This window comes from Anabrus simplex, chromosome 6 (assembly GCF_040414725.1).
Source record: "Anabrus simplex isolate iqAnaSimp1 chromosome 6, ASM4041472v1, whole genome shotgun sequence".
NCBI lineage: Eukaryota > Metazoa > Arthropoda > Insecta > Orthoptera > Tettigoniidae > Anabrus > Anabrus simplex.
Genome location: NC_090270.1, coordinates 99,443,962 through 99,655,395, shown reverse-complemented (window position 1 = coordinate 99,655,395; position 211,434 = coordinate 99,443,962). Strand labels below are relative to the sequence as shown.

General features: G+C 39.4%; 1 protein-coding gene across 1 annotated transcript; it reads right to left on the bottom strand.

The window, feature by feature from the left end:
• Positions 1–33,365: 33,365 nt before the first annotated feature.
• Positions 33,366–123,082, bottom strand: LOC136876108 (uncharacterized). The gene is made up of 9 exons (XM_067149777.2): positions 122,815–123,082; positions 120,928–121,098; positions 109,847–110,120; positions 99,559–99,771; positions 99,189–99,299; positions 76,148–76,252; positions 73,237–73,377; positions 48,203–48,352; positions 33,366–35,612 (listed from the first exon to the last, which is right to left on the bottom strand). The coding sequence occupies exons 1-9, from the start codon at positions 123,051–123,053 to the stop codon at positions 35,358–35,360; spliced, it is 1,659 nt and encodes a 552-aa protein (XP_067005878.1). The 5' UTR covers positions 123,054–123,082; the 3' UTR covers positions 33,366–35,357.
• Between the last annotated feature and the right edge of the window lie 88,352 nt (positions 123,083–211,434).

Genomic DNA, 211,434 nt, shown 5'->3' with positions numbered 1-211,434 from the left:
TAACGTTTAGATTGATTTTTTTTACTGAACTACAGTGTTCGCTTCAATTAACTCCTTCACTATCAATTTAATTTTTTTTAAATTAGGTTATCTCTTCGCACTTACTGGTCAAAGAACTTCTAACTAGTATGCAATTTTACTATTTCATTAAGGCCCCATTCACAATGCAAACGTAACCATAATCTTAACGACATAACGTAACGGTAAAATTAACGTAAAATTTGTGGTATTCACAATGGAGGAACGTAACATAAACGTAAAGAGTACACAGCAGCCAGTCAAAACCATGCCATGTTATTTAGCACGGAAGTCGGGTTGTGGGCTATCTCGCGGTTTTATAATTCTACACCTCGATAGAATCATACAACGTGGTAGCGAAATTCATATTACTTCAAATATCTATTGCTTTGCTCCTGGGAGCTGTTTACCTGAAAAGGCGATCTAAACAACGGTGCAGAAAATTGGTTCATCCCTTGAATCGAAGAAGGTTATCACAGGGCGATTTCGGTAATCTACTGTAAGAAATTATTCTCATTAGTTCGTTTTGTACATCCGGATGAAACCTGAACTGTTTGCCTTTCTTACGACTGGCTTCCCCTTTTCTAAGAAAGAGAAATGTAAGGTCTACTTTACCGACATCTATGCCCCTATCTATCACACCCCGATGAGATGTTTGGATCTATTTGTTTCGATCTATTTGTTTGGATAACATCGTTTTCGTAAACTAGTAGTCTGTCATAATGTTAATAAATACACAGGGACACTTTTTTATCTGGTTTTATTTATGACAGGGATTGTCACTCGCCCGTTCGTCAGCGCTGCCAGCTTGTCTCCCGCCATTTACCGCCAGATTTCATTGCTACAACATATTTATTTCCACATATTTTCTTTCGGTGCAGCGTCTTTGTAATTATTTTTCCTTTTACCTTTCATGCACACAAAGATTATTAAAGAGAATTACAAGTGTTTCGTTGAAATAAGTCATTATATCGCGCAAAAAATACAATGTTTACGTCTGCTCTGATTGGCTGGTTCTTAAAATTAACCACAAGAGCTTGGAGTTTGCGATCTCTTAATATTACGGACTCGCAGTTAAGTTTACGTCGGCGCATTGTGAATGGTTCCATCAGATAACATGGCCGCAAACTTCTAAGTTAACTGTAATTTTAAGTTTACGTTACGTTACGTTTGCATTTTGAATGGGGCTTAATATCTGATTCGTCGTAGCTCTGAGGGGGTTGGGATATACGTGTCCCACTGGTATGTCTGTGGGACATTTATGTCATAGTGGCACATTTTGAAAGATTAATAATACCTTCATTTCTTTAAAAATTATTTTACGCCCACGTTGGAGCACTTTAATCAATCCATATACATTTAAGTCTTAACAGTATTAGCTACAAATTTGGCTTATGTTTCTTCTTGTGCTCCCAGAACTTCTTCATTCTTTCCGACCTGGCTGCCCTTTCTTCGTCAGTTATGGTGTACTATTTGCGTATAAAGGTTTTTAGTTTAAGTCTCAAGTCTCAGTTTCTCAGGATCCTTTTCTCTTCTTGGTCTTCAATTTGCTGCATTGTCAAGTCTATGGTAACTCATCTAAATCATCTTGGACTTCTTTGAACCAAGTATTCTTGATTTTGTTTTCCATCAGCAGTTGGATTTGTATTGAATAGGTGGACCCCTCCTACCCTTTCATAGGGAGTTGTTGTGTTTGAATTTTGCATTTATCGAGAGAGATATCTTGTAGGTTGGCCAAGTGATACGTTGTGCTTGTTTCAATTTAGTTGTTCTATTTTCTACTGATACTTTCTCTTTTAAGTTACAAGTAATAATCTTCCCAAGATACTTGAATTTATTTACAATCTTAATTTGTTTGTTATTATTCAGTGTGATAGTTGGTGTTTCAATCTTGAAGGATGGCATCATTTCTATCTTTTTAAATGAGATTTGTAGTCTGACACTTGCTGCTATGTTTTCCAGTTCTTCTATTTGGTGTTTAGCCTCTTACACACAATTTGCAAGTAGCGCAAGGTCGTCTTCATATGCCAGGCAATTGAGTTTGATATTTTTGCCAATCTTGATGTTTGGTTGGCATTTCTTAGTCCACTCTCGCATGATTTTCTCCAGTGTGCATTTAAATAGTAATGGTGGAAGACCGTCACCCTGTCGAAGTTCAGTCCGTATTTCAAACGATTCAGACAACATCCCTTTTAATTTAACCTTTGATTTAATTTTCTTAGTGGTAATTACGATAAGGTTGATAAGTTTCTGGTGTAATCCAAATTCCTTGAGGATTTCCAGTAATGACTCACGATGGATACTGTCATACGCTTTCTTGAAGTCAATAAAAGTGACGACTAAATTGTTGTTTTTCACTCTTTGATGTTTCATGATCCACTTAAGACTGATGATTTGATCTGGACAACGGCTTCCAGGTCGAAATCCTCCCTGATATTCTCCAAGTTCTTGGTCAAGTTGTTCCTGAATTCTTGTTTGGATCGACATCAAGCAAAGAAATCCTCCGGTAATTATTTTGATCCAATCTATTACCCTTTTTGTGTTTTGGATGAATTATAGCTGTGTTCCATTCTTCAGGCAGTTTTTCAAATTCCTTATGTCTATGAAGTGTTTATGGAGGTTTTAAAGTGTTTGTTTATTTGCATTCTTCCACAGCTCTGCAACCACTTGATTATCTCCTGCTGCCTTGTAGTTCTTGAGCCAATCAATCGCTTTGATTACTTCATTAAAATCTGGTGGTATAACCTTTTCCAGACGTATTCTATTTTTGGATAAGGCTCAAATTCTAAGTATTCTTTTGGTTCCTCAGCATTTAGTAATTCTTTGAAGTGATCGGCTAGATTTTGGCATCCTCTTGAATATTGTGTGCTAGTTTCCCTTGTTTATTTTTCATCATGAGTGTGGGTGGAGTATACTTTTACGTATGGGACATCCTGAGGTGGATAACCAGTAACAATAAACGTTATTTGTAAAGTACCACGTCAGCTAAGGTGTCGGAATGAATCAGGTGCAGGCTACATGACGACTGACTTGAAGTCAGGAGAAAGCTTGGGCTGTGGATAGGCGAGATAGGAGTAGCCAATGAGAGAGCTTTATTTGAACGGCCACATGACCCAATGACGTACACATCGTCCACTCCTGATGTAGTGACATTCTGATACAACTGATTTTAACCACATGATTTACAATCGTAAGTTGTAGAACCTGAAAATTTTAACAGAATATATTACATTCCTTCCTCCTTAAGATCTTGATTACAACAGATCAGGCCTATGTAGCATCGTACGCATTCATTAGAAAACACAGAAAACATACGAATATATACTAAATACAATAAGTGATTATGTAACTAAATGTCTGTGTATGATTCACAAAGACCATACAAATTGAAAAATCAAATCAAATTAACATACTATCTTGCTATACAATACTATACAATACAAAAGAGTGACCTACTCTGAATTGAAGTTTACAATCGGTTTCCTGTCTTGAATTGGATAGCGTCTAGTTGCGACAGGTGGCGTGACATTTAGCTGTGAGGGTTGCAGAGATCGTCTGCTAGCTGCAACTGGAGTATGACATGGTGGTGATACAGGTTGTGATGGAGGAGCCGGAGAGCAAGAAGTAGGAGAACTCTGTTGGCACTCAGAGGCTGGTGTCAGCAGAGGAGTAGTCAGTGAGGAGAGTCAACTAACTATGACGTCCCTCGCTGTAAAGGATTAGCCCTACAGCGGTTAGTGCTAAAAACAACTGGCCCTGACAGTAACCCTATTAGCTGGTATATATGTCTTTTCCAAGTCATCCAAGACTCGAGTTGAATTAAATACGTAACTGGGCCTAGTCTATGTATAACCCTACCTTCTGCCCACGTATCTCTTCCTCTCTAGTCTTTAGCTAATACCGTACCGGTTGTCCTATAGTTAATTGTCTAGTGTAACTGCCTCCTGCATTAGTTATCTGTTCGTCCTGTTTATTTGCTATAGCTTTCTGCAAATTAGGTCTGATCAAATCTAACTTAGTTCTGAAAGGACGATTGAACATTAGCTTAGCAGGAGTTTCATTAGTAGTGCTATGTGCAGCGTTACGATAAGCTACTCAAAATCTACTCAAAGCTAAATTTACATGTTCATGTTCAAAAATTGCACATTTTAAACGTTTTATATCAGTTTAACTGCATTCTCAGCCTGTCCGTTAGAAGCAGGATGGTATGGTGCTATCAGCGTTTGCCTTATCCCGTTTTGTTTCAAAAATCGGGAAAATTCGTCAGAGCAAAAGGGAGGGCCATTATCACTAACAATGAGTTCGGGAAGACCAAATCTACAAAACATAGGACGCAATTTCTCAATGACTTGCTTAGTTGAAGTTGAGTTAACTGTTTCAATTTCCAACCATTTGATATGAGCGTCCATTACAATTAAATACAATTTTCCTTTAATAGGTCCTAAGAAATCTACGTGAATTCTTTGCCATACCATGGATGGAAATTCCCATACATGAAGTGTACTTCTATTATGACTTTCTCGCTGGGCAAGACACGCTGAACAACTGCTGGCTACTGCCTCGATGTCCATATCAATTGAAGGCCAACATAAGTACGATCTAGTTAATTATTTCATTTTAACTACTCCAAGGTGTCCACTGTGTAATTCATTCAACAAGGACTTTCTCAATATCCTTGGAATTACGACTCTGTAGCCCCACATCAAAATTCCTTGTTCTACAGTTAGCTCAGCTTGCCTTTTAACAAAATTGCTTAAAGTTGGATCTAGCGTAGTAGGCCATCCGTACAACACATAGCCTAGGATTTTGTTTAAACTCCTGGTCTTTTTTGGTCTCAATACGTATATCGTTAAAGTTTATGGGAACATCAGATTCCATTATGCATTGTAAATAACTACCTATATACTCTAAACTAACATCAATGTCCTCAAAATGATTGGCTGATAAAGGTAGCCTAGATAAGCCATCTGCATTGCCATGGCATTGAGATTTAACATACTGAATATCATAGTCATAACCTGACAGAAACAACGCGTAGCGTTGCAATCTACCTGCTTCAAAGGCTGGCAAACCCTTTTTTTTTTTTTTTGACCAAACATGGTTAGAAGCGGCATGTGATCTGTACACAGAGTAAAATGTCTTCGCCATAGATACTGACTGAACATCTTTACACCATACACAATGCTCAAGGCTTCTTTAATAATTTAAGAGTAGTTCTTTCAGCTGAGTTTAAGACTCTACTTGCGAAAGAAATCGGTCTCTCAGTACCACCTTTTTCTATTATACTTAAAACACTCGCAATGCCGTAAGGTGACGCGTCACATGACAACTTGATTGGTAAATAAGAGTTGTAATGTGCTAGTACCTTAGCCGAAATTAATTTTCCTTTGGCTAAATCAAAAGATTTTTGACAAGCTAAATTCCAGTGAAAATCTGCATCTTTTCTAAGAAGCTGGTGCAAGGGTGTAAGAACAGTGGCTACATTGGGGATAAATTTAGCATAGTAGTTCACAAGACCAAGAAATCCTTTAAGCTGTGTAAAATCTTTAGGATCTGGAGCCTCAACAACTGCTTTAACCTTATCATTGGCTGTAGCTAAACCATCTTTACTTAAGACATAGCCTAAATATTCTAGACTGTCACACAAAAACTTGCACTTATCTTTACCAACAGTCAACCAATGACTACTTAGGCGTTTACAAATTTCTCGTAATCTTGACCAATGTTCTGCTGTATTTGCTCCAGTCACAATAATATCATCACACCTGGTATACCTAGTAGTATTTGTTCAATAACTGTTTGAAAATACCCGGTGCTGACGAGATTCCATAACAAAGGCGGTTGTAAGCAAAAAACCCTTTATGTGTACTTATTAGTACATAGATTTTTACTTTCTTCCTCTAACCACAACTGCATGTAAGCCGATGACAAATCTATTTTAGAAAACTGAATTCCCTTTTGTAAGACAACAAAGATGTCTTCAATTCTAGGTATTTGGTGTCTATCTACTTCTAGAAATGGTTTTAAAGTGACCTTAAAATCTCCGCAAATACGGATTTTACCATTCTTTTTTTAATACTGGAACAATCGGAGTGCACCATTCACTTGAAGATACTGGTGAAATAATTTCCTCATCCACTAAACTTTTCAACCCTTGTTCAAACTTTTCTCTTAAAGAAAATGGTATTGACCTAGGTTTATGGTACTTAGGTACTGCATTTGGCTTAAGGTTTAGTTTTACTGGGTCTCCTTTAAAGCAGCCTAATTTACTACTGAATACCTCTGGAAAATCATTAAATAAGTCTTGCACTAATTTAGACTCTGCATTGATTTATACATTCGTTAAGTTTACGTTGTTTGGGAATGCTTATAACAACTTGGAGCTCTTTTATCCAATCACGCTGCATGAGAGAATTAGATCCATTGCTAATAACATACAAAATCTAAAAACTCTTTTCCAGGGACTGATATTTAATATTCACTTCTAACTTCCCCACAGGCTTGATTTTCTCGTTCGTGTAAGAATTTAAAACTAAGTCTGTGGGAATCAATGTTAACTTACATGACTTAATAAATTTTCAGAAACAACCGACACACAAGCACCAGAGCCTACTTCAGAATTAATTGGCTTTACTTCAACAATTAAATTTACTCTAATGGGCTCAATTTTTGTTATTTTACCTAACTTAGGCTCAATGATTTGCTTATTTTCATCACACTGAAAAATGTTAGAAATATCATAAACTTCATCCCACAATTTTTCTTGACTAATATTGGGTTCATGTAAGTCTACATAGTGCTGGTTGGGCCTAAGTTTGTTTCCCTGCTGATTCTTAGTTCCCTTAGAAAGTGAAGGATTGTTTGTAAGCATGTTTGGTTTTACGTGAAATTGAGACTTGCTCTTATTTTTTGACTTGCAAACCCTCTCTAAATGACCCTTCTTCCGACAAAAATTGCAAATATATTCACAATAACGGCACTGAGCAGTAAAATGCCCACCTTTATGACCACAACAAAAACACTGAGGCACTTTCACAACATGTGATAACACACTAGGTACATTGCTGCGTGGAGAATGCCGTGCTGTAAACTTCTGGAGTCTTGGTGTGGTGTGGTAGGCCAAGGACACTGCATCCTTGACAGTTGCTTCCAACGATATCGCCAGCTGTTCCGCCTTCTGGAATGTGAGGTTCTCCTCCGACAGCAGCCGTTTCTTGATGGATTTATCACGGATGCCACTGACTAATCTGTCCTGTAAATAATTAGGAAGTTTGTCCTCGAACTCGCAATACTTGGATAACTGGTTTATTTGAACAATATATTCTGACACAGTCTCGTGTTCCAGTTGATCTCGCCTGCTGAATTTATACCGTTAAACTATAAATGAAGGTTTAGGAAGGAGATGGTCTTGGGTAATTTTAACAATGGTTTCAAAGGATTTTTCTGAAGGTTTATCAGGGGTGATTAAATCATTCAGTAAATTGTAGGTTTTAACAACGACCACTGTTAGAAAGGTACTAAACTTTTTAGCATTCAGAATGTCATTGCACTGTACGTAAAGTTCAAAGCGTTCCACGTAGGTTGACCAAGTTTCTTCCGAACTGTCAAATGGTCCAATATTACCAATTAAAGACATGGCGTGATATAAGTGAGCTAAAGTTTAAAAGGCGGCGAGAAAACTGTTGTCTAAGTGCATGGAGCGAAAGGCACACCCGATAATACGTTGCTTCAGGAGGCCCGATACAACGGACTGTACTATGTTGCGTCATTCACCGTGAAAACACACAAGAAACATTTTGTTGCCATGAGGGAGCACTGGCACTCGCTGCAATGCATGGGCGCCCATATGACAGTTGTAGGGGGGGGGGGGGCTAGACCTGGGGGTATGTAGTATTTTTAAAATTTTGGAAGATGAATGACGACTTGTATTCCACAGTAGAATAACACCCAAGATATCCTCTTCCTGTTTGTAGGGGCGGTACTACAACTTATACGAAATACCGACTTTTAAATCATTTTATTGAAAGAAAAACACCTGACTACATTATATTTTTGCCTTTTCCTGAGAGCTAGAGCGGGTCCGCGGTCCCCCCTTGCCCCCGGGTATGGGCGCCCTTGCTGCAATGTCATGCCTTTTACCTCGTCGCCAATTTTTACGTATGGAACATCCTGAGGTAGATAACCAGTAATAATACACGTTATTTTTAAAGTACTACATCAGCTAAGGAGTCGGAATGAATCAGGTGCAGGCTACATGACGACTGACTTGAGTTGAGGGGAAAGCTTAGGCTGTGGATGGGCGAGATAGGAGTAGCCAATGAGAGAGCTTTATTTGAACGGCCACATGACCCAATGACGTACACATCGTCCACTCCTGACGTAGTGACAATCTGATACAACTGATTTTAACCACATGATCTATAATCGTAAGTTCTAGAAGTAAACCTGAAAATTGCAACAGAATATATTACATATACCTTGACTGATATTGTCTAAACGTCTTGTAATAGTCCCTTGTCTTATGTTGTTTGAATGACTCACTTTAATAATATGAATTACAAAATACAGAACACAATACTTAACAGCCGAACGTAAATGATGTATAAGATCGAATGATTACGTCAGAACACTTCACATAAATGTTAGGTTAAGTACAGCGTATCAATAGTGATAATATGGAAACCACTTCTTGGGTGGGGGTGGGGGAGTTTACACGTTGCACAGAAAACTTTGATTCTTGTTTCTTTCTTTTAGTTTGCGCACTTCACACATCGCCTTCTGGTATTTTCTTCCACCGGAAAGTGATCTCCGACATTCAGCATAAATTTTGATTTCGAGTTAGGTCGACAGATGCCCTCTTCCATTTTAGTCACATTTACTTTGCCAACAGCCATAATGTGTTCTGCAAGAGGAATAAGATACTCCAGCAACGGAATCTTCTTGTGCATTGGCGCCCGAAATGGGTGCATGGGCGCTTGCCCCCCCCCCCCCCTGTTGAAATTCTAAAAAGGTTGATGTTCAATAATTGTTTAATATCATACCAGATTATTTCATAAAATGAACTTGCTGACAGTCATCAAGCATCTGTTATAACCGGAAATGTATGTAAACAATTTAATGTTGCTGACGTTATATTGGTTTTTAAAAAATTTTAAAAAATCCTGCGGGAGCCCATGTTCTTGTGCTTCGTTTCTTGATACAAAATCCAAGAATTCACAACGGCTATCATGAAGACTTTAAAGAAAACCTTTCTCCAGCGCTTTTATTGAGATTTTCTCTCGAAATTGTATTTCTGATCTGAGAGATATACACCTCCCATAACTTCATTGTAGAGTGATATTGATTCCGGGCAGGGAATTTTTCTTATTCTTCTTCTTCTTCTTACTCTCCATCTTTCTTCTTTCGTAGCACTTTGACTTCGTTTGCCATATGGCAGTTGCTAAGTACCACCACGTTTTTAGAATCCAGCCACCCTGCTGCAAACATTCCAGAAGCATTAGCCAAGTACTGACATTAGCTCCTGTCCAACTTTCTCTCAAATTTTGGTATGTTTTTCTTGTTAGATATGCATGTTCCAACTGCTGCATACTATATATAGGTGCTGTCCACAAGTCTGACGGAAGTGAATAATCTGTCGAATGCTACGATGATATCACTCCTTCTCACCGGTTCGACCCGTTTCCAAGAGTACTCTTTTCCTCATTTCTTTCCTCCTTTCCAGCCTACACATTCAAATTATACACCGGGTGGTTCACCAGCCCCTTGCGATTTAGTTGTATGTATTCCGCCACGTTTGCTACAATTCTGAAATCCATCAGTCCCTCTCCCTAAACCGTGGTAATATAACGAGGTGTGTGTTTACGGGCTAGAAGACAGCAAGAATCGCGAGCATCACTATTAATTCATTACGAGTACCTCGAATGAACCCATAAAACGAGCGCAGATACGTAGAACACGTAACTTACAACAGGAGATGCATACAACGACCAAGAGCAGCTATGGTATAAGCTGGAAACTGCGCGCAGCATCTCAAGTCTCCCAATAACTCACTTGGCAGGGAGGCGGGGGGAGTTTTGACAGTGGACGATGATCGAAGGTTCGAACCCTACACCAGTATTATTTATTCTTTTTATTTTGCTGCCAATTGCCTGGGATGTGGTAAGGATTGAAACGAACTAAGAGCTGGAGTATTTATATCAACGTATAAACAATATGTAACTTAGAGTTAGCTTTCTAATAGTAACGTATAGAATACGCTACTGACCTAGTATAAACAGAAGACGTGCACTACTTACCATCAGTAGTAGGGCTAAGCCGGTTCAAAAACCATAGTGTCAGCACTTTTTCTGCTGAGCCAGCTCCGAGTTCATTGACCCTAGTAGTGTACCTAGGCGGGTTCTGACCCCGAGGTCATTGACCCTTAGTCAATGACGATTTGCGGATTTCGCATAAGAGAGCGACCCTAACCTCACAGTCGCCATCTTGATGGCGTAACCTCACTTCAACAGCTAGTTGCCCTTCCCGACGACTAAGAGAGCGAGCCTAACCTCACACCCGCCATATTGAAGGGGCTATCCTTAGTTTTAAGGCAGGATGCCCTTCCCGACGCCAATTGCACAAGATGGCAACTATACACAGTTCCTTACGAGACAGTCTATGGGCGCTTGCGCAAGATGGCTGTTATACACAGCTTCTTATGCAGAAAGATGCTGGCCATGGACGCTTGCACAAGATGGCGGCTATATACGGCTTCTTATGGAGAAAGATGGCAGCTATACATAGGCTCTTATACAAGTTGATTTACGTCGCACCGACACAGATAGGTCTTATGGCGACGATGGGACAGGAAATGGCTGGGAGTGGGAAGGAAGCGGCCGTGGCCTTAAGGGTCAGCCCCAGCATTTGCCTGGTGAGAACATGGGAAACCACGGAAAACCATCTCCACGGCTGCCGACAGTGGGGTTCTAACCCACTGTCTCCCGAATACTGGATACTGGCCGCACATAAGCGACTGGAGCTATCGAGCTCGGATAGGTTCTTATGGAGAAAGATGCCTGCTGTTGTGTAATACCATTACACGCAGGAACATATTTTAAGGAATTCTTACAATTGGTTTGCACTGAATTTAATATTAAAACACTTCTTCATACAGCTTACATCACATCATAGGTACTTCACAAAAAATTAGCGGCCATTACTGCATTCAACTGTTTTTTTGTTTTCTTAAGTGTCCAGCAGGTGGCACTGCCGGCAAATGACTGACAGTGTCGACAGCAAAGTCTGACGCAACATACTCCCACCTTGAGTAGCAGAAGGTTACTCAACAATACCAACAAATACCAACTTACTGCTTATAAATCAAGTCTGCCAGGAACTCTCACCGCTCGACCATTTCGAGTAACAACTGGATCAACACTGTTGTCATCCTTTGGTACACCTAAAGAACCACAGTTTCTAGACAGCACAATAGTGTCATCGGAAAACACTTCCAAGGGATAAATCCTTTGTATTGGACGCAATAACTCAACCTGACCCGTTCTGAGTTTCACTTTTCTGACGACACCATCCTTACCTGTTATAACCTCAACTATGTATCCCAATGGCCAGCCTATACGCTTGAGATTGTCACACCCAATCAACACAACGTCTCCCACAGCTACATTACGGGTGCCCTGTTTTTCACGATGTAAAACCAACTGCCCCAAATATTCACTTCTGAATCTTTCCTCAAATCCCTTTTCAAAGTTTGTTGGTACCTATACCTCCTTTTGAGTCTGTGTGTGTCTATCGTATCGAGATCAGGAACACCAATCTCCCTTATATTTTGCAGGAATAAAGAAGGGGATAGATGCACTAGTTTAGAACCTTCTTCCATGATATAAGTCAAAGGTCGAGAATTCATCAAGCTCTTACAGTCACATAATCGAGTCACCATCTCCTCGTAAGTAAGACATGACCTACCCAACATCCTCTTCCATAAATCTTTGAGAAGGCGTATCAAGCGCTCCCACCATCCACCCCACCAAGGTGCAGTGGGGGAATTAAAACGCCATTCAATGCGCCTAGCAGTGCTGTACTTTGATATATCCTCCCAGTTCAGAGTTCGAAGCAAATTAGGAGCCCCAGAGAAGTTCGTCTCATTGTCACTGTACATAACAGAACATCTTCCTCTGCGAGCCACAAATCGACGGAGTGCTTGCAAGGATGCTTCCGTCGAGACTGATGATACCAATTCCAGATGGACAGCTCTAAACACTGCGCAAGTAAAGAGACACACGCTCATTTTAATTCCACCTTGTAGATATAAGGGCCCGGTTAAGTCCAGCCCAACAATCTCGAACACGGCAGCATCCCGTACTCGACTGGAAGTGGAGGTGAAATAACTTCAAGATGACTTTCACTGTGTCTCTTGCATATGACGCACTTGGGCAAAACCGACCTGATAGCGTTTCGACCGTTTAAAATCCTATAGCGTTCCCTGAAGTTATTTAGCAGCATTTGCAATCCTACGTGTCCTTGTATTTTGTGTTCCGTCGTTATTAACCGCTTGACTACCTCGTGTTGTAATGGAAGTACTGCAGGCTGACGAAATTCTTCATGGTCATCTTGGCAGGTGATCTTAGTTTTCAGCCTAATTATTCCTTCATGGTCTTGAAATACTCTGAGCGTTCGCAGTCTGTCGTCCTTCAACCCAGAAAAGGAGTCCTCTTGAATAAACTGAACAACTCTTCTCTCTGCAGTGGCATACTTTTCCACAGTTAATTCACTTCTCTGACGCAGATCTCTAGGTAAACGGCTATTACGTATAAACTTTAGCAACCACCTCAACATGCGGACAATTCTTACAAAGTCAGAGAAGTATTTGAATTACCAGTCCTTTTGATTCTCCGAAACCAAACCATTAACATTCACAACAACTGGGGATCCAACCTTTTCCATGTTGATCTCATCTTTTTTGGGATCATCATTGCAAGCAAACCACTTTCCTAGTGATTCCTTCAAACATGCAGGTCCCTCCCACCATCTAGAAGCAACTAATTGTTTATTTTTGCAGCCACTGGAAGGTAAATCTGCAGGATTAAGTTCCCCTGGGACATACATCCAAGATTCAGAGTAAGTGATTTTCCTAATTTCATCAACTCGCTTTCTGACAAAGACTGTCTATTTGTCTCCCCTGGTAATCCACTCAGTTACTGCAGTAGAATCGCTCTAGAACAAGGTATTCACATTTTTCCACCCTAATCCGTCCAGAACTGACTTCGCAAGCCTTGCTCCTATAGTTGCAGCCATAAGCTCCAAACGAGGCATAGAAATCTTCTTTATAGGAGAGACTGGTGTCTTGGCCGCCAACAGAAGTTGAACATTGTCGCGTGTCTCTACCCTGAGGAAAACTACTGCTGCATATGCCTTTTGACTGGCATCACAAAAGGTGTGTAAAGTGCATTCCTCTATATTCACAGGTCTCTGTACCCATCGGGGGATACCAATTTCTACTAATTGAGGGAGCTCTTCATACCACAACAGAAATTCATTCTTGATAGTATCGTCAACTCCTGTATCCCAATCAAGTTCCATCTTTCATATTTTCTGCAGGAGCAATTTAGGAATAACAGGGCAACTAAAACCTATAGGGTAAAACACTTCGTGAGAAATCGACAGGATTGTTCTCTTGGCAATGGTGTCAAAATGGAAATCTCTAATCAAACTCATGTTAACTTTGAGTTCATCACTTTCTCGATTCCACAACAAACCCATTACTGCAGAATAAGAGTTATCATGAGCACTCTGTCACTTTTCACTTGTCCATTCCCAACCTCTAAGCTTAAATTTGGCCTTTGCCCTGACTTTGACCGATTCTGACATAAATTCATTGAGTTCAACTTCAGTGTCCACACTAGAAACAACATTATCAACATAAAAGCTGTGCAGTAACTTTTCTTTAAGAGAATGATTTGAATCCTCTTCTCTCAATAAGTGGTGTTCGATTACAGATCCTAAGAGGAAAGGACTACACTTTACACCAAAAACCACTCTTGCATGCCGGAATACCCTAACCTACAGTTTTTCATAACAGTTCCGCCACAAAAACAGAGGAAGTTCCTGTCTTCAGGGTGAATACCAATCTGTAAAAATGCTCGTTTAATATCAGCAACCACTCCTATCTTCTTTTCTCTAAATCTTAACAGCACATTTGGGATGAGTTCAATCAGATTTGGACTAGTTTCAAGACATTTATTTGAAGATGGAGAACTGCTTAGTTTTCCCGAAGCATCAAAAACAGGTCTGATTCTTGTAATTGCACTGTTCCCTTTACAACTGGTCTATGCGGTAAGTAGTGACAACAATAAACACGTTCAGATTCAGGCAGTTCTTCTATAATTCCCTCAGCCAACCAATCTTCAAACACTTCATTGTAATCTCTAAAAAGGTCTTCAGATAATATCGAACCCAGGCTTCTTTCAGGAAGATTCACGTTTGATGGCAAGACGGGATGCCCCTCAGTCCTGGTAGCCGAACTTGATATCGACCTTCTTCAGTGCGATGAACACTTTGGAAAAAATCGTCTTTCGCTGCAATTTCTCGTTCCCTCTTCGTAACTTTCTCTACAGGATCCGAAATGTCTATTACATCCAACCTCCAAAAATCAGTAATACTTTCCTCTTTAATAAACATGGAAGTTACAAGCAAGCCTTCATTTTCTTCACTTCTCTTGGTATTAAGAATCTTTCCCATCAAAGTCCAGCCTAACAATGTCTCTACTGCAACTAAACCACACGACAGAAATTATCTTCTTCCTGTTAGAAGTTTGCCAGCCACGTCTGCCCCAATAATTATTTCTATAGGCCCCAAACTTTCCTCATTATCGGTGATATCTATCTTCAATTTCTTCAGCTCCTTCATCCATTCCCCTTCCGTAACATGTGAAATGTCTCCACAGATCACTTCTTGGTCTAAAGCCTCAAAATTACACCGAAATTCATCGTTCAGGTCCCCTACACGCATCCTGTAAACTTCATGCACATTCCGTTGTGTTGTCACACCACCAAAAAGAGAATGTGAGATGATTTCTTTTCGCAGTAAAGTGTAACCCATCGTTAAAACCGTCTTTTACAAAATGTATGACTTCTGGGAGCCCGTATCCACTAAAGCACGAACACGTTCAGTCTTTTTATCAGATCTTACATTTACACGAAGAGTTTGTTACAACACCTTGGGCGAAGTGGAAATATTTGACAATGTGACTTCCTGAGTTGCATTTTCTTCACTGTCCGACTCGTTGGCTGAATGGTCAGCGTACTGGCCTTCGGTTCAGAGGGTCCCGGGTTCGATTCCCGGCCGGGTCGGGGATTTTAACCTTAATTGGCTAATTCTAAAGGCCCGGGGGCTGGGTGTTTGTGCTGTCCCCAACATCCCTGCAGCTCACGCACCACACATAACACTATCCTCCACCACAATAACACGCAGTTACCTACAAATGGCAGATGCCGCGCACCCTCATCGGAGGGTCTGCCTTACAAGGGCTGCACTCGGCTAGAAATAGCCACACGAAATTAAATTAAAATTTTCTTCACTGTTGCTAACTGCTTTGGGGACAACGTGTTGTTTTCCTAACAACTGTCTGCACATTAAAACAACAGGTTTCCCACCAAAAATTATACATTTTATGTTTTTCGCCTTACAATTCTTTACCATAAAATATGCCCTGACTTTAGGCACGTATAACAACACCCCTTTTCACTTAACAGTTTCTGTTTACTTTCCACTGACATTTTTCTAGCGGAGAAACAATCTGCACTAGTATGATGACCCTCACAAAACACACGTTTGTCATTCTTACGTTGATATGATGTTAATAGCTCCATAGCTGTAGGAATGTTGTCATCTGAATCGTTCCCTTTGCTCTTCAGTTTTTGTTTTGCCCCTTCACACTTTAAGTCAAACCCAGATATAGCAAGCTTTATTCACTGTTCACCCTCCACCTCCGACTTCAGTAATTTAATTAACCCCTCCAGATGGTCTTTCATATTTGTAGCAGAGGTGAATGGAATACTGCGTTGCCAAATCCTTAATAAGTCTTCGGGGAGGCACGATTCAACAAGGGGAAATAACATAGAAGCACACTTACCGTTGTGACACCAAGTCATTCTAGTGATCTTAACTGTGTTTCCAACTGATCATAAAGTTGATACAATGCAATTCTGGATTTGGATTGCGAGGCCTTGTGTAAAACTAACCTCAGCAGCTCACGTACATAAACTTCCACAAGAATATCTTCTTGGCCAAAACGAGATTTTAGGCTTTCAATTGCTTTGCTTTAATTTATTCGTGTTGGGGGGAAACTCTCAACCAGCTGCCTAGCACGTGATCCTTTTACTGTTGCCTGTATTATATATTGAAATTTACCCTCCACAGCTATTTCGGGATCTTCATCCATTTTTGAGAACTGACTCCAGAATGGTAACCACTCTTTTAAATCCCCTCCAGAAGTGCGGAATTCTAACTTCGGCAACTTGAATTTCTTGTTTTGTTGGTTGCTAGACCTACTACCAACACTACCCGCTTCATATTCATTTTGTTGAACCTGTATTCGCGAAATACCTACATACTTTTTCTGGTACTCATCAGCCCCTTCTATTCCCTTGTCAATATCAGCCTCGTCATCATCTAATAACAAATCGAGCACTTTCGAATCCAGTTCGTTCAAAATCACTATCTTACTTTCTAACAAGGTGGATAATGATTGAAGTTCCCTAATATTAACATTTTCCTCTTCGGTCAAATCACTAACCTGTTTAGCAATTTTCGTAAACGAAATCCTTGTCACTCTCCATTGCTTCAGTAATTTATCGAGGCTTTCGCGCTCCATATTCCACGTGGGTACGATTATTCTTCCTTCTTCAAGTCGTAAATGTCCTGTCGCGGGCGCCACTGAATGTTGTGTAATACCATTACACGCAGGAACATATTTTAAGGAAGTTTTACAATTGGTCTGCACTGAATTTAATGTTAAAATACTTCTTTATACAGCTTATATCACATCATAGGTACGGTACTTTACAAAAACATAGCGGCCATTACTGCATTCAACTTCTTTTTGTTTTTCTTAAGTGTCCAGCAGGTGGCACTGCCGGCAAATGGCTGGCAGTGTCGACAGCAAAGTCTGACGCAACACCTGCCATGGGCGATTGCACAAGATGGCGGCTACACATGGGCTCTTATGGAGAAAGATGACGGCTATGGGCGATTGCACAAGATGGCTCCTATACATAGGCTCTTATGGAGAAAGATGCCAGCCATTGGCGATTGCACAAGATGGTGGCTATACTCAGGCTCTTATGGAGAAAGCTGGCTCAAGGGCCTACGGCGCAAGATGGCGGCTATACATAAGCTCTTAGGAGACGGCTTAGGGCGCTTGCGCGAGATAGCGGCTATACACAGGCTCTTATGGAAAAGTTAGCCCAGGGGCTACTGCACAAGATGGTGGCTGTACATAGGCTCTTATGGCCTCTTCTTCCTTCAAAGGGACACAGCCGCCCCCTCCTCCTCATTTGTATAGCAAAAGGGCAAATGGGCAAAAAGGACACCACCTTCTCATCTGTAGGGCAAAAAGGCTCCTCCTTATTGGTTTGGCAAAAGGGCACCTCCTCCTAGCAAAAGGGCTCCTCCTTATCTGTATGGCAAAAGAGCTCTTCCTCCGGGCAAAAGGGCCCCTCGCGTCAAAACGGCAAAAGGACTCCTTCTTACAGTTACTGAGGTTAGGTCAATCGCTCGTCCTACGGACAGATGCCTTCCTGAATTGAACGTGACATACAAACAAATACACTTATGTTATGTAGCATTGTCCTCGTCGCATAAGTTTTTCGATTGAGGAAGAAGCAGAAGGAGGAGAAGGTGGTAAGGAGAAGGTAATCCTTTTTTCAGCATGCAAAAATATTGTAGGATAAGCAAATGCTGTATCCGGGAAGACAAAACAGGTTCAATCTCGTTACAGAATGTAATTGAAAAAAATATGGAATTGACGTGCTGTATGTCTTTATCCGACAAGACAAAACGTGTTGACTATTAAACAGAAAACTTTTATCGCTACTGTGCTGTATGTTTCTATTCGTCAAGACAAGTTACAATTAGCACACTCTAGAATTGATTCTAGAACAAACAAAACATGCTGGCTATTAGTGTTCAGAACAGAAAACTTACAACGCAAAACATTATAAGATTAATCTCTCCGTTGATACAATCACACTCCTATGCAATCAATGTGCACACATAGAATTGCAAATGTTGTATATCTCCAATATCTTAACTACCATCTCGGCCCTGCCAAGTGAGCTATTGCGAGATTTGACTTACAGCGCTCAGTTTCCAGCCTGTACAATATCTGTTCCTGGTCTGTGTGTGCATCTCCTGTTGTAATGTACATATTCTTCGTATCTGCGTTCATTTTACGAGTTCATTCGTGGTACACTGGCGCTCCATTCCTTAGCGCGTAACCACACATCTCGTTATATTACCACAGTTTAGGGAGAGGGACCAACGTATTTCAGAATTATAGTAAGCGACGGAATGCATAAAACTAAATCGCAAGGGGCATAAATGACAGCCATCTTCATGTAAAATGGACAGATTATGAGAATCTGTTTGCGGCTGACACACAAAATTCTCTTCCTCTCTGGGTGTGTCCCAAATTAATGTCTTCGCATATTTATCTTTGTTCGCATGGAGAGAAAGTGAGAGTAAAATGCATTTCTCTACTAGCCACTAGCAGACTTAAATATTATTCCAGAAGAAATATTAAGGACTTGGATGAATGGAAGGAACGACTGAAATTACTTCAATGGCGAATAATATATTTGATGCATTAAACAGAAAATTTCCAGCAGAAGGAATAAGAATAAAGGGCCCAGATTTCAATACTTTAGATAAAGCGTTAACATGGCTTAATTCTTGGGAAAATGAACACTCTACGGGAAGAATATATGACTATAATTTTTTGACACGAAGCACTGAATAGGGGTTAAGAGTAACACTGTCAACAATTGCTCTGGCAGAATATTTGCTCTACTCCTGTGATTTTGGTTATCTACTCTCGGCAAAATTTTACCAACCAATATTCATTAGAGAAATATTTTGGAATTATTAGAGCTGATGTAATGTTGATTCCCACAGGAAACCTGAAATATTTGTCCCAAATTATTAAATTTGTAATACCAATATAGTTGGTCCGTTATTGGACATTATAAATTTTCCAGCCGACTCATTCCTGGTTGCCAGCGTTTCGCCCCAGTGTGCTAAATTGGGCTCATCAGTTGGCAGGTGGCACACCTACCAAGACGCATGGCTAGTGCATACTGTGGAGGCCACTGCGTAAGCTACTTGGAGCCACCGGCAGTGCCAATGCACTATGAGAGTTTGTTTCATTTTCAAAAATTGATGCCTGCCTGCATTGGCACTGCCGGTGACTCCAAACAGCCTATGCAGTGGCCTCCACAGTATGCACTAGCCATGCGTCTTGGTAGGTGTGCTATTTACCAACTGATGAGCCCAATTTAGCACACTGGGGCGAAACGCTGGCAACCAGGAATGAGTTGGATGAAAAATTTATAATGTCCAATAACGGACCAACTATATTGGTATTATTAGAGTTATCGGTGGACAAAATGATCATCCTATTAGAAATACTAAGATAATAAATAATTCAAAGTACTCGCAAGAAAGAGGCCTGTATAGCAGGACACTCACCTTTGCTGGCAGGACCTAGTGTTTACAGTGCACTACGTCTTCTGGTATAGGCTAGAGCAATGTTTTTACTTTCATAGATCTGTCTCTGTCTTATCCTTGGCTTTGACAATATGAAAGTGACTGAGGTATGAGCGATGCTAGTAATGCCAATCCTTATGCAGCCAGTCCCTGCTATGAATGGTGTGAAAATGTTGCTCATAGGGTCGGTTGGTGTATGCATTTCAGTGGGCTTGGCAGACTGATATGCAATAGCAACTCTGGCTCGGTGAGGAAAGCAATGGGAAACTACCTCACTCCTCATTTCCCTAGTACGCCTCTTCAGTGATGCCTAGGCCATCTATGACAGCTGATGGCAGAGCTGTTGAGGATCCCACCAGCGGCATCGCTGACGGACTGAACATACATACATAACAGGACAGGTGCACGAAACAATCAAACATACATCATGTCAACACACTATATTACACATCCGCTGGATATGAGTGGCCCGCAGTTTGAACCAACGTCTAGCAGATTTTGCGGAATTAGGTACGTTATCAGAACACACTTCTCCAACGGAAGAGGTGGCTTGCTTCCTCACCAGCCTATCTTACACAGTGATAATAGCACAGGACCATGTCCCACTGGTTATTGTATATGTTTATTAGTTTTAGCAGTACCATAAATTTCCAACAGATGACACTTGTTCTCAGATTTATTCATAGAACGGAAGAAGATCGATGCGGGTCTCTGTTTTTGCGCGACTTTACAGATATTGCATTATTTTCATTGTGTAGAACATGCAGATGCTTCTAGCGATAATAAATACCACTTCCATGTATTTTATATATCACATACAGTAAGTGAAATGGTTTACCTAATTTCTTTACAATGGGACACATATAACTCATTTTGTTACTTTCATTGGTCTGTCACAATCTTATCCTTGGTTTTGACAATATGAAAATGACTGAGGTATGAGCAATACTAGTAATGTCATTCCTTATGCAGCCAATCCCTGCTATAAATGGTGTTGTCAGTTAGTACATGCACTTCAGTGGGCTTGGCAGACTGATACGTAATAGCAACTTATGGCTCAGTAAGGAAAGCAATGGGAAACTACTTCACTCCTCATTTCCCTAGTTCACCCTTCAGTGATGCCTAGGCCATCTATGACAGCTAATGGTGAACTGTTAGGGATCCAACCAGCCTTCGGGCTGAGGACTGAACATACACACAAACATAACCCATTGGTAGTTTTCGTTGGGACATATAGTTCCAGTGATATTTTATAACCTAGTTTATAACATAGGTTACATTTATTGAAGCCGAGATGACTTCAAAACGACAGCATCCGGAGGATGACTTTTTGAACAATGACCAAATCGCAGAATATGTAGAGGAGAATGGAGAAGATACAGCGATAGATTTGGAGTTCAGCTCTGATGATGATGTTGCAGACGTAAATTACGTGCCTAATAAATGATGATTTTTGACGTTAAATAATGAAGGCAACTGCACCGCATAGGCTTTACCAGCCGATGACCAAGTCATGTCCTTTTGCTGACACCTCAACACAGAGCTCAACGATGTGCATTAGCCCGTGAACATCTGTAATGGACTACGGAACAGTGGCAGTGTGTGGTATGGTCCGATGAATCCTGGTTCCAGTTGTATCGAGATGATAGGCGCGTGAGAGTGTGGCATATGCCCCATGAAGCTATGGATCCTGCATGTCAACAAGGTTGTATCCAGGCGGGAGGTGGCCGATTTCTGGTCTGGGCGGCGTTCTCATGGTCGCAATTAGGCCCCACTGTCCGGCTGCAGGGAGCGCTGACAGGTGCACATTATGTGGACATTCTTTCAGACCATCTGCATCCCTTTTTGGGCCTAGAGAACCCTGATAGAGATCCCCTGTTTCAACAGAACAATGCGCAATGTCACTGCTCTGTGGTGAAGTTACGACCATGAATTGGTCCTCCAGATCCCCGATCTTATTCAATTGAGCATTTATGGGATGCTGTCGATGCTGGTGTATGCTCTATGAACCCCGCACTAACTACAAAAGACCAATTGTGAGTAGCAACGCAAGATGCGTGGGTCCAGACCCCTTGGGAACGATTCTAACACGCTGTAGAATCAATGCCTTGCTGCCGTTTTGAAGGCTCGTGGAGGAGCAACTCATTAACATCACATTCAGTGTCTTCCTATGACTTTTGGCCACTCCATGTATATTCTCTATCAACTACTAAAAAAAAATTACAGGTCACAAAGTTTTATCTGGTCCAAGACTTTTGGTGTTCCTGCTGGTAATGTGTTTTGCAAGGTGGATAGGTCCAATTTATTTGTAATAATAAGTATCATAATCATTTTATAAAAGTAAGATTTATTTACATTTTGAAACAGAGTAGTTTTCAGTAGGTAAGTTAGTACTTGGTGAATTTTGTAATTCGTGTAACTTTACAATGTACATGGGAATAAAGAAAACTGAAAAGTGACAATTTATTTTGACGTGCACATTACGAGAATTTTCGTCCACTCACATTTTTCTTTTCATAGCATGGATATGTGTACATCAGAATATTCCAAATTACCCAAGACATTCTTGAGGTGTTTAGGATTTATTACACCAGCTCTGACAATATTATAAATATTTAAAGTCATATCTTTAACCAGGTAGTGATTCTGATGGTTTAAAATGCTGAATTATCATCAGAAATGTTTAAACTCGTTGTTGAAAATCTTCAAGCATCAACGTTTTGTCTGACAAAGTAAGACAGTTTCTATCACTCGATTACTTAGAAGCCTGCTGTTTTACATTTGTGGTCATAAGTCTTAAGACTTATGGACAGCAGGTACCAGTGATCTCACAGTTTCAGTCAGTCATCAGTGATCTGCATTTAGGGTTGCTGCCCAGGTGGCAGATTCCATATCAATTGTTTACCTTGCTTTTTCTTAAATGTTTTCAAAGATAAATAAATTATTACGAACACTTATTCCTTGTCCTATAAATGAATATGACATTTTTTCAAATTCTTTATAATTTTCATGTGAATAGGTACATATACATACATTACCATTAAGAAAATATGATGAGCATATAATATAGGAAAGAGAACACAAAAAAAAAAAAAAAAAAAAAAATTCTAAACTTTTGAGTTTAACTGTAAACTGGTTGCTTGGGAGAATAGATAGTTAAAGAATAGTAAATTTTAAGGAATACAGACAAGATTTACAGGCTATGATAAAAAATTAAAAAAATAAAAGAAAGAAAGGAAGGGGGGAGGAAAGCAGATCTCTTGGAGAGTGAGGGTTATTGGGGGGGGGGGGGGGGAAGCAAAAAAAAAAAAAAAGGAATATGACACTGACCTCTTGAAGGGTAAAGAAGATCATATTGGAAAGATGAAAGTGAGGAGTCTGACAGGCCATATGGATAAATTAGTAACATGCAAAAAGATGACTCGATTCAGATGAACATGATCTTGCCATTCTCTGTATGCTATCATTAAAAATTAAAATAAATAAGAAGTCCATGGCACAATTCCAGCTCTTTGGCTGAAAGGTCAGCATAGTAGCCTTTGGTTCAGAGGGCTGCGGGTTCAATTCCCGATGGGGCTGCAAATTTTAATCACATTTGGTAAATCTCTCCAATTTGGGGACTGGGTGTTTGTGATCATCTTAATACATGTAATATCACACTGAAAACCCCCCCCAAAACAAACAATAGTGAATATATATAAGGTTTGTGTCAGGAAAAACATCCAGAGGTAAAACAAATCTTAATCCATCTAAGTGCCTACCCCAGAGAATAATAATAATAATAATAATAATAATAATAATAATAATAATAATAATAATAATAATAATAATAATAATAATAATAATAATAATAATAATAATAATAAGTTCATGGCACATTCAGCCCATTAACAGCCTTGACCTACCAAGACAACTGCTGCCTAGCTAGACGGCCGGCAGGTATTGCAGTGCCACGTGGTCAGCCATATTGCCTGCTTTTCATGACTGAGTCAGCTGCCTCTCATATCACGCAACTTCTCAGATGGTCTCATGAAGCTGAGCAGCTGAGAAGCTGTTCCAGCAATCAGACCAAAATTAAAATTCTTGGACTGGCCGGTGTAAAAGAAGAGAGGGCCTTAGGGTAAGAGTCAGGCTACTCCTACACCATAGGGTGCAATATTAATATAGCAAGAATATTAAATCAGTCATTTAGACCTGAACTGATAAAGAAAAATCTTTGCCCTTTCACGTGGTCCTGGCTCATAAGTCAGCGTCAGAAAATATGGGAAAAATAATAACAAAAGAGAAAGTGAGGAAACTTTCTTTCAGGATTCTGAATAGTTCAATCAGGGAACCACTTGGTCAGGGGACACCATTTCTACTCAAATAGGCAGGATTTTTATGCATTCCCAACTTTGCTTAATGCTATCCTTATTGTGCTTCATATTACATAGTACTTTTAACTAATGAAAACTTTAAATCTGAACATTCAGCATACTACTAAAACTCTTCAATAGTTACAGCCAAGATTTACAAGAGCCACAATCACAATGGGTGTATACATTACCTTTGTTCTTAGATTTTGAAATGAACAGGGTGTTCCAATGTCAGGTAAGATATTCTTCAAACAGTATAAAGTTATAGGTTAAAAGTGTACAAAATAAGTAATATACTTTTAGAATAATATGTCAATAAAATTCATTGATCAACAGTTTTTCCAAATAATTTACAAGTATAACACTGAAGTGATCACTGCCATTTTGAACTATTTCAAGTGCTACTTGAATATACAGTTTTGTTGTTTGTTATCACGATGCATTACAATTTAAGCGAGAACTGTACAACTTATATAATATATAAAAACAGATTCAAAATATTCAACACAGTACAGTAAAATGAAGTATTACTAAACAGAATAATTTAACTACTCTACTTATAGTATAAAATGTGACCAGAAATTTTTTCAAAGTTTTTGTACAGCTATAGTAGTTTCAGAAAGACAAAATAGAGCTCCAAAATTACCATCATTTGGTACAGGTTCCTCCAATGCAAATTCTCCTGACTTTCCATTACTTCTCTTTTCCTTTGATGTAGCCTTCCTCATTCCTCTCTCCACCACAGTTCCCATTAATTTGTCTATCATCAGGGATCAGTTTTAAAATGGTCAATTTGATAATATACATGCACACAGATCAGCTGAGTAAGTTGGTAGGTCAAAGTGGTTTGCAAATAAGAGTGGAGTTCAACAAGGTAAATGCGTGTATTTAGTCTTTGCTGACTATATCATAGGGGCTACCTAGCCAAGGCGGTAAAGGCGTGCTCGGTTCGCCCGGAAGGACGTGGGTTCGAGTCCCCGTCAGGAAGTCGTCAAATTTAAGAAACAAGATTTCCACTTCCGGAGGTGCATATGGCCCAAGGTTCACTCAGCCTACACCAAAAATGAGTACGAGGTTAATTCCTGGGGGCAAAGGCGGCCGGGCTTAGAGTTAACCACTCTACCCCATCACGTGCCGAGGTTAACAATGGTGGAAGCCTTTACCTTCCACTCGTCCGAGGACCTTCATGGCCTGTACGGAGGTGACTTTGTCTTTGACTATATCATGTTGTAGGGGGAGACTTAAGCTGAAGTTGGATCTTTTGAAGGGAGAGTTCGATAAGATGGAGCAGAACATCATCCAAAATAAGTCAGTTGGCTTGATTATCAGGAGGAAACAAATCAGTACTGGCAACAGAGACATCATTAACCATGTCGAATATTTAGGCAGCTATGTCTCTTCCAACATCACCATCAAACATGAAATCAGCAAAAGAATACAAGCAACATCACAATTCCACCATTCTGTTTGTCACCTCCTGTGGGATGGTTCCTTCCCCAGGCCTCCGAGGTTACAATGTATAAATCTTATCTAGAACCAACCTTGACCTACAGACATGAAGCAGTGCGATTAAACTTAAGGAAAATAAGGGATAAGACGAGCACTGGGAGATATGACCTCTTGCCCGATCAGCGAAAATATATTCTTGGGATCCTATAATGGGCCATTCTTTTCAAACGACCATATCCCTTCAGTCTACCCAGTTCTAACATGTCTAAAAAATTGCTTCCCAAATCAAGCAATTGGCAAATTTCCTTATTCTGTATTTTGTCTCTCTTCATCTTCTGGAGACAAGGTTGTAGGAATTTTGCTTCAGCTGCTTTGGGGTCTTATCATACTGCACTCTAGGAATATATATTTGTATGACTTATTTACGCACTGTTACAGTATAATGTACTTAAGGTTCATTTTCCTTTACATGTAAGCATATGAAAATGAACAAAACAAAAATTATTCCGATGGACTGCACATCCACACACGCAGCTGGGAGGCGTGACCAGTCTTAAGGAAAACAATGGATAGGAAGAGCATTGTGAGATATTACCTTTTGCCCGAACAGTGACGATATTTTGATCACAATGTCCAAGCAGAAACCATGAGGATAGGGCTGGGTGGAATTCAGTTATGATGATCTTCCGTACAGGTCCATGAAAAGGAAGCTGTAGAGTACTGTACAACCGTGGGAATTCTTCCTTAAGCAACACACTGAAGTACTCCTCCAGTAGCTGTTGATGGCCTTGTCCTTAGTGAGCAATTTCTCCTTATTTTCAAGGATGTATCTGGTGGTGACTATGTTCCTGGAATGCTTGTCATGCTGGGTGGCATTATAGATTTGTTTTACACCCTTTGGCATTTCTGCTTTTTCATGGAACACTGCTTCTCCTGTACCTCCTGCAACTACCGTCTCTGCAAGTTTCTTAATGGCCTTGTGCCCCATCCTCAGCTGCGGCTCATCCTAGCTGACCTAACTTCTATCACTCCTCAAAAGCAATTTTCTTTTCCTTGAGTGCCTCTTGGACTTACCATTCCACCACCACATCTCGGTGGCGCTCTTCAGTCTGCCTTTTGAGATACATAGATGCTGCCTTGGTTTCTTGGTGCAGTAACTCTGGAGACATTTTCATATATGATCTGGGCTGACAGTGTTATTTGTCTCCAAATCCTAGACAATATAGGCCCTGATGGCATTAATGAATGGCTAAGCTGTTTGTGCCTTTTTAGGCTTAAACCATTTGATGAGTGACAAAAGGCTTATCTGGAGCATCTTCGCTTGAGGCGAGTTTCGGTGCTGCTTGAGCCCCAACCGAGCACATCTTCTGCCCCAGTGCTGGAAAATAATTTGGAATGCCTCATCTTGAAGATGTGTGAATTTCTTTAGAAATAGGAAATAAAATGTCAACGATAAAATTTAAATCCCATACCAGCTAGGTAGTTTATTTCGACAATACTCATCACCTGGCACATATTTCACGTCAAAACTTGCACACATGACCCCAACAGATCCGTTAGAATATTTTATGATGTCAATTCTTCACTAAATTCCAATTTTTATACTAATTTCATCTGTAAGTTTTACAATTTGCTTTACACACTGACAGAGATAGATCTAATGGCGACTATGGTATATTTTACAAGCTGCTTTACGTCGCACCAACACAGATAGGTCTTATGGTGACAATGGGGCAGGAAAGGGCTAGGAGTGGGAAGGAAGCGACCATGGCCTTAATTAAGGTATAGCCCCAGCATTTACCTGGGAAACCACGGAAAACCATCTTCAGGGCTGCCGACAGTGGGGTTCAAACCCACTATCTCTTAGATGCAAGCTCACAGCTGGATGACTCTAATCGCACAGCCAACTCGCCCAAAAGTTCTGAACTTAGCTGTTGGGCAGTCGTGCCTCAACTTTCAAAACAAACACTACCGGTAATTCTATTTATAATTCAAGGAGAGAATGTTCCACCCGATCAATACAATTTAAAAAATACCATTATATTTTATATCAAAACACAGCAATAGTTTTGGCCCTTTGATAGGGCCATCCTCAGTTGCATAGTCTTAAATACTAAAATAGTACTCTTCATTAGTTAAAAAATTGTCTCACTGTTGTTGTCTTTAAAAAATATCCACTTAATAGTTCCACTTGATTATGCATGTATTCAGCTGAGGACGGCCCAATCAAAGGGCCAAAACTAGTCCTGTGTTATGATATAAAATATAATTGAATATAAAAACATATAGTATTGATGAAGTGGAACATCACCTCCTTGAATTACAAATAGAATTAAGGAATCATCAATACAGAGAACATATGAGAAATGAGCACTATACACACACTTGACAAACTACCTTCAGATTATTTGGTTACGTGTTTATAAAACAAGTATTTAACAAGCACCGAGTAATGTTTTTGTTTCTGATACCCAAGAACATTGATAGAAATAGGATCAATCCATGTTTTGAATGGATATGTAATGGGCAGTGAAGAATAAGAATACAGTTCACCTATGAATAATAAGCCATATTACCAAAATTACTATGCTGACTACTTAACTAAACACAAAGTACCTTACAAAAGAGGAAAATGTTACTACATAATGGCAATTCTGTGGCATTTGTTGGATATAATAAATTATATGAAACACAAATCAAAAGATTAAAAGTAACATGATGAAGTATCAAATATTTTTCTAAGCCAGGTAACTAACAAGGGAAAGATACAGCTATGGGGTGACCAATTTTGTTCAAACTTTGGGAGGTTGACCTACATAAAAGAAAAAAAAAAAAAAAAAAATAGATACATGCTCAAGGGAGAGCCTTCGTGGCTCAGGCGGCAGTGCGCCGGCCTCTCACCGCTGGGTTCCGTGGTTCAAATCCCGGACACTCCATGTGGGATTTGTGCTGGACAAAGCGGAGGCAGGACAGGTTTTTCTCCGGGTACTCCGGTTTTCCCTGTCATATTTCATTCCAGCATCATTCTCCACTATCATTTCATTTCATCTGTCACTCATTAATCATTGCCCCAGAGGGGTGCGACAGGCTTCGGCAGGCGGCATAATTTCTATCGCCGCTAGATGGGGGCTTCATTCATTCCATTCCTGACCCGGTCGAATGACTGGAAACAGGCTGTGGATTTTCACATGTCCAAAGGCTTTTGTGCCAGTGACCCTTATTTCACAAGAAAACGGCCCTCAACAGCCTGCATACTTGTCGCCAATTTGCATGCGGGTATCTGTAGCACAACTGGTCTAGTAGTCAGCATTCCTGACTTCCATGTGGGCTTCTTGGGACTGAAGGGTGCACAATTTTGCCTTTCTTCTCCCTTCTGTTTTTGCTTTCTTTAATTGACATGAAAAAACACTGGTATTCATTAACAAGCACTCATTTTTATTGCAGAATGTGTGGTATAATTCACTAATTACAAAACAAATCTGTGTCCACAATTGAACAGAAGTAATTCATAATGTATTTGTTTGAAGATCATACACACAGTAGGTACAGCTATAACTTACAATGTTAAGCCTTGCTGATTTATTCTATGACAAATGAAAGTGATTCATGAAATTGCCAAGAAAATATATGGCAAACTGCCAAAAGGTAACCTCCTGGAATTTGAACGAAATTGGTGATCCCATACCTATGACCTCTCATTGTAAGACAATATTTTTAGTTTCATAGTACACCCTTTAATTTCTGGTCAACATCACAATGTAATTTCAGTAAATGAATAATGACAGAAGATTCAGATATAGAGCACTACTACAGTTCTATTTATGACTAACTTCAAAATACATTAAGGAAGTACGAAGTTGATATTATTTACACAGGTGAATCTGGCACCAAGATGTTTTATCACTTTATACATAGGAGTATGATTTCAGAACTTAATTTTGCCAAATGAAGAACATCAGTAATCTGTTCATTCATGACAATTGAAAGATACAGGTCACTATGAATATTAAATATCATAAATATACATATAATGATATTAATATCTCAGTTCAGATACATTTTCATAGGGTTCTTTACCTTAAAAGATAGTAAAATATCACAAAAATAGATTTCTTAAAACATGACACTCACCATACTTGTATAATAACCATAAGTATATCTGAAAGACAAAGCTATAAATATTATTGCCAGAATATAAAACCGGAGATCATCTTCACTAATCAAATTTCACTCAGTATGTTTATTTTCACCTATTATTATTTCAATTAGCAGATTGAGTTGCAGAAATACTACCTTAAAGCTCTCTGAAGAACTATGTAACTGTGTAATATGCGCTGCTATTACAATATACTACAGAAGTTCATTAGCTTTAGATCTTCTCTTACTCACGTGAGAGTTCCGTTATGACTCGGATTTAGTTAATGGATTACATACAACAGTGCATTTGATGGACAACATCAGGCTTGACCCTCCCTCACAAAATCCTTAACTTCTGAAAAAGTTTCCGTGTATGTGTACACAGATAAGCAAGTAAGTTTTGAGACTGGCTGACCTACAGTATTATTCAGAATGAGGTGAGTAATAATACAGAACTTGTATGGAAAGTTTAGGTAAGATACTTCGCTGTGTGCAATCTCCCAACCTCCTTCCTTAAATCACACTGTCAACACAAGAGACTTGAATCTTTGATCTACAGAATAGCAGCAGCTACCCAAATCTGACCATTTCATACCACTTGAGCTATGCTATACAATAATTGAAAAAATAGTGATAAAGATATAGAACAGATCATTTAGCAGCAGGGGTGTGGCATCTATGTTGTAGAAAAATAGAAATTAGGTATATTCCTTATTATATAATTTGTATTTTCTATGAACAATCCAAATTCACCAGATTCTCATACCACACATCAGAAAATATTTTTTATTACAAGTTGCTTTTCGTTGCAGCGACTTAGATAGGTCTTGTGGCGACGACGGGATAGAAAAGTGTTAGGAGTGGGAAGGAAGTTGCCATGGCTTTAATTAAGGTACAGCCCCATCATTTGTCTGGTGTGAAAATGGGAAACCATGGAAAACAATTTTTTCTTTTTTTTTGGGTGCTATTTGCTTCACGTCGCACCGACATAGATATGTCTTATGGCGATGATGGGATAGGAAAGGCCTAGGAATGGGAAGGAAGCGGCCATGGCCTTAATTAAGGTACAGACCCAGCATTTGCCTGGTGTGAAAATGGGAAACCACAGAAAACCATCTTCAGGGCTGCCGACAGTGGGGTTCGAACCTACTATCTCCCGATTACTGGATACTGGCCGCACTTAAGCGACTGCAGCTATCAAGCTCGGTAAACAATCTTCAGGGCTGCCAATGTCAGAAGAGATATGATTACCATACAGCGCTGATGAACTGGACTGATACATAGTACGTACACAAAATGTCGATGTTTTTGATTTATGCCATACGTTGCCTGTAGCACTTCAACAGCAAACTTGCTCAGGAGGGGAGTTGGTGACCTTCAATGGCATTGTGAGAGGTTGCTACGCTTGGTATCATCCATTATTAGCCAGTTAGACACAAAGGTAAATGGTGTTTTTCTTCCTTCCCCTACATTACCCAAGCATGCTTTTAAATTGACTGGTGAAGTATTCTCCTATGATTGTGACAGTGTTACAGAGAACCTTTTAAACTATTCCTTAGGATCATTAACATTTAGTGAGAAAAGAATCATTAAAGAATTAAGTTATCCTTTCTCATCAGTATGACAGTTTTGAAGATATGTAACTTGTTGAGAGCCACTATTCATTTTATGCTTTAAAAAAATATCTTTATACACGACATTCTTAACAACTGGCACATTCGAATTTGAAAAGTGTCTTATTTACAGAGTACATCAGAGTGCAATGAGAAAAGTACTATTATCAATTTTTTTTAACAATATCATTGACATAGATTTCCAAGAATTTTCATAATATCTGAACTTTCAAAAACATTGGAAATCCTGCTGATATAATGATGTGTGTTACTGTACATGATATTACTTTGATCCTTGAGGGAACAAATGCCACTGTAACATGACTGATCATTTTTTTGGTGTAGTTGCGCAATTTTCACTTGTTCTATAATAGTGAATGCACCATATACAGTAAAAATAAATAAAGAAACATGAATCCAATATGGTTAATTAAACAGAAAAGTTTTTAAACTGAATGCAAAGATATCCACTAAAGAAATAAAGCTTCAAGTAATTTTATTTCTGAAATAATAATTACAATTTGGTTTAGGAAGGAAGAACAATTTTGTTTGAAGTACTCCAAATGAAAGCCAGTTAGCTTCTATTTGCAAAATTCAGGATGTTAAATGTAGTAAATTAAACTAATCACTACAAATAATTATGAGATTTAAATATAAAAATTTAAATAACCACTTTTTCCTTAGGAAAGAAGTAAAATATGTTAAAGTGAAGGACTAATAGACTGAAAGACTGAAAGACTAAAGAATAATCTGCATTTCCAATTATTTTCAAGAGATTTTTTTTTTTGCAAATACAGTTATTTTTCTTGTTTGACTTTTGCATAAAACAAGAATGAAAAGAAACTTACAGATGTAGTCAACACAATTCTGCAATTTGGTAACATTTCTTTGGTCATGCAAGTAGACACAGATGGCAAACTACAGAAAGCAAGACAGCATGTGCGAAGTTTGAAGAGCAATTAAAAGAAGAGGAAACTTATTCTGTGATGTTAGGGCTGAACAGAAGGTTTTTCTCATATTTTCATACCTTGTAAGAACTCATTCTTTGAGAACATAGAATGGTGACTATGGGCCTGCAAGCGAGTCTGATATTATTTCTGTTCACTGTTAGGCTCCTCTACACCTATCTATCTTGATTAACTTTTATTCTCTTCCAACCCTGACAACATTAGGTTTGCGAGCTCAGGAGAGCCTTTCAGTACCCTTCCTTATGTGGCCTCTCTCTTCCTAATGCTGTTGCCTTCATTCTTTGAGGGGTCAAACCCATCTTTCACCTTTGATTAATGTTAAGACAATGATCATCTTGCTGTTCTTTTATATAAAACAATACTCATCAACCACAACCACCACTATTTTTTCATTTTCTTCATTAATTTAAAAAGATATTCAAGCTACCCTGAGTGTCACAGAAAAGTCTTTACCTCCATTACCAGAGACAAAAGTCTAAAACTGAAGAATCTGGGTGCAAAGAATATTTGTGTAATAAAAGGATATTAGTACAACTGTGAGAAGGATATACCCTGTAAAGAATTCATGACTTTGGAAATGTTTTCAAGTAAATCATTTTAAATACAGCACTATTTTCTCAGAAAAACAACCAGATCTCTTTAGTAAACACAATTTAAAAAACGTTTTACAACATATTTGTTGTTGAGATCTGGCTGGATCATTTCTCAAAATTCAGATATTCTCATACTGCATAAGTTCACTCTCGCTAACTCAAGTAGCATAATGACTTATTATATATGTAGTTACAGTCATTTTGTGAAGACATTGCAATGAAAGGAATGAGCTGGAAAATGTATATCTGTTATGGACCATTTGTAACACACTAATCAATTAGTTTTAGTTGATTTTTATCTATTTCAAAAAAATCTGAGGTGTACTAAAAGTGAAAGGTATAAAATTAATCAGTGAAAATTATTCTGAATTACATTATTATGAACTATTACAGGAAGATCACAAAACGTGTTATATAATTCTAAATCAAATTGGAAAAATGACATTTCTTCTCAAAACTTATTTGCTTCCCAGACCTTCTGATTACTAGGATATGAAAAATAGGGCTCTGAAAGATAAGAACAAGATATCCTTGTTCTCAGAACTAATAACAGTGTGGTTGGAATAGGAAAAGAGCTGACTAGGAGGTGTTAAATGTTAGAAATGATAGAGGAGAGCTAGCTAGTGACTAAGGTGCAGTTTAGGAGATAGGTAAATTTGTTGAGAATCTCTCAGAGAGCTTGAAAATGTTCATGTTGTAATTGTAGAAGTTCTACTGTGAATCAGAATTGAGATTACTCTATTACAAATATGCAATGAAGTATTTATTTTGAAAACTGAATGCACTTTAACACAAGTATATTATGTAGTTAGTACAGTGACGATATGCTTTGGTCTCTCAATTACATTGAAATAATATATAAGATAGGTACAGACAATTCTTGAACAGTTTGAAATTCAAAGAAATTTAACAGATTAATGCATTGTTTGTGGTTGAATAGTTAGAGCACATTCCATTCAAGCATTACTCAATATTTTTTAAGAGTTAGAATTAATTATTTGGGCCTTCCAGTTGGTCAACATGTGAATAATAATTTTACTGTTAATTGCTGGGACCTATAAACATGCCGAAAGGTAAACAGCTAGTGATGAACACACCACATTGTACTCAAGCTATAGGGATAGTATGGTACAGTTCAAATCGAAAACATTGGCTATGGTGACACATCATATCCCTGTTCGCACACCAAAATAATGCCTTCTGAACTGAGTTTACCCTGACACAGAGGTAGATTGCCATTCTCTCTCACTGCATGAAATTGTCTGACCCCTCTACTACGGCTACAGAATATGGCAAGTGATAGTACTTTGGGGAAGTGGCATAATAAAAAAACAACCACTTGACAAGAAATAAAAAAATAAAGGTATATACTGAAGAAACTAACAGGAAACTAATATGACCAAAAAGAGAAAGATTAGTTAAATACACTATCATTTCATGATAGAGGTAGTCTTACATGTTTCAATATAGCAAATTGTAAAATCATTACAAACACCTTGTCAAACAAGGTAAACTCCATTTGAAAACACAATATAAATAGTTGAAAGTAATAATTTTGTATTTTATAACTAATATTAAAGTTAATATGATTTCTCTCAAAAAGAAGATGACTGCTTGATAATAAAAAAATGTAACCACACATGGTATATGAATTTAGTGTATACCTTTTAACATATTTTCCTCTTCCCTGCATTTATGAATTTGTGTGTTATTTTATTGCCCTGATTCTTCTGAATCATTTTTTTTTTTCAGTTTACTGTCTGTCAAGCAAATAGCTTTTTTATTTTGTTTCTATCTGACAAGCAAACTGATAATTAATTTGATCATCCAACCAAAATAATTAGAGGTTTGATCCCATAAATATGAAATTAATTATTGGCAACACTGAAATAACACTTAGTTTGTATCCGTGCTATTAAAAACTTGCTTCAGGTAAGTAAATTCAAACTTTACACACATTAGTGAAAAAAAATGCCATCCAAATGAAAAGGACACTCGCTTCTGGAGAGGTATATTTGCCTACAATAGCATCATCTTTCTTGACTAGTAATGAAGTGGTTTGAATTTATTCCAATCCAGTGACAAAGATGCTCTTTCCAAATCATTTAACTCTACTAATGAGGTCCCAGATTAGAATGAGAAAGAAAGGAGAGGGGGCTTATGATTGATATTTTGAGAGAACCATTCATAAGGAAAATATTCCTATACATTATCTGACAACTATCAAATATAGATTTTGATATTCTAGTATGAGCACCATTATCAGAAGGAATTCCACAACATAAAGGTACACTGAATCCATATAATCCACTAACTAAGGCATACATTCTTCGGCTGTGGGAAATTAAGTAAAGTCACTTGTGTCACTAATGCATGTTTCATAGCACAACTACAATCACTCATTTTAAGAATCACTTTCTACTCTCAGAATGTTAGATGAAGAGTGATACTGCACATGAAATGACTCTAAAGAATATTTTCAATTTCATCATCAGAACTTGTATTTTCTGTAAGAATGTCAATGATAATGCTGTCAGCATTGCGTGAATACAGAACAAGGTGTAGAGCATAGTTTTCTCTTAGGACAAGATCTTTCAATCGACGGCATTCCCAAGATCTGATGTCCCATCCACCAAGCTCTCCCAGACGGGTGAGTCGGGGACATTGTGCAAGAAGCAGATCTACACTCGCTCGAGTCAGTTCTGTGTATCGAACCATTAACTGAAAGGAAACAAAAAAAATTACATTGTGACAAACATATAACAATAAAAGCAAGCTTAAGATTTACTAGGAAGAAGATTGTACCGATAAAAGTTACCAAATTAAATTACACTACACAAACATTATCAACTGTTTAGAAAACAGCTATCCTTAGCAATCAACTCTACTGGTGTGTTAGAGAAAGAGCCAGACTGTGTGTGCAAGCGCTCACATATTGATTTATGTTACATACATTCAAGAACACAACATTACTTTCACAAAAGATTACAATGAAGAACTTCACATAGCTGCTAATAACTACAACCAGTGCTGGGAAGAGTATTAAAAAAGATAATTGGGCTGAATTACAGTTACCTAAGAAATATTTTACTCAGTTACAACTACAAATTATTTTTCAACAAGTACCATATTTCTCCAAATCCAAGATGACTTTTTTTCTCAGAATCTCATGTGAAAAATCAAGGGTCGTCTTGCATTCGCAACCTATCAGTAATGAACACCAGTGGCAGCTAATACGGTAACTATGCTGCTGCCATTCACCCACACGCACGTGCGCACACAAAACTCGTTGACAATCAATGTCCACCCCTTTATTAAACATCACTAGCAGCGTCAACCGGTTGTACAGTGCCTCTGTGTAACATCACTGGATCTTGGGAAATAGTGAAGAGAGAATGAAATTCTATTAGCCTCTACAAAAACGTTTCTCAAATCTGCAGAATGGCATCAAAACATGCAAGTCTTTCAATTCGTACAAAGGCTACGGCTACTCAGTGGCGGAGTTATAATGCGTCTACTGTACCTGACGCTTAATAAAAATTAAGTTTTATAGACAGCAGGAATATTTTTGTGATGGTTCATCGTATTGTAAAGATACATGGAACAGGTATTGGCGGAAAATTTTTAATGGGTTCTTGTCGATATTATAATGCCACTTTTAAGTTAATGGTTATTAAACACCTGGAAATAAAGACTAATTGGCCTAAGGCCAATATTCGGTGTTAGCATGAAGACAAAGATAGTTTTAAAATGTGTACCGTACAAAAAACGTGCGCAAAAAACACAAGGGTGGAATGGCCATACAACGGTGCAATAAACTTGTTTGTTGACCTTCAACGTCCGCGCCTTTATTAGGCCCATACATTGCTAGCCGTTGGAAGTCAGCCGAACCTAGCAAGCAAGACGTGCGTGTAGCGGCAGCCGGTTGTACCTGATGCTGAGTAAAGGTAACAGTTTTATAGACAGCAGGAATATTTTCCTGATGGATCATCGTATTTTAGAGACACGTGGAACAGGTATTGCCGGCAAATTTTCAATGGGTTATCTTTGATATTATGATGCCAATTTTTTTTTTTTTTGCTAGTTGCTTTACGTCGCACTGACACAAATAGGTCTTACGGCGACGATGGGACAGGAAAGGGCTAGGAGTGGGAAGGAAGCAGTCATGGCCTTAATTAAGGTACAGCCCCAGCATTTGCCTGGTGTGAAAATGGGAAACCACGGAAAACCATTTTCAGGGCTGCCGACAGTGGGGTTCGAACCTACTATCTCCCGAATACTGGATACTGGCCGGATTAAGCGACTGCAGCTATCGAGCCAATTTTAAGTTAATGGTTATTAAGCCTGCAAATATAAAGAACAATTGTGCAGCTGCAAAAAATACGGCATAACTAAAGCCAATGTTTGGCGCTGGCGCGAAGACAATGATAGTCTAACAATGCATACTGTACAAGAAAGGCATTCATATGATTTTACAAAGCACTTTTTAAGCCAATTTCATTTTTGAAGGAAAAAGTGGGGGTCATCTTAAATGATTAGAAATACAGTAATTAGTAAATTTTTTTAAAAACTTCTCCAATAGAGAGATCAGCTTAAAAATACAGTAGTAAGTGACTACGGAGGTCCTGTAACTAAAACACAGTTACAGTACTTGCATTACCGAGTTTCAGTATGTATACTTTAGTAATAGGATTGACTCTCTATCACCTGAAGTACTGGTGATGGAAAATTTTAAGTGAGCCCTTAATAACATTTAAGGCAATGTGATTTTAGACAAGTTAAAGATAATCCCAGGCTTTGCCAATTACTTCACAGAATGCCAGTCTTATGGAAATCACTGTTTTTTTTTTTACATGGGGCCGGAATGATACCAAAGTTTGCAAGGATGGAGAGATTACTTCACTTAAGAGTTTGTTTTAGGATAGAGACTTTAAGTGGCTATTATCACTAAGTGGGACTAAACATGATACCTTATAACTTTCAGAATTACTTTTTCCCATAATTTTTATTTTAGTTAGTGGCTTTGAGCAATTCAAATAATTTGCTATTTCCTTCATAGAATTATCGGTTCTTAAAATTCTCACCGCTATGCCTCGATCTCTTGGAAGAAAGAACACCTTTGCATTTATTGAAAATATACTCTACGGTGGCACTTAAAAGAATACAGTGTTTAATTTTAAAAACAACCTCAGCCGTATTGGATACTGTAGCATAAGTATTATGCCTTTGGAAATACTAAAGAAATAACTAAGTACCTCATCCAACACTGGTTAACCTACCGTTTCTGCTGTAGTAGAACTTAAAAAGTTATCATCACCACCACTTAAATTTTTCCTGTTTCTACTACAACACTTGATGCCCCAGCAGTCCTGGCCATTTCACAGATTGAAAATGCTTCCTGTTTCAGAAGAGAAATGACATTTACTCTTCTTCTAGCCATGAAAATTTAATCTGGGAATGCAACCTGCTGCTATGATGCTATTTCTGCTTATCACAGTCGAGGCAAACCTCTTTTGTACAACGTCAACTAAAACATTAAAGTACACATTCCACGGATGGTCTCCATTAATATGTACGTATTTACTGAACCTGGGCATGTTTTGCCCATTAAAAACAAAAATAGTGGGCAAATAGATAGTCCTATCACAAAAAGGCCCAGCGTATGACTTAAAACCCCATTTTCTAAACAAAACAAAAAAAGCCCTCTTATGCATTTTCTTTGCAATTCAAATGGTCTTCCAGAAAATTACACTTCAAAAGTAAAGTGACACATTCCAGAGCAACCACTGGCCGAGCGCTATTCGGATGAGTTCTTGTCCCGGGTGGAGTGACCACTAATATAGTGTACAAAGAGGCCTTTGGAAATGAATTCACAGAGTTGTTAACTGAACTCATTTTGTTATGAGTGACTTAAAAATAACAGTTTGTACATAAACGGATGTCAGCGACGTCGTTAACTATTGGCCTGTCAATGACGAGTACATTATGTTAATTTATATTTTTCTTCTAGTGATCATAAAGTTTACATAATGCATCCATGTATAATAATAATAATAATAATAATAATAATAATAATAATAATAATAATAATAATAGATTTTTCAAGTTTTATTGATAATTTGTTACTGCTCCTTCATTATCTCCAGGTTTAAAAGTGTTGTTGTTGTTGTTGTTGTTGTTGTTGTACTGTTTGTCTACCCCCTTAGTTTCATTTATTAATAATGTGGTACACCAAGTGAGTGGCTGCATGGTTTGGGTCATGCAGCTGTCAGCTTGAATTTGGAAGATAGTGGGTTTGAACCCCACTGCCGGCAGCCATGAAGATGGTTTTCTGATGTTTCCCATTTTCATTCCAGGCAAATGCTCGGGCTGTATCATATACTGCACAATTTTTCATTCTGATTTGTGTGGAAGTTTTATCTTCACGGTAATAAAACAACATAAGGTGCTGAAGGAGTTCCTTTTTATCATCAATTCTTGTACACATTGAAGACAAGTCCATACTAATGCGGCCAAGGCCAGTTGCAAACACTAATGGATGAATCCCACAGTAGTTCTGTTTGTTGACCCTATAGCACAGGGGTTAGGAAACGTCCATAACGTAGCTGTAAGTATCATCAGGTATTTTGTGACACCGGCAGTAAACTTTTGAGTCCACCCAATATATCAATATACACATACGAGAACTGGGCATCGGTCAGTAACTCCCATACAAGAATGTTCCCAGCCTGAACAAATGATTGGTTTTCCTCTCTTGTTCTTCTTGGTACATTCTATTTATTGTAACACTCAACCCCTAGCTACATCAAGGCAAATGCGTAACAGGATATAATTTACGTTACTTGTAACAAATACTTATTTTTGCTTATATTTACTTGTAATAATTAATTTTTACCAAATGTTATTTTTACTTGTAATTTACTTCTTGAAATAACAAAAACTTTTAATAATCTAGGCCCAATGTTAGGTAGCCAGGCTTTGCCAGTCACAAGTCACGATAAATGTGTGGAGCAATAGAGGAGTAACACTTCTTTAAAGTATCTTTGGCCCAGCTGGCCTGGCTCTTAGGACCTAGAAAGGGCCTGTTGCCAGCCTGACTAAGATCTTGATGGCAACTATGGGACCTTTGGTACAGTGTAGGGGATGGAGACGGCAGTCCAGTACTTTGAATTAAACGCATGAAAGGTATCAGTCACAGCAGATATCAACCACAACTCTGAGTGTCTGATGAACCCATAGTGGGCAGCATCTGTTCTTCAAATTAGGAGCAGCTGTGAATTCAATTTCTCTCAGACTAACAAACTCAACTGTAATCCTTGTTGGCACCTAGGTGTCAGCCCCAAAATGAAATAATTTAACTCGATATAATGGAAAGATTGACCACAGACACTTCATACCCCAGGTGGTAACCAATCCACCATTGTCAAGAACAATGTCAATGAATCTTTTGGATTTTAGGGAGTCTGCATCAATAGGCAAGCAGGAACAAGAGAATAACCCATTTTCCTACTTTCAACAATAATTCACTTCTTAAATTTGGACAACTTAAACAAACAGATACTCTGACCAAACAGAACATTTTAATAACAGCACTACAAGAGACCAGGTACAGAGACAAGCTGGCTTTCATATCAGAAGGGTACATGATTTCAGCACAGATTTCATAGTTAATAAGTAAATACTTGGAGCAATTATAAACTTTAATTCTTTGAAAAGTAAAATATCCTCCTTTTCCTTTTATGCAGCCAGCAAATTCTATACACTAGTCACTGCACATGAATCCATGAATCAGACCAACAATACAGGCTTGGAAAAAGTAGAGGAATATTGGAAAGAGTTAGAGGAAACAATATCCAAGAATGTAATCATACTCCTTGGAATGTACAACTGGAGAAAGAAAATTGATTTAAGGGCATAATCTGAAACTACCTAGCCAGCAAAAGGATGATTATCAAAGGGCATTGAATAGATGGACCCTTCTCCACCCTTTGATAGTGATCAATTGAAAATACGGACCATAATGAAATTCATAACTTATGATGAGCAAAAGGATGAATCAAAATGGAGAGTGATTGATTGAATTATGTAAGAATTTCAATCTGGTTATAAAGGCAACAACTTTCAGACACCTCCCGAGAAAACAGAAAACGTAGCTGACTCCCAGCATCAACCTGTGAGAGTTCCAGATTAATTACAAAATACGTGGAAAAAGAGATCCAGAATGTTAAAGTCCTGAGGAATGCTAACTTGCATTCAGACCACTTCCTTTCCAAAAAACAAAGTTAAGATCATCCCAAGATCCCGAAGAAGCAAGAACACAGCTTGAATAGCAAAATTCAACACAGTGGGTTTGAACCCCACTGTTGGTTTCCCATTTTCACACCAGGCAAATGCTGGGGCTGTACCTTAATTAAGGCCAGTTCCTTCCCACTCCTAGCCCTTTCCTATACCAACGCTGTCATTAAAACTCCACCTGTGTCGGTGCGATGTAAAGCTAATTGTAAAAAAAAAGTGTTTGCTTGGCCCTCTTTGGTCCAGATTCCATGTTCATCCACATCAAATTTAGCAAATATGTTAATAAACTTTATTTTAGGTAAAACTTATTATTAATTTGTTATGCAGACCAAATAATTTGACATAGTTCACAGTACAGTACTTTATTTCCGAAACTATCAAATTTCATGATTGTTTAATAAGCGATTCAATTACAGTAATGTGGGCATTATTTTGTAGACTGTATTATCTGTTTATTAATTATATAAGTACAACAACCTTGAACTGTCTGAAGAGGCTTAGCTATCATTCTTGTAAAGATAAATGGTAAGGTTTTCTTTTATAATACCAATATAAATGGTCCGTTATTAGATATTATAAATTTTCAGCTAACTCATTCCTGGTTGCCAGCAATTCACCCCTGTGTGCTAGGCTGGGCTCATGAGTTGGTACCGATCACACCTACCAAGATGCATGGCTAGTGCATACCGTGGAGGCCACTGCGTAGGCTAATTGTAGCCACCGGCAGTGCCAATGCACTATGAGAGACTTTGTCTCACTACCAAAAATTGATGCCTGCTCGGCCATCAGATGATATAGATGTTGATTCCCATAGAGAATCAGAAATATTTGTTCCGAATGAGTAAATTTATAACACCAATATAAATGGTCCGTTATTGGACATTATAAATTTCCCAGTAATTCACTCCTGGTTGCCAGCGTTTTGCCCCCGTGTGCTAGGCTGGGCTCATTAGTTGGTACCTAGCACACCTACCACGACGCATGGCTAGTGCATACCGTGGAGGCCACTGCGTAGGCTAATTGTAGCCACCGGCAGTGCCAATGCACTATGAGAGACTTTGTCTCATTACCAAAAACTGATGCCTGCTTGGCTATCAGATGATATAGATGTTGATTCGCATAGAGAATCAGAAATATTTGTTCCGAATGAGTAAATTTATAATACCAATATAAAAGGTCTGTTATTGGACATTATAAATTTTCCAGCTAACTCATTCCTGGTTGCCAGCGTTTTGCCCCTGTTTGCTAGGCTGGGCTCATCAGTTGGTACCTAACACACCCACCAAGACGCATGGCCAGTGCATACCGTGGAGGCCACTGCGTAGGCTAATTGTACCCACTGGCAGTGCCAATGCACTATGAGAAATATTCATGGTTGTTGTTATTAATATAGCAGGCGAGATCTTTAAAAAGCGATAGTTTAATATCTCGTAACTCGGGTCAATATAGGTATTTTTTTGGAGAGAAGCAAGTTTAAAATGTGATAAAAACAATCCAATCATAACGATTGTTTAACTCACTAATGTAACTAACAAATAACAATAATAACAACAACAACAACAACAACAATAATAATAATAATAACAATAATAATAATTTTACGTCCCCACTAAATACTTTCATGATTTTCGGAGACACCAAAGAAAACACACTATGCGTTAATGAAAAAAATGGAGACAATTAAACATTATGATAATAAAACATGCATTAAGCCACACCTGTAGATATCCATAAAAGCGGCAAACTTTCCTGTTATTTACTTTTATTCTTTCCGTCGTGGAACTTCTGACACAATCCGGGCACTTGATAACATACGTAACCTAAACAATGCGGCCTCTCTTATCTCATTTACAGCTGTTTAGGTAAATCCTGATGTGATAAAAGCAGAGAACAAGCATGAAATATACTTAAAAATAAGGGTCTGGCTTTCAAAAGCCGCAGTTATCCAAAGAATGCTTCCATCCACTACGTATTGCATTTGGAAGTACAACTCGTAACAACGCTAGTTATCAGCTGGTACTTTGGCATGCGTTCTACAGCACGGCTTTATTCGGAAGGAGTAGCTTTTGCTACGCATGCACCAACTGGGAATATCAGAGACCATCTTCAGAAACCATTTGGGAATAGATTCTTACTGTTTGGACTCTGTAGTCTGGAACGAAACTATTTTTAAAAGTTTCAAACAGACGGGATCTAAAAATCCTCGAATGCTTACGACTGCAGTGCATGGTTGACGAGATGGCAGACAGCAGTGAAGATGACGTTATTTCAAATGACGACATGCTGGTAGCTGGGAAGTTAGCGGCACAAGACGATAATTCAAATGAAAGCAGTGATTAGGTTTATTCAGGTTTACTGTGTGGTAGGCCTACTGACAGAGATAAATGACTGGCCACTGTACCAATATTGCACAATAAATATGATAATATGATACCGTTATCCCTCTTCTCTATGGGCTTGAGAATGTTTGAAGGAAGTTTTCACGACCGTATGCCCTCCCTGACGTCAACCTCAACGGAGGAATTAATGAGATGAAACAAATGATGTGATATGAGTAACTAAAACTGACCATATGTACTTTATATGTAGGCCTAAAAGTCATGTTCATCAATTATTGCCTTTTTATATTTAGAAATACTGCCTTCGAATGAAAATAGCTAGTATAAATAAAATACATTCATAAGTTTGTTAAAGAATAGCATAGAATGTTCACATGTACAATTTATAGTTCTTTATAGCCTAGAAGTCACATGTTCACTGCACAAAATTTGAGGTTATTGCATATGGACCCCCCCTTAATTTTATTGGCTGAAAAAAAAAAAAAAAAAAGGCGGGGATCTAATACGAGAGTAAATATGGTATACTGTCATACATTTGGTTGAGGTTATAGGCGACAATTTGCATTCTGTGACAAATAATTTTCCACTGTCCCCTGTTGGTCAAATATTAATTACCATACCCTTTAATACTACTGATTCTTATCATATTTGTATCTGTGACTGCATTCATATCCAGAAAAGCACAGGTAGAAGTAACTGAGTATAACAGATAATTAAACATTTATCGTAGAATGCCTAATGCAGGCCTACTTGCATTGGCAGTGAACATGTACTTTTATTGTGGGATTGTTTTTAATTAATGGTATCACATTACAAGGAACTAATAGGTTATGTAATTATGTTAATTACTCGATATTTATCGTTATACTATGGTCAAACAATGTTCATATTTTGGAATAACAGGGAATAGATACGGTATATTTGTAAGGCTCAGTGCAAACTAGATTGCGCATGACATGTGCTGCCAGTGTGTATATTTCATTAGAATCCTCAAATAATGTCAAATTCATATAACTGTCCTTCAACACTACGAAGCTGACACCCACATCTGCAAGAACTAGTTGAATACCAATTTCTTGCTGCATGGCAAAGAGGAGATAAATAGGAGCTGCGTGGAAAGCTCAAATGCGATGCATTACTTGTGTGCATGTGCCTGACAGTCTAGGAAACACATCTAATGCACAAAAACAAAGCAGTGTGAGGGGTGGCATCTATTGTGTATTTATGAAACTTGATCAATGAGTCAATAGTTAACAGCTCGATAAGTTAGCTGCTATTCCGCTGTGCAAGGGAGCGAAGATTTATCGAGTTGGCAGCTGTAACAAATCAACAGCTATCGGAGAGAAATCTCGCCATTCCAGAAGCCGGGCATTAGTGTGTTACACTGCAAAAGGGCATACTTTTCACGAAGAAATCGTAACTGTGATGAATCCTGGGCATATCTCTACATGCCCGAAACAAAGTATGCCTCTATGGAATGGAAACATCCCAATTCCCCAACAAAGAAGAAATTCAAGGTAAAAATTTTTTTAGTGACAGTGTTCTGGGATATGCATGGTGTTCAGCTGTTGGAATTTCTTACACAAGGAACTACTGTGAATGCTGCAAGCTATGAAAGAACATTGGAAAAATTGCATTGTACCCTTTGTGACAAATGCAATGCTGCAAATATCAGACTGCACCACAAAAATGCTTGCTCCCATGTTGTGATTTCTGTTCATGACAAATCGAGAAAGTTGGTTGAGAAGTGCTCCAGCACCCATCATACAGTACCGTCCAGATCTTGCACTGTTGGCCAATCTGTATGCCAATGAAGAAATTAATGGATGGTGAACACTTCAATTCTGATGAAGAATGCAATCGGTTGTGAGCAAATTGCTATACTCCCATAAGATGGAGTTCTATGAACAGGGTATAATGAAACTAGTGCTATGATGGGAGAAATGCACTGAATGTCTTGGCTCCTATGTTAAAAAATAGCTAAAAGATGTGGCTTCATTATGTATAGTTTATTTTTTATAATAATAATAATAATAATAATAATAATAATAATAATAATAATAATAATAATAATAATAATAATAATTGTTCTGGGATTATCTGTGGAACGCAGAGGTGATGAAAGAAGGTGCGGGCTTGAATGGGTCTAACTACAGTCTCAAAATGAATTTAAAACTTTAACAAAGGTTATATTTCTTTAGAATTTAAAAAATCAACAATTAACAACATAACAGGTACAATTAGCGATTTTGAAACAAGTCAAGGAAAATACAATATTAGTGAATTCAACAGGTCCTGGGCTTCAAGCCCCTCGCTTTACAATTCTTGAGCCCCCAGCTCAAATTTACAAAAGAGCACAAATTATTCAAGGGCACAAATCCTCTAATTCAAGAGCACTTGCTCTCCAAAATACAATATCTAGCCTTCCAGAGGCACTTGTTACAATTACAAAATTTGAAAAAGAGCTAACAGGCTCACAGTTTCTTACTGCCTACACAAGACAACATTACATCAATCTCTGGTCTCTCAAACCACCATTTACAAATTGAACTTACAGGCGTATTTAATACCCAACCTACCGGGCCTTCATGAAAAAGAACACGTTAAATAACTGGCCCAAACACAAGGTGAATGGAAGCACACGGCGTTCCAATATAAACACTTAAAAACCTAAAGGGCTCTAGGCCGATGAAACAGGGGCTATTCCCAAACTACTGAAGTGACTCGTATAGGAATTGCTTTAACACCTTACAGAAGAAAAGTTATAAAACATAGTCACTTCAAAACAAGATGAAGGGGAGCTCGTGAGGGTACATCACTCTCTATCCCCGGTTTACAGTTAAAGATTTTATGAAGGTTTTTACATTAGCCAAAAGAAAGCTACATTTTAGAAAAGCTTGTTACATAACTAAAGAGTCGGACCTTTCCCTTGGGTTAAACTGCGCAGGTAGCAAGAAAGAAAGAAGTTATGTGGCCATTACCTTGTAGATGTTCTGTTGACCAATGAATGAAATTACCTGCTTTTACACACACACTCAGTAAGATGACGATGAATTGGCCAAGAAACGTGAAAAGCCACAGTTTATAAACCCTCAGAGAAGGTTCGAGATCATTCAAGACTACACCAGCCACACGCTCTGAATTTTATTGGTTAAATTCAAAAGTAACACTCAAAATCGAACAAGAAGCCTGTGATAGGTGAAAAATTAATTACAGAAATTGGGGATTGGCTAGATTCAAAACTGGCGGGGGGGAAAAAAAAAAGGAAATATTGCCGACCCAAAAATAAATGAACATCATTCAGTTACAAAAACCTAGAAATACAAAAATTATAATTTCTTACACCTCACACCAGGGTGCATGATCATAATTTTTAGTAGTGTCATTTGTGGAAGAATGTCCAAACTTCTTGATGAATGGCAAACAAAACAAGGATAAATTCACTCAGTTTAGGCAATTGCACAATAACAAAATTACATCATATTTCTCTGATGACATCTTCTGAGTAAAGTTCTAAGTTGGTGTAGTTTCAGTTTCACTGTTTTACTAATAGAGGTGTTCGTTTAGGCGCTGAATTTGACTGCGCGGCGTTGGGGTGTATCTTCCGGCACAACAACAACAACAACAACAACAATAATAATAATAATAATAATAATGACTTTACATCCCACTAAATATTTCTACGGTTTTCGGAGACACTGAGGTGCCAGAATGTAGTTCTGCAGGAGTTCTTGTATGTGTCAGTAAATCTATCGACATGAAGCTTACATATCTGAGCACCTTCAAATACCACCAGACTGAGCCATGATTGAACCTGCCGAGTTGGGATCAGAAGGCCAGCGCCTCCACCATCTGAGACATTCGACCTGGCTATTTTTTCTCATCTATTCATATTATTATTAAAATTTATCAGTCGTATCAGCACACAATTTTTGGTTCAGAACGGTACAACTATGTGTTATAAATTAACCGAGTCAAAACTGAAAACAAATACTGTAGCTTCAAATATTACAAAACAAATACCAGGCTGGCTAGGAAAACATTGAGAAAAAAAGAGCAAATTACCTAGGTAAGGTAATGGTAAGGTGGTCACACAAATCCTTATCAGTCTGCTTTAAAAAGAGGAGTCACAGTTAATAGTACTTTTGCCATTAGTGCTTTCATGGCCCGTACTTATAGACATGATATTGTATTGTATTATGTCTAATAGTACTTTTCTTTGCCAATGTTTCTGTCAATGTCACCTAGTGTTCAATATTTACTACATTCTCAACCTCTCACTTCTCTGTTCTGCCATTTACACTGTATATTTCATTACTGGTGCTTCAACTGACAGATCAGTGGTGGTAAGAAGGTTTGTAGAATGAATCATTTTTATTGTACTAGTTGTTATGATTGTTCTTAAGAGTTCTGTATGGCCAAGTATGATAATAAAAAGGAATGCATAGGTAGGAGGAAAATCTTGCGACTATCACTCCAAGCATACCAGGCAAACCAAATAAATGAGCACTCTAGTATCCATGTAATATTTAGCTGAAATTATTTCTTTAAAACAGACCCAGTAAATTATGTAAATAAAATCCAAGCATGGAAATGAGAATGTCTTTCACAAAAAATTACTATTAGGAATGAAGTTACAAACTTTTTTGTTGATTTTACCATCTGCAATATACTTACTGTCTCCAAATGAGTCATTGGATTCCACCTGAGCCATTTTGCCAAAACAGCATCAGTCAGGTCTCTAATCCGAACAAGCTCCACAACCCTGATCTTAGGAGCTTGGGTAAGAAGAAGAGCAGCGCATTCTATAGATGAAGCACATATCAACTACAACAGAAAATAAATGTTCATTTACAGAGCAGAAAGAAACTGTTGATTTACAACATGATGATGTATTCATGGAATGCCTAATTTTTACGAAGGGGCAGGGGGCAGGTAAGAAAAGTCTATTTATGTGCAACAAGTATTACAATGTGTTTCATGCATAGTGTGTAACATGAACTTTTCAGATGTGTTGTATACAATAATTTTTAGATAGCTGAATTATAATAGTTATTTCAGCAAAGAAAAATTAATATAGCTTTTTGTTCAGACGTTATAATAAAGTAAACTCATGTCCTCATATTCTTCAAGCTGGTGCAGGAGGTGAGCTGCATGTACTTTTCTCTTTAAGTACATACCACCCATAAGGTCATTCTTAAATCTCTGACAGTACCAGGAATAAAACCTGGGCCTCCGAGGATGGTGGTGGTGGTGATTTTTGTTTTAAGAGGAAGTATAACGAGGTGATCATCCTCTCTGAACAAATCAGTGGAAAAGAAATTGAAAATAAAAACAAAATTATTTACTCAACAATGGAATTTGGAAACGCAGTACAAAATAAAACAGAAATTTATTGAATTAGGCCGAAATATTACTAACGAATCAAAAGGGAACATGTGTTCCCTGAGTAACAGTACACTCGTAATTTATATATCCTTGATTAATCCACTGTCGCACATAAAGCGGATGAGGAGATCAGCAGTAGTAGCATCATCGGCTAGTATGCGTTCAAGTGTTTCCTGCAAGCCGAGGCTCCGTCTTAGGCCAGAGAGATCGATGCACTCTGTGAGGATGTGGGCCATGGTGAAGTCGGCATCACAAGAACACACTGGAGGGTCTTCCCTCTTTAGGAGATAAGAGTGAGTAGATCGTAAATGGCCTATCCTCAGCCTACACAATACTATGGCCTCTCTCCGTGAAGGCCAGAAAGAGGACCGCCACACAGTAGTCTTCTTAAATGATCTCAGCTTGTTGGGAGTTTGGATAGCTAGCCACTCCGATTCCCAGGACGCTAAGATGGTTCGACGTAGCTGAGAATAAATATATCTAACAGGTACATTGACAGGTCTTGGGAGGTAAAAGTACTGCTTCCTTTGCAACTTCATCCGCAAGTTCATTTCCTGCAATCCCAACGTGGCTTGGAAGCCACGCGAAAGTGATTCTGGTGCCAGCATCACTTAACCTGGCTAAAAGGTCATGAATCTGCTGCACCAGTGGGTGCTGTGAGAAGGAGGCTTCAATAGACTTAGAGCGCTTAACAAGTCGGTACACATAAGAAAGTGGCTTCCTTTGTTACCCAGTGCAAACTGCAGAGCCTCTAAGATTGTAATCTATAAGTTTAATGTGCGTATTGATGGTTTATATACATAATTATAAAGAAAGAGAACCTTCCACCTAATCAATACTTTATTGGTATGTGACTTCTAAAACATGTCTGTATCTTATTAACACACAGTACCGGTTTTGACCACTATATGGGTCATCTTCAGCTGATCGTAAAATATGATATTATCATGTGTAATTAAAGCATCATTGAATCCAACAAAGAATATCATTTGCTATGAACTATAATATTATACAAATATGTTATGTTTTTTCTTTGGTCTAAAGCAATTGTCAAAATTTATGTGACATGCAAAATATGACTTAAAAATCTACTTATTCTACTCATGAATAACAGATATTACATTAAGACGTGATATTAAAATTTTTTGAACTTGAAAGTGTTATATGATGTATGTTTGGTGTTTTTCTCTTGGTCTAAAACAGGGCCTCTCAGAGTGCAGACCCCCCACTCCTCTATTTGGAACAATAGCGCTTACTCTCTCTTTCCTCACGCCTGTCTCGCTCGCTCCCCCGTCTCCCTCTTCCACACTTGCTTCATAGCGCTCCAAATCCGAGCTGAGTTGCGCCGAGCAGAGCCGAGCTTATCCGAGTAGCCCAGAGACGAAGCGTTGGTCCGAGCCACGCCGAGCGGGACCGATGCACAGTGCACGGAGCTCTTGCGCCTCGATTTGCATGCATGAGATTTTGGGCGTTTGAGAGGCCCTGGTCTAAAACATCGTCAATTTTTTTAATAGTAAATATGTTGGAAGATGGTCCGCCTAGTCAATACTCTTTATTTATTTACCTTTCACCTTAACATCTAGTACATGTTTCGAGAATATTATGCATTCTCTTCCTCAGCTAGTGGATTAAAATTCAGTATACAATAAGACCTGACTAAAATAGGGGGGGCCCCCATTAAAAATTCAAAACAATGAGTATTACAATATAACACTTAAAAATTTGGATAGAGAAGTGTTCATGTTTTATGGCATTAATATGTTCATTATAACAAATAAGAAAGTTTCTTCTGGTACGTCTGATATAACTGGCTTTACAATTTTCACATTTCATTTGGTACACTCCTGAATGACTGCATTTGTTGTTGTCATTAACGGACTTAGTATTGTGTAGAATGTTGGCATTATTATGTGTGGTTTTGTTGAATTCAATGATGCTTTAATTACACATGTTAATATAATATTTTACGATCAGCTGAAGATGATCCATATAGTGATTGAAACCGGTACTGTGTATTAATAAGATACAGTCATGTTTTAGAAGTCGCATACCAATAAAGTATTGATTAGGTGGAAGGTTCTCTTTCATTATAATTGTGTATATAAACCATCAATATGGACATGAAACTTATAGATTACAATTCAGTAGCCAACCAGGCAAAACAAACAGCTTATAAATATCAGAACTTGAAGATCAAGATAATGAATGTAGTAAAGAGCATCACTTTCCTAAAAGAATGCCTATCGAATGATTTAACACAAAAATTTCTTATAAAATACAATAACAAACATAGAAATACTACCCAGACACGCAACATACAGAAAAGAACTCAAAGAATATGGCTAAGAGAAGAAATTAAATACCTTTACAGAACAAAACAATACCTCAACACCAAACTTTACGAAACACATTTAAAAGCATCCCATAATTTACCACAAAGCTACTGGGATAATTTTCAACAGATAAATTAATTTAACAGACTTAGCAATTCGGAAACAAAATACACTAGATAGAAAGTTAAATGCACTTAGACAGTCTCAGAATCAAAGTATACAAGACAAAGTTCCCAATAAAAACACTTCCATTAAACCTAACGAAAAGAATAAACACATATTTCATCCACCCATAAAAAACTTAACAGACACAAATTTTGATGAAATTGAATCCGATATACTGAGTAAGGGACCCAAACACAACTGGGGGAATACTTCAACCTTTCAAAATATTACTACTATTATTACAGAAGAAGAAAATGCCTTAAGCAAAATTCCTTACGACTTACGCGATGAAGTTAGATATGGAATTAAAAAAAGACTACCACAATACATAAACAGAATTAGCAATAACAAAAACAACCAAAATACCATCAACAACACACATTTAAAAAGACGCAAAGGCAAAATTAAGCGTAACAATTTACTAATAACAAAAGCAGACAAAGGTAATACTACTGTCATCATCGACAAAAATGATTACATAGCCAACACTAAACAATGTTTCCTAGACAATACCTTCCACATCAAACACAAAGACCCCAAATTTAATATTTAAAAAAATCTTAAAATATTACTAAAAACCACTCACTTTCTTTTAAACGAACAGGAAATCGCAAAACTGACTATACTGAACCCTAAACTACCTAATGCAAAAGCTTACCCAAAAATCCATAAGGAAAATGTACCCATGAGACCCATTATAAATTACAGATCTAGTTCAACTTACAAATTGTCGCATTTCATTCAAACTTTTCTTAAAAAGCATTACACATTTTTAGCCAAAAAAACAGTACGGAACTCAATAGAATTATGCAATATTACAAAGAAGTTGAAAAATGAACAACACCACAAGTTAATATCATATGATATAACAAATATGTACCCTAATACACTGTACATACACATAAAACAAAATTGAAACTAATTTAAAAAACCACAGCAACTTAAGTTTCTCGAAATAGACAAATTTATAAATTTGTTATCAACAATAACTTTTTCAGATTTCATGACACCATTTACCAGCAACTAGGCCTTCCCATGGGATCTCCAGCTTCTGGCATACTAGCAGAGATATATATATATATATATATTTTTTTTCCTAGTTGCTTTACGTTGCACCAACACAGATAGGTCTTATGGCGACGATGGGACAGGAAAGGACTAGGAACGGGAAGGAAGCGGCCGTGGCCTTAATTAAGGTATAGCCCCAGCATTTGCCTGGTGTGAAACTGGGAAACCACGGAAAACCATCTTCAGGGCTGCCGACAGTGGGGTTTGAACCCACTACCCCCCACATGCGCGCTCACAGTTGCGCGCCCCTAACCGCACGGCCAACTCGCCCGATGCACTCTAAATTATTTAGAAATATCTGTTACTAAACATGCAAATCACCTAACATACAAAATATACAGAAAACCAACACAAACATCCAACACAATAAAAATAGATTCCATCCACCCCAAAGCCCACAAAAAATCAGCTTATCATAGTCTGATGTATAGAGCATTTACGATACCTCTATCTCAAGAAGAACTACAAATAGAACTAAACCTGATTCACAAAATAGCCAAGCAAAATGGATACAATAAAGAAATGATTAATAAATTTATCCAAAAAGTAAAACAACCTAAATCAAAATTAACCAGAACCAAGAAATCCAAGAAAGATAACGCACTTTTTACCTACTATAACATCTATATCCATCCCATAACAAACATTTTAAAAAGACGCAACTTAAAAATAGCCTACAAAACCACATATAATAATGCCAACATTCTACACAATACTACAGTCATTCGGGAGTGTACCAAATGAAATGAGAAAATTGTAAAGCCAGTTATGTCGGACATACCAGAAGAAACTTTCTTATTTGTTATAATGAACATATTAATGCCATAAAACAAACACTTCTCATCCATAGGCAACACATTAAGGAATATAAACAGAAATTCATCAACATCAAAAATGATATGCAGATCTTAAGTATCAACCCCAAGGGCCCCTTGCTCAATATATCGGAAGAATTTTACATTAGTATGGACCAGTATGGAAATCCAAATTTTGATGTAAATGAAATTACAGATAGATTAATCATCCTTTTCAACACAGTTACTCCTTTATTAAAAAACACCTACTTAAAAAAGTCAACAAACAAATCCCAATACACATTAAAGAACCTCCAGAAGACACGCCTCGCTCTACTCCTCCTCCCCCCCTGAATAACCACTCCTCTTGCCTCTCCATTACCATAAGCATTAGACCTAGATGTACGCGGAGCAGTGCACGACGTACTCCCGAACAGCACAAATCGACAAGCCAACAACGGCAGTAAGTACATACACATTTCACACGTTCAATAGACATTCTAAATTGAAAAGATGTAAATTTTTATACTTTCTTTCTGTTCACACAGATAACTGACATGTCCTATGAAAAAACAACTATAAAAAGGGAGCGTTCATACCAACAAAATGCCAGACACTAAGCTGACACTATAAATGGAATAAGATAACAGAATATAATATATTTTAATGTAATATCAGGTGGTGTAATAATAAGTTGAACAACCGTAATCATCAAGACCATCCATCCACATTCATGAACATTCTGGAACACGCCGCATGAACGGCTTGTACACTTATCCAATGATTTTACCAACACAGATAAAAATTTTAATGTGTACCACACGAATGTTTTAGAACATTTTCAAATTATAAGAACTGTATATAACGTTATCTTAACATATTATGTGTTATATATGAGTAAAATAAGTGAAGTTTTAAGGCACACTTCGCAAGTCATAAAAAACTTTAAGGGTTATGAACTTCATATTATTGGTCCGTATTGAACTGAGATAATATACAAATAATGCACAGTAGAGTTTTCCACCTATTCAATGTTGTTGTTGTTGTTGTTGTTAGTCGTTTAGTCGCTTTCGACTCTCCGTGACCCCATAGACCAAAGTGCGCCATTTCTTCCTGTCGTATACAATTTTCCGAAGTCTTTCTAAATTGAGAGCCGTGGCTTCCTTGATGTCATCAATCCACCTCATCCGTTGTCGCCCTCTTCTCCTGTTACCATCAGTCTTCCCCAGCATTAAGGTCTTTTCCAGTGAATCATGTTTTCTCATGATATGACCGAAGTACTTTAGTTTTTGCCTGAGTATTTGACCTTCCAGTGAACAGCCTGGGTTGATTTCCTGTAATATGGACTTATTAGATCTCTTCGCAGTCCACGGAACTCTAAGGAGTTTTCTCCAACACCATAGTTCAAATGCATCTATTCTTCGGCGCTCAGCCTTTCTTACTGTCCAGGTTTCGCTTCCGTACATTGCTACTGGGAAGACCATAGCCTTCACTATACGAATCTTCGTTCTTAAAGTTACGTCTCTACTCTTGAAAACGTTATCAAGGTTGGCCATTGCCTTCCTCCCAAGGAGCAAGCGTCTCTTAATTTCATGGCTGCAATCGCCATCAGCAGTTATTTTGGAGCCCAAGTAGATGAAACTAGGAACAACCTCCATTGTTTCACCATTTATATGCCAGGAGGTGATAGGTTTAGTTGCCATGATCTTTGTTTTCTTGACATTCAACCTTAGTCCAGCTTTTGCACTTTCTTCTTTCACCTTCATTAGTAGATACTTAAGTTGTTCTTCACTTTCTGCCAACAGGGTGGTGTCATCAGCATATCTAAGGTTATTTATATGTATCCCACCAATTTTAGCTCCAGTTTCTGTTTCATCTAATTTGGCATTCCTCATCACATACTCTGCATATAAGTTGAATAAGTAAGGTGACAATATGCAGCCTTGACGTACACCTTTCTCAATCTTGACCCATTCAGTTGTTCCATATAGGGTTCTCACCGTAGCTTCCTGATCAGAGTAGAGATTTCTCATAAGGCAAATAAGATGATCTGGTACTCCCATAGTCTTGAGTACTTGCCACAATTTATTGTGGTCGACACAGTCAAAGGCTTGAGCATAGTCAATAAAGCATAAGTATAGGTCTTTCTGGAATTCTCTTGCTTTTTCCATAATCCAGCGAATATTAGCAATTTGATCTCTGGTTCCTCTGCCTTTGCGGAAACCGGCTTGTTCTTCAGGTAGTTCTCGATCTACATACTGCCGAAGCCTATTTTGCAGGATCTTGAGCATAACCTTACTAGCATGCGATATAAGTGCGATTGTTCGGTAGTTTGAACATTCTTTAGCGCTGCCCTTCTTTGGAATTGGGATGAACACTGAGTTTTTCCAATCTTTTGGCCACTGCTGGGTTTTCCATATTTGCTGACATATTAAAACATACACAATATTTGGCAAAATCCTAAAACATGTTTTCTAGCAGTAAGAGTCTTATGAAAGATTATGTGTGATGTAGCTGAGTAATAATTAATACAAGTACAAAAGTACAAATACGGTGCTCTGTGTTGTTAAAATTTATAGACTCACGGAATTCAGTAGGTCCTGGTGATATATAACAGTTGTGGACCGAGTGTCGTGGCAATAAGAATGAACACAATGTAAACTGACATGTTGGCGGTGAATGAATTTTATGTTCCGGTGGGATGCTGTAATGTTGATTTTTAATCTCGTTTGACCTGATTTTTGGGCAAATAATTTGTGTGCAGTTTGGTTAATTTCACTATACTATACTATACTATACTGTATCTTCGTTTATCCTCGGGATGATATTTTTCTGATCATCATCATCATTCCGTGTCCGGTCAGCATTTCCAAAATGTAGCAACTCCGATGGCCTTGTTGTTCGCCTCGATTAGGTCCTGTGTAGTGCAGGGATGTTCTAGTAGGGGACAAATGAGCAGGTGGTTCGGATCTTGTGTTACACCACACTCGCAGGATGCGTCTCCATCAGCTGGAAGTATGGCCCATTTTTGCATGTTGGTCTTGCAAAGAGGTACGCCCACCCTAAGACGATTAAGTGATCTCCAAATAGGGTAGGGCAGGTCATTTCCTGGAGCTAGCTCTTCCTTTGCAGGAGTATCAGGCGGCAGCATGCTCTTCCACCTGGTGATGCGGTTATACTCAGGTGTTCCTACCAGTGGTTGAGTCCTGGTGATGAAGCTCTTTCTCGACTTCAGTCGACAGACTACAGCCTGGTGATCATGCAGTGGGTGGCGAGAATCATTAGTCTGCTTTGTCCTCTCTGCATCAGCAGCAACAGCCCTTCTGATAGCGGGGGGAGCTATTCCAACAATCGGGTAGAGTTTGTCAACTGGGGTTGGCTTCAGACATCCCGACAAGATACGTACGGTCTCGTTGATTGCAATGTCAACCTCCTTGGTGTGAGTGGATGCACTCCACACAGGTGAAGCGTACTCTGCAGCGGACACACACAAAGCAAGAGCAGAGGTTCTCAGGACGCGAGGGCTTGCTCCCCAGGTGGTGGCTGTGAGCTTTCTCAAAATACTGTTCCGTGAACTAACTTTCAGCCTGGTGTTGTGGCAATGTTTCTTGAAGGACAGTGTTCGGTCAAGAGTAACACCTAGATACACAGGTGTTGGACAATGTTCTAGTCGTTTGCCTTGCCATATAATGTCCAGTTCCCGCCGAGCTTCTCTATTCCTTAAGTGAAATGCGCACACCTGAGTCTTGTTGGGATTTGGCTTTAGATGATTGCCTTCATAGTAAGAGCCAAGAGTATCTAGTGCAGAAGTCAACTTTTCCTCCACCTCTTCAAATGTCTTTCCTTGGGCAGCCACTGCAGTATCGTCGGCATAGATGAAAAGCCTGGTATGTTCCATTATGGGTTGATCATTAGTATAAATGTTAAAGAGCACAGGGGCTAGCACACTGCCTTGAGGTAAACCGTTCTTTTGTACGCGCCATCTGCTCTTCTTACCATGGAGAGAGACTTGGAATCTTCTATTCTGCAGGAGAATGCCAATAAGAGATGTTAGTTGATAATCATTAGTGAGCTGGTAAATTTTCCTCAGTAACTTCCTGCGGTTGATGGTGTCATAGGCAGCTGTTAAGTCAACAAAGTCAACTCCAGTTACCTTACGCTGTTCAAAACCATCCTCGATGTGTTGAGTAAGGTTCAGGATTTGACTGCAGCATGACTTTCCAGGTCGAAAACCAGCTTGTTGAGGAATGAACTTTCCTTCGAGGATGCCACTAATTCGGTTAAGGATAAGGCGCTCGAAGATCTTGAAACAATGGCATAACAATGATACTGGGCGAAAGTTTTTAGGATCGTTTGGCTCCTTACCAGGCTTAAGTAGTGCAACCACTCGAGCTTTCCTCCAGAGCTTGGGAATATAAAGCTTAGATACACACTCATTAATCATTGTAAGCAGCCATTGCAGAGTAGTCCTGCCGAATTTCTTGATCTGTTCTACTCTGATATCATCGATGCCAGCAGCCTTATTTAATTTCAAGGTGGAGATGACAGACTCTAGTTCATTCAAGGTGAAGGGTTCTTGGAGATTTTGGTTCTCACTTCCTGGGGTTCGTTCCAGTTGCTCCCGTGTACTCCGACCTTTAATCTTCCCGTTCATGAGTAATTGGGTTGCAATCTGGTCAGCAGTAATTGTGGTGAAGTTTCTAGGTTTTGTTGGGTCACCGCTGAGGTTTTTCAGGAGATTCCAGGCTCGCCTACTGTTCAACTTCATGTCCAGATTCTCTACCAGTGAGGTCCATTTAACTTTGCGATTTGCTGAGATAGTTTGCATCAATTCCTCACCAACCTGGATAGTTTCATCAGCAAATGGGTCAGCCTCAAAAAGATCTTTGTAATAGTTCATCAGCTGTTTGCTGTCATCAGTCATTCCTGGTATGTAATTTGTCCTACAACCTCTTGGAATGGTCCTTCTAGAGGCTGTCTGGACGCATTTGACAAATGCCTCGTACATCTCAGGTTTCGGTGGGATCTTGGCAACTTCTATATCAAGCTCGTTGGTGAATCTTTCCCAATTGGCCTTCTGAAAATTAAACCTTCGCCTGAAAGGTACCTCCTCTGGCACTACCATGGCATTCACTTTGCAGATTACAGGTCTATGTTGGGTAGATGGGATAGGCTTACCCATCATCTTCACACAACTCCCAGCAACTTTTGATGACACGAAAATATTGTCAGGGTTGTAGCCTCTCTTCCACCGACCGCTATTGAAGGATGCTGGTAGTTTTGGATCATGAATTAGATGAAGATCATGATTCTCTGCCCAGGTTTCCAGTTTATCTCCATTGGTATCTGAATCTGGGTATCCCCAAGATGTGCTTCGGCAGTTGTAATCGCCAAGGATGAAATTTACGCCCTGGTACTTAAAGTTAGTAGGTTCTTCAAACGTGAAGTCAACATTAGGAGGCTTGTATACAGAAGTAACGCTAAAGTGTGGCGTACATACAGAAAGAATCTCAATATCATCCCTTTCAGTTAGTGAGGTTGATGTGATATTTAGGTTTGGTCTGGTGAAAATGGCACTACCGTATTTATCATGGGGCCTTTCCAGAACAAGCTCCATGCCTGCGATTTTCGGTCGATGGCTGTTGTAGCCCCGGTGAGTCTCTTGCACTAGAAGAATGTCACATTTACATTCCTTACACAAGTCAGCCAATAGGGTCTCTTTGGCACACGAAAAACCCTCAATGTTTATCGAGACTATAACAAGTGGTCTTAAAAAAGACCCTTTAGGAGGATTACTACTTCTGTGTTGACCGGTAGTGGAAGAATCCGCCGCTGCTAATTTGCAACGTTGCCCAGGGTGCGCCCGATTGTACTGATTTTCGCCCAATTTATTTGTGGGATTTTCCTTGTTTCTCTCTATTAGTATGTGGGTATGATAACCCTTGTGAGAACTCCTTGCCTAGCACCTTAAGAAAATTTTTAACTCTCCTGGTGTAATTCCCAAGAAAAGAAAACTTTCAGTTAACATATGAATTCAAGCATTAGATTACCTGAACAGATGATTTGTATAGATTTAAACCAAAGAAAAGGTATCAAACATTGTCATTATTTATTTGAAATTCATTAACAGGAAGGTAGGCTAGCTTAGTAAAGTCATTAATATTCAGTCCCAATTTTTAAATGGAGGTCTGATTGATCCATAGGGTGATTGTTGGTTTTTCTTTATTAAATTTCTATTTTAATTTTAATTCTTGTTGATGTTCCGTTTTCTTGATGTCCAGAGTTTTTTTCTTTCTATTTATTAAATTTGCATATTTATTCCAAAGTACCTGTGCATGTCTTTCTTGTAGACAATCCATACAGTGACACTTTATTTTCTTTCCTTCCATGGGTAATGGTCACATGGTCTATCTGTGGTAAGTACTGCATTTTTCCTTATGTTGTGTTTTTCTGATTAGGTGATGTTTGCTCCCCCCATGTTTCTTTGAATTCCTTTTATGTTTTTGTTGCTGCCAGCGCGGGCACTGAGGAGATGGGTGTTCGTGCGGGTTATTCGGGAGAGGACTGTTGCCGTGTAAAATCACAGCAGTTCCGCAGGGTCAGCCCCCCACGAAGTGCCGCTGAGAAACTTAAGCATGTTAAGTCTCTTCATGCAGGCAATCTTAACTGATGGATGTGGGGCTGCCATATTAGTCGCTTATCAAAATGGAGACCCAGGAATCTGCAGGTGTCTACCACTGGTAAGACACTGTTTCGCAAACGGAGTTCCGGTTCAGGATGTAAAAACCGACATCGACGGAAGTGTACAACTGAGGTTTTTGCCGCTGAAAACTGAAAACCATGTTGCAAGGCCCATCTCTCGACTTGGTTAATAGCTTGCTATAGCTGTCTCCCAGCAAACGCCACCCTTCCGGAGCTGTAATGTAGAGCTAATTCATCTACATACAGCGATGGAATGACTGTGGGCCCAGCAGCTGCAACTATGCTGTTGATGGCGATTGCAAACAGCGAGACACTCAGTAAAGATCCCTGAGGTACTCCATTTTCCTGAAAGTAATTCTGAGTAAATGCATTCCCTACTCAGACTCGAAAGAGCCAGAGGGACATGAAGTTCTCAAACGTTGCCAAATTTCCCCGAAATCCCCACTGGTGTAGAGTGGAGAAAATTCCATATTGCCAGGTAGTATCGTAAGCTTTCTCCAGGTCAAAAAACACGGCAACTAGGTGTTTCTTCCAGAGAAAGGCCTCCTGAATGCCGCTCTCCAGTCTGGCCAGATGATCAGTGGCAGACCGATGAGAGCGAAACCCACACTGGTAGTTAGACATGAGACCTTCCTTTTCCATGGCAAGACATTGGTTAACCATCCTTTCAAATAGCTTACAAAGGCTATTTGTAAGGCATATTGGCCTATAACTATCCAGGAGTTTTGGATATTTACCTGGCTTGGGAACTGGTATCACAATTCCCTCACGCCACTGAGACGGAAACATGCTTAAGCATATGATTATGGATTTTGTCCAGTCCAGGAGCCGTGCATAGCGCGAGTGCACTCCGCAACTCTCACTCCGTGAAAGGCACGTTGTAGAGATGTGAACCACTAGAGGCGAAGGAGAGATGGCATGCCTCTGCTTCGCGCTTAATTGGTAGAAATATAGGGTCGTATTTCCCAGAGCTGGATGTATCTGCAAAATATGACTCAATGTGGTCTGCAATGACTAAACGAATCGTAACAATACCTCCATTAATGGAGATACTGGGGACTGAGGGCACATTCTGTACTCCGACAATACGGCAGAGTTTTGTTCACACCTGTGGTGACGGAGTATGTGCCGTCATAGAAGACACATATTTTTCCCACGTAGCCTTCTTACTTTCTCTAATCAAAAACCGGGCTTTTGCACGCAGACGCTTAAATGTGATATGATAGGCCACCGTAGGATTCCGACGGTAGTGCTTAAAAGCCCGTTGGCGATCACGTATGGCCACTGCAATTTCGTCCGTCCACCATGGGACCTGTTTCTGGCGACGAATACCGGATGAGGATGGAATTGTTTCCTCTGCAGCAGCCAAAATTCCAGTAGTAATGGAAGAAACATGGTCGTCAACAGACTCCAGCATATCATCGGACATCACTGCACGCTTCGAAAATTCTGGTCAATTTGCCGCTGAAGTGACCAACGCTTGGGTACTTCGGACTTTGATTCAAAAGAGAGAGAGAGAGAGAGAATTATCGGAAAGTGGTCACTATCACAGAGGTCGAAGCGTACTTGCCACTGTAGCAGGGGAACTAGCGCACGGCTGCACAAAAAGACATCCAGGAGTGAGAATGTGCCGTGTGCGCTGCTGAAATGTGTGAGTTCCCCTGTATTATGCACGCAAAGATCAAACAGATTGATAAGTCGCTCGAGCATCCTCCCCCTAGCACAGGAAGACGGAGAACCCCATAGTGTGTTAAGGGTGTTCACGTCTCCCAGTATGAGGAAAGAAGGAGGCAACTAAGCAATCAAATCTTGTAGTGCACTTATTTCAAGATCGTAGTTCGGTGGAATGAACACGTTGCACACCATTGTCATTACTCGCAATGGAGTGTGAACTGCAACTGCATCTAGCTGAGTATGGAGCGATACTTCTTCGCTAAAGATGTCAGAGAGAACTAGGGTACAAACGCCCCCAGTCACCGCGCCATCTACAGCTACTCTGTCTTAAGAGTAAAGATGAAATCCTTTCACAGCCGTGTCGTGTCCAGCTTTCAAACAAGATTCCTGTAGACAGACTATGGAGGCCGTATAGACGGATATCAATTGACATATCTCAGCTAGGCGACAGTGATAACTATTGCAGTTCCACTGCAATAGTGCCATTGTGTGGACAGGTAACGCCTTGTATTTAGGGCAATTTCTTGCCCTTCGTTCGGTCCATTACCAGCCAGGTTCCGCCGTCTTTGTCGGTGTTTCTTATGTCGGCATCACCATCTACGACAATGAGTGGTTCTGTCTCCATGATCTCCTGAGAACAGGGAGACGCGGTGACTGAGTACTCCGCAGACGGTGATCTAACTGATCGGGAAAAGTGGGCCTTTTTCCTGGGAGAAGTAGGTTCTCCACAAAGAGATCGAGCAAGAGGGCGTCTGGCCTTCTCGCTCTTGCCCATTGTTTCTGTCCTTTTAGGAGGAGAACCGGCAGATGGTTTGTCGGTCTTCTTCGGGGATCCTGTGACCCCTGACTGAGTTGGAGAAGGCTTCTTCTCCAACTTCTTAGAGGAGCCGTGGGGCTTCACTTTCTCCTCCTTTTTGTTCTGGGCATTGGAAGGAGGGCTTGACTTTCCAGCTCTATGTGGGGAAGCCTTTCCCCCTGCCCTGTTGGGGAAGAGCCTTCCCCAGGCAACGTCGGCAATAATGTGCATTTTTTGTTCCCTGGAGGTTCCAGAACCTTCCTGGGATCCCCAGTTTCCTTCAGTCCTTGTTCTTGTTGGTGGTTGAGACTTGTCGATACTAGCTGGCTAGAGATAGATGGTGTAAAACTCTGTGGGGTAATCCGCACGTTTGAGACTTGCTTCCGCTTGCGGTCCCCTAGGAGAGGAGTATGGAAATGACTCCACGATTAATCTGGAGTGTTCCATCTCACGATGTTCCTGGATCCATCCAGCATCCGGACGATTCTAGAAGAGCCAGCACAGGTATATAAGAGAGGCATCATTGCAAATATATGGGAGAGCGAAGTCATATCTGGAGAATGGAAAACTGCCTAGGTCCACCAACTGCACAAAAAGGGCAACAAGACAGATCCAAATAATTACCGAGGCATCTCACTTTTGCCAATTGCATACAAAGTGCTTTCACGCGCCCTCCTTACAAGATTGGTACATCAGACAGAACACAAGATCGGTGAATACCAGTTGGGGGTCCGACCGCATAGATCGTGCGTGGAATAGATCTGGAACCTAAAGATGATTCTTCAACACCGCCAGTCAAACCGTACAGTAATCATTTTCATGGATTTTAAAAAAGCATACGAATCTGTTGATCGTGACACCCTGTCTGTTTAATGTATTCCGCGAATATAGCATTGGCAACAAAACAAACACGTTAATCCAACAAATACTGACAGTCACAACCTTTAAAGTGAAATTCATGGGTGAAACCTCTGAACCTTTTGAAATTAGAACAGGTGTTAGACTCCTGTTCAACCTAGCACTAGACAAGGTCATTAAAACTTGGGAGAAAGAAGTACCTGGAATCCATATGGGAACAAAAGCTAAACGGATCAACATAAAATGCCTTGCTTTTGCTGATGATCTGGCAATAATTACCCAAACTCCTGAGGAAGCCAGACATGCCATCGAGAAGCTTCATGAGATTGCTGTCAAAACTGGCCTCCACATCTCTTACGAAAAAACATGGTATATGGAGTCCAAGAACTCAAACCTGGTGCCACTCGTGAGCCAATATGGCAGCGTCACACAAGTAAAACAGTTTAAGTATTTAGGTGAAGTTATCGGGAGCACTGGAAACTAAACAGAAGCAAACAAAAACTGCGCTGAAAAATTATGTAAAGCCTATACAATCACCTGGAACGTTTACAACAAGAAATCACTTTCCACCAAAGCCAAACTCCGACACTAGAACACTGTTGTTCTCCCAGAGGCACTCTACGCAACTGAAACATCAACATTAGAGACATTGAGAAAATGGAATGGCAGATACTGAGGAAAATATTTGGACCCCAAGTTTGAAGATGGAATTTGGATGCGAAAAAGCTTGGAGGAACTCTATTCATTGACTGAGCGATTCACTTCACTTGCACGCAAAAGACGTATGAAATTCTACAGGCATTTAGCACGAATGGATGAGTCACGACTGACCAAGAAAATCTTTTTCGTTATCTATGTAACATGACAAACCAAAGTGCGCTGGCTAGTAGACACCCAATAAGATCCCGCGCAAGTCAACCTTGACCCACTGGAAACCACAAGGACTTCATATAGACAAAAGATCAACATCCACAAGATTTGCGCCCAAGAAACTGACGGCAAGAAATTTGAAACTCAAAAATGCGTGGACACAAGAAAGACACATAGTGAAAGGATGAGGAAGTTTTGGGAAGATAAGAAGAACAAGATGATCAAGAATACCAATGCTAAATAATGGCTCTACGTGCTCCTTAGAGGGCCAAACGCATGTATATATATATACAGAGCAATTCAAAATGATGGACCAGATTTCATAAATTTATTCTGTGAAATCTAGTAAACAAATCGTAATGTGACACGTGCTAAGAACGGTAAACTCTCAAAGTATTTTTTTCAGTCATATCACAGGTGTTCTATGTGAGCACCTCGCGTAACACGACATGCATCAAGCCGATAGTCTATCTCCTGCCAAACCTTGTGTAGTGTGTCATGGCCAATCTCTACGATGGCTGCTGTGATGCGGGCACGAAGGTCGTCCAATGTTAGTGGAAGAGGTGGTACCTAAACATGATCCTTTACGAAACCCCACAAGAAGAAATCACATGGGATTAAGTCGGGAGAATGCGGTGGCCAATGAATGAGAGTTCATCTTCTTGAGATGCACAACCTATCCAGCGTTGTGGCAATGTCTCATTGAGATGGCTCCGAACTTTGCCATGGTAATGCGGAGTGGCATCATCCAGTTGAAGTTTGAAATCTGCACTATCCTCTTCGAGCTGTGGCAGGAGCCATTGTTGCAGCATATCAAGAAGAACATATCTTGTCACAGTAGGTTCAATGAAGAAAAATCTCATAGGAAATGGCACAAAACACATTCACCTTGGGAGAATCGCGTTGGTGTTCCACAACTTGATGGGGATTAGAAGTTCCCCAGATCCTTACGTTGTGTCTATTCACAGTCCCGGAAAGGTGAAAAGTTGCTTCATCACTGAAAATTACCCTTTCAGAAAACAGATCCTCTTCCATTAATGCGAGAAAATCAGCACAGAAGGAAGCTCGAGCAGCATAATCAGTGTCTCTTAAGGCCTGCACCAGTTGCAAGCGGTAGGGTTTCATTCATAAACGTTTACGCAGAATGCGCCAAACAGTTGCCTGTGGAAGTTCAAGTTGCCTCGATGCCTGGTAGGTGGACTTCTGCGCACTCTGCACAAAACTGGCGCAAACACGTTCCACTGTCTCTTTCCCGGTCGAAGGACGGCCAGTCTACTTTCGCTTACAGATGCAGCCCGTGTCTCTGAATTTTGCATACCATGCACGAATGGCTTTTCCAGTAGGTGGGTCTCTTCTATACCTGGTACGGAAATGCCGTTGAACACTAATCACAGACTTGTTTATATGGTAATCAAGCACACAGAACGACTTCTGCTCTCCAGCAGCAGCCATTTTCTTTACTCACTTCCTGCATGCTCGTAACGGCTGAAAATGAAACCACATGGGATGAAACCTAATCTCAACTAAACTTTGAGAGTATGATATATGATATCTCACAGTATGATATGTTCATTAGATTTCATAGAATACATTTATGAAATCGGGTCCATTTTGAATTGCCCTGTATAGTAATAACAATAACGAAAATGGGAGCTCTTATGAAATTTTATTTACATATTTTTATGTGACGATAGTGGCATGGAATGTGACACTAGCGAAGATGATATTTAAGGTATTGATTACGTGGTAACATCAGAAGAACTGTGATTGTAACTGAGGGTATGTAATTATAATTTTATGCAAAAATTGAAATATTATTGACATCCGAATATGAATTCGAAGCAACATATAGCATTTCATTATGATTGAAATTCAGTTTACAGCCTACCACATGTTCCTACTTATTTCATATTTGCGTGAAAACATAAGAATATCTACATATTAGTAAAGATTTCTGCAATTTCAACACATGAGGGAATTACGATTACTTAAAATATCACCTTCATCCAGCACATGTTTGCTGCGAGAAGCCATGTTTTAGAGTACATTAAGTGACATGTACTAATCCACACTCATTGATAATATCGTAAATTCTCTGTCTTAGGCAGATAATACTGCCATCTGTTGAAGTACTCTCTCGTAACTAATACATGAAGAAACACAGTGTATTCACCAGAATGCATGCATAGCTTGTTCTTGATTCTTAATGAATTGTCAAACCTTACAACGGCATGAATGTAATTTTGGCCACTGTGAGCTATGCTCGTAGTTAGACCAGAAAGAGTTAAACCTCTGTGCCATCCCAGAAAAACAATAATAAGGCTGCATAAGACATAAAATCTGCATGACTAATTATATGGAATGAAGTCCCTATGGCTAATGTACATGGACCACTATGCGCTGACACACTCCTGAAAGACCTTATAGATAGTACTACAGTATTTCTTTTGGAGTAAAAGTAACTGTCCTTGGAAGAGATTTTAGACAGAATTTTGCCTATACTTTCACATGCCTATAAACAAACAATAATTCAAATCTGTATTTACTATTCTCCATTTTGGTCAGTATTTAAGGTATTTCCAGTTGCTTAAGAACCATGCAGGCAAAAGCAGATAAACTAAACTACAGTATTCTGATTTTTTACTTCACTTTGGTAATGAGAATTACTGTGACTTAAACAACAAATCTTCAGAAGTCTAGGATAACAGTGCATGAATACATTGTGTAAGCCAGTTTTGAAAGTGAATTTAAATCTTCACATGATGTGTTGAATTTTTCTAAATTTGATATACTTGGCCCCAAAACTGAAAACTGTAATGAAATAAACTTTTTCATACCCATCTCGTTTCTTTTCTACTTTCTTTCTAATATTTATTTTCTGTCTCTTTCTTTTCTAGAAATCTTCCAATTGAGGTAAATATCACGATTTTCACTGCCATCATTATTTTAATATAACTTAATGTTCCGTAATGTTCCGTATTGACATCAAGCCTTCAATGCATTTCTGAACAAGAAGATTTCGAGAAACGCATTATGTAAAATTTTTACAACTATTTCTCATGATGTTCTCATGACCTGTTACTCTGAATTTTACTGATCTCCATGTGAATGAGAAGGCTGTTATTAATAAAATAGGACTTGAAGTTTCATATTTATATTTTATACATGATGTTTTGCTTTTAAGAGCATAATTTTGTGATTTTTCATTATTGAAAATAATTTGCATACTTTAGTAATAATATGTAGCTGAGGATGTTCCAAATGGATCAAAACATCTTCTATATAATTATTTTGTGATTGCTCAATATGTTCAATTTTTTGTTGAATTGGAACATATTTTAGAATTGACTAGATGGAGCTTTTAATAAAGGACATACATCTTTGTATACTAAAGGCATTTACCTTGAACTAATCTCTTCAGCACAGACTTGTAGTTCAACAAGTAGGTAAAATAAGACTCGCTCTCTTAAGTAGTCTTCTGTCAAAGAACAATGCCCAGAATGTAACTGTGCTACATGAAGTGACCAACAACCTAATGATCCTTTTTTTAATTCTATACATTATCAAAGAAGTTGTCAAGTTCTTTCAAACCAGTTGCTGCCTTATAACTTAAGATGTCTGGGAAAATAAAAAACAGCAGTCTCTTAGTAACACCCAGTGTTACATACCAGCAATCATTCGTGAAATGTTTGCTACATATTATACTGCTTGCTACAGGTATCCACCTTTCTTTAGATTTGGGATGCAATCATTTCTCGAATACCAAAGGCACAGGCAACAAAAATCTGGAAAATAAATTTGTGGTAGGTACATTAAATTTACGGCCTCTAGAATCCATAATTATAGGTTAGTTTTGCATCTTGTAATCAAATATATAATGATGACCTTATAAGTCTTCTGTGAAAATGAATATCATTTCCTTTCCTCCGGACTCATTTGCACCTAAACACGGCGTGTAATTTTACAGTAATACGACTGATAAAACAAACACATGCCAAGCACAGAGAATTCACCTATATCAACTTAATGGAAATAGCGTACCACTATTTTCGAAGAGTAAATGCACTGCAGCTGTGTATACTATTTGTATTGAGATCACTAAGGCCTGGACTTTTATGTAATATCAAAGTGCAAAATATGTACATAAAAATGAAGTAAATATCAGTGAACTATGTAATCAAATATGTGATATTCACAAAATATGTAATTAAATATGTAATAGTATTACTGCACTAAATTTACAACAATGTTCATATATTTCTTTTATTAAGACCTATGGTGAAATGACATGGTGTATGGCTTTTAGTGCCAGGAGTGTCCAAAGACATGTTCGGCATGCCAGGTGCAGGTCTTTTGACTTGACACCCGTAGGTGACCTGCACGTAGTGATGGGGATGAAATGATGATGAAGACGACGCATACACCCAGACCCTGTGCCAGGGAAATTAACCCACATGCACCCACCCGCCCTTTGCTCTGACATTGCTAGGAATCCGCCAACTTTTTAGTATGCAACCTGGATGTTGCAAGCTTTCGGTTAAAACAGTATAGTGGCTGATCGACTGCGCGTATTATCACGGGACCTGTTTTATATTATTGAGAAATTCCACACTATTGCTCATGACACAAAAAACAGAACAATACAAAAATATAACACATAAAAAATCCCTTTGAAATCTTAAATTTTTCATTAATTTATCTCACCTCGCAAGTCCTTTAGTGTGTGTTATGGCCTTAATTATACGACACGAGCCTAACATTTGCCTGATTTTGAAATAAGTAAATAATAGGAAACCAATACGACATGAGCCTAACATTTGCCTGATTTGGAAATAAGGAACTAATAGGAAACAAATCACGAGTAAGCGAATGATGAGGTTCGAACCTATATCCCAAATACGAACTTACAGCCGTATGTATCACTTGGTGTATTGTTATTATTATTATTATTATTATTATTATTATTATTATTATTAAGTCTGAGGAGCAGTGGTAAAGTGTTCACATGCAGGTACCAAGATCGTAGGTTCAAATCCAGCAGCCGCAATCGGATCTTGACGGGCGGGAGAAAGTTCATTCGGCATTCCATGTCGTACGATATTACTACGCGAAAGATCTCTGGTGACATATTTCGTGTTCATTCATGCATAGGATCACTAATAACTTCTTCCTCACTAACACTGCTGAAATCAGAGCCTAAAACATCAAATATGCTTTGAATTTCGCTATTACTGAGCATTTCGCGTGAGCAAGCAACTACCTTCTCAGCCATCTTGTCAACAATACAGATTTCTCTATCGATATTTTAATCAATTCTCTTTGCCAAAGAAGCATACCAGAGCACTCTGGTGACACTTTGAGACACCAAGAACAGATTTCAATTAGAAATGTTTCCGGAAAAAGCCAACAGATGTCACAAATGTCTCCAATATGCGACCTTGCATCCCGGCGTACCAGTCCGCTTGTGGAGTCCTGGCCCAGCCGCTCGAGCGCGTACCAGTCCGCTTATGGGTGCATAGGGGTTAACCAATGATGGTTAAAATTCCCGACCCTGCAAGGAATCAAACCCGGGACCCCTGTGACCAAAGGCCAGCACGCTAACCATTTAGCCACGGATCCAGACAAAACTTATGGTTATGATATGAGACATTAAAGTAGTCTTAATTACCTCCATATCATATGACAAAATCGTTGTTGTTGCTTTAGATAACTTGTATAGTCTGCTGTTTTCTAATTTTGACAGTATTAAGTAATCAAATTGAAGGCATAATCAAAATACTTCAAATATTTAAAAATACTGTTATACTCTGTAAATGCAATAGTGTTATACTCTGTAAATGCCAGAGTATATTACACAATGTATTGTTGCAGCTAATTTCGTGTTGCTCTCATGCCCTGAAAATGTAACAAATAAAGTTAATATAGAATATAGGACATCAGAAAAAGCTAATGCATGCTACAGCCATCCCAGAAGAAGCCTTTGGGGGTGATCATAGGGCAGTGGTGGCAAAATTAAGAGTGGGAAAGGTCATTAAACTGCTAGAGAAAAGTGAAAGAAAGATTAAGGTCTGGAGATTAAAGGAAAAGGAGGTTGGAGGAGAGTTTAAGAAAGATTTGAGAGTACATATACCAAGGACAGATATCAGCGATGTGGTACAAGAATGGGAAAACTTTAAGAGGGCATTTGTAAGTAGTGCAGAGAAAACATGTGGAAGAACATCAGGAAAAGTAAGGGAAAAGGCGACAAAATGGTGGAATGATAGAGTGAAGGAAAAGGTAAAAGAGAAGAAAACTTGGAAGGAACGGAAAACAAAAAAGACTGAAGAATGTAAAACAAAATATATAGAAGCAAAAAGAGATTGCAAGAAAGTAATTGCAGAGGAAAAGAAGAAAAGCTGGGCAGAATTCACCCAGGAAAACAGGGAGGATTTAAATTGCGGAAAAAAATTATTATTTGGAATTGTAAAAAATAGAAGGAATGAGAAGGTGAACACTGGATTCGTAAAAAAACAAAGGAGAAATATTGACTAAACCGGAAGAGATAACGGACAGATGGAAAGAATATTTCAGCAAGCTACTAAAGGTGAGACATCAGATAAGTGGAAAAATTACACAAGCAAACAAAATTGAGGAGGAAAAAATAAAAGAAGAATCAGACATTACTATGGCTGAAGTGGAATGGGCAGTTAGTAAAATGAAGATGGGAAAAGCTGTAAGAAAGAAGGAAAAGGAATTATCAAGTGGGAGATAAGAAATTGGAAGTAGTAAAACACTTCAAATATTTGGAAAGTGTACTGTCTGAAGATGGAAGAATAGATTTGGAAATTAACAGAAGAATACAACTGGGGAGTGCTTACTATCAACAGGTGAGGGGACTATTATGGAAAAAGGATATACCGATGAAGGCTAAAGAAGTTATGTATAAAGTTTATTATGTTCCTATAATGACATATGCAGCAAAAACTTGGACAATGACTCAGAGGGATGAGAACAGAGTACAAGCAGCTGAAATGAAATTCCTGAGAAGTATGATACAAAAAACGAGGAGAGACAGAGTAAGAAACAAAGATATATGGAAAGAACTGGGAGTACAGAAATTAAAGGACAAACTGGAGCAAAACAGATTGAAATGGTTTGGACATATCAAATGAATGAATGAAGTAAGACGACCAAACGAGTACTGGAAAGACGGATGGCAGGGAAGAGAGGATGAGGAAAACCAAGAATGTGGTGGATGGACTTGGTGAAGAGTAGCATTAGAAAACGAAACACAGATTGGAAAATCATGTCGGAAGAAGAATGGTGGAATGACAGAACAAAGTGGAGAGGAATCATATTCGTTCCCACTGTGTGTCAGCTGGAAATGGGAAAATGATGATGATGTAATATTACTAAGAATATATAAAAATATGTAATATTACTAAGAATATGTAAAATAAAACACTCTTTCTGAGTCCAACCCTTCGTAAGGGTGTAGTGGCATCACGCGACAAGACTTTTGGTGATCTGCCTCCAGGAGTCTCTGCTATGAGCACGGGTGACTTGCTTGCTGTTAGCTCATATTTTTTTTTTTTTTTTTACAATTTGTTTTACGTTGCACCAACACAGATAGGTCTTGTGGCGACGATGGGATAGGAAAGGGCTAAGAGTGGGAAGGAAGCGGCCGTGGCCTTAATTAAGGTACAGCCCCAGCATTTGTCTGGTGTGAAGATGGGAAACCACAGAAAACCATCTTCAGGGCTGCCGACAGTGAGGATCGAACCCGCTATCTCCCAAATACTAGATACTGGCCGCACTTAAGAGACTGCAGCTATCGAGCTCGGTAAAGCTCATCCTGGTCAAGCTCATGATCTGCTCCATCCATCATAATGGTGCACGTCCTCTAGGTCTTCGGCCATCAACGTTTCCCTCTATGATAAGTATTCCCATTGCCTCCAGTCTTCTGGCAATATGACCAAAATATCTCAGTTGTTTTTGGTTGATAAGGGTCGATAGTTTTGTTCTGATGCAGAGCTGTTCCAGGACCGATTCATTAATAGGGTGTGTTGTCCATGGTATTCGCAGAAATCTCCTATAGCACCACATTTCTAGAGCATCAATTCTGCGGTGATCCGCCATTTTCATCGTCTAAGTTTCTGCTGCATAGGTCGCAGTAGGGAAGATCAGAGTTAGAATGAGGGTGAGCTTTGTCATGGAAGTGATGGAGGTGTCCTTCTAGATGCGAGTAAGTTTTGCTGTTGAATTTCTCGCAATCACAATGCGCTTACGGATCTGAGGTTCACAGTCTATGGTATTTGTTACAATAGATCCCAGATACTCGAAGCGAATGACAACCTCATAATCAGCAATTCTTATTACGGCAGGTCTGTTGTTATTAACACGATCTACAATCATCACTTTGGTCTTTTTATTGTTGATTTCAAGACCATATTCTCTGTTTCGCTCGTCTCAACTCCACATGATGGTTTGTGTTCAGGATCGCCTGTTGCAATTATCACAGTGTCATCCGCATATCTGAGATTGTTAATTTTCCTGCCGTCAACTGTGATGCTGCCACTCCAATCCTCGAGAATCTTCCTCATAATGTACTCACTGTATACATTAAATAGGAGGGGGGAGAGAATGCAACCTTGTCGCACTCCAGCAGTAATAGGAAATAAAACACAGGTATAACCACATCAGAACCACAATTCATCTACATTTTTGACTTTCAGTTGTCTATAAATAAAGGAATGGAATATGTAATTGCATAAGAATCCGGGCCCTAGAGATCATTGCACAACTGTCACACAACATTATAAAAGTATAAAAGTAGATGACAAAAGAACCACATAGCAGTATACCCTAATCTGAGCTTGAGTATTAAAAAAAAAAAAATGCCCCAGTGTCTAATAAATCATATAAACTGGAGATGGAGACAGTTGCAGTGAAACAACAGCAGAAGTTTGATAATTGGCATTATTGTAATTACAAGAAAACCAATCAAGACATAAAAATGTATCCACAAACTAACATCTCAAAAACATATTACCGAACTCAGAAGAGGAGAAAACTTAACTGTACCTTCAATTCTTGGAGTTGTAAAAAGAGCACAGTGTTTGGTGTAACTGTTGGCTTCTTTATGGGTTCACCAGTGATGCACAGTTTCTCCAAACGAGGACAGTGCAGTCCTATCAGCCCCACATCAATACCTGCACTAGATATCTACAACAGAGGGGGAAAAATAAATCAGTAATAGAGGAAACAGAAACAGGAATTAACATAATCAAGAAGCAGTAAAATATCTGTATTTGACTTGATTCAAAACTGAAATAGTGAAATGTGGATTGGCCTTTCTCTGACTCATGATGAAAAGGATTACAGTACAAGACGAGTTTAATGTACTTAGGACTATTTTTTCTCAAGAGAATAATTGATTCTGGGATATGCTGTTTAAGGGCATGATGTTTTGAGCGACAAAACCTTTTAGGGTAAGGTGTTGTAAAGGAACAAACAATAGTGAAATAAAGTTGAATATGTATATGCTAGATGTTACCCATGGCTTCGCTCGCATGGATTTCGTAATTTAATCAAAGTAATCGTTCCTCGGTACTGCACTAAGACACCTTAAAATCCCCAAAGTATAAAAACTCACCAAAAAGTTAAGTTTTATTTACTCCAGTACCTCTTTGTAAACCATGTTTAAGGTATTGCCTTTTGGGGCTAAGATGACCAGGCTACTGGCAGAGCTAACTCTGGAACATGCGACAAAGTGCTGTACAGGTGAGAAAGTCGAAAACAAAAAACAAAATATTTCTTTATTTTTAAAGGAGATTCCAAATACCTAGTTCAACCTCTGTAACATGTTCAGTTTTTGAAATGTAAGTATCTCCATAAAAAGAATTCAACCCCTTTATCAGTCCTTTATCTAAGAGGATTCTCCAGACAAAAAAACAAAAAAGAGCCGTTTGCAGAAATGATGACTAGTTTTAAGTCTTAGACAATGTCTACCTAAACAACGTCTAAGTTGCGCACATTCTTCCATTGCATAAACAATGCTCAGCTGGTGTTTATCTAGACATCGTTTAAAGTTTCAATACTGGTTTGAAAATGGAGATAGAAATATCTTTTATGCAACTCTTTACCTGTCTCAACCAATGAAATGCGTAGGTGTGTGTGCCGAACGCTAGTCAGCTGTTATCTTCATACACATTACTCAAATATGGCTAAGCATGAGCATGACTAGCCCACAGATAAGAATATTGTTTTCGGTGGAAATTAGATCTCATAATATTATCAACACCAAAGCGCACGTCACCGTACGGGGAAGTGTAGCTTTGATTATAGCGTTGTTACAGTGAGTGTAATCTACTCATAAATACGGTAGCTTCGACGAAGGGAAGATGAAGCGATAGTAATGTGTAGGCCTAACCGAGTATGTTGTACGGGCCATATAGATATAGCTTGCATTCTGGAGATCGTATGTTCAAAACGCATTATTGGCAGCCCAGAAGATTGTTTTCCATACTTTCCCTATTTTTACACCAGGCAAATACCAAGCCTGTTGTTATGGCCACGGCTCTTTTTCCCCAGTCCTCTTTAAAGAATAATCACCACCACTTGCCTTTTCCTCTCTGATAGTTGCCGAAAACTTTACGATTATATATATATATAAAAACCCATACAACCTACTCTTTAGTTTTCACTATTATGTGTGTTTACTTGGCAGTAAATATAAGTGAATCCCTCCCGGTTGATGTATGTGACAGCCCTCTGACGATCGGGATACGTAACTCTTGATATGTATGTAGTCGAAGTGACAAATAATTCCATAGAAATTACCCCATGTATATAATAAAATATATCGGTTTACAAGAATTGTATTCAAGTTGACAATTACCAGACTGTCCCTTTGTCAGTCTCAAGAAACAAGTCTCTCAAAAAGTTAAACCTTATTTTAAGATCTATCTCCCTGTACATGTCAAACGAATTGCTGCGATTTAGCAGCGGGCGACCCACAGAGAGGCTGTCGGACTAACCTTTCTTCTCGGAATTGTCTCAACATGATAATACAAATTACATGTTTCATGGCACATAACCTCTGATTGTGATTCACTCCTCTCATTTGAGCTTAAAAAGTGCTCTCGGCAGTGTTTAAACATGACCAGTTGAACATAGGTTTTAGACAGTGTCTAAGTGATAAATAACGTCTCTGAAATGCGGAAGCCTTACTTAGGCATTGTTTAACCATAGACATCGTCTAAATACCGTTTCTGCAATCGGCCGTAAGTGTTTTTTAATTTTTAAAAGAGATTCCAAATGCCAAATTTCACGTCTGTAACATCTTCAGTTTTTGAGATAGGAGGAACAACATAAGAAACATAAATGGGACAAAGAAAATGCCAGGTCAGTGCGGGAAGAAGGAGCAACAGAAAGAGGAGACAAGAACAAACATGCAAACACAAAAGAACAAGTACAATCTCCATATCTTCATATACTGCCAAATAGGAACAGACAGCCTCTCTCCTCATCAATCCTAGTTCCTCTATATCCATCTCTTCTCAGTCCTTGATGAGCTTGTTTCTGTTTCTCAGCTTCATAAGGAGGGTGGGTATCAACACTTGCTGAGGTGTCAACTTGACAGATCTTGTCTTGATGTGGAAAGTGTAAGATAAGAAGAAAGCCAGAAGTACAGGAAAAAGGAAGAAACATAAGCACATTGGTACAGGTGGTAAAAGATTAGGAACACAGGACACAAACACATGGGGAGAAAAGGATCCCAACAGGATAATATAAGTTTTGGAAAGGAAAAAACTTTTTATATTTTTTTTACAATTTACGTTGCTCTGACACAGATAGGTCTTATGGCGATGATGGAAGAGGAAAGGTCTAGGAGTCGGAAGGAAGCAGCCGTGGCCTTAATTAAGGAACAGCCCCAGCATTTGCCTAGTGTGAAAATGGGAAATCATGGAAAACAACATGATGATTTTCTTACCTGAAGATCAGTCAACTGAGGAAGATACATAAGAGCTTGTATAATATCATCAACATGAATATTTTCCAGAGTCAGGCTCTGTAGTTTTCTGTATACAGCAAAATTCTGTAAAAAGAAAAAAATTAATATATTCCAGAGTCAGGCTCTGTAGTTCTCTGTATATAACAAAAATATGTAAAAAGAAAAAAAAAGTTCAAAACCATACCAACCGATGAAAAAACCCATTCCATATAATAAAATGAAGAAATATAACACCACAGAACTTTTGGAAACAGTAGGGAAAAGTGTACTTCTCATTAAGATTCAATTAAATAAATAGCCTATGTCAGTATTTCTCAAACTCTTCAGCTTTACAACCCTCAAAATGTAAAAAGTAGATAAAATTATACTTTGCAGTATCAATCAAATTTTTTGCAATAATAATGATTATTAAAAACTTGTGTGAGCAACTATACTGACCAGCAAATTAAAAATACAACTTTTCTGTAAATTATTTTATTAACTAATAAACAGAGGGTACAACGTGATTTATAAGGACTTCCTCAATGTATTGTTGAGCTGTAAGACTTCCATACTCAATGAAGAGAAGCTCTGTGCGAGCAGCCAGAGTAATTCTGCCCACACCATGATAGAACCCTTATGGAATGGCGTTCAAGGAAAATTGCAGTAAGAATATCGCTGTCCTAGTCTCCTCCACATGTCTGCTTTTCCATCTGGAGTTATGAGAGGGAAACAAAGCTTGTCTGAGAAGGGAATACACCTCCACTGTGCACTCCTGATGTTGCTCCAAAAATTACAGGTGATGTATCTGGTACTGTCTCATAAGCAGTAGGCTCATGGCATATCATCTTGAGGAGAGTTCTGCCTCTTCTAACCTTTCCCTCACAGTCTCTTCACTTACATTCAAACAGATACACTCTGATTACCATAATAAAACAGCACATATCACATTCATATTGCAGCTGATTTCTCACATCAATAGCAGTCAGTATGGCAACGGCACAAGATCTCAAGGTCAATAAAACGATCATCTCCTTGTGTATAAAACCAACTCCCTGTACCTCTCCACTGCTCAACATGTGGTTGAAGGCGTGGTTCTTAACTCTTCCATCATCAACCAGTGCTAGTGACCATGCGACATCTTCTGAATTTAAAAGATGTCTTTACTTCAAAAATTAAGTTCCCAGAAAGAAACCATAACTTAATTTCATCAATTGCAAATGTTAAAACATTCAAGCACTTCAGGCCTTTTTAATCATGACACTACCAAAGTTCTGCCCCAGTGAGGCAGTAGCCTCATCAGTCGGATTACCACAACTTTCCAAGACGCTGGTGTCTAGTGTGCCACTGAGACACCACTGCAAGCCTATGTAGAACAATGCAGCGACGGTGCACTAGGGGAAGTACCTCCACTCTGGTGGAAGTGTTGCTGAAATTAGGGGGTTATGGATTATTGTATGTATATTCAATAATAGTGTCTTTGGGACTGAAGCATAATTATGTTTGAATTTTCATTAGATTAGTGGGAGGGGGTTAATGAGGCTTTGATTGCCTATTTGTCTGTTTCTCACATAGGATTAGTTTTAGGGAGTCTAATAACACTAACTGTTTGGGGGTTTAGAAGAAGTTATACTCGTATTATCGCTCATGGTTTATGTTCCTCGGGAATGTTCACCTTGGCTAATATCACTCCTACAGTATTACTTTGTGGAAGTACATAGTTCCCTAGTGCACTGTCCTACATAGAAAGCTTGCAGTGGTGTCTCAACAGTATATTAGCTGCCAGCATCTTGGAAAGGTGTGGCAATCCAACTGATGATCCCTTGCTACATTGGGGTGAAATACTGGTAATTTCACGACTGAAAAGTCCTCAAATGCATGGATGTTTAGCATCTTTACTTGTCCAAATTCTATTAACTCTCTGAAGGCTCTCAGAAATCTGTATTTTCACCACATGATGTACAGATTGCTGATAAACACTGAACGAAGCAAGCAATGATAAAAGTGTTATTGTAGTGAGACCGCCAAAAGCATTACAAAAGTAATGATGCAGTCCACAACAATGTCCTGAACGAAACCGTGTACAATGAACATGAAAACATTGCTAATTAAGTGGAATTGTAAAACAACAAATATGTCATTAGTTAATAGCTGGTAAGTAATATAAACATTTAAAGAAAAGATAAAGTGTTGCATTATTTTTTGCCAGTCAGTGTAGTTCAAACCATTTAGATGCCTTGATAGCCATGTGTTTCAGCTTACCCTGTTTAACAATGCATGTAATGCACCCACACAAGTTTTCACATATTCAAACAAGAACTCACGTATCTTAACTACAAATTTTTTTAGAGAGGAGGGGTAGTGGACATTGAGAATAATTTGAAGTTCCAGCTTTTATTGTATGCCTATGTAATCAATGAAGCTACATTTACAATTTGGAAAACTTCTACTAAACAATTCTAACAAGAGATAAATATATTGGCATTCTGTATTTAAAAAAAAAAACATGCACATTCACACACTCTGGCTTAGTTATGTATGTCTAACTCTGAGTCCTGCTTCTTGATATGGGGTCAGGGATGATGAAATATATGGCATGATTTTATGGGCGAATGCTCTTCCTGATGCCAACCTCAGTTGAAGAGCTAATGAATATGAAATGAATGACAGTGAACGAAATTTGGTGAGGAGGTCAAAAGAATCTGCTGTAGCCTAAGAATAGAAACTATCCCAAGGAAACATTTTCCTAGAAGTGAAAATGGGAAACCACAGAAAACCATTATCAGAACAGCTGATGGTGGAGTTTGAACCTATGCGTATCCTGAATGCAGAAGTTGGCTCCACAGCCGTAGCATGCTATCATGTGCAACCATTCTACTTGGTTTTCTCTTTCTCTTAGTTATATGGGGGGGGGGATTTCAAACTTGTTCACTGAATTAAATATAGGTAGTAAGTTATAAAAGTTAATTTTTAAAATTTCTTAATATTGTTAATTTTATTCCATTACCCATGCCTAAGTTCACTTAGTCAAGAGCGTCACAAACATCAATACCTGCCAATTTTTTAGTCAAACATTCTTGAGGAACTTCTCTTGTGAATTACATTCCATCTTGTTGTCTTTTAAGACAATATAATAATGTTACTGGCTTTACATCCCACTAACTACTTTTATGTAGCTGCAGTCTCTTAAGTGAGGCCAGTATCCAGTATTCGGAAGATACAGGGTTTGAACCCCACTGTCGGCAGCTCTGAAGATGGTTTTCCGTGGTTTCCCATTTTCACACCAGGCAAATGCTGGGGCACCTTCATTAAGGCCACGGTCGCTTCCTTCCCACTCCCAACCATTCCCTGTCCCACAGTCGCCATAAGATCTATCTATGTCAGTGTGATGTAAAGCAACTTCGTATCATAATCTATGATCTTCATATCCGTATTGACGAACTACACAATTAGAAATAGGAAAGGACTTCCATCTATCAATACTTATTTATTGCACTTATTATGCTACAGTACCGGCTTCAACCTCCTACATAGGGTCATCTTCACCTGAACAATACATTCACATATAGATCATGAAGCTATGATTAAGATTACATTGTCTGGGTAATGCTATATGATAACAAATATTTGGTCACGTCCAAATGGGGCATGTCAAAACGGGAACTGGCGTGTATGTCACTGTGTGTGACAAAACAATTATATGTCTATAGTGATATGCTTTAGGTCTTAAAATTAATTTATAAAAACACTATCTCCACTTAAAACTAACTTATAAGTATATAAGATAAAAACAATATATGTAGGAACACTTCATGCACATGAACGTTCATGTCTTGCGTGTTGTTCAGTTCATCAGTTGACTTCTGTGTTCAAGTCTTATTTACATAGTTGTACACTTGGTTGATGTTTCTGGAGCTTGAATGATATAATTTGCTTGTAAAATTATCACGTATGTATAAAAGATTTTTGCTTCATGTATATACATAAAATAAAACACTTTCCAAGTTTAAAAAAGAGTGCCAGGCGTACGGATATAATTAGGGTAAAATATGTATATTCAGCTCTGCTGTGTGTTAAATCTTGTTGCTGTATGTTAAAACTGAATCATGTTGTCTTGTGACATCCGTAAAATTTGAGTGGCATTGGATTAACAGTGGTGGCTCCTTTCCCATCTGTAGCTGTGCAGTGATGTTATAATTACCTGTGGAAGATAAGATTGAGCTGTGAGTGATATTTCATGTTGAAGGAATGTCTAAGGATTGTGTGTGCTAATTTGAATATGTACTTACTGTTACTGGCATAGTTGAGTTGCATTTGATATGTGAGCTTGTTTTGTACTGCTTTGTGTTCATCTTTGGGTCATACTAGCTTCTGTGAGGGGAAGGGAAGGAGAGGTAGGGAGAGTTGCTGTTGTGGGGGTAGGGGTGGAGCTAAGTGTATCGTTTGATGTTTCTCTATCGCGTGTCATGTTTTGTTTATTGATTATCGTAAGGTAAACATTTTTTAGGGCAGGGATGACTGTACTGAAGATGATGTTAGTTTTTTCTGTAATTTCATTTATGTTGAAATTTGGATTGGTATACTGATCTAGGGAAATGTAAAATTATTCTGTTATATTGAGCAGGGGGCCCTTGGGGTTTATGTTCAGGATTTGCATGTCGTTCTCGATGTTTGTGAAACTGTGTTTAGAGTCTTCGATATGTTGGCCTATTGAGGAAAAATGATTGTGTTTTACAGCATTTATGTGTTCATTATATCGAGTTAGAAAGTTCCTACCGGTGCGTCCGACGTAGCTTGTCTCACAGTTATTGCATTTAATACGGTATACCCCTGAGTGGTTGTATTTATTGTTGCTGTTGATTGTCCTGACGTGTATGATATTGGTACTGTTGTGTGTAGTTTAAAATGGTATTCTTAAGTTATGTTTTTTAAACACGTTAGTTATGGAGTATATGTAGGGGCCGTATTTTTTGGTAATAGCGATAAGCACGAAATTTTTCATATCTTCTTTCTAGCCTTTATATGACCTTGTAGGTACCCTACCGTAACGTATTTTAGCGAAATGAACTTGCGAAATATCGCAAAATCTGTTTATTATGCGAATCGCGCAAATAATCACGAAATATACCCCACTTGGTAAGAAAAATGCGAAATTGTATCGGAAAAGATCTCCAAAAAACGTTTAAATGCTTTTGAGAACTTGACTATAGTAGTTTCCTTCTCAGTTGATTGATAGCGCTGTACATTCTCTACACAAATGCACACAAAGCGATGAGCCCTGTGTATAGGAAGTATGTGTATTCAGTTCCGCGATCTCTAAGGCAATCATTAAAAATCGATATCTGTTATCGATTACAGCAAATGACGTTGTGGTCGTAGCAAGATCGGTTGTAGATACAGCAGTGTGCATTATACTCTTTTGCAGTGAAAGTTCGCCACTTATGAAACTTTATCAGCAAATGTCCAGCATTTAAGTACAAAAATGCTGAAAACTAAATTCACAACAGTTTTTCCGAGGGCCGAGGAATACAACAGTGAGGCATTCTATGCATTTGATACTGCAAGAAAAATTCTAATGTGTAAGTACTGTAATGGTCGCATTACGTGAAAACGAAGAGATGCGTGCTATAAATACTGTAGAGAATCAGAAACACACAAAAAGAAGAAGAATGAAGCAAATGAACATAATTTTAAGCGGCAAATAACAATCGACGATACTTTACACATCGCAAAGGTGTTGAAAAGTGATAGAGAGCAATTTGTAACAGACACAACAAAAGCATTCATGCAAGTCAGCATTTCTATAGAAAAATTGGATAATCCTGGCATGAGGATATGGATGAATTAAAAAGGGAAGATAAATAATACCGACTTTATTATAAAATATGACGATATTAGTAGGCCTATTCTAAATAAATCGCACCGAGCTTGATAGCTGCAGTCGCTTAAGTGGAGGCAGTATCCAGTAATCGGGAGATAGTGGGTTCGAGCCCCACTATCGGCAGCCCTGAAGATGGTTTTCCGTGGTTTCCTATTTTCACACCAGGCAAATGCCGGGGTTTTAAGGCCACGGCCGCTTCCTTCCAATTCCTAGGCCTTTCCTATAACATCGTCGCCGTAAGACCTATCTGTGTCGGTGCGACGTAAAGCAAAGAGCAATAAATAACTAAATAAATAAATAAATAAATAAATAAATAACTAAATAACTAAATAACTAACTAAATAAATAAATAAATAAATAAATAAATAAATAAATAAATAAATCGCCTGATTGAGTTGTAATAATGTTATTGTTTTTACGCCCCACTAACTACTTTTACGGTTCTCGGAGATGCCGAGATGTCGGAATGTTGTCCCACAGGAGGTTTTTACGCGCCAATAAAACTAGTAACACGGGGCTGACGTATTTAAGCACCGGACTGAGCCAGGATTGTACCTACCAACTTGGGCTCAGAAAGCCAACGCCTTAACCGTCTGATTTAAAGATAAAAATTTCATTGTTCCGTATTGAAATTATTGATGTTAAAAATTAAATAACTGGAAAGGAGGTTCAACTTATTCAATACTCAAAAGAAAGAAACGTAGCAATCACATTTCTATTTAAATGGGACCGGTTTCGATCTTAGTCTAGGTCATCATCAGCCATAAAAAACATGTAAAATGTTTATGAATGTTGGAGGTCAGTTTCACGCTTTGTTCGGCACAAAGACACGACACCACATTCTGTCCTGCACAAAGTCACAACACTAACAATCAACATGCGAAGATCAAAAAGGCTTGAATTCGCAGACGAACAGATCTGTAGTAGAAAGCCGCCAGCTCCCGGTAACCAGCGCGGCACACTCAAGGTCACGCGCTGCGGCCAAACACCAAAGTAAAGTGGAGAACGTTTCTAAGGTCCAGAACCTGTCACGGCTGCGGGAAGCCAAGTACGTATATAAAAATATACGACGCCAATTAGTACAACCGAATGAGCACCTGTACTCCAGTTAAGTTCTTGGTAAACAGTTGACTTGAAAAAACAATTGTAGAGAGAAGAAAAAAATGTAGTAAAAAGCGCAATATCGGAAAACAAATGAAAACTTATATGCAAAGTGCGCTATTTTTTAAAAAGAAAAATTTTTAGGTTATGATTTTGTGAATATATTTTGGTATTGAAAAGGTGGAAACGTTTACGTTGTTATTATTATTACTTGTATATGATTGAAGTAGTCGAAGTTGGCGCAAGACAAAAATTTTTGAAAGAGGAGAATAAATTAAACGAGGAAGAGTGATAGTGAAATAAGAGAAAGAATAAAAGAAATTGAAGTTAGATGGTAATGAGGAAGGATAAGATAGGGAAATGAAGGAGGGGTAGTTTAAGGTGGGTTAGGAGGGTGGGTTATTGGAGGTAGAAAATGTGGGTGGGAACTATGTAAGACATGGAAAATAGAATTGAGGGTTTTGGAATTTGGAATTTTTGAGAAGAAGAATTAGGAAGTCAAAAAGGATATTGGGTTTTTCAGAAATGTCGTTTAAATTGAAATTAGGGTTGAAGTACTGGTCGAGGTGGATAAAGCAATTTTCAGTAATGTTTAAGAGGGGGCCTTTGTTAATGATTTTAAGTATGTTTATGTCATTGTCAATACTGGTGAAACTATGTTTGGAGTCTTGTATGCGCTGTCCTATGGCAGAGAATCTGTTGTATTTAATGGCGTTGACATGTTCAGAGTACCTGATATTGAAGTTGCGGCCAGTTTGTCCGACGTAGGAGGAACTGCAGTTGTTGCATTTAAATCTGTATACACCAGATTTAGAAAAAGCATTAGACTTATTTAGAGACTTAGAGTTGTGTAAGATATCAAGACTTCTATTGTTAGTTCTAAAAGAAATTTTCATATTATGTTTTTTAAAGATATTAGTTATTTTATAAGCATCCTGAGTAAAAGTGCAGGTGGAAAAAGCAGTTGGTTTTATTGTGTCTTTAGATAAAGTGGTTTTTGGACGGTGTTTGAATTTGTTGATGATGCGGTTAATGAAGGTGTTGTTAAAGCCATTAAATTTAGCAATGTTGCGGATGGTGTTTAATTCATTATTTAAATCTTTTTTGGACATAGGGGTGTTGAAGGCACGAAAAATTAAGCTGTTATAAGTAGCACGTTTATGAGCTTGGGGGTGCGAAGAATCTTGTCTTATTGTAGTTGCTGTTTGGGTAGGTTTTCTGAAAATTTTGTAAGATAAAGAAGAAGGATGTCTAGTAATAGTTAGGTCTAGAAAATTAAGAGTTTGGTTGTGTTCTGATTCGAGGGTGAATTTAATGTTAGAGTCTAAGTTGTTGAGATGATGAAGTGTAGAGGCTGCGTTGGTTGATTCCTCATTTAATATTACCAATGTGTCGTCGACATATCTCGCCCAAAAGAGGATGTTGGAGAAATTATTATTATTATTATTAATTCTTGTGTTTTCTAAGAAGTCGAGGTAAATTTCAGCAAGAATGCCAGAAGCAGGTGAGCCCATAGCCAAGCCATCTTGTTGATAAATGGTGTTGTCAAAAGTAAAATAATTATTGTTGAGAACTAATTTTAAAATAGACATGAAGTCTTGAATTTCAAGTTTACTTAGGTTACTGAATTTGTTTAGGTTGTTGTTTATAATGGGGAATAATTTTGGAATTGGAATACTAGGGTACATGTTGACAATGTCAAAAGAATGGAGAGAAAAATTTGGTTGGATTTCAAAATTTTTTAATTTGTTGATTAGATCAGAAGTGTTTTTGATAGATTTGTTGGATAAAAATCTATCTAAAACAACTCTGAGTGATGATGAAAACTCAATCCTTTCGAAGGGCTTCAAACACAATTGGCCCAATCTCAACACTTTCAATGTAGCCATCAATTTAATTATTGAATCTGAAATAGCCATTAACAAAATGCCAACAGATGAACAAGATGAAATCAGATATGAAGTAAAAAGGAAACTTGAAAAAATCTTCATTAACAATAACAAAAACACTTCTCTTATTAATAATAATAATAATAATAATAATAATAATAATAATAATAATAATAATAATAATAATAATAATAATAATAATAATAATAATTTAATTAAAGATAATAAAACCATTTCAGATCTTAAAAAGAAAATCAATGACAATAATCTCATTATCACCAAATCTGATAAAGGCAAAACTACTGTCATAATGGATAAAACTGACTACTTAGATAAAACCAAAAAGTTTTTCAGTGACCCTTCTTTTTCTATAATAAAAAAAGACCCAACCACAAAAATCCAACGCCTACTCAAACATACTTTAAAAAACGTTTCCTTTCTCCTCACAGATCAAGAAAAAACTAAACTAATAAACATGAACCCTGGACTACCCACTGCCAAAGCCCTCCCTAAAATTCACAAAACTAACATTCCTATCCGTCCAATTATCAATTACAGACCCAGTCCCCTATACAACACTTCTAAATTCATCCAAACAATTTTACTAAAAAATTATCGATTTTTATCCAACAAATCTATCAAAAACACTTCTGATCTAATCAACAAATTAAAAAATTTTGAAATCCAACCAAATTTTTCTCTCCATTCTTTTGACATTGTCAACATGTACCCTAGTATTCCAATTCCAAAATTATTCCCCATTATAAACAACAACCTAAACAAATTCAGTAACCTAAGTAAACTTGAAATTCAAGACTTCATGTCTATTTTAAAATTAGTTCTCAACAATAATTATTTTACTTTTGACAACACCATTTATCAACAAGATGGCTTGGCTATGGGCTCACCTGCTTCTGGCATTCTTGCTGAAATTTACCTCGACTTCTTAGAAAACACAAGAATTAATAATAATAATAATAATTTCTCCAACATCCTCTTTTGGGCGAGATATGTCGACGACACATTGGTAATATTAAATGAGGAATCAACCAACGCAGCCTCTACACTTCATCATCTCAACAACTTAGACTCTAACATTAAATTCACCCTCGAATCAGAACACAACCAAACTCTTAATTTTCTAGACCTAACTATTACTAGACATCCTTCTTCTTTATCTTACAAAATTTTCAGAAAACCAACCCAAACAGCAACTACAATAAGACAAGATTCTTCGCACCCCCAAGCTCATAAACGTGCTACTTATAACAGCTTAATTTTTCGTGCCTTCAACACCCCTATGTCCAAAAAAGATTTAAATAATGAATTAAACACCATCCGCAACATTGCTAAATTTAATGGCTTTAACAACACCTTCATTAACCGCATCATCAACAAATTCAAACACCGTCCAAAAACCACTTTATCTAAAGACACAATAAAACCAACTGCTTTTTCCACCTTCACTTTTACTCAGGATGCTTATAAAATAACTAATATCTTTAAAAAACATAATATGAAAATTTCTTTTAGAACTAACAATAGAAGTCTTGATATCTTACACAACTCTAAATCTCTAAATAAGTCTAATGCTTTTTCTAAATCTGGTGTATACAGATTTAAATGCAACAACTGCAGTTCCTCCTACGTCGGACAAACTGGCCGCAACTTCAATATCAGGTACTCTGAACATGTCAACGCCATTAAATACAACAGATTCTCTGCCATAGGACAGCACATACAAGACTCCAAACATAGTTTCACCAGTATTGACAATGACATAAACATACTTAAAATCATTAACAAAGGCCCCCTCTTAAACATTACTGAAAATTGCTTTATCCACCTTGACCAGTACTTCAACCCTAATTTCAATTTAAACGACATTTCTGAAAAACCCAATATCCTTTTTGACTTCCTAATTCTTCTTCTCAAAAATTCCAAATTCCAAAACCCTCAATTCTATTTTCCATGTCTTACATAGTTCCCACCCACATTTTCTACCTCCAATAACCCACCCTCCTAACCCACCTTAAACTACCCCTCCTTCATTTCCCTATCTTATCCTTCCTCATTACCATCTAACTTCAATTTCTTTTATTCTTTCTCTTATTTCACTATCACTCTTCCTCGTTTAATTTATTCTCCTCTTTCAAAAATTTTTGTCTTGCGCCAACTTCGACTACTTCAATCATAACCTAAAAATTTTTCTTTTTAAAAAATAGCGCACTGTGCATATAAGTTTTCATTTGTTTTCCGATACTGCGCTTTTTACTACATTTTTTTCTTCTCTCTACAATTGTTTTTTCAAGTCAACTGTTTACCAAGAACTTAACTGGAGTACAGGTGCTCATTCGGTTGTACTAATTGGCGTCGTATATTTTTATATACGTACTTGGCTTCCCGCAGCCGTGACAGGTTCTGGACCTTCGAAACGTTCTCCACTTTACTTCGGTGTTTGGCCGCAGCGCGTGACCTTGAGTGTGCCGCGCTGGTTACCGGGAGCTGGCGGCTTTCTACTACAGATCTGTTCGTCTGCGAATTCAAGCCTTTTTGATCTTCGCATGTTGATTGTTAGTGTTGTGACTTTGTGCAGGACAGAATGTGGTGTCGTGTCTTTGTGCCTAACAAAGCGTGAAACTGACCTCCAACATTCATAAACATTTTACATGTTTTTTATGGCTGATGATGACCTAGACTAAGGTCGAAACCGGTCCCATTTAAATAGAAATGTGATTGCTACGTTTCTTTCTTTTGAGTATTGAATAGGTTGAACCTCCTTTCCAGTTATTTAATTTTTAACCGTCTGAGTTACTCATCCCCGGCCGGGCAGCACCAGCATATCCATGAATATCTTCCAGGGATATATGGCTTTGCAAAATGCAGTGAAAGCACGTCTGATAGAAGAGAAGAAAGAAGACATTGTTAGTGAAGTTTTAGGAGGATTTGCACCAAGTGTTCGCAAGTATTATGGTTTCCGACATCTAATGTGGTCAGCGAAAGGGGCTGCTTTGTTTACAAAAACATACTTTCTGACTGTAGCACAACTCTGAATCCTGATAATGTTGAAACCATGCATTGTTTTTTACTTTGGAGACAAGTCATTCAAAATGTTAAAACATGTAGAACCAAACCAAACTCCACGGCACTTAACGCCCTGAAAGGGCCTTGGCCTGCCCTGTGACCGCTGCTCAGCCTGAAGGCCTGCAGATTACGAGGGGTCGCGTGGTCAGCACGACGCATCCTCTCGGCCATTATTCTGGACTTTCGAGACCGGGGCCGATATCTCACCGTCAATAGCTCCTCAGTTCTAATCAGGTAGGCTGAGTGGACCTCAAACCAGCCCTCAGGTCGAGAAAAAAATCCCTGACCTGGCCGGGAATCGAACCTGGGGCCTCCTGGCGAGAGGCAGGCACGCTACCCCTACACCACGGGACCGGCAAAAACGTGCAGGCTACGTATAAATTCCTAACTTCCGCCTAACTTCATTTTGAGGTTTCAGTGATTTATATAGGCCTACCGGTATTTATTTCTACATTTTGTATATTTGGTTGTTCTAAGGTTTAATAACAATTTAATACATTACAAGTGTTCACTTTAAAACCCCTAATCACAAAATTAGTTAGATTTACCCCATACCATAAGGAATATTTCACAAGAAACATCGATCAGTATGACAATTTATTTCACGAAATACCTACCGAAATAGTGTTAGTTTTAACACCGAAATCAACAGTTTTATTTCACCAAAAAATAAGGCCCTTAGGCATATGTGTATATTATTGAAGGTAAATAGTGCGTAATCTTTCTTGGGTTTGTCAACTTTTGTTAATTTGGTTTTGGGTTGGGATTCTATTTTGTGAATGATTTTGTTAACCATTTCTTTCTTGTATCCATTGTTTTTAGCTATGCCATGAATTAGTTGTAATTCTTTATTTCAATCTTCTTTTATTAACGGTATATTAAATGCTCTGTGTATCATGCTGTAGTAAGCTGAATATACATATTTGACCCTAATTGTATCTATACGCCTGGCATTCTTTTTTAAACCAATTTTTTAAGACGGGGTATGTTTCTGGCATTGCTTTGTGAGCAAACAATGAAGTGCTGATTGTTTATTGCACTAGCCTCAATTGATTTTTCCCCATGCAACCTGGAAAACAAATCGCTAGATGTGAGACAATAATGTTTTCCCACTTCTGTAGCGCTTATTGTTGTACCTTTAATCATTCCCCTTTCAATCACACGTGTTTGTAGGATCTTTCTGTGATTGTCTTAATCAGCTTTCTGGAGTAAACATGCCCTTAAGTCCTGAACAAGCTGCGAAATCAGATGCTTTGGTAGAAGATGGTCGCAGCAAGCATTGCGTTGCAGAAGTGTTGAGGACTACACCTTCCATGATTTTCAGAACCACATGAAGGTACGGGGAAACTGGAGGTTTTGCAAGAAGATCAGGATCAGGCCCGAGAAGAGCAGCATTGGAGAGAGATGACTGCTTCTTACAACTTCAAGTTCTCTGCAACCGTCACACCATCGCCGTTGAAGCACAAAATCAACTCCACCAAGTTCGAGGGGTCAATGTTGGCGAGAGAACCGTTCGAAGAAGACTGGAAGAAGCCAATTTTAACCCCAAAAGACCTGCTACAGGTCCGGAACTCACCACAGAGCATCGCACAGCTCGACTACGTTTCGCAAGGGAACATCTTGGCTGGACAGTACAACAATGGGATCAAGTGTTGTTCATCGATGAGTCGTGATTTGGCCTCCGATCACCTGATGGAAGAAAGAGAGCCTGGAGAAGGCCCGGGGAAAGGTATTCTCCTTGCACACTGTCATTCATGACGCCTTTTCAGAGTAGTTCTGTGATGGTGTGGGCAGGAATCAATAAAGCTGCAAGGACGGATTTGGTCTTCGGGGAGAACGGGAGCCGTACCACACATCAGTATGTGGAGAAAATCCTTCTGGAGCATGTTGTGCCTTTCGCTCCATTTATTGGTGACAATTTTACACTAATGCAAGACAATGCACCCCCATATATTACGGGAATTGTGCAAGAGTTCTTAGATGAAACAGGGATTCGTGCTATGGCTTGGCCTGCTCGAAGCCCTGATTTGAATCCTACTGAGCACGTTTGGGACCAGCTGGGGAAAAGAGCCCATCAGCACTATCCAGAGACCCTACGGGACCTAAGAAGCACCCTCCTGGAAGAATGAGAGATGATTCTTCAACAAGGAGCATGCTTGAAAGGATGAATGCCGTCATTGGTGCAAGAGGTGGCAATACACGCTTTTGAAGATGTGAACAAAGGTCTCTGAGATCGTCTCCGAGGTCTGTGAAGTGTATAACATCAAAACAGAAGTACATTACTTTTATGAGCTTACTCAATATTTCCTTGAAATGTGCATCTCTGGCTTAATTTGTTCAATTTGTTTATAATCGTCTTTTCTTTTCATTGTTAGACACTTGGATGGGACCGTACCACAATATTTTAATCATAAGATAAGGAATTAATTAGTATCATAAAAGTGTCATAAATTTAAAATAAATTTCAGTTTTGAAAGAAATTGAAATGTTGTGTTTTTTTGTTGCTCAGTGTATTTCAGACCAATACGATTGAAGGAACTTATAATGGATTTATAAAGTCATTTTCATGAGGGAACTTATGAAACATCTCAGACATGACTTATTGAAGTTCATTCGCTATACTGATCTGTGGTTTCTGTGGTAGTAAGCTTATGAGGAAGCTTATTTGAGCCTGCCAAGTTTATTGAGCCAGGCTCATTAGACGGGTGCGCACGATGAGTTGGAATTAAGTTCAATTAGTTTCTATAAGGTCCATGGGTCAGTTGTGGCTCACATTTGTGGGCCAAACACAAATGCAGTGTTGTCAAATCAAGTCATTCTTGAACTTTCAACATATTAGGTCGTGCTCAGTACTGTACATATATGTAGTGCATATCAAAGAGATGTTGCCAACTGGACAGAGCATCCAATATGAAATTGGAAGGTTGTGGGTTTGGATCCTATCGGTGTCTGGTTGGCCAGTTTTGTTCTGCAATTAACATCTCTTCAATATGTACTAAAACAATCTAATATGTTCTCTTTGCACACAAAGACAACAGAAATAAAAGCCACTACAGTGAATTATGGTGCCATCGTCTAGTGAACTTATCACAGAATTTCACTTTTTCTACAAGAGTAAAAATTGCTTTATTACCAGAAGTAGAAGTAGGCTGCAAGACTCTAATAGCGCCTTACTTTAAAAAAAAAAAAAAAAAAGTGGGTTTTATATTAATAATGTTATTGGTTTTTATGCCCCAGTAAGTACTGTACTTTTCAGGTTTTCAAAGAAGCAGAAGTGCCAGAATATTACCCTGCAGGAGTTCCTTTATGTGCCAGTAAATCTACCAACATGAGACTGGCATACTTGAACACCTTCAAATACCACCAGACTAAACCAAGATTGAACCACCAACTTGAACTCGGAATAAGGTGGATTTTCTCTTCCTTTTTGGTCACAAGTTATATATTTTTTATATATTTTATATATTTTTCCAAAATATGTTGTAAATATATTTTGAAAAATACTATGAACATACCATATAATCATTACAGAGAAATACTTTATACATTGCATTTTCTTTTCAGAAAAATGCATGAGAATATTTAATACAGAAGTAAACGCTGTTGCATTCCTTAAAGAGTTAATAAGATAAAAATACATTTCTTTTATTGGTAATACGAAACAGAAATTTTCCTCGGCAACAAAAATATGTCTACATGTTATTAAAGTTTTGTACATGCACACATGCAATGTAAGCATCAACGTAAGAAGAAAAGAAAAATCAATAGGAAACAGAAGCTTACTATAAAAATGAAAGAAGTCTCTAAAGTTGATCTGATGTCTGCATTTTGGAGAATAAATCTCTCATTCATATGCTCCGGAGAAATAGATGAACTACTTGAAACTACAGTAAAATCCTGCAGTACTTAACTTGGGCACACTGGCAGAGCTTATAAATGGTAGTACACAGTGTCAAGATATTGAAGAAGTTGTTGCTGTCCAGCTCACCATTTCAACAGGTCATTGTTGTTAGTCTTAATGCTTAAACAATCTCGTGCCTCTGTCCTTGAATTGAACAGCCTGGGTTGCAACCATTTACTGATTTAAGGCTCAGACCATTAGTTGGGATAAGGAAAACAATTCAGAAACATGCCACAATTGGCACGATTTCAGTTTTGTGAGAACTGCAGGAGCTATTGTTTGTGAGCATCGGCCCTGTCCATTAGAAATCAAAGCAAATGCTTTCATTTCTTCCCTTACCTGCAATGAGCACCCGCTGGAACTCTGCTGTAAAGGACATTTCTATTGTACTCGGGAATCAGAATGAGGTGATGAAACGAAGACCACTAAAACGTTCCCATTGTGTGGACATCTTTAATTATTAATTTTATATTGATATATGTTCAAATTTTTAGGAGTTGTATTTCCTAAAATGGCAAAAAGGAATACAATTAAGTGGGACTTTTTGTGGAGGCAGGGGACAAAATAAATAGAAATTCACCATAGCAAACTGATGGATAGGTCCTGAATGCACTGATTAACATGCGAACTAATTGACAATTTTCTAGAATTTAGTACTGAAAATAACACTGGCTATCAATATTAAATTTGCAATTAACAGAAAGAAATGTTCAAAAGTTTATCTAAAGTTTTTACATGCATAATTGAATTTTCAACAAACATTCTGCATTCATATTCAAAAAAAGTTGCTTATTTACCCATGTCTCCCAAATGACTATGTTAGGGCTGGTTTACATGGGTAGAGTAGCGAGGCGAGTAGAGTGGATAGTAGAGCTACTAGCATCGTGTAAACGACCGGGATAGTAGCAAGTAGAGTAGAGTAGTTAGTAGGGAGTAGAGTAGAGTGGGTTTCCGCTGCGGTAAAGTAACTCTACCACTATCCTTCCCCCTCCACCGGAACCGAGCTCCGAGAGCTGGCGGAGAAGTCCGAGGACGCTCGATTTTTCAGCTGCCGCGTCATTCGACTGCTGTATTTGCATGTGTGTGCAGACGGTGGTATTACGTTGAGCGTTTATTTGGCGGCAAAATGAAGTGGACGGAAGAAGAAACTTGCAAATTTGTGGAGCTCTAGAGCGAAAAAAATGTTTATGGAACATAAACAGCGTTACTTACAGAAATAAGAATATGAGACGGGCGGCGGAAGAGGACTTGATTGTGAAAATGGGTAAAGAGGGTTTTGGGTTAACGGAACTGAAACAGAAAATAAAAAATTTACGATGTACATACAATCAAGAACTCATGAAAATACGAAGATCCAAGAAGTCTGGAGGTGGTGCCGCAGACATCTACACTCGAAAATGCAACATAAAATATAAACAAGCGTCAGCTGGATTTTCACTTAATATGAAGATTTCTCAAGTTTCAATGTTACACAACGTGTTCATCATGTGTCTCGACATGTGTAAGTTAGGCAATACAATGGTGCAGGACTGTGTACATTAATCATATTAATAACATACATAGGGATCTTCTACATATCACTTGCCACTGCCGTTAATTTTCAGCAATAATAGTAATTTCCACAACAAATTGAATAGTTTCCATATGTTGTTTGGAATGTCCAAAATAATTATTGTTTACAGTACAGTGTCAGATCTAGAAGCTTAAGCTCTACACCTGGGCCGTACAAGCAACGAACAAAAAAAAATTAAATAGATCAATAATTGGGATATTTATGGCGAAGAAGCTACTGCAAATTAGGCCTACGCCAGCGTAATTTACAGTGTACTTATGGCTGGTTACGTCTCAAAACTCACGTGCGAAAATTAGTAGCAAATGGTATCAAAACTCACGACTACAAACTAATAGCTAAATTAATATTCCAATGAGTCTCAAAATTCACGACTCCGGATAGCAGGTGCCTGCGATGACGGCAGGAGGGGTGAGGTGCGCGGTGACTCACTCACCAGGCCTCTCCTGAGGCCTCGATACCATTAACATTAAATTTATATCAAAAGGAAAAATACGTTATATTACCTTTAAGACCACAGAAAAATGTTTTGATAATAATAATAATAATAATAATAATAATAATAATAATAATAATAATAATAATAATAATAATAATAATAATAATAATAATAATAATGTTGCATCCGGGAGATAGTAGGTTCGAATCCCACTGTCGGCAGCCCTGAAGATGGTTTTCCGTAGTTTCCCATTTTCACACCAGGCAAATGCTGGGGCTGTACCTTAATTAAGGCCACGGACGCTTCCTTTCAACTCCTAGACCTTTCCTATTCCATCGTCGCCATAAGACTTATCGGTGTCGGTGCGACGTAAAGCCCCTAGCGAATAATAATAATACACCTCTGTGTCATTCACCGACCATTATTTACCCCTGTGTGTTGGGGTGGCAGAGTAACATCCAAAGTATCCTCTGCCTATCGTAAGAGGTGACTAAAAGGGGCCCCAGGGGTACTTACATTTTTTAGAAAAGGCCCTTGTCTTTCTTTGCCCGAAACCTTCATTTTCTCGAAGTATGGGCCACCTTCCATTTTTTTCCCTCTGATTAGTATTAATAAAGGATGGCTGCCCAGTTGCACTCCCTCTTAAAACAGTAATCACCACCACCACCTTTTCCTTCATTGTTTTCAACACTTATTGATTTTTAATGAACCTTTCCACATTTTCTTGGCTGGGGAAAGAACCACCATCATAAAATATCATCAACATCAGCGCTGTGGAGTCTTTTTTAAGTCATATAGCAACAGAACGTCAAAGATAGCGATTGGCTACTTCGCTATATTTTAGATAGAATTCTGACACATTTTAATTTATGATTTTATAAATTTGGTGACCCAAGTAGTCAATACTACGAGTATATAACATTGCGTTTCGTGTAATCGCGTGGGGGCGTGATGTAATACATTAATCTATGCTAAGTAAGGCATCTGGGAGTACATGACTCAGTCATACGTGTGGAGCATGAGTTCATATTATTTTCGGAAAGCGTATCAGAGACCGTTCATCATACTCGCCCACTTTCTGAAGGGAATGGAGATAAGTAATTTAATTTCCCTGCGATGAGACTCATGACCAAATTCATCTCTAATGAAACTAAATGAGTGAATTAACAGTCGTAATATTTAATACTGGTAAAATAAAGTTTCTTATATAAGTAAATGCCGTCTTCTGGCCTCATAATAGAACTAAGCTCCGGTAATTACTACCAACTGAAAATTTATTTTAACTAGCAGCAGGCAATATACCTACTTTAATTTTATGTCGTCCGGCTGCATGGATACATGGTTAGCATGCTGGCCTGTGGTCCAATGGGTCCAGGGAGTCCCAGGTTCGACTCCTGGCCGGGATTTTCACTTTCATTTGTTAATTCCTATGGCTCGGGAACTGAGTGTTTGTGCCGTCTTCAGCATTGGACTTCATGGATTGCAAAAAAAGAGGCATATTTCTATTTTTCATCTATTCACATAATTCAATTGATTATCCATCCGACACACTTACACCGAAAAATTTATTCATGATGCAACCGATTATTCTACTCGTGAGTTTTGAGACTCGTGGGTTCTGAGACGACACACTGATGGCCAATGGGTATTCTTTCTGTAACTTTTGAAATGAATTCTGTAAAATTTCATTCGGATAAGATTTAGGTTGGCTGAAATACAAAAAAATGGAAATAGAAACATCACTACAGTCTAACTGGGGAAAGGAGTACCTCACCCCTTCACCGTGGAACAAAAACCTTCGTCAGAATTATGATCTATAATTAGACTGGAGCTCGTTCATATAGTTTTATCTTAGAAATCACCACTACAGTATTCACAGACGAAGACTAGTAAAATCCTGAGGGGATGATTACACTGTCGTTACGTTTTGTACAATAATTAATAAAGTCATAAAAATTAAATCGTTTGTGTTCCTGGATTAAAATACATGCTTGTACTGCCAGGGAACTGCTCCTTCATTAACAAAATGATTCCTGAGACGATCCCTCTTGTTCTTGGCCAACTGTGTCGAGTTTGTCCCCCCATATTTCTCCAAATTGCCAAGTTCATTCAGAATTAATGGCGATGCCCCGAGTGTATCTCTCCTACTAAGCCAGCCTCTTACCCATTATCTTTTTTCCTCATTTACTTCTTCTTCTAACGCTTCACTAACCTCTTGCAGTAATATGTTTGTAAATGTCTTTAAACACTTCCTTACGATGTGCTTACGTCTTGACATGGTGCTACTACTGTACTCTACTCTACTGTATGACTCTACCCCGTATGAACGATACGAGTGTCAACTCTACCAGACAGCGGTAGAGTAGAGTAACGTGGCTACTCTACTAACTACTCTACTCGCTTCGCTACTCTACCCGTGTAAACCAGCCCTTATTGATGGGAACTGAAACTCCGAGATATGATGAATATAAAGTCTGCTCGTAAGTTTATGTGAGAAATCTAAACACTTCTGCGCCAATCTGGAATCTGTATAACTAATTAACGGCAAACTGTTGGCAACAGCCCTCCATTCATCCACAATTTTGAGCTTAGTGAGTCCCAAACTGGACTCTTTCTCCAACTTGGCTCAAACTCATTCCAGGCTCAGTCGACCCAATCAGTCCAACACTTGAATCTATGAGTTTATCTTGGTAAAGTGAGCTTGGCTAGGCTCACTGGGCTCTGAGTCCATTCACAACTCCAACTTCATTAGAGCCCATGTCCAGCCCATGAATTTGTTTGAGCTTGCTTGGTTTCGCAAGTTGTGTTTATGCCACACTCATAGCTAGGCAACTAGTTCGAGACTCATTTCCACTTCCATGACCTCTATGAGTGACTGGACAGACCTAAGGGTACAAATGGCATGTACAGGCTAGAAAAAGCTCATGTTTTTTGAAGTTAACAACAAACAAGTACAACTGCTTCGACAACCCGTGGACATGTTAAATCGCTGGCACAATTATTTCAATGTAATTTAAAATGAGGAATGCTTGTCCCTGCTGATCCCTTCGCTTGATCCTGTAGAAGATGCAGTACCTCCCATTATAGCCGTGTAGGTCCAGTCTACCATCCATGCCTTAAAAAGTGGCAAAGCAAGTGGACCTGACAATATACCTGTTGAAATGTAGAAGAAAATGGGACATCAAGCTGAATTCTTAGCAGCCTTCTTCAACAAATGCTTGAACAAAAGATCCTATTCACTAGGCAGACCAGCATCACTGTACACATCTGGAAAGGGAAAGGTGATGTCACCAATACTGCTTAAACTGCCATCCTATCCATATCCTGAGCCATGTGATAAAGATCCTTAAGCATGTAATTGACACATGCCCACACGGCATTGTCACCACCTTACCAAACCAATGTGAATTCATGAGGGGACGCGTAACTACTGATGCATTGTATGTTGCCCGTTTACTGGTAGAGAGGCATTTGGAGAACAGAAAGACAGTCTATGTAGCCTTTCTAGACCTCGAAAAGGCATTCGACAGGATACCACATGAAGTGATTTGGTATCCCCTGCATTCACATGCTTTACAGCTGGCCAATGATCGATCAGCGTAGCGAAAACTTTCCAGCTGCTAGTGACATGTCACTATGCCTTGTCAAGGATAAAAAACGAAAGAGCTTTCAAATGGTGTTTCAGAGGCTTACGTTTGCTGGGAACAACTCTTCCATGTTCACTGGCTACAACTCTTCTATAACAACACTACGAGCTCTGTCCATTGCATTGCAAGTGTCAATGAGCCATTCATAAATTGAGCTGGCGTCCATAAGGAGGTCCTCCTTGTCCCAATTGCTATCCATCTAACGCATGGACCTCATGACTGCAGATCTACAAATGCCTCATCCGGCCGATGACCTAGCTGTCAGGCCCCTTTAAACAACAAACAGAACAACAACGCTTCATCCACAGATCTTATTGTATACTGGTGATATGTTGGCTAGTGGTTCCTGGTATACATTTGGACATCTGGTCAACCAGTGGAAAACATGACCGGAAAAATTTGGATCACAGCTCTACCTAAAAAAAACTGAATCCAAGGAGTGCGGTACCCAGATAGATGGCATGATCGTAGGTGATGGTATCCAGCTGGTGACAACCGAAAAAAAAAACACCCAAGTAGGAGTTAATAGTAGATGGTTGAAGTAGCATCAGGACACAGATGTACTCTAAAATTTAAGGCGAATCACATGGAAATTTTCCCAGTAGCACTCTATGGGGCGGAATGATGGCCCGTGATGACGAAGCTTGAGCAGATCCTTCATGTGACAGACATGAGGATGCTAAGATGGTTGCTAGGTGTTATATGACTAGACCACCTAAGGAATGAAGATGTCAGGAACACCCTCAAGATCACCCCAATACCAATCAAGATGTGAGAGGCAAGGCTGTGCTGATATGGACATGTAATCAGAGCTGATGGAGAATTCATGCAAAACAGGCACTTGAACTTAGCCTTGACAGAAGGGGATTCCAAGGACAACTAAAAAAAGCACTGGCTGGATTGTCTGCTCGAGGATATATGACGTGCAGATGTCCAAATATCTGACACTGCAGACCCAGTGAAGTGGAGGGTAAGATGTATGATGGCAGACTCCACAGCCTGATGAGAATGACACCAATGTAGAAGGAGAAGACTATGAATTGATGGTAACAAAGCAGGATGAAAGTTAGACACAGGCAGCAGAAATTACACTTCTAATAAGTATGGTACACAAGACAAGGAGAAAAAGACTGAGAAATGAAAGACATCTGCAACAAAATTAAAGGTGGAAAGTTGAATGATAAAAAGAAGAAAAATAGACTGAGAACAAAAAAAAAGTTCAAATAAAAATATGGAATAACAAATGAATGGAAAGAGGGACCGAAGAAGAACGGGATTATAATCTGGCTAAAAACCGTATAAGGTAACAAGGTCCGGACTGGAATATTATGATGTATAAGGACCCATCTTTGCTCCAGCACAGTCCGTATTGGATGAGGGAAAACAACATTAATGATGATGATTAATTCAGAATATAGAATACTGCTGCATCACAATGGTGGTAAACAGACTAATTTTAATAAGTTACAGTTTGAATTAACAAAAGACTGATCCAAACAAAATGGGGTATCTTATATTTTGATACTTACACTGGTGTGCATTCGGCGAAGAGATTCTGACCCTACGTAGAGCCTTTCCAAGGATGGACAACAGTTTGCCAATACTTTTAACTTAAGCTGAGAAGGGCCATGGTAAAAACCCTGCAATTAACAACATGAAAGAAAAATGAATATTTAGGATGCTAAGGGTGGAAACAATATCACAGAGTTAAAGAGTGGAAAATACCATATTATTATGATACCAGCACAATCGTAAAAAAAAGTGCCACTAATTAATTATAAGGGTGAAGTTTGTGAATAATTGGATATTCTGCAATCAACCCCTGTGAAATATTACTTTAAATATGAATTCTAACTAGACTGAATGAAAATGGTTAGTAAATTTTATAACAGAACATACCACTTTTAATTTTGGAGGAGGCTTGGGTCTTGCTTTTGCTCCATATAACTTAGTCAGACCTGCAGCTAAATAAACAAAATTTCCAAGAGATACAAGATTGGGAATGACCTTCAGAGCAAACGCTGCTCCCTTGGATTTCACCGATGTGTTGCACAACATAAGGACCTCTAAGGACTGGCAGAGATGATTCAAATCATGCTCGGTAACTTCAGCCTGAAACAAAAAAAAAAAAAAAAAAAAAAACAAAAAAAAAAAAATATATATATATATATATATATATAAAAAAATGGAACAATAGTACAAGTTTTTTTTTTTTTTTTGCTAGGGGCTTTACGTCGCACCGACACAGATAGGTCTTATGGCGACGATGGGATAGGAAAGGCCTAGGAGTTGGAAGGAAGCGGCCGTGGCCTTAATTATGGTACAGCCCCAGCATTTGCCTGGTGTGAAAATGGGAAACCACGGAAAACCATCTTCAGGGCTGCCGATAGTGGGATTCGAACCTACTATCTCCCGGATGCAAGCTCACAGCCGCGCGCCTCTACGCGCACGGCCAACTCGCCCGGTAATAGTACAAGTCAGAGATGGGATAACGGTACTCAATTTTTCCAATAATATACTGTATATTCCCGTATGCTTTTAACAGAGGTGTTAGTTTTTGTTAATTAGCGATAAAACAAAAAATAGTATTTAGAGGTCAGGATGGTTTCATTTTCATGTAATTAAATGTTTTGTGTTGTCCAGCAGTGAATTTAAACCACCAATTCAGTGAATAACACCACAATCTGCAAAATAAACATATTTATAAATATATTTTTCCACACCACTCCAAACATTCTTGTCCACAAGCTGATATTCGAATTGTTTGGTGTAAAGTCGAGAATGATCTATTGTATCGTTTTTCAAGGGTCAATCAATACTATGACATATTGTCGATAGTCCCGTTACACGGCGAATGTCTTGGATGGTAGCGGTGTGGCCGGTGGTGAACAGCTGTCATATTGTATATCACCTTTAACTCATTGCAGATGGATTTGACCTAAATGAAACCTGGAAGCATGAGTGGTCAACAAAAACATTGGGAACACGTGTCCACCATCTTGATCTCACAAAGAAGCCAAATGGTTTTGACCTACTGAGGAATCTCTGGTGCCATATCAACAGGTTAAGGACTGGACATGGTTGATGCAATTACTTCAGGCACAAGTGGGGTTGGATCAGTTCACCAATGTGTGATTGTAACCTGGAAGAACAGACGATTGAGCATCTGGTCCAACGCTGTCCTCTTCATTCGTATCCTGACACTCCTGATGTTTTGTTCGCTCTCACACCCGGTTTAACTGAATGGCTGAGAAGGATGGACTTTAAAGTTTGATTTTGCCTTGTATATATAGTATAAAATCACCTTACGATTAAGTAAATAACACCTGTCATTTCTTGACATGGCCGACTACCTCAAAATAGTTATGCGATTGTTTTCCATACTGTGAACTATGTTTGCCTCCTGTTACATCGGTAGCGAGTGTAATTCGTAGTAATAAATTCTATATACTGTAATTTTATGAAAAGTGCGCAAATTGTGCGTTATCATCGAAGGTGGTGTGTTACTTGCATGAATCAGTTGGCGACCACGTTTTCATTGTGGTAGTTCTGAAGACACACTGGAATTCAAATATTATGATCAGAATTCAGAAATAAATTTTGCGTGTGGTTACCAGTGCGACTTAATACTAGTGTGTAACTACAATCAGCCGTGTAATAACAGTGTGTTTACTGGAGATCGCAAAATTGGGTTAAAAAATGCCGACAGTAGGTAGTAGTTTCTGCCGTGGACAGACTTAAAAAGAATATAAGAATGAAGATTTATAATTTTAATAGGCAGTTGTGTTTATGTTTAGTAGATCTAGAGAAAGCGTATAACAGGGTGCCGAGGGAAAAGATATTCGCTATATTGGGGGACTATGGAATAAAAGGTAGATTATTAAAATCAATCAAAGGCATTTATGTTGACAATTGGGCTTCAGTGAGAATTGATGGTAAAATGAGTTCTGGTTCAGGGTACTTTACAGGGGTTAGACAAGGCTGCAATCTTTCACCTTTGCTGTTCGTAGTTTACATGGATCATCTGCTGAAAGATACAAAATGGCAGGGAGGGATTCAGTTAGGTGGATATGTAGTAAGCAGTCTGGCCTAAGCTGACGACTTGGTCTTAATGGCAGATTGTGCCGGAAGCCTGCAGTCTAATATCTTGGAACTTCAAAAGAGGTGCAATGAGTATGGTATGAAAATTAGCCTCTCGAAGACTAAATTGATGTCAGTAGGTAAGAAATTCAACAGAATTGAATGTCAGATTGGTGATACAAAGCTAGAACAGGTCAATAATTTTAAGTATTTAGGTTGTGTGTTCTCCCAGGATGGTAATATAGTATGAGATTGAATCAAGGTGTTGTAAAGCTAATGCAGTGAGCTTGCAGTTGCGATCAACAGAAGGAAGTCAGCTCCCAGACGAAACTATCTTTACATTGGTCTGTTTTCAGACCAACTTTGCTTTACGGGAGCGAAAGCTGGGTGGACTCAGGATATCTTATTCATAAGTTAGAAGTAACAGACATGAAAGTAGCAAGAATGATTGCTGGTACAAATAGGTGGGAACAATGGCAGGAGGGTGCTCGGAATGAGGAGACAAAGGCTAATTTAGGAATGAACTCGATGGATGAAGCTGTACGCATAAACCGGCTTCGGTGGTGGGGTCATGTGAGGCGAATGGAGGAGGATAAGTTACCTAGGAGAATAATGGACTCTGTTATGGAGGGTAAGAGAAGTAGAGGGAGACCAAGACGACGATGGTTAGACTCGGTTTCTAACGATTTAAAGATAAGAGGTATAGAACTAAATGAGGCCACAACACTAGTTGCAAATCGAGGATTATGGCGACGTTTAGTAAATTCACAGAGGCTTACAGACTGAACGCTGAAAGGCACAACAGTCTATAATGATTATGTATGTATGTATGTATGTATGTATGTATGTATGTATGTAGATTTATAATTTCCTGCAGCATTCTTATGCACAAATATTGTGATTAAAATACAAAGTATGTTACAAGTGTTATTTTTAATATCCATCTATTCTTTGTATTGAATAGGTGGATATTAAAAATAGCACTTGTAACATACTTTGTATTTATGTACATTTCAATACGGACCTAACATGAGAATTATAATGTGTAATATTGTGATTGTCAGGTAGATTATTGCAGGAAAGACGCTTCAGACAATGCAAATCAGGGAAGCATTCAAAACGCAGAGAAACTTCGCGTCATGGAGTTAGTATTCCTAGAGTGGCCACGCTGAAAGAAATATTATAAAATGCTAGTAGAGTGAAGGATTCAAAAGAATTCATTTTGGAGACTACTACTGAGTTCGTGAAAGCTAACACACCAAAAGATAAACTAGACAATCCTGCTATCCGTACTTGGCTTAAAAAGTACATTCGAGATTTACCATCAGCAAATCAGATCCATCAGAAATAAATCCCTCCCCATGATTAGTGAAAGGAGGGAGGAAATTAAGGAAGGGCTAAAAGCAAAGAGTGTTTCTGCTATGTGACGAAATAACCGGCAAGAATGGTAGGTGTGTTTTTAATATCCTACTTCGTCCATCAATACCATCAACTGAAATTAACACTAATCTGGCAGCCTCTATTGTTCTACATTCCTCCAATAGAGCTAATTGTACCAATGCTATATTAGACACTTTGAATTCCTATGAAATTGAACGGGAGCGTGTAGTGGCAGTAGTTATGGACTCTGCACACTACATGACAAAATGTGTAACTATTCTTTAAGGACTGATTAAAGAAGTAGGTCATGTCCAGTGCTGGGCTCATAAAGTCAAATGTGGATTCTGAAATGTTGTTTCCGAAATATAGTCCCATAGTAAGTGATAGGAAGCGACAATTGACAGCTGCAAATGCTGACACATTGACCATGATCTACTTTCAATGATTTCACTGCAGTATTTGGATAAAACTGAAAAGGTAAATTGTATTTTTAAAATGTGTTTCTCGAGATGCTGCGTGCAGATGAATGTAAAATAAAAATGTGATTTTCTTATGTTTTCTCACTCTTCCATAGGCATGTTTAATGGTTTACCTGCTTTTTTTTAACTTTATGTTTTATTAATTTTATATGTTTTTAAATGAACTTATTGTAAAACCCTGATCTCTTTCCAAACTTATATTTTTGCCAAAAAACCACAAAACACCCCCTTTTGAATTTGAAATCAACAAGTCATAAAAAAATAAAAACACTTTCTAACACCCCCACATCACACATGAGCTAGATCTACTAACAAACTAGTGATACAAATGGACAGTAGTCCTTTCAACAATAAAGTAATGGTAGCCTATATTAACAGCTATTTTTAATGAACAACATGAGATAACAGCTTCGCCATAAAAAATTCCAATATCAATTCAACAGTTCTGTTCGCTTACCCTCATTGGAGGGTCTGCCTTACAAGGGCTGCACTCGGCTAGAAACAGCCACACGAAATTAAAAAAAAAGTTATGTTTCCCAATTACTTAAGAGGCAACTTTTATTGCCAAGCATGCATAAAATATTATGAAGATAACAGAAACTTTTGTTTTAACCCTATGCCGTTCCTAGCGATCCAGACCGGTCGAGTTTTATGACTCGCCAGCCGCACTGAACGCTCCAAAGCGCTTGTCACGCATGCAGTCATTAGAAGTGTGTTGATGGAAATATTCAAGGGTCTTGTGAAACCATGGTGCATTCCCATGACTCAGCAAGCTCTCAGCATTTTTGTTGACAGTCTTTCCTGTGTGTATTTCACAAGCAGACCTAGTTTATAAACATTGTATTCCAGTTAGAGATTATTTATATCAGAGTTCTCACTACTATTGCAAAGAAGTGTCACAAGGTTTGAAAGAATGCGTTAGAAATTAGTGGAGATAGTAAACTTTCTAGTAGAGGTTCAGAATAATATTCTGATGAATGTACTGTAGTAGCGACAATGATTCCGATAATCATAAAAATGTTAACAAATACTGTGTGAAGACTGAGGAGCAGGGCTCCAGAGAAATGTTACTAGTAATATCGAAATAACTGCTCTAACTGGAAATATGGGAAAACAATGCTGGTTTACATTCCGGGAGTTCAGGAAAAGAAGAAAATTTCATTTATCTGTGGGATGGGAATTTTATGAGGTTGTAGTAAAGCAGACAAATATTCATGCCAAATATTTACAAAGAAAACTGGGATTGTTTATACTACCTGATAAAAAAAAATTACTTTCATACAAGGGCATATGTGGTGTACTAATTTATATAAAATATTACAATTTATTTGCTGAACATAACAGGCTTCCGCCCAAATACATGTTCCCATTCAAACCAAATAATAAATTAAAATGAAATAAAATAAATTAAAATTCTAAATCTACTATGTGGACACTCACATGGACGGAAAACCATGCCTAATGTGAGCTCCACCCCTATAACTCTAAATACACTTAAGAAAATAGACATTGCAACACCATGAAGGCATTGGTCGTTTATGTTGATCTTCAAAATATGGAACGATGCCATGTAGGTATGTAAACGATCAAAGTTTCAGACCAACTGGATTGTTGCTACAGGTCTCCCCACGTGATTGGTCACGGAGGAATCAACTCCAGTATACGGACTCTGGTGTAGCGTAGTTGACTTACAGTCTGTGAGGTGAAGTGTTCCCCGTCAAACATGCCTCGACGACAGAGAAGAGCACGCTATCAACAACTGTCGCCGTTTGAGAGGGCTCGGATAATTGGGCTGTGTCAGGCTGGATTATCGCTAAGGACTGTTGCTGCACATGTTGGCCGACAGGCATCTACGGTACAATGCGTATGACAGCAGTGGTCAAATGAAGGTACCCACACTCATAGACCTGGCACAGGCCCAGCGCGACAGACAACTGTGAGAGAGGATCGCCGCATCATTCGGATGGCCCGGATGGAACCCCATGCAACAGCAGCGCAAATTTGAGCAGCTGTGGCACCCCACGTTACACAACAAACAGTTGGTAATCGCCTGCGTGCAGCTGGCTTAGGAGCCCGTGTCCCTGCAGAAGGTGTTCCATTGATCCCACAACAGCGACGTGTAAGGCAGGCCTGGTGTCGAGAAAGATCAACGTGGGTCGACGAATGGCATAGGGTCGTCTTTAGTGATGAATCGCGCTTCTGTCTTGCCCACAGTGATCGCTGGAATCATGTGCGCCGACGTACTGGGGAGAGGGGCCGCCCAGATCTTATTGTTGAGAGGTACACAGGGCCAACACTAAGCATTATGGTCTGGGGAGCTATTGGCTTTAATGTGAAATCACAATTAATGCTTGTTGAGGGCACTATGACTGCTCGACAGTACGTTGATAGGGTACTCAATCCAGTGGTTGTCCCTATCATTCCCTATCAGAGCGAACATTGCTAATGGGATGTTTCAGCAGGACAATGCTCGGGTTCACACAGCACGCATCTCCAGAGAAGCTCTCCACGACATCACAACCCGCCAGATCCCCGGACCTCAGTCCTATTGAGCATGTGTGTGACATGATGAGTTGACAACTGGCCAACCGTCCTCAGCTACCCACAACTCTGGAACAACTGACTCGTGCAGTGCAGCAAGCATGGGCCACAATTCCTCAGGAAGCGATCCAGGGCCTTATTGACTCCATGACTCGACGAATTCATCAATGTAGCACATCCTGTACTGATTGTTGTCCAAACTTGCGGTCAGAGGGACCTGAAAGTGTAATCATCGAATCACAACCGAACACTCGTCCTGCATGTTCAATTGCAGCAATGTAGCATCACTCCTGGGTGTTGCAATTTCCATTTTCTTCAGTGTATCTTAACTTAATCTTGTGACCCCTCACACAGGGGGTAACCAATCCACATGAGAGGCGCCACACCTATAGCTACTGACCAGGCGTGCTGTTCCACCCTGATGAGGAAAAAAAGGAATCACCCTCCCTTGAACAACACGTCTGGCCCCCCATACAGTTGACAAAGTTAGATTCTCTGCATTCCGTTTGGTGGCAGGTCACACGGGTGCTGGCGCCCAGTTCCACATGTATCCTGCCTCTCTCTCTCTCCTTTCTCAACCTCTATCTATGAACACTTGTCAACCACACTAGGGATAGAACCGCCTTATCCCTCCCTCTTATGACGTTCCTTCGCACCTCCCATTCTTACAAACAACAATAAAAAAATTAATAAATACAAAAACAATATAATAAAGAAAAAAAATACTAAGTCTACTGTGAGGTCACTCACATGGGCAGAAAAGCCAATCCTCATGTGAGCGCCATCCCTATAACTAACTTACTCTAAACTCCTAGCTTATTAAATAACACCTCATACCGGCGGATGACCAGACCACATGCGAGGTGTGACCCCTAAAACTACTGCCCGTCCGTGCTGTCCCCTCTTGGTGAGGCACAACTCTACCTTTTCATCTCTCTCATATACATCTACCTTAACTCTTACACATACTTATTTCAACAGAGCACTTCTTTCCATATCCGCTGACTTAACTTTTCGTCATCTTCAGCGCATGTGTCTACCTGATCACCTACTGACTTAGCAGTTCCTAATATTATGTATGCACTGACCTAATTCCAGATAAATTCCAGTTCACTTGTATGTCAACAGTTACGTCATGACTTCCATTATCTAACTTGCTTACCAATACTATTTCAATTTTACGTCCATATTTTGCCATCTCAATAATAACATACCCTGTCATTGTCACTTAAACTTTCCAAAATTACAGCAACTTATCACTTCCCCATCTTATTTACCTTTCACACACCTTCCACCTTTACTATGTATCTCCAGATTTAACAATCAGAAATAACAAACCTGCAGTCACATTCTTACCCATACTTACCCGACCTTAACAAACCTACCACCTACACAACCTTACATCTGACTTTTACTCATCACTCTTACACACTCCTCTAATTCATTCTCATTTTACACTCTTAACTCTTTACACTTCCTTACACATCCACTTTCAAGTCTTATACCTTCATGACTTGCCAATAAGACCTCACTGCTTTCACTTAACTTGTTACAGGCCCCAATTACATAATGCATTTTTTTTAAAACTTTATTTCACTAACTCTCCTTACCGCACATAAATACCTATTTAATTCACCCCCGTACTTCCATCCTTTGGTAATCCACCCTACAATTTTTTGCTCATCCCCCTTTTCTAATAATTCCCGTTTATTGGCATGCAAAAGTTTATATTTTACCTTTTCCGTATCTTTATATTTCCCTATTAAGTGTAGATCATTTCCTGATGCCCCACATAATACGCCTAGTGTCTTTTCTTTACCCTTTGTCCATCCCTTGTTCTTGTGTAACTCCATCAACCACCATAGTAATCCTCCTCTGTTCAACCTATCTACATTCCTAATATTTAACACTGAAACTTCCATTAATTTGTTAAAAACACTAAGCAATCCTCTGTTCCTACACTCTTCTATCAGTTTCTGTCTTTGAATATCTCTGATCCTCCTTAAAAGCACCCTCTGTCCCCTAACTTCCTTCTTCTTCCAAACCTCTTCCCACATGTACCCCATTTCCACCCTTTCCAAGTATAGTTTAATTTTTTCTAGCCAGCACCCTTTATACATGCTTTCCTTTTGTTGTTCGTACACAGCCTGAAGCACCCTTCCTCCTTCCCCTAATTTCAAACCCATCCAATATTTGACTACTCTTTTAACACACTCCACCTCTATTTCTTCCCCGCATATTAATTCAACCCCAGAATTTGCTGTGCACTGAGGGAGCCCCCTTGAAATAAAAGCTTTGTAACTTCGAAATGCTCTACTTTATACTGTTGTTCCTCAAGGGCTGCTGGATATAAAGGTGAGATATGAGTGGTGTATCACTTTCTCTCTAATGCTTACATATTGTTTGTGAAACCCTTTAATATCTCCAAAAGTACTTGTCAGATTTGCAAAATAAGCACATCACTAATTCTTAGATGTTTTATTTGGTGAAATTAGTACAGTATCATTAAAAAAATAAAATAAAAAAAACAAAAAAAAAAAACAAAAAAAAAAAAAAACAAGATTTTACCGGTTCCTTGGTAATTGCGGAAGTGATGGAGATGAACTGGGCAGTATGTTTCTTTTTTTTCTTATTGGCTTTACGTCGCACCGACATAGATATGTCTTATGGCGACGATGGGACAAGAAAGGGCTAGGACCGAGCTCGATAGCTGCAGTCGCTTAAGTGCAGCCAGTATTCAGTAATCGGGAGATAGTGGGTTTGAGCCCCACTGTCGGCAGCCCTGATGATGGTTTTCCGTGGTTTCCCATTTTCACACCAGGCAAATGCCGGGGCTGTACCTTAATTAAGGCCATGGCCGCTTCCTTCAAATTCCTAGGCCTTCCCTACCCCATCGTCGCCATAAGACATATCTGTGTTGGTGCGACGTAAAGCCAAAAAAAAAAAAAAAAAAAAAAAAAAAAAAAAAAAAAAAAAAGAAAGGGCTAGGACTGGGAATGAAACAGCTGTGGCCTTAATTGAGGTACAGCCCCAGCATTCGCCTGGTGTGAAAATGGGAAACCACGGAAAATCATCTTTAGGGCTGCTGACAGTGGGGTTCGAACCCACTATCTCCCGAATACTGGATACTGGCCGCACTTAAGCGTCTGAAGCTATCGAGCTTGGTGGACAGTATTTTATGAGTTGCTTAATCAACTTGGAAATTTGGAAACAATGTCTATATCTTTAATGGATCAGAAGATATTTGTAGTGGACAACTTAGCTGAATAACCCTGTATATCCAGTACCATTTTTAATTTGAGTGGTAATTGTTGGAATGTCTTGTATTAAAACAGAAGCTGCTAGGCTGAATGTCACAGTGTTAGTTTGAAATTATTTAAGAAATTGTAAATTGGCCATAGTCTTTTTTCAGTTAATTTTTAATTAAATCTTCTTGAGTCATTCTGATAACTAACTGAAGGATGTGTATTTAGATAAGATATGGAAATAAAAAGTGAGCAGATGTTGACAGCATTCTTTTCGGAGACATTTGCAAAACCTTTTCTCCATTTGGGGGAAGTGGGGACTAGACCATTTCTGAACACTTGTCTTAAATCCCAAGAATTAATTATCATATTTATAATAAAATATCCACCTCCAAAGAATCTCACAAACACAAATTGATGGAGACTAAAAATTACAAATGAAGATCATAAAACTGAACTTACCATCAATGTATCATACTGAGCATATATTCCACTACTAGGAGGTACTCTCAGGCAAAGATGGATCAAATCAGAGCAGTTTACTTGTGAGCCTGATATGTCCAAGTATTTCAAGACATTACAACATCTGCCAATAGCTGCCAATGTTTCTGCACCACGTACAGAATCTTTAAGTACTAGTTCAGTCAGCATGGGACAATTGAAACTGAGTTTTCTTAAAAATGGCTGAAATGCTGCTCCTCCTTTGATGCCAAACATGTTTGACACCAGTGCAAATCTATCAATAAACAAGAAGATTCATATGAAATAGGATGTAACAAAATGATCTTTGAGAAGAAATAATTTTTACACAGTCCAATAATCCAAATCGTGAAATCACCAGTTTCACCCCAGCAAATTAATATTCACAATTGGTGAAATGAAATTATGGTTCTCTACTGAGAAAATGTTTGATATAAAAGACAAGCCAGGCATTTATACAAGTGGAAATACATATCTCCCCTAGAGCACCATCACTGCATTGTCTGACAAAGGAGGCTTTCAGCGGTGTCTCGACGACGCATTAGCTGCCAGCATCTTGAAAAGATATGGCAATTCAACTGATGAGCCTGCTGCCACACTAGAGCAAAATGCTGGTAATTTCATGATTGAAAAAGCTTAAATATTTACATATTTGAATATTTGAATATTTACAAGTGGTAAAATAAAATTATGGCTCCCTACTGGGAACTTAATTTTTTAGAATCTAATATTTGTTGGTAAAATAAATCATACATACTTATTTAATCACTAGCATTTGTACCCATTCTTTGAATGGGAATTTGCAATTCATTACATGTTTACTTCATTAATTTATGCAATGTTACATAGCTACATCCACACATCTGATGATGATGATGATGATGATGATGATGATGGATGCTTGCCGTTTAAAGGGCCTAACATCTAAGTCATTGGTCCCTAATGATACGAAACGAGACGAAATGACAAATTAAAAGTCCAAAATCCTCCACTGATCAGAATTCAAAACGTGAGGACGAAGAATGAATGGATGGATATGAATTTAAAACAATCAGTGGAACAGACCCACAGTGCCTCACTTGCACAGAAGCTGGTATAAAACAATAGCATTACTGACTAAGGGACGGCTTCTATAGCACGATACTGAATCGATGATGCTTGTAGTCGAAAGGGGTCCAAAATACAAGTCATTGGCTCTTCATAATGGTACTTATCGCTAAAAAAGTAGAACCATAGTAGATTCACTAACAGCTCAAAAGAAAAGTAGATTCGAAGATGTTACTCATCTAAATTTCAATGAGTTAGTACAAGAAAATAAGTTTAAAGATTACACCGAAGCATTCCCCCAGACCAAATTAGATACTTTGGTAAAGCAGTATCCATTCTTTAATGTTAATCTACTATTTCAAAAGTCGGCACTCTCGAAGTGTCCTTTTTCTTCGTATCATACATTACATTTTCATTCAATTGCACGCTTTCTTGAATGAATCTGTCAGTGAAATATTAATTTCTTAAGTTTTCTATATTTTTGACGACAGCCTCTATCGTAATCAGTATTTTCATCATCAATAATTTCTCAAAAATACAGTACAACCTTTTGAAATGTTTCCTAATGGTGAAAACTGCCCTTGAATGAAAAGTGAATCTGGTATAGCTAGCTTATGGAAGCTTAAATCCTCTTTCGGTCAACAAAAGTGTCCTTTTAGAAGACTTGCTGAAAAAACTGTGAAAAGCAGTCATGGCACAAACAAACAAACAAACAAACAAACAAACAAAAAACAAACCTGTTTTATTGTTTTTGAGCTTTTGAACTTCTCCCTGTCCACCTGCCATTACAGCTGCGCCATCATATGTCTGACTTATGATTTTTCCTCCATTTACTTCCCAGTCAAGTAAAACTTTGTGTACAACTTCTGACAATCCCACAGCTGTTTTATACTTGGAAACGTCATAAAAGCCGACGAATCTCTCCTCTATTCTATCATTTACACAATATCTAAATATTATGCTCATCTGGCTCTTACACAACACGTCTAATGTTTCATCTGCTTGTATGGAAAGAAAGAGGTCTTCATTTATTTCTGATGTGATTTTTTCATTTAATACAATTGTTGTAACTTCTAACAAATCATTCTGAATGTCTGGAGATGTTCCTTTTAATAATGATGATGACTGTAAATGGTGTCTAACTATCGATTCATTTTGAGTGAGCTGATCCAATAATGGCAAATAATTCCCTGTGTCAACAGAACTTTCATCCTCTCTATGCCCATGGAAATATTACAGACTGAATGAGTCCTCACAAATACTGCCTGTTTGATGACACAATCTTACTATGTTTTACTGCTTGTAATCAAACAGCTTCAGGCTTCACTATGTAACAAATGGTGTTTTAAAGACTAGTGTTTTACAGCTTTTAAAATTAAATTACTTAGGTCCGAAATTCCTTCTGTACACCACTCAGAATCTTTCGCCCCAAATATAAGACAAACGTAACAAAACATTTTGTTTTTTTCAACACACCCAGTTAGCCAGGGAAACCTGCCATACCAAGAAGGCTGAAAACTCTTGTGTGCGATTTTTACCAACTTCTTTAATTGATAAATTTGGCTTTGGTCTTTTTGTTTTAAATTCACATATCTGTTCATACGATAAAGTTCTCTCTGTTCGTGAATCTACTATGGTTCTACTTTTCAAGCGATAAGTACCATTATGAGGAGCCAATGACTTGTATTTTGGACCCCCTTTGACTACAAGCATCATCAATTCAGTATTGTGCTATAGTTCTCTTTAAAAAATTAATAATATTAGTGTCAGGTGAACTTGCTTTGTTAAGAAAGGAAACCATATTTTTCAGTGTCCAGTCTGTCAGACACACAACAATTTCAAATACAAATTAAACTACTATAAGCATACCTGTAAAACTCACATATTATATACAAAGAATGACATGTTTTGTTCTTCAAGAACATCCTTAGATTCTATCAAATTACTTAAATTATGTGCATATAATACAGTACAGTTTACATAGTGTAAACTTGTCAATGATATGGAGTTAGGTAATAATATGAACCATATGTGAGCAAAAATTGATTGTATGGGAAATGACCAACACTGTATAATGAAATATTTTGTACTTATCTACCTGCTGAAGAAACGTCTGTTGTCACCTCTCACTGTAACAGATTTGTTATCCTAGGAGAGGGGGAGGGGCGTGTGTAATGATGTGGATCTTTCCTATTGGTTGGAGGAGAGCAGGTTGATGCCTTCATCCTAAAGCTACCAACTATAACGTGGTGAGAGGGGGGAGGATAGGGTAGTAGGGGCGGAGTGTTGTGAAACTTTCTTCAACTATCTTCTTCTAGTAATAATGTATTATGAATATATGCAAGTTTATGATGTGGGTTAAATAAATTAGGTACTGAAATAGAGTGTACCTATTAGACATTATTTTAAATGTTAACTCATGTTCTGACTATATGAAACATTTATTTTATTATTTTGAAAATTTATTATTATTACAATATTTTAGGAGTGTTCCTGTGAGTTTATTTAGTGATACTTGATAATCTATTTAAGATTGTCCTGAGCCTACAAGGACGGTGCGGAAGTCAGGGGCACTTACTACAGATAAGAATATCCTAACCCACATTCCAGACCTTTAAGTCAGAGATTACCTCCTGTGGGATTCATTAAGCGCTAATATATAAGTGTAGGCTAAATGTTTTCCAGATGTTAATTAAATAAGGTGAATGGGGCGGGGGGAGTTTTTTTAAAAAGGTATGTTCAACCAGGTTTTTGAAAATAACAGTAAATCTTTGAATATTAAGGAAGCCATCGAAATTTACATCGCGAAAAATAATAACGAAAAAAACCACCTGAACCAACATACGTTTTTAAAAAATTCCCCCCCTCCCCTTTTCACCTTATTTAATTAACATCTGGACAACATTTACACTTATACTTTAGCGCCTAATGAATCGCACAGGAGGTAATCTCTGACTTAAAGGTCTGGAATGTGGGTTAGGATATTCTTATCTGTAGTAAGTGCACCTGACTTATGCACCGTCCTTGCAGGCTCAGGAGGATCTTTTATAGATCATCAAGTATCACTAAATAAACTTCCAGGAACACTCCTATAATAATAAAAATAATAATAATAATAATAATAATAATAATAATAATAATAATAATAATAATAATAATAATAATAATAATAATAATAGCAAATATAAAATATAACAAAATAAATGTTTCATGTAGTTAGAACATGAGTTAACATTAAAAATGTCTTCCGGGGAGCTGATCAGAACTCGCGCATACGCTGAAAAGTGGCCTGGCCTGCGTGGTACCTAACTCTTGACAGCAAGAACATTTGGCATACTTTGAATGAAGACATTGGAAAAGCAAAGCATGGTTGTAGATCGCGGCCGGGCTAAGAGTATTTATATGGGAGGTGCCGAAATAGAATAACATAACACTATGCAATGTGCTAATGTCGCATTTGCATAAAACAAAGTACTGTTATATGTTTCTGTTTAATGAATACACATTTTAATTTTTAAATCAGGGAACACCTGGTGTATAGGCATATTATAATGCTATGCCCCTAGTTATAATTTACAGAAGGAGATTGAAATATCAAGGTTTTTTTCAAGTCTTGAAAGTTCCCAAATGGAAGCTCGCAATTACTGTTGCTTACATGTTTCTGGGTCTTAAAATTATAGTTGATATTTCATTGTTATTTTACATTTGTAAGTGTGTACAACTATATTATAAGATTCCAGGAATGTATGGCAGAGATTACTACATACTAGGTAAGGTAAGGGTTGTTCTGCCCGAAGGCAGGTCCGAACCTCCGCAGAGGTGTTCCTGAGCTGGAGTTCACGTGCGGTAAGGTGGCCAGTTCCTTTCCACTCCTCCATTCCCTTACCCCCCTCCAACAGCGTGTGGCAACCCATCCAACTCCTGATCACGCCCAATGTTGCTTAACTTCGGAGATCTCATGGGATCCGATGTTTCAACACGGCTACGGCCGTTGGCACTATATACTATACTCTGAAATACTCTCTAAGCTGAAGTGGTATAGATACATGATGCGAATGAGATAAGACTTAGTTCCAAAGAAAGTATAGAGAAATCAACAGGAAAGAGACCCCAACGCAGGCCTCACAAGAGGGCGTGAAGAAGTGGTACAGTTTACCAGGGTAAGTGTTTAATCCTTTTCCAAAATCTGTACAGATATTGAAGAAAAGAATAAACAGCAACAGAGAAAAGAAATGAAATGTTAGAGGGCATTCGACCAGTGCAGGTTCTTGTAAATAATTCTAGTGAATAAATGAATTCCATCCCCTTGTCTATGGAGATTGAACAGCCGAAGCAGGAGACTGCCTGTAGGCGTGAAGTACAGTGGGAACATCGAAGACCCTGGGACCACTACAGTAGCTGTGAAGGCCCTTCAGGAACTCTGAAAAGTGATGGCAATAAGGGGCTCTGATTAAGATGCAAAAAAAGAAAAGAAAAATGCACTGTAAATTTAAATCTTAAAAGCAGTTGTAGTATTATTTGAAGTATTATTTTAATTCTTTAAACATGATATTTCACATACTGTATATGAGTTGATTATGTGTATAAGGATGAGCTGTGTGTTTAATAGGAAAACTGTTAGTGTAAACAGTATAATACTGTACTTTAATGTCTTCTTTTTAAAATTTAGTGCTTGATGATAATGTATTTTTGTGTATCATTTGCTACTGAGTAGACACCTCATATGCAAATGAAGTGATTTTGATTTGATTTGAAGAGATGGATGGTACATTAGAGAAGAAAGAAGGAAAGATAGAAAAAATACTGGCAAAGAAAGAGTGGTGGAGAGACAGGCAATGGTGGAGGTCCTTGATTCATAACCAGATTCAGGATAGAACTGGAAATAGGACTCTAATTTAATATTCTATTTAGTATCTTCCCACAAAATACTTGAAGTATTTATTGCTTACTGAGGAGGACAGAAGGATGGGCAGTCACCAGAAACATAGCAGAAAGAATGATAAGATCTTGCACCCCAAACAGAGCAAAACTCAACATAATTTCATCATTCAAATGTACAGTAATCTCTGTCAGGTATCCATTATGTGAGCGTTGCAACAGTATTCTCTGCTCCAGTGTTGTCTGAAGTAGTGTACTGTATATGAGTGACCAACAGAAGCCAGTAAATTAAAATTACGGTCACAGCTGGATGTGTTGGTAGGAACATTGTTTTTTTAATGTCTAATTTTGTTTGTGTGTTTACTAGGAGTACTCACGAAATAGAATAAAAACAACACTGCAATGGTGTAAAATCAACATAAACACTCTGCTACAATACTGATAGCAGCAAATGTAAGCAATATAAGTAAAATAGCCAAGCCAAGCTGGGGAAAATTTTTCTCTATGCTGTATTTACTACAGTAGCCACACTTCCTTTCTTAACTTGACTGGTCATATGCCTCAATCTACAGTGTATTTCAGTTTACTTGACTGAACTTCTCAATGATCTTAGTATGTTTATTGCTATTGCTTTATGAGCTGGGAAACACAGGTTAAGGGCAGACAATATTGTGCAGACCTTTATTTCCTACAGTCTCTTTGAGTTAAAGTCCATTATTCTGTTGATGAAGCATTTTGCAATTAAAATCTATGCGACCAGTCTGCGTTATGTTAATAACACAGGAGATTTCTTGTATTTATGAATGTGCTTTGCGTTTGTAAATTTACTATACGCGAACCTTTTCTTGATACCAAGTTTTACCGGGGTGAGGAGTAAGGAGGGAGCTCTCCCGGTTTCAGTTATACTGCCAACTGAATGCAAATGAAATCTGAATCGAACAGGGGCGGTTTCTCCATAAGGTTGCAGGTTAGCGCTACCCCCATTCATTTTTGTTTGTTTTAGGTAAAGTTTTATAATTTGGATTACTCAACTACTGTATTTTCATTCAACAAGATAAACCTTTAAAGAGCTTGAAAGAGAAAATATTGACTACAGGAGACTACAAGCCGGTACTGTTAACTGCAGGAGCCGAAAAGTTTGCAGCAGAGAGTCAACCTGAGGTAGGATGAAACCTGGGCTGCCAGAGGGGTGAGCGGGGCTGATCCAGGGGTGCTTTTAGACTGCTAGAGGGGTGCGCGGGGAAAGGAAAAGATAGGCGTGGCTTCTTATACATTGCTTAAATGGAGGTTTATCAACCTGGTTCCTCCTACCACGGCCAACTTGATGCTCCTTGCAGCGCAGTGAGGGATCCAATCAGCCATGCTCCTACGTAACCAACTACTAGCAAAGTCGCTAGAGACCGTTGGCGTTCAATGTGAGAGTCTGTTATAGAACAGGGATGTCATGTAGCGACATTGGATTGAAGTTCATGTGCTGGATATATAACTAATGGCTTTAAATTTGAAAATAAAAACCGCAATTTCTTTCAGTATAGTTGTGTGCTCTGTTATGTGCGTACAAGCTAAGTAGCTTATTGATTTCATTGTTTAAACATTCGTGTCAGCGTGTGTGTTTTTATTACTGTGCGTTTTTATCAGTTAGTGGTATTTTGCCAGATCATGAATTCGGTGCAGTCTTTAATATTGGGTCGTTTCCGCAACGGACTGCCAAAGAAAAATCCGAGGTGAAACGAATGGGTAGACCCATGTGACGTTTAATTTCGAAACCACATATAATACCGGAATTAGGCTACGTCAAAGTGTTTCATTTCAATATGGTAAAAGAGTTTTTAAATTAACTTAAAAATGAGTACAATATTTTATTGTTCCACCTTCTCAATACTTAAAATCATTTAACGTTTATCAAAATATATTGTATATTGTAATGTTTATCAATGTTTATCAAAATATATTGTAATGTTTTGATAAACGTTAAATGATTTTAAGTATTGAGAAGGTGGAACAATAAAATATTGTACTCATTTTCAAGTTAAGTCTTCACTCAATACGGAACCCAACCATGAAATTTATTACTTTAAGTGCCGATTGTATAAACATCACTGACTGGAGATCAGTTTTAGTCTAAGTTCAGAAAATGAACTGAGATCAGACCGGTGTCGTGTTGTATGACACTGATCTATGATCAACTATTCGAAGTTCAGTTTTGATCCCAGTTCATATGTGAGCGCTTGGCAACAGCGCAAAAACAGTCGAGAGTCACGAGTCGCAATTGAGCAGTGTGAATGTTTTCATTCGTATTCGTATTCTGTGTGCCGAGCGAAAGAAAGAAATAAAGAAAAATGACTGAAATATTTGTATTGAACAAGTAAGTAGGGAAATCATACATTAATCCTGTATTATGTATGTTATATTTGTCGGCAAGCAATAGGCCTACACTTCTTTATTTCTTCTATTTCAGGCCCCTACTTCCAAATCAGCTGATCTCCACACCTCGACCTCGAAAACAGCTGATGTGCTCACGAAGTCACGGTCGCCTGGCATAAAATGAAACTGAGACCCACAGAACACCAATATATAAGCTGAGACCTTAAAACATGATAATGAAATTTAAAACATGGAAATTTTAATGAACAGGAGAAAGTTAGGCCTGGACAATAAGGAAGACAGGGTTTAATTGCATAGTACAGTGGCGTTATTAGACGCATATAGTTAATTAATTTCGTGTGGCTATTTCTAGCTGAGTGCAGCCCTTGTAAGGCAGACCCTCCGATGAGGGTGGGCGGCATCTGCCATGTGTAGGTAACTGCGTGTTATTGTGGTGGAGGATAGTATTTGTGTGTGGTGTGTGAGTTGCAGGAATGTTGGGGACAGCACAAACACCCAGCCCCCGGGCCATTCGAATTAACCAATGAAGGTTAAAATCCCCGACCCGGTCGGGAATCGAACCCAGGACCCTCTGAACCTAAGGCCAGTACGCTTACCATTCAGCCAACGAGTCGGACGACGCATATAGTTGTAAAGTACATTATGTTTTGGGCTATTTTTGTTGCAGATAAACTGTTCGTATAATTTAGTTTGAACCACTTTAAGTAATAGCCAACTGTAATATTTTTGTAAATATTGTTACCTAAATACACTACGGTATTAATTGCTGCCCTTATAGCAGTGTTTTCTCTTCCATGAACGTCATTTGCAGCAGGTACTGGAATTTCTTCGAACGCTCTTCTTGCAGCGAACACAGCCTCGTCTCTTTCAGGGACATCATCTACTGCATTTACAGCGATATTGTGCAAGACGAATGCTGCAACTATGATTACTGGAACACGAGCTAACTTCACACTTAGCCCACACTGAGAGAAGGGAACCGTCTTTTCACAACCCCAAATGTTCTTTCTATTGCTGACCTGGTTGCTTTATGGGCTCGATTATAAGCTACGAAATTTAGGGACCTGAGCCTAGCATCACAAATAACTTGAATATTTAACGAAAACCACCCATGACGATTCATATAAACTTCTGCGTTATCGCCCCCAGGAGATACTGTAGGTATGTGGGTACAATATATAGCGCCTATAACACCAGGGAAGTGTTTTACATCGAAAAAATCACGCATGATTTTCCTCACGTCATTTTGTTCGGAAGGCATTTTGATAAACTCGTGTTTTAGTGCAGCAATGAGATTAGATACGCGATGAATGGCTCTGCAGACTGTCGCTGCGTCTACATGCAGTAAATCACCAACGACTAACTGAAAACTTCCCGTGGCAAAGAATCTCAAAGTTAGTAACAACATGTGCGTTTGAGTTAGTAGGTTTTAAGTACATAGAATATCACGCAACCTGAGTTCTAGCTGTTCCACGGTACCTTTTCCCAAGTGATCCCTCAGTTTTAACTTCTTGTCACTCAATTCTCTCATTGGATTTTCTCATTCACAGAACACACGAGGAGCCCGACAAAATTAATCATTTTCATCATCAGAATATATATCCGAGAAATCAGAGTAATCAGACATCTGTAAAATACGATATAATAACGTAAGCAATTTATCGAGGTTATGTTATAGAATTATTACATTATACTGCAGTAAAAGAAGCGTAATATTGCCTATATACGGACAACTATAGCTAGCAATGTATGAGGTTAGACTTCAGTGTATTTTTTTACCATTTATCGTAAAAACACAGGTAATATTTTATTAACAATCAGCTGTTCTTGTATCCCAAGTAGGAAACAACTCCTTGAACTAAGATCAAAGAGTTTGATCGGAGAAATTTCTCCAGTCAAAGTTGATCATAGTTCAGTGCGAATTGATCCTAGAATAACGTTTATACAATACAAATGTACGAGTTTTGCGTGAACCGAGATCAATTTCGTCTCTGATCTAAGATCAAACGGTTTATACAATCGGCCCTAAATGAGTTTTCAAATGAAAAAAATGTTACTGGGTTGTAGTAATATTCCTGAAAATAGAAATGTAAAATGTTTGTTTTATTTTTAATAACAAAAAGTATTGTTAATGTATCTGGATTTGAAAATTAGCCTGTAATCATATTATATCAATGGTAAAACATGGTGCACCACTGAACTTTTAAACCACCAGCCGCCACTGGAATCAAATCGATAATATGATCGATCAATATGAATTTTCTAAACTTTTATTATCTTAAGCCAACAACTGTGTCACACACACATTATATAACATTTCTCAATGCGAATCTTGTTCCTAAAATGAATTCTATAGTTTGGCTTTGCTGTGTACACTACAACAGTACTAGTACGTAAAGTGTACGCCAGATGTCTCACGGCGATGCATAAGCGATTCATAGTTTGTGTTTCAAAGGTTGCCAGTACGAATCTCGAAGATAACCGAGGTCTACCGATTCAGCACTAGGGAGCTCCTCAGGTATCAAGAAAAGGTTTGTGTATAGTATATGTTTCTACTCATTCTCTTATTTTATCCTAGATATAAAAATACTATCAATCAACAGACAATAAAAGGGGCTTACTAGTGTTAACACATTACTGTTTCTCCACTTACCATTTCAAGGTAGAATAAGTTTCAAACCATATTTGTCTGACCTTGCAAAAATATGTCAAAATGTGGAATGTTGAGATACATGTTTTGCGTGTCACATTACCTCCGAAGACCAGAGCATCTTCTAAGAACAACTTCCCAAACTTCTGTATCACTGCGTAGACGTGGATCTCCAAATTCTAAGGATTTGACATCTTTGTTAAGGACGATGTCTAATAAATCAACAACTATGGTAGGATTGTTAATAAATGTTTTTGCAGGATTCTTCAAGAGTCTGTGGAAAAAAAAATGAGAGAAAATTATTTCAGTACCACATAAATGGACAAAGCAGTGAGACAATAAAAACAGGTAATTCCTTAAACATAATTTTCACGATCTTAGCAAATCTCCTTTCATTTCTTTCAAATCTAGTGTTATTAAAGCATACAAATATTTAGTTTGACCTTTCCTCTTGTATCATTTACCCAGTGAGGATGGTTCCTTAGTTGTACTTCCTCTTAAAATAAAATTAAAAGAAATCATTGCCACCTGTGAGACACACTTGGTTAGATGATGATCATCTCCTGTACCGGTACCCAAAGAAACAAGAACACTTGTTTGTTCCTTTCCATTACTAAGACAGAATCTTAGTTTAGTTGGTCAACACCTGAGGGTACTTAAACACAGTGATTTTTATGGCAAAATTTTGGTATATCTGAACACTGACAGATAAAGAAACATTAATGTAGGCCCTAAATCATTACTCTTATGATTAGGTGATGTTAAGTCTTCACAACCAACACCTTTTGAACAGACTAAGCCAACCCTACTTAAATATTTTCTGATATATTTACAACTCATCAAAATATAGGCTACATGAAAAACAAGATTTATTTCAAGTTAACTACTATTATTAAAATTGTTTATACACATAATATTCTAAAGTGATAGGTTGACAAAAGTGATTTAAATGCACTAATACCATTTTAAGAGCCAATTAAGGAAGATCTCACGAATGTGTCCAAGCTGCCAAGACATGTTAAATCGTTAAAAGTCTGCTGATACTTTTAGCAGCAAGTACAGCTGGTATCTTCAGACGGAGTAATCCTTTATCTGAACTCTCCTTTATTATTATGTATTATGGTGAAGATAAAACCTTAAATTAATGCAAATAATAATTTTTAAAAATAACTAGATTTTTACTGTTTAAATTACAAATTCCTGGGGTAATTCCCACAAACTGTACAATTAAAATTGACAATTTGAATTACTGATTGTGAAAGGTCAGTGCATCTCACAGATGTGACAGGCATACTATGTCAAAAGAAATGTTACACCCAACAGAAAGTTTATCACATGTACTGTTAATTTACAAGCAATAGGCCTACAGTCTACAACCACAGCTTGCTTCATGTGACTAATAAGCAATTTTTCACAGCCTCTCAATTTACAGGAATGCATCAGTTTAACAATATACATAATTCTTTTTTTTAAACTCACGGCGCAACAGCCCCGAGAGACCATGGCCTACCAAGCGACCGCTGCTCAGCCCGAAGGCCTGCAGATTATGAAGTGCCGTGTGGCCAGCATGACGAATCCTCTCGGCCGTTATTCTCAGCTCTCTAGACCGGAACAATATACCGGTATATATATCTATTTATGGCTTCTGCTTAAATTTGATTTATCCATTAATTTTTCTCCTTTCCAACGACATTTTCTCTTGTTTTCAAAGCAATATCAATCCTAATTTAAGAAAAAGCTAGTGAATATGTAATATGAAAGATTGAATTCATAACTAATCTCATACAAGTTCAGCTAATATACAATCTGTACAGTAAACGTTGCTAGTAAACATACTGCCTCCAGCTGACTGCCACTTTATTAAATTTGACTTCCATTAAAACTATTTAAGATTCGTTATCATGAAATATTCGATTTAGTATTCAACTAAATAATTCTGTGTATAATACAAAATTAAAACTATTCAGTAACTTCATACATAATGAATTACCTGTGCGTGAGTTGCTGTCGTACGATTTCGTTTAAGAGAGGAGGCAGAATGTCTAAATGACAACTCAATTCCGCTTGTAGAGCATCAGCGTCAATGGCTCTTCTCCTAAGTAATAGTGAATTATGTTGATATCGACGGACTTGGTGACAAAATTGGAGCTCTCTCTCCAGGTAATTCAGAATTTCTGTAACACATAACTCTTCCAACGTAGCAGGAGAAATACTGCGTCGAGGAGGCATCTTGCATTAAAATCTGGTGAAGCTTTCAATGCCGTTCCTTGAAATCAGAATATATTACACAGTCTGATCAAATAACTGAGCTTCATTTCAATATTTTACCATTCAGCTGGTATCGCAAAGAGTCAATAAAATAAGCAAATGATACATGTCACTACTAACCTACAAACTGAAGTAAATAAAACGTCACATTGCACTCAAGAGTGAACTGTCTTACAAGTAATCAGAGAAACAACCATTCATACACACTTATGACTCATATAAGGATATTTTAAAACAATAACACACATTTTAATAACAATAAGCAATTGAATCTTCTCTGATTCTCACTTAATTTATACTTAACGCACATTAAAACGCAAGTGAGATTGCCGCCATACTCTGATCCATCACAGTACTACCAACATACACAGTTGTTGCCAACTTACTTACCATGACTGAAGAATTTATCGTATAAGGCTGAAACCACATGGCTGCAAACAAATTGCCTGAGACAAAATGTTTGGGGCGGTTTCGATTTCGAACAACTGCACTCACATGCAAAAGACGCAGTGAGTCAGTTGTGAGGATGCCCTGTGAGAAAGAAGACATCGACGAATATATATACCCACCTATGGCAGTGGTTGCTTTTACATTCAAAACAATCACGAAACTGTGGATTCATCCCTTAAATCCTAATTGAGAATAATTGCACAGTGTCCTTTTAACAAGTGCAAGTTGTGATTTTTTAATTTTGGTCGGGAACAAGACTAGGAAAGAAGACACCAATTTTCGAATCTGAATAGCTACTTGTGACTTTAAGGTAAGTGAAACAAATTCGCACTGTTACATTTCTCCGGTATCCGGAAAAGCATAGAACCAACGATTTGTTTTTGGGCTTAAAAGACAAAAGAGCGAGTTGCATCAATATGTAATTTATGTCGGACAAATACGATGGTTAAAGGATCTTATAATGGATTTCTGGCTTTGCTGACGAGACCTAATGTTTACGGTGCACTATTTGTCCTGGCATGAGCTAGAACCAGTTTGTTATTTTCATTGACCTGTCTCACAACAGTCTCGTCCTTGGCTTTGACAACATGAAAGTGACTGAGGTATGAGTGATGCTAGTAATGCCATTCCTTATGCAGCCAGTACCGGTACCTGTTACGAATGGTGTGGAAATGTCACTCATAGGGTCAGTTGGAGCGTGCATTTTAGTGGGCTTGGCAAACTGATATGTAATAGCAACATCTGACTCCGTTTCCTTAGCATGCCTCTTTAGCAATACCTAAGCTATATATTGCTGATGGTGGAGCTGTTAAGGATCCAACCAGCCTTCGAGCTGAGTACTCAAAAGTAAATTGGATTTATAAAATAATTTCCAAGAGGCCGCCTCTGTGATGTAGTGGTTAGCAGGCCCGGGTTGGATTTCCGGCTCTGCCACGAAATTTGAAAAGTGGTACAAAGGCTGGAACGGGATCCTCTCAGCCTCGGGAGGTCAACTGAGAAGCGGTGGGTTCGATTCCCACCTCAGCTACCTAAGAAGTGGTTTTCCGTGGTTTCCCACTTCTCCTCCAGTCAAATCCCGGGATGGTACCTAACTTAAGGCCATGGACGCTTCCTTTCCTGTTCCTTGTCTATTCCGTCCAATCTTGTCATCCCCCTCACAAGACCCCCTGTTCAGCATAGCAGGTGAGGACGCCTGGGCGAGGTACTTCCTTCCCAGTTGTATCCCTGACCCGAAGCAAATACAGTATAGACAATACGCGACACTTCCGGATTTAGCCTTGTTAAATGGGAGACAAGACGCAGGTGGCGCTCCTAGTGGCGTGACCTGAAAATTCGCGCTAAATTCAAATATCAATGGAAATGTATATACGGAAATGGATAAATAAATTACGTCTAGAAAGAAAGTGTTACTAAGATATTAACTTCAAAGTTGCTAAAGCAATTCTGGATAAATGAATGAAGAAATATTTAACAGGCTATTATTTAAAGACTGAAATTAGATATATAATGAAGATGTGAAATGGACTTGATCTTTCATTTATACATTACGTTTTTAGCTTTAGCATTCCTGCCTGAACGTTCAGGCTAGATTGGTTTTCTTTTTTTCATTTAAAAGCATTGTATCATCACATTAAAACACTTGTCAACAAAAATATGGCCACATTCCTTACACACATGATTAAATTTACATTTAAGAGCTGGACAATTTTCCTTTTAACTTGAAGCCTACTAACAGAAAGAAAGTCTATAAATTTAGCCTCAGAAACATTCAAATTTTCCCTATAAGCAATACTTGCCATTATCCCATTACATTAGGGTAAAGCAAATTTGCATCATCATATTATTTCAACAAAATATGCACATTTCTTAAATCACCCGTATATTCTTCAGTGCTTGACAACGCATTACGGCATTCCAAATGGGCTAACTTGGAACACAACCAGCCACATACATATGCATATTATATTTTCCTGAATTAAATCAAACCCACAGATCACACCTACAACAACACATCGGTATTGAAGGTTACCTGCTGCAGTAAACAATAAAATAAGCTTATTATATTTTAAGCCAGTTAAAATGTGGGTCGCGCAGGTGAGAAGTTTAGGAAGTACTATAAAAATCTCTTTGTAACTGGAAGAATATATATGCAAACACAATATTTACTTACAGTTTCTTGTCACGAGGGAAACGGAAGAAAGACCGCGAATCCTTCTGCACTTCATAATTATTGCAGCCAAATACAGCACATATATTTCCACCCATATTTAGAGGAGATATAGAGGAATGACACACGCTACTATTTACTTATGTCAACTTAATGCAAACGCATAAATAACGCCAAAACTTCATAAACAAATAAACGTGTTCTTATGACAGAATCAGTAACTCTCAGGTCACTCCGCTAGAGAGAGCTCTAATCGCTGGTCCTCGATATCTCATATTGTGTCGCGTATTGTCTCTACTGTATTTGCCCAAAGTCTCACGCTCCAGGACACTGCCCTTGAGGCGGTGGAGGTGTCACATAGGTTATATAGCATTCTGCCATTTCAGTGCCACTACAGGCCTACTCTAGGAACAAAAACAAAAGTCACACACATAATTTTCAGCGGTTTCCCTGCCACTACATTTTGAATGAGCCCATCTGGAACATACGGTGCAACGGAATCACAATTCATTATTTTTCCAAATGTCATTGTTGTCATAGGTAAATTTTAATACTTCTTTAGTATTAATCACCTCCTCTATCTGGACATTATCCTTGTAACCAACAATCTTTGCATACTTCTGCGTTTTGAATTTCCTCGCATATACACTTCCTTCTTGGAACCTGTTTCTGCCTTAAAGTACCTATACATACCCTTCCATTTTTCACTAAAATTTGTATGACCGCCAATTATACTTGCCATCATGTTATCTTTAGCTGACTTCTTTGCTAGATTCAATTTCCTAGTAAGTTCCTTCAATTTGTCCTTACTTCCACAGCCATTTCTCACTCTATTTCTTTCCAGCCTGCACCTCCTTCTTAGTCTATTTACTTCTCTGTTATAATATAGTGGTTCTTTACCATTCGTAACCACCTTTAAAGGTACAAACCTATTTTCACATTCCTCAACAATTGCTTTAAACCCATCCCAGATTCTGTTTACATTTTTATTTACCGTTTTCCACCAAACATAGTTACTTTTCAGAAACTCCCTCATGCCTGTTTTATCAGCCATATGGTACTGCGTAATAGTCCTAATTTTAATATTTTCCTTTCTTTCACATTTATTTTTAACTACCACAAAAAACAGCTTTGTGATCTACACAATTCTACACAATGGCAATACTAACAATGGAGGATAAACCAGTTACAGTTTTCACTCGTAACTCCCGCAGAAGTGAGACAAATTGCACGATCAATAAAGACAACTGCGACAGGATGTGACGAGATTGTTCCACAGTTACTGATAAAAACTCTAGACGTAATCCTACTAACTCTAACCCACATCATTAATACCTCACTGATAACCGGCATATTCCCTTCCCTTTAGAAATGTGCGATTGTTCGCCCACTTACAAAGACCAACAATCCCGTGGAACCCAAAGACTTTCTATCCATTTGCATTTTACCATTTCTGTCCAAAATTTTGGAGAAAATAGTTCACAGACAAATAACCGCATATTTAAATACTAATTTACTTCTTGACAAATATCAGTCTGGTTTTAGAAGCAATCATAGCACAACTACTGCACTACATAAAGTTAAAAACGACATAGGAGTACGGTAGCTATGGATAAGGCAGAAGTTACTATTCCAATTCTTCTAGACCTTTGTAAGGCCTTCAACTGCGTTCACACGGACATACTGATGGCAAAATTACGTGCTCTTAGCTTCTCACAAAGCACGCTATCCTGAATGTATTCCTATCTCTCTGATCGCCGGCAGTGTGTATCAGCATGTGAAAATTTCTCTTCATGGCAATCTATAGAGACTGGAATACAACAGGGTCTGTGCTAGCACCACTCCTGTTATCGATCTTCATTTCAGGACTAACACAAGTAATTAAACATTGTCAATATCATGTGTTCGTAGACGACTTACAAATATATACGTAGGTGGATCAAAAGCTTAGTTGCACTAACGCGCCGCAGCAGCGCGCTGTGTGTCGCAAACGTGGGCACAGCGGAAAAAGGGACAGACACTGCCCACACGTCTGTTAGGTAGGTCGCTGTGGCGTCTCGTCTAGTATTGTGTGAATAGCGGCCAAATGCAATGGCGCGTCCACTGGACGTTCACTCCAAATATGAGGTGCGTGCGACAATCCGATTGCTATGGGCCAAAAGGAAGAATTGCTCGGACATTCATCGTGAAATTAGTGCTGTGTATGGGGAGCGGGCCATTTCCCGGCAAGGTATCGTAAAGTGATGTCAGCAATTCGAAGCCAGACGCCAGGATATCACGGACAACCATCGCGAAGGCAGGCCCGCAACGTCCAGGACCCGTGCAAAGGTCAACAGTGTGAATGCGATCATTAGACAGAACGGGCGCATTAAACTGAGAGAAATCGCGACGCAGCTGAACATGTCGTATGGCAGTGTGTTCGCCATTGTTCACGAGGACCTTGGATATCGTAAGCTGTGTCAAAGATGGGTCCCACGTCTTCTCACCGATGAGCACAAGGGACAACGTTTCCAATCCTCCCTGGTAATTTTGCAACGCTATGCCGCAGACGGCAACGGGTTTCTGCTGTGAATCGTCACAGGCGACGAAACGTGGGTCCACCACTTCACCCCCGAAACGAAGCGAACATCAATGGAATGGGTGCACCCCTCATCACCACAACGAAAGAAGGCCAAGGTTCAACCTTCAGCCGGTAAGGTTATGGCGACAGTGTTCTTTGACATGGAGGGTTTGCTGCACGTGGAATTCATGCCGAAAGGAACGCCGATCAACGCGCCGTCGTATTGTCAAACGTTGTACCGGTTGCATAAAGCGATTAAAGTGAAGCGCCGAGGGGAAATTGAGCGCCGGTGTGATTTTGTTGCACGATAACGCAACACCTCACAAGGCCCGCCAAACGAGAGAACTGCTGCAGCGTTTCAAGCGGGAGGTCTGGTAACATCCACCCTACAGTCCCGACCTAGCGCCATGTGACTTTCATCTGTTCGGTAAGCTCAAAACGGAGCTTGGTGGTCGACGTTTCCAGACCAATGAGGAGGTGAAGGCCTTTGTCTCCGAGTGGTTGCAGAACGCTGGAGGAAATTTCTATGCACCCGGCATCGACAAGTTGGTTGTGCGTAAGCAGAAATGTTTGGAGTCTCTTGGAAACTATGTGGAAAAGTGACGTTACGGTGTATGTCGTTATAGTCGTGTTGCTGTTGTAGAGGTGGTGTAATAAATGGCCATAACTGGGAAGTGCAACTTATTTTCTGATCTGCACATCCTCGTGACTTTACCGACTGCAATACATAATATGAATGACGATCTAGAAAGAATATGTAAGTGGACCGATGACTATGCACTAAAATCAATGCCCAAAAATCGCAGTGTATCCTTTTAGCTGCCCAAAAAACTGACGCACTCCTCACAGACGTTCTTGCTCACTCAGTAACATTAAAATGCATTCAGTTACAATTCAAAGATACAGTTAAAATCTTAGGGATGGACAAAAACCTTAGTTGGAACGATCATGTAATAGGCATATGTCAGCGAGTGTTTTACTCCTTACATTCCATTAAGAAACTCAGAGATTTACTCCCCTTAAATGTAAAACTGCTTATCCAAAGTATGGCAATGCAAACATTCGTCTACTGTGACGTAGTATACAGTAACCTGAATGCCTCACTTTCCATCAAGCTCCAAAAGGCTCATAACGCATGTGTTCGATTTATTTCAGATATACAAAGGTTTAACCATATTTCTACCGCATTTGACAGACTTTCATGGCTTCGCTTAAGATAGCGACGAAATTTAGACACTGTTTCTCTGTCATTTCGTATACTGAACCTTAACACTTATGAATACCTTGCCAAACAATTCCATTACCTAGCATCACCTTCTAGTGTTCCTACCAGATCATCATTCACCTCAGTACTAAGCATTCCCATTCGCCGCTCAACTGGCTACAGTAGATCATTTGTAGTCGCCGCCAGTCGAATTTGGAATTCCCTACATGCTGAAATTAGGAGCGTGTCAAACCACCTCCGCTTTAAGAAACTCTGTCCAACCTAATTAATAAATGATAATTATTCATAACATACGTAGAATTCGATCATAGCTAAGTTATTAGGTTAATTAAAACATTTAATTGTTACCTTAAGATGTTAAATTGTACATAATTTATTTAGTGTATATTTAACTTTTCATGTAGGTGTATGTATGGTCGGACAGAATAGCAGGCTTCAAGCCAGAGTCCCGCCATTTAAAACAAGACAATAAAAAATAAATAAAGAATATGCATGCAACTCTTGAACATGTTATACTTCACAGCACGTTTGCATATTTATATATGTTATTATTATTATTATTACTATTATTAATCGATACGGCCACCTGTGGGCCACGTTTACACAATCTTCCTTCTGTCATGCAGACTGATACCCTTCTCTTTACACTCTCGCCAGAGATTCTTGAGTCTTTGACTTCTTCTTGCTCGTTCTTCCACCGAGATGTTCCGTGGCTTCGCATGTTGCTCTTCAGACGCATCCCTCAATCCCACAACCTTCTTCCTAAATGATGTCCTTTCTTTTATATCCTCCTCCTTGATACCTATCTCTGCCAAGTCATTGTGCACGTGTGTAAGCCATCCCGGTTGTTTGTTCCACCTTTCCTGCAGAAGAAGTATCCTGTTGGCCAATCTCTCAGGGTTCATTCTTTTGATATGTCCATAAAACGTCACTCTCCTTTTTCTCATCACAGTCGTGATTCTTTCTACTGTCTTGTAGAGCTCCAAATTCGATCTTAACTGGAATGTGTTTGGGTCACTAGTCGACTTTCTAGGGTCTAAGATTTTTCGCAAGAATCTTCTTTCTCTTTTTTCAAGGACTGGGTCAGCCATCCTCGTCAAGGTTTCTGCTCCATAAAGGCACTCTGTTCTAACCACTGTGCAGTAATGTTTTAACTTGGCCTGAATTGTACTTATTATTTATTTAATTTTTCTGGAAAGTCTGCGGGCCTCTTAAGTTCCAGCCCCACCTGCAATGTAGGCCTTGCAGTCCCTAAAGTAAGGCCACTGGGTAGACGGCGATGGTTCCAACATCGCACTCAAACGGCAGTTCAAGAACTATACCTCTAATAACTAAAGGTGAATTCTGACAGCTAGGGCTGGAAGGAGGGGCATTGCACGTGCCATTTCACGATGTTGCCACATTCCAGCATTCCTTTCTCTCACCCCTCGCTTCTGGCTCACTTGTTCCCTCGTTCATTCGGACCGCTGTGATCTGTTGAAGACTACCTGGCCAGACTGTGACTGACTTGGTCTCATGTTCCTTTATCTGAACTTCTTACGAGAAGATCTAACTCAGAAGTGGGAGGTTTGGCAACTACAAGCAAGACGAGTTGGTCAGAAGATTTATCTGCATGGCAATCGCAGTCGCCCCACCCTCGTTTCCATGGCAACCATACCCCCCACTCCCTTTATCCCGCCCTGGTAGGCAGTAAACGGATCTCCCTGTAAGAACTGTCAGAATCCAACTTTAGATATTAGAGGTATGCTGACTGGCGCAAACAGCCTGCGGCTGCTTCAACCCGCCTGAGACGGTTTTGTTTTATGCAGTGAGGTTTGGCCTTAAATTAATCACTTACCTTAATTTTCATATGAATTTGTCTCGAAGATCTAGGCATGCTGATTGGTTAAAGCCATCTTAGCTGTGTTACTCAGTACTGCTTAACTAATTAACGGCGAGAATGTGAAAAACAGCATGCCGTTAAGTCGTGCAAACAATCTACAGTATATAAACAAAATGTTATAATAAAAAAATAAGAAGTATTAAACAGAGAATGTCATGTTTCAGTTAATCAATTGGACATCCTCACGTATTTCAAATCTTATATATAAAAATAAGAGTTTTGTCTGTACATTGCTCAGAATTAAAAAAAAAGGTATCTCTGTATTGGTCGAGTCCACAATTTTGCAATTTCTAATTTTTCGTCATCTGTCTGTACGCGCATCGTGAGAGAATTGATGAACAGAAAATTGGTATGCAGAGTTGGGGAACGAGGCATTACAATCTAGGTTATAAATAATTTTATTCACGATGGGGGATATGGTAGTTTAGGGTAAGACTGAAAATTTTAAACACTAGACGACAAAAGTTGTGGAGAATACAATTTGCAATCACTGAGGTCGTATACGCTTTTACCGTACCGGCTATTATAACAGAGATATTCACGAATTTAGTTTTTTGTTGCTTAGTCCGTATCAACGTCGAGCATCGCTAACATAGAAATGTTATTCAGTCGTGTTAACTGGCGAGGGCGGTGTTTTTGTCATGACTGTTTTAAGGTGAAAAACCGCGTTCTCATCAGTTTATATCGGCAAGGAAAAAAATTGTACAGATGACTATTGAAGTGAGAAAAAGTCGTGAAGTAACGTCAAGAAAGGAGAAAAAAAACCCCTTTACATTGGATGCCCTAATATCAGTCAGAAGAAAACTAGATGTGATGACCTGCTATATCGAAAGTACATAAAACAGATCAACAGTAACATTACATTGACTATTGTTTATTGTAATGTGCTTTGTCTCTTCTGCTGCCACTGATCTCTGACAGATGGTATTACTGTTGTGTGCCAAATTGAGCAGCGGACAGGGAGTGGCATGCCCACTTATGTGCCCCAGCTAGTCATAAATTAAAAAGAAACTACACGGGAAGCAAGCCTTCGTGGCTCAGGCGGCAGCGCGTTTGCCTCTCACCGCTGCGTTCTGTGGTTCAAATCCCGGTCACTCCATGTGAGATTTGTGCGGGACAAAGTTTTTCTCCGGGTACCCCGGTTTTCCCTGTCATCTTTCATTCCATCAACACTCTCCAATATAATTTCATTTCTTCTTCTTCTTCTTCTTTTCCTACCAAGTTTTCCCACACCTGTGGAGCCGCGGGTGCGAACTGCGTAGCACATGTGGATTTGGCCCTGTTTTACGGCCGGATCCTCTTCCTGACGCCAACCCTATATGGAGGGATGTAATCACTATTGTGTGTTTCTGTGGTGGCTGGTAGTGTGGTGTGTTGTCTGAATATGAAGAGGAGAGTGTTGGGACGGACACAAAACCCAGTCCCAGAGCCACAAGAATTAATCAGAAGTGATTAAAATCCCCGAACGCGGGACCCTCTGAACAGAAGGTCAGTACGCTGACCATTCAGCCAACGAGTTGGACATCATTTCATTTCATTTCATCTGTCTGTCATTATTCATTGCCCCAGAGGAGTGCGACAGGCCTCGGCAGCCGGCACAATTCCTATCCCTGACCCGGGCAATGACTGGAAAACAGATTGTAGGTTTTCATTCATACACGGGAAATGTACCTATTTACTTATCATAACTTGTTGATGTTACTCGAAAAGCGGGTTAAATTGTTGACGTTATGAATGTGCTAGTATGTATTGTAGGTTGTTAGAATATTTAGCTGATTATGCAGTTCCTGTTTCACACCCTGCTGTCATCGTCATCGTCATCAAGAAGATATTATTTTCGTTCCTAGCCCTAGCGGGGTGGACGGGCCATCAGTTATACTAGGTAGTGCTTAGGCCGTTTGTTTTTATTATTATTATTATTATTATTATTACGTGAAGATTGTAATTCTAATTTAAGTATGCGTTGCTCATACATAGTAGTTGTTTTATTTTTATTTTCTGGTGCAAAAATCACCGCAGCCCAAGAAGTACCCCATGGCTGGACTATTTTTACAAAGGCATTTATTTATTTATTTATTTATTTATTTAGCATATGGCTTTTTGTGCCATGAGTGTCCGAGGACATGTTTGGCTCGCCTGGTTCAGGTCTTTCGATTTGACGCCGATGGGGGACCTGTGCGTCTGGATGTGGGAAGATGATGATACTGGGGTAGGGAGAGGGTGAAACCCGGTGTTGGCTCATAGCCTACTCCTGTCGAATAACACCAAGGTATCTGCTCAAGGCTTAACGTTCCCCATCCGACGGACGAATCATCAACAGCGTCATATGCCCTCACTCCATATGAGCACTGCTGAAAGGTTTGGAATTGAATCCAGCCTTTTGACACGCAGTCTAGTGATTAGAAATATTGTACGCCACCACCTCGCACAACCTCTCCTACCATGGCGGCCAGTATTCTGATGGTGAACATTTTTTACTCCAACAGCGGTGTCAGATCACATAGACTTGACGCTTTTACGATCAAGGCTACCAGGCCTGCTATTGGTACTAATAATATTTTTCAGGAATATTTAGTATATAGATACGATTCAAGTAATAATAATAGAGATAACAAAGTGAAAAATACAAATGATGGTAATGTGTCTGTAGTAGTTGTGAGAAAATATGATGCCCGCGCAAATACAATTATTTTCACGCCCTTACATGATGTAAATGTTCGGTTAATTTCCAAGATCTTTCAAATCATTTAAGAAAAGACTAGGTAAACAACTGTTAGGGAAATGCCACCTGGGCGATAGCCCTAAATGCAGATCAACAATGACCAACGCCGGAAAAAGTAAACAATTCCATCTTTTAATATCCACCTCCACATCACTCCTTTCTCCACTATGCCGTGCAACTGTGTTGTTGTTACTGGTGGTATAATTCTCTGCAGAGATTGGAATTACGTGGAGAGGCATATTTGACACAGATAGAAAGGACCGAACTTAACCAGACTCGGGTGGATCTTTCATATTAGGTTGAAGAACACAATGCTGCATCACAGAAACGTTTGGTGGTTTGCCGATATAGCCGGGGGTTAGACTACTTCATTTTTTAACCTATTGCCTTCATATTCGGCCATGCAGGACTTTAGTTGGGACGTATTAAGCGGATGATCACCGAAGTTAAATGTGGAATGACACATTAAAGATGGGATGCTACAGTACATAAAGCAACTAGACTTGGGCTGGAACATCGTGGTAGATGAGGAGTAGCAGAGAGAGAGAGAGAGAGAGAGAGAGATAACTTTCCAAAACAAGTAACGAAAAGCTTTTAATCAATGAATGAACCTGACCCCTAAGTTCCATGCAAAACTTTCTTTTGAGTGTTCAGCAAAATCTGATTAACTTACGTCGTTTAAGGTTTGCTTTGAAAAAGTCAGAAAATACTCTGCCGGAAAAAACAAACAAACATGCAGTATGCTCAAGAACTGTGTTCAGTGGCACCTGGGTATAATATGTGCATACTAAGGGGTTGTTGTGTTAGTGATTCCTTTGGCACGGACATCGGCGATCAGATGGTGCCGAGGAGGCCTGTCCGAGCACACTCTGTTTTGACTCTGCAGACAGAAACTGTGCTGTGATTAGAGGTGAACAGTGTTTGCAACCCGCCGACGAGTACGTGCTCCTGTTGAACAACTTCAGCCATTTGAACGGGGTCGCATTGTGGGTCTCCGGGAAGCTGGACGGACGTATCGACGGATTGCTGCACATGCTGGGCACAATGTATGGTGGTGTGTTGCTGCTTTCAGCAGTGGTCTGTGGAATATTCTCACACCCGTAGACCAGGCTCCGAAAGTACGCGTAGTACAGACGTACGTCAAGATGTACGCATTCTGCGAGCAGCGGTGGCCGACCGAACATCATCCAGGAACGAAACTCGGCCACATGTTGCTGCTGCTGTGTCACCAAGGACCATTGGAAACCGTCTGCTTGCAGAAGGATTATGATCACATGTGACTCTGTCCAGGCTACCACTGACACCATGACTCTGCCAAGCAGGCTACTCTGGTGTCGTTAAAGGGTCGACTGGAAAGGGGCATGGCGCTCTGTTGTCTTCAGTGATGAGAGTAGGTTATATCTGCATGCAAGTGATGGACTACACGTGTATGGCGTAGACCTGGTGAGCGGCCTGTTCCAGAGTGCATTCGTCCATTACATCCAGATCCCACCCCAGGATTCATGTGAAGGGGACCCATCTGTTACAACTCGCCGTCATAGTTGGTGTTTCTGCACGGTAACGTAAACATCGCCCGCTACATTGCGCAGGTGGTTGTCCCTGTGCTACTGCCATTTCTTCGACAGGAAGGTGATATGTTTTTTCAGCAGGACAGTGCACATCCACATACAGCTTCTGCGATGGAACGTGCTCTATGTGGTGTACAACAATTGCCCTGGCCTGCAAGATCACCGGATATCACGCCAATTGAGCACGTATGGGACATAATGCAGCGGGAACTTACGCGTTTTACAGAACCTACAAGAAGCATTGCAGAATTACATCAAAAGGGGCAATCTATCGCAGGATGCCATTCGGCACGTTTACTATCGTTTGCATGCGCGAATACACGCCTGCATTGCCGCCGGAGGGGTAAGGTACACTGTGTATTGATGCGACTGTTTGGGTACCCTTTACTGTGACATGTGTGTTTCATTTGATCTGAATTTGTAATCATATACTCCTGTAATGGTGAACTACCTGTCACATCGCTTGTGATAAATTGACCTTGTCCATGAGGATGTTGCATGTTTACTTTCGGCAGTGTATAACGGCATCTGATGCGTAAATAGGAACATAATCATGATAACAACTAAGTAAAACAAGGTCTATGAACATGAAGAGATAGAAAGACTTTCTTGGGTTCATCATTATCATCATTGCTGAGGGCCTTGACCTCATTTACTTTATAATGTCTGTGTTGCAGCCTTGACGAGACGTCTCCATCCAGAGCAGCTTTTCCCAATATAATCTGAAGACGCAGGTCAGTGATCTTCTTCGCTTGTTCTAACCATCTACTTGCCGTTCTTCCTCGTAGTCTTCTGCATTCAGCTATGCCTTGCAAAATTGTATTTTCCAAATTCTGTTCTTCTCTTCTAAAAACGTGACGAAAGAAATGAATGTAAGACTAAATTACACGATAAGACAGACGTTTTTTGACGCTTAGTTCATCTATGACGGAAGCATTTGTTCTTCTTTCCTTCCAGTATTATTTCCATCTTTCTATTGCTTTGTCCTTATCAGCAGTAAGGTTGCCATCTTCATCCTCACGGGTAATACTGTTGAAATTTTTTAAAATATCTCGTGTTTGATTCAGATTTTTATGATGGTCTATTTCATCACAGATACTGGTGAGATACCGTGTCTTGTCATGTGTAAAATTATATTGTATTTTGCGTCAAAGTGCACTGTATGCTTCTTCGTCTTTGGTTTGAATGTCACGTTTCTTCAATATGTTCTTCTCTTCTGTCAGCAGTAGAATGATGTTCGATATCCAGGGATGCTTTGCTTTGCTCGAGAAGGCTTAGGAATTTGTTCAGGGAGACACGAATTACTGTTTATCTTGAGGTTGTCCCATGTTTAGAAGTCACTGGAGAATATTTTTGTGAGTAATGCGAACCTGTCTTCTGGGTCTTACTCTCTCCCACTGTGTCTGCACTCCCTGTCTAGCTGGACATTAAAATCTTCAACGAGGATGATTTTAATTAATTTCGTGTGGTTGTTGCTAGCCTGGTACAGCCCTTCCAAGGTAGACCCTCCGATGAGGGTGGGTGGCACCTGCAGTATATGGGAAACTGCGTACCATATTATGTATAGTGTACGAGTTGCAGGAAAATTGGAGTCAGCACAAACATCCAGTCCAGAGCCAATGGAATTAACCATTTGCCGTGAATCGAATTCGTGGTCCTCTATACCTAAGTCCATAGCGCCAACCATTCAGTCAAGGAGCCCAACAAAATAAACTCTCTTTTTCAGGCACTGCTCCGATGAAGGTGAATTGTGACACTCTGAATGCCGTTTAAGTCCAAGTTCATCCCTCATCGGCATGTGAGTTCAGAAGGGTTGAAAAACAAAATATCCAAAATGACTGAGAGGTATGTTCAATCCATATCTTTGGGGGTCCCTAGGCTGATTGGTGACAGTCCAAGGTCAGTGGAATCGTGTACATTATATCTAGGGCGCGACGCGCAAATACGTACAGTTATAACTTAATTTTATTATTGGTTTGAAAGGATCAGCTTCTTCCCAGACAATCTGGGGTGCCACAAGGAACTAGTTTAACCCGAAACTGAATTATCTCAAATTAAAGCTTAAAATTATACACATAACGATATTTATAAAAATTAAAAATACAAGAGTTTCCGTAGATTATCAGCCAACGTCACAATAAATAAATCTAAACAATTGGTAATACAAATCCTAAAAGTAAACATTGAAAAAGTACCCGAGCAGAGCCTGGCACTTCAGCAAGTGCCTGGAATTAGTTCCTACTGCCAATTAAATAAAACTACCGAACGAGTTCTCCATGCGGTTAGAGTCGCGCAGTTGTGAGCTTGCATTCGGGAGATATTGCGTTCGAACCCCACTATCGGCTGCCCTGAAGAAGGTTTCCTATGGTTTCCCATTTTCACACCAGGTAAATGCTGTTGTTGTACCTTAATTCAGGCCAAGGCCGCTTCCTTCCCACTTCGAACCCTTTCCTATCCCATCGTCGCCATAAGACCTCTCTGTGTCGTTGCGACGTAAAGGAGATTGGAAACAACAACAACAACAACAACAAAACAACTAACTGGATAATCAGGTGCATTTTCAAGTTGGCAAATTCGGTTGTCAGACATGGTATTTTTATGCCTGGAGGAACTCCGCTTGACATCACATGATGTTCTGGGGGCAAATTTGAATACATTTATTTCATCCAAGAAAATTTCTACTTCAGAATCCTCAAATTTTGATTCGTGACCACGAGGAATGTCGCCGATCTTGTGAAGCGTAGAATAATATGTATTAAACAGCTGCACCCTTTCCAGGTTTGCACTAATTGTAGGCTATCAACCACTTCACGTTTTGCTCGTTTTAGATCATCCTCACTTTGTTTTCAAATTCCATTTCATTACAAAATGTAAACCATGCAGCTTCAAGACGAGTGGTTCATATTGATATTCTGGCGAAGTTTGAAGTTACGTATGCCATGTTTCTGACCAAGCTCTTGAAATGAATAAATCTTGTACAGTTTTAAAACCCTTTCCAGGCCGATAATTCCAATCGGAATCACTAACTTTCATACTTTCTGTGATTTTACTAAGTAACTCTTTGCCAGATCTTTTATTCCTTGGAAGCTTTGTTTTCATGTGTAGAGATGGGTCAAGCTGTCAGGATGATATGCACAAGCATTTGTGTGTAATAGCAGTGAATGCTGTGTTCTGTCAAGGTTATCTGCAGATTCTTGATTTGTTATAATCTATACTTCTTCTCTAGTTAATATATTATCTCTACGAAGCTAGAACAGATATTTACATATGATTCGACGCTTCATTTTTATGAACAGCATATTATTTGACCATTACATCAAAACGGGAATGATATAGTGATCAAAGAGTTTATGATTCCAATTGGAATCAATGGGTTTTTCTGGTGTGTGGTCTTCTAAATGAAGTACATGTAGTGTTGTCAAATTCATTGCCTTCCTTCTATCATAAAAGAGTGAGAGTTGTGGTTTCTGTCTTGGATGTGTGTGCTGTCAATGCGTGGTTTCTTTGCAGGAGACATTGCAAGCAAACTAATGGAAAAAAAGTCATGTCACTCCTTGAGTTCAAGGCTTTTATTGCGTCTGCATTGATGAGTGCTGGAAAAATTGAATCAAAGGGAAAAGGGCATCCTTCTTCAGATCGGGTATCTCCACCTGCTCTGAAACTTCCATTAGTGGACACACGCCTTGACCAGATTGGTCACTGGCCTGAATACTCGAAGCAAAAGAGCAGGTTTGAGTTGTTTATCAAGTCCTGTTCAAGGTTCCGATGCTCAAAACGTTGCGTTGCTCTCTGTTGTTCATTAAAAAAGTTTCAAAGGCTTCCATATGAAGAAATGAAGTTTTAGCACGTTGTCAATATGGACGAGAAGTGACAAATTACCCTTAATTTCTAAATTGTGTGTGTCATGTGACATATCCAAATAATGTTGTTTTCCACCGCTCTTCATAACACACTGTGGTTCGCTATTACATGTTTAGAACATACTTTGACATTGCACGTAATACTATTGTCTAATACATTACATAATATTAGGTTTCATACTGCCTCTTATTTCAGAACTTTTGCATTCGTATTGCCCAATGATTCCAATTGGAATCACTTTTCCATTTTCCTTATTTTTCCAAAAATGCAAGGATTTTGACACACATAAACTTTAATCATACCTATTTGAAGGGTGTTTTCAAAAAATATTTTTCTCCTCGGTCAAACAAATTTGGGCTGGAGAGGGTTACACTCGCATAGGAAACATAATTTCTGCAATAATTTTGAGTAGCATCGAGTCACGATCCCCAACGAGTAAGGATAGAATGAAGAGGAAGAGATAGAGAAGGTTCTGTTTCTTTCATCTTCTGTACCGGAAGTGGAGCTTTCAGGAACATTGTTTTCCAGTTAGAAATTAGCCTGTCTACGTCGGGGTAGTTCCTTCGAACCTCCTCTGCCACTCTATGCAAACTATTCGCGAGCCATGTACCATGGACCATTCTGGGGTAAAGTATTTTAAGTCCTTTTCCTGTCTTGGTCATGTACAGGGTCACATAGGTTAAAAACAGCAGAATGTTTTCCCTCTTTAATGGATCTGGCCGGAGTAGCTTCATAGCCTCATCAAACAGCACTGTAATGGCGGAATGATTTACTTTCTTCATAACTTCATATGTTAGGAGAAACACTTCACCTGGCCGGTCCTCTTTCATTACACCAATAATAACGTTAGCTACATATCTCCCATCTACATCAGTTGTTTCGTCCACCGGAACATGGCTGTGACCTGTGAATCTTATCTTGTTTAACACAGCTTCATAGCAAGTGGATATATCACTTTTCGTTGTAAGTGTTGATTCATTAGGAATTGGGTGACTGATGTACTTCTCGAAGAAGGATCTGAAGATGGCAATATTTACTTTAAAAAAAGATTATTGGAAATTGGAAGTAACCGTAATCAAACAGAAATATTTCCAAAATACCCGTGTTATTTAACGAGACCGTATTTGAAGCAGCTCCCTCAAGAAATAGACGCTGCCTGTTCTAGTTAATCACCCTTGATGACTACTTGTATCACATTGTCGTTGCAGATTAAAATATTTTTCAGCCGACACCTTAACTTCACAGAGTTTACAGTATAAAATAACACCATCACTACTGTTCCCAAACTTCTTGAACGAATTGTCTCAATTTCGCACTGTCTAAACATTTCCCTTTAGGCATGTTGAAATCACTCTGAAAGACTGAAGTTGCGATCTCAAACAGTTGAAGGATGGAGGCGACGTTAGTTCAGTTGCCCTCTCTTGTAAAAGCGACCATTCAGATAAGAGTGAGATTAAGACGTCCCAATCTAATCTACCTTATTCAAAATACTGTCTTTCACTATCGTTGAGTTAATTGGGAATTTCTAACAAGCCTCCTTTGTCCACGCATTTACTGTTACTTATCTCCTACTAAAAGTAGACCAAAGCTGAGAAATATTCCTTCAGAAGAAATATACCACCTACCTGTTGCAGTAGTAATATATGTAAGTTTCCCACAGAAACTCACTTATCGATAATATAAAATTCTATGGTATATGAAAAAATATGACTGAATACAGAATTAAGCACAAATATGAGTAACATCTCAGAAAGGTCCAAAATATTATATTTAAGTAAAAATAAATACCCCGAAATTTCTTTCAGAAACACAAGTTTTTTATATAGTTAGAAATCAAATTAAATTTCTTATAACAAATATGGCATGTCATCAAACCCCCTGCCCATAAATGTAATAATAACAAATGCCGAGTTGGAGGAATCTCTTGTCTCACAAGATATCAAATAACGTGCCTGCCAGAAGTCAACGACATTGAGCCACACATCTAAGCCATGTTCAGCAACTATCTGAGAATGATACAACGTCTAAAAGGGTTCTGTTTCACAACAGGAGGACACCAACACATGATTCAAATGCAATGATTCCTTTGTTGGCGGTGCTGGATCCTTATGGTGACAGAAGTTAATATAATCGAACTGAAGAAATGCAACGTAGAGATTTAAAGTCTGGCATATGCTCCATCATATTCGCTTATGACAGCTAGTATATATTACGCGGAAACCTTCCTTTCTATAATAATGGAGAAGTGGTAATTTAGAGCGCTACTTTGAGTTACGGCCTGTCAGCAATATGAACCCAGCGCTTTCTCGGTACGTTTATACACTGAGCTGCAGGGAGATTAGCCCTAAAGAACCTAGCGTTACTGCTTTTAATTCCACCACAGAAACGCTCCGAATGAATATCACATTACATTACGCTTTAAAGCAGGAATATTACTAAATGTGTTACGTAGGACTTCTCTTGGATTTAAAAGTATATTGTACTCGAGTTTCGACCTCAATGAACAATAAACAGAAGCCAGTTTCAAAACTTAATTTTAATGTGTTATTATGTGATACCGTATACCAGGGCCTCTCAGGGTGCATGCGCGTGGTGCATGCACTGTGCACGGTGCAAAAGACGACTTCGCTTGGTTGACCAGAGTGCAGACCCCCCCACTCCTCTCTCCCTACACCTGTCTCCCCGTTCGGCCTGTCTCCGCGTTCCTCACCTTCACTGCTGTTTCTCCCCCACTGCGAAATGTTTACGTGTGGTGAGCGGAGACGCACAGTTGTATGGGACAAGGTTACCAGTGTTATTACAAAAAATTAAAAAAGTGAATTAGAAATACACATACATGTTTGAGAGGAATGTAAACATAATTTTTAAGAAATGCAGAACCCGTAACCAAAATGAAAATGCTACAGTGCTGGAACAAACCTCATTTATGGATATAGAATGCTCTTCTTCAAGCTGTTTCAGCTTCCTTAATTCTTTCTCTCTGACGTCTCCTATGATTTCACAATAATTTTCCGAATGTAGTCTGTTGTAGTGTCTTTCAATAGACGATTTTCTTACGCACGTAATTATCGTCCCATAGATTAAGCATTTGGCGTTATCGTCAAGACAAACAAACAAAAAAAAAAAAAACGGAAGTTCCCAGTTCGATTGAAATGGACTTTCGGAAGTCTTTGCTTTCTTCGAAACAGGTTGCTCCATTATTATGTTGTTGTCGTGCGCTTATCTATTTCACTGATAAACACGTCGTCTACCACCAAACGCTTCGTCGCTCTCAGCACACTACACCATCCGAGTCAAGCCGAGTTGAGGCGAAGCGTACCGATGCACAGTGCACAGAGCCCATGCACCGTGCTCTGCACGCGTGAGAGTTTGGGCGTTTGAGAGGCCCTGCCGTATACATTACTTTTTGAATACATATTCCTGCCATTTAGGACCAAAAGAAGCATACTCGTTTCTTTGACGTTTTTACGCATAAGCATTGCATTTAAAATTCATTATAAAAATTAAGAGTTGATTGTTTAGAGTATCTTTAACACAAAGTAAAGCCATCCCTATACAGGACAGGAAGGCCTAAATAATAATGAGTGGTAGGTAACGGCTCTCACCATTCGTAACCTCGACACTTATTGTGCCTGCTTACCTTTGTTTCCACGAATTAGCCTAATACTTATATCTGGTATAGACTGCATGAGCTTTAGGGTCATGTGCCTCTCCAGAAGAAGACGTCTCGTTTCTAAAGTTTTAAGTTTTCTTAGCTTATCATGAGCTGTACTTTACCGCCATCAAATGTAAAACGTAGGAAAGTCTTAGCGAAATCAGAACTAGTGAATCATACTACTTCATATATCGGGACGCGAGAAACAGATTATATTTATTTATTCATTTATTGTGCTTCAGACAGGTATAAAGTACAAAGCTAATGATGTGAAACACAAATACTATTATATTAAATTAAACAAAATATCAAATTAAAATTATATTATCTTTTACCCTATTCGGTAATTTACAAGGAAAGTGAATCAATTATTGACACGATGAGAAAATGGAAGATTGCATTTTTTGGACACACGTACCGTTTGTCAAATTTTAACCTCCTAAAACAGCTTTTGGATTTCATTTGGAATAGTAAAACAAAAAACACTTGGTTTAAAAAAATACAAATGGATTAGGACGAATTGCTTTTTCTTGCTATTTGTTTTACGTCGCCTCGACACAGATAGGTCTTATGGAGACGATGGGACAGGAAAGGTCTAGGAATGGGAACGAAGCGGCCGTGGCCTTAATTAAGGTACAGCCCCACCATTTGCCTGGTGTGAAAATGGGAAACCACGGAAAACTTTCTTCAGGGCTGCCGACAGTGGGGTTCAAACCTACTATCTCCCGGATGCGAGATCACAGCCCCTAACCGCACGGCCAACTCGCCCGGTTTGGACGAATTGAAAATTACTACAGAGCAAATTGAAAATAGAGAAGAGAAGAAGATTCTAAAGAACAAATATACAAAACTATCACATAAAACTCCAAAACGTAAGCAGTATGTTATATCAGTAGAAGAACGGGCCGCACGATTGTCTAGAAATAGTTTTTTGGGAAAAGAAAGAATTATCAAGTGTTAAAAAAATATTTTTATCCACTTTTTTTTTGAAGATTTTGTTGTATAAGGTTGATTTTGGTGCTCCAATGTGGGCGCAAACAGTGTAAATAAATAAATAAATCTCCTATGAAGGTCCTTGTAAAATAAGTCATATATAAAACAAAAATACACTTTTCTTCAGTAGCTTACTGTAATATCATTACAAATATTCAGTGACATATACACATACTGTAGTGTAACGAGGTATTTAAAATTTTGACATTAACATTTTCCGCCCCTGTGGTGTAGTGGTTAGTGTGATTAGCTGCCATCTCCGGAGGCCCCGACTCGATTCCCAGCTCTGCCACAAAATTTTAAAAGTGCTACGAGGGCTGAAACGGCGTCTACTCAGCCTCGGGAAGTCAACAGAGTAGAGAGGGATTCGATTCTCTTCTCATCCAGAAAGTGGTTTTCCGTGGTTTCCCACTTCTCCTCCAGGAGAATGCCGGGGTGTTACCTAACTATAAGACACCTGTTCAGCATAGCAGGTGAGCCCACCTGGGCGAGGTGCTGGTCCCCCTTCCCAGTTGTATCCCCCAACCCAAAGTCTCACGCTCCAGGACACTGCCCTCGAGGCGGTAGAGGTGGGATCCCTCGCTGAATCCGAGGGAAAAACCAACCCTGAAGGGTAAACCTATTAAGCAGGAAAGAACAGAAAATTAAAATTATTTACTAACGGCTTTAAACCTGTACTAGTACTGTAATTATACGTGATGGTAGTGATGATATCAAAGATGATAATGATGATGAGGTGGATGGTATTACTAGAAACTGGAAAGAAATAGAGTTAGAAATGGCGGTGGGAGTAAGGAGAAATTGAAGAAACTTACTAGGAAATTGAATCTAGCAAAGAAGTCAGCTAAGGACAACATGGCAAGCATAATGGGCGGTCATACGAATTTTAGTGAAAAATGGAAGAGTATACATAGGTATTTAAAGGCAGAAACAGGTTCCAAGAATGACATTCCAGGAATCATTAATGAACAAGGGGAGTGTGTATGCGAGGATCTTCAAAAGGCAGAAGTATTCAGTCAGCAGTATGTAAAGATTGTTGGTTACGAGGATAATGTACAGATAGAGGAGGTGACTAATACTAAAAACGTATTAAAATTTACCTATGATAACAATGCCATTTACAGTAAGATACAAAAGTTGAAAACTGGAAAAGCGACTGGAATTGGTAAGATTTCTGGGGATATACTAAAGACAATGGCGTATTTGATTATTGTCTGAACGAAGGAGCTGTACCTAATTAATGTAGAGTTGCTATAGTAGCCCCCGTGTATAAAGGAAAGGGTAATAGACATAAAGCTGAAAATTACAGGCCAATCACTTTGACATGCATTGCATGTAAGCTTTCGGAAAGCATTCTTTCTGATTATATTACATGTTTGCGAAATTAATAACTGGTTCGAGAGCAGGAGTTTGGGTTTACGAAAGGTTATTCCACTGAAGCTCAACTTATAGGATTCCAGCAAGATATATCAGATATCCTGGATTCAGGAGGTCAAAGGACTGTATTGCGATTGACCTATCTAAGGCATTTGATAGGGTAGATCATAGGAGACTACAGGCAAAAACGAGTGCAACTGGACTAGAAAAATGAGTGACTGAATGGGTCGATATATTTCTCGAAAATATAACTCAGAGAATTGAAGTAGGCGAAATTTTATCTGACCCTGTAATAATTAAGAGATAAATTCCTCAAGACAGTATTATATATATACATCAATGATATGTGTAAAGAAGTGGAATCAGAGATAAGGCTTTTTGCAGATGATGTTATTCTGTACAGAGTAATAAATAAGTTACAAAATTGTGAACAACTCCAAAATGAGCTCGATAATGTTGTGAGATGGACAGTGGGCAATGGTATGTTGATAAACGGGGTTAAAAGTCAGGTTGTGTGTTTCACAAATAGGAAAAGTTCTCCCAGTTTTAATTACTGCGTTGATGGATTGAAAGTTCCTTTTGGAGATCAATGTAATTACCTAGGTGTTAATATAAGTAAAGATCTTCATTGGGGTAATCACATAAATATGATCTCTGCACATGGTTATGAGGGTATTTAGGGGTTGTAGTAAGGATGTAAAGGAGAGGGCATATAAGTCTCTGGTAAGACCCCAACTAGAGTATGGTTTCATCGTATGGGACCCTCACCACGATTACTTGATTCATGAGCTGGAAAAAGTCCAAAGAAAAGCAGCTAGAATGTTCAGAGTAATTTCCGACAAAAGAGGAACGTTGCAAAAATGTTGCAAAGTTTGGGCTGGGAGGACTTCGGAGAAAGGAGACGAGCTGCTCGACTAAGTGGTTGTTCCGAGCTATCAGTGGAGGGATGGCGTGGGAGGACATCAGTAGACGAACAAGTTTGAGTGGTGTCTTTAAAAGTAGGAAAGATCACAATATGAAGATAAAGTTGTAATTCAAGAAGACAAATGGGGACAAATATTTGTTTATAGGAGGGAGATTTCCAAGGGAGATTTCCAATTTCTTTGCAATCATTTAAGAAAATGCTAGAAAAACCACAGATCAGTAGTGACTGAACTAGAAAGAGAACTAAAGCTTTGAACTAAACTCTAAAAGTAAGCAAAGTGGGATTTTAATTTAGAACAGAAAACATTTAAGTCATTTCTTAATTACATTGTTTTACCATGGAGGAAACTCATGCCTCTGATCCATCTCAGCTTCGTTCAAGAGGAAACATTCCTGGATACAAGTTACTGGGAGCTACTTATCATCAGTCTTAGGGAACTGCAACCTTTGTTCGAAATTCCATCGCCTGCTCTTATTTAGTCTCAGCTAATTCTGATGCAGGCATTTTCAACATCACTACAAAAGTCAATGATGTATCAATCATAAATATTTATAAACCTCCAGGAATTCAGTGGCCTAACAGTGTTCTTCAAACAATCTCTCACCCATCCATCTATGTGGGTAATTTCAATAGTCATCATACTCTGTGGGGTTATAGATATAGTGACCAGTGTGGAGAAAAACTTATAGAGTGGGCAGAGCTTTGTAACATGCAACTGATTTTCAATCCAAAAGACAAACGTACATTCAAGTCAGGAAGATGGGACTCAGAAACCAATCCTGACTTGTGCTTTGCTTCATGTGATTGTCAGGGATCCAGCTTACCTGTGTTTCGTAAAGTTCTTATGAACTTTCCACATAGTCAACATCGACCTGTCCTTCTGGAAACTGGAATGCAGATTCCTATTATAAGTTCTTCTCCACTCCCTCGTTGGAACTTTAGTAAAGCTAGTTGGGAGAGCTATTCAGCTGACCTTGACAGTACCATACGATGGATTCCTCCTGAGGTTAGTAACTACTCTAGGTTTGTGAAAGCTACTCTAACATGCGCTAAAAGACATATTCCCCGCGGAGTGAGAAAGGACTTTATTCCAGGGTGGGATGAGGCTTGTGAAGTACTTTATGAGGATTTCCAGGAGAGTGGTGAAAAAGATGTAGCTGACGAGCTCCTTCATAAACTAGATGAAGCTAGACGAAGCAGATGGAAGGAAACCATAGATACACTGGACTTCAGACACTCAAGTAGAAAAGCTTGGAGTCTTCTAAAGAAGCTGGGAAGAATACCTCACAGTCCCCAGCTGAAACCAGAGGTTTCACCTAATCATATTGCTAGTCGCATTGCCAGTTTGTCCAAATCCAAGCCAGACAAATTACACAAAAGGTTTATAAAAAACGAACTGTTTCGTTTGAAAGAGGAGTAAACTACTTCTTCCAACATTTCTGCTCCTTTTACTGAGCAAGAGCTTCTGCTTGCCTTAAATGAATTGAAAAATGGAAAATTCCCGGGTTTTGATGATATACACCCAAAATTTTTGAAGCACTGTGGAAAAAATGTAAGGAACTGGCTAGTGCAGTTTTTCTCAAACATACTCCGAACAAGTCAACTCCCTTCAGAGTTTAAACGAACTAAGATACTAGCTATCTTAAAACCTGGTAAACCTACGGATTCTGTCGAAAGCTATAGACCAATTGCCTTAATGAGTGTCTGCTTTAAGCTCTTGGAACGGCTTATCTACAATAGAATAAGTCCTCTAATTTTTTTAATCATTCCAATCGAACAGGCTGGTTTTAGAACTCAACGTAGTTGTGAAGATCAGGTGCTTGCACTGACAACACATATTGAGACAGGTTTTGAAAAGCAATTAAAGAGTGGTGCAGCGTTTATTGATCTAACAGCTGCATATGATACAGTGTGGAGAGAAGGTATTGTGTATAAGTTCTTTAAACTGACAAAGTGTAGTCAAATGTCGCGTCTGATTAACAATATGCTCTCAAACAGAATTATCCAGGTAGTCATGCATACAAATCACAGCAAAATAAAGGTACTTAACAATGGTTTACCTCAAGGATCTGTTCTCTCTCCATTACTGTTTAACTTGTATATTGCAGACATACCTGTCACGAGCTCTCGTCAGTTTGCTTATGCCGACGATCTGGCAATAGTTCGTCAGCATGTGGATGCTAATGTGATAGAGAGAACTTTAAATGCAGATCTGGATGTTTTGTGCACATACTTCAAAACGTGGTGCTTGAAACCAAGCCCTAGTAAAACGGAAACCTGCTTCTTCCATTTAAATAACCGGCAAGCGAATATCACCTTGAAAGTGTCACTTAATGGAAGTCTTCTCCCTCACAATGCCAACCCCAAATATCTTGGAGTTACTCTCGACTGAACGCTATCATACAGGAAACATCTAACCAACCTAGCAGCCAAATTAAGGTCACGCAACAACATCATTCACAAACTTGCTGGCTCCACATGGGGAGCCTCTGCATGTACTTTGCGTACTTCAGCTATGGCGCTGGTGCTTTCCACAGCTGAGTACTGTTCTTCCGTATGGATCAACAGCTCTCATGCTAAAAAGGTGGACACGGTCCTGAATGAAACAATGCGTGTCATAAGTGGCACAGTAAAATCTACTCCTCTTTTCTGGTTGCCAGTGCTCAGCCACATAGAACCTCCTAGAATTAGAAGATTGAACAACTTGTTTAGAGAATACAGCAAGATATTAACCAATCCTGATCTCCCCATCCATGAAGATGCTAACGTCAGATTCAGCCGCCTCAAATCAAGATCTCCTATTCAAACAGCACAGGAACTTGTTAGAAGGGATTTGAATCCAAAAGCAGATTGGCAACAAGAGTGGAACAGCGTAGCTCCGACTCAATGGCGGGCATTGTTCAATTATAAGAATCTTCCAGCTGGCTTTGATTTACCCCGCAAGACATGGGTAGCCCTCAACAGAGTCCATACTAACCACGGGAGATGTGGTTCAATGATGTTTAAATGGGGTATGAGATCTTCCCCAGCCTGTGACTGTGGTGCAGTTAAACAGACTATCGACCATATCGTCACCGAATGCATTGGAAGGGCATTCGCTGGATCTAGCCAGGACTTTGTGGTGGCTTCTGCTGAGGCCATACAATGGCTAGAGAATTTGGATCTAAATCTTTGAACCCTTTTGCTTGCATGATTGTTTTCAATGTTATGTGTATATCTTATAATTATGTATATAATGGTTTGTGCTTACTGTTCATTTACATTTAATCTTTGTATTGTTTTGTGTACGTTACCATACGCTAATAATAATAATAATAATAACAATAACTATGGAGGAGTTCGTAGTTGCAAATATATATTGTCTGTACTCATTGCTATATTTATTAAATATTTTCATTAAGTTTACCACTGGCGAGAAGACAAGTTACGGCTACCAATGCTATTGTTATATAATTTATAGACAAATAGAAGGAAACAAATAGATGAAACAAGAACGTTCAGTTTAACAGCAAACGGTATTAGTTAGGTTATATCAAAGTGTATATGCAAAAGTGAAAATTGGTAACATACTCGAAAAGGAAGAGGTATGTATTGGTAACAGATCAATACACACAAACCCTACGGCGAGTTACTCCTGAGTTATGGAAAAATTGTATTTATCATAAACCAAAAATTAAACCCATCATGGGGATGGGTTGAACGTTCTGACAACTAATCTTCAGTAAAACATAATACGCGACTTTGTATCCACGTGGGACAATAGCATAGGAACTGGTTCAGTTCTTATATCCAACTGAAGGGCTGGAAAGGCTCACTCTAGAGTCACAGTACCTTGAACAACAGAGACACCTAAAGTTTGAGGGGGTGCCTGATCAGAAGTTGCAATCTCTTTCCGCCTGATTCTTGGCAATCAGTGCAATACCAGTACACCTGTAATAAATATTTATTCAAGGCCCTTCTTATCCGAAGGAAGAAATCTCTCCCATGGAGTGCGGAAGAAATTTAGTAATCTAAATAATTGGTTGAAATCGTTGCACATATTTAAATAAAATTACGAAGAGAATACAGAAGAATTTGTCCGGGATTATGGGCACTAGTTAGGAAGCCAATTGGACAAAGGCGTACAAGCATGGAAAATATCTTCCATATTGAAGCTGATATGTTATAAGAAGATATGATTTTTTAAATATTTGTTTTACGTCGCACCGATTCAGACAGGTCTTATGGCGACGATGGTATTGGAAAAGGAGCGACCGTACCTTAATTAATGTACAGCCCCAGTACTTATCTGGTGTGAAAATGGGAAACCATAGAAAATCATATTCAACGGCTTCCAATAGTGGAATTTGAAACCACCATCTCCCGAATGCAAGCTGACAGCTATGCGACCCACTATTTTTGGGTTCCTTGCATGTTTCTGTATATATGAAGACCAACGATTTTCCATGGTTCCCCCAATTTCACACCAGGAAAATGCTGGGACTGTACTTTAATTAAGGTTACGGTCGCTTTCTTCCCATTCATAGCCCTTTTCTATCCCATTGTCGCCATAAAACCTATCTATGTGGATGCGATGTAAGGCAAATTGTAAAATAAACTTTAACACCTTGGAACCTTTGAACGGGGAATCGAGTCAACGTCCTTCCGGGTGAAACGAGTACGTTTTTACCACCGTGGCCAGGCAGCCCCTGACTACTTACAGTAGCTATATGGAATTTCAATCGTGTCCTGAAGAATTGATTCACTGTGTTATGAAGTGCCAGTTTGTTACTGCCCTCAGTTCTGTGAAGACAGAATGAAACTGTACTGAAATTACAGAAACCATTTTTTTCCTTCTTTCTTTCGGTTTAATGTCGCACTAACTGAGGTAGGTTTTAGACGAAAATGGGACAGGAGAGGGCTAGCACTGGGAAGGAAACGCCCTTGATGTTACAGCCCCAGCATTTACGTGGTCTGAAATGGGTAACTACCGCGTACTATCTTAGGACTGACAATGATGGGGATTCGAACTCACCAATCTCCCGTATGCGAGCATACAGTTGAACAATTTACTCTCCAGCTATATTACAGCTGATTTCTGCGAACTTTTTAAGGTTTTCCGCTGTAAATGTATGCCCCGTTTCCATCAAGATATTTTTGAATCAAGAGAATGCCCTCTCAACCTCACAGAACATTATCGGTCTGCACCCTCTGCCGAGTGCCGAGATATATCGAAGCAAAAAAAAAAAAAAAAAAAAAAAAAAAAAAAAAAAAAAAAAAAAACATTTTAGACGTTTATGTAGGCTTTTTTTTCGCATGATAGGTGCTAACGGTAGACAATGCGTATATAAACACTTATAAACCGTGTCTTATTCGTCATAATTTGACCTAAAGCGGATTTAAAAGAAATTTACTCCGCATGTTTTGCTGTTACGGGAAAAATGAGGCATTTTAGGAAATATCCTCAGCTTAATTATGAGCAGAGTCCGGAATTTTGTGTAACATGATCCTAGGGTACGCCTCTGTGGTGTAGTGGTTAGTGTGATTAGCTGCCACCCCCGTAGGCCCGGGTTCGATTCCCGGCTCTGCAACAAAACTTGAAAAGTGGTACGAGGGTTCGAATGGGGTCCACTCAGCCTCGGGAGGTCAACTGAGTAGAGGGGTAGGGGTGGGGGGTTCGATTCCCACCTCAGCCATCCTCGAAGTGGTTTTCCGTGATTTCCCAATTCTCATCAGGCAAATGCCAGGATAGTACCTAACTTAAGGCCACGCTGCTCCCTTCTCCGTTCCTTGCCCATTCCTTCCAATATTCCCATCCACCCACAAGGCCCCGACGCAGTCTCACGCTCCAGGACACTGTCCTTGAGGCGGTAGAGGTGGGATTCCTCGCTGAGTCCGAGGGTAAACAAATCCTGGGGGTAAACTGTTTTAATAAATAAATAAATAAATACATAAATAAATAAATAAATAAATAAATAAATAAATAAAAAAAATGTCATAAAGTGGATTTTTTAAAACATTACGGGAACAAAGAGGCATTTTCGGAAATACCCTCAGCTTAATTACGAGCAATTACAATTTGGTTTACGTCGCACCGGCACAGATATGTCTTATGGTGACGATGTGATAGGAAAAGTCTGGGAGTAGGAAGGTAGCGGCCGTGGCCTTAATTAAGGTACAGCCCCAGCATGTTCCTGGTGCGAAAATGGGAAACCACGGAAAAAAACCATCTTCAGCGCAGCTGACAGTGGAGTTCGAACCCACTATCACCCGGATGCAAGCTTACAGCTGAGCGCACTTAACCGCACGGACAACTTGCCCGGTAAATTACGAGCAGAATCAGGAATTTTGTGTAACATTATCCTAAAATTATGTACATTCAATCGCACAAGAATTGGCTGGCAAATAAATATTTCATTTTATACATTCTCGAAACGCGAGGACATTTGTAAACTGTGGATATCCGGTGGCTGAAGAGATGATACTTGGAATCCTACTACCTGCGCAATGAGAGGATTTTGAAAGAAAGTTATCTTCTCCGACGGCCAATTTTTGTGTGGCTTAGTGTACATAAGTATGTTGTAAAAACCTCAAAATATACCAGGCGGCTCGCGACCGCCGTACTTTCTACTTATATATATATCCCGCAAGCACAAATGATGAATGGGATGCCTACTAACTGATTTTCACAGGGGCACTACTGCCAGCAGGCAGGTTACGTCAGAATATGAAGAGATAACAACCGGACGGTCGCTCGCAACATGTTCCTCAGCGCTACACGTCTAATACAACCCCTTGGATTAGTAAACCTCGTTTACGCCCGCATAGTACTAGGCTGGTGTATGTACTAGTGTACAGTAGCACTACATTTGCTGTCTCCATGTCGGCAATGGCTAGTGTGTTAAGCAGCAACGAATACACAGACATCATTTTAATCTGTGGAGAATCTGGTGAGAATGCAGGTGAAGCTCCAAACAGATGCCTGTCTTCTACACGTGCATTTCTCTCTCTTTTATAGAGTGGAATGTCTACACGTGTATAAATGAATAAGTTATTAATTTTTTCTGCACCTTTGGCGTATTTACACATGCACCCTGTTATGGAACGTGTGCAGTGAAATAACTTCTATTTATTTCACAACATTCACAATAGAGCACGTTGTAGCACTCCTTCGAAAACAAGTGATTAGGCATCCCATACATCACTAGTGCATGCGGGACAATTATAAGTAGAAAATACGGCGCTCGCTAGCCGCCTGGTATACTAAATAGTTCTACATAATATCAGAATTGCGCACGGAGTTAAAGTTGTTGTTATTCATTCATTTCATACAAACTACACATATGTTATTTTGTGCCTTGTTATTTCTACGTAGTTTGTAAGATAAGATTATGAATATGTTTCTCATATGTACACTGTTAAAGAAGTGTGGTTAAGCGTGAAAGAGAACCATGAGCCCTAACTTCATCACTACGAATAAATGCAAATATAATAATAATAATAATAATAATAATAATAATAATAATAATAATAATAATAATAATAATAATAATAATAATAATATTTCTTTCCTATTTAATGTGTTTACCCTCCAGGGTTGGCTTTTTCCCTCGGACTCAGCGAGGGATTCAACCTCTACCATCTCAAGGGCAGTGTCCTGGAGCGTGAATTATTGGGTCGGGGGATACAACTGGGTAGGATGACCAGTATCTCGCCCAGGCGGCCTCACCTGCTATGCTGAAGAGGGGCCTTGTGGGGGAATGGGAAGATTGGAAGAGATAGACAAGGGAGAGGGAAGGAAGCGGCCGTGGCCTTAAGTTGGGTACCATCCCGACATTTGTCTGGAGGAGAAGTGGTAAACCACGAAAAACCATTTCCAGGATGGCTGAGGTGGGAATCGAACCCATCTCTACTCAGTTGACCTACCGAGGCTGAGTGGACCACGTTCCAGCCCTCGTACCACTGTTCAAATTTCGTGGCAGAACGAGGAATCGAACCCGGTCCTCCGGGAGTGGCAAGTAATTACACTAACCACTACACCACAGAGGCGGACAATAATAATAATAATAATAATAATAATAATAATAATAATAATAATAATAATAATAATAATAATAAAAATAACATCAAAATACGGCAAAAACTTGGTTAATAATTTCAAGTATTTAAGTGAAATCATTGAGCCTACAGGTACAGAAAGAATAGCACAAAAACACGTGAACTCAAAATGCGGAAAGCATATGGGAAAACCACAAACATCTACAACAAAAATGCCCAAACTCTCTCTCCACATCTCATTCTTCAATATATGAATGTGGCTGACAGCAATGTCTTCTAGAGAATTCCGCCTTTCTCTGCTGTATATCTGGCCAACAGCAGTGAAACTAGCTTAACCCGGGATTCTTTGAAGGACTGCTTCGAAATTTTGCCCGACCTGTTCACCTACAGTTCTAAGGGCATCGCTGATTTATCTTTTTGCGTCACTGTTTATGTTAATCGATTCTGTGATTGAAAGTCGGATTGTAATTTATACTTTCAGGAATCAAGCTGAAGTTGAGGCCAATATAAGCCACTGTACATACAGTTTTAGAATTATTCTGTAAGGCACACAGCACATCCCTCAACGATATTACACAAGCAATTTGTATAATTCTCTCTATAGGGTGTTTAATTAAAAATTTGGCGTGGAAGTACATTTTATGTAAACAAATGTAATTAACATTAAAATAAGTTGGGGATATTAGGTCATGTAATGTTAATAATCTGCTGACTCGTTTCGATTCTGCGACCAGGATCGTCTTCAGAGCAATAACATAGCTTGTATTGGCAACTGTCACTCCATGGTAACCAGACTCAAGATAGAGAGACTCTGTTAGAAATATAGTTCGTTCCGGGGCTTTCAGAGTAAAGGAAAACGTGTCGACAAAGGAGTTAACTATGGAGGGTAGCCATGATCTACTCAGTATACATCCGTCACCTTTGTTAAAATTATTCGGGAGTTAAACAATTTCCATCGCCTCACGAATGATTCTAGGTATGGAATGTTTCCCTTTATAAATGACACAAGTTGCATAAAAAATAATGTGATGGTCATTATGTATGTCATGTGTTAAGATATGTAATTATCTTAACAATATGTAAAATTGTGCGAAATATGTAAAAATATGTAGTGTTACAATTGAATTCATGACCTTACTAGCCTAATTCGCCTACGGTTTGAGTTTTCAGATAGACACATCCAAAGGAAAAATATGTAGATTAATTAGATAAAAATTTGGGCCTTAGGTATGAGAAACAAAACAATTTGAAATTCAAAACCGTGAAAGACATGGATATAGTAAACTAAATTGCACTTACCGGGTTAGTTAGCAAGCGTTACAATCTTACTGTACTTACAGAAACGTCGTAGAGAAGAAGCGAGGCTGCTATCTCGTCTATCTTTTCCGCTATCCACGCTCCCCTGCAATTCTAGGAGGTGGTTCTTGCCAAATTATCTACGTGGAGATTACATCGTTCACATATCACTTCTCTGTAAGAGTGTTCAACTTTTAATATGACGAAAATGTCCTGAGTGACTTACAGCTTAGCATCTGTAATTCTTCTTCCTCCTCTGTTCGTATTCACATTCATGTTAACTTGCATAAGTAATGAAACGTGGTCTACATACACGATGAGATCGCTCTGAAACACAGGAATCAATGTGGGCGGCGACGCGCGACGTATTCATACGTTCAGCGTTCAAAGCAGAGTGATGCTGGGTCGTCGAGCAGAAACAAGAGTGTGTAACATACACGCTGCTCTGCGTCGCTAACGTGGTGCGTATACTGAAACAGAAACTACAGAGTTCTTCAATTCTTTCTTTTAAAGAAGCACGTGAAGGGAAGGAAGAACATGAATAGAATCATAGGAAGTTTGATGAAAAAAATACCGTATGTGAAATTGTCAGAGTTTCGATTATGTGTAACAAATAAGATTGAAACATAATGAGAATATGTTAGTGTAATATATTCTTTCATTGTAATCTCGAGTTTTCAGCAGATTCGAGCGAGACCGGGCGAGTTGGCCATGCGGTCAGTGGCGCACGGCTGTGAGCTTGCATTCGGGAGATAGTAGGTTCGAACCCCACTGTCGGTAGCCCTGAATGTGGTTTTCCTTGGTTTTCCATTTTCACACCAGGTAAATGCTGGGGCTGCAGCTTTATTCCTTTATTGAGGTCACGTCCGCTTCTTTCCCACTCCTAGGCCTTTCCTATCCCATCGTTCCTATAAGACCTATCTATGTTAGTGCAACGTAAAGCAAATCGTAAAAAATGATTCGAGCGAGTTGGCCGTGCGTTTACGCTTGCGTTGCTGTGCTCTTGGATTCGGGAGATGGTGGATTCGAATTCACCCTCGGCAGCTCTGAAGATGGTTTTCCGTGCTTACCCTATTTCACGCCTGACAAATGCTGGGTCTGTACCTTAAGTAAGGCCGCAACCACTACTCTCCCAGTCCAAGCCCTTCCCCATTCTTTCCTATCCCATCGTCGCCATAAGATCTATGTGTTGGTGCGTCGTAAAACAAATTGTAAAGGAAAGATTACTATTATTGAATACAGGACGCGGGTTTAATAAAATACGTAGACCTAATGCAATTCAATAAATTTTGACCCGTTACTATGTTCATGCTATTCATTTCGGCATTTAAGACAGGACACGATATTGCCGATAAATATGAGATCGGGTAATCAATAAGAAAACCATCAACTGCTGATAATTTCAGCAATAAATTCACAACAAATACAAAGTTGCAGTCGGAGTATAAATGGCCATCAGCCAGACATAACGAAGTTATGTTATAATGCAGAATATAATACTACCCAAATTGCTCTTTGCATTATTTAACACTGATTGCTAACGGTACACTTTTAGAATGTAACTGGAAGACTTGTAAACTAGCCACTGATTAATTAGCAACAAAAACATTCGGAAAACAAACACGTAAAACAATAAAACTCCAAATGTCATCACCAAAGGCGACTGAGAGCAAGCCAAGCCACATGGCGATAGCATTATTCAAATATGACTTCGTTGGGATCATTGCCATGGGAACGGGCCATTTTCGAGTAGCAGTGGTCTAGATTTTCTCGGTACTAACGCTAAACATCAGACTCCAATTCTCTTACTCTACAATTCGTGTTATAAGAGGAGTGAAACGATTAACGGTACACTGTTCGCACTTCAGCAATACCAGGAACTTTTCGCATTTATTTATTTATTTGTTTATTTATTTATTTATTTATTTATTTATTTATTTATTTATTTATTTATTTTATGCCTTTGTATGTGGCGAAGTTAGGACTCACGGCCCTCTCTTATACTTAACTACAACATACAGTACACAGTGAAATGATTTGGAAAAATAACATTGTTAACAGTCTCTAGAAACTACCTAAATTAATGGAGTAATATTATAACTTATTATAATTATTTTTTTAATGGTTACTATTAACTATCTACATCACCTAGCTCTAAATCATACTTGCACTCATACACACTAACATTCATACAAGCTGACCAAGTATTTAAGAAGAAATCTCGACAAGACCGTTTAAATGAGACTGTTGAAGTGCTATTACGTATACTGACAGGGAGAGTGTTCCATAGCCTTGCCCCAGACACTTGGAAAGAGTGGCTGTATACAGATGAATGATTAACCGGTAACATAAGGGTAAAAGTAGATCTGGTATTATGTCCATGGATAGATGAGAGGAAGTTAAAATGTGAGGATAGGTTTTCAGGTGTAGATTCCATCAGAGGTCGAAACATTAGTCCGAGTACATGCAGTCTCAAAAATAATGCCATGTCTGCTATCTTGATTACCAAACTAAACTTTTCGATAGAGTTTAGCAGCAAATGTGCCTAAACTGTTCGGTTTTCATCAGGTTATTTACCTAAATATTACCGAAAAATTAGTTCTGTTTCTACTTTAGACGGTTTGCCGTTTCAAAGTAATTTTTAACAAAGGAATATTATTTTCCGTTTTTACTGGTTCACAATATACTGTACCAAAGGAGGTCCGATTTAGGCAGGTTTTACTGTGTAACATTGTTTTAAAATACCTAAGCTACTAAATAAATATAGCATGAGTAATGGTTATTCCAGTGTATACATTTTATTTTGATAATCATTCTCAAAATGCGTCGTATTACCTATTTGCTTTAATATTAAGGATTTAGTCGAGCCTCACCTAATTCGGAAATACCATTTTTAAGCTTATGGAGATATAGGCATTGTGGTCATATCACCAAGATTATGAATTTGTGCTGAACTTGTCCAAGATACAAACATACCTAAAATTATATTTTCAATTTGCTTTACGTCGCACCGACACAGGTGGGTCTTATGGCGACTATGGGATATGAAAGGCATAGGAGAGGAAAGGAGGCGGCCGTGGCCTTAATTAAGATACAGACCCAGCATTTGACTGGTGTGAAAATGGGAAACCACGGAAAACCATTTTCTGGACAGCCGATGGTGAGGTTCGAACCCACTATCTCCCGGACGGAAGCTCAAAGCTGCGCGCCCCTAACCGCACGGCCAACTCGCCCAGTAAAATTACAATTAATCTGAGTAAAGGCTTAAAAGGATCCATATGATTAAAAATAATAATATTTCAATAAAGAACGTATGGACCCATTAGCTTTTTACTTAGCTTACATCTTCTTATAAATAAAGTTGTAGGGGGTCCGCTGTCTGTAATTTCGTTTGTTTTGCCATTTTTTCAGATATTTATCCGTTTTAGGTCAACTCAAGACCGAATCGGTGGTTTTTACTTTTCGTGTCTGTTTGTCTGTTTGTTTGTCTGTTCCACCATCACGGCAAAATGACTGGATAGATTTCAACCAAACTTCATATTTGGAGTACACTCACCCCGAAGAAGGTTTCTATATGCATTTTATTTTAAAATCTTTGATTAGACGGGAGGTTTATAGGAAAACCAGAACGGTTTCCCTCCATTTTCTCTTATACTATTGATTTCCTGTAAACTCCGTGGACCGTATGTGAAACGTCTCTTCATTATAAACAACTTTCGTTATGTTCATAATTTACCTTACTATTCAAATGACGGGAAAATGTACTATTTTCTGCGGATATCATGGTTTGCGTGTGTGACCGACAGACCGACAACGAACCTACAGGTTACCATGGCAACGTCTCTGCTTGCCAGCAGGGAAATAACGTATTGCCATTTTCCTCATCATACCTTTAAATTCATGGTTGTTCCTAGGGTAGAAGGCAAGAGAGGGCGTCAATCGGCCATTCTGCGGGATATTAGCGGAATATCGTTGGAGTTTATAACCGTCCTCGAATAGCTTAAGTAATAACACCATTAGTCATCTTATCTGTTGACCTAAGAATGCCTGCGCCTAACTTAGTGAGATACATAACTCTATAACTCACACCAGCATAATTTATTGATGGGCATTTGATTTTCCAATACATTCACTTGGTATTTACATATTTGTCGTCATCCGGCTGTCCTCAATTTTAATCCGTTTTCTATTAATTTCAACTTTCGTTACTGAATTATTTTCTTCCTTATTTACACCGTATGTATGCGAGTGCTAATCCCGAAAGCTTGATACTCTTTTCTTTGAGGAAATATTCTAAGCTGTGCAAATGTATAACTTTCGGCCCCGGAAAATATCGAAATATGGATGCAATTTTAACGACGGTGCACATTTTCGTTTCGGGATAATTGGCGGCTAATCTATAAGTCTTATCACAAATCAGAAAGCACAACCGCCTTTCATTTTGGAGAGATCTACAACTTTGGTCCTATGACTTTTTATCGTATTTCTATTCCTTACACGTTAAATAGAGCTGTATTTCTCGATTTCAAGTTAATTTTGTACTTTCACACGTATATGTTAACATTAATTTGGCACACTTATAGGAAAGATAGAATCATATCATTCGGCACGCACATTGGCATGACCAGTGGCAAGGTTTCCATCACAAACCAATGTCAGTTGTCTCGGAACAATGCGTGATACCAGAAAAAGCACTGTTTAATATCACAAGAAGACAGTCTTGCATATTTCATCAATGGAATGTCGCTGGCATTCAACATGAGTGTCACAAATATAAAGTAGTATGCGAAAACTCTACAAAATTTCACACCCAATGATTCTACCCATTAATATAGGAGATACGAGAAGATGTCATGGGACCAACCATGTAGAACACTGAAAGAGGCGTCTGATGGTGAGGTCCGTTTGCAGATATGTCGCAGAGTTTCAAAGCAGTAACTCTGGAAATAAAGGTCTGCACTTCTAGAGTGTGTCTGTACATTGACTATTTTGGCGACATTTCTGTACAGTTATCCGTTTCAGGTGTAATAATGACCATCTGCATATTTTTAGCTTTGGTGTCTGTTTGTTTGTTTGTCTGTTTGTCTATAACTTGGAAACTACTGGATATATTTCCACCAAAATTCATATTTAGAATCCACCTGTCCTTGGGTAGGTTTCAGGGCAAATATTGTTTCTAAATCCATGAAATGACTGGGGGGTTTGTACGAAACCGAAACCGTGATTTTGCACTCCCACAAAATATACACAACCAAACTTAATAGAAATCTACCTGCCTTAATGGAAATTAATTTTTAAACTTTTTTCTCATGTGCATCATTTCGGTAAGAGGATTTATAAGGGAGATGTCATTAACCGGACTTAACTTAAGAACGGGCGCGTGTTGAGCGTATTTCTTACAACTTGAAAACTATTGAAGATATTTGAACCAAACTTTATATTTAGCATCCACCTTTCCAAAGGTAGATTTTAAAGGTCAATAACATTTCCTGTTTCTGGAATGGACTGGCGGTTTATAGTGAACCGAAATGGTGAATTTACTCTTCCACAATATATTCAGTACATGACCAACCTGACTGGAAATCGACCAAATTTGTTGGAAATCCATTTCTAAAACTATTTTCATGTGTATTTTTTCGACAGAAAGATTAATAAGGGGGATATAATGAATGGTCGGTTTTGCAAGGTAAGTCCAGCAGACATAGACCAAAAGGTGTTGTACGTGGAGCAGATTCCGTATCTATCTATATAAGTAAAATCCTAACGACTGTGTGCCTGTACATTGACTATTTTGGCGAAATGTGCGCAAAGTTACGCGTTTAAGGGGTAATAATAACAACCATCTGCATAATTTTTTGGTTTAGTTTCCTGAAAGTCCTCGCCCAAAATCCACATTGCGGCATAATCTGCCAGACGAACAAGAAAACAGAAATTTGGCAAAATTATACGTTTTAGCCTGTAACGGACAGAACATTTCCAAGAGCTTTAAATTTTTCACTTTTTTCCCCGAAGAATATCGAAATATGGAGGCAATTTTAATGATGGTGCAGATCTTCGCGAAGTCCTGTCACATAAGGGAAGGCACAATCTCCGTTCAATTTGGAGTGACCTATAACCTTGGTCTTATGACTTTTTGTTGTATCTGTATCCCTTTTACGTTTGATTTTGTCTATTTCTCGATGTTAAGTAAATTTGGACCTTTCACATGCATAATTCATACTTTTAATCACTTATAAGAAAGAATCATCAAACCCTACACGAAAACTGGCCCACCCAGTAGCCATATGTGAGCCAAATGCTATGTATGTAGCTGTCACATAATGATCTGAAAAGTAATGCAATGTGGGATAATCTTACAAAAATTTTACCCTATTCAACGTTTCTAACTCAATCTGACCCATGAATAGATCAGGCCGCTAAATCTGACGTCTTATGGTACAATCCTTTGTCGATATGACGTACCGTTTTGCAGCAGTCAATCTGTAAATGAAGGTCTGCAATATTTTAAGCATGCATATACTTTCGTATGTCGATCTATATATATTCACTGATGTCGTCTTGTAGCGATCGAGAAAGGATGTGTCTGCTATTGTAATCAGTACTCCCCACACCGACTTTGACTGGCAGTAGGAATGGGGTCCTTCTCTAACACCTGTGTAACTGGCATTAGTAAGGAAGGCCTACCACTGTAGTGAATAATTCACTTCTCGATTTGACTTGCAGAAGGCAAGGGAGCATGCATTGTTGTTTAAAAGTCCCCTACCTGATTGTGTTTGGCTGTAGGCAAGGGTACCCGCCCTTATAAACAAATGTATCCATCTAAAATGTGACTGGTATTAGGCATAGTGGCCTGCTATTTTGATGGAAACTCACCAACTTGGTGTGACTGGTAGTAAACTGGCTGGCTGTAGGAAAAGGGGCCTGTCATTATAATTATAACTGCACAACTCAATTTCGACTGGTAGTAGGGAAGTTGCCAAACATTCTAATGAAAACTGTAATCTGTCTGGAAGTAGGAAAGGGGGCCTGCCATTGTAACGAAAACTCCCAAATCGATTGTGACCGCGCAGTAGGCGATGGGGTCTGCAATTATAATGAAAACCTCCCAACTCGATTGTGAATAGCCTGCCGTTATCATCACAAATCCGTAACAAGCACTTTACATTGGAAACGCCGTATTGGGAACCTCCCTATGCTGTTTCTCGGATAACGCTAAGAGACATGCCATTTTAAAACAATCTTATTTACTGTATGTACAGTATTTACTTCGATATTCGAATACAATGTAGAATACCGTAGCGAAGCACGGGTACATTTGCTAATTTTAAATAAAATATAATATCCAGTCTGGGTATAATGAACACAAACACCTGCTCATCGAGCTTGAGGAGTTAATCAGACGCGACTAAAATCCCAAACTCGGCCGAGAGTTGAACCCAAGTGGTTCGAACCGAAAACCATTACCCTGATAATTCAGGGAAGGAGCTGGATCTTTTCCGCAGACTATATCAACAAAATAATCAATTAAGATTGAAATGTTTTTAGCTCCCCATATGAATCATAAGTTGCTTCTCTTCGACTGTCTTCTATCTGCATGTGTGTGTGGGGGGCGGTAGAATAGCACCCTCGGTATCCCCTGCCTGTTGTAAGAGACGACTAGAAGAAGGGCCAGAGTGTATCAATTTGGGAGCGTGGGTTGGTGACTCCCTGACCGAGTCTTGCATGGCTTACACTTGTGCGTGTCAGGCTCTTCACTTTTATCTTTCCTATCTGACTTCCCTTGTTCAATTCTTGTTCTTTTTCGATCCGGACGGTATTAGGTTTGTGAGACCTGGGGTGTCTTTCATATTTACCCTCTTCATTTATTTACTGATACCTTCATTTTACTAAGGATTGGGACTCTTCCTCTTTTCCCTTTGATTAATTTTAACGGAGGATGGTTGCCCAGTTGTTCTTCCTCTGTGTATTATTGTTTTTAAGTGCCTAAGTTACTAAATAATTATAGAATGAGTAATAGTTATTCCAGTGTATACCTTTTATACACTCATTACATTCCATCACTTACTCCAGAATGAAAATAATTTGAAGTGCCAGAAATCGATCCTGGGATCTCCGGGTTAGAGGCAAAAACTCTACCTTACATAATGGGGCTGGTAGAACTGTTTATGCAGGTATCTGAGGGAATTCCTCAGTTCGTAAATAATCGCCATCACCATCGCTTCTTATTATTCTTCTTTCGTACATGTTGCTGACCAGCATTACAACTCAATCACTGTTCGAGGTGATTACAATAACGCATCAGCGTTTAATAAAAGCACACTGACAATCAGTTTTTAAAATATGCGTTTTTGTTGTTGTACTGTAGGCAGGAAGGATACGATATGGTCATTCGGTATACTTCTACATTAAATATGGTTCAAGGTAACTTATGCGTCTAGACAGTGAAGTTGTTAGAGGAATCAACAACCATGTCCAGATATACTCCTTTCCCACGGATTTTCACTTCTCATATCACTCACTTCTTGAAACAAGTAATCCCTCGATAATTGCACTTCCTGTGAATTGGTAATGGGAGCACATCAATGCAGTAATGGTTGGCTGGAGAAAAGAACAAGGGGGTGTTAGAACTGCAAACCAAACAAGTGTTGACCCTCATATAGAACAAATTTGTTGATGTGACGTGGACTGTACCCTGAGGACTAAAAGTCTCTGTTTAGAAAATACGAGGGCTGGAAGAAAAGCACTGGCAACTTAAGCATAGATATTAATACATAGTGTAGAACAACCATACCTCTACAGGACTTCAGTATAATCACCTGAGTTGCCAGACATGTGGAAGGCGCAGAATAGTAGTAGCAGAGCCACCTTTGTTGATATGCGTGACGGGGCGCCAAACTGTTTGAAGTATGGCGCCTCGTGTATGAAAACGCTACCATCAGAGTGGTTTGTATAGTTTGGGGAACAGATCGAAGTCACAAGGACTCATGTCCGGTGAATAAGGTGGAAGCTCCAGGATTTCTACCTCCACCGAGACGACAATTCACTCAGAGGAGCGGTATTTTGAGAGTGGACAATGCCGTGCAGGCCAATGGGCGGGTGCGTTTGGAAATGGGACAGTTCACGGCGCAATACAATGCAGTGATGATGATGATGATGATGATGATGCAGAAACCTTCCACAAGCCACCTCGATCTTTATCCATGCTATTTGTTCCCCCTTCGAAAACTTCACCTTAAAGCGGTCTGGTTTGACAACACAAATTGATGGCTTTGCACTTGCTTGTTTGCAGGATCTGCACTAGCGCAACTTGGTGAGTAGCGTAGCTGTACCTCCCTTCGATATATGCTGCGAATAGTAGCGCCCTCGATTGTTCCTACGCTAAGTGACGGCTTTGTTACAACTACTCTCTTTCCAGTCCTCGTGTTTTTTAAAAAATGTACTGTTTATACTATGCATCCAGACTATTTAAAATTGCGTCACTCCCCTATGCCCGCATGATTTAGATCCTTAGGCAAATACTCACAGTTCTGTTGACGTTTGATATATAGTATAAAACGTTATACTGTATACATATTCCAGAAAAAAACAACAACACCGTCTGTCACATAAATCCGTCAGCAGTCACGTCAAAACCAGCTGAGCGCTCGTGTTTACGAAACATTGTCCATAACAAGTAGCACCGACTACTAACATCTATTAGTAGAAAAGGATACTAACAACACTCTGAGGCATTTGGCAGCATAACTAGCTTTCGTGCAGCTGAATTTGAAACTTCGTGCAGCTGAATGTGAAACTTCGCGGTGGTATTACTAACAGCGGCACACAGGCGCGTGAAGTGTGGCAGTAAGGAGAAAGTAGAGGAAGTAGACTGAAAAGGAAGGCATTTACGAACCAACCATCAAATATTATAAGAAGTACTGTCTTCAAGATTTAGGTCGGCGGATGCAGAGTGGGTCTCGGCCCACAAGTGGACACAGTTGGTCCGTGGTCCACCAGCTCTGCACTCTGACCGGCCAACCGAGCAGAGGAGGGGTGCCCCACGGCTCTACCTTGGCTCTACGCTTCTGTATTCGGGAGACGGAGAGAGGCAGGTCCCCACCGTCGGTTGTCTTGAGAATGCTTTTCCTTGGTTTTCCACTCTCCTGCACTAAGGCGAATGCCGGGACAGTTCCTAGTATAGGCCACGGCCGCCAAACCTCTCTCCTTCTCCGATACAAATCTCCTGGCCTGAGAGACGGCGTCACCGTCCAGGAGGCCCGCCTCCCCCTTCAGGGGAGGAATGAAACCATTATGTAGTAGTAGTAGTAGTAGTAGTAGTAGTAGTAGTAGTCAAGATTTAACTATTAAAGGTCTCATGATTGGTGTGCGGGAAGCAGTGCCAAAACTGTTACACTGATTTTGGATGAGCCAAGCTTTGGATAAGGAACTCCTAAATTGTTCTTACTTCCTTAAGAGGATCTATTTTTATTCTGAGGAACCGTCTCCATAGCCTGTATGGTTATCATTACGACAATATTAATTTTTAAAAAGTAGATAATTGTTCATTTATTATACTCTATCGTTCTGCAGGCCTCAAACGAGGAAAGTTTAAATAAATAAATAATACCAAACCAAACCAAACCCCATGGCACTACTGCCCTTGAAGGGCCTTGGCCTACCAAACGACCGCTGCTCAGCCCGAAGGCCTGCAGATTACGAGGTGTCGTGTGGTCAGCACGACGAATCCTCTCGGCCGTTATTCTTGGCTTTCTAGACCGGAAATAAATAATACATAATATATAAATAAATACTCCCACCGGGTGCAGAGCATTAAACATGAACAAATGGAAGTGCGTTTTGTGTCACCGTGGCAGAGAAATAAATATCTTCCTCATTTATCCCCCTGAGGCTTTAGTCGTTTATGATATCTTCCTGTGTCAATCAGGTCTATCACCCATGTCCATCTTACTGTCGTTAGTATCACTATACCCGCGATAATAAGAAGTTCCTTTTTTAGCGGTCATAGTGTGCGTACGTCCATAGTTTGTAGCTAGGAAAAGAGTCCAGTGGAGAGAGGCCGATCCTTTAGGACCTGTATTGGACAATCTTGATTTAGGCACAAATACAACAGATGGCCGACTTCAATATTCAAGTTAGAATGATAAAATACAACTTATTCTCTCAAATCTTGCCAATTGACAACGTCTGTTTACTGCGATTAGGATTGACAAGCATAAAATCTCTATTTTTTTTGCTATTTGTTTAACGTCGCACTAACACATCGAAGGTTTTCGGCGATGAAGGGTGGGAGATTGGGAAGGTAGCGGCCGTGGTCTTCATTAAGGTACAGCCCCAGCATTTGCCTGGTGTGAAAATGGGAAACCACGGAAAACCATCTTTAGGGCTGCCGACAGTTGGGTTCGAACCCACTATCTCCCGAATGCAAGCTCACAGCTGCGCGTCCCTAACCGCACGGCCACGTGCTCGGTGATCTACTAATTTTTCAAATGAAGAATGAAAATATAAGTTTTGATAGTTTAATGATAGTTTATTTTGTCAATGTTTTATCCTCCAGGATACATTAACATTAAGCAGTCACTGAGACCTAGCAATCATGCTAGTGTTGCAGATAATCAATGTTCATTGTTAACGGTGGATCCTTAAGGACCTTGAAGAAACTTGGTAAACATCCTACAAGAGTGCCACTCAGTTTCAAATGAGGGTGGGGGGAGATAATAAACTGAAGAACAGAACAATTCGGAAATTTGAACGTTTCTGTTTTAATCCGAGAAGAATTCGAACATTTCTCAAGGTCGATTGACATTCCTAAACAACACAGTATTACAAATTCATGTTTAATTCGAAACAATAATAATATCGTGTGTCTATTTCTAGCCGAGTACAGCCCTTGTAAGGCATCTGCAATGTGTAGGTAACTGCGTGTTATTGTGGTGGAGGATAGTGTTATGTGTGGTGTGTGAGTTGCAGGTATGTTGGGGACAGCACAAACACCCAGCCCCCGGGCCATTGGAATTAACCAATGAAGGTTAAAATCCCCAACCCCGCCGAGAATCGAACCCGGGACCCTCTGAACCGAAGGCCAGTACGCTGACCATTCAGCCAACGAGTCGGACAATTCGAAGTAAAAGTGCTATATTAGCAGTCTCATATCTTCAAAAAGTGATGTTTAAAGATGATGGAATCCTACCTGGGTGGAAGAGAAAAAAGGGTGTAGAAACGTGCTGGTGCTGCAAACGGAACTATAGCTGTAGCGAAACTGATAAAATAATGAAGATCTTGGGCGCTTGAACAGTTTTCTAGTTAAAGAATTTTGAGTTTCGGCAACCAGAAAAATTCATTTATTAAGATTAAACCCAGAACTCCACGCAGAGTTGACTGACAGCTGGAAACGACTACTGAATCTTGGAAGATTTAGCACGGGAACCTTCTCATTAACTGCAAATGCATTAAGTGACAACGACTAGGCTTTGCTACCGACTGAAAACTGAGGAAATGTACGTACTCTGTGTTTGTGGTTTACAGTGAAGTGCTTGTGGTAAGATATGCCGCGTCAGGATACCTACTTCCACATTTCAGTACAGCACTGAGGCCAGCGTATTCACTCAAATTCTGAAATCTATTTGTAGTATATTCAGAACTATTTGCAGCTAGTTTGATATTTTCCCGCCATATTCCACCGTCAGTACAGTTCGAGGAACCACTGAAAAAAACAAAACAAAAAAACAAGGATCGTTATAAATTCAAGATTCGGATAAGTGCGGTCTGTCGCCCCTATAGATGGGGGCGGTAGAATAACATCCACCGTATCCCCTGCCTGTTGTAAGAGGCGACTAAAAAGTACTTGGGAAAGTGGGTTTGCGACCACGGGATCCTTAGCTGAGGCCTTGCATTGCTTCCACTTACTCGTGAAATGTTCCTTACTTTAATTTATCCTATCCGATCTCCCTTGTTGAACTCTTATTCTTTTCCAATCCAAGTAGATACAACCCATTTCTTCGACTTTCTCCACATGCAAACAGTATATCCATCAACTCATCACTATCATAATGTCCCTGATTCAATCAATAACAAACAACATGCAGCCAAAATTTGTACTGTGTGCAAAGTCGTAATGTCAACAAATACTCAAGCTTTAACCCCCAATTTAGTAAGTCGTACAGAGACTCATTCACTCTAATATGAACCTATCGCAGTACACTTAAAATTGCATGTTAACATCTATACGTCATTCCAAACCTCGAGAATTTCTCATTTCTAATGCACTAACATTCTGATTGCATTAATGTTACAGATGAAATCCTTTATCTTGGATTGTACGTAATGAATCCCGGTATTAGATTTCCGAAGCCTAGGGAGTCTTTCATTTTCTCGCCCTTGGAGGCACTTATTTTTATTTGACAGATAACTTCATTTCTGGAAGTGTCGGACGTCTTCCATATTTTCCCCTTAATTAGTGTTAATAGAGGATGGTTGGTCAGTTGTACGTCTTCCCAAAACAAAAAAATCCACCTCTATCTTTCACCGATATCTCCGTTCTTCGAAGTGTCGGACTTCTTCCATTTTCCTTCTGATTAGTTAGAAAATAACAACAATAATGCTCGGATTCTAATTGTAAGTAATTCGCAGGCTGCATTGAACACAATCAGGGACAAGCCACAATGTCAACCCAACAGCTGCTACTATAAGATTTACAGAGCAGCAGTGGCCCCACGTCTGTCTTTCCTGGATCAGAGGACACACCAGTACAAAATGATCTGTCACAAGATAATTATTTTTTCCCGGCATGTATAGCCGACTTCAGTGCAAAACATTAGTTCCCGAATTCATTCTCACCCAGTTTTCCTCCGGCCATGAAAAGTTTAACGTTGAACGCTTTAAAATCAACATTGCAGGCGATTACTTGTGCTTTTGTGAATCTTCTCAAATAGTGGAAAATTCACTGTTCGACTGTGCCATGTTTGTAAGGTATGTAACGTGGAACTTTCAAAGCCATTATAACATCTGCTTAAGAAATCCTGCTGCTACAGACACTTCCTTAAGTTCATTCCCCACATCTTAAATAATTTAGTTTCCTAATTTTGTGTCAAGGATCAATAATTTATTAACTGATTAAAACGGTAACTCTAATAGACTCATGAACAATAGGGTTCAAAATGTTAGGATATTCAATAAATAAATAAATAAATAAATAAATAAATAAATAAATAAATAAATAAATAAATAAATAAATAAATAAATAAATAAATAAATAAATAAATAAATAAATGTTAATAGAGGATGGTTGCCTATTCGTACTTCCTCTTGAAACAATAATCACCATCCCTAGTGTGGTGTGTGGTATTGTTTAATTCGAATTCGTGGTTAGTTCGATTTTTTCTGGATCATTCAGGTTTCTCGTTAACCAAGTTGTACTTTAGAATATATTGGATTTACTCTATCCGTCGCCTTGCCCAAGGTAATCTTCGCAATTGACTTTTTACAACATCAAGGGCACTTGTCTGTAGCAGTATTGATGACATAATGGGAGGAAATGCGTGACTTTGTGAAAGTCGAAGCAGAGCTAAGTAGGCGTAGCTCATCCCGCTAAAATAAAACAAAAACTTCTCTCGGCGCTCTGCCTCGTTGCTAAGAGCCTGTTCTTGTCAAAGACTGCAGCTTGCTTTAAAGAGAGAAAAAACATCAGTCGATGTGGGAGGGCGTGTTCAACGGTCAGCACCCGTGCTCATTTTTTCTCTGCTTTACCTTTTGTCTTTACCAGAATAGTGAGATAGTTACAAGGTATCAGTCTCTCCGTAAAATAGAAGCGCAAAAGTAAGAATTACATACATTTAAGAAACTTCATTTTTTATAAAATATAAAAGGTGTGTAATTTATTATACACCATAAGATTTTTGCTTCTTTTTTACAATTAGCTTTACGTCGCACCGACACGGACAGGTCTTATGGCGGCAATGGGGTAGGAAGGGGCTAGGAGTGGGAAGGAAGCGATCATGGCCGTTAACAAATACAGTAGAGACAATACGCGACACTTCCGGATTTAGCCTTATTAAAATGGGAGATAATTCGCAAGTGGCGCTCCTAGTGGCGTGACCTGAAAATTAGCGCTCAACTCAAATATCAATGGAAATGCATATACGGAAATGGATAAATAAATTACGTCTAGAAAGAAAGTGTTACTATGATATTAACTTCAAAGTTGCTAAAGCAATTCTGAATAAATGAATTTTTGTTAACAAGTTATTATTTAAAGACTGAAAGTAGACATATAACCAAGATGTGAAATGGACTGCTGTGAAAGGGCTTGATCTTTCATTTATGCCTTACTTTTTAGCTTTAGTATTCCTACCTGAACTTTCACGGCTAGATTTGTTTTGTTATTTTCTCATTTAAAAGCATTGTATCATCACATTAAGACATTTGTCAACAAAAATATCGGCACATTCCGTACACAGATGGTTCAATGAATTTACATTTAACAGCTGGACAATTTTCCTTTTAACTTGAACCCTACTAACAGAAATAAAATCTATAAAGTTACCCTCAAGAACATTCAAAATTTCCCTATACGCAATACTTGCCATTGCATTAGGGTGAAGCAAATTTTTATCGTCATATTGTTTTAACAAAATATGTACATCTCTTAAATCACCCATATTTCCTTCAGTGCTTGATAACGCATTAGGACATTCCTAATGGGGTAACTTGGAACACAACCAGCCACACACATACGCATATGCATTTTGCTGAATTAAATCAAAACCTACAGATCACACCTACAACAACACATCGGTATTGAAGGTTAACTGACACTATACAATAAAATATGCCTATTATATTTTAAGCCAGTTAAAATATGGGTCGAGCAGGCCAAACGATTATGAAGTACTATAAAAATCTCTTTGTAACTGGAAGAATATATTTGCAAACACAATATTATTTACATTTTCTTGTCACGAGAGAAACGGAAGAAAGACCGCGTATTCTTCTCTACTTCATAGTTACTGCAGCCAAACACAGCACATACCTTTCCCCTCATGTTGAGAGGAGATGTCAAGGAATGACACACGCTACTATTTAATTGTCTACTCACTGAAAACGCATAATTAACACCAAAAATTTCACACACAAATACACGTGCTCTTATGACAGAATCAGTAGTTCTCAGGTCAATCTGCTAGAGAGAGCTCTAATAGCTGTCCCTCGATATCTCGCTGAGTATCGCGTATTGTCTCTATTGTATTTATCGTTAATTAAGGCACAGCCCCACCATTTGCCTGGTGTGAAAATGGGAAATCACAGAAAACCATATTCAGGACTGCTGACAGTGGGGCTTGAACCCACGACCTCCTGAATGCAGGCTGATAGCTATGTGACCCAATCCGCGCAATCTAACAAAAGAAGTAGAAGTTGAGTGCGGTAAGTAACTAACCTGTCGTAAAATTTCACCTTCCACATAATTTTGAAGAATATAAACTTACGATTTTTTTCACAAGTTGCTCGATAGGGGTCTTGCTGGTCTCGTGCAACACTCAATGACCGATGCTGGCGAGCGTGTACCTGCTCTACATATAGGCTAAGCTCGTCCCTGCTAAAACTACGTTGCGCCGCGCTGTCTGCTTGGGAGCTGCCGTAAGAAAGCAAACCCCATGAGTCTGATTCGAAGCGGGCAGCGTTTATTGGTCCATTACGAAGCTTCAATACATCGGACGACCAAAGGTGGTTGATTTTAACATATTTTATTAAACTAAAACATTAGAAGACAAGACGACAAATGAAGTGTAAAAATATTGGGAGTTGTGAAACACTGCAGCAGTACCGCGCACCGCCCATGAAGTATGTATGTATGTATGTATGTATGTATGTATGTATGTATGTATGTATGTATGTATGTATGTATGTATGTATGTATGTATGTATGTATGTATGTATGTATGTACAGTTTATTGAACCCTTTAAGGCCCTTCGAAGGATACCTACCTTCCTTACCTATCAGCAATCTTCACGAGCTCTTTCTCTTGGGTCGCTTGCGGGTTCTTCGTCACTTGCTTAGGTAAGAGGTGGGTTTCAGTAATTTAAAACTAATGTCTACAATTAGTGATTTCGACGACCGTTTAAATAAAATTTTAGGTTTATTGACCATTTGAAACGAAATATGAAAGTTTGTGATATTTCATAACAGCTGATCAACGAATTCATTTATCTTTGGTAATGGACCTGTCCATTAGAAACAAACGTATAATAATAACGATGATGAGAGACGCTGGATTTGGAGACATCAACTCAATTGCCTGAGGGGAATCCTTACTAGAAATCACCGTCTTAATTTAAGACTAAAATAAAGAAAGACTGGAGATCCCTAAGATCGGCTGCCATGTGAGACTGCATGTACCACCATAATGATTCGTGATAATACAGCCCCCATAATACGAGCTCTGGACTCTTGGTATAATTAAGGCTGTCCAATCGGTATGTGCTACATGTGCCACACAGTGGTTGTACGGCATGGACCCTTAGTTGAATCGATGTGACCTGCGACTATGTCATGAACCGACATCTAACTCTGTTATTTACGTTAAAGTCATTGTGGATGATGACTGCAAAAAGAATGATGCTATAATGGCAGAAGGCCCTAATCTAAGACACTGAGGTTGATGATCCCATTACCATCCAGATTTCTAGGCTGAAGGCTGAACACAATTAAATTAAAGTAGTTGATGACCAAGGTTTCCTCGTTAGTAAATCCGCAGCACATCAGGTGCTCAACAAATCAAAATCCGAAAGAGAGAAAAAAGAAAACAACAACAACAAACGCTCACAACACTTGTGGCAGTAAAGTCCCTTGCTATCGGACATGTCCCCTTAATCGTTACGTCAATAAGTTAAATTTTCCCAGCAAATAAACTAATATTTCCAGAATACATATTCTAGTTAGTCACTTGGGTTTAAGCTAATTCTCAAAATACGGTTTCACGGAATTTAATAAATTAAGTAATCTCATGATCCTAATTACAAATAAAATTATCTATCCCGGACGAAGTGCTTTCTTTAAACTCCCTAACTGTTTCAATTAAATTTACCTTATCACTTGGACAGGTTTACTAGGAACATTCCTTTAAAAGAAAAGTATTATCTTTGTTTAAATGCTCGAAGCTTTCTTGTTTCGCCGCTGTAATACGAAAGACACTGTCATAACTACCGGTACCATTTGTTTATTTCATTATGGCACTTAACACGTTCTCGTTATTACACAAATAATTATTGAGACACTAGCTTGGATAATCCTAACCTTAAATCCTATAATTTACATAAATTACACGAAACGCAAAATAAGACAACCCATGTTAAACTCTTATAACGTCTACGATTATCCCTTGAACTTACTCCGCTACCTCCGCCCGATGTGATTTCATGCCGATGGGACTCAAGTGTCGTAATGCACCTCACCCAACACTCTAGCGTGGATGGACTACTGCACCACAATGTGCTCTACAGGCATAACCTAATACCACATAAACCTACACTTGTGCCTTGGAAACCACCACCATCAACAACAACACCTCATCCATTACGAACTCTATAGATTGACAAGCTATCATGACATTCAAATAAAATAATCGCAGGACTTTGGACAACACTCAACAACACGAAACAACACTACTATAGATTCTCAAATTTACAACATAACACAACATCGTATCATTTCCGTCGCACCTATAATGAATCTAAAGTTCTCTACCAAACGATTCTCTTATTAAATAAAGAAATCTATTTCCAAACATTGACTATAAATGACAAAATCTCAGTTACAATTCCTCTCTGATAAATGAAACTGTATCTCGAAGCTTTCTTGTTTCGCCGCTGTAATACGAAGGATACCTACCTAACTTGACTTACAAAATTTACCGTTATTTTCTCCTCGCCAATTCTACGCACATTTCAATAGACATGTGGACAGATGTTCGCTCTATCTAGAAGAAAGACCCTTCTCGCTACCCGAATGAAAGCGAACACGTTACCTCTTCTAAATGTACCAAAATGAAATCCTGTCTCGTTGACAACTCGCGTAAAAGACAATAATGAGCCAATACAGAAAAAAGTACGAATACATTTTATTTAAAACGTCACCGTATTTTGAGAATTAGCTTAAACCCAAGTGACTAACTAGAATATGTATTCTGGAAATATTAGTAACCATCTCTACTCGCATATCTAATTCTGACAACAAGCTATTTCAAAACCGAAACTCACAACTTGACTTACAAAATTTACCGTTATTTTCTCCTCGCCAATTCTACGCACATTTCAATAGACATGTGGACAGATGTTCGCTCTATCTAGAAGAAAGACCCTTCTCGCTACCCGAATGAAAGCGAACACGTTACCTCTTCTAAATGTACCAAAATGAAATCCTGTCTCGTTGACAACTCGCGTAAAAGACAATAATGAGCCAATACAGAAAAAAGTACGAATACATTTTATTTAAAACGTCACTTGAAATATTCCTAGCCATCACGTCCTACGGTTACATGTGGGATCCTAACTATGGAATGACCCTATTCCCATATCATTAAAATACACAAATAAATCCTAGGGTTCTCTACAATATCAAATATAACTTCAACACTACAGCATTTCAACCACCTGAGCCACATTTGCTCCTAACTCCGCAAGACTTGAACCACTTGCTATCTCAAATTCTCTACACGACAATAAAACGGAATATCTCTTTTATGCGATCCACTAAGCTGTTTCATAAAACAATCTGCGACAGACTAACCATCTCTCCTCGCATATCTAATTCTGACAACAAGCTATTTCAAAACCGAAACTCACAACTTGACTTACAAAATTTACCGTTATTTTCTCCTCGCCAATTCTACGCACATTTCAATAGACATGTGGAATAACACTTCCTTTCAACAAATCACACGCCAGTTTCGCCTCGTACATTCCTCAACAAATTCTACAGCTCCTACCACATTATAGCTCGCGCTCTGCAACAGCTGGCATTCCATCATTACAACACAATCGCTTTAAATGGTAAACCACGGATTACACTTACAGGAATTGCAACTTCATACTGAACAGAATTTTGTGATAAAACAATATCTTAAGTTGGGCAAACAAGAAACACAGGAATAAACGTACGGAAATGATACCTCACTCTACACATGATGTTCGTTTTACAACCATTAAATCTACTATAGTACAACATTTCACACGCTAGTTTCGCGACTCTACCGATTATCCAAGACACATAAAACGACATTTCGTCACACACTTCTGACATTACCACGAAATAAAAAGGGTGACCAAAGTGCGTCACAGATACACAAATAAAATGGTGACATAATGAAATAAAAATGCACTTTACAAAGGGTAGCTTACATACCTGGGAGTCGAACGGGGCCTTGCATTGTTACGACCCCACCAGCCTCTCTCAATCTTTTATTTAGCCATCTCAACAAGTAGTGGCTTCACAAAATACGCCTCTCCTTTCATCAGGATTCGTATCCTGTGTTTAATGTTTAAGATTGATTTATTTATATCATTTATCTAAAAATAATGACATATGCAAATATAAATGCCCTTTACACGTTTCTTCCTTGCGCGAACTGAATACGTTTGTCGAACCACCGATTCGTACATGCAATACTTTAGAATACAACAACTATATTTACAGCTTCAATTGAAGGATCGCAGCATTAGAATGGCCGTCTCTTGCCTGTCCCTGAATTTACATTATGTTTTCACATTTGGAATACCGTCGATTACCTTTATCGGAAGAATATTTTGACTGATTTATTTACGTTATGCAACTTTCCGCAACTGCCGAATTTAGCCCTACAACACAACAGTTTAAATCGTAGTTCATAGAATGTTTGCTACTTCGTACCTCTTTACCCTATCTCCATTTGGAGATTATGTTCCAGCCACCTTCGGCCAAAACCTATCTTCCCTTTTGGGACTTTGTCTTCAAAATGGTGGTTTGCAATGTTACTCTGAAATGCGTGGAATCGCATCGAATTCACTGGACACAATGCGGAATCGCGGCGTGGTTTTATAATTTTTCCCTCCCACTCCCATGCTGTCTGCATTTACCGCCAAAAGTTTACTGACACAGTTTTAAATCACGCAAAATGTAATCTGGGCTGATTCTAAAATAACACACAATCGTCTAGTTTAGTAGCGGTGCTGATAATAAGCATTAAGGAGTTCTCATAACAATTTTGAGTCTTTAAATTAACTCATAAGCTAGGCACTATATTTTGATTGGTGTAACAGAGTTTAAACAAACAGGCGCCTCTTTTCAGCGATTTTTCCTTTTGGAGCACTTAGCGGCCTAAAGTCATTGCCACTAACAACAAAATTGTTTCATTTGCGCCCTTCTGACGTTTACCACGGCGGTTTCATCGCCAATTCTCCTTAAAACGGAATTTTAGCTGAAATAGTACCGCGCATAATTAATTTGTATCCCTGCACATTGTACACGTGTTTCTGTTCCGTGAGAATGAGAATATCCCATCTATTCTCAATGTGCCGCCTCCGGTCAGAAATAAAAATTCAACTGGGGCTCCTCATGATCTGGTGCGCTGGAATTAAATGGTGCCTCATGTAATAAATTTAGGACTCTAGTTCAGGCATCGCCAATCGAGAGCGAAATGCCTTCGGAGCCAGTTTGCTCCCTGCTCTAGAGGAACGAGAGTAGCCTAGCGAGCAAGTAGGGGAAGAAGTAGGGGAAGTGCATGACGTAGTACGCACTGAAGGTCAGTGGCGCAAAGGTATAGCACATCTCTCTGAACAGGTTAGATTGCGACACGATACGCTCGAACTCATGTGAGGTGACAGTAGTGTGTTCCCACCTTTATCCTCACACCACACGACGTTCAAGCCCAGTCGGTAAATGTTGCATTTACTATGGAAGAGAGTTCAGCACAGCTCAGATCATCGACGCCAACAAGTTTCAAACTTTCTTGGAAGAAGAGTATTTGTTACTTCAAGAAAATAAGGCACAAAATGTTTAATATGTAATAAAATACTGAATCACATCGAAAATTTAATCTCTAGCGCCGTTGTTCCTTATGCCATTCCAACAAGTATGATACCTATGAAGGCCGGGAAAACATAGCGTTACTAGAAAAAATTAAAAATAACACATTTGAGGATGTACGTACATTTCATATTACCCTACTCAACTCTATGTATATTATAACGTTTGATAATTCCTCAGAGATGATTAATTTATTTACCGGTATTTATTTCATTGCTGTTGTTCCTATGGTAACATTTCCGAGCGGCAAGTACAGTACCGCCACGGTATGCAACCCGCCTGTCCGCTGCTCTCTTGTCACGTGACTGACAGCAGTCCGGAGCGGAGTAAGTAACACCGGCTCCCTAGAGCAACTTCGTGATGAAGTCTGTTCTAGTTCCTTATGAGTCTTATGACTCAAAGGTCATGGGTTCAGTATGTATACTGTATATCCATGTATGTATGTAGGCCTATGTATGTATGTATGTATGTATGTATGTATGTATGTATGCATGTATATACAGTATGTATGTATGTATGTATGTATGTATGTATGTATGTATGTATGTATGTATGTATGTATGTATGTATGTATGTATGTATGGATAATGTAAGTACAGTATGTTCCAGCATCATGGCAGCACCGCTGAGGATGTTTTATTGAAATTTGGTATTTAGACTAAATTAGGCCTCGATTATCGTTTAGGGTGACTTTTGATCTGAAATTCAAATGTGATCACTATCGTATAAAGAAGCGTGAAATACAAACTTAAACACATCTCCTTTAATATTGGATTAAGAAAACTGTTCAAGGAGAAAAACACTTTCATTCATTTTCAATAACATTTTATCATATAAAACGTTTCGGCAGGATGATTATTTTAAAATTCCCCTCTCCCCTCCCAGTCACAAATGTCCGCCGGTCACCAGTGATAATGGAGGGAATGCGCGTAACAGATCCCGCCGGTCTGTTCCCATCTCGGACTGCCCACCGTTGATCAGCCCAGCGACCAACCGCGTGAAATTTCTTGCTGCAATCTCTCGACTAAGCAGATTTACATTATGGCTTATGAAGCTATCAGTAATTCTTTAAGTTAATTTATTAATTTAAAACACAAATTAATGTGTTGAACTAATGTGCAGGAAATCGAACTTCATTCTCTATTCCGGAGGTAGCCGAAGATATACGAGACTATAGTGCAGATAACGCACTCAACTTAGAGGTGGGCGGAGTTGTTCTCGTTCCTGAACAGTTCCGGTTGTTCTTGTTGTGCAAAAAGAGTATGTTCCAAATAACAGTTACAAAATGACAGTCTAGGGTTTAAGAGGTGGAAGAATTAGAAAATATCAACAAAACCTCATGTATGCTAATTCGAAAATTGTTTCCTGACTGTAAGGCTCATCCATTTATAATTGGATGTGCTATAGGGCAGTTTAGCCCTAGGGAACGTGAAGTATTATGAGTAGGATTCAGAGTGAATAGTTAGCTGATGACGTGATGACTTAAAGAGGATTGCTAGGCGAAGAGAAATCTGCATTTACTCATATGACGGTTTTATACAAGCTGCATCAAAAGTCAGCGGCATAAGTTCTGGAAGAGATTCCTCATACATAGAGACAGAGAGAGAGAGAGAGAGAGAGAGAGAGAGAGAAAAGGGGTATGGCTACATTTAAAATAGTTGTTAACACCTGTACTTTGTAGTTTACAAATTGCAGTAGAGAGCACAACACAAACATCCGTAATCCATGGTAAATAATATGTCACGGCTGAAGATGCACGTGGTTAAACGCAGTGAGAATTAAAATGAACAAAAAATTAATAATCAGTGTCATGCATGCTTACCGCGGATTCACTGTCGAATTGCTGACTAAGACACATGTTTCTTACAAATTCATATTTTTCAGGCTCCCTTACCCGGTACCTTGGTTTCACTGCTGTTCATTGCCCCTATGAATCGTTCAAACTAGTGCCAGAGAACATCGAAAACAGTGTAGAGAACTATAGCACTCATGTTCTCTTATAGTCGGAACAATCTGCCAATCAGCGAAGATTTCGAGGTTTTCAAATATCTGGACCAACCCCGCTGGAGTGCACGCTATTCTGAACACTGATATTTAGGGACAGAATGTTGCGGCGTACTATTCATAAAGAGCATTCCCAGTCCGGAACAGTTCCAAAATGACTGTTGTGTTAATTTTTTCACGTCTCTACTACACTCAACATATTCTGCCAGTCTATAGCTTTCCTAGTAAGCTGCAGGTCGCGTTGTTTTTCGCGCAGCTGCAGAGCTCGCAGTTAATTGTTTAAAGCCATTTCCTTTCTTGTTATACATTTTAAATTGAAGTAATCTGGTATGCGCAGGTTGCATGAATAGATTATATAGTTTTAACCAGTAGGTCTGTCTGTCTGCGTTGTTGTATGAAACAATCGCGAACGGCTCGGGGTTATAAATTATTATTGAACCACGCTTGAAGCCGTTACGGTCATTTGAGCAAAGTATGCTTAAGTGGATTATCCAGTAGTACACAAAAACCTCGTTCATCCGGATTCGGTGGGATCGGAACTGATCCGGATTATCGAAAATCCGGATAATCTGGAAAAACTAAAAAACAAACTAATACAGTACGTGGTATATAATGTGTTAACATAAGTTGTACAGCAAAACCCTTTTTTCAGTTGTACACAAAAATATAAGAACACTTTTCTTACATTTACGACTCTGTTTTATGCACTAAAATAATGTGTGTATTTTTCTATTTTACATTGGTATAGCGTCTGCGCGCAGCAGGATCACGAAGACGTTTTAGTAACAATAAGTCTGCCGGTGTGGTTTCAGCCTAGAATTCTAAACAGGCCATCAGTTTGTCCAGCTGCATTGTTGCCTGTCCACGAGTCATTGTTTCTTCTGATGGAGCGCCAGTTTCATTTTCGAATTCATAATCCTTGATGGATGCAGTACTTTTGTATCCGTCTCTTGGCACAGGCCAGAGCAAAGTGTAGCTTCCACTGGAGTCCCAGTCTCATCCATGGCTGTGACAATATGGAAGTTGTTGGGGTATGGGTGGTGCTGAGTAATGACACTCGGAGCACAAATAGTGTCTGAGTGTTATGAAAGGTGTTGCTCATAGGGTCAGTCGTGCTGCAGTGGCACATTCTGGCCCAGTGAGGAAAGCAATGGTAAACTACCTCACTCCTCATCTTGCCTACTGTCGGATTTTTTATTATGGACACTCGAGTTTAGGCTTTAATTACAAACGAACCAATAGGCCTATTGAAATTCGAGTTATACCAATATTTTCCTTGTTTAATTCTACATTAGCGTATATAAGACGCATTGTTTTCCAGGTTCATTAAATATTTTTTATTTGTGGTTGTAATAAATATTGCCCGGGTTTTTGGCTTCTTCTCTACGAAGCGCTCACTTATGAATATATACAAGGAAAACGACTTGTCTGATTCTAATGAAATTTTTATATGTCATAACCACATGTATTTGTAGTTTAATACTCAAGTAAAAAATTTTTTCAACCACCCTGAAAGAAGTTCTTATCATTTTTCTAAAGCAATTCTTTCTCAGCCCAGGATAAACGTACACCAGCAAACTTGGGCTTGTTTTGAAGCACGCAATGTTGGTTATCAGAAACTACAACAACTGTAACCGTACATTGTGGTACCGAATTTATGAAGAGTAATATTGAAGGGAGGTTTTGTGTACGCCGGACCGTGCGATTAACAGCAGGCCGGGTGGTGAAATCGGGCGCAGTGTTGCCGCGTTCAGTAGTACTCACGCGCGCAACGAACACAGCTTTTCGTTTACTTTCATTCTTTTATTTTCAACCTTTAATTTTATTTCCTCTTATAAGTTCCACTTCCCATCACCTTTTCTCATAAGGGCTTTGGACCTTCAACAACAGGTTTAAAAATGGTTAACTTCCTAATTTAGAAATATCACACTGTACAATTTTGCAAGAGTTATTTGTATTATTATTTACATATATTTACAGTATTTAATTCTATCAATTTTCTTCGTCTGAAAAATCACTGTGTTCCGAAGAATCTGTGCTGCTGTCATTCATGTTGATTATGACTGACTCGAAATAAGGGATATTTGCAGACAGTCCATCTTTTTCCCAGTAGTGGTCTTCAATTTTCTCCGCGTGTTTAATACATTGTTTCCAGGGTTCACGGGTCACGGTACGTAAGGCTTCTCGGCATAAAGCGTAAATTGCTTCCATACTTCTACCATTTTCTAATGTGTTAGCCATATTTGTTTTTGCTATTTTTCCTTTTACGTAAGCCCAAATGAGCTCGATTGGATTAAGCTCGCAATGGGCCACTGGTAACCAAATAATCTGTACATCTGGTCAAAGTCGTTTAGTCAGTTGTTCCAGCTTCTTTACCGGCGTTTGAAACTAAGGCCTGGCAAGGACAATCAGCTCTGATTTAGTTAATTTGTTATAATCGTCAACTCCAAGTGGTAGTGAAATATTCTTTGACGCTATCCAATGTATAATTTCACGTTTCAGCCATGACATGTTCGGCTTTTTAGATGAAGGATCGACCCTCGTATGATATGGAGCTTGATCTATAACGACAGCCGAACTTTGAGGTAATAAACTCAGGACTTTCATGAACCATTATTCATAATGAGTCGAGTTCATCTCATTCTGGTAATCACCACTACTTTTCTTGCCATTAAAACAAAGTTCTGCACCGTCAAGAAATCGTTCTTCACTTCCGATGTGTAAAATTATTTCCATCATTCTCATTTGAAGCGGCTCCTACTCTCTTCACTGACGACAGCGATAATCCACGACAATTTGCCACCTTCTGGTACACAGGGAACCTCTTGTCCCCTACTTTTTCCCCCTCACATTAAAAGAAAAAATAGCACTCAAAATCATTGCAAACCGGGCGAGTTGGCTATGCGGTTACGAACGCGCAGCTGTGAGTAGTACACCTCATTTGGGCTCTGCCATTAGTTTTTGCGGTTTCCCTATAACTGCATAGCCTTTGGTGGTGCTATTTGAGGATCCAACCAGCCTCTGGGATGATGACCTAACAGACAGACAATCAGTAAATTAGTAGTGCGTTGCGTTGCATTCAGAAGAGCGTGGGTTCGAATCCCACCTCGGCCGTCCTGGGAATGGTTTTCCACGGTTTCCCATTCTCAATTCCAGGCGAACGCCGGGACGGTACCTTTGATAGACCGTGGCCGAATTACTTCCAATGCCTGTCCTTAACTATCATTGGCGGAAAAGACATTCAAGAAGAGTCGACCCCGTAAAAAAAATATTGTACAAGTAAAAATAATTTTTTATTATTTTCTATCCGGATAAACCGCAGATCCGCATTATTGAGGGCCGGATAAACGAGGTTCTTGTGCACATGCGGCTGCCTGGCCGAGGCGGTAAAGGCGTCCTTCGGCTCTTCTGAATCCTCATCACGAAGTCGAAAAATGTAAGAAACGAGATTTCCGCTTCCGGAGATGCACATCGTTCTGAGGTTTATTTAGCCTGTACTAAAAATGAGTACCAGATTAATTCCTGTGGGCGAAGGTGCCCGGGTGTAGAGCTAACCACTCTACCCGACTATGTGCCGAGCTTACGGATAGTGGAAGAATTTACCTTCCATCCCTTCAGGGGGCCTTTATTTTTTTTTGCTAGTTGTTTTACGTCGCACCGACACAAATAGGTCTTACGGCGACGATGGGACAGGAAAGGGCTAGGAGTGGGAAGGAAGCGGCCGTGGCCTTAATTAAGGTACAGCCCCAACATTTGCCTGGTGTGAAAATGGGAAACCACGGAAAACCATTTTCAGGGCTGCCGACAGTGGGGTTCGAACCTACTATCTCCCGAATACTGGATACTGGCCGCACTTACGCGACTGCAGCTATCGAGCTCGGTAGGGGGACTTTAAGGCCTTGACTTTGCTTTTCTTAAATCCAATAGTACAACGTTAAGTAGCTGACTCTTTTGAACCCGCTAGTGACCGGTATGTGCAGCTAGTAAGAAATAAAATCAGTTAGATGTGTATCTAGTGTTAAAGTTCTTGAAAGAAATTCTCTGAAAATGACGATTTCTTTCGCAATATTTCTCCCAGAATACTTTATCATTTTAAATCCAATTGTACCATGTATGGGCTTGAAAGTTCTCATAATGTCGGACTAATGTGGAAACGTAAACCATTTAATTTTTACCGTTAATACAGTAATAGTTTTGTTAATTTCTTGTGTACGCTTCTCAACAAATCGATTTATAGCGGAAATATTTAATCTTTCTTTCGAGTGGCGCTCATTAAAATAGAATTTGTAATGCTTTATCCTCGGCAGGCAACTTCTGCGTTGTTTGAGAGTGAATAATAATAATAATAATAATAATAATAATAATAATAATAATAATAATAATAATAATAATAATAACAATGATAATATCAGACACTATTAGAAAACTACGACCTACTACGCTGGCTTAGCAGGGGGAGAGGTGATACTCCCACGTGGCGCATCCCAGGTGGCGGATAGGGGGTCCTAACCGGCTTGCCGGCGGACTTGAGCGAAATAAAATAGCTCTCGCGGACCAAACACATAACCCTCTGTGGGTGGGGGACGCAGACGAAGAATACACCAACGGTATCCCCCGCCTGTCGTATAAGGGGCGACCAAGGAATGATCGAATTAGAACCATGAGACTACTTGTAATTAGTACAATCACGCGAGGAACCCCATGGGTCGTCTTTACTTGCGAATAGTATCACTATGTTAGGTACACAATACGTTTGTGATTAGTAGCAACAGAGTGTGAATCAGGATGGGTTTTACAGTACCCGTGGTTAGTATCACTACATGCGGAACACCATGGGCTTATGTCGCCTGTAATTAGCACCGTTATGCGAGAAACACCACGGGCATGGGCGTTGCCTGTGATTAGTACACCTATATTAGCGACACCGTGGGTCTGCGTTGTCTATGATTAGTACCCATTATGTGAGGAACACCACGGGACAGTACGAGTCCCTGTGATTAGTACACCTATGTGAGGAACACCATAGGTTTGCGTTGCCTGTTAGTGCGCCGCAATGTGAGAAATGCCATAGGTCTGCGTTACATGTGCGTATTACATTACCTGTGAGTACTACCATAATGTGTGGAATACCGCAAGTCTACGCTACTCTTGATTAGTACCGCAACATGACAAATACCATGGTTCTACTTTACTAGCGATAAGTACCATTATGAGGGGCCTATGACCTGGATTTTGGCTCCCCTTAGAAAACAAGCATCATCGTTTCAGGACTGGGCTTTAGAAGTACTACCTTGGTCAGTAATAATATTGTTTTACGATAGCTTCTGAGAATGTGGTCATTGTGGGTCGGATCTAGTGATAGTTTTAAATTCATATTCATCCATTCATTCTTCGCCATCACGTTTAGAATTCTTATCAGTGGATGATTTTGGACTTTTAAATTGTCGTTACGTTTCGTCTCATTTCGTGCCATTAGGGGCCGATGACCTAGATGTTAGGCCCCTTTAAAAATCAATAAATCAATACTGATCTGCATTTAGGGCAGTCGCCCAGGTGGCAGATTCCGTATCTGTTGCTTTCCTAGCCTTTTCCGAAATGATTTCAAAGAAATTGGAAATTTATTGAACATCTCCCTTGGTAAGTTATTCCAATCCCTAACTCCCCTTCCTATAAATGAATATTTGCCCCAGTTTGTCCTCTTGAATTCCAACTTTATCTTCATATCGTGATCTTTCCTACTTTTATAAACGCCATTCAAACCTATTCGTCTACTAATGTCATTCCACGCCATCTCTCCGCTGACAGCTCGGAACATACCACTTAGTCGAGCAGCTCTTCTTCTTTCTCTCAATTCTTCCCAACCCAAACATTGCAACATTTTTGTAACGCTACTCTTTTGTCGGAAATCACCCAGAACAAATCGAGCTGCTTTTCTTTGGATTTTTTCCAGTTCTTGAATCAGGTAATCCTGGTGAGGATCCCATACACTGGAACCATACTCTAGTTGGGGTCTTACCAGAGACTTATATGCACTCTCCTTTACATCCTTACTACAACCCCTAAACACCCTCATAACCATGTGTAGAGATCGGTACCCTTTATTTACAATCCCATTTATGTGATTACCCCAGTGAAGATCTTTCCTTATATTAACACCTAGATACTTACAATGATCCCTGTACCGGGCGGTACACCTCCACACCGCTAATTCAAAAGGTGCGCCAGTTGAAACTCCTCTGCTGGAGGAAGTCTGAACTTTATTGACGGTATTAATTTTCTACTTTCTCAGAAGATGTCACTACCTGTAAATTTTGGAGTTTTAGAACTGTGTCATTTTTGATGTGTTTTTGTTTTGCTTGAAGTAAGAAGTGTGAACTTTCTCTTCTAGAGGACACTACTGAAGAACTACAATAGTGCACCCTAGTGCGAAGAAAAAGAACCGTTCTTTGGAGAAAATTTTATTTCAAAAGTTTGTTCTTTGTTAAATTTCTTTCAGTCATTGGTCAAGTTGGCAATATTACCCCTTTCTTTCCCCTTGTTTTAAATCTAGCCAATCCCGAATTTCTGAAATTAATTTTCCACCAATAATGTGTTTCTTCTTCATCTTGTGTAGGGGTTTCTCTTTATTCTCCAATAAAGTGATTGTGGGCGGGTGTTCTCATTCCCCTAACGCCTAGAACCTTCCGCGAGAGTATATAAACTGCTGATTTTAGGGTCTCTGCGCCACTTCTGTTCCATCTTTCAGTGTGTAAAGTACATAGCAGGGGGCGGGAAGCGCCTCTTTCTTCGGCAGCGGTCAACAACAAGGTAATGGCCAATTAATAACTTCTTTCTTTGCTAGCTCAGCAGTTTAACTCTCGGGGCGGGTCCGAAGCTTTTTCCATTATGTAACCTTCCTTAAAATGTAAAGAAACTTGTATCTATTTCATCTTTTAAACTGCATATCGGGATAGAGAGTGCTTAACCCTCTCGAGCTCCCAATCATATTGTTTTGAGGTGAACTTAATTTTCTCAACCTATTCTTCGTTAATATAATGTAAATTGTTCTTTTCTGAAGTCACCTCTGTATTATGGGATTAGCCCTTGCATTAACGGCCTAGTGCCAAGTAGGTTTTAAATAAAGTGTATTAGGAGTGCGGAGAGCCTCCTTTCAAGTTGGTATTTTAGAGGCCATATAATTAACCTTTTCTCACTTAATAGGCCTCAGTAGATTGGGTATAATACCCCTGTGTTTATGTCCGTTGAGGACAGCTTGAAGGTGGAGTTTGGTGTGGCCTGGGAGAGGCTTAAATTTGAGAGCGAGTGGCTCTTTTCCGGAAACTGAGTCTTGTATGCCTCGAGGAGGCTTTACGGTGTAATTTGGAGCAAGTGCTCCAGGGTTTGATTGGGGTCTTCTGCCCCGTTGTTGAAATTTGTATATCGTAAAGTTGGGCTAGTTGCTCAAGAATTGTGTTTTCAGGGCTCGAAGCCCAAATCCTGTAAATACTGTAACTGTACTTTGTTGTCTTGCTACTCCGTACCTGCCATTCTTGTTATTTCTGAATTTTGGAAAGAAAATATAACCTTGTTAAATTTTACATTTAACTTTAATTCCGTAGTTGGAGACCTATTCACACCCGCACCTTCTTTCACCTCTACCTACCACGGAAATCTCCGTAACAAGTGGTAGCAGAGCGTGGTTGAATGGGTCTCATTTTAGCCCCTTTTGACGGCTAAATATTGTTCTGTTCCGAACTCTAACCATTTTCTCAGTTGCTGGAATTTTTGAGGTTTTCAAAATTGTTCTGTCACCATGCCCGGCCCTCGCGATGTTCTCCATCTTAACTATTTGCGCAAGGAGGAGTTGATCTATGAGTTAACTATCAGAAATGTACAATCTGGAGGCACGGTTGCAGTAGACACAAACAAGCTTAGAGAGTCCCTAGATTTGCCCATTTCCATCCCCAATTTGGGAGAGAAAAAAATTGACGACTCTCTTTCCACGATCACGGAGAATACTACTGGGCTAGCTTCTGTAGTTAGTTTTTTTGATGAAAATGATCCTTCTCCTAATCAAATTAAGCGTGTGCAAGCTAGGCTGTTTCATTTTTCAAATAGAGTTAACGATCTGTTGTCTCTAAAGTTGAATGACGTTCAGAAGAAGGAAGCTAGTACGCTGCTTGAAAATATTTCTGAATTATCTAGCAAGGTCACTCAATTGTTAACTGGGGAAGTTCCTCCCAAAACTGATCAACCCGCCACGATGAATGCTGGGAGCGAGGAAGAGCCTCCTAAGGGAGAAGTCAATAGGATAACCGTTGCTGCTCAAACTATCTCTGCCCCATTAGACAACGAGTCTGAACGCCGTAACTCATTGAATAATGTACGTTCTGAATTAACTTCTTTGCCACTTAAACCTTTACCGATTATGTCACCTGGGTTCAGTAGTTTGCCCCATCCATTGGCAATGTTGCTCAGGGGTATCTCTAAGTTTTCAGTTAATACCACCAGTGAAGTAATTTCATTTTTAAGATTTCTAGTTGAATTTCAGGATCATGCCCTTGTGTTTTCTCTTTCCCCATGTCAGATTTTGCAAATCATCTATCCCTATGCAATAGGTATTCTCTCAGACAAAATAGTTAGAGCCATTGCCGAGCAATCATCAATTGAAGACTTCCACGCCCACTTGCTAGCTAACTTCATCCCGGCTAGGGCAAGGTCCTCCCTTATTCAGAAGTACTATTATCGTGTACAGCGTTTGGATGAAAACTTGGCTGACTTCATCCAAGATATTAAATTCTATACTAGGGTGTTTGCTCTTCACTTTCCGTAGGACCAGATTATACAAGCCATTGTGGAAGGCATTTCACCATCCTATAGGTCATATTTGTGTTTCGCGGCGTGCCCGCAAACCTTCTCTGAACTTGAGGCATTGGCCGTCTCAGCGGAAGGAGTTAGATACGCCGATTCATTGCGTGTCGCGAAAGAACCCCCGCCTTCTTTTAGTAATACTCGGCCTCCATCTCGCCGATCAGTCACACCCCGTAAATGCTATGCTTGCGGGTCGCCGGACCACCTTCGGAACAAGTGCCCATTGCTCAAATCTAGTGTGACAAGGAATGGAGCTGGTTCATCACAAGGCTGTTTTAAATGTGGGGCTTTCTCACATATTGCCAAGAATTGTCCCAATTCGAATAGCACCCCCTCCTGCTCAACTTCTGGTGCAACTTCCAACAACAATATAAAGTGACTAGTGCCTTCGGCTGAGTCGATTAATCCATCTTCCCGAGACTCAGCCCCGGGTAAACAGATCGAAAAATCAGGGAAATTTCAATCTTCAAATCCATCCCTTGAATGCCCCAAGGAGTGTCTTAGGATTGCGGCGGATACCCCCGCACCGGTTCCTTTTCTTTCTTAAGATTGAGTTAAATAATGAACCTGTGACAGCTCTCTTAGATTCAGGCAGTGTTTGTTCGATTATTTCGGCTGAATGGTATTCTAAATTGAAATCTGTTTGTAAACTACCTGACTATGTCTCATCTCCTGTTCAATATGTTTCGGCTAATTCATCTCCATTAGAAATTCTAGGTTCCGTACAGGTCAAAATTCGTATTTTTAAATTTACATGGAAAACCAAACTGTTTGTGGCTAAGCATTTGTCTTGCCCCATCATTCTGGGAGCGGACTTTATTTCTCACACTGGTCTTGTGCTCGATCTTCAGAGTAAGTCGTGCACATTCAAATTTGCGTTCAATTGTAAAATTCCCTTGTTAAAGTGTAATTCTGTATCATGCTCATCTATTTCGCCTACCCAGGATGAGATGTTGTTAGACCTTAGACATCTACCTGAGGAGCAGGCTGATAGTATTCGTAAATTATGTCAGTCATTTCCAGAGGTGTTCTCTGATACTCTTGGTGTTACTGACCTTATTGAATACAAAATTGAGGTCACGGATTCAATTCCTGTCCGTTTTCCACCTTATAGGCTATCTCCACCTAAAATGAAGGCTCTGAAAGAAATCATCGATCAGATGTTGAAGGACGGTATTATTAGGCCCTCTAAGTCGGCGTATTCGTCACCTATCTTTCTAGTCCCGAAACCCCAAGGAGGCTTCAGGCCTGTCATTGATTATAGGGCTCTCAATCGGAAGGTGGTGTTGCAATCTGTGCCCCTTCCTGACCTTCATTCTTGTTTTTCATGGTTTCGTAAGGCCAAGTTCTTTACTATCTTGGACTTGAATCAGGCCTATAATCAAATTCCCCTTGCCGAAGAGTCTAAACATCTTACAGCGTTTGCCACGGACTGGAACTTGTATGAATACAACCGCGTGCCTTTCGGGCTCCCCACGGGAGCAGCTGTACTTACTAGGCTACTAGATAGGGTCTTCTCCGACATCAAATTTGAGTACTTATATCACTACTTGGATGATGTCGTCGTATTTTCAGAAACTTTTGAAGAACATCTAGATCATCTGCGAGAAGTTCTCGATCGCCTTCGTAAGGCTGGGTTAACTGTCAAGTTGTCCAAGGTTGCCTTTGCTAAGCCCTCTATGTCATTCCTAGGGCATATTGTGTCACCTGATGGTGTAGCAGTCGATCATTCTAGAACACAGGCCATCCGTGATTTTAAACCTCCCAAGGACATTAAAGGTATCGCCAGGTTCATTGGTATGGTGAATTTCTTCAGGAAGTTTATTCCTAACTTCGCTAATAGAGCGGCGCCCTTGAACCTTCTTCGTAGGAAAGGCATCAAATTCGAGTGGGGACCTTCTCAACAAGCCGCTTTTGAAGATCTGAAATTAGCTCTCTGTAATGCCCCTGTCCTTGCTATGCCTGATTTCTCAAAGAAATTCATCGTCCAAACGGACGCGTCGTCATCAGCAGTAGCTGCAGTCCTTCTTCAAGAGACTGAACTAGGGAGGCGACATATCGCCTATGCATCTAGGACTCTATCGGCTCAAGAAGCAAAATACTCTATATATGAGCTCGAAGGTTTGGCAGTCTTATTCGCCTTAGAGAAGTTCCGTCTCTATCTGGAACATGTCAAATTCGACCTGGAGACAGATAATCAAGCCTTAAGCTGGGTCTTAGGTAGGCCGCGTCGTACTGGTCGTATAGCCCGTTGGGCTATCCGTATTTCTGCCTTCCAATTCGATGTCAGGCATATCCGAGGTACCGAAAATGTTGTCGCTGATGGACTCAGCCGTATGTTTTCCAACGACATTGAGAACCATGAACCGGTCGATAGTTCATCTCCTCCCGAGTCCATGTTATCTGATGTTAATGCCATCTCAACAGATGCCCCCATGCTTTTTAGGGATATCGAGAAATACCAACGTGAAGATCCGACGCTGGCTCCGATAATGGAAACCCTTTCTTCTGGGGAACGTGTGGTCCCTTATGTTCTGAGGAATGGCGTTCTATGTTGCCCTTCGAGGCAGGATAAGATGATGAAAGTTGTCGTTCCAGCTGTTCTTGTACCTATGATCTTCAAGTACTATCATGAGACCCCATTAGGGGGGAATCTTGGAATCTTTAAAACTCGTGAAAAGATTCGTGAAAGGTTCATCTGGAAGGGTATGGACGGTGAAATCCGTGAACTAGTAAAAGCTTGTAAACCTTGTTTGCTTAGTAAACCCATTATGTCCACCAAGGTAGGCCTTCTGTCTTCGCATCAAGCGTCGCGCCCCATGGAACGCCTGTATATTGATTATGTAGGACCCTTCCCCCAGTCAAAGGGAAATGCCAACAAGTTCATCTTTGTGTGCGTAGATGGTTTTACAAGATTTTCCTGGTTATTTCCGACTAAGCTGGCTACCGCTCAGTCCACCATTACTTGCCTAAATTCTATTTTTGCTTCTTTTGGTCCGTGCCAATATGTTGTGTCTGATAATGCTAAGGCGTTCACATCAAACCTTTTTCGTAAATTCTGTTCTGACTTGTCTATCTCTCATGTAACTACTTCTGCTTATTACCCTCAACCATCGCTGGCTGAACGGGTTAACCGTAATCTCAGGTCCGCGCTTATTGCCTATCATCATGAAGATCATTCCAGGTGGGACACGTCCTTGCATTGGTTAGCTTTTGCTTTGAATTCGGCGGTTCATGAATCACATAAGTTTACTCCAGCCTCTTTGATGTTCAAGTTTGTTCCCAACACGCCGCTCTCTAACCTCTGGTCTCTGAGTGACATTCTACCCGAGACAATAGATCCGGACAACATCAAAGATCTTTGGAAGAAGGCTAAAGCCAATCTTAAAGTCTCTCATGAAAAGGTTAGGGAAAGGTATGATCGTGGACGGAGACCCACCCCTTTGAAGGTAGGTGACCAAGTTATGGTCAAGAATTTTGTTCCCGCGGGCAAGCTTGCCCCCAGATTCCATGGGCCTTGTATCATTCTCGATTTCCTTACGCCGGTCACATTATTATTAAGTAATCCAGCCACCGAGAGGATATTTAGGGTTCACCTGTCCCAGGTGAAACCGGTGTAATTTCTGTGTTAACGTGCTTCATATTATCTTGAAAGGAATATGAAGGTTATATTTTTTTGAGTTTTCACTTTTAAGGCATTCTGCCCCTTCTATAATATTTTCTATATTTAAGCATTTTTGTAAACCTCCCCCGATTCGTTAAACTGCCATTCTGTCCTTACCACGGCCATTACCACGCTCCCGTCTCCTGCTATACACACTGTGGCTTGCTTATATTAAATGCCATGGATATCTGCACGCCGCTGGCCCCTCAACCTCTCCACAAAGTCTGTGCCCTCAAAAAGATGATGGTCCAACAATATTCTGCCGCCTAGCTTTAATGTTTCAGTGCCCCTGCAGCCGCGCGGCGCTGTGCCGCGACTGGGTTTGAGGATGGGCCCCCTCGACCCCAGCGAGGACGACATGTGCACGGCGAGCCGGAGCTCTCCTCCCGGCCAAGGCTGATGTGCGGCGCACGACCTGCTACTTGCCCGCAGCCTGTATATCTTCACCGCGGGCGCGGCGTGTTTCAACACCACTGCTCCCCTCATGGTGCGGGCGAGCGGTATCTCAGGGTACTTGAGGGGTCCGAGCGGCCTCTCCTGGACGCAAGCGGCAACGGCCGATCTGGCCATTCAACTTAGTCTACATCAACTACATGGACATTCCAGTTCGACATTACTACCTTCTCTTGGATTTTTCTGCAATACCTGGTGGACTTAGAATTTTTTTTTCTCAACTTAAAAAACTAAAGTTTATCTTCTGAATTCAACTTCTACAAGCATAAAGACTTTACTTCACCTGCAACAACAAAAATTTTGAAACTGAATCAAACCATATTAAGAAAATCTTAAATATACTTCTGCAATTAATCTCCACATCTACATCAAAACTTGGACCTAGTTTTCAAACAAATTTCATGTGTCACCCCTGGAGGAACATTTGGGGGGGGGGGGGGAGGTCTGTACCGGGCGGTACACCTCCACGCCGCTAATTCAAAAGGTGCGCCAGTTGAAACTCCTCTGCTGGAGGAAGTCTGAACTTTATTGACGGTATTAATTTTCTACTTTCTCAGAAGATGTCACTACCTGTAAATTTTGGAGTTTTAGAACTGTGTCATTTTTGATGTGTTTTTGTTTTGCTTGAAGTAAGAAGTGTGAACTTTCTCTTCTAGAGGACACTACTGAAGAACTACAATAGTGCACCCTAGTGCGAAGAAAAAGAACCGTTCTTTGGAGAAAATTTTATTTCAAAAGTTTGTTCTTTGTTAAATTTCTTTCAGTCATTGGTCAAGTTGGCAATATTACCCCTTTCTTTCCCCTTGTTTTAAATCTAGCCAATCCCGAATTTCTGAAATTAATTTTCCACCAATAATGTGTTTCTTCTTCATCTTGTGTAGGGGTTTCTCTTTATTCTCCAATAAAGTGATTGTGGGCGGGTGTTCTCATTCCCCTAACGCCTAGAGCCTTCCGCGAGAGTATATAAACTGCTGATTTTAGGGTCTCTGCGCCACTTCTGTTCCATCTTTCAGTGTGTAAAGTACATAGCAGGGGGCGGGAAGCGCCTCTTTCTTCGGCAGCGGTCAACAACAAGGTAATGGCCAATTAATAACTTCTTTCTTTGCTAGCTCAGCAGTTTAACTCTCGGGGCGGGTCCGAAGCTTTTTCCATTATGTAACCTTCCTTAAAATGTAAAGAAACTTGTATCTATTTCATCTTTTAAACTGCATATCGGGATAGAGAGTGCTTAACCCTCTCGAGCTCCCAATCATATTGTTTTGAGGTGAACTTAATTTTCTCAACCTATTCTTCGTTAATATAATGTAAATTGTTCTTTTCTGAAGTCACCTCTGTAGTATGGGATTAGCCTTTGCATTAACGGCCTAGTGCCAAGTAGGTTTTAAATAAAGTGTATTAGGAGTGCGGAGAGCCTCCTTTCAAGTTGTATTTTAGAGGCCATATAATTAACCTTTTCTCACTTAATAGGCCTCAGTAGATTGGGTATTTTACCCCTGTGTTTATGTCCGTTGAGGACAGCTTGAAGGTGGAGTTTGGTGTGGCCTGGGAGAGGCTTAAATTTGAGAGCGAGTGGCTCTTTTCCGGAAACTGAGTCTTGTATGCCTCGAGGAGGCTTTACGGTGTAATTTGGAGCAAGTGCTCCAGGGTTTGATTGGGGTCTTCTGCCCCGTTGTTGAAATTTGTATATCGTAAAGTTGGGCTAGTTGCTCAAGAATTGTGTTTTCAGGGCTCGAAGCCCAAATCCTGTAAATACTGTAATTGTACTTTGTTGTCTTGCTACTCCGTACCTGCCATTCTTGTTATTTCTGAATTTTGGAAAGAAAATATAACCTTGTTAAATTTTACATTTAACTTTAATTCCGTAGTTGGAGACCTATTCACACCCGCACCTTCTTTCACCTCTACCTACCACGGAAATCTCTGTAACAATCCCCAAACGGAACTTTCACCCCATCAACGCAGTAATTAAAACTGAGAGGACTTTTCCTATTTGTGAAACTCACAACCTGACTTTTGGCCCCGTTTATCAACATACCATTGCCTGCTGTCCATATCACAACATTTTCGAGGTCACGTTGCAGTTGCTCACAATCTTGTAACTTATTTATCACTCTATAGAGAATAACATCATCCACAAAAAGCCTTACCTCCGATTCCACTCCTTTACTCATATCATTTATATATATAAGAAAACATAAAGGTCCGATAACACTGCCCTGAGGAACTCCCCTCTCAACCATTACAGGGTCAGACAAAGCTTCACCTACTCTAACTCTCTGAGATCTATTTTCTAGAAATATAGCAACCCATTCAGTCACTCTTTTGTCTAGTCCAATTGCACTCATTTTTGCCAGTAGTCTCCCATGATCCACCCTATCAAATGCTTTAGACATGTCAATCGCGATACAGTCCATTTGACCTCCAGAATCCAAGATATCTGCTATATCTTGCTGGAATCCTACAAGTTGAGCTTCAGTGGAATAACCTTTCCTAAAACCGAATTGCCTTCTATCGAACCAGTTATTAATTTCACAAACATGTCTAATATAATCAGAAAGAATGCCTTCCCAAAGCTTACATACAATGCATGTCAAACTTACTGGCCTGTAATTTTCAGCTTTATGTCTATCACCCTTTCCTTTATACACAGGGGCTACTATAGCAACTCTCCATTCATCTGGTATAGCTCCTTCGACCAAACAATAATCAAATAAGTGCTTCAGATATGGTACTACATTCCAAACCATTGTCTTTAGTATATCCCCAGAAATCTGATCAATTCCAGCCGCTTTTCTAGTTTTCAACTTTTGTATCTTATTGTAAATGTCATTGTTATCATATGTAAATTTTATTACTTCTTTGGCCTTAGTCTCTTCCTCTATCTCGACATTATCCTTGTAACCAACAATCTTTACATACTGCTGACTGAATACAAGCATCATCATCATCATCTATTAGAAAAAGGCGACTGAAATTTTATGGGCACATTCAAAGAATATACAGTGAAAGAATAAAAAGATATTTAACTATGCTCCCTCACTAAAATTAAAATTTGGATAATTGAAATTGAAAATTACCTTCAAGAAATCAGCATTAGGCTACAGGTGAAATTATATGCGACAGGCCTACCTTTAGAACGTTGGTGAACAAAGAACATTTTGCTGAAAACCCCAAGATGATAACCACCACTGCTTGAACGGAAGAACGGAAGAAAAAAACACAGCGAGAGGATGGAGAGACTGTTGGAGAGAAGCAAGCAAATTCATCTGCTAAATAAGTTCAGTCGCGCTCCTTAGCTGGGAACAACGTTATGAGAATAATAATAATAATAATAATAATAATAATAATAATAATAATAATAATAATAATAATAATAATAATAATAATAATAATAATAATAATAATAATAATTCCAACTTGACCATCCCTTCAGGGTCCTCCAAAGAAATTCACAATGTCATAGTCCTTCGAGGCTTCGACACTCGACTCTCCAAAGTAAAGACCAAGTTCAACACACGAAAAAACCGGCCTCAACGAATCCTTCGATCTAACACCGAGTACTTCAAACCAAATTCTTAGAACAAATCTCCTCTCTTTCATCACCAGACCTCGAACAACTGGAATGTTCTCTTGTCGATACAGCTCTTAAAATCGCACCTCTAACCAGACACCCTTGGTGGAATTCGCAACGCAATGTAGCCCTCAGTGAAAGACAGCAAGCCTGGCTACTTTGGAAATCGCATAAGACACAACGGACATTGTAAATCGCATAAGTCACAGCGGACATATCAGAAGTTCCTCGAAATCCGCAAGAATACCACCCGAATCATTAGGAACACCAAAAGAACTTTCTACAAGAACGAACTGGCCAACATTGAAACCAATTTTCAGAATAATAATTCGAGAATAAATGGACAATCAATGCACTCTTATTTTCTAAACAGGGAAGTCTCCACAGTGTGTTCATGTGGTGTCGAATTCACCGTGCGCACGTACTCACAAAATGCACCGATTTATCTGACGTAAGACCGATCCGCGGCCTACAGTAAACACTCGAATTCATACTAGCCGATTGCGAGAATACTGTTGATCTCGTCATTCGCTCTATGTGTGAGAGTGGATTAAGGAAGCGCATATTCATTTCAAGTGTTCTGTTATTTTGATGTGTTTCTGCCCATTTTGACTTAAAACATTGTTTTATATTTACTCCATTTTCAGATTCGTTCTTTGAATACGTTATTTTATTTTATTCTCTATTTTGTTTCTACCTCATTTATTCAGAGAGAATGGTTGCCCAGTTGTACTTACTCTTAAACCAAAAATCACCATCACCATTACCACAGAAGGTTGGCGACCGTCATGGAGTAAGTTTTCCAATTTTCTGTTCCCTACCGAGCAAGTGGCTGTGGTTTGGGTCACACAGCTATCGGCTTGCATTCAGGAGACTGTGGATTCGAATCCCACCGTCGGCAGCCCTGAAGATGGTTTTCCGTGCTTTCCCATTTACACACCAGGTTGTAGCTTAATTAAGGCACGGCCGCTTCCTTCCCCACTCCTAGCCCTTTCCTATCCCATTGTCGCCATAAGACCTATCTTTCCGAGTTGGCCGTGCGGTTAAGGTCGCACAGCTGTGTGCTTGCATCCGGGAGATAGTGGATTCGAACCCCACTACCGGCAGCCCTGAAGATGGTTTTCCGTGCGTTCCCATTTTCACACCAGGCAAATGCTGGGGCTGTACCTTAATCAAGGCCACGGCCGCTTCCTTCCACACTCCTATCCCTTTCCTGTCCTATCGTCGCCATAAGACCTATCTGTGTCGGTCCGACGTAAAGCAGATTATAAAAACTAAATTAAAAATGTTTGTTCCTGTATCAAATATGCCGTATTGTGGATGTTGCTTGCTTGTTTGATGCGTTTTGTTAAAAGGGACCTAACATTGCCGGAAGTTTACCCCCAGGATAATCTTCGCTCCATCACTCCACTACACGTTTCTCTTCTATCCCAAGGATCTCGTTTTCTGAAAACAAAGAAACCGGAACATCTTTATAAAACATTGGGCAGATCGTAGGGAATAGCAAGCTTCAACATACTGTGTATACAGAAAAAATAATAAAACGAAGTCAGTTATTTAATATAAATGCTAGAGGGTTAACATTTCCGCCTGGTAGCCATGATCGTTGAGTAGTCAAGTCTAGTGGTTATCTGGTTCGAGTCCCGTTGGTCGAAAACATTTTCACCATCAGAATGTTGGCCAACAGGGTAGGAGAGGTGGTGCTATAAAATTTCTAATCACTAGATTGCGTGCCAAAAGCCTGGATTAAATTCCAAACCTCTCCGCACTACTCATATGGAGTGAGGTCATTAGATGCTGTTGATGGTGATTCGTCCGTCGGATGGGGACGTAAAGCCTTGAGCAGACCCATTGGTGCTGTTCGACAGGAGGAGGCTATGTGCCGGCACAGCGTTTTCCCCTTTCCCTTCCTACTGTCATATATCACGTCATTCATTTTATCTCATTAACTCCTCTGATAAGGTTGACGTCAGCAAGGGCATCCGCGAAGATTCATCTCGCTTCACACCCAACCCCGCAGAGAAACGGGATAAGGGCCATACTTTCTGTTTTTGATGTATTCCTTTTCCTGTCCTGAGGGCCATGAATGGTTCACGAATGCGTCTGGCCGAAATCATATTTGCTAGAAGAATCAATCTTGGCGAGAAGCTTTCTGTCTTTCCACATAAAAATAATTACAGTATGAAACATTCTTAACATACGTCTTTACTGTTCTAATTGATTTAGCTGTGTTCATTTAGAGCCTGTTCCTCTCATCTAACCATAAAACATTCATCACTGAGAAGGGGCATTCTGCTGAAGCATTGGGCTCGGGCAGTGTGAGATAGAAAAGTCAAAGAGATTTAATTCATTTACTTTTGAGAAGATGTCTGAAAGATATGCCATTAAACTTAGTCACAACTCGTCAACAACGATTGAAACATGATCTTCGCTAAATAATAGTACTTCCAGTTTTAATTCAAGGAGCTTTGTGAGAAAATTACTCTGTGATAGCCAACGACTTTCAGAACACAATACAAGCTATTTATGCTCGCTACCCATATCCGTACAAATGATTGAAAACAGTCTGCTATTCGGAGGAATTGCCTTAATAAAATTATTAACCATTTTAAAGCTGTCTCTAACGCACTTCTAACTTGGATGATATATACGTGCGGCCGTCCATGCTTTCTTGGGATTGAAACTACCCAAGTAACATCGGGAGCAACGTCTTTCACTTCAGCCAACCTGTGGGTGAGGGCGGTAGAATATATGCACGGTATTTCCTCCTCCTCGTAAGAAGTGACTGAAAGAAGACCCAAGGGGTTTTCATCTTGGGAACATGAGTTGGGGACAACAAGGCCTATAACTGAGTTTGGAATTTATTTCACTTACTTGTGCCCGGATCCTCGCTTAATCGTTTGTATTAGACCTCCCTTGGTCAACTCTTGTTCTCTTCCGATCCCGACGGTATTAGGCTTACGAGGTCTAGGAAGTCTTTCATTTTCACGCCCTTTGTGGTCCTTCCCTTTGTTTTTTTTGTTTTTTATCCCGTTACCTTCATTCTTCGAAGGCTCGAATTCCTTCCTCCTTTCCACAGTTAGTGTTAAGAGAGGATGATTGCCAGGTTGTACTTCCTTTTAAAACAATAACCACCACTACCTGATTTCAGCAGAAACGCCACTCTACCTACCGCTGAGCGTGCCGAGAAAAACCCGGCGAGTATTTTCCAGTCAATTTCATGCTCCTGGATTTACTCATTGGGAACTCAAAAAACATGTCCTCGAGTCGAACTAGTTGGTAAAATCTTGGGAAATAACATATCCTCATTAGTGTCATTATTAAACTCGTATCTGACGTAACAAGGCTATTGTGCTTCGCTTGAAACATTTGCTGTCTAGTCTGTCTGAAGTGAATAAAACGAACTTTCTTGTGTTTTACTAATAAGCTGAGATTCTACATTATTAGCCATGCCATTAATTTGACGAATAACTCTCAGGGAGTGGTATTAAATCGAAGTCCTTTGACAAGTTTTCATACAACATTATTATTTTGCTATTTGTTTTACATCGAACCGACACAAACAGGTCTTTCGGCGGCAATGCGATAGGAATGAGCTGAGACCGTGAAGGAAGCGACCGTGGCCTTAATTAAAGTGCAGCGCCAGTATCTGCCTGTTGTGAAAATGGGACACCACGGAAAAACATTTTAAGAGCTACCAACAGTGGAGTTGGAACCAACTGCTTGAAGTCTCGTCCGTAGAATGGGATTTCGCGTTCTTCGCGATATGAAGACTAACAATTATTAAGTTTCCAAGGCCCTTTTAGTTGTCGAATTTACAGTAGAACTTTTATTTCTTTTTCAATTTTTATGCGCATAGTTGAAAACATCGACAGATTTACCCTTTTACTCCTGCATATTTCATTTCCAAGTGCTTCTGTTTTTTTTAAACAATTTGTTTTACGTCGCACCGACACATATAGGTCTTATGGCGACGATGAGACAGGAAAGGTCTAGGAGTGGGAAGGAAGCGGCCGTGGCCTTAATTAAGGTACAGCCCCAACATTTGCCTGGTGTGAAAATGGGAAACCACGGAAAACCATCTTTAGGGCTGCCGACAGTGGGGCTTGGACCCACTGTCTCCCGGATGCAAGCTCACAGCTGCGCGCCCCTAACCGCACGGCCAACTCGCCCGGTCTCTAAGTAATTCAGTTTTGCGGGTTTCATACACTTTTTCGAAAGCACTTCGTAACACACAGCGCACTGAGGTTTTGGTTTACCTTTATCTCCACACCAAGTAAATCCAAATTCCGAATAACACTTTGCCATATTTTCGATACTTTTTCTTTTAACATCTACCACTAGATATATATTTTAATGACAGTAACTCCGTTGAAATTAGTATTACATTCACTCATAACTTCTGCACTATTAGTACTCCCTGCATGTAGTGTGTCCTGTTCATGTTACTTTATTTTCAATGTCCCGGTTCAAAACCAGTTTACTGTTATGTATAATATAAATGATTTAAACAGCTCACAGTCAATTGCAGATTAAGGTTCACCACATAAGACAATTTTCCAACAACTGAAAGGTGATGATGATGCTTGTTGTTTAAATAGGTCTAACATCTAGGTCATCGACCTCACAACTGAAAGATATTGATCCGAGAAGAGCACAACAATAAAACTTAATTTCCGAACTGTGTACAGCACATACAATATATTCGCAATGGCAGTTCCCTCTCCTTGTCGGTGATTCGGGAGGGGAGATAGCAATAACAAATTATTTGTCGGTGAGCGGAGAAGAGAGACGATAATAAATATTTAATTGTGTCCAACACATGTTTACATGCAAGAAATTGTTGCAACAGTAGTTCTCCTACTTTGTAGATGAGGGTGGAGTAGGTAGTTCCTAAAATGTCAATCCTGCGAGAGAAAGAGATAAATGCAAACTGCATGGAGTTTACGAATTCCATAAAGCCGTAAATAGCATTAACGTTTGCAACGGAAATCCCGTTACTTTGTGGTTCTCAACTATTAGAGCGATTTTTCTCGTATCTTTCAGACAAATGCTCGGTTTTGCCAAAATAGATGCTTAAACTCAGAGGACGACAAATGCCGACCTTGAGAATCACTTGTGGTCAGATGATCGTCTAGACCAGGGATGGCAAACCTTTTACGAGCAGCGTGTCAATTAAGGTCCTGTTTATTACTTTTTGCTGTCTTGTGTGCTACCGGTTATTTTTCTTACAAATCACCATGAAACCCCCTCATTTGACTTCATTTAGGTATTAGATTGCATTGCATATAAATCAATTCGACTGAGTGTTTCACAATTTTATTTTACAAATGTCACTGAAAATTACATTTCAAAAAATACGTAATTTTTAAGAATATGAGATAGTTTTGCTTTGAACCTAGTAAAATTTGTAAAAAAAATATGGCCATAGAATTAATAGTGACATACTTCTTTATTAAAACGTAATGTTAAAATATGCTATATTGGTAGATTTTCAACCTATTTATTAACTTAAGTGTTAATAATAACCGTATGGTCTCAGCTACCGTATGCAGACGTTTCAATTTGACGCCATCTGGCTGTCTGCTCGTCAATTTCGACTTTCCGTTTTACTCTAGGCCCACTAGATGGCAGACCGAGTAAACCGAAACTCTCTTGGGCGTCTATGGCTGAGATTTAATGAATTTTGTCAGGTAAACACCAAATGTATCACCAGAGATCTTTTACATGCCGACATCGTACGACATGGAGTGTCGAATGGACTTCTTTCCGCCCTTCAAAAATCCGACTACCTTTGCCGGGTTTGAACCCGTTATCTTGGGATCCGGAGGCCGAAACACTACCACTGATCCACAGAGGCAGCTGACTTAAGTGTTAAGAACATACGTCGTGTAGCGTGCCACGGAAGTCGTGTTCGCGTGTCACCTAGTGGTAACAAAAATACCCCAAATAAAATCATAAACATTTTAATTAGAAGAGAAATATAAGTTCTGATGCATGACTTTAGTATACCTTTCTGACTGACTACCGGATAATGAACATGCACCACATCTTAATCAGATATAATTCGGTAATGCACACTACTGATCATAATTTCTAGATCCTTCAATTTATTCGTCAGAGACGCATCTCGCATCTGTATATGTTTATCGCCTAGCCCTTCTCACATTTTCCTACTGGGTGGGGTATGAAGTGAAATGAATATTCGTAGCGAGTTTGTACAACCTGACGTCAACCTCATCAGTGGAGTTAGTGAGATGAAACGAATGACATGATTATGATGATGGGAAGGGGGAGGATAAAACCTGGTGCCGGCATATAGCCTACTTCTGTCGAGTAGCATCAAGGGTGCTCAGCGTCCCCATCCGACGGACGAATCACCATAAGCAGCGTCATATGAAGAGGCTTTGGAATTGAATCCAGATGTTTGGCACGCAATCTAGTGATCATCAATGGCATACCACCACTTCTCCTACCCACCAACATTCTGATGGTGAAACTATTTTCGAACAACAAGATTCGAACCGGATAAGCACGGTGCCAGACTGTATATACTTGACCGTTAATGATCGTGGCCTTCAGGCACGCTCGTACAGTATATGTTTATCGAATGTAGAGCAGATATATGTGATACATGCTTGTGCTTAGAACTGGATGGTTAATTAACTGATTTCAAAAATCCGGTCTGAAGAACGCTGGACTACTTTCCAATATAGTACTTCGCGAGGAAATTTGTCATTAACTAATCACAGTAGTTAAATACACTTATTTTTCAGTCTACAGTACTTAACTAGTGTGGATTTACCTCCAGGCTTACGTTCCTTGCATGTGAAATACCTGCGTCGCAACATCCTATTACCAGCTGACCGTCGAAGACCTTCCAAGGTTTGGCCTTTCACGCTACGACTGCGCGGTCTGTCCGGCTTGAATGCAACAGGACCCATGGCCTTGGAATGCGAGCGGGCAAGGCCGCCCTAAAACATAAACCGAGCCTCCATAATTCATACACAGGAGAAATCGTCATGTTGTTGTTTCAGGTTACTGTGTTATGCGCTGTTTAAGTGACTTGGAAGTAATCCAACTTCCTTTTGTTAATGTAATGAGTACTTAAAAACGTCGCAGTAGCCTTAATTCACCTGTTCCGCTTCTCACATTTCTTCAAGATCGTAAGGTATGTGAACATAATTGTAATTTTACGGGCAAATAAAAACTTAACCATGAAATGTAAGCTAAATTGATTTAGCTTCTGAATGTTTTTTCAACCAATAAGCAGTTTCTTCCTCCAGGAAATAATATTTTCCACTTAAATGCAGTTTTCCTCGCTTGAGATTAGGCACGGGTTCTGCTACCTTTTCCAGGTGAAGGAACGGAGTGTATATATTCTGGGAGATATTTTAGGTTATCGGTACCAAATCTGAAGTGAAAGGACAACCAGACATTTCTAGTTTGAAGCAAAATTAAAACCGAGCATAATGCATGTTGCTGAATTGTATGAACAGAGTCCTGGGGAAGGATAACATGATGAAAATAAATAAGTCCAAAACAAAAGTAATGGAGGACAGACGAAGGAAGTCAAGTGATGCAGGGAATATTAGGTTAGGAAAAGAAGTCTTAAAGCAGGGCTTCTGAAACGCCTAAAATCTCAGGCGTGCAAATCGAGGCGCAGAGTTCCTGTGCACAGTGCATCGGTCCCACTCGGCTCGGCTTGGACCAACGCTTCGTCTCTAGGCTACTAGGCCAAGCTCGCTTCAACTCGGTTCAACTTGGCTCGGATTTGGAGCGCTACGGAGCAAGTAAGGAAGAGGGAGACAGGCGGAGCGAGAGAGACAGGCGTGGGGAAAGAGAGAGATAGCGCTATTGCACTCTGGTCAATCAAGCGAAGTCGTCTTTTGCACCAGGTGCATGCACCCTGAGAGACCCTGTCTTAAAGGAAGTAGATGAATATTGTTACTTGCATCAACGGTGGCAGGAGTAAGGAGGAAGTAAAATGCAGACTAGCACAAGCAAGGAAGGCATTTCTTAAGAAAAGAAATTCGCTCACTTCGAACATCCTAAGAAAAGAAATTCGCTCACTTCGAACATCCTAAGAAAAGAAATTCGCTCACTTCGAACATCCTAAGAAAAGAAATTCGCTCACTTCGAGCATTGATATAGGAATTAGAAAGACGTTTTTAAGACTTTCGTGTGGAGCATGGCATTGTATGGAAGTGAAACATAGGCGATAACTAACTCAGAAAGAAAGAGAATAGAAGCTTTTGAAATGTGGTGTTACAGAAGAGTGCTGAAGGTAAGATGGGCAGATCGAATCACGAATGAAGAGATGCTGAATCAAATTTGTGAGAGGAGATCGATTTGCCTAAATTTGACGAGAAGAAGATATAGTGACAAGGCACATCTTAAGACACCAAGGACTTGTTCAGTTGGTTTTTGAGAGAAGTGCAGATGGTTCGAACGGTAGGGATAGACGAAGGTATGAATGTAACAAGCAGATTAGAGAAAGTGTAGGATGTAGTAGTTACGTAGTAATGAAAAGATTAGCACATGATAGGGTGGCGTGGAGGGTTGCACCAAACCAGTCTATGGACTGATGACTCAAACAACAACATGACTTTGAAGTTAAACACGGGTCTGATAAGTCGTGTATAAGATGGACAAAAGATTTCGTATTAGGACATTTGGCTCAGCACATTCTTTCCTTGTAAGACCGCCAACTCAAAATAAGAAAAGCCCCTCGAAGAATTAGTACATCACTTTAGGAAAACGAATTACTACGAAAAACGGGAAAATAAATTACACTAGCAAACTCAGATAATGAAATACCGCTGAAGTAGGAAGAGAAAAGTATTTGAACAAGGTCAGTGTGGCAAGAAAAATAAAAATAAAGGGGTCTGGTTGAGGACAGTGGAAGCAACACTGGACCAGCTCGGTTTCTCATGCTCGTCAAGCATATGCCACTCATGGGGTTCTTCTGTGAGTATAATGAAATAATTAAAATGTTAATATTCATTCTAATCGCATAACATGCATGTATAGACTTTTTATTTCCATCCTTTATTGAAATGATCGCACCAATGGTTAGTATGTTTACATCAATAGTTCCTTTGTCCATGCTCTAACATGGAGTTATTAAGGCTTAATTCATTTGAGTACGCACAATACTATTGTAAATATTGCAATCATTATGTTCCCTACAGACCAGTCAACTGTAATGGTTTTAATATCGTTTGATAAACGAAAATCGGCAAATACGTGGCATAATACATTTTTTAAATTTTCATGATGTGTAAACTGAATCACCTGCTAAGAGTTTCCAGCTGTAGTTTATACGTAATTATCAATTTTTATTGTTTTCATGATTTTGCATGTGCGTAGTGGTGCAGTAGTATGATTTAAACTAATAAAGCGCGGATGATAATTTTATTATACACAGAAGGGAAATAGAGGGGAAGAAGCGGCAGGCCCTAGGATCCTGAACAAAATGACCGCACAAAAAACGTTAAATTTTGAATGCATTTCTTAAATAATTGTTTGTTCTTTTTTCAGTTGCGAGAAAACAACAATTAAGAACAAGGATAAATATTTAGAAAAGTGGTTTAATAAGGATAAGTAACATACTTTTACAAAACTAGCTTTAGAGCTTCGTTAGTGACGGAGAAGAATAAGTTCGCAATTTTCAAGACTTGTCAGCCTTTACCACGGTAAGACAAATCTTTGGTATAAAGCGCAACCACTTGCTACTTGAAATATACACTGCCGTGGTCCTAGTATCCTCATCAAGGTGACATTTTTATACATTAGCAAAAGGGAAAAGATGAAGAAAGCTTATCAGCTTTTACACCTTTAAACATTCGCTATCCTCATTTAACAGGGAAGCAACAGAACAACATTTGGATCAGAGGGATCCAGAAAAAACAGAAGCAGAATCTCATAATACAAGGCCTAGAATACTTAAATAGGTATAATGTTGAATAGAAAAGGCCAAAAACAATAAGATAGGGATGCTGAACCCACTTGATCAATCTCATGACATGAATACATAAAAAAGTAATGGGACAGAAGGCAGACGCCATACTATATTGTGACTAAGACGAGGAAAGTTAATAGCCGAAAAGCAAGAATTAAATTTTGAAAAACTTAGTTACAATAATACAAAATGTACAAGTTAAACGAGGGTCCACACTTGTGCTTCCTTATGTCATAACACCCGCTCAGGTGGTTTCACTCGTAGCAAGAAAACCTAGAAACCTACATTTTACAGAAAAAAGCTAAACGAAGAAAACCCTGCATTGACTAGGGGTGAACACTGGTGTCCTCCCGTCGCCACACGCAAGTAAGTTCAATTCATGGAATAAGTTTTGGCCGCCTACGTTAAATCCTGTCCCAGCTCGCCTGCTGCAATATGTGAAGTAGAGTCTCGTAGTCAATGCACAACTTCAGATATGTACATACGGTCCAAGATCGGTCTTATTTATAAGGGCGAGCTGGGCTATGATTGGTAGACTAAATTAGAAATTACAGTAGGGACAACCTGGGAACAGTAGAAGCAAGCAAGAAGATGCCAACCCATGACTGTTAATACACTAGGTGGCACCGCAGACCGAAGTACTGACATCTGTTAACAATGTTCAAAATTATGAGGTTTTCATAAAATTTAGCAGGTCTCTGCGAGACTTCACCACACTTGGGCGTGTAAAGTGTTGCCTACCACTAAGGTGAAGCCTTACTGTTGGTACAAATTTTGCTCTTCCTACTCTGGGAAAGATTGGAAATATGCTTACGTAAAATATATATGCTGATCCTTCGTTAGAGGAAAATGTACGTAATCTGCCGTGTGCCTTACTTTACTGAAATAAAGTCAACGAATAAAATAAAAATAAATATAAAGCTGCCGCGTAAGCTAGTTGCTTGGTAGAGTCGTGTAGCTGTAAACTTTAATTCGGGTGATATTATAGTAGGTTTGAAGCTCACTATCGGCAGTACTGAAGATGGTTTTCCACAGTTTACCACGTCCAGACGGCACTAATACCTTAGATGTACCTTAATTAAGGCCACGGGCGCTTCTTTCCAAGTCCTAGAACTTTCGTATCCATTTTTTACAATTTGTTTTTCTTACGTCGCACCGATACAAAAAGGCCTTATGGCGACGATGGGACAGGAAAGGCCTAGGAGTGGGAAGGAAGCGAACGTGGCCTTAACTAAGGTACAGTACCAGCATTTACCTGGTGTGAAAATGGGAAACCACGGAAAACCATCTTCAGGGCTGCCGACAGTGGGGGTTCGAACCCACTATCTCTCGGATGCAAACTTACAGCTGCACACCCCTAACCACATCTTTCGTATCCTATCGTTGCCGAAAACGTAACAGAATTAGTACAACATTAAAAACTGCTACCATAAACAAGAAAAGTCATATGAAATGAATACGTTCATGAGAACTACGGTTCTCTCTGGTTTAATAATGAACGATAGATGACATTTCCTATTTCAGTACGACGATCACTGACTTCTTATTAGCATTTGCCAGCGTAACATTAAGAGGTCTGCTTTCGAGCTGTTTGTGTTGATGGCACATCAAAAGTTTCAGTAAGCAGTTCGAAAATATCTTTATCTTCCTTCCCAATATCTTAAGTTTTTGAAAATAAACTAATGCCATCCTTTTCATCTATGCATCGAACAAGATACAGACTCTAGTATGTACCCAGCAAGTTGTCCGTGCGGTTAGAGTCCCGTAGCTGTGAGCTTGCATTCGGGAGATGGTGGGTTCGAATCCCACCGTCGGCATTACTAAAAATTGTTTTCCGCAGTTTTCCATTTTTATACCAGGCAAATGTTGGGGCTACACCTTAATTAAGGCCACAGCCGCCATGGAGGTGGTTTCGGAAGACCACTGCGGATAAGTGTGGAGCCCCGTCATGCTGGAACGACTCCCTCAATCGGTCAAGCAGTGGTACATGTTCCAGCAACAGCGGAAGATCATGTTAGGGAAAAGGAAGGCAGTGTGCTGCTGTCAGATATCCGTCAAAGAAACATGGTCCAATGAGGGGATCTCTCCAAATTCCAGACCACATATGTTTATTCCTCATTGTACTTAAAAATATTCCTGTCGCACCGAAGGGGATTATCCACATTCCAGTAGCGCATATTGCAGCGGCTAACGGTTACATTCTTGTGGAATCGCGATGCTTGCGAAAAGATCTTTGATAAAAAGGCTACAGCATTGTCCACATTGTGTAATGCCAATTTAAAAATGTTGCTCGATCTCCGAAGTCATGTGCGTGGATCTCCTGGTGTAAATACAGATGGTACGAGATAAATGGAGTGTTCGCATAACAGACGTCCGGATGATGTTGGTGTCTTGTGCAAGTGCCCGTGTACTAGCATGAGGATCTTCATTACGATCAGACGTCAGTGGATTATTTCTAGCAGAACATGTCCCGCCAAGTGATGAAGTTGTACACAGACGTCATTTAACATTCCGAAACTTATTGTTAGTGGTTTAACGTCGCAAGGATGCGAAAGTGCTAGGATTGGGAAGGAAGTGGTCGCGACCTTAATTAAGGTACAGCCCCAGAATTTGCATGGTTTAAAATGGGAAACCACGGGAAACCATCTTAAGGGCTGCCGATGATGGAATTCGTATCCACCATCTCCCGAATGCGGTCCTAACCGCACGAGCAAATCGCTCGGTCGAAACTTATTGGTTGTTGGTTGTTTTCTATAATGAAATCTCTCTTGATAGAGACTGTGCGACTCTAATGAGCTCTGTGTTGTTTCTCCATAGATCAGGAACATATCAACATATTGTCCTTGCCAGTGGAATGCATCGCGAGGAAACAAATACGCTTTTTTGTGTGACTTGAAACGAAGGAGTGGAGTTCACGCAGCATACCTACCTAACGTCGCGTGGTGTTGTCGTTCCAATGGGCCGCACTTTGCCCTACCTTTGTACTAGGAAGCTGTGAACACAAAACTGTTTTCGTACACTTGTATTCAAACCGTCCATTCATGTCAGCCTGAGGTGTGACCTGCATCTTGCCACTCGAGGCACGCTTGCTATACAGTGTTTTGCTCTTAGAAGACATACTTAAGAGTGTCCCCTCCCCTTTTCACTATTCTTATAGAACAAGTGGTAAAGGAAATCAAGGAAAATTTGGAAAGGGAATCAGAATCAAAAGAGAAGAAATCAAGACTGAGATTTGTCGATGGTATTGTTATTTTATCAGAGTCTACAGAAGATCGCCGGCCCCGTGGTGTAGGAGTAGCGTGCCTGCCTCTTACCCGGAGGCCCCGGGTTTGATTCCCGGCCAGGTCAGGAATTTTTACCTGGACCTGAGGGCTGGTTCGAGGTCCACTCAGCCTACGTGATTAGAATTGAGGAGCTATCTGACGGTGAGATAGTGGCCCCGGTCTAGAAATCCAAGAATAACGGCCGAGAGGATTCGTCGTGCTGACCACACGACACCTCGTAATCTGCAGGACTCCGGGCTGAGCAGCGGTCGCTTGGTAGGCCAAGGCCCTTCAAGGGCTGTAGTGCCATGGGGTTTGGTTATTCTACAGAAGATCGGACAAATTACTGAATGGGATAGACACGGTATTGGAGTACAAGATGAAACTAAATAAATCGAAAACAAAAGTATTGGTGTGCAGACAAACGCAAACAGGTGTTGCAGGAAATGTTAGATTAGTAAATGAAATCTTAAAGGAAGTTGATGAATGTTGTTAGTAGGGCGGAAGAATGAATAACGATGGCAGAAGTAAGGAGAACATAGGATGCAGACTAGGACAAGAAAGGAAGACCCTTCTTAAGACAAGACATTTACTCAATTAGTTGATATAGAAATTAGACATACGCTTTTGAAGGATTTCGTCCGGTGTATGGTATTGTATGGAAGTGAAGCATGGGCAGTAACTAAGGGAATGGAAAATTAGAACAGAATAATTGATGGAATGTTGGGACACACCTTAAGATACCCAGCACTTGTTCAGTTCGTTTTTAAGGGAAGTGTAGGCGATAAGAACGGTAGGCCTATGGGTAGGCAAAGACAATCATATTGGAATAGATGTAGGACGCATTAGTTACGGAGAAATAAAATTATTAACACAGGATAGGGTGGCATGGAAAGATGCAAAAAATCAGTCTTTTGACTGATTAAGCCACAACAACTTGGAATGGATAGCCATCCGCCTTGCAATTGAATATCGTTTTGATATCTCTGATTCACGATTTCAGGTGTTTATTTAACGTTCTACTATAACGGATCACTTAGCACAACCTGCAACTGTAACTAGTTCGTATTAGCGGTATATATATTACGAATCCACGCTATCAACGGCATGTTCTTAGAATGTTCCTTATATATTGCGCGAATATAGCATGGAGTCCTTTTTTTTCCCTGAAGTCTGCCTCGATTTACGTTTGTGACATACTCGTAGCAAGCGGAGCAATATCTCGGTCGAAAGGACTATCAGTGTTAGATGGTCTGCGTATCTTCATGAATTACAAGGGGCTGGTAAATCAGGGACTAACTTGTCGGATCTGAACAAGAGCGAATCAGGAAGCAATTTTTAGTGGCGTTCACTAAATCATTTTCATGTTCATGCTTTTTCTCCTGAGCAGGTGAGACAATGAAGGAATTATATAAAAAGATCACTGCTTACTCGTGGCTCTCACTTATCGGTGCGTGTTATCTTAATATTACTTGTACCGGCTGGTACACCTCTACGCCGCACATTTGAATTTTTCGCCTTAAAGTACTCCTCTACAGGAGAAACTGTGAACTTAAAACTGGATCTACTTTTGCTCTGAAGATGTCACTGTGTTAATTTCGTCGTGTTTTTGTTTACTATTTATCAAGAAGTTTGGACATTGTCTCATAGATGTCTCTACTAAAAAACTATGATCATGCACCTTGGTGCGAAGTGAAGGAACCCTTTTGAAGAAATTTTGGATTCATAAGTTTTCTCTTTACTAAATTTCGTTCTTTCATTTGTGGGTTGGCAATATTAATCTTTTCTTTCCGCCAGTTTTGAA

Bases quoted from the DNA above. Each gene is read 5' to 3' on its own strand.
- LOC136876108 (XM_067149777.2), bottom strand. From the start codon at position 123,053: ATGCCTCCTCGACGCAGTATTTCTCCTGCTACGTTGGAAGAGTTATGT. The intron at 110,121-120,927 runs GTAATGTGACAC...GTTTATTGATAG, and splicing joins AGATGCTCTGGTCTTCGGAG to ATTTGCACTGGTGTCAAACA. The intron at 73,378-76,147 runs GTAAGAAAATCA...CCTCTGTTGTAG, and splicing joins CTCAGTTGACTGATCTTCAG to ATATCTAGTGCAGGTATTGA.